Genomic DNA, 205,000 nt, shown 5'->3' with positions numbered 1-205,000 from the left:
TGTGATAAAATAGCTATTTTGTTCATTTATTTACTCTCTGCAGTGGACAGATAAAGAAACACTACAATTAGGGAATTGAGAGTGGGAGATTTTAAAAGGGCAAACGGTGGGGACTTTAATATTTTATGAAGGATGATTGGCGCTCACAAACACTGGGGGAGGTGTGAGCGGAGGCTCTGTGTAAAATAGAGGGTTTTTTCTAGAATGCTCAGCTAAATGATAAAGTTTTTTTTTTTTTTTTTAAACAGTCTTTCCATTAAAGGTTTCCCTCAAATCTGACTCCCGCTTCAGTCGGTAAAGATAGAGAGGGTCAGAGCTATCAAAAGTGCACCGTGTGGAGGCAAACAAGTGAAAATCATCCATAACCTACTTCCCATTTAGACTCAATTAGGTAAACCTGGTTGTCTATATAAACACCACAAGTTAAATCAGTGGTTATTTGTGTGTGCTAGAGAGCCGTGGCTGATTTTAGCACATGTACTGTTAACTCAACAAATTTAAATTGCACATGAATGCACAAGAGCAGGTAACAAGGTGTGCAGCATGCATTATACATGAGCAAAAAAATCGGCTGATTATGGAAAAGGGAGATGAGTCTACTGTGTGATCTAATTAGAGAGGGAGAAGAGAAGGGAGGCGGTACAAGAGATGGCGGAAAAAAAAGACTGTCCTTGAGAGTATTTACTGACGCATGCTAGTATGCATAGTAGATTAGTTCAGTTCTGAACAGAAATGGATGTGTGAGTGTATGCTAATCATACCTTCATTTTTTTTTTAAGAAATAGTTAGTTAAATAGCTAGTTTTTACTTTTTACTTCAGTAACCATTTTTCAGAGCAGGCCAGTTTGTGTATTTATAAACTTACAGTATACCTTGGCTACAAAAAAAAATCTGTTCTTCCTTTATTGTTAGAGAGTAAAAATAAAAAGTTGACATTTTTGTGACAGCATGCTCTGTATGGAGCTGAACAACCTGTTATCAGCTTTTCAGCAGAATCTAAACAGGACAACTAGCAACTATCCTCAGACCTACTTGGTAGTTTCTAATCATTCTTTACCAGGTCTACTCTTCAAGTGAGTGACATGATGCAGTAAAACTACAGCATTCCCATTATAATCAACAAAACTGTCTACACTGCAACTTGCAATGTGCAAGCAGTGCATTGGCTTCTAGATGGGCTGTTACATGTAACCAAAATAAAATGCTTGTCTGACATTGTGTGTTCATCTTTCAGCTCCAGACCTGGCAGACCTCCTAAACGGACCCAGAGCGTGACATCGCCCGACAGCCCTCACGTCCTGCCCCACTCTGTCTCTGGACTCATGTCCTCAGGAATGATGTCTCACACTGGTAAGAAAATGAGGAAATGCTACTGTACCTCACTGTTACTGCCAGAACAAACAAATCTCATTCCTTCAAAAATGAGAAAAGACGAATTTAAGACGATCAAATCAGGATTCATAATTAAAAGTGAAAGGAGAATAGCAAAATGAAGAAGTCAATTAATTGTTTAGATGAAGACTTACAACGTGTCGCAACACAGTCAAATTCCGGCGGCAAGCAATTTGTCTGTTGACAACAGATGCGAACAGACTACAAGACGCAACAAAATCACAAATCACAGCCAATCAGAAAAGCGCGTGGGCGGGCTCTTTTCCCATAAGCACGCTGCTGTCTCCTACTTGCAACAAAATAATCAAATTAATAAAAAAAATGAGCCACGTTAAAATTATTATAAATACATACTTAGTGATTGATACAATCCTTTTCATAGAATGCACCTTTTCATAGAATGTTTGTTCACAAATAGTTTGAACATTATTGTTCCCTTTAAGTCATCTTTCAAAATCTGAGGTTAATTCATTGTCTCTTTCATTATGGCTAAGTCATGTTGGACTTTCATAGCCATAATAGTCTTATTAAACAATTTTAGTATTGTACAAAACATACAAGTAACTAATCATTGAATTTTCAACCATGACCTCTCAAAAAAATAAATAATAATAATTGAAAAAAATGCCTGCCATTGGTGGTTAGGACAAAAACTCAGATTAACAAGGAAAATATAAATTTTATTGCATATTGCACTGTCAATTCGCATGTAGTTTGGCCACAGCTTTTGTGTCCCTTACAGGCATCCTTAGAGAGGCTGAAATAGGAAATACAGAGATGTATGTTTAGAGAATCAATCTACAAAAGGCATAATTGTAGTTTTCTCTGCGTGTTAAACAGGTATTTTAAAACAAAGCTAACTTTAGTTTTCAGCCCTTTCCTTTATTTGCCTTTTTAATTCAGTTGCTTGAAATGATGTTTATTGTTACAAACCAGTTGCAGCCTGTTCTGCTTCTGTGTCATTCACTTTAAACAGCACTTATCTGAAGTGACGCAAATAAACAATCTGACTCACGCTGTGCTTTGGAAAAGCCCAAAGCCAACAAAACACAGCTATTGTTTCCACACTCACAATGCAGGTTTGCCCGAGGTAGTATGTAACCTCATCTTGCCAACTCTAATTTGCCCTTTATTGTGTTGTGATATTATGATTAAAACCTATTAGATTTTGCCTGGAGATATGTTCACCTCTGCCTCTGTGGTGTCAGCTCTCCTCTTGTTCATGAGAGTGTCGTTTAAAGCATCACAAGTTCTGTCCATTCTGCATGTGAAGCTGAATGAACAATTGCTGCACGACTTCTAAGCCGCCCTTCTCTTTGAGTATGTGCGCATACTCAGTCTGCTCATTACGACTTCTCAAAGAGAGCCCCAGAAAGGGCCGCACATTTGTACTCGTTTAAAAAGAGCAGGTGATGGAGAGAGAAAGAAAATGCTCAACAGCACAGGCCTCTTTTATCTTCGGCAGAGGTCACACTATCAATGTCAGCCACAGAGATGGAAACTCAAAGGCCACTAGGGAGAAAGAGAGAGAGAGAGGACAGTTTTTTCCCTCTTTGAGTGAATTGCAGACCGAGAGTGGGAAATGCTTTGATATCGTCCTCTTCACAGGCTGAATAGGGACCTTGGCTTTCATGCTCTGATCTTGACATTTAGTGAAAGCATTTGGAGAGCAACTGAGAGAGTGAGAAAAAAAACACCCCACTCCTAAAGCTCACTGCCAGAGCTTGCCTCATATTTGCACATAACTGTTGTGCATCGCCGCCAAATACCAGCTAGCCAAAGTTACATTTCAGAGCGGTTTGCCCAGACTAGAGCGCTGTTTTTAGAGATAGATTTTAGAAACCTGAATAGATACTTTTATAAAGTCAGTGTTTGAACAACCACATTTTACTAGAAAGTGTAGCTTCCAAATTGTCCTGTTCCTACAACAGCGTAGTGTACCAACAGTGTACAATACTGTTTGTATGAATAAGTCTAGCCAACGGTGATGCAACATTATTTAATAAATCAATCAGGCTATGGGGGGAGCACTTTATTTTACAGTCCTGTTCCGCATGTGCATACTTATTATAGCAATTACTATAACTGGGTAATAACTTGGTGAACCTACCCCTCAACCCATGTACCGGTAGTTACTGTAACCGAGCTAAGACACGTGTTCATCTGTTATCTTAATTAACCAAAAACAGCACATTTGGGTTGTGCTCAAACAAAAAAACTAGAGGTAGCATTTCTGATACAAAACAATGACTAGATCTTTAAAAAAGTGTAGATGGCACTACTTATATCTCTGTCAATGAATGGATCCTCCAAAACACAACATACACATGAATTTAGCGGTGTGGAGAAGCATGGCTATGCACACTACTACAGGTAAAAAAAAGGAATTAATATCCTTGTGTAATACAAAATTGTAGAATAAATTAAAAAGCATTTACATAAATAATTGTCTGAAATCTTTTATTACATATTATTACATCCAAAAACTTGGATGACATTGTGCTTATTCAGTTCAGGATTTGGTAATTAATGAATTAATTAATATACACTACTCTGGATACAGAAATACGAAAGAAAAAATATTGTAAACACTTCTGTTGTTAACAATTTTTTAAAAGATTTTGTCCAATTTATTATAACGTTTATTATTTAATGCGATGAAATTAACAATTATTTTACAACATTTATTATTGTTAGTTCATTTCCACATAAAATAATAATTTTTTAGTCATAGTTGTATAAATTAACAGTAAATAACATTAACCTAATACATTATTTAAAAAAGTGTTTACTTGTTAGTTCATAATACCTAATTAAGTATTGCTGACAATTTTTTTTTATTATATCACTTTGTTAGATAGAACATTTTCAAGAAAAAAAATATAAGACATAGGCCTATATAATACAAATAAATTAACAATATTTTGTTATATGATTATGCTCCAAACTGTAAATTGCATGGAAAAATCTAAATTGCTTTTTTTTCCTTCTTTTTTTTTTCTGGTCTCCAGTTGCACGGTTTAAGTCCAAGGATGAAGAAGAAGGTGCAAATAATGTCAGTCTTTATTAAACATAAGCCAACTACTCGAAACAATAACGGACTGGCTACATCCGGACACATTTGAAAACGCCGTTTTCGTTTAAAAATGCTCTTCGTCCACACTAGTGTTTTCAGGCGTGTTCCGACGTTTCAGTGTGGATGAGAAACTTTTGTAAAACGCCTGAAACCACTAATTTCACCTTACTGCCCATGCGTAAAACCTCACAAAAGCTCACTGAGATGGAAAAATACAGACGAAAAATGAATAAGTTATCGGACAGGATCATTGTTTTCAGCAAAATATCTCACCATTCACTGATGCGTCCAGGTCGCACTCAGTCACCATATTTTTGGTCTAAAAAAAGCGACTGCTCTCATTGCCGCAGGACAGCAAATGTGAGTACCGGTAGCCTAAATTTTTTGGTCATCTTTGCAGGACTGTGATATGAAGAGTATGCAAAGTAACATATTTTAGCTACAGTGTGAAAGTGCATAACAGGCACAATACTGTTATAAACATGAATATCTATTAGGCTTGTTCGACTTTATGCAGCTCTGCTCTGATCGGAAGCAGTGCAAGCCGCTTAGAATTAAAGTTTGTACGACTTGATGTAACCCCTTCACCCGGATCCTACTCACCCCGCTCTTTGCGGGTCTCGAACCCGGGTCTCCGGCTAAGACTGCAGCCTCTAGCTTCTGTTGCTAGAGTGCCTATTGAGATCAGAGGAGTGAGGTTTACTCGCACAGCGTCTACTAGCTAGCCTGGTTCTACCAGACTCCCGTACATTTCATTTGTACAGAGAGTCTGGCCTCTCTCCATTGACAAGCATTAACTTCCTTGATTGTGGGTACTCTGTAGAAGTTTAAAACTATTGGATCTGCCCAGGGCCACTCTGGATATGTTTGGTGGTTAGGTATGACGACTCAAACTAGCGCGCACAACCTCAACGTCATCGTTCTCAGCCACTCCCTCTGTTCGCCGATTGGACCGGTTAAAAATTAACCGGAGAAAACCAAAGAATATACCACAATCCCAGACGTAGTACTGAAGGAAAATTAAATTTGAGCGGAAGTACGTAGGAGGGCGGAGCCAGGCTATCTACTAGCTGGCCTTCGTTACATTGAGACCGCGCCGATGCCACGCGACTGTGACGTAGGCTATGCCATCAAAGTATACAAACGGCAAACGAAAACGTATTAGTGTGGACAGACATGTGAGGAACTTTAAAAATTATGTTGATGAACTAAATAATTAACAGCTGTTATGATTAAATGAATAGGTGATTATGGTGTGGAAAAAAGAGAACAAAAAAAAAACACACGCAAACAGGCGAATAAACAGACTGATAGAAAACGAAACCAAAACTAAGCATAACTGTGACATCCAGGGGGCTATATTAAAGTAATCTAAAAAAAAGTTTGACTTACTGAGATCTTTTTTAAAGATAGTGGAAGAGGAAAGAGATGAGTAGCAGTCTGAGTTGCGTAAAAGCAGCTCTCTGTGAAATGAAGGGAAGCTAATCTTCTAATTTTAATTGAATTATAACATGTGTGCACTGGGGGCAAAGTTACACACACAGTTAACAAGGGGTATTGGAGACTTGTGACAATGGGCAGGTGCCAGGCAGCTTGAATTATCAGCGCATGACAGGGGAAGCAGATCGCCACTTGAACAGATCCAGGACCTGCTGTTCAAAGCTGGTGTCTGAAGTTAGTTAGACAGAGGCACGTAGTTTGACTGACTGTAGAACAGTGATGTGGGTGTGATTGTAGCTTTGGGATGACACTGTTGGTAATAATAGACCTGTTGTTATCATCTAATGTTACAGTGCCAGTGTATTCTTCTGTTAAATTCAATTATAGGATGTGAAATATTCATAATTGCTTTCACAAAAGCATTTGAATGAAGCACGTTTATGGAAAAGCAGTGAGCTGAATCTGTTAACAATTATTCATATTCACATATTCTCACAAGATTTAGGGAACTGAAGTGATATTTTTTTTTGCGTGTGGAAAAGGCTAAGAAGACTGAATGATTATGAATTAACACTTTTTTTTCTCTCTCTTTAATACTCTGACAGGCCTAACAGCTGCCACACTTGCTGAAGCCATGAAGAAGAAGATCAAATTGGAGGTGATGAATAGTTACCATGGCAATAATCACGGCGCCGATTCTGAGAATGGTGACATCACCTCCAGCATGGGTAAGTGTCAGTTCCCCTCTTAATGCTCACATGTCAAGCCATCCCAAATGTTCAGACCCTACAAAGTCTGGCCCAGTACTAAATGCGGAAAAAAATTCATTTGTATCAGAGTTTTATTATTCAATCTTAAAGTAAAACACTGTCTGAAATGTTGTATTTCTAGTGCTTCTCATGTTGTTGCCTACTTAAGTTGAATTGCTTGTTGTAGTCCTCATTTGTAAGTCGCTTTAGATAAATGCGTCTGCTAAATGAACACATGTAAGTGTAAATCAGGGTTGGAAATTAACTTGGGCTTGGGGGAAAAATGTCACCAAAATGAAGTTAAATGCTACCACGACTCCAATATGCAGGTCCACCACTACTCCACTGTCCAGGCCCGTGAACGGGGAGAAGACCTGGATCATGGCCTAGATAGTGGAGCAGAGGCGGAAAAGTAAATGTTGCACAAAATGAAGATTTTGCTTGCTCACACCAAGAATGATTTCTTCCAATGAAAACCCAAGGTGAATTTTTCCAGTATAATGAAAGTGAATAAGAATTGCATTGATGATAGTTCATACGAGAAGTAAATATGTCAATATATCAGACATATCATTCTTTTGAGTCTGATCTTCTCAATGAATTCATAGAAATGTCTGAATGGTTGATTTTAATCAGACTGACCTTGATCTGAAGTTTAACCTACTTGCTCAATGATCCAATCGCAGTGGTACTCGTTCTCAATATACTAGAACATACGAGAAGGAAAGATTATCAGACCACAGCTTCAGCAGGCTTGGAATATAAAACAAATGGATTAGTTCTATGCTACATTTATGTTGCTTCCCATTTTTTTTTTTTTTTTTGTAAAGCTTGAAATGTCCACTCCCCTGTAAATGGAAAAGAATGACCAGTACATTATTCATAATTTTCTCGTTTTGTGTTCCGCAGAAGAAAATGCAGGTTTGGAATGTCATGTGGCTGAGACAGCGATAAGTATTGAGGTCTATGTGAATTTATAGTCTGTGTGATAAGTATAAAGGCCCTAATATACTTGTGGCAAACTTTTTCAGCAAAGTTCATTTACCAACACAACTGTTTTTTTTTTTGTTTGTTTTTTTAGTTACAATTTCAAACATTCAAAAACATCCTTTTTTATCCTCAAAAAGCCTAAACACTAACCTAAACCGTTTGGATTGTCTGAGCATTATGATGTCATATTGCTCATGCTCCGCCCACTACCGCTGACAGACTGTCCCGTATTAGCATATTTCCGCCCTCTTCAGGCATTTGTATATTTTCTGCCAGCAGGTTGCCAGGGCAGCACTTTACGTATCTTGTGTCGACACGCCCCATGGAAGAGAAGGGTGGGGTGAACAGTTGCTCATTATCATTTAAAGAGGCATGCACCGAAACGACTCGCTGTGAACAAAGCTGTTTTTGAGGAGGTAAAAAGGGTGTTGTTTTACACAAGCATTGAGGAATTTTAACCAAAGTATATTACAAACTTTCCACGAAGACCCTAAAGAATTATACCAACTTGTGGAAAATGGGCATCAGATCGATGACCCCTTTAAAGGAGATAATTTATGTGTAATTTCTGCACCAGAAAAAGCAAACTGCCTCAGTAATGTTTGTTTTCAGGCAGGCTTTCCAAACACTACCCTGTCTGTCATTGGTTGGACCAACAAGTAATCCCGCCCCAATCTCATTGTCATTGGTTGAGCCAGTGGCGCTGTGTTGGGCAACTCAAAAATACAGATCTAAGTGAGAGAAGCTCAGGACCACAGTATTTAAATGTTTTAAACCAACATAGTAGTACACAATGCTTACATATAGATAGCTTTGCACATTAAACTTGGATTGGAAGTATTTAAAAGTAAATTATATATATATATATATATATATATATATATATATATATATATATATATATATATATATATTTATTTGGGCTGTTAAACGATTAATTGCATTCAAAATAAAAGTTTGTGTTTACATAATAAATGTATGTGTACTGTGTATAATTATTTTGTATATATAAATACAAACACGTTCATGTATATATTTAAGAAAAATGTGTTATTTATATATAAAATATTTATAATTTATATATTATATATTATATAAAAATCTATATACAGTATATACATGCAAATATTTCTTAAATATATACAAGCATGTGTGTCTGTGTATTTAAATATATAAAATAATTTTACACAGTACACAAACTTTTATTTTGGATGCGATTAATCGTGATTAATCGTTTAACAGCCCTAAAATTTTTATATGTATATATATATATATATATATATATATAAGCTTTAATAAAATAGAGTACTTGCCATTATTCTATGATGCAGTGCTTATTTTTCAGAAACTCTGCATTGATGTGATGCTTATTTTTCAGAGACTGTGCATTGTAAGCAGATTTAAGCGAGAAAATACCATGAAAATGAGGTTGTGACCTTTCTGTGGGGGAAAAAAGGGAAAACAGAGGCCAGGATGTCACAGCGAGAGGGATAAGTGTGAATAAGATTAGCCAGGTTTTACCCACAAATGCTAATAAGGAAGGGCTTTTTTTATCTTCAGCAATTTAGAGTGAGAATAACCTTGAGTGTGGACTCTTGGTGTGGAATATTAATATAGCTGAAGAGAGCTGAGTGGTGCAGAACCACTCTCTCTTTTCAACTCTCTTTCCTTTAACATGCTAACCATCTTCGAAAGTTCTGTCTCTTTCCATCTACCAGATTCCGTGGCCTGTAATTTTAATACTGACACAAAGACTTATCTGGGGAACATATCTGAAAATATCAGTTTCTCATGCCTGTTTTGAACCTGAGCCCTCATCCACTGATCATATAATTATTTACATTTGACAACCACAATCTGTTCCCAGAATAGTACTCTCAGTCTGAGAAATGCGATACATTTAAACCCTGAGGATTGACGAGATCTGAAGGGATGTGTGGCATGTATGAGTCTGGCCAGACAGATACGGCAGTGTTAGAGCGGAACTCCAGTGGCACTGATCCAGTTGGTGATTGGGGCACTGTTTTTAGCAGCTCGCCCTCTGCCCTGATTACCAGGATATGAGCTCATCTCTGGTTAAATAGAGGTTCTTAAAACAGCTGTGCCCCCGAGCAGGAAGTGGAGGGCTCTGGATATAGTCACACCGTACTGTCAAGGAGGAATTTGGAGAGGATGTGTCTTGTTGACATTAAACTGGTGAAAGATAACATGTAGCTAGTTAGACGTGTATAGTACACAATCATAAACTCACACACAAGAAGGGGTTTATTTTTTATTTTAAGTAGGTTTTGCTCCAGGACACAGATTTTACATTGGACATTGAGTGGTGACCCAACACACTACCAACATTGTTGGTAGCAAAGATGTCCTTAAAGGGTTAGTTCACCCAAAAATAAAAATTCTGTCAGTAATTACTCACCCTCATGTTGTTCCAACCCCGTAAGACTTTCGTTCATCTTCGGAACACAAATTAAGATATTTGTAATTTAATCTGAGAGCTGGATCACTCCTTCATAGGCTTCTATTGAAACTCGCCGGCCACGAAAAGTTAGTAAAGTCATTGTTAAAATAGTCAGTGGCTCATCCTTAAGTTTATCAAGAGACGACACATCACACACAATTCTACCCACAGAGCCACCTTGCCACCACTAAATAATAAATAAACCTATTAATTATGTGCAAAATATATATATATTTACAAATATATAGTTTATATCAGTTATTTACTGTCCTCAACCTCAACCTCAACCCTGTCTTCGAAGAGAAGAGAAGAGAAGAGAAGAGAAGAGAAGAGAAGAGAACGAGTATGTCATGGTCTCCAGGGCTGCAATTCCACCAGCACATCCACAAGTCCATTAGAGCCTGTCTCTCATTCTCATGGGATAGAGCTGACAGATAAGCCGAACTTCCCCAAAAATTGTAATAGAAAAGAAATGGGATTCCTGCAGAACATAATCAGGAAAAAATTGGATGATAAAATAAGAGCAGTTAATGAAGTGGAACATTTTCTCCTTTTTCCTTTTAATTCCTACAACATCATTTTAGAATCAGCATAGACATGAAATATGAATAAAGAAAATTCTCAAAGGAGTCTGAACAAAAGATGACATCACTGGAGTAGTGTGAACTTTCCTCTAAAACTCGCCACTGATATGAAGTCATTTTTATGTTGAGCCAAAATGGATGACACTAGAAAAGATGACTGGGGGAACCGAGACAACCAGTCAGAGGAAAGTCCGTAGCAAATGTAGCATTGTATCTATAAATACACCAGTAGAAAACAACCAATAGCGATCAAATGATTGCATGAAGTGCATGAGGAACCTAAACTTTGATGTGTCTCTATGAGATCAGGACCAAAGCCATGTCTCATCTCCAACTGAGCTGGATAAAAGAATGGTGCACTTTACAGGCCCATAGGTTCATATGTGTCACAGAAATGTTTTATCCATTACTGCGAAATGCATGATGTAGTATTTACCATAGCCTTGACTCAAGAGTGATTGGGGATGTATTGTCACCTCTAATAAAACTTGTTTCTTTTTATTTTGAGCGTTTGGGGATGAAATTAGGGTTGCTTTTCAAATTAAGCTGTCGTATGGAATATAGTGACCTTTTGAAAAAAGGAGTGAAACACGAGACAAACACAATGTGAGAAGACTCTGCTACTCTGAGTGAGCACTTTTTATAATTAGAGCCATAGACATTGGTGTGGGAGCAAAAGAGAGAGCCTTTTCATAGAGTTAGTTGAGTTGAATTGAGTTGTTGGGCCACCTTTAAGAAAGAAAACATTTGAAAGATTTGATAAAATACAGAATGTTTGGTTTCACACTCATTTAAAGGTGTGTGTAATTTATGTACAAAATCAGAGCTAGTGAGTCCTGCCAGGCTGCCACACACTTAGGCCATTGGTTGAGCTTATGTTGTTATAGGTTCGTGACCAAGAGATCACTGCTTGACTTGACATGGCCGTGTTAGCCCTTGCAGATGGGTCAATAACATAGTATTGTGTTTACATTCTGTGTGTGTGTGTGTGTGTGTGTGTGTGTGTGTGTGTGTGGTTGGGGGGTGGGGGGGTGAAAGTATTTACTGTCACTTTGAATCAATGTAATGCATCCTTGCTGAATGAAAGTATTAATCTGTTTTAAAAAAAAGGAAAAGAAAAAGTCCTTGTCCATATTACAGTAACATTGACTTACGTTGACATGTCTACATACTGTATGTATGCTTTTGCAGTGGGTTTTTTCCCCCAAATTTTTTATAGTCTTTGTGTATTTGTTTTGGTGCACATGTGTTGTTAGGTTTTTTCACAGACTCTAGGTGTGTATGTTTTGGATTACATGCAGCAGATGCCTGATGCTCATTGTAAACACAAGTAATCACAAGCAGCTGGTCAGGACGACTGCTTCTCTGAGTCTCTGTGTGGCTGTGGGTGGCGTGTGTGTGTGTGTGTGCGTGTGTGTGTGTGCGTGTGTGTGTGTATGTGTGTGTATGTGTGTGTCTGTGTGTGTCTGTGTCTGTGTGTGTGTGTGTGTGTGTGTGTGTGTGTGTGTGTGTGTGTGTGTGTGTGTGTGTGTGTGTGTGTGTGTGTGTGTGTGTGTGTGTGTGTGTGTGTGTGTGTGTGTGTGTGTGAGAGAGAGATGTTCTCTGTCTAGACCACTGGAAGCTACGGAAGATGGAAGTGTGGGAGAACGTATAGTTCAACAAACTGCCAGTTTTTAATTTTGAGCTCAGATTTATTTCTTGTCTCAGCCATAGAAAAAAAAGGATCATCTCTGTTTTTGCAGCCAAATACTGAAGGTTACATCCTCTGAGATTTTTTCATCTGCGTATCAAAATATCTGCACCTTCATTAACTTTTCCCTAGACAGGCCCCAAAACCCTTCAAGGGCCTCACCATTGCAAGCACATGGAGGCATCATGGAGGCATCATTAATTTCATCTTAAGGAGAAACGAGACTTCCGGTTTTCCATAATCCCCTCCCCCAACCCCTGCTGACGGGAATGTGGAAATTACTCCACGGTGTCTAACCACTACAAAGACCAGAGCTAAACGCACAGACTAAACACCTAGACCACAGCTGCTTACTGGCAGCCGCACCTTCGTCTGGGAAATATAAAGCTTGCCTATCGCTACTGTTCTATATCCGACTGTCAGGCTAGAACACGTTTAATGCCTTTATTGGGGAAAGAGAGAAAACAAATAGTCTTATCTTAGATTAATAATTCATTGGAGATGTTGTAGTGTGTGAGAAAAAGAAGTGTACACTGGGATTGCTGCTATCAGGCCAACAAATGCTTCTCAGAAGTTGGCGTCTCTTCCTCTCACACACACCTGCCGGTGGTCTCTGTCTCAGGGGAGGTTGGCCTGAGGAAAGGGGAACTGCTGTGTTACCTGCAGGGGGTCACAGAACATGGCATGAGCAGAAACATTTATGACTGACATTAAAGTAGCAATAAAGAGGAAGGGGTTTCCAGTAGCACTGGGAAAATCAGAAGCATCATTTCTGTGTAGTTAATTTAACTTTTAACAGTTGTTTTTATTAATATTTTGCATAAGCAAAAGCACAAAAAATATTTAAACAATAGTTGCTATTTCGTAAAGGGAGAGGATTGTAAAGTAATTGTACTGGAATATAAAAACACCTTGGCATAATTTACCACTTTCTAAGAAAAGTGTACAACATAAGGCCAAAACCTTTTACATTTTAAAATTAATTGTTTTCTTTGTTAAAAAATATATGACCAAAAGAGGGTTGCAACATTATCCTGAATTAACATGAACTTAAAATGGGTTATCTAGTACCAAATGTTAATTCATAGTTATTAATAAACTTATATTTGCCATACAAAAAAGTTTGATAATTTTTCTTTAAATGGGTCACTGAGCTAAATGTTTAAGATTGATACATTCAGTTCAAAACATGATTTGTATTGTGGGGGAAATCATACAGTAACAGGGTTGCAAGCAAAGTGTGGAATGCCATTAAATCTCAAGTTTTTACAATTTTTTTATATTTAAAAGATACTTCTACTACAAGTTCAAAATTATGATATTGTTACATGATAGTCCAAGACCATATGTTCTGTGACTAGCCGAGACCAGATCATTTGTCCAAATGCTCCTGAAAATTGGGTCTTGACTTGAGACGGACTTGGTCTTGCCCACTCTTGAGTACAATACTCACTTCTGATGTAGGACAGGCCAGAATAACTAATCCTTTAACTCCCTGCTTTTCATGTAAGGTTGATTGTATAGTTTATTTAACATACTGTATCTGTTCGATCTCACAACAACCCATAAAAAACATGGTCTTTTAAGTAACAAGTAAAAAGTAACAAGGCACCAGGGTGTACTATATTCATGGACTGTGCCATTATCAAAGACATGTAAAGACATTGTTTAAGCAAATTCCTTATTCAGCTCAAACAATATCATGTGATAATCAGCATGTAAAAATCTTCACACTTCATTCTAGCAGCAGGCTACATTGTATATTTTTTGTTGCGGTTTCTCATTTGAATCCTTTCCAGGTGTTGTGTTGTTTTGTTGCTCTCCATGACATTTTACGCAACAGTTTTGTGCCCAAATTTGTACCAAGATCCCTGTTGTGTTTGGACTCATCCAGCAGAGTACTTGGCTCCTTCCCAGCCCTGTCATTAGACTTCTTTTGTTTCCTTTCCTCAGCGTTCAGCTTGTTTTGTTTCTCCTTTTTTATTAAACGCTAAATATTTATACAATTCGCAACTTCCTGTCAAAATCATTTACACTCCCACAATAGCCCGGGCTCAAGCGCACAATGGCAACTGCTGCGGGGGGATATTTTAAAATGGCGCGTCTCCAATTTCTTTTAGCCCTGGGATCTTTTGTTTTAGGTAAATAAAGATTGAAAGCTCTTCGTGAGTGATATCGGCCACCATGTGTTTCAGAAACGGGCCTCAGTGGCACTGTGGTGTTAGCAGACGCTAGCGGATCACATTGTTATTCTTTTTGCAGCAGAAGCTGAGACGTAGGCCCCTTGAGATACGGATGAAGGGTGACGGATGTTGATGCATTTGGCTGAGTTCCAGTCTCATTCAAAAGTGTCTTTTTGGATGGGGAGGGGGTTTAGTGTTTCTTTGCCACTTTGGCCCTTTCCCGAATGTGCTTAGAAGGCCAGATATTGCTCCTATCAGCATTTTCTAGCATAATATGGCAGTTTAAATTCCACTTGAAAAGGCGAATGTGCGGATGGCACTGTCGTTTTATCTTTAAGAATATTAGTGATGGCCTATTCTGAGAAAGACGGCGCAGCTTGCATGTTCTTGGCATGTGCTTGCGCTTGGCTCAGATCCCCCCCCCCCCCCTTCCATCCATACATCAATCCCTTCAACACTCAATTCCTTTCTTTGATCTCCCTTTCACTTCCTTTCTGTCGGCCGATCGCCGTGACTGATCTGCGTGTCATCTGTTTCAGGAAAATCAGGGGCTTTTTTTGTATCCGTCCTGTTCCCTCTCTCTCCGTCTCTGACTAAAAATGTCATGACGACAGGGAGGGGGACTCGGGTGGAACTTTCATTTGTAAGTCTCTGTGTCTGAGAGGCGACCTCTGACCCCCAGAGCTGCCTGGTATTTGGCTGAAAAGCAGAGGGTCTTGAAAACTATCACCTCCAAAGGGCTCATCATCTCCTGGCCTTCCTTCTCATCATCTCCCGGCCACGGCTCCGCTCCTACCGCGGGTATCAACCCAAGTGAATCCATTACCACGAGGCCAACACAGTTCAGGAGCGTCTCTTAAGGCGACTGATGGGAAATGAAAAAGTCTTTGAGAGAAACTGCCGAAATGTCCTCTCTCTCTCTCTTTCATCCTTCACTTTCAAAGTGGCGGTGGAGTACAGGCGGCCGTAGAGTGGCTGACTGTAACCTTATGCCCTGACCTGTTCAGTTGTGAGAGGATCCATTTCCTTTTTCTGCTGTTATTCCTCTCTGGAGAATATCCGCTCACATTCCTATAAAGCATAACACTGTTAGAGTGCTGCGAGGGATTTGATCAGCACACTAAAACAAGCAAAACAACGGTCACACAGCAGGCTTATGTACTGAAGTCTTGCTGTCACGTAGCTTGTTGTGCTACAAATAGAGTGTGTGGTCTAATTTATCATGGGGTTGTTATGTAGAAGACGTTTGCAGCAGTCTGAGAAGCAGCTAATTGGTTTGAGGTGCAGACTCCAGCAGCTCCAGTTAGACTTGTAGACATGCTGTGCCATAATGGCATGTCTTTAAAAAGAGCTCAAACAAAGCAGAAACTGATTTCATAACGTGAAGCATCATAATTTGAAACTATTTTCATCTTTTCCTTTTCAATGTGATGAGTGTTTCTTAATATTCTCAAATTGTTAGTACAGCATGTGTTATTTTAATGAGCTTGCTTTTTTTAATGCAAGTTTTAATAATAATTTAATAATTCGTTACATTTATATATCGCTTTTCTCTGCACTCAAAGCGCTTGCTTGCTTTTTAATGCATTGCAATAGAGCGTTTATGCAGAAATATGTACTGTTTTGGGTGATTAATGAGCATTTATTGTTATGTTTCTTTCCAGATAGAATGATTTTGTGTGTGTTTCAATGGTTTTCTGCACAGGTTTGGAACTGCCATTTATGATGATGCCACATCCCTTGATTCCAGTCAGTCTGCCTCCTGCCTCGGTCACCATGGCGATGAACCAGATGAACCATCTCAACACTATTGCCAATATGGCAGCTGCTGCTCAGGTCAAGTGTGTCCCGTCCAGAATGATGACGTCAGTTATAAAGGTACAAGAACACAAATTATACATATGGTTCCTAAGATGATTTAAAGGGATAGTTCGCCCAAAAATTAAAACTACTCATGCTCATGTCATTCCAAACCCATAAGATTTTGGTTTATCTTTGTTAGACAAATTAAGGATATTTTTCATGAAAGCTGAGAGATTCTGTCCCTTCATTGAAAGTACAATCCACTAAAATACATTTTTACATAATCCGTATTAATATGGTTGCTATGAATAAATGAAGACAGATTGTTCACGTTTTGGGTGAATTATTCCATTAACTTATTTTGGTAACACTTTATTTTGATAGTCCACTTTAGACATAACTATAAGTAACTTTGCAACTACACTTCAACTAACTGTCATTAAAGTGTTAGTAGACTGTCTGCTTAATATCTGCTAACACTTTATTTTGATGGTCCCCCAACAGATATTCTACTGACTATAAGCAACTTGGCAACTTCAAGTCAACTTATTATCCTAACCCGAACCCTAACACCTAACCATAACCTAACAGTCTACTATAGCCTTCTAATACTCTAATGAGAGTTAGTTGGCATGTAGTTGCAAAGTTACTTATAGTTAGTAGAAAGTCTAAAGTGGACTATCGAAATAAAGTTTTTTTTATCCCTTACACAGTGTAACATTTAATGTCACAACTGAGAAAGTTCTTCTGCAATGATTTAGCATTTATTGTGGTTTTATAAAATATTACAGATTTTGGGGACTAATGTGTGTGTTCACGATCAGGAGCGAGTTCCAGATAGCCCGTCACCCGTCCCCTCTTTGGATGATGGCCGCAGGTCAGTTAGCCACTTATCCTCCAGACAGAGCAGCAGCGTGTCCAGCTCTCCTGCCCACACAGAGAGCTCTTCCGACCGACCACGTACGTCTGCCCCACCACATAAAAGTCATTTCTTTTCTTTTGTTGTTTTATTCCTGTGTCTTTTTCTAAAGTCTACATTGCATATGAACTCAAGATTTTAGTTGTCATCAGTGTAATGTTTGCTGTAACGTATACCTTTACATTTTTATTTCTCTCTGTATCCTGTCGTATGGCAAAAACCAAACATACTAATAATTTAGAACCACTGAGTTTGGTCCCTGAGCACTTAGCACTATGCTTTCACCATAATGTGAAACTGCACATATAACCTTACAAATGTGCTTTTAGAATTAAGAATAAGGTGATATCACGGAATCTACTAAAAGCAAAGCCATCAGAGTTGTTCATGTGCATTGCTTTAACCGGAACTAAAACTATGCAATTACAGATAATGCTTTCTACTTTTTTCAGTCTATCATCAGACGCATTAAAAATCTTACCCAAGATATCAGATATCAGTGGTATGATATAATTTGGGACAGAATATGTGTTTTAAATCCTATTTTTGAAAAAACTGAACAAGCTTTAAAAACTCGTAACAAGAAGGAAACTAAATAATATTATAGAAGCAATTTCAAAACCGTAAAAATGAGTTGAACCTCAGTTTTTTCAAAAATAGGATTTAAAACACATCTTGGATATAAGTGAACCTTTCATTATTGAATTAAAACATTATACACTACATTTGGGGTTGGTAAGATATTTTTATGTTTTTGAAAGAAGTTGTATGCTGATGCTGACTAAGGCTGCATTTATTTGACCAGAGATACAGTGAAAACGGTTTAATATATTTTAAAAGTAATTTATTCTTGTGATGTCAGTCATTACGCCAGTCTTCAGTGTCACATGATCCTTCGGAAATCATTCAGATATGCTGATTTGGTGCTGAGGAAACATTTCTTATTATACATTTTGGAAAAAGTTTAATATTTTGAACATTAAAATGTCGAAACTGTTACTGTTGATCAATGTAATGTGACCTTGCTGAATAAAAGTATTAATTTCTTTCTTTAAATTTTTTTACTAAATTGTATATTTTATACCTACTATAAAAGAAAATTGGGCTTCAAGGATCAGTCTTTGTATTTATGTCCTTTGTTTGTAAAAATCTGTTTATATGCCCCTCCTTTCCCTTTAGATTTACATCAGAATGGGTTTTCTCTTGGCCATGCCTTGTTAGGCCTGTCTCCAAGTGCACCACCAGGACCAAAAGAGGGGGATCTGGCAACCCATGACACAGGCCATGAAACAAAGAGGCCTTCTACAGAAAAAGGTTAGATGCGAATATTGTATTCTGTAATAGCATTTGCAAGGAAAAGCCATTATATAAGATACTATATCTAAAATACACTTATTAAATAATATCAATATATACACTTAGCAGTTTCCAAGTTTTCAAACATTATCTTTTGTCATTATAAATGAACCATAGTTAATGTGGCTTGTAAAAGCTGTTTTTTTTTTTTAAATGAATGATTGCTCCATATTTATGCATTAGGAAATAATTACTTTGGTGCATTCTGTTTAATACTGGTGAACAACTTAGATTATCACATTGTTTAAACAATAAAAAAGTGCTTATCTCAGATGAAAAAACAAATTCATTACTGTGCAGTTCAACAAGGTCAAAAAGTTTAGCAATGACTGCACTTTTACCATTCTTCTAATGCTATAAAAACACGTTTTGAATTACATAAAAAAAGGTCATGGAAAACGCAAGCATTTTTCCTAAACATTTGAAATATTTTTCCTTCAGCTTAGCAGATCATTTATCAGCAATGGTTTAGATTGACTGCAGGAAATGATTGCTGATCCCGCTGATGTGTCACTTAATACTCAGCATATTTCCTTTCTGTTCATACATGAGTCCTGATGTGCGTATTCTGAGAAATCAATGAATACTCTCATTTACAATTCTGTGAAAATTATCCGTAGAGGTAGAAAATGACACGGTGGTGGGGCTGAATTAGTTAGCGATTTGCAGACGGTGAGGTAATGAGCAAGACCCCCCCTCCTTTCTACCAACTCCCTTACCCTGGCCCTCCTGGAGGTGTAATTTTCCTAATAACCTCCCAGAACCCTTGTTTGGTTTCTGCGTTTGAAGGCTTTCATTAGGCTAATGAGGACTTTGCAAGGACGAGTAGTCAGCACAATTTCCTCATTGTGCCGAGGAGAAAAAGACAGTGCACCCGAAATCGGAAAAGGGGGCTTTAGTGTGACTGAATACAGCCTGTCGGGATTTGATGAAATCGTGGAGATCACACAGGTGCTAAAACCTCACATTTCAAAGGATTTTTACCACTGATACCACTACATCAAACGTGGTGACATTGATGAGGAGGTATACTGTGACTAGAGAGGATTAGGCTATATACACTACCGTTCAAAAGTTTTGTGTGCGTGCGTGCGTGCGAGAAAAGAGTTAATACTTTTATTCAGCAAGAATGCGTTGATCAAAAGTGATAGTAAAGACAAATATAGAAATAGGAATAGACTGTTCAAAACAAAACAGCATTTATTTGAAATTGAACATTTCTATTTACCAAAGAATATTATGGTTTCTACAAAAATATTAAAGGGTTAGTTCACCCAAAAATTTAATTTCTGTCATTAATTACTCACCCTCATGTCGTTCCAAACTCGTAAGAGCTTCGTTTATCTTTGGAACACAAATCAAGATATTTTTAAATAGATTTGAGAGCTTTCTGTCCCCCTATACAGGAACGTTATTACCAGAAAGGTAGTTACGATAAAATAGTCCATGTGATTCCAGTGGTTTAACCTTAATGTTATGAAGTGACGAGAATACTTTTTGTGCTTTATGTTTTTACTTTATGTTTTTCAAAACATAATTTTAGAGTGATTGTGAAGGATCATGTTATACTACTGAAGCATCAAAAAGCAAATTGCATTTACATTTTTTTAAAGTAAATAATGGATAAATTTAAAATATATTTTCGTCAAATGTCAGGACTATGACTAAAGCAAAAAATGGTGTAATCAACACTAACCATTAGAATTGACATGCATGTCAATATGTCAATGACAGTTGTTTGACTGTCACAGGACTTGACAAAAAAAAATTGTTTACTCTGACAGACATTCTAAATTGGAAAGATGCTTTTTGGAACCAGATTGTGCAGTTATGGCATCAAGCAGCAAGGTACAAGAGAGTTATGCTCACCAAATCATGAACTCTTTACCATACCGGGGTTTTTTTTAAGCATAATGATAATTTGGTCTTGTTATTAGGAGAATGGACTGCATCAAAATGGTATCATGGCATCAAATACGAGCATGGGGTTAATGCAATCTGTCACAAAAGAATGAAGTGTGTCATTTTGGGTCAAATGCTTCTTGAAATGTACTTTTAACTGATATTCTTCACTTGTGTTTAAAAATAAATTTCACAGAAGGCTGCATAAATTTGAACAGTTAAGCTGACTGTCATAAAAAAATATGTCCTGTCCTTTAACTATTTTCGATTTTGAAGTTAGCCCCATGGCACATTTCCAGTCCTGCTGAGCTCTAGTGAAGTTTCGTCTCGATTTTTATGCATGCTTATTTTTTAAAACTTCAAAAATTAATGGCTCTCCCTTTGTAGAACGTCATTCTAGACTCCCAGTCACTGTCAGGACACCTTTACCAGTCACTAGACTGAAGGATAACTTCCACCTTCATGTTCCTGAAATTAATCTTTAGGGGCAGAGCTGAAAAGTGGGAAGATCAAGAAGTTGTATCTCTTCTTTATGGCTTGTCAAAGACAGAAGAGTTCAAAGACGATTCCTTTATCCGTCTCAGAGCTTTTCAACCTTCATTCACTCTCCGCTTGCTCTCTTATGCTGACTGTAGAGGACTTTTCCAGTGGACGTAGGGGTTCATTAGCCCAGGGAATCCACAACAAGAGGGGGAATAAGTGACCTTGGTTGAGGAGATGCATTTATGATCTAAGAGGCGGCCAGGATTTTTTTTTTTTGCTGGAAAGCAAGTGCACAAACCATAATAATTCAATGGAGGATCAATCAGATTGGAAGGCACAGGGAGAGATGGAGAAGAGAAAAGAGAGTAGTGCTAACTCAGCACTGATTGTCCCTCCGGGGCACCGTAGTTCAGTGGCACGGACCAAGCTTCCTCCCGCTGAGTGCTCCAGCGGCCGACACTAATCACATTCCAGCAGACACCGTGCTTTTAGGAACCCTAGAGGAGAGGAGAGGGAGGGAGGAAGACTGGCAAAGAGAGGCAGATCGGCAGTGAGGGGAGCTGACAGTGAGCGAGAGCCAGCGGAAGCTGGAGACCGATTGTTTTTCCTCTTTGAAACACCTTGAATGTGACACAGGCATCTCTCTTTCTGCCAAGATGTGAAGATCAGATAGTGTGAGATTAAGATGCTTTGGTCAGCTAAGTGAATCCGCAGAGATAAGGGAGGGGTGAGTAAATCGAATCAGACCTTATCAGGCGCAAGGGAAGGTGAGATTTTGAGCACCTACTTGTTTAAATGGATCCTGAGTTATATATACTTTAAACACAGTATGGGCAAAGAGCTGTGCAGAGCTTTTTAATGCATTTTTCAAAGCGAAGGTCATTCAAAAACAGAAAAAGAAGAGATGCTTTTTGGGGTTAAATTATGAAAATGGAGCATACAGAAAGAAATAGATACAGACAGAGGAGTGGACCGAACGAAAGACTGAGAAAGACGACGAGGCTGAGCTCATAAACTTTAATATGTCTGCTTAATATATCTGTGACATCATCTAAAGCATGGCTGTGTATGACCTCACCACACCGGCTCAGTCGAATCAGACCCCAATCTGTTTTTAATTGTTTCATGTTTAATGACATTAAAATTAATTATTTAATCAAAAGTGATTTTTACAACAACAAAAAAACTATTTCAAATAAATTATTCTATTAATTCTAATAATTTCTATTCAACAAGAAAATCCTGGGAAAAAATCATAGTTTTTATAAGATTATTAAGCAGCACAACATTTTTTGGCTGCATAAAATTATAGCTTTGCCATTACAGGAATACATTTCTTTGCGAAATATAAATAGAAAATAGTCTTTATAAATTGTAATAATATTTCATGATATTTCTATTTTTACTGCATTTTTGTCAATCAAATAAATGCAGCCTTAAGCACAAACTTATTTTTAAAACATTTAAAAAATCTTACAGAGGGAAAACTTTTCAACTTTTTTTAATTGAACCTTTACAATAGCTTTGTATAAGGAACATATGAAAATGTTATTTGTTATTCAGTCAAAATCTTGACATCCCCCCCAGTTCGCCTTGACGCTCATTTGGTTCTGATGCTCTTATTGTGAATCAGCTGATCCAGAGCTGTCTGAATGATTTGTTCATTAATCAAACTGATACATTTCTTGAGTTGAATTGATTCAGGAGTTACCAGCTCACAGGAGATGATAATGATCAGTGAATAATGACTCTAATTGAGATCTATTCTATCATCACAAAGCTATATCACATGGCTTCAGAACATTTACTTACAGTCCAGAAGTTGTTTGTTTGATTATTTTATAGGACATTTATGCATAATTTTTTAAGCTCAAAAGCCCCAAATACAATTTTTTGCAACTCATAACCTGTCTGGAGAATTGTTTTTTTGTTATTTATTTACTCTCACATCCAGGACAATAGTCAGTTCACATGATAATGCTATAGAATGGTGCAATGAATATTAAAAGGAACTATCCCTCTGGAGAAACTTGCAGTTAAGTGCTTTGGTCAAGGGAACAATGGCGATCGCACGTGTCTTGAACTTTGGTGGGATCATACCAGCAACCTTTCAACCTGAGCATTAACACTTACAACACACCGCAACGAATTTATTAAACAAAACCGTTTAGCATTAATGTGTAGAATATCCAGCTGACTAGTCAATCTGTAGTGAGGCAGCCCTAGTGATTTTAAGTGTTTCTTTTGATGCAGTCTTGCTGATTATAAGACAATTGTTACAGTAGTACAATAATTTTGAACTTCCATACCCTGTATATAATTGTAATGCCAACGCCATATGGCAGGTCAGTATTATGCTAATAGATCAGCTGTGTTAGAACAGAAAGTCACCTTTCTCTGGCTTCCCTGCTGACATTTTTTATTAGCATACACAGATTACCACTACAGAACTATGGATACCTGCATAAACCCCATGCTTTAATACAGCCCTACAAAACGAACAGAGCCCATCTGGTCTCACTGTGCAAATGTATTAAAACAGCTTTGATAGGTACAATAGTGCCCTAGGCTGAAGAATAATAGTTTTACTGGAGAAAACCTGCATAGGTGTGGATATGAAATTTTTTAAATATTGACAGGCTTATATATACAGTATAATACATTGGTAACTATCGTTGCACTAAACAAAATATTACCTTAAAATGGCATCTTAAGTAACTGGTTTTATTCAAGTAAAAGATATGATTAACATCACTGAATCAACCTAAATACATTAATTTATACCAACAAAACTCATTTTAATGGGTTGAAACTAGTAAAAAATATTATTATTTAAAGCAATGATGTGCAGAGGTAGTGAAAATAGGCATGGTTGGCTTTTTGCATGGTGTAAATAGCCAACTATTAATGCAGCAAAGTTCATGTAAATGAGGTACTGAATTTTAGACTGTAATTTTCCACCAAATTAAGATAAAAATCTAAAATTACAATATTAAATGGTGTGTTATTCAGAAAGATTATAAAGGCACATTAAAGATTAAGATCATATTGGTAAAGTGGCAGAGATGAGAGGAGGAGAAAGATGAAATTGTCTGATCGAGACACTGGTGTTTCTATTAGTTCTGGATAGCAGGAGGCCTAATACATTAGCAAACTCTTTGAAGTGAGTGACAATGACAAGATCAAGGCTTCGGCCCTGATCAAAAACAACATTTCTTGGTGCTCTGTATCTTAAAGCCTCTTCCTGTGCTTTAAGTGCTCTCAGGTTTTACTTCGTTCTAAGCCTTCTGATGACATGGGATTGTTAGGTAAGGACCCATTGAGAAGTTTTACAGTATTGTCACAAGGGATACATACAAAAGTTTGTATGCTAAATACATATTACTACATCATGTGATAATCCTTTATATCTCAGCAGTCCCATCCGCCTTATGAATGTCATAATACAGCTGTGACTACAACCTGAGAGCAGATGTAGAACCGTTAGATAGCGGGAGTATCTGCTGTGGCATAAGATTTACTTCCCCTTAGACAACACAACACACTGGTTCTGGTTCAGTGCTGTGGTCTAAGTAGATTTAACTGAAGACATTGCTTTTTCTCAGTAAATGAATGGGCTGACATTTGCAGTGCATTAGAAACAAAGTAGCGCTGATGTGTACTGACCTTGAATCATTATAACACTAGCATTTTGTCCTCAAGGCTCATGGCTTTAACACTGAGCGCTGGATATGAAGATGTGGGGTATTTCACAGTGTGATTTCTGCAAAAGAAGTAATGAGTGTAAAAACATGGCTAGAATATGGAGGACTCTTTGTAAAGGTGTTTGAAAGAACATAGTTTCCAAATATTGCTGCGGTCAGACAGAAACCTGGTATCTCTTCATTTTGTTCTTCTTTTTTTCTTCATAAATCATTACTGTAAACGTCTAGCTCCACCCATTACGTCTAGCGAGGGGGGGGTGCTGGATGTCAATCTCCACCCATTGGATCTGCAGTGAACCTTGTTTAGCCCACATAGCTTTATAACCTGTTAGTTGATGAAATTTCAATACGATGCACTTACTGCCTCAGTTGCGGCTGCACTAATGACGAACAAAACATATATGTCTGAAATCCTCTGGTCAAAAACCTAGTAACTCCATTCGAGCTTGATTTTGGTCAAATGTTAATAATATAATCACACATGCAAGTGTCTGACTATACATAAAGCCACAATATTAAGTTTGACAACACTGTTTCATTATTTTTAAAATGCAGTGTTTTTTCCATTTCCTGAAGTGTAGCATTTTTGGAGATTCAGGGATTCCGTCTGACAGCGGCGATATCAGGAGGAGAAGGTCCCCTTGTAGAAATATGAATGGGAGAAATCATAACACAGCTTGATATGGCAGTTTAATGACTGTCTCACCTTACAGTTCAAAGAAATGTCTTTGAACATTTTTTAACCTATAAAGAAAAAACAGTTTATTTGCATGCTGAAGAACTCAAATTTATAGTCACTGTTGTCAGATTTTATTGAACATTTATTTAATAAAAAATATACTAAGACATTACACATTGAATAAATAGCCTATAGCAATTGTTAGCAAAAAAGGCTCTGAAAGGCAATACTGTTTAAAACTTGGGCGGTGAGATTTTTCAATGTTTTCTTGAAAAAGTCTTTATGCTCATCAAGGCTGCATTTATTTGATAAAAATGTACATATAAACATGAAGGGACATGGCGATGCAAAAAAAAAAATTTAAATGAAAGGAAACAATGCTTTTGTGTTTTCTCGCAAAAGCTTTGCGTTCCCCCAAGAAACTTTGCATTCATTCGCAATACCTAGTAAAACGTTTGCAATTGCTCGCAGAGAACGCAAACGTTTTGTGAGCGAAAGCAGAGAGAATTTTTCCTCCCATTTTTTTTTTTCCATCACCATGTCCCTTTAGGAGCTCAATAGAACACTAATATTGTGAAATATTATTACAGTTTAAAATAACTGTTTTCTATTTTAATATATTTTGAAATGTAATGTATTCCTGTGATGGCAAAGCTTTTTTCCCCCAGCATCATTACTCCAGTCTTCAGTGTCACATGAGCCTTCAGAAGTTTGATGCTCAAGAAACATTTCTTATTATCAATGCCGAAAACAGCTCTGCTGCTTGATATGTTTTTGGAAACTGATTCTTTGATAAGTAGAAAGTAAAAAATAAAAAATAAACATTTACGTGTAAAACACATCATCATTATAAATGTCTTTACTGTCTATTTTATGTCAGTTCATCCTTGCTGAGTTCAAATTTTACAAAAATCTTACTGACCCCAAACTTGAACAGTGGTGTAAGTAATAAAAATGTATTTAAAGTTTTATTTGACTTTCTTTGTAATAAAAAGTTTTGAAAAGTTGTATTGCTAAAAAAAAAAGGTTGTTAATGTGCCGTGTTCTCTTGTTATAGAAGAGAATGTCCTTTGCACCCCCACGTCCCGAGACAGCTATGAGAGAGTGTCTCATTCCGGGCCAACATTACCCCCAGGATTCCCTGCTCCGCTGCTCTTTCCTGAGGGCCTGTCCTCTATAGAAACCCTCCTCACCAACATACAGGTATATAAAGCTATTCAAAAAGTATATATTTCAGTATAGTTTGAACAAAACCAGAGTAGAGATTCACCCTGATAAGTGTATAGCTGAAATTTCAAGCCTTTTCCAGGGTCTGTTAAAGGTGGCTATTGACAATGCGCGGACGCAGGAGAAGCAGGTCCAGCTGGAGCGCACAGAGCTGAAGATGGAGCTGTACAGAGAGAGAGAACTACGTGAGACGCTGGAAAGGCAGCTCTGCGTCGAGCAGAAAAACAGAGGTGAATAGCTGATCTGAGGCCAGTCTGCAGAAGTGCTCTGTTTAAGAAGTGGGTTTTTGTGTCGAATCCTGGTCAAGTCATGTCAGGTCTGTCACCTGACCTTTTTAAAACCTTTGCCCATCTACAATACAATAATAAATGTCTAATTGCAGATGTTAGATGGACATTTGACAGCTGTATCCTTGATGTTTAAAGGAATAGTGGTAACACTTTACAATAAGGTTCATTAGTTAAGATTAGATAACTACGTTTGTTAACATGAACTAAGAATCAATAATACTTCTATAGCATTAATTTATCTTAGTTAATATTAATTTAAACATTTACTAATACATTATTCAAATCAAAGGTTGTATTTGTTAACATAAGTTAATGCACCATTACCTAACATGAACAAACAATGGACAGCTTGATTTTTATTAACTAACATTAAAGATGAATAAATACTGTAACAAATGTATTGCTCATTGTTAGTTCATGTTAGATAATACATGAACTAATGTTAACTAATTAACCTTTTAGTAAAGAAATAGTTCACCAAAATAACTTATACAGTTTATTATGTCATTTTGACAGTCATGGTCACTATGAATTGTTGTTGTACTGTCTGCAAGAGCCATGTAACCGCATATAGGTTTGGATTGACATGAGGGGAAAACAAACAATGATTCACTTTTGAGAGAACTGTCCCTTTAAGGTTTGGAATATAGGTTGATGACATGTTGCAGATTTTTTTGGTCACACTTTATATGTCTTTATAACTACTATTCACTTACATAAAAAAATGTTTGGTACAATGTAGGGTACTTATTGTTTTTATGTTGTTATTGCAAAACACTGCTATTGAGGTGGGATACGGGTAAGGTTAGGCACAGGTTTGGTGTTATGGTTTGGTTTAAGGGTGGGTTAAGGGGTAAAGGAAAGGTCAACAGTGCAATTATAGTTGTAATTACAGAAATTAAAAACATGTACACATTAAGTGCATTGTATTAAATGTTAAATTAAGTGTATTCATTTAAATGTTATTACATAGTAGTAAAAGACACTTAATATACAGTGGGACATTTTTGTCAGGTCTATTATTAAACCTAAAAATATCAATGATCAATCTATTTTAATTTAATTTTTAAGATCTATTTATTTAAGAAAAACAAATATTAAACATACAATGATGAAGTTTGTGTAAAACTGAAATGCTAAAATACAAAAATGGAAAATATATCACAGAGAGGAGCATGACTGTTTCAGGGTTGATATATTTCCTAAAATAGATAATTTAACAGATTATCAAATTAATAATGGAGTAATAACGGATAACCTTTTATTTTAGTACCATCCAATTTGGTGTGACTCCACAAAAATGTAATATTTATGAATTAATAATGCATGATATTTGAAGGGAAAAGAAATACCTCGAAAACTATATTTAAAATGCAAATAAAAATTGTTGTGAGCATTCACATCTATTCAGGGTGTAAGGAAATATGTTTTCCTTGATGGTAACTCCAAATGTTGATATAAACAACATTTATAATGGTAACTCCTTTTTACTTGATGGTAACTCCATATGTCCACAATTCAAACTTTTCTTCACAATGGTATAATAAATGCTTTCCAAACCATATGAAATATGAATACAGAGAATGCATTTAAAAAAAAAATAATAATAATAACTTGGCACATGTTTTGTCCTTTTCTTTATCATGGACTCAGTACATGTTCACTGGATGTTTGTGCAAAACAGAATGCAGTGCCTTGGCGACATACATGTGCTATCAGCAAGTTCTAATGTACATCATGCATGACTGATGATTGACAAGACATCTGCAAGACAAGCTCTTGTGAAGTTCAAGCGATTCCACTCAAAATAAGGATTGAATAGGAAAAAGAGCGTTGTGCTTTCACAGTTGAAATCGTATGTGTATTATAAAAAGAGCTTATCTTACATGTAATGTTTTCTGCCCACATCACAAAAACAAGTAAATCAGGTTCTCACATTTAACTGTCCGGCATTTGATCTTTCACGTTTACTAACAAATAAATTTACTCTCAATTTAATCTCTTAATCTTCCGTTCTCCAGAATGTACGTACAGTCGTTGTCTACATAAATCAGAAACCTCCGAGGTTTAACATCATAAAACGGCGGAATCATTAAAGAAGGTGACAGGGCAACATGCACCATTAATGAATGTTGTTTAATTAGAGAGCCCCTCATCTCGTATTCTCCTGTCGCCCGCTTTGTGCTCCAGCACAAGTCATGTTACTGCAAATTCAGCACTTTCCTTCAGCCACACACACACAAACACACACATATACAGACACAGAGAATTACCCTTTGTAATTACAAGTACATATTATGATATTAGTGTGAATGATTTATTATCAGCGTAAACAGAATTGCAGTGTTAATATTCGCCGCATCACATTTGATGAGGATAATGAATCTCCTGCATAATTCATCAAATCAACCGGTTCGTCCATTAGTGAGAGATGTCTTTATACTCCAGCCAACTGACTTCGAGTCAGTTTCTGTGTTTTATACCCAGTGGTCAGAGGAAAGATTAAGAAGAAGAAGATTGGTCCTAGATCACTCAAAGAGGAAAGGCTCACAGCTTTTTTTCGGTCTTCCTTTCTTTCTTTTTTTCTGCTGACTGTGCCGTCTGAATTAAGCTCTTACTGCAAACTGGAAAATTAACATGTTCCACTGGGCTCCAGCCTAGTTTCACATTAGATGTGCATTATATTAGACACAGTATTTAAGGCTGAATAAGGGCATGTGGAACAGCTTTTCATGGTTTGCTATAATTACTGTTTGCTGTGATGTGGGATTTGATGTAATACTTTTTCTATTATCCAGTGGTATAAAGTTTTTCCAAAGTCATTTTTCAAAGTGTAATGTTTTACAGCAGGTATATACAATATCAGATATATACTATGAAACACACTACCAAAAAAAATATTATTTTTTTTCACAAAAAAATATATCTCAAATTAATGCTGTTCTTTTGAACTTTCTATTCTTCAAATAATCATTAAGCAGCACAATTGTTTTCAACATTGACAATCAGAAGAAATGTTTCTTCAGCATCAAATCAGAATGCTTTCTGAAAGATCATGTGACACTGAAGAATGGCTGCTGAAAACTCAGCTTTGTTATCACAGGAACAAAATACATTTTAAAATGTATATAAAAAAATCAAAAACAGTTCTGTCATGACAACTCTGAGTGTTTTGTTTAGCATGGTAATGGATATGACAATGGGTATATATTTGGTCTTGGCAGAATAGATCTGCTATGCTGCTGTACAGTATAGCATACATAAATTACCCCGCAGCAGATCTATACAGGTGGAGCTGGGGAAGGCGGAGGGTTTCTGAAAGCGTTCTGCAATTTACTAAAGCAAACGCTGACCCAGAGACGGGTGAACCACTAATAGTTTATGTAATTATTGGAATAATATTAACTTTGTCATTTGCGTTGCATGTACGGGCTGAGAATCAAAAGGCACGGACAGACTGCGTGTCCAATAGGCAAGACTAGTTTGACTCAGTTCGGTACCCACTGATATACAGCTTCTTTCAAACGGTCCCGTGCTTATTTGTGTTCAAGCTCTGTAGTCTTAAGAACGTCAAGTTTTCAAATTACATCGTGGTTTGCAGTGTTGAGCATTGTAGCCAATCACGCTGCAACTGAAGTGATTGACAGCTTCAGTCATTATTAAGGGAGCGCTCTTTACTTGCTTTCTGTATATAATCTATTCACATTTTTTATGTTTTTTTTTTTTCATCCTGCTTGAGGACCAACAGCCGATTACACTGCAGAGTTTTAGGAGAGACAACCGCATTTAAATGCAGAGTGAATCCGCTAAAATTTTCCCGATGAGAGTAAAGGCACATATTTTACTATATATTCTTTTAATTTATGGAGACTTCTAAGTGTCTGTGTAGCCTATGGTGTGATGTGCTGTATGCTCACATGATGTCAAAGGCTTTGTATTGTTTTTTTCTGTTAATCATCACCATGTTGGGTTGTGTGTGTATTTTTCTTAAATGTATGAGCTCAGGATGCCTAATGTTGGTTTGATTGCTTGTGTTATATAAGAAAATAAATAATTTTTATCTTCCTGATGCCAATTTAATGCGGGAGCGGTTTGGGTCGTGGTCTTTATGTCAAACAGGTCGGGTCAAATACGAAATTGAATTGAGTGCTGCTGTCGGATAATAGGCCGGATGTTCTGTTAAGTACTGGGGTGCGGGTTTACCAAACTGGACCTGTGCAGGACTTTGCACTGAACAAGTATTTGAAGGTTGAGCAGCGAGCTCATTGGCTACTGATACAGCAGGAACCAATCAGCTGTGCCAAGCAGGTTGAGTTAAGAACCTATCAGCCTGCGCCAAACTCGCCATGCGAGTTTCCTGCGAGTTTCATGACAGAACTTTGTATTTATTTTAAATTGCAATAATATTTTACCGTATTACTTTGTTTACTGCATTTTCGCTGAGCATAAAGCCTTCTTTCAAAAACATTCAAAAATGTTACCAATCCCAAACTTTTTAACAGTTGTGCATTCCTATCAGGAACTCTATTTTTACATTTTTCCTGTGCTTTTCTTAGCACTGATCCAGAAGCGACTGAAGAAAGAGAAGAAGACCAAGAGAAAACTGCAGGAGGCTCTGGAGGTCGAGTCTAAGAGAAGAGACCAGGCCGAGCAGACGCTGCAGAGGACAGCCTCCAGTGAGAGATCACCTATTCAAAACGGTTAGAATGCTCATCTGCCAAAATGATAATGCTTAAATCGATTTTGTACAGACAATTTTCTGAATGTTGAAATGAAATCCTTTTGGTGTCACTGCCACTTAAAAAGGCATGACCACACAACCAAGACTGAAGAGAATACACAGTAAAGCCTAATCAGTTAGCCTTACTTCAAAAAACATGCAGGATTGCCTAAAAAAGTAGGCAAGTAAGTGAAATAGCAATAGTACGTTGTACTGACAAATTCTTAGTGTAGTTCTACGACAACAAAATTTTTAGTTTTTACTACTTTTGGCTTTATTGGCCAATTTTATTTGTCTTCTGTGAGTAGTAGCACAACAAAGACTTTAAGACAGAGTCTTATTAAAATGAATCTAATTGGTACCCTGGTTGCGTTTTGCAAGCTGAATGTTGATGTGTTTGACTGATGCAAGGTCAATTGCAAGATATTGTCACAATTAAAGGGGGACAATTATATCACACAATTATATCAACCCACTTAAAGGTTTGATGTTTCACAAGGTGTTTATGACACAATTGCAATACAGTTTTAATAGATCATAATTCTACATGAAAAGTAGACTAGTTAATGATGATCTAGTTAGAAGTTAGGTCACCTTTTAAATGCAATCTATTTATTACTTCTCTTCCTTTAAAAAAATACAATTAACTGTGATTTTTGTTGCACCACTGCATCAATTGTAAAGGAATTATAGTAGGCTAATATCATTATAGTTACAGTTATTCCAGGTCTGTCCTATCTGCCACATCACCATGTCAAGTACAATCGCTGCTATGACAGCAGTATTGTACACTGTGTTTTACTTGTGGCAAATAATTTGTAGCCACATTGATAACTGTTTTCATGTTAACAGACCCTCCTCAACATGAAATGGAGACAAACCATAACAGCAGCAAAACAGACACTGACAGAACAATACAAGGTACAGATTTATGAAACGGACATTTAATCTGTCCATATTCTGTTGCATTGTTTCTTTATGAATCTATATTTAAATGTCTCTTTCTCCTGTAATGTTCAGTCTCGAAAGAAACAGAACACAATGTCTCCTTCTTTTATACATATACTGTGTGTGTGTATATATATATATATATATATATATATATATTAGGGCTGTCCGTTAAACGCGTTATTAACGGCGTTAACGCAAACCCATTTTAACGGCGTCAATTTTTTTATCGCGAGATTAACGCCTAGCAAACTTTTTTGTTTTTTTCACATGCTTTTGCAACAACTAGTAACGTTATTAAAACTACAACACCACACCGGATCTAGCTAGACCAGAAACAAAACAACAGGCGCCGCACACACTTGTTTGGGTTTGCAAGCCGCCAAAGAGTGGACGAGAAGCGCAGCGCCGAGCCGCGTCTAGGACAACTGAGCGCGTCTAGCACATCGGACGCGCACTTTCTCAGTCTATGGCCAGCAATAAAAACGCTGAATGGCGCCGCCGGTGTGTGTACACTCATATGGCGCTTTTCCACTGCATGGTACGGCTCGGTTCGGCTCGGTACGGTTCGATTCAGCGAGGTACGGTTCGGCTCGCTTTGCTTTTCCACTGCGTGGTACGACTTGACTCGGTACGGCACGGTTCGGTTCGCTTTAGCTCGTTTGCTTTTCCACTGCAGTTTAGTACCGCTTCAAAGTGGGTGGGACTGATCGTTATTGTAGGTCCGGTGGTAGCCGTGTGCGGCTAAGAGCTGTGCTACTTCCGCTCCTCGGCAACCAACGAGAGGAACGTCTGCACCTCGTCCACTGACCACGATTCAACCATTTCTTGTTTGTTTGTTTCTTACTTTTTTTTGTCAAGTAAATACTCTAAAAACAGGTGCTACTGCGTTGGCTGTTGTCTGGCTATTTAAATCTAGCGGGTTTAGTGTCTCGTGTCGCAAATACAATGACGCTGAAGTGACGATTCTGTCTGACCAATCAGTGATCTGCAGTGTTTCACGTCACATTTAGTATCGGTATGGTACGCTTGGAACCTCAACAGAGGTGGTACCATTTAAAGCGAGCCGAAGCGAGCCGTACCGTACCGTACTATGCAGTGGAAATGCGCCATAAGAGAGCCGTACCGAACCGAGCCGTACCGTACCATGCAGTGGAAAAGCGCCAAAGCGTGCCGTGCCGTACCGAACCGTACCGTACCATGCAGTGGAAAAGCGCCAATAGATAATAATGTGTTACGGTACTGATCCACTTGTCCGACACGAATGTCGTGTGGTGTCGCAACGCCTCCCCACATGTGAACATTGATGGGCGTTCTTCTAGTTTACCGCTATGGGCGTGGTTTTGAGCCAGCGGCCAGTCAAAAACAAAGGACCCGCGAGAGACTTCCCTCCGTCTCCATGTGCGTGCTTCTATTGGATAGACGCCTCGCGTTCAACGGAATTAATTTGCATAAAGATGGGCATCGGCCAGCTTTTTGACGCGCGGCATTTTTTCAAATGAAGCGCCGCCTTCCCGGAATGCTTTGCGAGCGCGTCAAAGTCAGGTCAAAGTCGCTTGACGTCATCCATAGGAATATAGTGGAGTGCAGCGCGACAGAAGTGTTGCACGGACAAGTGGATCACCGCCGTTAGAATTTTAAATACGAGCCGCTGCGCGACGCGGCGCTTCTCGTCTCAACGTCACGTTTTGAGTGGATGAATGATGAGCGCGAGACGCCGAAATGGAGGCCAATAAAGATTCTGAATGGAAAGTTTACTTTTAAAAAGTTGCCAAATGGTTCAATTGACAAGACCAAAGTGATCTGTGTGTTGTGTCGTTGTGAACTGAGCTATCATCGCAGCACGTCCAGTCTGAAATACCACTTGATACACACACACAGCTGATGCGTTTCTACGCCCACTCGTCAACATCAGTAACGTTACCTCGTCAGTATTTCTTTCACCCTTTTATTGATAGACAGCGTTACATTGTGTGAGAGATTATTTGCTCCAAGTGAGAATGTTAGTGTGAAATTGAACACATATGCCAATGTTGTTTTCAATAATAAAAAAACCCATTTGCACAAAGCAAGCCGGTCCACTTTTCCATGTTGATAAGAGCATTAAAATGAGAAAAAAATAATGGGACAAAAAGAAATCAAGAGACATTTAGAATAGATAAAAATGTGCGATTAATCGCGAGTTAACTATGACATTAATGTGATTAATCGCGATTAAATATTTTAATCGTTTGACAGCCCTAATATATATATATATATATATATATATATATATATTATGTAGACAGAACAATGATGTATCACAAGCCTTTGTTAGAATATTAAACATTTAAAATATTGACAGTGAAATGAAATGAAATGCCACTGACGCAAAAAGAAAAAAAGGAAAGAAAGAATAAAGACAAAAAGAGGAGCAGTAATTAATGGTCCCTTAATTGTCCTCATGAAATATTTGCATGGACATAATTTACATAATCTACGTGTTGTAATTAATCTTTCAAAGGGTTTGCTTTCTCTTTTTGTCTAGGTTAAGAGGAAAGGAAGGGAAGGGCTCTTTTTTTGTTTTCTTTGACATTTATTCAAATACTGCATCTTCTCCTTTAACAATCCTTTCATCTCCCTCTCAGTCCGCACGCTAGAACATTATGGATTAGTCTGTTCATTATATGCTGCTTGCAACATCAGCCTAGCTTCATTCACACCATTTATTATTATTTTTTGTCCACAGATGGAAGGCTCTTTCTAAAGTCCACAATGATGTACTGAAGAAAGAAGACAAGGAGTGAATGCATTCATACTGTATAGAAGAGACTGTAGTCAATTGCCTGGTAAATAACGTCTGCAATTCTGCTGGAGGACTGATGGAAGACAATGAGGCAATGTTATAGGCTGTTGTCAGTGTGTTGCAGCACAAGGACTTGACAAGATTATTATGGCCATCGAAAGTCAGCATTCAGTAGAATGAAGCGTGAGCCAGGCTATCATCATCAGACGGCAGAGAAGAATTACCATGGACCTTGGATAACCAGGTTTCTAAGGGGCTTTTCGCAACACTGAGAAATTAAAAACATTTTATAAAGCTTTTAAATCTGCTTGGCTACATTGACAGATTACATATTCGAATCAAACTTTGCCATTTAATTCCCTTCTATCATTTCACATTTTAAGTCAATTTCAAAGCATCCTTTCCTCGAGGCGTCCGAAGAGATTTCAATTTATTTAGTTATTTATCAAATATAGACACTGCATTTAAATGCGTACTGTGTATCTTGTCTGTTATTTCAAAAAGAAGGTATAGATGTCCAGATTTTTTTTTTGTGTGTCATTGTTGTACATGGAATCATAGCAGAAATGTCTCAAATCATCAAATATGTACATAAAAGTGTAGACATGCTACTGTGCATTGTACGCTGTAGAGTTATTTTTTGTTCAGTTGCCGTTTATTATCCTACCCGACATGGAGAGCATGCTGGCATGTCGTTACTTCTGTCCTGTCCATCTGGAATACAATAAAGATTTTTCCCACATGCTTTACAAGGGAGACGTTTCAAAACACTGACTGACTGATACTTGATTTGTGTGACTGCAGTAACACAAAATCAAAGTAGTCAAATGCAACTAGATTGAAGTCTTGTTTTTGTTTACTACTGGTAAAGCATGCCATTGTTTTGTTTTGTTTTGTTTATTATTTATTTTATTTTTAATTTTATTCTTTTTTTTAAATCTATTTTACTCTTGATTTATTTTATTTTATTTTATTTTACTTCCAAGACATAAAGACACACTTGTTCTTGTTTACATCTGGTAAAAATTCACAATGCTTCATTTTATTTTGTTTTATTCTATTATTTTTTTTACTTTTACTTTTTATTTATTTATTTTACTTTTAAGACATAAATATACTATTGTTTACCACTGGTAAAAGTTTGCGATGCTTTTTTAAATTCAATTTTATTTTAAACTTCCAAGACAGAGTCATAGAGACACTTTCACTTTTCTCAAGAGCACATGCACTAAATTTGTTGACGCAGCATTTAGCCAATCACTCAAGCTGTACTGTTTAGCGGTATGCTCTCTCTTTCTCTCTCTGAACATAATAAGAAGCCAGGAGAGATGAATAATTGACTGATTGTTGCATTATTCAGGCCCCTATTGTGGAAAAAAGCCCAGTCTCTGGCACTTTCCAGGTCTCTCTGGCATATTGAATATGAGGTTAAAGTTTCAATCAACCTTGAAAGGCAGAGGCATTTTTCATCGCCTAGCTAGTGTATCAAGTTGGTGCTCTCAGAGTTACTGTATAGTAAATAATGTGTCTGCTGTACACTATAGCCATGTGTAAAAATGGATTACACTAGACCAAAGTTGCATTATCAACTCAATCTGACAGGATTGTTAAAATGACTATTTCTTACGCAAGTCCAAACATACTTATTGTGGTGATCCTTAACCCTGATTGTGGCAAGCTGGAATTAGCATACTTAAATTGCAGTCATACACAGTCAACACTGGGTGGTAGATAGTTTCCCCATCAGTGATATCATTTTTATCTATGGGTCCATTATGAACCAAAATGACTCTAACAAGACTGTTGAATGGTTCATCACAGTCTATAAGACATCCAGCCAAGACGGAGTAGCACAAATGTATAATCTAATCAGAGAATGCCTATTATACATTAGCACAGACAGTGGTAGGTGCGGGACAAGTTATCCAAATGAGTGTTAGAGCAAGATGAGAGTCAGGCCGTGGACGGGTAATGAAAGGGCAAGAGAGTAGCGCTCCGCTTTTCAAACCTTTCACTGTCATTACTAATTCATGTTGCTCCTTCTCGCTCCTAATGAGAGAGAGAGTCGGGGGGAAAGGGAGAATGGTGCAGGGATAATGTGCCGTGAAATTGACTCATTCTCGGGAAGAGGAAAGGGAGAGGAGATCAACTTTTGATTTTAAACTGCCCTCAGAGGAAATGATGGTGAATTTAGTGATCCTGACAAAAGGGGGGACTGTTTATTTAGTTCAGCTTTTCATGACAGAGAAAAAAAGGAATTTAAGGACAGAGGGGAAAAAAGAAGTTAAGTTACACTTAAAACTTTATGAATGACTTTCCATTATCAAAATATCAACAAGAAATACAGTAGAATCACTTCACAAAAACAAGTGCATTATTTTCAAAAGGTACGTTGTTCAAAATGAAGACATAAATGAGGACACTTTCTTGCTGTGAAATGTCAGTGTTAAAGCTACAATATGTCATTTGTTTCGCCGCTATGGGTCGCTAACTGCTTACAATAACAAAGGCGTAGCTTGATGATGCAAAATTCCAGTGAAATTATGGAACTTGTCGTCAAGCGGATGGATCTAATAATGTTTATAACATTGATGTTTTTAACATGGCTGTGGGATGGGCGTGATTGCTAATGAGAGACAGATATCAGCGCCACACGCGCGAGTCCCGCGGATATAAAGGAATGAGGACATTAATCAACCGAACAACCTGCGAGTGCTGTATTACTACTCAAACTGGTCAGTTTATTAGATGAATGACACTTGTGAGGTAATGCAGCGCTGTTTCACTTGGTCTACACACTATCACACTAACTGCATTTGAGTGTTAAAAGTTATAATGTTATTCTATGTGTTAGTTTGTTGACTGTATGAGACTAGCAGTAAGCTAGATCAATATTAGAATAACATACAGATCATATTCTAACATTTCATCATGTCGAACAATATAACATTGATTAGTTGTATGTACATTTGCTCACCTGTCTAATAAAGTACATGCAAGATCTCTGTCAAGTCGAGGTTTGTCACGGACGTGGAGCTCTCGGCGTCTCGAAAACACCACGCTGATAATGATCCTCGTTTTAGTTCTCCTTTGTCCCAAAGTCTGCTTGTAATGGTCCACAATGTTTGAACGAAACAACAACAGCGTGAGTAAGCCGCTAGACTTAACGCAGTTGTCCAGGCGACAAGTGAACAGGGATTCTGGGACGGCCAGTTATTTAAAATAGGAATTTATCTGAAATAAAAAAATCTTTGGGAACTTTTGGGATATTGTAAGTAAGTACACAACTTTAGGAAATATATCACAGTGTGCAAGTGATTTTTGGATATTTTATTACACAATTCTTACATATTGTACCTTTAATGTGAAGAACTGCACCCGTGGTTACTCTGCTGACACCAGTGTGAATCTGAAGGTAAATTACTTCATTCATCCACTAAAAATGACATTGGGACCAGCCGGTGAAAGGTATTTTGGTAGCATTTTACAAGAAGATTTCAATAACATCATGGACGAACAATGAACAACATGCATGTATTAAAGGCAGGGTAGGTAATGTTTTTCATAAACACTACTTTTTATACTGGTTGAAACACTCTTTGTTATACTGGTTGAAACTCTCATCACATCCTGATAGCAATCAGTATTAAAAATATTAAATAATGTATTAACTAATCTACTGTGGAAGTCTCAGGACCAAAATGTCCGTCCAATCATTGCATTTGGTCCGAATGGATTATTATGCTTTCAAAGCTAGCTTGCTGTTGCTTGCCTCGATGAAATTGCCAACCATACATTTAAAATATTACAAATAAAATGAAGAATCAATTATCAATTTAGTTATTTAAACATACAAATGGAGTATGGCATACCATGCACGTTGACAAAATGACACTAAAGGGGTGCATTAAAAAGTGACGCCAAGGAGTCCTGACCACATTTATTTTTTATATAAGGTTAAGTACACTTATCTGAAATCATCTACACCAACAATATTATTGGTGAAAGATATAAAACAGTGGTTCCCTCTGTCTTGGAAAACCTGGTTATATGAGGAAGCCTAATTTTAAGTGTGAGATTTCTAGACCTGGAAATGTCATGTAAATGAATACAATCTTAAAACTTCATGGGCATTTTTATAATGAAAATACAATTTTGTTGCTGTAAAATATTTTAGCAGTTATACAATGTGAGTAAAAAATCGTCATCCTTACTCCAGTATTCATGAACTAATTTAAATTCATAAGTAAAAAAGAGTGGGAATGTTGTTGTTGGAATAGGCCTTCGAATGTTAATGTGGACAATCAAAACATATACAGTAGGGGTTACCCTGACGCTCAAAAGTTTGATGCATTTTAAGAGTACTCAGCATTAAAGTACAGTCAGAGGCCCATGCAGGGCCTTGAGCTTAAAGGCCTGTATTCACCTAAAACACAAAAACAAGGCACTGCCAAAGTCAAATTGATATTGAACAGTGCTTGAATGTGTTCCAGTTACTGTTGGCACAATGTGAAATAAATAAGGAAATGAGAAATGTTATTCATCCCAGTCCAGGAACCACCACAGCATTGATATCGGCACCTGAAATCATCATTACAGCTTTGACGTTGTACATGATTGTTGAAATGTGTTAAACACTTGTTCATTTTTGTAAGTGTGACTTAATTTCTCACATATATGCTATTTATTTCTTATATTTGTGACAGTTTCTTGTATTTTGGACATTGCATCTTCCAATTAAAATACTGCAGGAAGGTCATTTTGATATTTATCAGTCAAGTTACAAATGAGAGGCTAAATATCTTAGTAACAGTGGTTTTCATTACACAGAAGAAAGAAATTCATACAGGTTTGGAATGACATGAGGGTGAGTGAGTTTTGGTCGATCTATCCTTTAATTTACAATTGCACCTGGACAGCAACTCACTGTAAGACATTTTTCACAGTCTACCCTTTGCTGTAAAGATTTCTGTATAATGAGAATATATTGTTTGTTTGTTTAGTCTGTTTTTTGCCATTTCCTTGTCACAAATATGTGTGAGTGTGTGTGTGCTCTCACTCAAGCTGCTTGACAGGGGCACTGGGTGCTTGAGAGGACTTATGTCCCTTTGCTGGACTTCTGACAGCTGGATTGGCTTGTTTTCCCTCCCTCTCCCTGGGGGCTTCGCTGTCAGCTCTATACTCAGGCAGATTGTGAAGAGAGAGATTAATGGACAATGAGGATGGCAGAAAGGGAGAGACATCGAGAGAGGGAGAAGAGAAAAAAGGATGAGAGGAGGCCAACTGCCATCTGCTCATTTCCTTTTAATGGACAAAGCAAACAGCAGGAGACAGTGCTGCCGACAAATCTGGATTTTCTTTATTACAAGAATACACACTCTAATTTGTTGAGGTTGACAAAGACAGAAACATAACTACTTTTTCTTCTATTCGGGTCTTTTACTCTCCATTCTTCTGTTCTTTTTTCATGTAAACAAGTGTGATTTGGTCATTATCTGTCTGGCTTTCAGACTATTGGTTGGTTTCTATTTAGCTTCCATTTTTGAAAAATGCATGTTATATATGAGCAGACAAAAAAACATGATGTACATCTGAATAATAATGACTATCTTGGTTCAGTTTGAATTTGACATCGTTATGTATGTTATGTACTATTAGCTACTTCCAGTGAATAAACATGACAGTCACAAAAGTATGTGCTTTCTCGTCTTTATGACTAACACCAGGCATTTCCTTTCACTTATCTGTTGGCTCTATCACCACCGTCTGTGAAAGCCTTACTTCCTGTTTAAATATCATATTAATTACAGCTTCAAGAAAAGTCAAAATGGTTTTAGCATTAGCTAAACATCAGTGAGAAATTAGATTGGAGAGGTACAGTAGGAAAGAAAAACAAGTGGTTAAGAATTAATTATATATGCCTGTTTAGCTTTCTATTAGCACACATTTCAATACAACTAAAATGAGACATGAGTAAAAGGTACAATTAGAGGTACAAAAAAGGTTAAAAAAAGGTTTAAAAAAAACCCTGATTGTTACGACCCGTTCAATAAGGACTTTTGCTGTTGGTAAAGACACAATTCTAAGTTCCACAATAAGTATAATTTATTTAAGGTGAAAAAAGTTATTGAATTAAAGAGCAATGGTTTCAGGGTGCCTCAAGGCCCAAATAATAAACAAAATATTCTTATAACCAAAACATAAATTACCTAATCAGGGAATAAACTAAATTACAAAAGAACTTCCCTAACTCCCTATAAATAAACAAACACAAACACAGTCAGCACCTCCTCACTACATTTCCCATCATCCTCCCCGGGGGCCAAACTCAGTGGAAACCGCTGCGCCTCGAAGAACCAGAGGAGGGGCCAGCCCTCGAAGTCCTGAGCCCTGCAGTGTCAGGACTGAAGCCTTCCTCGGGAGGATGCCGGTCCTCAGATCCGTCTGCCCCTGGGAAGACTTCCAGCTGCAAGGGCCGCCTCGGGGCTCGAGTAGTGACATTCAGCTTTTAAATAGACATCTAGACTGTCCAAAGCAAGATGGCTATTTCACCATTTAATTCCTCAGAATTAAATGCAGCCAAAGATCAACCAGACAAGTAAACATGGTCCGGATGAAAGCCTGAATATAGTTTATTGATACAGGCATCTAACTTCTCAAAATCAGATATGTATTTATCATTTAATTCCTCAGAATTAAATGCAGCCAAAGATCAACCAGACAAGTAAACTTGGTCTGGATGAAAGGCTGAATATAGATGATTAATAAAGCCATCTGACTTCAAATATATAATTTCATTTCTCAAAAATTAAATGCAGCCAAGAAACAACCAGACAAGTGTAACGGAGGCTAGTGAGCTGTGCATGTAAACCTCACTCCCCTGGCCTCAAGACGGGCACTGACGACTCACAGAGACTTTGGTCTTTAGCATCCTTGTTAGTGCTCCTGACTCCCATGCTCCTGACACCGGTTCGAATCCAGCTCTGAGGGGGTCGAGTACGACCGGTTAAAAAATCATAGCTTGCAAACACACATAATTAGTTTGCACAAGATCATAGAAACACGAGAGAAAGGGATTCTTCCATCTGCTCAGTTCCCTCTGCATTATATATATTTTTGGCGGACTCCAGATAGTGCATTTGCCTGTACACATAACAATAAATAGAGAGAGACAATTTCACATATACAGGCACAGAAGTAAACATTGTTTGGTTCAGGTGTGCTTTATAGCTTCCTGATCATGACATCACCCACCTATGACGTTCCGTCATGCCATTTGACTGATTTCACACATGCTTCACGACGCAGAGGCATTCACATTTTCTTGGTTATGTGAACATTAGAGAAAGCTTAAGGGAACATTCCATTTTATAATTTTGCAAACATTATGGGAGTTACTTCTGAATATTTTCTAAACCTCTGAAATGAGCCTACTTAGTAACGTTTAAAAAAAGTGGGACGAACGGCCAACAATGTTTCAGAAAAAAAAATCCATGAGCAATGTACAGTATAAATAATGTTTTTGTGGTATCGTTTTTAAGAAAAAATAAGTTTGACCGAACCTTCTGTAAAAGTTACTGGTTTCATAAATTTGAGAGAACCTTGCCAGAACGTTTGCCACAATTCTGAGAACAGTCCCAGTTATGGTGCGTTCACACCGGACGCGAATAGCGCGTCAGGCGCGAGTGATTTCAATGTTAAGTCAATGCAAAGACGCGTTACACGCGTTTTACGCGCGTAACGCGTCTTTGCATTGACTTAACATTGGAATCACTCGCGCCTGACGCGCTATTCGCGTCCGGTGTGAACGCACCATTAGAGTATTTATTCCACTGTGGTACATGCATTTCATTATAGGCCATACTTGCTCAAGAAAAGTGTAGGCATATGCTTAGTAATACAGATTAGCGTAACACTTTATTTTACAGTGTCCCATGTTACACATTTTACATGTAGGCTACTTATAATAACAGTAAATTATGCATAATTACAAAAACAAAACCTCTTAATTATATAGTAAGTACATGTTGTTAATTGATATTACTCAGACTTATTTGTATAATTACAATGTAACAAGGGCACCTTGACCCAGATGAGCTATTTCTCACTCTCTTACACTTTTCAGACAACCCAAGCACCCCAGGAACCTCCATTAGTTGGCGGTAGTTGGGACACAGAACCTGATGTCTTTCTTTATCTCCATTAGTCATGACTACTGTGTCCTATTTCATGATTATCTTATGAAAACCAGTAACTCCCCCTAAGCATCGCCACCGCCAGCCTGCGCAACACGTCTAAAACACCCAACAGATGGTCATTACACAAACAGGCTAATTTATCTCAAAGCCAGCAGTGGGGAACAAACAAAAGTATTTTACTTAATGTAGCAGCTTGACGTTGACTTGCAGCTGAGCTTTCAAACCGGTTCAAATGAAAGATGTCTTGTTTTCATTAATTCTCCAGCAGAGAAAGCTCTTGTTTGTGAAATTGAAGTCAGACGATAGCACTGATCATTTATCAAAAGCCAAACGGCCCGTTTCATCATTGGAAACTGGTTAAAGCCATATTGTCTTTATTTATTGCGTATATGGTAGAACTATGTAACTTAATTCTTCCCAATTCATTTTATATGTTTATATAATCACAATTATATTTGGCTATTTGTACAATAAATTTTTTTTTTTTAAATAAGTAATCAAAGTAAGTAATCAAAATAGAAGTAAAGTAAGTTTTAAAACATTATTTTAAACTGGAATTTCTCTGGATTTACAAATCCTTGGGAACTTTTGGTGTACTAAATGTAAGTACACAACTGCATGAAATAGCCTACTGTGCAAGTGGTTTTTGAATATTTTATTACAAAAATATTACATATCGTACCTTTAATGTTCCATAGGCTACAGGACACACAAAATACCACACAAAACCTTTAACAATAAATGTTTTCACACACACAAAAAAATATTTGCCAAAAATGGCAGACAGCAGGAAACACCTCTTGCTTAACATTAAGTCAATTTTGTTTATATAGCCCAATATCACTAATCACAATCCAAAAAACATCCATCCGTTTTGGTTGAGCACTTAAAAAAATAGAACTTCATTTTCAAATAAAGTATGAAATAATAAATTTTTAAAGTATGAAATTATTATGAAAAAAAATCTTTGACCTTAATTTCTTAACTTCTGTTAGGAAATCATCCACGGGGAGGATAAAACGTCTCTTCTGTAAAATGAGAAATACTTATGGATTTGCTTACTTCAAATTTCTTTAGAGAGAAGTATTATTTTGAACCCAAAATAAGCACAAGGTGTTGTGAGCATAAGTGAGTACGCACATGTAATGTCTGTTTCATTCACACTAGACGGAGGGCGTCCTCGCGCAGAAAGTCCACAAGTGAGACATATAAGTCATAAAACTTATGACGTTCCAGGAAATCCGTTATATGGACAAAGGCAGCCAGAGATCGCTGTAGCAGAATAAAACGCAGATAGAAACGTTTTGACTGATGTAATATGAACAGTGTTCGGGGAAGAGCATGATGTCCTATTCGGTCATTGCGAGTACAAGCACTGTGAGTTGTTCTCCATTAAAGTGCTTTGCTCTCATCTCGCATATTTTCAAGGGCAAGCTCCCACATTAAATATTGTAAACTTACTCAAGTTACTCATTATCACTCATAAGATGATGCGTCTCTCTTGTGCAACGATCAAAGATGTCCATCTAGTTCATGATTACCTAGAAAACGATGGAAAAGCAGTGCAGAAAATGCGTTCTGTGTGAACAGCTTGGTTACGGTTTTGACGTAAACCAAGATCTTCTGTACATTTAGCTTCTATTTCTGCAATGTTTAGAATGAACAATGCAGCAGCGCCAGCGCCACATAGTTGGTTAAACCAGAAGGTCTTATTATTGGGAGATACGAGGATCTGAGGTCAAGGTCTCTGGTTGTCAGATGACAGTCAAAATGACATCTGACAGATGTGAATGCAAGAACTCGCTTTGTTATTGTTGCAGCTAGAACACAACAGAGATATTCAGCTCAGAGAAGAAAGTATGTGCATCATTTTCTAGGATCTGTGTGCCGCATTTTGATTTATAGTCATTGATTAATAGTACACTTATAGTGTGAGTAAATAATGACTGAATTTTCATTTTTGGGTGAACTATCCCTTTAAGTTGAGTTCCCATATCACTGAACAAAACCACACAGTTGTAAGGAAGGTTAAGGAAAACCAATCAAACATCTTCAAACCAGATACCACATGGATGAAATGACTGAACAATGGTAGGGGTGAAAACACGTTTGTATTTTGATGAAATGTTCACATAGTGGTACTGTCAATTATTCAAGGAGACACACCATGCAGGTTCTGAAAAACTAAATACAGGAAGTCCAAGAAGAACAGTGGATTGGCCCACCGTGGATGCTGTGTAATTCCTATTTTAAAAAGTGTATACCGTTGATTGTGAAGTTACCTGAACAAGCATTATTTTGAACATTTCAATTAAAATATATACACAAATAATGTGGTGTTCACATCTTTAATGCAATCAGAATAGTAAAATAGCAAAAACAAAATATTAAAAAGTCAGAATATCATAATAGCAAAAACAAAGTGGATTACTTTCAGCGATAATCAATGTTAATTATGTTAAAAGTCTTTATCATTCATTGATGTGGCACTGTTGAAAGGTTTTTCCCTAAAACTAAAAGGAAAGACATCAAGGACAAAGTGAAACTGTATTTCCACAGTGTCATGAATTTCACCAAGACATAAAATTACTTCTTTTTTTTTTCTTTTTTTTAAGATCTGGTCAATATTGCTCCAAAGATTATTAAGACATGTCATTAAAAACAATTTAAGTATTTAACTATACATTTCATGAAGAGAATGAACTTTAAAAACTTAGTAAACAAACATGATTCATAACTTTAAAGCAATGCAGTCTTTTAAATGACAGAGCAAGTATATTTACTTCTTTTTTTTCTCGGAGGGATAGGCAAAGTTGCATAGTTTGCATAGTTTACGGACAGAAAATGCATGCTTTGAAAGTGATAGATAACAACTTTGGTTTAACCTTGGTTTAATCAATCTTGTTTTTGGTAATTGTCACTATATGACTAGTCAATCAAACCGGCAGTTTGGGCTGCCACCGTGTGGTCATTAAGCCACAGTGCAGTAGAGTAGAATCTGTAGGCCCAACACAATTTACACATGGAGAATTTTAAAGGTAAATGCATATTTTTTTGCGTAAATGCATAAATGCATACTGTAAAAATGTTGGACTTCATACTATTTTCTTCGAGAGAGATGGGGACAGTGATCCCGTGTTTCATCACGCTTATTTCACATCTCATTAAATAATATGCATATAGTGAAAATAAATAAAGATGACAAGATACTATACTACTACTTCTAATTATAAATAAACTCACAAATAAATCAATATTTTTTTGTCTTATTATGATGCGCCTAAATAAAATTATTGGGCAGAAATTAAAGGGAAAAAAAGTTAGCATTTTTGTTGGTTTGCGCTGTTTCTATTTGGTACATTATTCCCATATTTATCTGCTTCAAATTAAAGAAAGCTCATATCCATAAACTGTGTACATTGTACATTGATGTCAAGTGCAAAGGGTGTTGTTGCAACCCATGCTTTGACAAGGACATATCATTTTAATTTTGTGAATTAATTAGTTGTGGTAATTAAATTTACTTATTAAAACTAAATTGTCTTATGCCATCCCCCATCACCAAAAAAGGTAAACAAAATGTAGGCCTAAAGAAAAAAAATAATTCAAAAATAAAAAATAGAATATATTACAAATGCAGGTTTATTTTAGCTCGTTAAAGTGTGTTTTTTGAATTAAATTACCTTACAATTGATCATTAAAAAAAAGTTAAAGAATTATGATGTTGCGGGTCAATTTGACCCGTTTCGGTTTTCTAGTTGTTGGAAATACTGGTTAACCTATGTTTTTTTTCTTGATATTTTGTGACTTTTTCTCATTTATCATCATGAACATGCATGCAAAGTTTCAACATGCTGATGTGTTTTGACATATACAAACAAAATTACTATTACATTCGTGATGTTCGCGGGTCAATTTGACCCGCATATTTTAATGCTCTAAGGCAACTGTACCAACCCAAAATAATAACATTTATTGGTTATATTTTGTTATTGTGGCTTTTTACTACCTTATGAAGCTAAAAAAATTTAGCTTGTCCATATTTATTTCAATACAGAAAAATATTTTGTCAGCCAGATTGTAAAAATTAGCTATCATTTATTTTTTCAAGCTACCTGAAATAAAATTAAACCTTTGTTTTTTTTCTTGATATTTTGTGACTTTTTCTCATTTATCATCATGAACATGCATGCAAAGTTTCAACATGCTGATGTGTTTTGACATATACAAACAAAATGACTATACGCTCATATTATTACTAATAGTGTCAATTTGACCCTCATAGACAGCTATTCAAAAGAAGCTGTACACAAAATAAAAACATTTATGTTATGTATGGCAGAGCACTTGTGATGTGAGGTGTGCCCATCCAAGTGTGAGAGCAAAACCAGCACCGTGTGTGAAGTGCAAGAAATTCATATGCAGAAAACACACACTTGCTGTGCGCTCATCATGTCAGAAGTAACTTCTTGACTTTATGAAATGAGTCTACAAAACAAAAGTTGAGCCAACTTAGGAAAAGTAAACATTATTTTCCTTATACAGCTAAACTTAATTTATCAGTTATGATGTTCTAAGCATAAAATGTAAAAAAAAAAAAAAAAAAAATGAAAACGTAAAAAAAAAACCCAGTGTAGGCTACTGTTAATCAATAATAATAAAATTTTGTCAAAACAAAACAGTTTTAAAAAATGGTTAAAAAACATTTTCATAAATCATATGTTCATATATTTTTTGTTGTTGTAATGTTTGACAAATGTTTATATTAAAAGTTTACAATTTGTACCTGAATCTTTTTTGTTTTTCAGTGTAATTTTTGAGGAATTGTATTGAATCCAATTAGGGTCAATTTGACCCGAACCATAAGGGGTGTACACAGAAATCCAACATAACACAAGGGTTAAAATGCTGGTGAGTTGTTACAAAGTTAGGCTAATGGTAATCTGGATTTTCAAAACAGTTAGGCTATTAGGTAAGCATAAGCAAATATTTAAAAACCATTGTAATCAGACAAAACCATGGATGATTAAACACATGGACAATCACTTATTTCCATGTTTAGATCAGTTTACACCAGAGCATTTTTTTAATGAAAAACACAGTTGACTAAAACTATGGAAGGAAGTCAATTTCTGCCACATCACATGAGAAAAAAAATGCTTAGGAAATTTCGCTAGTAGCTGGCCTAAATTATTTGTAGAGTTGTTCAATTTTCGACGTACTAACTTATTTATGTGAAAAGTTAATATTATGGCATATATAAATAACCATATTTATAAGTCAAAATTATTGACATAAAATAAGTCGAAACAACCCTCACCTGTGTGGTAAAGTCACTAACTCACGGCCTCTAGTGGCTCATAACAGAAAACACTTATTTCGTAGGAGTGACGCGGGTTTAAGTTTGTCTCCTGCGAGGCACCATCCTTGATACCCTTTCCCCTTTCCCTCTCTCATATGGAGATTTTCATTTAACTTCTAATGTTTTTACGTTATAAATTCAGTGCCTTGAAAACGTAATATTGTTAATCTTCTTAGTTATATTCCGCGTAAGTGGCATGATGTTTACGTCCACCGGTTCGTGGGGATTGTGTAAGTATAGCTCAAAATCATCATGTCATGAAGATCATATCCTACTGTCATTCATTCAGATTAAAGCTCAGTCGTCATAACCTTTAATCGATTATTATCGCACTTCACACATCAGCCTTACCTTCAAATGATTTTGCTTTGACTTACGATTTAAGGCAGGAAGTGTTGGTATCGTTTAAAAAGTTGGGGGTGAAACCAGGCGCTGCTCTCGGAAATGCGACATGACACACAATGATCATGTGTGTGTTATTATATTATTATGTTAAGGCTTTACTATATGAGAGCTAGACGTATAGAGACTGAATGAACTCTTCTTAAAATCACCATAACCAACAACTTCTTGAAAAACGCCAGCAAAGAGCCTGATCTAATAATGAAAATTAATTTACATTTTTTTAAGCTGCTCTAAGCCTGTGTGACTTTATTTCTGCTGTGAAATACAAAATAATTATATCTTTCTATTTTTAAATACCAGACAGTTTGAGGGTTTAAGATACCAAGACATAATGTATTCAAACTAAGTTTTATAGAATAAAGTGATACATGGCATTATATTTAAATTTAAATACTTTTTTTCAAAGGAAATAAAATATATGTCATGTCATTGACCCATATTATAAAAAAACTGGGAAAAAGAAAGAAAACTAATTTAAAATATAAATAAAAACTTTAATAGCATTTCAATGATAATAAAATAACACAGATATAAACCAGTGTGTCTGACTGCACTTGGTAAACTCACATATTTACCAAAAGGACCTATAGGTCCCCCATTTGGAAAATAAACTTTCATCCTTTGACATGACAAAGGATTTAACAATGCAACTTCTCTGCTGTCCTACAGATAAAGCACCCCTGTCTAAGAGCTTACTGCTGCTTCCTACAGTCCTCTCTGTACTGCTGACTGTGCTTCTGCCTCAGTACCATGATATGTTCACATACAACCTCCAGGCTGTCAGGCAGGGCAAAGAGGTGAGATAATACACCAATCTACTTGAATAATTCAGTGCACTATATAAAATATACACGTTTAAAGTCAGCATGAAGCTGAAGGTGTGGTAGTCTTTCCTTTGCTATTGCAATGTAAATGTTAGGCGGGACATGATTTTGTCCATCAGGAATTGATTGGATTGTTTTGGTTTGCAATAGCTGTGTGATCTTATGTGAGTAACAAATTGTCCCGCCCTTGTGCCAAAACACGTAGTGTGACCAGAGAAGAGAAGAGATGTTGTTGCAAGAGGAAGTTGTTTTGATGAAAGATTATGGTCACATAAAAAAACAAAACAAAATGGTGTGCACATAAAAATTATTTATAATACATTGCAGTATACTATTAAAAAGAAAAATGCTATGTCAAAAGCAAGAAATTATTATTTTTTGCATATTGGATATAAGATACTTAAAGGAACACTCCACTTTTTGGGGGGAAATAGGCTCATTTTCCAACTCTCCTAGAGTTAAACCATTTTTTTATCGTTTTCGAATCCATTCAGCCGATCTCCGGATCTGGCGGTAGCACTTTTAGCATAGCTTAGCATAGATCATTGAATCTGATTAGACCGTTAGCATCTCTCTCAAAAAAATGACCAAAGAGATTTTCTAGGCCAATATGACTAGGAACTAACTCTCATTCCTGCGTAATAATCAAGGAACTGTGCTGCCGTACCATGGGTGCAGCAGGCGCAATGATATTACACAGCGCCTGACAATAGTCCCCAGCTCGGTAGTCTCGCGTAGCCAGACCTTCAGACTGACGGCTGAAGGTCTGGAATTCATAGCAGCTTTCTTTGGCCAAGGCCCGCCCATAAGGCCGTTTGACCGACATGTCAAACAACCAATTACAGTTTGTTTCGTTCAGCGTCATGTTTCGGGGCGTGGAAATGTCCCCACAACAACAGACCGGCGTGCAACAAGTCTCCACTAAGTGCCTCAAACAAAACTCCTGGACATCTCTTAAAGAGTCTATGCCGTGAACCTCGCATACTTTTGAGAATTCTACGTTTAGCTTGATAAATGCTCATTGTCACTCATGTAAACAACAGTTTTTCTTCCGCAATCACGCGTCTGCACTTTGTTTCCCGGCGGACCGAAAATAAACGCGACACTCGCGCCCGCCGGAAATCCGATAAAATTCAACCAATCAGATGACGACTTCGACATTCCTGAAGTGTTTCCAGTTAAGTGTACCATATGCATCAGACGTTTAGCCAACGTTCTGTGGGCGTTACGTCTGAGGCTGAGACTACCAGCTCGGTAACTTCCAATGTGACCGGCACTAAGTTTGTAATATCATTGCGCCCTCTGGTACGGCAGCACAGTTCCTTGATTATTACGCAGGAATGAGAGTAAAATTTCCTGATAATTTACTCACCCCCTTGTCATTATAAGATGTTCATGTCTTTCTTTCTTCAGTCGAAAAGAAATTAAGGTTTTTGAGGAAAACATTCCATGATTTTTCTCCATATAGTGGACTTCAATGGGTTGAAGGTCCAAATTGCAGCTTCAATGCAGCTTCAAAGGCCTCTACACGATCCCAGCCGAGGAATGAGGATCTTATCTAGCCAAACGATCGCTCATTTAAAAAAAAAAAATTCCTTTCGTCTTTTGTTGCTATAAATGTTCACATGTAATCGATACATCTTATTGGATTGTGATTATCTATAATATTTTTGAAATAATTCTAATATTGTGTGTGTTTTCCATGTCTCTCTTGTAGTTCTGGAGGCTGGTGAGTGGACGGCTCTTCTGCCTGGACCTGAAAGACACTTTCTGCAGCAGTTTGCTTATCTACAATTTTCGCATATTTGAGAGGAGGTTTGGCAGCCACAAATTTGCTGTAAGTCTCAGGTGTGAACAATCCGCTCGTTAAGTCTGACGTCAACTGTCACTGCTTTCTGGTCCAAACGCTCTATCAGATGCCAAAAGAAAACAAGGAACGGTGCTAATATACACTCACGGTGTAATGTAATACTAATTAAAATCTTCTATAAATCATTCAAATACTGGTCTCCGGGACGCCGTGAGCACGGAGAGACTGTAGTACACCAGACGTTTTTGAAAAAGCTAATCTTAAATGTGTAATATGAATGAATAGTGCTTATAAACGGCTGTTGAGATTGTATTGTCAAGTGAAACGAGTTGAGGCTTGGACCTGAAAACGGCATTCATTACGTTGCAATTTAACAAGCGGATAGTCTCTTCCTATTTATTTTTTACTTCTGTTTTTTATGTTACATTGCAAAATCTATGCAGTACAAATAAAATATTTTTCTGTAAAAAAAATTGTAGGGGAATGCTCTGGTCTAGACGAGTGACCTTCTCCTTACACTGTTTGTGTTAAGGAAGTATTAGTTAATATAAATGTTAATGGAGTATTTACCCCAAATGCCTCTGCTTTGTTGTACGCAGAACCCATTTTCTTAAAACATTCCCTGCGTAAAATTGTACAGTATATATATAAATTGATAATAATTAGAGCTGTCAGGCGATTACATTTCTTAATCTAATTAATTACATGATGTGCTGATTGATTAATTTAATTAATTGTAAATTAATTGCAAATCAATTTTGGCTTAGAAGTTACACCCTAAAAGTGAATTAGGTCACACTTCAGTTTAAGGTCCAATTCTTACTATTAACTACGACTTTTGCCTCTTACTGATTATTAATATTTAGAAAGGTAGTTAAGTTTATGTATTGGGTAGAATTAAGGGATGTAGAATAAGGCATTAATATGTGCTTTATAAGTACTAATAAACAGCCATATCCTAGTAATATTGTATGCTAATAATAAGCAACTAGTTAATAGTGAGAAATGGACTCTAAACTAAAGTGTTACCGATCATTTAAAGGTCCCATGACATGGGGTTATTATATTATTTTATAATGTTTCCTGGGTTGCCCTTATAATGTTAGTATGTTTTTTAGATAAAAAATAGTCATAATTTAGAAACAAAAGGCATTTTTCCTAGCCCAGTTTTAGCCTCTGATTTGAACGCTCTGTTTGAAGGGGCGTGTCTGTGTGAGACTTCGGTGTAACCGGCCACTGCTGTGATTGGCTGACATGCTTGCATATGAAATAGCTACTTATTACATGTGAAACTCTCTCGAATACTTTTACTACAGTTATTATACGTTTTTACTATTACAGCTATCGAGATTAACAAATCGTCAGAAGTTTTTAAAGTATTTAGATCTATTCCCATCACATAAAATGATGCCGTGATGAGCATTGCGCAAGCAGATGACAGTCTGTTGTTGATCGCGAGAATGAAGATCTTATCATTGCAACGCAGTTTCTGCACTCTCTCTGCTTTCACCAATGCAAACACGAGGATGTAAATACAGTAAGAGCGATCATGTGCCGTGTAACGTGCGTCATTGATTTCATAACGAGTTTGGCAAGTGTCCAGATAAACTCGATCGCGCTGTGTCCATGAGAAAATGAGCTAGGAAGTATAGGAACGCGTGCGCGCGATTCCTACAAAGATTGTTCTTTGATCGCTTTCTGTATATAATTTATTCACAATTTAAATACGATTATTTTCATCCTACTAAAAGAAACGATGTGAAGTTTATTTTAGTCACTGGCTTGACTTACTGAGGCATAAACAGCTGTATTGAACGATTTGAGAGAAAGATTACCTGTCTGAACTTGAACAATTAACGTTACACATCAGAAAGTGTTGCTTGGTAGCTCGATCGATTTATTTTCAGACGTTCGTCGAAGCCACCTCTATTACCCAAGTTGAGGAAACAGTCGGCGCATTTCCAGAGAAAATTAAATGAATCCACTGGTTCTTCTGGGGCTTGGATGAAGGAACTAAAAAAAGGCTTCGGTGTTCATTTGTACATCCAATTATTGAGCAATTATTCTTCGCTCGCTCAAAAGCCATGATATCTCCCGTCGACAAACTAAAATCGCGCGCACGCGTTCCTACTTCCTAGCTCATTTTCTCATGCGGGAAATATTCTCTGGGCGGGCAAAGCAGAGAAAGGGGAGGTAACATTTCCTCCGTATGACGTCATACGGAGGAGATTCAAGATCAGCCCGATTGAGCTTCCACTTTCTCAAAGGCAGAGAAAGATAGCAAAAGCTCGATTTACACCGATTGAAATTTCTAGAAATTTGGGGACCATATAAAGGCTAGGGGAACTCATATTAATGTTAAAAAACCTCAAAAAGTGAAAATTTCATGTCATGGGACCTTTAAAGTCATTGTGTTAGAAAAATCATTGAATAGACATTAAAAAAAAGTAACTTTAGAAATAAATAATTAGATTCAACATAGAATTTATTACACACAAACTTTTAAAGCTACAATGTGACCAAAAAGAAGCTGCATCTGAAGTGGCATTTAGGTACATTTACAAGAATGCAGCTCTGAGGTATTGAAGCCCATTCCCGCCACATAAGAAAAAAAAAAATTATGACATGCATAAATCAGTTATGACATAAAAAGTCAAAATTATGATGTCCTAGATCGAAATTATGACAAAAAATCTAAATTATAACATAACTAAGTCTATATTATGACTTGCTGCTCATTGATCTGAAGCGACCCGACACAGGATGAATTGTGAACACATTAATGAGTATTTTAAACGTTTTTAGCTATTAATGATAAGATTATTGCCTTATAAGATGAACGGCATGGAATAGCTCTGAGCAAAGGCACTTAAGAAACTTAAAAAGAACTTAAAAAACAAAACGGATGAGGCGGCTTTCATTGAATATATTCTTATGTGTTATTATGGAAATATGATCCCCATAACACTGGAAGAATATCTTGTAATGCACGATTTCGTTAGAGAATGAATGTATCTAACCCTCTACGTTCTCAGTTTTTTGAGAACCTATGAATTCCTAAAGTAATGACACTGTCAGCACATACAGTTAATTGTGGGTGGCGCTGTTCTGGGATCATATTTCCACATTTTGATCGCAATAATCTAATCATTAATAGCTAAAACCACGTTTAAAATACTCATTAATGTGTTCACAAATCATCGTGTTGGGTCGCGTCAGATCAATGAGCAGCAAGTCATAATTTCGATTTAGTTATCTCATAATTTCTTTTTTTAAAGATAAAGAAACTTTTTATGTCAATTATGATTTAAGTATGTCATAAATACGGGAATGAGGTTCCATACTGAGGTGCCATTTAATATGATTGCAAAATGAAATACACTAAACCACCAATAGGTTGCGGCAAGTCATGAGTGAATGAGTGAATCATTCAACCGGCTGATTCATTCAGGAATGAAGCAAGTTACCATTTTAATGAATAGGTCACTGAATTCGATTCGAAACGAGGCTCACTCGATTCGTTAAAACGGATTCATTCAGTAAAGAAACACCGCTCTGTGTCGCTTAGAGACGCACAACAGTTCTTCTGTGACTTTGAAACTGTTTTCATTGGTGAAATTGAGCAAAAACAGACAATATTGCGTCTAAAATGTAACACAACATTAACGTCTTTAACTGTTGTATAAAATCAATATTACATTTGCAGTCATACAGATATTTAGGAAAATAGCACTCTTGCTCATGTGATTTTCTTAAACTATATGAAAGTACATAAATATATAACAAAAACCCATACAGGGGGATTTTTTTGCCCCTATTTTATACATTTTAGTGGCATTTTAACTGCATTCTAATAGGCTTCATTAATGCAGTCAAAAGTACCAGTATAGTACTAAACCCGCTACTAGTTCAAGATAAAGTGCATAAAGGTCAAACGGAAACTTGTAGCACCTGCATCTTATCTGGGAATCATTTGACTCATGTTTTGGGAGCATTTAAAATGTACAAAACTTTAGCAGTTTTTATTTAAAATGGAACCAAAATACTTTTCACATGTTACCAAATGTTTAATGTGCTCACCCATTCACATGCTAATGACTTAAAACATCTATGTTTTTTGTTGTTGTTAAAATGTCATTATCCCTTTGGAGAAAACTGTACAGCTAAAACATTGTCATATTTTTGACCATGATGTTTAGTCCTTCCTTTTTGGAGCCTGGATTCTCTCTGCCTTTGTGGACTTGCTGCTGACAGAGGCTCTTCGCTTTATGTTTGAACTTCAGGTGGATGTTCTTCCAGCTGGACTGTGAGTAACTTTACTTCCTGTACCACGTTTAGCTCTTTACAAACAATTTTTCAACAGTTTTGCCATGTGCATTTACTGTATGCTGCAAGCACAGACTGTATTCTCAAAGAATGGCATCAAAATCCAGCAACACTGTCTGTATGTCAAGGTCCAGTTCTTGTGTATCCTGTGGAACAAACATCAACTTCCCTTTTTGACATTGTTATTTGGATTAACTTTGTCTCATTGTATTGTTGTGAAAGTATTCTTTACTTCACCAATATATGAAATAAATGTTGAAATGACAAGGACTTATGACTACAACAGTAATGGTATCTTGTGAAAGTGAAGGACACTCTTATTTCAAGTTATTTCCTTTGTACTACTAGCAGACAATTCTTTATAAGATACTTTCATAGAGTGGTCTTAATAATCTGTACTAACAACAACACTAATCTAATATGGTGTCGTGCACCAGTTACTAAAAAAACTATTTTTTTTTTAAGTTTTAATGAAACCCACAAAGTACATGTTTCAGGTGTCATCATCTCTCAGCTTGACTTGCGACATCTTGGTTGATTCATCCACACTCACTTTTAAAACAGCTTTTTAAAATAGTTTAACTGCTGTACTTTGCCATTTTCAAACGTATTGGACACAAAATAAAGATTTTTTGAAGAATGATAGTAACCAAACCGACTTTCATTGTATGGTCCAAAAAAAGGGAAAAACAAGCCACAACAGCTAGATATTTGTCAAAATGTCTTCTTTTATCTTCCATAGATTAAATAAAGTCATGCAGTTCTGAAACTATATATATTAACAACATTTTTGGTCAACTATCCCATAATCAATTAAATTTTAAATGAAAAAGTCTTCGCTTTGATTTTTTTTCTCTCTCAACTTAGATGGCAGTGCTTGCCTAGCGTCCACCTGTTTCATGAAGTGTGTGCTGTTTAAAATGTGGTGGGACGCATTTGGTGTCTGTGACCATTGGGAAAATCTCCCATTTGTGGTCACAGTTACCCCTCTATTTTTTCCCACATGCAAGTTTGTTGTGAAGTTTCATCACCTTATGTCTCTTTTGTCGGTAAGCAGTTTTACTGACCTTCTCTAATAGAGTTCATAGGTATTTTATTGTTTTTGCGGCGTGTGCCGTGCACATCACCTGTGCCTGAACTTTCATGCGAGGCTCTTCCAACACTGGAGAAGTGTGTGCCGACCTGCCACTTCAGCATCCTCATCACTTTCTGCTTATAGCCTTTACACGCGAAGAAGTAAACAAAGGGATCCAGGCATGAATTCAGGTTCATAAGACACACTGTAATATGCAGGGATATCTGAAAGGACTGGAGCTCCATGCAGTCTGGTTCATAGAGAAGTTTCCGGATCATGTATTGCAGGAGGTCTAGATGGTATGGGCTGAAACACACCACAAATACAAATACCACCCCTGCGATAACTCCTCTTGCTTTTTTGGTCCTTCCAGAACGTTCCGTTAGCTGATTCGACTTGGCTGCTAGACATAATTTATGGGTCAGTATGGAATAGCAAGCGATAATTATCGCAACCGGGGCGACAAAGCCTAGAACTACTCCTGTGATCAGCATGTAGGGCAGCCCTTTGGAAACTCCCTCAAAATTGGGGTATTCCATACAGGTGATAGTGCCATCAGACTCCGGTTTGGTCATGTCAATGGTCAGGAGAGGCAATGTCTGGGCCATCACCAGCAGCCATATGGCCAGACACACAAACCTCGCGTTTTTTGCCTTTCTCAACTTCACCAGCCTCAGAGGAAACACCAGCGCCACAAAACGATCGACTGCCAGACAGGTCATGAAGTTAACTCCGGCATAGCAGTTCAAATAGAAGAGCAGTGCTGTGGCTTTACAGAGTCCTTCCCCCATGGGCCAGTTGAAGCCAAGGCCGTAGTAAACAGCTCGTAAGGGAAGTGACAGGCAGAATAGGATATCAGAAATAGCCAGGTTGGCAGAATAAAGAGTGGTTGAATTAAGTTTGGTGATTTTAGAGATCACCACATGGAGAGCCAGGGCATTTCCAAAAAGTCCCACTGGACATATGATGGAGTAGATCAGAGGTATGAGAACTCGCGCCACTGGACGATGGTCATACAAGTTGGTGCAGTTCTGGTTAAAATCTTGATTCGTCATAGTTATACACAGGAGAGTTCACTGAAAAGAGAGAGGCAACGGGTATTTTATTTTTTATATATATATATTATATATAATAGCACTCAAAAGTTTGGGGCCGGTACAATTTTGTTTAGATGTTTTTGAAAAAAGTCTCTTATACTCCCCAAGGCTGCTTTTATTTGATCAAAAATAGTTTAAACAGTAATATTGTGAATTTTTATTATTATTACAATTTAAAATAACTGTTTTCTATTTTAATGTAATTGAAATGTAATTTATTCCTATTCTGGCAAAGCAGCCATAACTCCATTCTTCATGTCGCATACTCCGTCATAAATCATTCTAATATGCTGATTTGTTGCTCAAGTAACATTTCTTATAATTATCAATGTTGAAAACAGTTAATATTTTGCTTAATGTTAATATCTGCTTAATATTTTTGTGTAAACCAATAATTGCAAACATGGTCACCATAAAATTATATAAAATCTTCTCTGAAACATTTTTCTTGCCATGACGTATATACTTTTATCTCCTCTGCCCTTTCTATCTATAATTTAATGGAATTATTTACTCACCAGATGGCATAGAGAAGATCTTTAGTCAGACATTTGTGCTACTCTTTCTCTTTCTCTATATCTAATCTCACTTTTAAAATGTAGCAGTATAAAAGTGAGCAAAAGTGAGAGTTTAGCATCTCTTCCTGTCTCTTTCTACTGCAACTGTCTGGTTATCTGTTCCTCTCTTTCCTTTTACCTTTCTCTCTTTCTAGCAGTGTGGGGAGGCTGCTTAAGTTTATATGGGGAAGTGAAGAATCGTGTGGCTTTCACTTAGACATCGTCATTTTTACGTCAGACAACCATTACTGTTGATTTGTATTGAATCCCCATTGGGAAACACATTTAGTTTCCTACATCACTACAAATTACATTTTAAAACTAAGTGAGCTAGTTAAGTCCTATCATCTTTTTTTTTCTTTTTTATCAAGGAAACAATTCAAAGGAAGTACAAATTTAAATGTGAAAAGTAATATATATATATATATATATGTCCCCTGTCTTAATGTACGGTACTAGTTAGCATTAACAGTTACCCCATTGTCTTTTATGCACCTCTTAAATGGTTGATGAAACCATCAGAATTTTGCAGTCATTGTTGCTTCATTGTACATTGTACTGAGAATTTGACGTTCATGTTGTTGGCTCATCTGCTTTCCTCTTAAAACTACTTACCACAGAGCTTATCTATCACCTTTGGGGACACAAAAATTCTAACAATTATGTTTGTCTGTGAAATATGTATGCATTTGACGTACGGCACTTATCTGTTTCCTCTTTTATTTGTATATTAAATGAAGGATTATCAAGGTAACTAGGAAAAACATATGACTGTTTTCACTGATGTACTGTGAGTAACAATGTGTTTGGTCTTTATTACATTGAAAATAATTATTAAGGTGGAAGGAAACTGTTATTTCAACTAAAAGGACATGCTTTTTTACATTTTCAACTTCCTTTAGTGTGTAATGTACTGTTTAAACGTGAAACAGTTATGCAAAGTCACAAAGCACAGTCTCTCCGAAATGTCAGTAAGCACTGATTCCAATCTCCCTGAAACGCCTCAAATGTAGTCTTGAGTTTTCTTCTGGGAACGTACACGTCAAAATATTTCTCATTTAAATAATTACCACCCAAGGCATTCCCAAAAAAAGGGGCCGTGGTCTCTCGTTGCGTTGCGTTCGTAGTTTGTTGAAACTTGTGGTTATTGTAAGGTGGTAGGCTATGACATTTCCTAAACATGCTCAAAGCGGTTGACCAATCACAACACACTGGTACACTGGTTTAGCCAACCAATCAGAGCACATTGTGCTTTTTGGAAGGAGGGGCTTCATGGAGACCGGAACTAAACAGAGCATTACTGACAGACTAAGAAGAGCGGTTCTGCGACAGTGTAAAATATGTGATTTTTTTTATTTTTTTTTATTCTTTTTTATTCCAGCATCAAAACCATGTCACTAAAAAAAAAAAAAAATTTGAAAATACTTTTTGTTTTGCATATGAATATATTTTTGTACATTTTTATACTTTTTTTCCCAAAACCACATGAAACTACCATAGTTTCCATAAAAACTTTCACATGTGTTTTAATCTAGATTTTAAGATTTTCTCTTTAGACACTATCATATGTCACTATCAATAAGGTTGAGGATTGACTTTCAAAGATTTTCCCCCGTTTCTAACTTTTCTCTCTCTCTCTCTCACTCAGGCTGGGCCCAGTCTTTGCTCTCTTTGTGCCTTTCTACAACTCCATCCCACGTGTTCAGGTCACTCAGGTGCTTGGCCATGTCTCAATCACAAACAAGTCTCTGACATACATTGTGGGTGCCCAGGTGAGCTCAGACTGCAATTAACAAATTATTTTATTTTTTATTTTTTCATTTTGCAAGTTTATCTCAAAGTCTACATATAAAAAGTTAAAACCACTGCTGCATGAAATCTCAAGATAATAAGTGACATTTACTGGCAGTCGGTGCAACTTTCTTCACAAGCAAGTGAAGTTCAAATGCAGTTTAAATGGCTAAAACACCATTTTGCAAGAGCAGAAACCACAAATAAAATGTCTGTAAGATAACAGAGGCAAGACACATGAGAAATTCCTTTAGTACCTGAGAACATATTCATTGTGGTTTGTGCTCTGTTTGCATTTCGGGGCTGTTTTTAGATATTAAAGATAACAGATGAAGTTGCAGATTTACTCAGTAGAAAAACATTTAAAGATTCATCACCATTTTCAGTCCTACAGACACAAACATGGCTTTAACACACCCACTTACAACTAGGTAACCAACGTATTTTAAACTTGCAATATTAGATGATTTGGTTTCATTAAGTTAATGTTTGAGTTTTTTTGTTCCGCTCTTGCATCAAATTAAATGTTTCTTTATATCATGCAATTGTTTATGGATTAGGGCTGGTTGTAAATTAGTGTTGCTGGTTTGAGAGATATTTTGTAGATGTAAAAGTTTTGAATTTCTTCTGTTGTCTGTTCTTTTATCTTGTCATCAGCTCCTGACGTCAAGTGCCTACATGTGGATTGTTGCTTGTAGTGGACTGGTAAGAATAACACCTCTCGTAGATTTGCATCACATTACATTACTGTGTTTGCTTGTTTTGATCTGAAATGGTCTTTAGTAAGTTTGATTACAAGTGCATAGTGAAATTCAATGACACACAAACAATCATAAAGCGAGATCCTTTGGTCTGAGAAGTCGTTGTTACCATATAAATAAAATTGTAGTGGAGATTTTTGGAGGGTAGTGGAAATTAGCTAGGTAACATTAAATAGGTAACTTCCTATAGCTAATATAGTTAATAAAGATGAAAAACTCCCTGTACCCTCTTTCATATTTTGAAGAATATTTTTGTTTTTTGCCAGTACAATGAAAGTCAATGGGGTCCGGGAAAAAACTTTAGACTCCATGGACTTTTATTGTACAGACAAGAAAAAAGCACACATAATTCAAAATTTCATATTTATTGTTCCACTGAATAAAGAACCGGTTTGCAATGACATGTCCAGGTGGGACTTCTATTACAAGTGCCATATAGCAATACAAGTCGAACTGTCTTGAGCATTGTCTCTGCTAGCAAAATGAGCTGCCAGTGCGTGGATGAGGAAAATATTTGTGCGTCGATGAGGAAAATATTTGTCAACTTTTAGAAGTACATTACCATACAGTAGATCTCTTAAAAGCTAATAGAAATGGGCTAAAAGCAACTAAACTCTTTTGATTGGATGGTTTCATTATTCTGACTCATTCTAGATTTGTCTTGAAAGATTTGCATTTTATTGCTATACTGTTCCTAATCCATTAGTCCTGTTGTCAGAAGTACACTGACTGTCACAGTGTCACAAACACTTGTACGTACGAGTATGTCATAAATAGAATGGGGCATCGGTTTACTCTCTGGGATTTTATTACAACATCATTGATTAAAATGCTGTTGTCTTTTGCTGTTGTTGCGTTACTGTCATGTTTGTATGGTAAGCGTTTACAATCACTCTGTTCCAGATCGCAGGCATGTTTTATTACAGTAATAAGTTGGCTGTCCAGAAGTTCTTGCGCGTGCCAGAATGGATGGCCCGATGTGGTTCTGTGCTCCTAGAGCCGGTCTTCTCAGATTCTGAACCCACTGCAGAGGCTCCGTTGGGGATGGGCGCTACGTTGGACATCCAGAGACAGCAGAGGATGGATATGCTGGACCAGCAACTGCTCCTGACTCAGCTGGCACACTTCAGGAGAAATGCACAGCAACAGCCGGCTCAGGTATACTTCTACAGTGCTTTTATTACAGGGACAGTCCCTCTGGAAATTCCTGGGGTTAAGTCACTTACTATAGCGTTTTTGTTATCAGTACAGAGCTTTAACCACAAGGCTATTCCACCACCCCCTCACATGACAAAGAAGAACTAGCCTTAAGAACTAGGAGATAGCTGAAGGTCAGCTGAATATCTTCTTTTTCCCCCCACTTTTACAAGAGATAAGGGCATCTTATATCTCACTTACAGCCATGGTTTAGAACCGTAGTTTGTTTTCAATCTTTTTTTTTTTTATCAGAAACGATTATTGAGGGGAGAAAATAAAATAATTATTATGTATGTAAAAATAGTTTTATGTATTTCTATAGCATTTTAATTAAGTCATGGTGTGTTCACATTTGTAATTGGGTTTGCTTGGTTTGTTTGGTCCAGACCAAAAAAAAAAAAAATGATTCAGTCTCTTTAACCCTCTGGAGTCTAAGGTGTTTTTGGGGTCCCTTGAGATGTTTTGAAATGCCCTGATATTTGTATTTTTTTCAGTTGCTTATAAACATATTAATGGCAAAGGTGTAATTACACTCTATTTAGCACGAACATGGCTATCATAATATGTGAGCAACATATATGTACATGTTTGCATTTTTGAGAGAATATTATTTATGCGTGGTTATTCAAAAAACTCAAACTTAAATTTTCTGATATAAGACCACAAACGACCAACTTCACATATTCCCACAATACTGTTGACTAATGGATCTTGTCGGCTAGAGTATTTACTTCAAAATGATCTGAAAATCATCCGGGCTAATCGTTCACATTAAACAATAGATTGATTTAAATTTTGTAAGACACTTTTTGTTTGGAAAGGCAATATGCAGGTGGGCGTGAATGATCCAAGAAGGTCATGAATAATGTCCTCATTCACACCTGAAGACAAAGACCTGCTAATGCTGCAGTGCATACTAATGAGCCTTAGGTGTCACTGTGGCTACAAGAAAAAATGCAAAGACAACACACACACATATATACATACATATATACATACATACATATATATACCGGTATATATATACATATATATATATATATATATATATATATATATATATATATATATATATATATATATATTACTACAGAATTGGTTCAGAGTTGGAAACATCTTGAAAAAAGTGTATTTTTCCACAAACTGTATGCTTGCAAATTGTATAATATCCAAGGTAAACATTTCTAGTAATTGTGCAGTTAATTCTCATTCGTATTTTCAGAAAGTTTTGGATTATGTAGGCTATCCTCTCCCCAAATTTGTCACTAATAAAACACAAAAATAATTTATAGAGAAGGCTTATATTGACCTTTTAAGATTTTGTTTGCACCTTGTAAATTAGGTTTTGATGTGGCAGTAAAAGCTTTATAAATAATCTATCCAAAACGAAATTTTGTCTTTCATATTTCGTCTGTAACATATGGTCTTTTATAATATATATTAGGGAATAAATGTTAATTTGCAGTTTAATATGTTGCTTATACAAATACATTTTATTTCAACGTATTCAGTCGATTTTTACTCATCTCAGTAGGCAATATAGATAGTTTGCTAAAAGCGAAACTCCGCGAGCTGTAGTAAACAACAGCATGCGCCGTTCATTCATTCAAACACAGAAACGCGATTCAAATTTAAACAGTCTTTTGCGGTTTACAGACACCAGTTCATATCGCGATTAGAACAAAGCACTTACTGATGATCTGCAGCTGGATCCGTTGTTCGGCTACTCCAGCACGTTTGAGGTAAAATGTCCAGGATTATCACGATATTATTATTCCTCACAGCGAGTGTGTTGTCCAGCTGTTGTGGGCGTTGACTGGTTTGCATGTGTTGCTTCAGATAATCTGCGTTTGAATAGCGCGCGCTCTCGATGGGCGTGTCACATTAGCGGAGTAATGAGGTGCCAGAAAGATAATGAGCACAGCTGATCTCTCGCTCTTTTTATATAGATTACATAAACAGAGAATATTTGTTTTAGTTTTGAATTAGATAATTTAAAACTACACACTTAAATGATTATAGAGATATATAGCTCATGTCTGAGTGAATAGTATTCGCTGAGATTTGTTTAAATTTAGAAACGTGCTTCAGAAAAAAAGTTCACGGAGACGGAGAGGCATAAAGCACTCCCTGTTTACTTTCTTTATTTTACAAAAGCACAATGTTTTATTTCGATTGTAAGTGGACACATAAAAAAGTAGACATTTAACAGCTTATTTTCTCATATTTCTTAAGGCTGTATGACCAAAACTGACTGAGTATTTTAGGTCTATTTTGCTGCTATGTAAAAAAAAACGAGCAAAACGCGCCCGCGCGTTTGCCGACCCCAGGGGGTTAAATCCCTCCTTGTCACGAGCCTACTCTGCTGTGATTGGTCTACCACTTACAGTGCTTGTCGGAAGCCCACACCACTACTAAACCTACCCTAACCTACCCATGCGTGTCCTATGCACGTAAAAACTAATTCTCACGTATAAATTGCACGATAAACACAATAGGTGCTAGGGACGCATTTAGTGTGACCAGGTTGGTTACCCAGTAACGTGTAGCCGTCACGGAAGTGGGATTCAAATTCCTGATGACTCGGTTTAGGTGGTTAAAAGTCGATTCTTTCTTTTGAGACACAATAACTTAATTTATTGCGTGCTCTTTCATTTGCATACATTTGCAGAGAGCTGCATTACACATAGCATGAAAGGGAATAATTGAAAAAGCATAATAGGGGCACTTTTAATATGGTCTAAAAATCTACAGAGAAGATTTGAAATTTGAGTCTGGAAAAGTATGGAATTTTGAAATGGAAAATGTGTAGGAACCCTGTTTTCCGAACTGTATGAAAGACTATTTTTCGGAAGGTTCGAATGTGTGTGTGTGTGACAGAGGAATTAGAAGCAAGCAGAATACGGTTGTTTATAAAGCACACGCAGCGTCATCACGCATCTGTGTTTAAAATTAAGCTCAGACTCGATTCTGAAATTATCTGAATCCATACAGAATCGTTGAAGAGAATCTATAACACAATCACATAAATTAAACAAACTGTTCTTTCCTGTAGCCTATGCAAGGCCTATATAGAGTGTTTTAACAAGAACTGAAGTATTCTACGTCAGAAAGGAAAATGAAGGCTCAAAAATATTTATAGAAAATGTACCCATTTGACCTTGTTTTTATTTTTCAGTTTGGGTGAAAGTAGTGTTTGATAAAAAAACAAAAACGAGTAAACTAGTCAGATACGCACGCACAACTTTTTTAAACACATTTATGTTGTTAATAAATAACAATAAATTGTTGTTGTACCAGCAATATCTGCAAGTTTTTCACTGTAGAAATCTCAAATGTCATGATTTGCCAATGCAAGAGAGTATCGGCACCTTTTTTCCCCCACTTCAAGCACTAATGACGTGTATTTTGTGACGGAACTTACCGAACTACAAAACTATCCTGTGTGCTGATCTAAATGCATTCGTTGTATGTGCATGCCTGTATCGAACTTGTGATGGGCAACATTCTATGACAAGAACAAAAAGTATGCTTGAGCATTCTGTAATTTTTAGGGTCGCATCTTGAGATATCATGTCCTGTTTACATGTCTTTGGTCCGTGTTGCTTTCAGATTTCATTCGACCTGCTCCAGAGTTCGTTTGGAAGCGGACCGAGATTCTTCTTTTCAGCGGTCTCGGTCCGCTTGTTTAGTGCGCACCAGCGTTCTCACTTAATCAAATGAGCCACACAGACAGAGCAATCGCACCAGGGTTCCTTTTAATCAAACCAAACATGCCAAGTGGGAACACACCCTTACTTTAGATTAGTGCTTCACGATTCTGGATAAGTTGAGAATCACATTTTTTTTGTTTAAAATAGAGATCACGATTATGAATAGACAACCAAACCAAAAAACATGAGGTTGACAAAATGGTAATTGCTCAATTTACTTAAATAAATGTAATTAATTTGAATTAATCACAAAAGGGATTCACTGATTCAGGTCCCTGTACTATGTCCTATGTTTTCGGATTGGATATGTAAATTAGGAGTCATAATTAGTGTTTTAGGTGTTTTTGTTGTATTTGATATAATTTTACCTGATTGATAGTCAACCTAATGAAGATCTGCTTTTTCAAAACAGCAGCATGTGCAATCAATGTGAAATCATTGGTATAACCCCTTATATTTGCATCGGCCATTATATATTTAAAACAGTAATATCCTATACTAAACCTAAATCTTGACAAACTATATATCATTTGAAAGCTTACAATCTCTAGTTTTCATTTTAGGTGACTGATTTTTAAAGGGCACCTATTATGGAATTTTGAAATTTACCTTTCATGTAGTGTGTAACATAGATCTAAGTGAACAAAAACATCCTGCAAAGTTTGAAATATTAAAGTGCACCGTATATAAAGTTATTGTCTTTCAAAAGTAAGAGTCGACTCGGAGTCATTTTTATGAATCATTAGAAGACCGAAGCTTTTTCTCTGACTAGCTTGATAAGGGGATAAATGGAATTTTATTTTATTTTCCTTTATGCGTTGGAAGAAGTTTCTATTTCAAAAGTATTTCCTGCAGGGTATGTTCACATATTATTAGACTAGAAACCATGCTGTTAGTAGGATATAATGTTTTCCAAAACTCTGTAATATTTTCCTTATCAGAGGAGTAGAAAACAAAACTCTTGAACAAGCTCTGTTTCCATATTTCTGTCACTCAGATCAGACAAGATATGAGGCAATAATTCTTATTTTTCTTTTTTCCATTTACTTTCTTTGTTTTTGAACAAGAGGAAGTTGATGGTTTCCTGTGAACAAACTCAGATACCCACATGTTTTCATCACAGATGCCCGATACAAGAAGATCATTTTGTCCTTAATGAAAATGAGAAAAGCTGTTTGTTGTCTGAAAATTAATCCGCATAGAACATTTTTATTTTCGGACATTTTCTTGACATTTCTTAATGTCACTTTGAGTCCTACTGTACATGTAAATGAATTTAGGCCTAGAGTCTGCTTGCGCTGTAACTGGTAGATATACAAATGTTGTTGGGATCATGCTGACAGGTTGCTCGGCAAGGAGAGAAAATTACTCTATTACTGAACTCTTGTAACAACTATACTGTCTTTAAAGTCAGCATGAAACAAAAAAAATCAATTGTATTTTCTTCCCTATGATGGCTAGGCTTGGGAATCCATTTTAGAACCGGATCCAAATTTCCAAGAACTGGGTATTTGATGACATGTGAAATATGCTTGTTATGCGTCTACATTTAAAATAATGAACTTGAGCACACAAAAGCCGTGCCGTGAATTGCCCCTAAAGCGCACACAGATAATACAAGGTTTTTCCTGCATAGAGAATTATGAGGCGGCCGCCTCCGTCAAATTTTGTTCCGCCTCCGGCTCTCGACAAAACTCGGACAGACAGTCACATGCTCAGATAGCCTACTCTTTTTCCACAGTGACGGTTAAGTTGCGGGTTCGCGGCCTGTGTCCAAAGACCGTATAGTTTGCCGATAGTGCTGCGCGGATCATAATCCACGGGTCGGCGGGGCGAGTAATAAAAACATAATGTTACAATTCATCGAGAGTGGATGACAGATAAATCATTATAATGTGTTGAGGTTAATAAAGACACGGAACTGTCATCACGGATAAAACGTAATGAACGTGCGTAATTTTTACTTTAGTTTTCAACAACATAATTCTCTTCAGGGAAAACCAATCAAAGAAAACATAGCAGGGCTCGACAATAACGCTTGTCCGGGACACGTGTGTTTTTTTGAAGGGACAAGTAAAAGAGTATTGTACTTGCCCAACCGGACACATGTCCTGATTTAAAACAATTTTCAAAAAAATTTAAATAAAAAATAACTTTAGAATCACCGAAACCGCAAGGATGATTCTGATTTTATTTCATTTAATGTAAGTGGCAATTGATAGCCTATACACCGCGTTCCAAATTATTATGCAAATTAAATTTTACACTGATTTTCATAAATAGTCGATGCATATGACAGGCAGTATCATTTTCAAGTCACCAACCTTTAGTCTATAAGTCGAATTTCATTGAACAAACCACCCAACGAAAACAGTATTTTTTTCAAAAATAAAAAACTCAAAATGCACTGTTCCAAATTATTATGCACAACAGAGTTTGAAAACATTTTATAGGTAGTAAATAACTGAAAATGGTAATTTTGTTGAATTTGCAGCATTAGGAGGATATTTACTAAATCAAAAGCCATTTCAATCAAACACATCTTAACAGGGCAAGTTACATGTTAACATAGGACCCCTTCTTTGATATCACATTCACAACTCTTGCATCCATTGAACTTGTGAGTTTAAGGAGAGTTTCTGCTTGAATGTCTTTGCAGGATGTCAGAATAGCCTCCCAGAGCTGCTGTTTTGATGCGAACTGCCTCCCACCCTCATAGATCTTTTGCTTGAGGATGCTCCAAATGTTCTCAATAGGGTTGAGGTCAGGGGAGGATGGGGGCCACACCATGAGTTTCTCTCCTTTTATGTCCATAGCAGCCAATGACACAGAGGTATTCTTTGCAGTATGAGATGGTGCATTGTCATGCATGAAGATGATTTTGCAACGGAAGGCACGGTTCTTCTTTTTGTACCATGGAAGAAAGTGGTCAGTCAGAAACTCTACTTTACCAAGGTCATTTTCACACCTTCATTTTCACACCTTTCACACCACCCCTAAAGGGGCCTACCAGCTCTCTCCCTATGATTCCGACCCAAAACAGGACTCCGCCATCTCCTTGCTAACGTCACAGCCTTATTGGGACATGGTGGCCATCCACCAACCATCCACTACTCCATCCATCTGGACCATCCAGGTCCCCAGACCCCCCTAGAGGTCAAGTCAAGTCAAGTCCCCTTTATTTATATAGCGCTTTTTACAATACAGATTGTATCAAAGCAGCTTCACAGTGATAACATGAAAATAATGCAAAAAACAATTTCATCATCGTCCACCTTTAAGGCAGATCTATACTATTGTTGAATATTAAATGTCCCCAACTAAGCAAGCCAGAAGGCAAGGCAACAGCAGCAAGGAACCAAAACTCCATCAGTTGACAGAATGGAGAAAAAAACCTTGGGAGAACCCAGGCTCAGTCGGGGGCCAGTTCTCCTCTGGCCAATGAGTGAACAGTGTATGATTATGATTCAGGAGCATTACAGGTCAGAAGTTCAGAATGAATCAGAGTATTTGTCCAGTTCCGGTTGGTTGAAGTCGGAGTGGAGAGGAGGAGAGACCGGTTGACACTTCAGGTCAGCGGCGTCGTCGTGTCCTGGCGCTGGTCCTTCATCAGATCTGGATACGGCCTGGTTCCGGTGGACAGCGGTAAACCTCGGGATAGACAGAGAGACTAATATTAGCGTAGACGGCATCCTTCTTATGATGTACCAAGTACATCAGGATTTACGGGAAGTGTTCCCGGTCCCGGCTGTTCTAAACTATGCAGCCTAACATTGAATTATAGAAGTCTATAATTTGTTATGTGTATGCTAGGCCGAAGAGATGTGTTTTTAGTCTAGATTTGAACTGACAGAGTGTGTCTGCTTCCCGGACAATGTTAGGAAGACTGTTCCAAAGTTTTGGTGCTAAATAGGAAAAGGATCTACCGCCAGCAGTCGATTTTGATATTCTAGGTATTATTAACTGGCTGGAATTTTGAGATCGCTATAAACGTGAAGGACTATAATGTGTTAAGAGCTCGCTCAAGTACTGCGGAGCTAAACCATTTAGTGCTTTGTAAGTGATCAGCAATATTTTAAAATGTATACAATGTTTAATAGGCAGCCAATGCAGTGTTGACAGAACGGGGCTAATATGGTCATACTTCCTGGTTCTGGTAAGAACTCGAGCTGCTGCGTTTTGGACCAGCTGTAGTTTGTTTATTAAGCGTGCAGGGCAACCACCCAGTAGAGCATTACAATAATCTATCCTTGAGGCCATAAACGCATGAACTAATTGTTCTGCATTATTCATTGAGAGCATATGACGTAATTTAGATATATATTTTTAAGATGGAAGAAAGCGGTTTTACAGATACTAGACACATGACTTTCAAATGAAAGATTGGTATCAAAGAGCACACCCAGGTTCCTAACCGACGACGAAGACTTAACAGAGCAGCCATCAAGTGTTAGACAGTACTCTAGGTTATTACGTGTGGAAGTTTTTTGTCCAATAATTAGAATCTCTGTTTTTTCTGAATTTAGTAGTAGGAAATTACTAGTCATCCAATTTTTTATATCAGCTGTGCATTCCGTTAATTTTGTGAATTGGTAGGTTTCGTTAGGTTTTGAAGAAATATACAGCTGAGTATCGTCGGCATAACAGTGGAAGCTAATTCCATGTTTCCGAATGATATCTCCTAATGGTAGCATATACAGTGGGGCAAAAAAGTATTTAGTCAGCCACCAATTGTGCAAGTTCTCCCACTTAAAAAGATGAGAGAGGCCTGTAATTTTCATCATAGGTACACTTCAACTATGAGAGACAAAATGAGAAAAAAAAATTCAGAAAATCACATTGTAGAATTTTTAATGAATTTATTTGCAAATTATGGTGGAAAATAAGTATTTGGTCACCTACAAACAAGCAAGACTTCTGACTCTCACAGACCTGTAACAACTTCTTTAAGAGGCTCCTCTGTCCTCCACTCGTTACCTGTATTAATGGCACCTATTTTAACTTGTTATCAGTATAAAAGACACCTTTCCACAACCTCAAACAGTCACACTCCAAACTCCACTATGGCCAAGACCAAAGAGCTGTCAAAGGACACCAGAAACAAAATTGTAGACTTGCACCAGGCTGGGAAGACTGAATCTGCAATAGGTAAGCAGCTTGGTGTGAAGAAATCAACCGTGGGAGCAATTATTAGGAAATGGAAGACATACAAGACCACTGATAATCTCCCTCGATCTGGGGCTCCACGCAAGATCTCACCCCGTGGGGTCAAAATTATCACAAGAACAGTGAGCAAAAATCCCAGAACCACACGGGGGGACCTAGTGAATGACCTGCAGAGAGCTGGGACCAAGTAACAAAGGCTACCATCAGTAACACACTACGCTGCCAGGGACTCAAATCCTGCAGTGTCAGACGTGTCCCCCTGCTTAAGCCAGTACATGTCCAGGCCCGTCTGAAGTTTGTTAGAGAGCATTTGGATGATCCAGAAGAGGATTGGGAGAATGTCATATGGTCAGATGAAACCAAAATAGAACTTTTTGGTACCAACTCAACTCGTCGTGTTTGGAGGAGAAAGAATACTGAGTTGCATCCAAAGAACACCATACCTACTGTGAAGCATGGGGGTGGAAACATCATGCTTTGGGGCTGTTTTTCTGCAGAGGGACCAGGACGACCGATCCGTGTAAAGGAAAGAATGAATGGGGCCATGTATCGTGAGATTTTGAGTGAAAACCTCCTTCCATCAGCAAGGGCATTGAAGATGAAACATGGCTGGGTCTTTCAACATGACAATGATCCCAAACACACCGCCCGGGCAACGAAGAGTGGCTTCGTAAGAAGCATTTCAAGGTCCTGGAGTGGCCTAGCCAGTCTCCAGATCTCAACCCCATAGAAAATCTTTGGAGGGAGTTGAAAGTCTGAATTGCCCAGCGACAGCCCCGAAACATCACTGCTCTAGAGGAGATCTGCATGGAGGAATGGGCCAAAATACCAGCAACAGTGTGTGAAAACCTTGTGAAGACTTACAGAAAACGTTTGACCTCTGTCATTGCCAACAAAGGGTATATAACAAAGTAATGAGATAAACTTATGTTATTGACCAAATACTTATTTTCCACCAAAATTTGCAAATAAATTCATTAAAAATTCTACAATGTGATTTTCTGGATTTTTTTTCTCATTTTGTCTCTCATAGTTGAAGTGTACCTATGATGAAAATTACAGGCCTCTCTCATCTTTTTAAATGGGAGAACTTGCACAATTGGTGGCTGACTAAATACTTTTTTGCCCCACTGTACAGAGTGAACAGCAGTGGTCCTAGTACTGAGCCTTGTGGTACGCCATACTGAACTTGTGATTGATAAGACATCTCTTCATTTACTGCTACAAACTGATAAGGTAACGAGATCCACCCACAAAAATACTGTGGGAAACACAGTAGGCTATATGATGGTCTACGGAAAATACAAATTCAATTATCTTATTATTAAAATACATGATCGGGACTTTACCACCTCCGCCTCGTTTTGAGCCAGGAAAAACCCTGTAATATAATGAGTGAATACTGAATTGAGTGTTCATTCGCGTCATCTTGTCTTGAACGGAAACACGTATACAAAAAATGATGTTAAAATATCCTTGTAAACAGTAGGTTTTGTCTCAAGTTGACATGAACAGTTGCGGAAGAAAACGTGTAACAGTATATTGGATTTTGGGATTCGGTCTTAAAGTGACAGCAGCCTACTGTCATTTGAGTTATTATTGATTAATTTGTAATGAACACTGCAATATTCCATAAAAAATGGGAAATTTTGATTTCATGGTGACTTTAAAATGTGATGTTTAATTCCTGGCATTAATGGCTGTCCACAGCAGACAGGTCTCCTGAACTGGAATAGATTCTTCCCGTCTTTACGGCACAGAGGACAGAACCGGCTCCAAGAGGGACCTCAGCCACAACAGCCCCCCTATACGCACCCGCCGGATAACACAGATGTGGTCGAAGAACAGGTGAGATCTCAAATTTGCATCACACCTTATTAATTACGCCATCTATCAGGAAGATTTGTTTAGCCTCATGGGTTGCCAGATTCAACCATTTTTGCCAGATACCAAATTTTTATTTTTATCTTATTTTTAGGTTGCAAGATTAATGGAGATGGGTTTCTCAAGGATGGATGCCCAAGAAGCTCTTAGAGCATCTAATAATGACATTAACATCGCAACAAACTTTTTGCTTCAGCACTAAAACGAGATAAATTGAAGTTGACTAAGAGGACAAGGGAAACAAGTTGAAAAGTACTCAAGAACACAACTCTGGTGTCATAACTACACCTGTTGGAAGAAGTTAACAGTCGACTTTGGTACTGGACTCACAAGAGCTGATGCAGGAGATTCCTTCTGGCTGCTTATTGAATGGGCAGTGTGGCGTGCCTGCTGTTGTGTATTGCCACTAGGAATTGACTTGCAATTGCAGCCCAATCAACAGGACATAGCCAACATGGTGGATCATCAAACATTGTGTCTCAGGGCTTGTGTCATTTGGCGTTGTCCTTGAACCTATATCTTCTAATAATTAAAAATCCTATAATATATTGATGAATTATCAAACCACATGCTGTTTTGCTATAAATAAACTGAAGTCTTAATGGTATAGTTCATCCAAAAAGGGACTCGGCCTGATGTTCCAAAGCTGGAATGACATGAGGGTGACGACAGAATGATTCTGTGATGACAGAATTATAATTTTTTTTAGATGAAATGTTCCTTTTTTTGGGTCAAGTCATAAAGGGCTAGTTGTATGGCAGTGTATTTAAAGTACACCTGGACGTATTGTCTTCTTGAAGAGACCTCTGCCACTGGCAGGCCAGAATCAATCTGGAATGCTCTATCAAAGTTTGGAAAACTACTACAAAATGTGTGAAAGCTTGAGATCTAATAATCTCTCAAAGCATCTGAATTTTTTTAACCAAAACACAAATTGTATCATTGTAATTGTGACTTTGGTGTCTGAAAAGTAAATAATATTAAGAAGATCTGTCTGTGTTGATCTGAGAGTGGGGCAGTTAGTTTTAACAGCATGATTTCTCGGTCATATAAAAAGACAAGGTAAAATAAACCAACTCATTGAAGTGAGTATTGATACCCATAACCAGCATTCAAATCATGTATTTAAACAGCACAGGTGAAACTCGAGCAATTAGAATATCGGGCAAAAGTTCATTTTTTTTTAGTAATTCAACTTAAAAGGTGAAACTAATATATTATATAGACTAACATGCACTAACTATAGCAACATGCAAAGTGAGATATTTCAAGTCTTTATTTGTTATAATTTTGATGATTATTATGACTTACAGCTTATGAAAACCTTTTCACAATATTTTCATAAGCTGTAACCCATCATAAAAATTATAACAAATAAAGGCTTGAAATATCTCACTTTGCATGTAATGAGTCTATATAATATATTAGTTTCACCTTTTATGTTGAATTACTGAAATAAATGAACTTTTGCATGATATTAAAATTTTTCGAGTTTCACCTGTACATTTTTGAGATGTTTGACTGTTCATGTGAATTATTATTTTATTTTTTATGCTACACAGTGTTTGATTGTCTAATCAAGTGGTGTTCAAACTTCAAAAAGCTACTTTAAGCTACTCTTAAGATACATTGTTTTTACTCTGCCAGAAAAACACTGGTCCACCCAAAAGCAAATCATGCAATGTTCTGTGTTGAATACCCATTGTGGTCAAAGAGTAAGATTTATTACTTTTGATAAGTTAACATTTTAATATGGTCTTTAAATATGAATAGACTAAACTCGTTTGGTAAACCACCAGACTAGAATTTTAACGGTCAGTCAATCCAACTGTCTTGAGTGTGTGGCAACAGATTTTAGAGATTAGAATACGATGAACAATGCTTGGACACAAATCTGTACTTAAAAGCTACCTCTTTTATATTTGCTGTGTTAAACACTCAAATCTTTTTTAACTTTAAACAATATGATGTTGTAGCTACTCTTAAATAATGGATAAATTGTCCAACAGTAAAAGCAAATAAATAATGATCATGCTGTGTAAAACTTTTTATTTGTGTAAAAATTGGCCACTCTGAACCATACACACTTGTCAAGCCATAGATGGCAGTGTTTCACTGAGCCAGAGGTAGAATGAGAGACTATTAGTAGAAAAATGATTGGACTTCCCACTGTTTGATGAAAAGAGTCAAATTTAAAGACATAGCATGTTTTTTTTAAATTCTTTTCAAGTACAGGCATGCACATAAACTGCATTAGCTTGGAAAATGGAGCTATTTAGTATAATTTGAGTTTTAAAAAATCAGGAACAAGAAACTGAAGAGTTTTTGGAAAATAATATAATGACGTTAAATCAGAAGTGTCCAGGTGGATGAATAGCACTGTAACAAACAGGGTATGAATGTTTATTCAAAAAAAAAAAAAAAAAAAATGCTGTTTTAATTTAATTTAATTTTATCTCTATATTGCTTTCCAAATTAGTTTTACAAAGAAATGTGCCTTACAAAAACCCAATCCAAATGTGACAGGAAAAACTCTGAGATGTTTAATCTGACATATCTCAAGACTAACAGAAAACATTTGAATTGAACATTTTATTTTCATACAATAGCTTTTATTCTTTTCAACTAAAGATGCATTATCTTTTAAAGTTTAGTATTGTAATTTGGGCAAATTCTTGTTTATAGATTTAAATATAGGCTAGTTGTTTTCTTAGTCTGGTGCAGTAATCATAACCGACAGTAAAGCTTTTGATTATGGGTCTGTCAGTCCTGAGTCTGACCTTTTAAGCACATTCTTGGATTCAGTGGTCAGAATTCAAAGGTTAATGTTTCGGCTGAAATGTGGTTTAGTCAATATCATGGTTCAGTAAATGTCAAAGGATGGTGATCATTTATGAAATGACACCGTTAAGTAGCCATGAATTGTTTGAGAATGAAAAGCAGCTTAAAGGATGGGGTCAAATTTAAAGTAAATTGTAGCCTAGGCCTACTGTATAATATCTGAATCCGGATCTGTTGCTTTTAAAATTGTTGCATTTCATGCATTTTGGTTGCATACATTTGTAGTGGTGCTGTTCAGCAGTTTCATTTGCATATTGTCATTACCGTAATCACCCAGGGGCATTATACCGGGTTTGTAAATGGTAAATGGACTGCATTTTTCTGAATTTTACCAGTCCGACTGCTACACCGAGGTAGTAAGTTCATCTTCAATAAATTATTTTCCCCACAAGCAATTAAGTGCAGCTTACAATCTTTTCAGAAGTCTCATATGTTAGAACTAACCAATCAGCAAAATCAAGAGAATCGAACACTGGCTGCTTCCGAAAACTTAGGCAGCTGAATTGTTGCCTCACTGCCAGGCAATGACTCTGCAGGCAGCGATTGCGCAAGAATAGGCTACCTCACGGATTTCGGACAGACAGCGTAACAGTTTAATAATCTACAGCAAAATAGAGCGAGTCATGTGAGAACAAAAATAATTATTAAAGCAGCAATTTCTCGCTAGAAATTACATCAGAAGTGTAAACCGTTGGTCAAAAACATACATTTACACAAACTGACCAGCAACCGCAACTTTCAGATGCCGTCTTTTTCTAGCTCAACTGTCACAGAATGGAAAGCACAGGATTGTGGGATATTAAAGGCAGTGAAGGATAGGCCTACATCTGGAATGCGTTCTGCGAAGGCAGCATTTTTAAGTTTTCTACAGGTCAGGTGTGAGCCGTTAAGGAGGCTGAATGATTTGCCCCATCTGGTGGCCATTTATATCTATTTATTTGCTGCCAGAACCTTCCAGATGTCACATCTTTGGGTGGTGATGTCACTCAACCAGGGGCGCCGCTAGAAATTTTAGGCCTTATGAAAGAATATGAGGTTGGGCCCCCCACCGCACCCATTCCATTAATAAAATCAATCTCTGGGGGCCCAAAAGTGCGTGGGCCCTTAGAATTGTCCTAACTTTTCCCCCCTTAGCGGCGCCCCTGCACTCAACCACCGGGACTCTTGTCAAGAGACAACGTCGACATGATTGTCAGATACCAGGCTTGTGGATTTCAGAGTGTGCTGAAGTTAAAGAACCAAGATCACTCATCACTTGGATACATCCAGTGCCCATTTTAAATGCCAGATATTCATTTTGTGTGGTTCAGTAATGTTGGGCAGCTTTTTTCTACTGAGGAAAAAAAAATATTGAATGCTCTTTACCAGCATTTGGAATTCACAAGCATATACTGTGCATTGTCCATCAATCTCTGGAAGGTTGAAGGTCATCCATGCAGTCACATTGGGAGTCCAGTGTCCACAAGAATCAGAGAAGGCTGCGTTTTCCTTAGATTCTGGAGATCAGTGTTTAGTGTTTAAACCGTCCCAAAGCCAGGCTACTTCTCAAATATCCTCCGCTGATTTTTATGTTACCTATAGCATAAACCTCGCTACAGACCAATACGTTATCAATCCGCTTTAGCTATGTGTATAGTCTGCATGAGGTCAGTAACTAGCTGACATGTTTGTTCTTCCTATGTGGAGTAGCGTATCAAATTAATGAAAATATAAATCCTTTAGTTTAAACATGATCAAATGAATAGCCTTATAAAATTATGTTGTGTTTGTTTTGAGAATATACATGGCATTCTTTTCCTCGCCAGAATTCTTACAACTTGTGATATACAAAAACAACATTCTGAGGCAGTCAATAAAGCAATTCTAAAATATGCATGTGTCATGTGTTTTCAATCAACACCAGAGCGCCCCCCTCAGGCTGAATAACGCAAGGACACTTGTGTTCAGCGATTAGAATATAAAGTTTACAAAATGTTTAACATAAACTAGCACCAAAACTGCCATTACGGTCAATAAACGCTCACTTGACGCTTAAACACACCTCAAAATGGCTGCAGGGACTCGTGCCAAGGAGAAGTGCTTATAGTTGGGTGCTTCTCAATATCCCTCCTCGCTTCTCCGTCCTCCATCCTATGACCCGGAAACCGATCGAGCTCAGCCATCTTGAAGGACATCTCAATTATCTAATTGCACCGCGAGGTCTGAGGAGGATTCCTGAGGAGTCATGAGCGAGGAGGTGTATCCTTTGCGGAAGAGCTTTATTGACTAAACGTGCACGTATATATTCTCCATCCCCCTTTACATCGGTCACAATAATTTTAATTTATACTTTACCTTTGCAGTTTATATAAACCACACATAGTTCTCACATATTTTAACAGGGTATCTTGCTTTATTATTATTTATTATGAATTTCTTACCAAACTAATACAACATAAGGGCAGATCCTTTGAGCGCAGCTGATGACGCTCGAGTGATCAAGTATTCCAATGTATAAAAAAGCTTTCATTCGATTCCTCCATCCTCATTTTCTTTCCTTGCCTTTCCTTCTTAATTCTTATTTGTGCATCCTCGTTTCTTTTCCTCGCTTCCTTTCCTTGCGTCTGAGCTCCACCCCTGTAGGACGCGAGGGAAGACTTGCAAGAAATAGACGCAAGGACGGAGGAATTGAAGGAAAGCTTATTTGTGTATTGGAATATTCTTGACCACTCGAGCGTCATAAGCAGCGCTCAAAGGATCTGCCCTTATGTTGTTGAAGTTTGGTTATTTAAGAAATTCATAATAAATACAAATAAAGGAACTGTTGAAATATGTAAGATGTGTGCTTAATATAAACTGCAAAGGTAAAGTATAAATTAAAATGATTGTGACCGATGTAAAGGGGGAGGAGGAATTTATACGTGCGTCACGTTTAGTCGATAATACTCTTCTGCAAAGGATACACCCGTGTTGGAGCTGGAGGAGTGAGTGCGAACCAGAGGGAACAGTGAGTCGTCTCCTCGGAGGCGAACAGCTCCACTTCCGCTCGGCCACAACTCTGCCATATGGACTCCACTACTTGTGGATGGAGTCGCCATTCCCCGGGCCTCAGCCCCTGCCTCGACAGGATATCTGCCCCAAAATGACATGCCCTTTGATGTAAACTGCTCTTAGTAACTTGCACTTCTCCTCTGCCTGGATCAGAATCTGCTGAAAAGTGGATGCGAACACAGACCGCCCTGGTGATTTATTTAACAGACTACTAATGTGTTATCTGTGTGGACTAACACATGATAGCTTATTTTCGGAGTAGGAGGAAGTGTTTCAAAACTAGAAACTCTTCGATCATTTCAGACAATTTATGTCCTAATGAAGATGAAGGTCCCTCAAAGAACACTGGCTGGATGGCCATTGAGAATAGGGGTGACCCTCGGGGGCCAGGATTGCCCGTTTTTTTTCCTTTGCCATTCCAGAGGAGATCTGAGATGATCTCCATCCCGGGATGGCTGTGCCTGACCGCTCTTCCCGGCCCCCTTATCGCCTGTCTCCCATTTCTTATCTGCCAAATCTACCTGCACTCCATGATTGAAGTTCGCAGAGCCACCTCTGCAACTGTGGTAACCGAACAACAGGGTGCAGGGGCTTGACTCTTGAAGAGAGCCAGGTGGGATCGAAGCTTGCAGAGAGTTCATTTCTCACAATGAGCACAGTCAGCCCCCTCAAGGACTGACCTTCCTTGCCCATACAAATCACACACATGTCATGAGTGTTGTCGGCCATAATATAGCACGGGCAAGGCGTTACACACCTCCTACACTTTTTTCATGACATGTTGGAAACAAACTCTTTGTTCAACCCCCACATACAGGTAAAGCAAACACATGCTCACACATACGACTTCTGAAAACAAAGAAGCTGACGACACACTGGTGTGGCATCTTTTTTGGTTTTGTATTGATGCACTACGCTACGTCACTACGCCATCCAGTTCCGCCAATCCTAGGTTGGCGTGAGTAAACGCATGCTTCTGACACCGGGTCACACGAAGCATCCCCATAGCGTCAAGCCATGACGCAGCATTGAGTTCCACTCGAAAGGGAACTTGACTTTAGTTTCTCTTGTTTATAAATGACAATATTATATTGATATAAACACACCTTAATCTAAGCACAAAAATTGTTTAATTTTTTTTAAAAAATATATTGTTTTATTTTGATAGAAAATTAATTTGTTAGAGAATGAGCATTAAGTTATATTTTTAGTTCCTCGTCCTACTTATAGCTAACGTGCAAACATGTGAAATACATTTTACATAAACAATTTTTTTAAGTAGGCTACTGTATGTATAGAGATGATATTGTTTGATAACACAAATTTCTAAATATAAATGTGTTTTTGAGTATTCCTCTTTAGAGTGTTGTTTACATAAAGTATAATCATGTCTTTTATTTACAGGCTTAAGTCCACCCACTAGATGTACAGGTGCAGGTTTCCTATTTTTTTATTTGTATCTCCTTATAGTTTACACAAACGTGAGAAGTCCTTATCAGACAACATTCTGTTATTAAAGCAAAACTGATAAATAGTATTTCTGAATTATATAGGCCTACAAGAAATTGTTTAAATCATGTGATTTTTTTTCTTTTTTAAAAAAAAAATAAAGTTGAACTGTTCACTTAACTTATAACTTGTTATACGGATCATTTGTAATGTCGCTTTGATTTTGAAGTAAATAAAAGAAACACCACTAGGGGGCAATAAGTGTCGAGGGTACAATTTATGCAATTTTACTTCAAACTTAACATGTTTATGGGATGATTCTAAAAACGTTTTGGATGCTGCTGCAGCGTAGTTAAACTCATAGTTGCACACACATTACAATACATTTGTATTACTATATATATATATATATATATATATAATGATGAAAAAAATTCATGTATTGACCGATATTTTAATGTAATTCCTTTTAAGGAGAAGATTAGTGCTCTGCTGTCCAATGTTTTATGATGCATCTCAATGTTTCCCCACAGTGAAAATATGTGCGACACAATTCACAATGTTACTGTATTTGATTGTATTTTTTGATTAATAAATTATACATTGGTACTGTATATGGAAGAATTAATTTATTTCCCATTTGTAACAATGTTTTAGTGATTCCAAACTTTTAAATGGTATAGCGTATTAAGTTTGTTATTGTTAATCAGCTATTTTTTATTTTTCTTTCTTTCTTTCTTTCTTTCTTTCTTTCTTTCTTTCTTTCTTTCTTTCTTTCTTTCTTTCTTTCTTTCTTTCTTTCTTTCTTTTGTAGCTTTTGTTTCCACATTCCTTAAACCTCTAAAAGTATTATTGTTATTTTCCAAAGGTCACCCACCATTTCAAGATTTACTTAGACAGTTTGCAGTTTATTGTTTAAAGACCCTTTTTTATTTTAATATTTCTCTTATATTGTTTTACAGAATCTGAACAAAATGTATAGGCCCTGCGTCCCAATGGAAAACCTGAAGTGTTGGTGAGAGAAAGCTGTCAAATGTGTTGAAGTTTGCCTCTGCTTTTGTTAATTCCCCTGACCACAAATGTGTTTAGCAGCCATTGAAACACTACAAAAATGTTCATGTGAATTTTCAGTATACTACTGTCTTCTAGTGTCTACATTTACAGTGATTTAGCTGTTATTATTACCACTAATCTATAGATGTATACTATTTAGTGAACAGGATTATAATATGACTGTAATATTCCAGTTTTGTGGTTTACAAGCACAGTGATTAATTACATTGTTTAATGAATGAATAATCACTTGTATATTTACAGGTAAATGATTAATGTTCCCATTGCTCCAATTTTGTAGTTATATTTTTGAATAATTTGCAGCATAATTGTTTTATTGTTGTTTTGTTTTAATCAATGGTAGCCTATTACTCCTATAGTAGCCTATTGAATGCAAGCGTAGACTGTTATTAGACTGTAGTTATTAGTATCATTTATGAATAGATACTAAGAGCTTACACCATTATGCAGCTATCACAAAACTGGTGACTTAAAATGAAACAACTATTATTGTTTAATCCCCCACAATATGATTTTTTTTTTTTGCAGTAGGCTAATCTGTAGCATAATGACAAAAAAAAATGAGCCAATCAATTTCAAATACAAATCTGAATAGCTTCAGTCTTGTAAGTTGTAACTATAAGAAATTATTATTAAATCTTGACTAATTCTGTCAACATGTAGCCATAGTGCAGGCAGGGCTATTAAAAAGAGCTCAAATCAAACAAAAGGTTTATCCCGTTGTATTAGCTAAGAGTTTCAGTTTCGTCTATAGTAAAATAGGGGAGGGGCTATCAAGTAAACCATGGTCAAGAAGGACAATAGTTCTGATTGGACAGAGTCCATGTACCATCGGGAAGACAGCCACTCCTCTCACTACCGCGAAACGACGCGAAAATATTATTAACCACGTGAATATTTAAGAGAACAAGTCAAGTTCTCTCCACGCTTTTCAGTTACCCGCATTCATGAGAAATTGGTTTATTTATTTTTTTATGAAGGGATGCAATTTGGATATTTCCGCCGGGCGGTGCATTTCACGGATTTCCCGCAGAAATAATTTTCTGTAATATCTTGGCGAATTTATTTGAAAGACCTCACGGGACGAAACGGTATGTTTATGCATTTGCCAAGTTGGTGCAACATTTGAGTATGTTTCTACGAGGTGGATTGTGTTTAGGGTCAATGGGGTTGAAGAAAAGAGATGATAATATAGTTCAGGGTGAGGGGTGTGTGATTGCATGGATCCTTTCGGTCAAGCTCGCTTATAAATGAGAATTGAGTTTAATTTCGCCTATTCAACAGGCTGTCGATAGTCACTAAAGTCCTAAATAAGCAACGTTTAAGGTCTAGTTTAATGTAAAGACGTCCAGATGAGCCAGTTTTAAGTGCGAAGGAACAGTTTTTGTTTAGGTTGGCACCCTTTATTTTGCGCCTGCTTCCCCAAAAATAATAGTTGGACATGGCCATTTTTGTAACCTTTTATACATTTAGTGAACATAACTCTTATATATATATAATATTATTATCCTATTATTTGAGCTAGATTTGTATGGTAGCTAGGCTATATTATAAACCATCCTGACGTTGGGAAATGTAAGCCTTTTCACGATCTTTAAGTTGTCTGTGCCCATGTTTTCTCAGGGAATAGCACAGAAAGGCGTTCAAGATTTCCCAAAACCTAAGGTAAGTTTTTCTTCTGTTGACTGGGTTAACTTACCACTGTGCTTATAGAGTTGTTTGAATTGTCGTGTGGGCCTAGTCGCACTTATATCCAAAGTTTTTATTATGTAACTGGAAATGTTGTTTTCGGTGGCTGGTTTGCTCAGTTGATCAAACAATGAGAAAATACTTTTTTTCTTTTTCTTTTTTTTTTAGGGAAAAATAATAATCAGTATTTACGAATTAGTATAATACATCTACAGGCAAAAGCTATGTGTTAAAATAACTCGGGGCTTGACAAAGGTTGTTAAAATGCTACAAAGTCAAACTTCCTGTTTAGGTCGAGTCGAGTGCCTTTTGTCCATTGTGTCAGCACACAAACACACATAGGCCTACACAGTACACACCATTGGCTGTGAGGGAACCAGGTCTGAACTTAATGTTGTGAGGATTGCCTATTGGAGTTCGTATAGCAGACATTTAGTTATACTTCATTTCTCTGTTTAATTTGTATTTATATATTTGTTTTTGTAACTTTCGTCTTGTTGGATTCACAGTCAGATAGATGAGAGAATATCTGCTGGTTTTAAATGTTACACAATGAAGTTTGTTGTTGTTATTATTATTAATGATTCATATTATAATCTGTATCATGTGCATGATCTATGTTTGTTTATAAAGGCACTGCCCTGTTTATCTGCTACAACAGATCTAAAGGTGTTCTAAAGGTGTAGAAATATCGAATATAGACTTGGGCTGCTTGGTGCCGGCCGGCCTGCTTGTTTCTCTACAATACTTTATTCACTACAATAGTCATTCTTTTAAAAGCATTATCACTGTGATTTAAAAAAAAAATGGTGTAAAAGAGATTGAGCTTACCATTAATGCAAACCAGTTGTTCAAACACATGCAAACATGCTTGAATAGCAAAGGTCACTTAACTACACAGAACACAACCACGTGACCAGCTTTACATTCCTCCTATGCTGCCACCCTGCAGTAGTTTTTAGCATGTGTTTGCAGATGCATTTTCTATACTTTACGAGAAAAAAACAAACAAACAAAAAAATAGCAGGGAAACCCCATCCTCTAACTCATGATTGGTGGGGACCAAATGGAAACTTTTTAAATCTGAAAAATCCATACAAAATCAACCATGATCAACATAATTTTGTGGAGTTTCATGTTTTTTTTTTTGTCTAAAGTGCACAACCCAAATAAACAGAACAGGCTGATCAAAATGTTTTTGCAAGTACTTATGTACAGTATCTTGCCAAGTTTTCATTCTAGATTAAAGCATTCCATAAGTATGAGAGGGAATTATTAGATTTTATTAGACATTTTCATAAGAATAGTTTTTCTTTTAAATTTTGCTAATGGGCCACCAAGAACAACATCATGCAGGTATTACTAGATAGTATTAATAGAGATTCCCTGTTGTCTTCACACAAAGAGAGGTGGGATGTGGGGCAAAGAATATAATTAGAGTCCACTGTAATGGTACTTGACATTAACATTATGTGTACTTGAGTCCTTTGTATCGGTTGCATTGTTGTACATGGTGTGCTGTGGCCCACTTTTAGTTGCTGTGATGTTGCTGCTTTTAAGTACCGTAAATTCGCCATATGTTATATGTACATATTATACAAACTTATTATTATACCTTTTAATAGACACAACATGCATATTGAGATCTTTGTGGTTTGTGGCAAGGGATTTTGTAACTCAATGGTTTGAGAGTAAAATGTTAAACCTCAAATAAATAAAAACTTAAGTTTAAATCAACTAATAAAAATATTTATTTGTCAATATTCGTTTAATCCAGTCAGTTTTTTTCAAATGATACTATTTAAATGATACTTATTTTATTACGATAATTATTCTATTACAAAACATCCATGAAATGTTAAACTATATATAATAGTAAAAATAAACTATATCAATATTCTGTTTTAAATTGGTGTGATACAAACATTTTCAGTTTCTCAAATGTTCAAACTAATATATTTTACAATGTAAGTTCATGAAGAAAATAATGATAATAATGATTTACAACTGACCAAAAAGGAAAACACATAAAGTATCAGCAAATGTGATCAATATTATTATCATGGTTTTCCAACAGTAAATTTAATATAATAAATCTTTGTGATTAGGAATCATTTATACATCATGAACTGAGCATTACAAAACCAGTGTTTGTATTTGAGGTTCTATCAACTGTTGATTTATAACTTATATATTTGTAGTTTATATTGTTGTTATAGCACTTAAAAATAAGGTATCATTTGTTAATATTAGTTGATTCATTTGATGAATGAGCAATATATTTTTACAGCAAATCATTTGTTGCTTTTATTTAATAAAAAATACAATTGTTCATTGTTTGTTCATGTTAGTTCACGGTGCATTAATGTTTACAAATACAACTTTTGATTTTAATAATGTATTATTAGAAATGAACACAATCTAAGATTAATAAATGCTGTAGAAGTATAGTTAGTTCATGTTAACTAAAGTCACCAAATAAAACCTTGTTGTAAAGTGTTACCAAATTGTGATTTGTCTGAATATGCACAATACATTTGAAAATGTGGCATTTGCTGCAATAATTTAATTATGGTGTCTTAAAACACACTAGACCAGATTCAAAATTACCTAAGTCTGATTTGTAGATTCATCATGTGTTTATAAATAGTAAACTCATGATAAAACATTTTAACAACAGCTTTGAGAGTCAGTGTCAGCAACGTTAGACATAATCAGTCCATTTTTAATTTAATTTAATAAATACAATGATTTGATAAATAAAATAAAAATTAAGGGAACAGAACATGAACATGTGTAGTTCTAAATTATAATTTAAATTCCATACAAGTGAAATGATTATTAAAGGTGGATAACAACAAAATATGTACTTTAGTTTAAGGTAGTCATAGTAGTTTTCTGTGTTTGTGCTAAAGTGAATTTTTGGCATTACTTCATTGAAACTTCATAGAGAGATACGCTATGGAGAAAGCGCTACTACAGTCAGTCAGTGGAAGTGGGCCAAGCCACCCGACTGTGTGTGTGTGTGTGTGTGTGTGTGTGTGTGTGTGTGTGTGTGTGTGTGTGTGTGTGTGTGTGTGTGTGTGTGTGTGTGTGTGTGTGTGTGTGTGTGTGTGTGTGTGTGTGTGTGTGTGTGTGTGTGAGTGAGTGTGTGTGTGTGTGTGTGTGTGTGTGTGTGTGTGTGTGTGAGTAACCAGAGCTGAGCAGATCGGATGCCGCACTATGAACAGGACTTCAGTTCTGTCACCCTGTGTCATCTGATGCACAGGAATCCTGTCACTGAACACATGTTGAATAGGTATCATGATTAGAACAGCAGATTAGAGTGTAAGAAACGTAGAGTAATTTTATATTGGTAACATGAAGTAACTGGTATAATATATGGGATGGTCAGTAATTGTTTTAGTTTATGTATTATGGTCATCACTGGATGATACTTTTTTTTCTTTAAGTTACACATTTTTGTCACATTTGTCTGGTATGTGGATTTAATTGTGGTTTTAAAGTCAACATGAAACACTTTATATTGTCTTAATATATGTTCCTTGTCTTTTTGTGCCCGATTCATGTTTTGGGTTACGTTATTTTACAGTGTCTTCCTTAGCCTTATTCAGACGGGACTAGTTTTCCAGGGGGACGTTAGAGAAAATCGTGTTTCACAGACGTACTTTGCAATTTTAATCCCGTCCGAATCTGCCACGTCTGTGTTTTTCCTCACACAACCTCTGTAAAAATTCCAGAGCGAATTACCTACAGTTTTTCGCCAAACTTAGCGGTCCTCTGAGAGATCGAATCCCACCCTAATGCGAATGTCTCTGATGATGTTGATGTTGCATTATCCTAACGCTTCTCCTCGTGTGTTTTTTGACCTACCTGAGCTACCGTTTGCATACCAATCTTCAGCATGTTTTTATTTCATTTAAATATGAATGACGAAAAATATCTGACAAAAAAATATTATTATAAAATTAATAAATAGAACAAATCGCATGAAACTGTGAAGACACTTAAATCAGTGTCAGGTAAGAATAAGATGCTTGTTTCGCTGCTCACTTATGTGGGTTTAGCCACTTCTTTAAACGTATAAAGTTTACTTGAATAGGGGTCTTATAATATTGTAAAGCATATATGTCATGCACGCAAGCACAGCACATGACCTTCTTTTATTGCCACATTTAGAAAACACACACTCCCATCTCTGTAATAAACATGGACATGTTAGTCCAATCCGAATTGGTACATTAAATCACATGTCGAGTGATAAAAATTGTAACTCCAACGTTGTTTAGAAAAAAATTATAATTACACTGTAACAAGGACACGTAAAATAAAGTGTAATCATTTTCTTACTTTCTTATCTTTTTCTAGCTCATCTTGTTAATAACATGTAATAACTTGTTCTTCCTCTGCTAACAACACAGTTTTCAGAGTAATTGTGATATTTATTTAAACACTCCTGAAATAGATTTTTAAAATCCCAATAATATCTTTATATTTGTGAAGCAGACTACTTGCATACATTTCATATAAATATCAGTTGTCTTTAATCTCCCAATAACATGTCTTGGAAAAATTATATTTAAATCCTTTCGTTTTTATTGTGGGGGGCAAAAAATATAACGCAGTGCAATACAGTGATAACTGAGAGATGTACAAATAAACGTTCCTCAACAGCCTGATGGATCATATTTCATACTCACATTTTAACATAATTTAGAAATGATGTATGGATAGTCAATTATTCCGAAGTTGCTTCATTCTAGTAAGTATCTATTTTGAACTATTACTACTAACAATATAAAATGTATTCTTACGTTTACTTTATAAAAATGAGTAAAGATTTCACCGCAAAAAGAGATGTGTACAACAACTTAAGGGTGTCACTTGCATGTGGGTGTAATAAAGTGGACAAAGGAGGAGTTGAGAAACAAAAACAGTCTTTAATAAATCCAAAACAGAAAATGGCAGGAGAATCCAACCACATTAACATTGACGATACCGGACAAAGAAAGTGAATGAACAGAGGGTTTAAATACACAGAGGTAATTAACGTAACCAGAACAGCGTGCATAACTAAACCATGGAGACAAACTAGCAAAGGGAACACGGGCAAACAGGAACAGAACTCAGTAAAAACGAAACCAAAACTGGACAAACACATTACAAACGGGGGATGTTTTTAGAATTATACTTTTCACAATTCACTTACTAACAATGGTTTAAACTATTGGATGTCAGAATAAATGTAATAGATTGTGCACAACAGGTTTTTCAGCAAAGTGTTGTTAGGGTTAAACATTTTTTCTTGAATATCCTGTTGAATATCCTGTTTACTTATTAAATATGTCATAACAATAAAGTTAAATCCTGGCAGTTGAAGGAGAGCGGTGTTCTTGCGTCGCCAGTACTTGTGAATGAAAATAAATGAAGACGACTTGTGACATGCCTGGACTCGGAAGACACTATCTGAGCTTTGTTACACCAGTGGAAGGAGTGCGGGGGTATTTAGAGATTAAACGAAAAACCCATCTCCATTCATCCTTTCACTGTCTCTGTCCTTCTCGTTGCGTGAAGCACTTGTGTCTGTTTTTAGATATTCTGGATGGTGTTGATAGTCCATTGGTGTTCACAGTCTCTGTTTCTGTATCCTCTTTCTCTTTAAACACACATTGACTTGATCACATTTAAAGCCTTTGCCCCACACCTATGCTGAGGCAATGCTGATGACTTGGGGATGGTGCAGGAGTTGCTATGGTAACCCTATAGCTGGAGAGTGTAGACGTATAGGCAGGAGTGTGTGAGTGAGTGGAGTCTAAAGCAACACAATAGCCCACTGAGACCAGCTGACAGGAGAGGGAATTTACTGGGATATTTGACTGTGATCTATAAGTACTGTGAGAAAGGTTGGGAAGCAGAGAGAAAGACGTGCTGTGAAAGTGAAGAGAGGAACACTCCCTGTTTGCTTATAGGTGTCGGCTGATCAACAGGCTTGGTAGCATGTGTAAGACACACATAGAAGAGTTGATTATTAAGCTTTATGCAAAAGAAATAATCTAACTATACTGTATGTATGAAACATTGATTGAAAACGTGTTCATTTATTGAATGCATTAATGTAAAATCTTCTTATGAATTTAAAAAAGAATCTAATAATATATATATCCTGCAGTTACTGTCATATTGTAGCCACAGGGCATATGCATAAAGTGTATTAAGCTTCATAACTATTATGTTTAATTGAATGTAATTTAATTCCTGCGGTCCTACAAGACGAGTCATTGTTCACAAATCTGACTACACAGAGTGATAGTCTGAATGACAAATAACTTATTGAGCCCCATGAAGTCCATTTAATTTTTTATCTATTCAATTTATGCACAAAAAAATAATTTTACTGAATTTTGTTTGTTTGTGGTTTAATTACATTTTAATAATCAGAAAGGATGTCAAATCAACTGAATTAAAACATGTTTTTACAAATTTAATAATTTATTAACATTTTAACAAAAACAGTGAAATGTGTTTTATTTTTTTTCCAGAAATTCTGTGTTGTCTTTTTTCTGGATTCTGTTTTAATGATTTAGTTGTATTTGATTGAATACAAATGCATGATCAAAAGTGATGGCAAACAAAAGGAAGGTATAAAACTAACAATTTAATACATTTGTTTACATGTAATCAAATTAAATTTGAACAATTTCATTCATTTATGCACAGTAGCCTAAACCTCTTTTGTGCAACACTGTTTTCCAAAAGTTAACACATGGATGTAAAAAATAAGCTGTTGAATCGAACTTAATTAAATTAAGGAAAACTTTTCCACGAAATTGAATTACACTTTTCCAACAAAATCTAATTAGTTTGAAATGATGTGTTGTAATCTCGTTGTATGAACTTAAATTCATTTAGTCAATCCTGCTAGATAGTTTAGTTTAGTCTAGTAAGTTTAGTCAGGTTAGTTTTTGTCACAAAAGACACCATCATTGACTGCTTGTGCTGTTCTTATGACTTTCAAACACTACATGATAAATCAGAAATGTCAAACATATTATCAAAATAAAATGATTACACGCACACACACTAGGTCAGCCGTCAGCTCTTTAGATGCTGAGCTCTACTGGATATGGATACACACACACACACACACACACACACACACACACACACACTGGGTCAGAGGATAAGGATCAGGTTGTGATGGAGATAATGCTTCTTCAGCCTCTTGTGAATCACGTGATAGTCAGTGATCTGATGGCCAGGCTAGATCTATATCTGATACTCATATTATTAAAACACATGAGCAGATTTAATTACTCCATTAATTTGTGCATATACTGACACACAAATCACCACAGATTGTTTTTCTCCATAAAAAGCATATAATGTGTGTGTGCATTTGACATCGGCATCGGATGGTGTACGTGCTGGATTGTCTCTTTTTAACCCCTTCAGGAGGATTGTAGTGAGCTGAGTATAGGTATGTGTGCATATGTTTGGGGGGCAGGGGCTGTAACCACACTTAATAGAGGCCTCGCCTGTGTCTAATAATCCCAGAGTCCTCAGATTAAAGGATGACGTGTCTGCTGGTAGAGCGCTACATGGCTCAGACTCTGGCCACGTTGTGTCCTGCTGAGGGATTCCACCATGCATGAATTGCTTGAGTACGTGGGCTTTGACAAGGCAAGAATGTGGAACACAGAGCGTTGACATCACAAACTGTGAAACTCCGTCTTTTTCACATTTAAGGAGGAATCTTGGTGGTTCGGTAGCAATGAATGAGAGGATGCTCTGGACCGAATCTGTAATTGATGTAGCGATGAAGATCTAGAACTCAGTGCCACCTCTTCTGTGGTTCAAAGGCAGTACTAACTGACTTAGAAAAGACAAGGAGAGTTGTTGGGTAAACACGTCTCTTATATGACAACATTATAAAAAGTTTTCGTCCTGTCACTCTGTCTTCATGATCACTGGACCAGCAGCACCGAGTTGGATAAAGGTATTATACACTACCGTACATCGTTTTTTAAAATGTTTTTGAGTCTCTTGTGCTCAACAAGGCTGCGTTTATTTGATCAAAAATGCAGTAATGTGACTTATTATTAAAATGTATTAAATGGCTTGGTTAAATTCTAATGTAGAATGCGGTCTGTTATTTCTTGATAACAGACCGCTGCTAAGGATAACACACCGTTGCCATGAAAAACAGAGCGTTGCCATGGACACGGTGTTCTTTAACAGAAGCAATACAGTCGTTTTTAAATCAATAAACTCCTTTTTAAATGAATATTTTGTGTCAAATTATTGATTTATTTGGTAGGTAGCCATGTAATAAGCGGAATAATGTATAGCGAGGCGGTTGTATAGCGAATACAACCCCTTAAGGCTGATTTAAGACCTGATCAGTCCTGATCAGCCTGTCGGTGCTGTATTCGCTATAATAACCGCCTCGCTATACATCATCCCTTACTTAAACTCTTTTGGATTTTAATATAAAATGTAGTTTATTCATATGATGGCAAAACAGTAATAGTCTGCAATATTCTTACAATTAAACAGCTGTTTTCTATTTTTTTAATTATTTTTTTTTTAACTGTATTTATTCATGTGATGTCAAAGCTGAATTTGCAGCATCTTTACTCCCGTTTACTGCAGCATCTTTACTCATCTTTACTTCAGTGTCACATGAACCTTCAAAAAACATTCTAATATCCTTATTTGGTGCTAAATATTTCTTCTTATTATCAATGTTGAGAACTGCTTAATATTTTGATGAAAAACAAGATTCATTCTTTGATTAATATATATATATTATTATTTTTTACATTATAAATGTCTTTACTCTCACTTTTGATCAATTTAATGCACCCTTGATGAATACCTTTTAAACCTTACTTACCCCAAACCTTTGAATAGTAGTGTATCATTGTTCCCACAAAAACAATTAAGCAGAAAAAACGTTTTCAACATTGATGAAGAAGAACATTGATCAGCTTAGAAATGTTTCTTGAGCATCAAATCGGCATATGAGAAGGATTTCCGAAGGATCGTGTGACAGAAATGATGCTGAAAAATCAGTGGTCCTGTATTCTGGTCAAATATTTGCAGCATTTGTGAGCTTAAGAGACTTATTTGGAAAACATTAAAAAATCCTGATGATTCCAAACTTTTGACCGGTAGAGATGGGTAACAGTAGTTGTTCTCTCTTTTTTTCCCCCACACAGAGTCTAGTGTGTTTTAGAGTTTCTGTCTTCACTGCCTTGTTTTTTAATGAGGATGCGGAATGGGAGACTTATACATATGCAAATCAGGCATGCTGAGTATATTTATGCAGAAAGTATGCCTCTCACATGTTGAAATATGGACGTGAGTCCTCAAACCTCATTTGCATCGCATACATCTTGAATGTGTTCCAAGTGGGGTATAATTGGCAGTGCATCCTTAGGAGGAGGGGCATATGACATTCAAAGCTGTAGCTGAAATTAGTGTCCACAAAGGGGGTCTCTTCCAAGTAGCCTTTTACAAAAAAATATGTAGAAGGATTTGTGTTATCTTTGTGATTTAACTTTATCTGTCTTTATCTGCAGAATGATACACCTATTAGTCCTGGCATTTTTATTGTCAGAGTACAGATTTAAAGGTGTGTGTTTTTTTGGCATGAGGCAGTGGGCAGTGATTTGAGCCTCTGCTATAACTCCTTTGTTTTCTGTGTATCTCTGTGCAAGTCTTGGAGGTTTTGTTGATGCATTGGTGTTTTAGTATTCCTCTCTGTTACCTGCTCTTATTGATATCTGTCAGATTTATCCTAAAACTGAATGTTACACAGAACCCTTCATGCATTATTTACATTGTTTACACAAGTTAAGACTGTGACTACAGACTTGCATATCTACCACCTATGTTAAATGCACAAGGTTAGTTCGCACCAATTAGACACATGTATGCACTTTGCAGACACTGTTATCTAAAGCAACCTTTGCATTCAAGGTATAGGCTACAATGTATAGTTCATACTAGTATTGTCAGAAAACTGGAATTTCGATACGATACCTTGAAAAATACTTTATATATATTCAATTCCATTTTTGATACCATGGGGGAAAACGTCTCCGGTTACTTTCGTAACCTCGGTTCCCTGAAAGGCAAGGAACGAGACATTACGGATGTCGTATATGGGAACTCCTCTCCTCCTTCACTTCCGCTGAAATCTTATAGGCTAACGCCAGCAAAGCTGGCCAATTGACGCAAATATGCAAATACTGAAACACCGTTGCAGATATAATGCAAGAGCAGCGTCAATTACATCAGAATCGAACAAACGCTAAAATCAATAGCGAACACGGCGGCGAGCGTAATGTCTCGTTCCTTGCCTTTCAGGGAACCGAGGTTACGAAAGTAACCGGAGACGTTCCCTATCAAGGCTACGGAACTCGACATTACGGATGTCGTATATGGGAACTGTATAAAATCCCGCCGTGGTAGCACAGCGACCACTACAACAGAACAACAGAACCCAATACAGAGACCGCCCCCCCCAGAATGCGAGCATCTGATAGGCCGAGATTGACCAATAGCGAATCTCAAACCTCTGATTGGTCCAAAGAGACCAATCACAAGCTCACAAAACACTGCCGGAATTTGCATATCCCGAGCAATTTGAACTAGGGGAAGTTTGCACTGTCGAGCAACAGGGCAACAACAACAGTAATAGAGATCAACGCATGGCGGTGACAACTGCAAAACATACACAATAGCAGAAGAACAACTCATGAGCAAAACGCAGAGCAGCTCATCCAATGCTATATAAAAAAATCAACTCACTGAAAGCACCCGAGACGCTACGGAGGGCAAATCCAACTTGTAAAACCTGGCAAACGTGTTCTGAGAAGACCAGCCAGCTGCAAGGCATAAATCCTGGATAGACATACCCTTAGTCCATGCCCATGAGGAAGCGATCGCCCTAGTAGAATGGGCTTTCACGTTAAGGGGGCATTCCTGCCCCAGGCAATCATAAGCCAAAACAATAGCGTCCACAATCCAGTGAGAAAGCCTCTGTTTAGAGACCCCCTGTCCTTTGTTGCACCCACCAAAGCACACAAACAACTGGTCGGACCGTCGAAAAGCGGCCGAGCGAGAAATGTATTCCCGGAGCGCTCTGACTGGGCAAACAGAACCTTGAGCATCCGATCCCTGAGAGGATGAAGGCTCCGCGGACAGGGCAGGCAGTGAAACGATCTGCGCTCTGAACGGGGTATTGAGCGACTTAGGAACGTAACCCGGCCTCGGTCTGAGAGTTACATTACAGTTTCCCGGTCCAAAGCGAATACAATCTTCACTTACAGAGAAAGCCTGTAAATCTCCAACCCGCTTCGCCGAAGCGAGAGCGAGAAGCAGTGCCGTTTTAACCGATAGCTCTTTAATGGCAATCGAGGCTAAGGGCTCGAAAGGCGGTCGTGACAAAGCCTCCAAGACCAAAGCTAAATCCCACGGCGGCACCGAAGGCGGCCGTGCAGGGCATAATCTCCTAGCTCCCTTGAGAAACCGTGTCACCGACGCATGTCTACCGATAGACTGTCCGTCAACAGGGGGGTGAAATGCGGCAATAGCGGCCACATATACCTTCAGAGTGGATGGTAGGCTCCCTTCGTCCATCCTGTACTGAAGGAAGCGTAGAATATCCGACACAGAGCAGTTCGCTGGGTCTATACCGACATCCTGACACCATTTTGAGAACACACCCCACTTCAGAGCATACAGGCGCCTGGTGGACGGAGCTCGCGCCTCCGCGATGGTATTCAAAACTCGCGAGTGCAGCGCGTCCCGCCCGCTCAGCGACCCTGCAGCGGCCACACATGGAGGCTCCACAGCCCGGGGCTGGGATGCCAGATCGTTCCGCTCGCCTGAGACAGAAGGTCCTTCCTGAGCGGGATCTCCCATGGCTGTCCCGCTAGTAACTCTATCAAATCCGCGAACCAGGGCTGATTCGGCCAGTTCGGGGCTACCAGAGTCACCGCCGCCTTCTCCTCCCTGATTTTGCACAACACCATGGGCAAAATTTTTACCGGAGGAAAAGCATAGAGACAGACTCTCGGCCATCGCGCAGTCAGCGCGTCCACCTCCCGGGGTGAACGGGACAGCGAGAAGAACATCTGACAATGTGCGTTCTCGCTCGTCGCAAAGAGGTCTACCTCCGCTCTGCCGAAATGTTTCCATATCAGCTGAACCGTCCCGGGGTGAAGTCTCCATTCCCCCTGAGGAATCCCGCCCCTCGAGAGCATATCCGCTCCGCGATTTAGAACACCGGGGATGTGAGCTGCTCTCACCGAGAGGAAAAACCGGTCCGCCCACAGCAGAAGGGATTCCGCCTGCCTGAATAGGGCTCTGGAATGTACACCGCCTTGGCGATTTATGTACGAGACTACGGAAGTGTTGTCTGTCCGAATCAACACATGCCGCTGCTCCAGCTGAGACCGAAAGGTTTCGAGAGCTAGAGAGACCGCTTCCAGTTCCAAGCGATTTATGTGCCACTCCAACTGCTTCTCTGACCACTGGCCCGAGGCGGGCTTGCCCAAGCAGACCGCTCCCCATCCGGTGGACGACGCGTCTGTCAGGACCTCCACTCGCCGCGTCACTATGCCCATAGGGACACCTGAGCTGAAGAGATCCGGGTTCTTCCACGGGGCCAGGGCGCGGGCGCATCCGTGGGTGACCATAATGCGCTTGTGGCCGGAATACCACGCACTCGGGGGGACGCGCGCTTTCAGCCAGTGTTGAAGCGGTCTCATATGTAGCAGCCCCAGATGACACACTGAAGAAGCCGCTGCCATCCGTCCCAACAACCTCTGAAACTCTTTCAGTGGGACGAGTCTGCCAGGTCTGAAGAGACCGAGAGAAGAACTCAGAGCCTCCGCTCGCTCGGGGGAGAGGCGCGCTCTCATTCTCACCGAATCCAAGCACACTCCCAGGAATGTGGTAGTCTGACTCGGTGTGAGCACACTTTTCTGAACGTTCACCCTCAAACCGAGCATCTCTAAGTGTCGAAGGAGGGTTTCCACATGGCTGACTAGCGTTTCTCTCGACTGAGCGAGAATCAGCCAGTCGTCCAGATAGTTCAAGACGCGCATCCCGTTCGACCTGAGGGGTGAAAGTGCCGCGTCTACACATTTTGAAAATGTCCGGGGAGCGAGAGCTAGTCCAAACGGAAGCACCGTGTATTGGTACACCGAGTTCTCGAACGCAAACCTCAGGAATCGCCTGTGACGCTTTACTATCTGGATATGAAAGTACGCGTCCTTTAAATCCACCGAAGCGAACCAATCCCCGGGGCGAATTTGCGCCAGGATTTGCTTCAGTGTAGTCATCCTGAAAGCGCGCTTGTGAAGCGCTCTGTTGACAGGTCTCAGATCCAGAATGGGGCGGAGACCCCCTCCCTTCTTCGGTACAACGAAGTAGCGGCTGTAGAACCCGCTCTCCCGCTCGCTCGGGGGGACTGGTTCTATAGCCTTCTTTTCGAGCAAGCTGCACACTTCTTGCCTCAGTACATGAGCGTTTTGGGGCAAAGTTAATGACTGAATTACGCCGCGGAAGCGGGGTGGTCTGCGTTTGAACTGAAGTGTGTACCCGCGCCGAATTATATTCAACACCCACGGCGAAATGCCCGGAATAGCTTCCCACGCTGCCTGAAAACGACTGAGCGTGGGCTGATCTAAACCTGCGGTCATCGCCGCTATGTGAGTGCTGGGAACATTTATTAACCGTGACTCTGCGCTGCTCGAAGGCAGGGCGGGTAACACAGTGTGTGGTGCAAGAGGAGAAAAAAGCTCTGTTTGTGAAGTAGTGATTTGTTTTATTTTTGACACATTGACAACATTCACAAAACAACAACTGCACGCGTCGCTCGCAGAACGCTGAGGGACCAAGTGCACTAGAGCGCGCCGCTTGGACGCCGGGCCGACCTGGCGCTCTCTCCTCCTCTTGCCCGAGCGGTCAGGACGACTGCTTGGGCCTCGCAGGGGACGCGGTGGGCTTTCTGCGCGGGCTCCTCTGCGTCCTCTTGCTACCCGCTCCCTGCCACTGGCCGCTACGGCCTCTACGAGCATCCGGTCCCGGGCGGGGCGCTGTCTGTCGTCTGGCAGCAGCCTGGGGTTGGCGGCCTGAAGCAGAAGACGAGCGAGAGCGAGGCTGCTGCGGTGGCGGTGGCGGCGGCGCCCTCCGAGGGATCACGTGGCTCATAGCCTTCGCTTTCTTCTGCGTCTCGGAGTAACGCTCGGTGACCTTCTCCACGGCGTCTCCGAACAGGCCTGCAGGGGAGATCGGTGCATTCAGCAGCGTCTTCCTGTCGGCCTCCTGCACGTCCGATAGGGTGAGCCACAGGTGTCTGTGGAGGACCACCAGGAAACCCATCGAACGGCCAATCGCCTGGGCCGAGCGCTTCGTGGCCAGGAGCGCGAGGTCCGTGGCCGAACGGAGATCCCGGATGGCGTCAGCGTCGATAGAGGCGGCGTCATCCAAAGACTTCAGCTGTTTAGCCTGCAGCACCTGGAGAACGGCCATGGCATGCATCGCAGATACCGCCTCCCCCGCGGCACCGAAGGCCTTGTTAGCCTGGTGGGCCGTAAATCTGCAGGCTCGGGACGGCAGGCTGCGGTCCGAGCCCAGGGCGGGAGCCGACGGGCAGAGGTGTGCGGCGACGGTCTCCTCGACGGGGGGGATGCGGAGGTAGCCGTGGTCCCCCGCCTCGTCCACGGGGGCAAACATGGCCTGGGTGGAAGTGAGGGTGCGCGCCGATTGCGGGGCCGCCCACGACTTCACCACGTGCTCATGCACGTCAGGAAAAAACGGTGTTCCTCTTTTCGAAGCGGCCTGACGGCGGCTCGATTGGAGGAACCACGTATCCAGCTTGCTCTTCGAAGGTTCATCGGGAGCTTTCCACGAGAGGTCCAGTTCCTCGACGGCCTTCGAGAGAATACGGAAGAGCTCGTCCTGTAGGTCCGCCGGGGTGTCTTGCTCCGCGGCCGCCAGAGGTGCGGCCTCCGCACCCCAGTCGTTCTCGGAGGCCGACAGAGACATGGAGTCGTCTTCCTCGCTGGCCCCGAAGGACACGAAGTCAGCGACCTCGCGAGGGGGTTGAAAGGTGGGGTCGGGGAAGCTCACCGGGGGACGGACCTCGACTCTGCGGTTGGGGGGGGCTACCAGCGGCTCGGTGGCGGCGGCAGGCCCAATCCCCGCTGCTGCGCGAGCTTCCTCTCTCCTGGCTTGGAGGGCTCGGAGAGACATATCCGCGCAGAGGTCGCAGGACCCTCCGTCCCTGAGGGCTGACTCAGCATGGGCCAGCCCCATGCACGCGACGCAAAACAGGTGCGTGTCGGGAGGGACGATGGGGCCCGAGCACAAGTTGCAAATAGTTGCCATCGGATGCAGGAGACAGTGCGAGTATCTCCGATGCAACTTCAACGACGGCGAAAAAATCCAAGTTGTAGTATCAGCTTTCTAGCACACGATTTGAGCGTGAAGAGAGAGATTCTGATGTAATTGACGCTGCTCTTGCATTATATCTGCAACGGTGTTTCAGTATTTGCATATTTGCGTCAATTGGCCAGCTTTGCTGGCGTTAGCCTATAAGATTTCAGCGGAAGTGAAGGAGGAGAGGAGTTCCCATATACGACATCCGTAATGTCGAGTTCCGTAGCCTTGATAGGGAACTGCCATATAGATATTTTTATTTTATTTATTACATTTTTTGTCCATCCATTGAAATTCTGGGCAATCAGTATTTCTAAAAGTGCATGACACATTGTAACAGTAATCCATATGAATCGTGTAGTTTAATGTAAGTCTTCTGAAGAGACATGATCGCTTTATATGATGAACAGATTTTAATTTAGGCTTATATTCAGATATAAACATTGATCAATTACAATTATCTCACCTAAATGTTTGCTCATTCATTGTATTTGTGTTTTACAAAGGGGCGATTTAGTTTGCAGTAGCTTACACACAGCACAAGGAAGCTTGATTTCAAACTTTGAATTAAAAAAATAAAATAAGAACAAATTACAAAAAATAACACAAATAAATACAATAGAATAAGGATACAAATTAAATAAACAGTGTTTTAAAATTTTCAGGTAGGTCGATTACGGTACAGAAATAATACAGAAATCGAACACCGGAGTCACACCGGAACATTCAAATCTGCGTTTGCGCTGCTGCTGAAACAGAGAAAAAAGTTATAATGTCAAGGTTTGAAAAAGCTTTGCAAACAGTATTTTCAACCACACTATCGTAATTTACAAAAAATGGACGCACTGGAATAAAAAAAACACTGTCTACGGAAGTGATCAAATCACCTTTTGAATGTAACTAGACTGCATTGTTACGCAACTAGGTGGCGACAAATGACTGTTAAACATTTTTTGTCATCGAATCATTCATTCAAGAGATTCATTCAGAAAAGCTTATTCATTCAGTAATGAAACGAGTGAGGTATTTATCATTAAAACATTCATTTAAACCGATTAAAAAAAAAAAAAAGAAATGTTAAATAGACTGCAGCAATTGACATTTTGTCAGAACCTCTAGTAAATTACTTATTTTGTTAGTTGTCTGTTCAGAATCTTGGGAGAATCGTGATCTCTATTTAAAAAAATAAAATAAATCATCTTCCAGAATCGTGCAGGTCTACAATATAATATGGTCTAAGAATTCCTCACTACAACTGAATTGCAGCACCTGCTATTTGTCTCAGCTAGCCAAAAATCCTGCTGTGTTCTGTTTTAGAAATAGCTAATGCATTGCGTGTACTCACTTTGTCAAGAATGCTAATTAATGCTGTTTACTCTTAAAACACTAATTCCTGCTGTAGAGGACATCAGAATGCTAATACACACAGCACAACTCATAAATAATTGACTGAGCTATGCAGAATGCTAATGGATTAGCCACTGGGGGCAGCAGGATGCTGCTGTGTTAAAATAGCGCATGTTGAATGTTAATGTGGCAAGCGATGTCCAGGTGTACCTCTGGAATGTGAAGAGAGGAAGAGTGGTTCTATTTCGTATTCAATAAAGAAACAACACCAGGTGTTTCAGAATTAAAACCATGTCGACAGTAAATGATATAAAGGCAACAATGTCAAAACACCAATCTGCTTGACACATGCAGACACCGGGGAAATCTTAAGTGGATCCAGGCAGCTTTTTTCCCTTTCTTTTTTGCATAATTAAGTCATAAGACTAGCTCTGTAAGAAAAACCTAGTGTGCAGCATCTCTACCTACTGACTTCTAGGAAGGCATCCGCCTAATCGTCATGGAAGTTCATAAGTTTGTTTTCTGGAATTCTCTACATTAGCAGAAGCTCCAAACAGGAAAAGTTAGCATGTGTAGCTAAATTTGGTTCTATATTGTAATTAGCATAAAAATACAGAGCACATACAGATATTGGGTCAAATAATCCATTTTTAATTACACTGACTGAACTACTTTTCAGTACAGAATGAAAACTAAGGTTATTTAATAAAGACATTTCTCTCGCTTTGTTCGCCATCTTGAATATATTTTTTCACCAAGTTCACTGCAGTGCACTCTTGATGCCTTAAGGCTGATTTATACTTCTGCGTCGAAACCTACGCCATAGCTACATCATTGGCTGTGTGTAGCACGTGTAGCCTATGCGATAGCCTGATGTGCACCTCTCCAAAAATGTAACAACACGTTAATTCTGTTATTCGATATTTAACAACTCAATGTGCAACGAAAGTCGCTGTCTGTTTGCTGCCATCACTGTTGCTGCTTCCCCGACAACATGCAAAACAAGCTGCTTCTTCTTCGACTTTTGCCTTGATACTGTGGGTTACTCCATCAACATGCCTGTGGACACTGCCCACTTGCTGTCTGCATGTGTAATTGCATGTCGACGTAGACAACAACGCAGAAGTATAAATGAAAACCGACATGCAGCTTACGCCATAAGTCCGATGCAGAAGCATAAATCAGCCATTATAAATTTGAAAACACAAGGTATCTTTGAAGGCAGCGATATTCAGTTGCTCACCCTTTGGAACGCCCTTTGAGTTGGGAGTGCACTTATGTCGCCTTGTGGTCGCAATGAAAATACCAACTTCTGGCATGTAACTCTAGATGGCGCAGGCTGCCTCAACTCATTTGGTAGCGATTGCATCGTCATCTACATGGCGCAACGGATTTGTTGCTGTTACATCAGCTGCTCAACATTCAAACAAATACTGGTAGTGTTGCTGCTAGCAGTCTGCAGTGAACCCTCCACCTTCCCCAGCTCCACCTGTATAGATCTGCTATGGGCGGTTATTATGTTATATTCGCAGCAGCGGCATGTCTTGCATGCACACAGCAATGTAGCTGTGGGGGATCGTCCCAACATTTCATATCACAATCTTATAACAAACAATCACACATTGGATGCTTCATTATGTAGTTGTGTTCTCAAGTTGAAGGCTGAAGTCAAAACAGTGAATCTAATCACTAAAAAAACTATATTTTTATATTGGATTCATGAAGCATAGACATTCAAGCCACAAAACTAAAAAACTGCACAATACAGCCTTGGGTGAAGACAATACATTCCAACATTTGGCCCAAATCGTTGGTAATGTAATTTAATGGAAAACTAGTGTCGAGTGACTTGGCAGGATTTTGAACAGCCTCTGGAGTTGTAGGAGGGCGCCGCCGACAGAAGCAGAGTAGAGCTCAATAAAATAATGTATCCAAATTTTAAAGAAATGACGCTTCTCTGATGCCTTGTTTTGCGAATGTTGGAGCCTCTTTTTAGGAGGACATAGTTTATGAATCATAACCCATCAATTTGGCTAGTGATGAAAATAAAACAAAAATAGATGCGTTACCTGCCTTGGTTAATTTTCACCCACATTTGACGGATGTACATTTCAAACCCTGAACATGCATTTAGAAAATAGATTTACATTTCAAATGTTGTTTATCTGGGCAGCTCAGTAGGTTTTTCAAACTGAGCATGTACAGTATTAATTAGGTAACATTAGAAGGACTAACACAATATTTCAGATGTCTAAAGCAAATCTTCCCAAGACCTTGGTTGGTTCACACAGTGACCAACTGTGAAGTCCAGGCTTGACTAGTATAGATCCATCTAATGAGCCGAGGTGAAGGTTCATATGGATCACTCAATGCATTAAGGGGTCAGTAGTGCATTAGCTTTTATCCCAATGGCAGTAGCTCTGACTGAGATCGGCAATAGGACAGAATTGACCCTGTTCACTTCAGGGGGTTCCAGACAGAGCCGATCGTGAGCTGATCGAGACCTTCAGATGTGATTCTGCTAGTCTAAATGGCTAGATACTGCAGATCTGATTAAGGTGAGGCATCATTTGCTAAGGAGATACAATTATGTTTCTACACAACAAAGCACTGAGGAAGATTATGCACAGTGCTTGGCTAGAGACCTTTCAATATAACATCTTAATTCACTTGGTATACATTTGTAGTCCAAGATTGAGACTTCTATATTTCAGTCATTCTATCATTCTAGCTAATATTTCTTATCTTCCATATCTTTTGTCCCAGTGGAAAATGCACTTGTTCTCTTTTTATGGCTCTGACACTTTGCACACTTTCAGGATGCTTATGTGCTTAAGTGATTAAGAGACGAAGTGGGAAATCGGGTTATTCAGCTTAGAAGTGTCTTTAAACGTGCGGGAGCCACTGCCACTTCAGGGTCCCGGGGCCTCATATCCTACATCTACCTGCAGGAGTTCAGCAGCTTCTAGACTCATTGTTTTGCTTATTTTGAAATTGTTATTCCAGATTTATTTGAAATGCAAGCGTTCGAGGCTGTTAAAACATTAGCCTGCTGATTAGCGATAGCGATGTTCATTTCTAGGGTTTTCCTGACACCCGAATTTTGTTAATCGATCATTAAACTTTAACCCGACAAGATTGTTAAATTAGAATGAAATTAAATTAGAATGAATAAGTGTCTGTGACCCATTCAAATAACATAATCAGTTTTCCTGTTTAGCTTTACATGCACTAATAGCAGCATAAACAGAATGAGGATTCACACATTACACACCTGCAGCGTTTCTATGAATGGAGATAAACAGATTAAAATTATATATAGGCCTATATATATATAAAAGGAATAAATATGCGAAATATATATAATTTAAATAATTAACAGATTATCAAACTTAAACTGCAACAAGTAGTAGCCTATATGCCTATACGTTTGTTTTCTTGATTTTACAAACTATAACAAATTTTTTCATGTTATAAAAAAGTGCAAATAAAGTTTTAACAAAAAAGGTTTTATAAAAAGATAAACCTCACATATTTCAGCCTTTAAATCTTTTTTTTTTTTTTAAGAATGAGTCAAAAAAATACAAATTACTGACATTTACAATGCACATTAGCTTATCTTTTATTATTAATAGTAAAATTCGGTCCGATTTTCCCGTGGCGTCTGTCGTTGCTATGCAACCATGCACTGCGCTCTCCACTACCACAACGAAGTTTTAGTAGCATTTGCTGAATTCTGAAGTTGAGATTTTTTCACCTCGCTGGGCCTGGAAAAAACGGTCGCATCGCTTCTATAATGAGCGCGCTTGCCGCACGCCTACATTTGAAATAATGAACTTGAGCGCGCAAAAGACGTGATATGTGAACGGCCCCTTGGCGAGTTACCTCCAGTCAGGCCACGAGCTACTGGCAGCTCGCGAGCGATGTGTTGTTGGAGACCCCTGCTCTCTAGAGCTCCGCTTTGTAGGCTACGACTACTTTTTTGCTACTTTGTAATTCCTTTCTGCGGCCAGCGTTTCTTGAAATGAACAAGGGTAAAACCTTTTTTTAGACCTGACTTAAAGGAGAACTCCGGTCAATTTTAACATTGAGCTCAATTTTTTTGTAAATTTGGAGTGCTGTCAATACAGAGAACAACAACAAAAATCGGTGTTGCCTACACTGTGTTATCCTCTTTTTAAAATGTGCACCCTATTGACTTGAATGGGGCAAGTTTTAAACCTGCTTTTATCCTCTTAACATCCTTGCTGTGTCATTACAAGTGCCCAGCCATGTTAGATGATTCCTTCAGAGTGAACACGGTGAATCTGACTGCAGTAGATGTGAAATATATGAATAAAAAAGATGTTAATTCAACAAGCGCACATACCTGTATTTACTTCCTGTTTTCGGCCGAAGTCCAAAATAGTCGACTATCGAGTTCACGCGCGTGATCATATAGGTAACTAAGATGATTTTTATTTTTTACAAATATCCATCAGAGCTGATATTCTCAAAACACCACAGCACCGTCTTCGGCTGACAGCTGACAGTCTGAGTCTCCACTGTTGCTTAGTTACCTATGATCACGCACGTGAACTCGACAGTCGACTACTTTGGACTTCGACCGAAAACAGGAAGTAAATACAGGGATGTGCGCTTGTTGAATTAACATAATTTTTATTAACATCTTTCACATCTACTGCAGTCAGATTCACTGTGTTCACTCTGAAGGAATCACTCAACATGGCTGGGCACTTGTATGACACATCAAGGATGTTAAGAGGATAAAAGCAGGTTTAAAACTTGCCCCATTCAAGTCAATAGGGTGCAAATTTTAAAAAGAGGATAACGCGGTGTAGGCAACACTAGAGCTGGGCGATAAATCGATTTTATCGATTAACTCGAGTGTGTAGTGTACATCGATGTGTTTGAATGAAAATCGGTTTTCTCTATAATATCCACCGACGCTCCCCTCTGGGCTTCCGTAGTTCCGAACGCGCTCAGCGCGTTTGCCATGGAGCTACACAAACAACATGGCAAATGAACAAGACCGCGGCTGCACAAGCACACCAGCCAAAAACATTTACAAACTGAATCTGCAGGGCTGCCAACTCTCACGAGTTCACCGTGACACTCACGCAGTTGTCACTTTTCACACGCTCTCACGCCACACATCCATTTTCTCACGCAGAGAAAATCGCGAAGCAAAGGACACTGACACCGGCAGAGAAGGTTTACGGTACTATTGATATAAAACAAATTCTCAGCTCTCAGATTCTGTCAATTTAATTACAAAATTCAAACACTGTTTTGCCGCTTGTAAATGTGACGTGACAGATCGCAGACAGATCTCAGTTCAAGCGGCATGTGAACCGGTCATCTGTTACTACAAACTTAGTTAACATAAATAAACACGAATGATCAATAGGTAATTTGAAAGATACAGTTCAACTTACCGAAATGTAATAAAAACGATCGATCAAGTGTTTTTCAACCGCGGACAGGGTCCATAAACAGCTGGAGAACAGTCGGGTAACGTTTACCTCAGGAAAGCCCTTTAATGACCAGCACGTTAGTTGGACTTAAACAATTGTCTGTAGAGAGGAGTATTTTGCTAAATATGATAACTATATTCCATTTTTATTATATTTTTTACCTATATCATTAAAATCTTATAACGTTGTCATTATAAAAAACGCATTAAAATAAATTTGAGATGTTATTTTTAACCTTCAATAATAATACCAGCTAACAGGGCTCTGTATGTTTACAGTGGGTGCCTTTTTTTTGGGAGAGAAAAATTAACAACACATTAATGTATCTACTGTACCTAATATTTATCCAAAGGAATCGATATTGAATCAAGATCAGAATCAAATCACAAGAATTGAAATTGTGAAATTTGTGTCAAGCAATAGCCTAATAAAAACAGTAGCATACAGTCAGTGTACCATGTAAACATTGTGTTGTCACTAAACTTAATAAAATTCTGTTTAGTCACCAACTGATGTAGTTTTTTTTTTTTTTTTTTTTACATTTACACCCATTTTATGTTATGTTATGTTACATTTTCACTGTTTACAAAGGCAGGGCCTGCCATCTTGGCTTGTTGTTTCTGATTGCACTTTATATAATTAAATAAAGCTAAAACTTGTTTTGAACAATTTATTTGTCATCTGCAGATTGATTTTAAATAGGGGGGGAAAAAATCTATTTAAATCGTAAATCGGATTTTTTATGAAAAAATCGGGGATTTTTTTTTTTAGGCCATATCGCCCAGCCCTAGGCAACACCGATTTTTGTGGTTGTTCTCTGTATTGACAGCACTCCAAATTTACTAAAAATTGAGCTCAATGTTAAAATTGACCGGAGTGCCGTTGGTGGCTTCCACCTCGAGGGATTTCAGCACGACATACATTGCAAATGGCAAATTTTTGTCGGACATTTTGAAAAACTTCCAGACTGGAGAAGGAGAACTCATGTTGCCACTGACACGAGCGATTCATTTACGTCACGTGATCGACTTTTTTGATCGTCGCTTCTGGGGTTTGCCGATCAAGCTATTTTTAGCCAATATCGACCGATCATGATCGGCGACCGATCAATCGGAGCATCACTAGTTTATTTGTATCGTTTCTATGTCATGTTTATTTTGTACTTTATTGTAAAGCGACTTTGAGTTTTCTGAAAGGCGCTATATAAAATAAACGTATTATTATTATTATACAGTTGCTTTCTTGCCTGTTCTCTTGTCATGGCCCTGATGTGCTTTGACAATGGTTGTGCAACTGTTAGGCTTACCCTGTGACTCATTACAATACAGTAGGTCAAGTTTTCTTGGCTTCTCACAAACACATGGGCGGAGAGCCGTCCTGGCACCTGTCTGGTCCTGAACCCTCTATTGTATGATATATGATTAACGTTGATCGGTGACACCAAAACGGCGTGGCTGGTGGAACAACTCTAATGGCACATTGGTGTCTCTTGCCAATCTCTTCTCTTTTATCTTGTCAGAGGTGGTGTCTGGATAGTCACATTGTTACATTCTGTGAGTGTGTCACTTCTTACATTCGCTGTAAAGAGGTGTGTCGCTGGTATGTATTTAAAGTGATGGAATTTAACAGAAGTCTCAGCATGTCTGCCGAACAGGAAGAGCAGGGTTTTGTGTAAATGTGATCTCTGGCAGGGCTGGCATGTTTAGTTAGCACAGTTAATGTTTGCATCCGTCTCAGCAAAAGCGTGGATGAAGTAAGGTAAATGACTTCATCTTTCTATATCTCAGATAGTTAACAGTCATACTCAAATTAAATATTTATTAGTAAATATTAATAAACAAAGAAAATGGTCAACCTTGTCAGCAATTTTGGACAGAAATGTATTACTAATTTTAAAACATTAATTACAGCAACTACAACAAAGATTGTATATTATTATTATTATAATATAAAAACGTTGTGAATGGAAAGTGGATTTTAAACATTGTTTAATATTGTTTTAATATTATAAGTCATGTCATTCTAACCCTGTGTAGTTTTTACACAGCCTTAAAGAAATCATACAATTTACTGTATGATTGCAAATTCATTGTCAATTAATGACTTACTATAACTTATTCTGACAAAAACAACCCTAAAAAATGTGGCATTCAAAGCTTTCTGGTCTGTAAGATTTTTGAAAAACTTTCCAATGCTCACCAAAGCTGAATTTATTTGACCAAAAATAGTAAAACACTATTGTAAAATATAGTAAAAACTGGAATATTATTACAATGTAATAAATGTAAGAAAAACTTTTCTTGTTTTCTATTTTAATGTAATTTAAAATATAATGTATTCCTGTGATGGCAAAGCTGAATTTTTAGAAGCCATTACTCCAGTCTTCAGTGTCACATGATCCTTCAGAAATCATTCTAAAATGCTGATTTGGTGCAAGAAATAGGCTACTTATTTTTGGTGTTAGTGTTGAAAGCAGGTTAATATTTTTGTGGAACATTACAAATTCTGTTATTTGATGAATATGCTTTTCAAAACAACATTATAGAAGAAACTGATTCTTAAAGTTCTCAAAGCTGTTGTACATGTTACCACACTTTACAGTTTGATTTGTGATGATGTGACCCAAACAAGTGATGTCAGAACAGTAACTGACACTCATCTGACCCTGTTGAGGTGATGTAGCCCTAGTGATCTTCTTATAGCTGGTGATGTCATTTGGCCTGCAAGTGCTGTTATGTCACCCTGTTACAGTCACTGGTGATTGATAGTGAGTCGTGTTGTTTATTCCTATGACCCCGCTTCAACTGATTGGCACACACACCTACTTTGAACAGGTCTGTGTGAATGTGTGGCTTGGCTCATCCCTTTTGATTGAAGTGAATCTCACTTAATGTCCAGGCTTTTAATGAAGCTGTCAGTTATTGTCCTTATTGACTAGTGTTAATTCAGACTGCAGAAAAAATGCAGCTGGTTATACCTTGTAGTGTATCATATACCCCTGCTCACATGTTTCATGTTGGCATTATGTTCTTTAGAGAGTTCATCTGTTGGAAATGTAGAGTGCAGTGCACTGGAGTTAGCATTAAAATGACTTGTCAAATTAAAAGTACTCCCAACTTTTAAAAAAAACGCATCTTGAGACACCATCACTCTTTTTCTGTTCTGTTAATTACCAATTCTGTGCTTCTCGGTAATGGTGCGTGTCAATGACACTCAAAATCTTCTCCGCTTTGGGGCGTATCTGAATGTGTGTGTCTAAAAACTAGTTTGTTTTCTGTAACCAGCCAATATAAACATCATATCTAAACACAAGCACAATTAAAACGATGCAAGCTTTACTATTGAATACCAAAGTTAGGGCTGGGAATCTTTAAGCACCTCACGGTCCGATTCTGGGAGTCATAGTTAGTTATCCCAGGCAGTCAGAGACTCATGATGTACTGTATTAAGAAGTCGTCGTTTGTGGATATAAAGTCTTAAAGTCATGAAGAAGCAGTCACACCCAATCCAGCACGTCACTTAGCTGATGTTGCATTTGTAGCATTACGATTGTGAATAAATGGACATCAGCTGAGAATGTTTGCTCTGGGACTTATGCCTGACCGAACACTTGGCCTCAAACAATAGTAACTGTGTTCCTAGCAGCTGATAAAAGTCCCCTGTGTGTGTGTGTGTGTGTGTGTGTGTGTGTGTGTGTGTGTGTGTGTGTGTGTGTGTGTGTGTGTGTGTGTGTGTGTGTGTGTGTGTGTGTGTGTGTGTGTGTGTGTGTGTGTGCAGCTGGTGTTTAACCCCATCTTCAACTTCTCTCACATGGCTAACACACACACATACACACACACTTTCAAACGACCCTTTAAGTCATAAATCTCCCGTTCTGTATCATCAAATGATCCCATCAGCTAATAAAAATTTCTAAAGTTGTTCCACATCTGTGAACGTGGGGATTTTCTCCTTGTGGGATAATAGGTTAATAGATATGTTTGTATTATGGCAGTACTAGTCACAATGAATAAATCAAGAATCATCAGTGTTTAGGTGGCAGTGGTAAAAGATGGTTTTGACGGTCTGATGTGCATTGTTTTATGTATCTCATATGTATGTGTGTGGTGAAGAAGTGTTTTGGGGTTTGGATGATTTCTGGTCTCCGGGGATCTTATTTTGGAGTAAGGCTGGGCTTAAATTATATTATATCTAGATCGTGGTCAAATTTATGTCAATAAGCACTGGACATTTTTACTCGATATGGATTAATCTAACAGCCAATAAACGTGACAACAGCCAGTCAGTGCATGTTGCCAATAAGTGATTTCTGCGTGTTTCTGTGCGAAAGAACGGTGTGGTTTCGTGGTTACACAAACTCACTGTGGCGCTCGCGGTGTTTTCAGCGTCTACCGTCTCAATATATGAGGACATGAGCACATGAACTTCATCTTCAGAGCTACTCTGAGAGTCACTTCACTTCTGAGAGTTTCATTTGAGAATGCACACACAAATACACAAAACTGAAAGATCTTCACGACACACAACTCATTACTGTAGCCTATACTAAAATGTACTTTTCAAATTAATAATAATATTATTTCTGAAAAATGTCACACAACCAATATATTTTGTTATCCGTTTTAAATGTATACAGTTGTGCAGCATCTTATTTGTTTAGTTGTAAATGAATTGTTATATTTTCATTTGATTCCTTTGTAAAAGCTAAATTCAAATTTTAAAGTGTATATACATTTGTATTAAATCATCAAATACACAATCCCAAAAAAATTAAATGGAAAAAACACAGAATTTAGCGAAATATAAAATGGATTTCATCAAATTAAAATGTAGCTACTCTGTGGAGTTTAATTGTAAACAAACAAACAAGTTTACATGTTTGCATTCCTTCCCCATTAATGGTAGGTAAATGAATAACGTAAGAAATAGGCCTATCAAATGATATGGAAACAATTTCATGCAAATTTTTTTGCCTGTATAGCCCAGTCCTGTTTTGGTGCTTTGATCTCAGGGAGGTCTTTCTCAATGGGTGGACTGGGTATGTGTGTGTTGCGGGTTGTCTGATTTACTATTTCCTGTCATAGGGAGACAGACTGGCGCTCAGTAATTGTACCAGCATTTGAAGTGAGGTTATGCACCATTCAGAGTTGAACTGAAATGCTAATTCAATTTGAGTTAATTTCCTGAATTTGTTTTGATGTAGTGTAAAGTGATGTAGAATTGTATTTTGAGTTTGAGAAAATACCATTTATATTGAATGACGTAATGGGAATGATCGAGTGTGTATGTATTGATTTGATTGAAGTCATATTTTTGTAATAGATCAAAACAAAAGTGAAAGTAAAGTCATTCATAATGGCAAAAGATTTCTATTTTAAATAAATGCTGTTCTTTTAAACTTTCATCAAAGAGTCCTGAAAAAAAAAATTATGTTTTCCACAAAACTATTAAGCAGCACAACTGAGTAAGACTAAAGACTGGAATAATAACTGCTGAAAATGCAGCTTTTACATCACAAGAATAAATGACTGCTTACTGTTTTTACTGTATCAAATAAATGCAGCCTTGGTGAGTATAAAAGTAAAAATTTAAAATATGATAAATCTCACTGACCCCACACTTTTGAACAGTAGTGCATTTCATTATATCCCATTACTTAATTTATCACATAAATTAAAATACATTGTATGCATCACAATTGAGGAACAAGTTTTTTTGGAATGCTCCAATTTACATAATATATCAGTTTAGATTCTTAAAGGGGTCATGACATGAGAAACCAAATTTGCCTTTATCTTTTGGTATATAAGAGGTCTTTGTACCATTAAAACGTCCTGCAAGTTTCATAGCTTAAGACATCCTCCCCATTATAAACGAATCATTTATTTAAACAAGCTCTAAATACAGCTCGTTCTGGATCCATGGTAAGAAGTGACGTCACGGTACGAAGTGACGTACCAGCGTTTGCATACGACCGCCTCCAGCACAAGACAACTACGCTTTAAGCGCAAGACAACTACGCTCATTTCGTATCGTTGTCGCGCCCGCACGCCGCGCGCCTCACTAGTGTTCAGTCGACGGACAGCGAGTGGGTCTGTGTACAGGGAAATTACGATGCCGCAGATGTGCTGTTCCTGGCTGTGGACAAACAACATCTTTGAATACGCTGCAGAAAGATCCAGTCGTCAGGGAAAAATGGATGCACTTTATTTTTTGCGGACGTCCCAGTCACGGCAGTGTTAATGTAAGTGTTTGCTCTATACATTATAAGGATGACTGTTTTGAGAAAAAATCCCAATATGATGCTGGCTTTGCTAGAAAACTGTTGCTCAAAGTTAAGTCCGTGCCGACTATTCTGGGCTCAAAACGACGTTGCAAACTTACTTTTTATCACTGGCTAATATAAACACATTTGTATAAGAGAATCTTGAAAATATGTCGCCTGTCTAGTACGTTAGGCCTACATGTGATAGAAAATTAAAAATGTTGCCTTTATCAATGCTGCATCTTCAAATATGGCCTGTGCATGCATTTTTGTCCGTGGTACACCCTATCATGTCATTGAAATTAGTTAAATAATGTTAAACTGTTAGCAAATTAAGCTATAGGATAATTAGGCAACAATAATCCGTTTTCAAGTGTCTCGGGTTACAATTTTTTTATTAATTCAAAATAGTTTCACTTTCCATGTGGACACGGGCTGATCCAGTCTTCGTTGTTGTGGTGATGGTTCATTTTCCTCTGATTCCGGCTCAAACATAATAAGGTTTTATCATTGCAAGAGCCATCGCTTCGCATGCATCACCCGCTATTAAACAGTTGCGCCGAATCCGCAAATGTTCTGGCTGGGGGCGTTAATAATTGATGCATAGGCACTGACGTTAGCCAATCATAACAGTGGGCGTTAACACTGAACTCTTAAAGGGGAAACACCTCCAAAACAGACTGTTTGAATCAGAGGATGAGAAACAGGGTGAGAAAAGGTCATAAATCACTACATTTTAAAAGTTTTTTGTAAAAAAAACTATAGTAATACTATAATTACACCTAAGGGAACATAATAATAAAATAAAAAAACCCATGTCATGACCCCTTTAATTTGATAATGAATATCTATTTTTTTGTTTTTATAAATATTATCTGAAAACAATTTGATGGACATTGAGCTCTGTCTGTGTTAATTTGACGGTATTAAGCAGTTTAGAGAAATACTGTATGTCTAATCAAACCATTTTTCTACAGGGAATAAGTAAGCATAATTAGTCAAAATTATTGGTGCAATTTTTTGTTGAAAAACTTGTCGGACCTATGAAATTCTTCCGTTGTTTGACTGTATTTACGATATTTGAACTGCAATGCCTCTTCCTGTCATTTCAATTCAAATTACAAGGCAGTCTGCTGGGTGTCGCCAATTCAATTCAAATTCCTCATGAATGAATGTGAGTTTTAAATTTCAGCATTTTGCCCAACCCTAGCGAGATGGCGTTCACAGCAACAGGTTATGCGGAATCTGAGAAATCTCTCATACAATTTGGAATTCATCCTTTTATGGCCTTAATCTTGTTTTCTTAATCCATTCATTACACTAACAAAAGTCTTATAACCAGTTTTAGGGGTGGGCGATCTGACAGGATCACATTCCATGATCTTATCATGATTCTTTTTCATGTTGGTTTTTAAGTCTATTTTGCAAGTCACTGAGCAGTACAGCCGAACTTATTTACCCATGTTAAAAATGTAGCCATATTGGTAACAAAAGAGAAAAAAGAATGACAGACCAATTAAGGCCAAAGTAGGAGTGGGTGATTTGATCAAATTCTTCTTACTATTTGATCTTTGTTATTAAAAATAAGAAGATTACAAATAATAGGACAAATACAATATAAGATACAAATGTATTTACTGTAACAGTAGCATTCAAGTAAGAAAACGAATAAACAAATAAATCACTACACTTCACTTCACTGTATGAATGAAATACCGGTATTCACTGATTTTTTCAGTTTTCCCGTCAAGATCAGTGAGTGATTTTCTCTTTGTTGTTTGATTAACATTAATGGCACAGACCGCAGCAGCCAGGTTTATTAGGTTGCTGTCACTTTTCAGACCGAATGCACTGATCTAATAAACTGGCACACATCCATACTGTTACAGTATAATCGACTGTGTTTATGTAAACCTTGTGTATATGTTTGACTGCGAAAGACGCGAAAGAGAACTTAGTTCAGTCGCTGTGTGACAGGCTTTTAGTGTGCGGGTTAGGGCTTTGACTTCAAACTTCCTTATTCGAATATAATTTGAATATTTTTAAAAAGAATGATATTCGAACGAATATTAGGCAGCCTTTAATATTCGAACCTGTTATGGGCATTTTTTTTGCTTCTAAACCTTGTTTTCGTTTCAGATTACGAAACTTTTACACACCTGGTGAAGTTGTGAATTGCGAGCTCATTAGCAAGGCTATTATTAGTCATCTGGGCTCCTGGTTAGCGTTTATTTTGTATACCAAAACAATGGGCGCGATTTATTTATTTTTGATAAGAACAGTGGATAAAACCTGTAGAAAGCATTCTGTTTGTGTTTAATCCAGGGTCAGATTTTTTTATAATTAAAAAAACAAACAGTCGTGACATTGTTTATTCTGAAAACATCATTGCCTGCCTATTAACATTGACTGATACACTGCCCTCTGGTGGACAGAACATTTACAACTTAAGTTTGATACCAATATAGGTTTTACTGAAGGCATTTAATGGTAAAAATATTATTAATAAATATTCAAATATTAATAAACAAACGATTTTTGAATATGATTTATGAGCAAAAGTCAAAGCCCCTAGTATACGCTTTTGAAAAACTTATGTCAGAACAGCGTGCAAATAAAAAGTTGAACTGGCAATGCTTTAAAACGGATGTAAACGGATGGCATGATGGCGAAGAACTGCAATGTCGAATGAGCGTAACTCTACTGCTCCGTTGCTAAACATGTGATGTGAACGTTGTACAGTATGTTGGGACGGTGGTACCAGAACTGCAATTGATAGAATGTGCTCTGTAGCACGATACTATGATTGTGGAGACATTCAAATCATTCACAATCTAAAATTGTGATATCTCACACCCCTAGTCAGTGTAACCAATGCTTTATGTTCCTTGTTGTGTCTGTTATTTGGGATCTGTGTTAAGTATGTCATGGTCTAGTGATTGATCTCTCTCTTGCTCTCTCCTTTATCTCCAGGGCTGTTGAGAAGTTGACAGGCCACCGTTTTGAGAATCACTCCTTAAGTGTGTCGTACATACTGGACGAGGAGGCAGGAAGGGACGGGGGTGGAAGACCCCAGGTCCCGCGAGGGGCATCTAAAATGGGGCAAGGAAGTCGGGAGCAGGAGTTTGGTCAGCCAGGGGCGATGGGAGGCCCCCAGGGGCCGAGGCAGCGTCAGCAAGAACTGCCTCTAAGAATCCTAGTACCCACTCAGTTTGTGGGAGCCATCATTGGAAAAGAGGGACTCACCATAAAGAACATCACAAAGCAGACACAGTCCAAGTAAGAAGTCTTGCTATTTTTTTCAATCAGTACTTGTCTAATTAGCAATGTGTTAAATATAATTGATAATTATAATTTAAAGATGTAATGGCTATTATAGTTTAATGTCACTAATACGGATACACTGATTTCTCATCTCTGTGCCGATGATCAACAACTTCCTATGGCTGAAACAATAATTGGTTTTAATTTTTGCATTTTAAATGAACGCACCGACTTTTTGGACTTTAGCTTATTCACTGTATCCCCCAGAGGTAGATAAGTTAGATAAGAGTTAGAAGAACTGCTTCTTCTGCGGAGTGATTTGCTCGCAGCACCTGAGAAGCCCCGTGGTGAGGAGCAGAGAGTGTTGCGCTAATCACTCCGGCCAAGTAGCAGTGCTTCGCCTTCTGAGAATATAGTCCCCAGTATGTATACGGTTAGAAGATGGCTGTGTCTCATGTGACCTTGTTATTTGTACACGCTGTGACTATATAAATCACAACATGTAAATAGAAAAATGTTGGGGTTATTTTGTCACTTATTGGAAGCAGTATGCTAGCTGGAGCCGTTTACCTCCAGTCTTTGTGCTAAGCTAGGCTAGCGGTGGGTGCGTCAGACAGAGTTACGGCATTTATGGAGATGAAAAGTATGGACTTATCTAACTCTGGGGGATACGGTGAATAAGCTTAAGTCCCAAAAAGTCGGTGTGTTCCTTTAATCCTTTTAACTGCAGATAGTTAATTAAAAACCACTTACTTGATACATTTAAAACGTAGAATTTGGATTTTGTAATAGTGGTTGAACCAATATTATCAATGCCGATATTTGGCATTATTAAAGGTGGAGTAAGCGGTATTTGAAAAACGCTGTTTGGAAGTTAGTTGGACCAACACACGACCAAACAACAACATACGTGTGTAGCCAATGAGCATTAGAGAGAATGAGCAAGAGGGAGATTTGAAGAAAGACTGCAGAAATAGAGATGAGATCATGAGACACAATACAAAAGAGAAAAGCTCAGAAGGAATCACTGGAAAATGAAGGATTATGACTGGGCAAGAGCTTTAGGACCTACGTTAATATTAGAAAAGCTTTCCAATGCAGGGGGAAGGCCTGAAAACAGACACGGAGGTTGCTTTGATTCGGGTCCACGCATGAGTAACATTGAGTTTGAGTGTCTGTGTGTCTGGAGCTGCTGTGCTGTTGGCAACTAACAACCAACTCTTGTTTGTAATTACTACTGTGTACTGTACGTTAATTTTTTGACGCTTCCTTGTCATTCGTATTGTATCATCTGCTCTTTATTTTTCGTGAAGCATTATTCTGTTGCGCTTCTGCTATGATAAACAGACATCCACTCTTGGATTGCGTGTGTAATGGAGGCCAGCTAGTGAGAGACGCGCTAATGACTGCAGTGCTGAATGAGGGGTTTAGCGTCTCGCCTCGCATGCAGGGGCATCAGGGTTCCAGGCTGACTCAGAGCAGGGTGGTTAGGATTGGAGGATGAGTTTTTGGTGGCTGAGCATTGAAGAGAGGGGTGTGTTTGTTTGGGTTGATTTAAAATATCAATAAAGTCCAACAGCGTTTTTGAAATACCGCTTACCCCACCTTTAATTATCGAAGGTGTGTCCGATAAGTGTATGAAGGAGGACTGAGAACCCTGCACCTGAGCTCAGACTATCTTTGTTTAATAGTTGTTTTGAATAAGGCTCGAGGTCATGGTGGAAAGGACCCTAGGTTGAAATTACTCCGAACCATCCCTTTAATAAATGAAAAATTCTTACATATAGCCCCTTTAATAGTAATAATAAGTTAATTTCTCGAATAATTTTTAAATAATACATTGGCTACCCATATGTTGTGCACCTCATGAACAGTGCACAGTCATTCTTATTTCTGAGATTATAAACTTTTCTCTGTTTTGCTCAAACCATCTTCATTAGCATGTGCCAATGTAGTTCAAAAATGTGATAATTTTAATCCTTCTCTCTCTGTCTCAGGGTAGATATCCATCGTAAAGAGAATGCTGGGGCGACTGAGAAGGCCATCACTATCCACTCATCTAAAGAGGGCTGTTCACAAGCCTGCAGGATGATCCTGGAAATCATGGAAAAAGAGGCTAATGACACCAAGATGTCAGTATTTCATCTGACTGTAGGGCATATTTAAGTTTTATATGCTTCATTCGCTTTAGGATTGTTTTTTTTTTTTAAAGACAAATCATTTAAAACCGTGTTTAAATAAGCTCATGGTGTTTTATAACTTAAGTACAAAAACTGCACCAGTTCAAAATATAAATAAATAAATGCATAGATAAACAAACAAACAAACAATATTGTGTACTTTCTCTCTGTGACAGTGTTGAGGAGGTTCCTCTGAAGATCTTGGCCCACAATAGCCTTGTTGGGAGACTCATAGGGAAGGAGGGCAGGAACCTGAAGAAGATAGAGCAAGATACTGGGACCAAGATCACTATCTCTGCGTAAGTGTGCTCTACATCCATTAAAACTGTTAACAATGTCTTTTATAGGGGTGTAATGATTCACTCGTTTTCTCCATGCATATTTAATTATATTTAATTTATAATATTATTGAATATTTCATTTATAATTACAATTACAAATCATTTGTTTCATTCAGTACCTATGCCGGAGCCTCTACACTGTAGGCAACACGTTGGTTTTCATTTATACTTCTGCGTCGTTGTCTGCGTTGACACGCAATTACACATGCAGTGGTAGCATGTGAAACCCGAGGGAGCGGTTCTAGCAGACCAATCACAGCGCTTGCATCCGCATAGAATTGAAGCGTTGTTACATTTTTGGAGAGGTGCACGTCAGGGTACGCCGAAGGGTACGCGTGCTACACACAGCCTACGACGTAGCTACGGCGTGAGTTAGTTAGGGTTAGTTCACCCAAAAATTAAAATTAGCTCATGATTTACTCACCGTCATGATTTACAACAAGTCATCCTAGGTATATATTATGACATTCTTCTTTCAGACAAATACAATGTGAGTTATATAAAAAAATGTCATGGCTAATCCAAGCTTTATAATGGTGTGAATGGCTGGACAATATTTGAAGCCCAAAAAAGTGCATCCATCCATGATAAAAAATACTCCACACTCCGGGGGGTTAATAAAGGCCTTCTGAGGCGAAGCCATGGGTTTTTGTTAGAAAAATACCCCTATTAATAACTTTATAATCTAAAATAACTAGCTTCCGCCAGACGATCGTACGCATACTGCGCAAGTCGACTTGCGCCACAAGAGTAACCCGTGACGCATGTATGACGTAGGATGTAGGAGTAGCGTAAACTTAGACGCCCCTCGCGGTTTAAACAAATAGGACTGTGCAACAAACTAAAGCTCCTCTTCTGTTCTATAGAAATCCTCTGACATTTATCTGGAGCATTAAGGTTGCATAACCTATACATTAACATTGCTCAATAATACTTTTAAAGCAATTTTAAATTGTGGCTTATATACATTTCTACATATACCAATTTATTTTAATATTAAAATAAAGTGATGCAGCATCATTAAGAACTCATTAATTATTAAGAAGAATATCTGACCGCCCTGAAGGTCACTGTGTAGTTTGCATCCTGCTTAAGACACATTAAGGTAATAATTTAAATAACTCTATGAATTCACTTAGAATTACAAATAATACAGAATTAAATCATTAATCTAAATCGAATCTCATTGGGAACTGTTCTCTGGGAATTGAATTGTTCTGAATTGGCATAACTTGTTCTGGAATTGATTGGAAAACCTATGAATCGTGGAACCAATCGATTTGCTGTCTACCCAAAGATTCACACCTCCTGTCTTATAGGAAGCTAGTTAAGAGATTGAGGTTTAATTATGTATGTATGTATTGAATGTTCATCTCATGTGACAGTGCTTATTTCCTTCATTTTGTGCAGATTACAAGACCTGACGATATATAACCAGGAACGTACCATCACGGTGAGAGGAGGGGTGGAGGAGTGCTGTAATGCAGAAATGGAGATCATGAAGAAACTTTCAGAAGCCCATGAGAATGATGTAGCTTCACTTAATGTAAGTAAATCATAGCTTTACAGTTTATTGGTGGATGGATGTTAGTTCGGGATACGTCTATCAGTTGTTTCTAGAGATATGAAGTCGTTTTGAAACAACATGGTGACTTGATACTTTTAAAAGAGTTTTATACATAATTTGATATTGATGCTATTTCTTCTCTTCCTAAACATCCTAATTCCATAACCAGATACTTGTTTATCAGTAAATCATGGAAAAATACCTTAACCGACCATACATCAAATCCAAATGGGACATTGAACAAAACATTTATTATTATGATTATGAAACCTCAAGTCTGAAATAAATATTTTTTCTCAATATGTTTAATCAAAATAATTTGTTTAATCTATTGACACCCTATTTAGATATGAAATATAAAGAGTTATGAATGTGAATGGACATGTGCTCCAAACTGAACTGTTTGCTACTCAGCGCGTTTTGATTCATTAAAATCTAACCTGACCTGATCTGACCTGACCTCTGTGCAGTTATGTGGAAGTTTGCGCTCTATGCAAATATGTGGAAGTTTGCGCTCTATGCAAATATGTTGAGCTGCTGTCAAAAGTAAAAACCCATGTTTGTAGAACTGTTAAACTGTATTTGATTTGAAAAATGTGTAATTATAAAACAACATTGTAGAAAAATACCTTTTGCAGTCAAACAATTACCTAAAGAGTTTCTTATGTTCTTTTCTGTGTCATCAAATATTAAAAAAAAAAAAACATAAAATAACATTTGCTGAAACAGGTTCCAGTTTTACGGACACAGATCTTCAAACATACACAAATGTAACGCGACGTGTCATTTTGTAGCATTATATTCATTCAAATTTGAATGCTCTAAACAAGTAACACTTACTAAATAAATAAATTCATGGACATGGAATATTGATTTAAGTTGAATTATTTATTATCATTATTAATTATTGAATGATTGATTATTGTATCTTGTAGAGTTGACTTATGTTAGAGCTTCTGCCTGTACAATAGAAAACGGTACAAGCTTTGCACCATTTTTATTCTAAAATAGTCTATATATTGCTCTGTGAATTTTAATCTCCTATTTTATATGGACTATTTAGCTAACGTGGTGACACTTTACAATAAGGTTCATTAGTTAATGTATTAACTAACATGAACTAATAATGAGCAATACATTTGTTTTTTATTAATCTTTCTTAGTGTTAGTTAATAAAAATCCAGCTGTTCATTGTTTGTTCATGTTAGTTCACAGTGCATGAACTAATGTTAATAAATACAACCTTTGATTTTAATAACGTATTAGTAAATGTTGAAATTCATATTAACTAAGATTAATAAATGCTGAAGAAGTATTGATCATTCCTTCACGTTAACTAAGGTAGTTATCTAATGTTAACTAATGAACCTTATTGTAGTGTTACCGCTAACATATTTAGCTACGATGTATAATTCGTTTGTGTCATTGTGTCTTTTTCTGATATATGTTTTCTTGATTTAAATGAACTGATAAACACCAAACATGTTGTTTAATTGTCTTTACACAGTGTTTGGGTTTAACAGTGCCGGAGTCAGGCTTTAATCCTGTTTCTTTAATCTTAGTAATGCAGAAGTTGTTTTGCCTGGACAGGCAGTGATTATCAGGCAGAGGGCCCTATCTTGCACCCAGCGCAATTGACTTTGTACACCGACGCATGTATCATTCCTATTTTGCACCCGCGCACAGCAGACTTTTCCCTCCACAGACGCACGTCGGTAAATTAGGGAATGAACTTGCGCTCGCGGGGGCGGTTCAGCGGAAAGAGGAGGCGTGTTCCGGCGCAAAACTTCCCTGGTGCTATTTTCCAGTTTTAGAAAGCAATTTCGCCACTGACCAGGGAAAAACAGTCTAAAGACAGTGGCGCGTTGCGCGTTAGTGATATGGTATTTTAAGGGCGCGTGCTTGGCCATAATGTAGCGTGTTTAACGCGCATCCACTTTGATTCTCTAATAATTATAAACAGACGCAGCAGTTTTTATTTTTGCAAATCATACATTATTACAAGGAAAAATATTATCACACGAGGGAAATCATTGTTGTGTCCGTGAAGATGTGAAAAAGATCTATCTAGATTTTTTTTTTTAAATCTAGATTAGGCTACACATTTACCCAAATTATACGCCTGTTTAACCGAAGCTAATTTGGGTGGGTTTCTCCCATCATCCCCAATGTCACTTCTCTGTGTTTTACGGTCCTGACGAGAACGTCGGTCTCCTCGGCTGTGAACCGCTCCTGGCGTGCGCCGGCAAATCCGCCGTTATAATAGCGATCCGCCATGGAACAAGCGCGCCTGCTCTTAAAGGGAATGTGAGAGGACACTCTGATTGGTTTATTTCACGTTACGCCCAAACCACACCTATGAATAATGAAGCGACTTCAGACCAACCCCTTTTAGATTTGCGCCAGGCGCAAGAGGCATTTATCCCGCCGGGAAAATAGCAACAGCGCCGGGATCCGCCCACAAAGTTACTTGCGCTTTGCGCTTTGACACTTGCGTTTCAGATCGTTAAAATAGGGCCCAGAGTGTGGATGTGAATTGGCATTAACTCCTTTAATTTGTTGATTCAGTAACTGTTTGACTCATGCTCATGGCTCACTTAAACCTGTGAAATTGAGCAAGATTGATTAATATCACTCGCTCATAAAGGCTCACTTATATACTATAAACCTATACACACCATATTGGTTTCAGCAGCAGACTAACATGATGCCAGGTCTAAACATGAGTGCGTTGGGGATCTTCTCCTCTGGCTTGTCTGTTCTTCCCCCAACTTCTGGTCTGCGTGGATCTCTGTCCAGCCCTGCCAACTACAGCCCCCTGCTGGTGAGTGATGTGCTATATCAGGACACTTGACTGCAAATTACTTTACAAAAGAATGTGTAAAGGGTGTGGGGGACAGTGAATTGTCTTTCATCTTAGTGTGTATTCTCTCTTTGTTATTTCGGGTTACATTCATCTCACCACATGCTATGGGTGTATGTTTGCCATCACAGGGACCCTCCTCAGTAATGGGGGGCATGTACGGGGTTCCCTCCTCTGGAGCATTATCTCTTCAGCAAGTGGTGAGTACTTGTTATTATATGTTTATCTTAAAAGAGCTCACATTTTTTCTTACTTTGCAGCACACTGCTGTATATTGTGACAATCTGAACCCCCTAAGAAACCTTTCAATTAGATGTATGCTACATAAACAAGTATTTTTTGTTATCACTAGATAACTAGTTTGTGACACATTGAGATGCTATGTTTTGAGCCATTCAGAATACATTTAGAATGTCTTTTAAATTCCAGTTAAGTTCCTGAATTTGACTTGAAGTATCAAACGGATGCACAAATGTCATTCGAATTTGAGATTGAAATAAATTCATCCAACTGTTGCAAGTGTAGTTTCTAAAAATACATTTTATTTTTCTGCATTAATTATGCATGAACATGTTAATATATGGCTTATTTCCATAAACATTAGATGATATTAATAATCAAAGTTTGTATTTGAATTTGTAGAATGTCAAATTGATAGATATTTCATTATATTTACGTAATTAACTTGAAAATGAAAAAGGTCATTATTAAACTTTTAGTAACACTACAACAAGGTTCAATTTGTTAAGATTAGTTAAAGCATTAGCAGTGAATTAACCATGGACAATACTTTTACAGCATTTATTAATCGTGGTTAAAGTAAATTTCTACTTGCACTATTACATTATAATTTTAACATAAGTATATCATTTAAAGACCCTCACACACACACACTTTGCTTTTTGTCCACTTTCTATCAATTCTAATAAAGTTAACAAAAAAAATGTGTTTGTTGAGCTAGTTTAATTAAATTATTTTGTGGCTGTTGAATTTCTTTGCATTGCTATTCATTGAAATCCTCTATTCAATTTCAATTCCAACTCTAATTCCAAGTTTATGTCATGTTATTATTATAAAGGGTATTGTTAAATCGTCAGTTTTGTCAAACCTTGTGAAATACAACTATGCAAAGATTATTTCCCAATTTTTAGACTTTTTGAAAGACATGTATTTATTATGTATTTGATGTATTTATTACAATGCATTTTAAAAGATGCATTCTAATGTGTTAGAACCTGCCACCAGGTTCTGACGGTGTGTGGGATATGCGTGTTCTATTATTATTTATCCACCTAAATAATCCTATTATTTAGTTATCCGGTTATCTTTGTATTTTTCTCTGCTCAGAGATGCTGTGATATTGTCAACAAATCTCAGCAAAACAAATAGTAGGATTGAACTGAAAAATGTAGATCTGTAGATCTGCTTTTTGGTTAAAATAGAAGTTGTATAACTGAAATTGTTGTATTCTGTTTTAACAATTTTGTGAAGCCAAGGCTGTTTACTACTGTGAAGCTACTTTATTGTGAAGCAATCTGTATTATAAAAATGCTACAGTATAAATAAACTTAACTTAACTACTAGGAGTAAAGGCTGTCTGTGTGTGTGTTTCAGTCTACTGAACAGGAAGTGGTCTATCTTTTCATCCCCACTCCAGCAGTAGGAGCTCTCATCGGGAAGAAAGGACAGCACATTAAAGAGCTGGCACACTTCGCTGGAGCCTCAATAAAAGTGAGACACATGCTGATCCCACTACAGATGCGAACAGTAACCAGTTTAGCATGAGACTCGAATGAAAGAATAGAGTGGACCAGATTGTGTTCTAAGTTGCTATTCCGGAATAAGAAAACCTTCAAAATTGGACCAAAATCCAAATTATATTTTGAGTTAGTGTGTTTAAATTGGATTAAAACTAAATGTGCTGGTAAAAAGTTAAAACATTGAGGGAATATTGGTCTCAAAGAAGTACTTGGACTGAAACATTCTAAAAACTTCTGCTTTAGACCATAATCTTTGCTTTTTAACATATTTGTCAAGTATTTGGTGCCACCTCAGCTATTACAACAAGGCTACCAAATAGGAATAAAAAAAGAATAATGAAATACGGCAGGAAAATAATTAATACTTGTATCATACAGAGAGGACACATGTAAGTTTGCACTAGACAATCAGTTGCACAATAAGAACGCAAACACATTATTTAATGGCTGCATCTACATTGCTTCAGAGACTAGCTATATAGGTTGTCTTAATGGGCTTCTGGTAATCACCTTACAAACTCTTTAACAGCTAGTTTATTTGTATTGTATCAAGGTATCACTGACACTTCTAGCGGTTTAAGTTGTCCTTTATACTCAAGTACTTAAATCAAGACACTGTTTTGTGTCACTGCAGATTGCTGCACCTGACAGTCCTGAGGAGCCTGAGAGGATGGTCATCATCACCGGACCTCCAGAGGCTCAGTTCAAGGTAAAAGCCATAATTCAGTCGTTTATGCTACTGTTTTTCAGGATACAGATTTGATCCTCAGGGTGTTTTACATCGATCTCTATATTCATCCCTCATTTCTCCTTTACTCATCTGTGTATGTGTGGCTGTAGGCACAGGGGAGGATATATGGGAAGTTGAAAGAGGAGAATTTTTTCACAGCTAAGGAAGAGGTGAAGTTGGAGGCACATATAAAAGTACCTTCATCCGCCGCCGGTCGAGTCATCGGGAAAGGTGGAAAAACGGTATGTGTGCTTTGTGAGCGTGTGTGTTTACACATGGTTTTAACATCTGTCTCGGGTGATCCAATCACAAGTCAAGTGAGTCACACTGCTATTTACACCTGGTAGTAACATACATCTGTCACCACTTGTAATAGGATTTCGAGGGACTACGTGCAACTCTGAATATGTTACTGCATGTTGATCATAGTAAAAGTAAACAGCACACCTTGCTTTCAAATGTATTTCACAATCTTGCAACAAAGAGGATTTAAAAATGTCAAATATGCTCTGTGTCATTTTAGTCTGGTTCTTTCATGAAGTAAACCTCAGTAGTTGCTGTTGGTCAACATCATTGCCTATCTTTAGTTATAACCTACAGTATAAAAAACGTGTGATTTCAATGTTAATATCAGGTCTAAATAGGGTCTGTTTGTCTAACCTCTGACCTCTTACCACCCACAGGTCAATGAGCTACAGAATCTCACCAGTGCTGAGGTCATTGTACCACGGGACCAGGCACCAGATGAGAACGATGACGTATTTGTTAAGATTATTGGACATTTCTTTGCCAGTCAGGTATGTTTTTGACATTACTCCAGGCCTTAAACTGGTTACACTTTTATTTGAGTCTAAAACACCAGTGTCAAACCAAGTCAAGTGTATTGTTTTTCATATTCTATCATCATTTTTGTCCATCCAAAAGTCCTCACAACCCATAAAGCCATCACAAGTAATCTATAATCAAGTCTTTAAGTCTTTTAAAAGAGACACAATTGTCTTAGTTTGGGCTTTTATTCACATATAAACCTTGATCAATGCACATACATAAGCACATCAAATAAGGTAAACTGAAGTTCAAACATGTTTGCTTGATGCACAAGAACCATAATGATTTGTACTTTGTATGATTTGATGTGTCACACAAGCACGTTTAAGCTTCCACAATAAGGTTTGTTCTCATGCATCAAGCAAGCACAGTTGAGACTTTGTTCATCACATTTGATGTGCTTTATGTATGTGCAATGATCAATGTAAGATTAAGGGCCCTATTTTAACGTTCTGAAACGCAAGTATCAAACGCGATTATATGATACTATACCGGCGGGATAAATTACTCTAGCGCCCGACGCAAATCTAAAATGGGTTGGTCTGAAGTAGCTACATTACTCACAGGTGTGGTTTGGGCGTAACGTGCAATAAACCAATCAGAGCGTCATCTCACATTCCCTTTAAGAGCAGGCGCGCTTGTTCCATGGGGGATTGCTATTATAACGGCGGATTTGCCAGCGCACGCAACTTACATGACGGTAAAGGTGATTTTGCAGTCTTCAGAATTTTGTTTCCTGGTTCTTGACGGACAACCCACTTTGTCACGTGTCTTTATATACCTGTGTTTTGCCACTATTGGTTAAACAGGTTTGATCCGTCATTATTACCCTGAATAATTTGGGTAAATGTGTAAGCTATATTTATGCCTATTTTTTTACATCTTCATGGACACAACAATGATTTCCCTCGTGTGGTAATATTTTTTCTTTTATTTTCCATAATTTCCTTGTAATTATGCAAAAATATGAACAGCTGCGTCTGTGTAGATAGTGTATGCGCGCTGTGCACACACTACATTAGCATCTGAATAACATGCCACTGACTTTAGACTAGGTTTTTCCTTGTCTTTGGCGGACTTGTTTTCTCAAACTGCAAAATAGCACCAGGGGAGTTTTGCGCCGGAACACGCCTCTTCTTTCCGCTGAACCGCCCCCGGGAGCGCAAGTTCATTCCCCAATTTACCGACGTGCGTCTGTGGAGGGAAAAGTCCGCTGTGCGTCGGGTGCAAAATAGGAATGATACATGCGTCGACGTACAAAGTCGTTTGCGCTGGGTGCAAGATAGGGCCCTAAGTCTATAAAGTGTGGTGGAAATTAACTTTCTTTACAACAAGTATTGGTTGTAGTGCTTCATCTAGCAACTGAGTACAACTATTAGCTGGTCCTAGATGATTACAAAGCATCATCAACGCGACATAATTATTATTCTTGAGATTTGTTAATTCATCATCGATATTAACTTGTTACCAAACTACTGGTACTTTTGACTTTCCTCTTTTAGACTATTGATTTTATAGATTGCTAGGCAGAGACAGGTGTGCTGCTTTATTTATATTTTGCGTATTTTGTACATTTACATCAGCTAATATTTTAAGAACCTGAATGAAAAATAATGTATTTGCATTATGTGCATTATGTATTTGCATTATGTGCACTCCAGTCACCTTTGACTACGGTGTGTTTGTTTGCAGACGGCCCAGCGCAAGATCAGAGAGATCGTGCAACAGGTCAAACAGCAAGAGCGGAAACACCAGCAAATGGTGCCAACATCCTCTCAACCATCAAAATGATCAGCAGATGCCAGCAAGCAGCAGATAATGAATGTAGCTCATGCGAGGACAAATCCAAAATCAACAAAAGAAAGAACGAATTAAAGAGATAGACGAAGACCGAGCGAGAAACAGAGAGAGACAGAAGCTGATGGAGAAGACCAGCAGTAAAAAAAACAACAGCCAAAGAACTTAAAGCACAAAAACGTTTGGTCGTGTGGATATGAATGAACCTGAAAGGTGATCGAGAGTGTTATCAGGTCAGACCTGATCATTCTTTGAGCTCTTTTTATTACTGATTAAGCTGATGTGAGACTAAATAGACCCAGACAGCTACATAGTGTCGGTCCAGATCCGGCCCATGTCTGGCCCATGATTGGAATCCACATGTACCAGATGTGGCCCGGATCTGGACCGGCACTATATTGCTGTCCAGGGAGGATTTGTGTACTGTGATGGAGAGTGCTAGATGAGGTGAAGGCACACTGCAGGTAGATTTCTTAGAGACTTGCAGGTCTACTTGTTCCATTAGGTCTACTAATTTATTAAAAGATATAGGAAAACTGCACAGCAGTATGTTAATAAGATTCCAAAAAAATTCTATAGGTTTATTCAACAAAATGTTCTTTTGGAAATTCATTTCAGGCTATGTAATGCGAGTAATCAGATTTGTTTCTCGACTTTTTCTCATAACTAATTAGCACAGCACGGTAACTAAAAGCATTAAGTGATGTTACAAAGGAACCTACATGATTTAAGTAGAGAGCTAACTTGTGCGCCAGCATTTCACTTCCAGTTCCTCAATGTTATACTGCTGAGTCTGAGCGTTCTCCTCTGCTTGCTGCCCTGTTCTCTTTTCTCTTTTTTTCATTCTCTTTTTTTTCTTTTTTTTTTTCTTAAATGTTTCCCTATTACCATCTTATTCCTCACACAGTATGAGAGCTGTCTGTGTGCCAACTGTGCATAAATAACTACAGTCCCAAAACAGAAGAAAATCTAGATTATCTTACTTTGGGAATTTAATGTTGACATCCTGTACTCCCCACTTTTATGATATTACATATACCCTTAATATTATAACATATGCTAGCGTTCAAAAGTTTGGGGTCAGTAAGATTTTTTGGGGACACTTTACAATAAGGTTCAAATTTCACAGCCCTCTTTAAATATTTAAATAGAAAAAAATACAATATTAAATAATATTACTGTTTTACTGTATTTTTGATCAAGTAAAGTCAAGTCATCTTCATTTATATAGCGCTTTTAACAATGTAGATTGTTTCAAAGCTGCTTGATCAAATAAATGCAGCCTTGGTGTGAGGCATAAGCGACTTCTTTCAAAAACATAATAAAAAAACGTTTATGACCCCAAACCTTTAAACAGAAAAAGCAGAATTTCAAATGCAATCTGCACTGTGTCTGTAGGTCCTGTGACAGGAGCCTATGGGAGCCCTTTTAGGTCTTCCTGACACTCATGAATGTATATGATGTGAATGCCTTCTGCAAACATGTACTTTCTGTGTAGCAAACATGATTCTCTATCCCCCCTCTGATTTCTTGTGCTGAGATGCACAGTATCTTCTGCAAGTGCGTGTTTGCATTAGGCATTGTGTGCACAGACAAAGAAGACAGAAATGTCTGTAAATGTTTGCGTTTTTGACAAAAGACAAGGTAAAAGTGATGTCGTTCTTTTTTATTATTTGAAAAGACATTTCCCCATTTTTTTTTTGTAGTTTATAAAGGTGATTTGACTGGTGAAGGATAACAAATGGCATCATTAAGTCTTTTAATGTTGCACGTTAGAAACGGCTAATGGAATAAAGTAAAAAAAATATATTGGTTTTAGTATTTCTTGATCAAATGCAAATAGCCAGTATTTCTGTACCGTCTAAGCAATCATAGACCGTAACGTTGATATTAAGCAACTGATAAAACCATGATTGAGACATGGAAATGATATATTGAAAGTCCACACAGCTTTTGTGTGAACCTGTACAATATAACGTTCTACCTCAAGAACAGGGTACCTCAGTCTGATCTTTTCTCCCTTTTGCATATTTTGTATACCTTATAAAGCTCTCGCACTTGGAGCATTTTTTTATTTTTCTAAATAAAAGAACACGAAGAAAAAAAGAATTAGCGCAAGGCACCAACATTACCTGCTTGTTCTTGTGAAAGAGGTTTCAGACCCCTGCATCAGAAACTGATCGTTGCTTTACGGACCGTTTGGCTCAAATGAGTACAACTCTTGGGCAACTGAACATTTAGGTTGACAGTACTTCGTTTCTTGCCGTTTATGTTTGTACTGAAATAATCGTCTTGACAGATACATGTATATAGTGTCTAAGAATACAGCTTAATCGTAGTGTTCTTCAACCAGTATAGGCACATTTAGAAGCAAGACGGTATCTTTACGTTACTCTGTTGCAAATGGCTCTGTCGTTTTATTATCTGTGTTTTTGGACAGTGGATGTCATATCTAACACGTCAGTTTTGAATTTGATTCTAACACCATATTTGTGTGAGGTTTAGTTTAGGGATAATCTACAGTTTACTGCTGAATGTTAGTGTAATAATAATATTATTATAATTTTAGACACGATTGAATTTGATCCTCTCAATTTGGGTTTCTGTAGTAAAAATTTGCTGTGTCAAACTGGAGGGATGTCCAGCTGTCTCAAGACCGTCTCTTCTCATATCATTTACAAAGAAAACGTGTACATGAAACATAATCTTTGCCGTATAACTTCTGCAGCTGTCTTGCTTTTCATGCTCTACCATGTTCAAAATGTCTTTATAGACCACTTGTACCGTAAATACTTTTTGGGTGTTGGATAAGGCTGTGCTTTTAATGCTGATCTGAGATTAACTCTTATAATGACATCATGTAATTTAAATGATGTAAATAATAAAACTAATTTCAGATTGTTGGGGGGGGGGGGGGTTATTCCATTGGTATACTTTGGGCTCTAGCCAAGCTTGGGTGAGTTGGGGACAGTAAGACTATGTAAGTGAACACTCATCAATACACTTTTATGTTTCCTGGAAGGGTCACACTACCCTCCTCATGGATATGAGCAATAAAGAGTCTTTAAAACAACGTTTTTCTTCATCTTTATCTCAATATTATTTTTGTCATTGATGGCTCTAAGATTCTGATTCTGATTGGAGACCCAGATGTCCATTCAACATTATAGAATATCAAAGTATTCTTGTCCTGCAGTTATATCAGTTACTACTAACAAGTAGTAACTGATGTTACATATAAGTAGGCCCACACATGGAATATGCATGTGTAGAATTCTGTAGAAATATTTTGAAAATTAAAAAAGTGGACCTGGACATGGTTACAATGAAATATTAAGATGTTTCATATGAATGATTTATTTAATTGAATTCAACTGGTTTTAAACTTTTGAAGAACTTCAAGCAGTTATAACTTGGTTATAACATAAGTTGTACCTTTTAAGCTAGCAACAGCTTTTATTATAAAAGATAAAACCTTCACAAATCCAGTACACATTAAGACATATTTTTCTTTTTTCTCAGTTAAAGTTGACTCAAAACAGGACCGAAAACACTGCGAAAGGTTCTGTAATGCAGTGATTAAACAAGCACCTGTAGACCTTTGTGAAATATCATATTGCAATGGAAATGCTTTTTTTTAAAATCAAAGAATAATTTCATATCCTCCACAGAAACAACAATCAAACTTAAAGGTTCTGTTACGTGCTGATAATGAAATATCAGAAGTGTGCGTTTTTGTATCTATATTATGCATGCACAGATAGATGTATAACAAAATTATATAGCCAATAAAACAGTAAGCAGTGTGTACAATCCCTGAATGTACTGTGCAACTCCAGTAGATTTAGCCCATCAGGTAAAGATCAGTGCACAAGTCAATATTTAAGGCATAACACTAAGTTGTAAATAAAAGTACATCTTGCTTGTATAGGGTGCTTGAGGTTAATGTATAGTAAATACATTAAAAAAGAAATAGAAAATAAAAAAATAAGGGTTTAATAGCCTTAAGGCACACTCTTTTAAGACACACTCTTTTAAGACACATTCTTTTAGCCTTAAAAATCTAAAAAAGGACTTGAGTTAGGCCTATATACAGTACGAGTAAACCTGGAACATAACTTTTATGTCTAATACTTAAAAAAATATATATATTGTGTGTGTGTGTGTGTGTGTGTGTGTGTGTGTGTGTGTGTGTGTGTGTGTGTGTGTGTGTGTGTGTGTGTGTGTGTGTGTGTGTGTGTGTGTGTGTGTGTGTGTGTGTGTGTGCAACTCAAGCATAACATTCACATATAAATAAATTTAGGCGGGGAAAGTAGCTAATCTTTAGTTTTCTTTTGTTAAATGTGTAAACATACTCCCAAACACAAATAAATAAATTCACCCACAAACATAGTCGCTAAATAACGCCTGACAGTTTAACAAAATTTTATAAAAAACTTAAAGCTGTCAAATTTCGAAAAAATGAGGCAATGTCCAGTGGTCTGTATGTAGCAAGTCAGCAATCTGAGTGTGTACTCTTTTAAGACATTAATAGTCTCTTCTTTGGCGCTTTTAGTTTCATTAAACATCTAATAACATGTCTCATCATCTGTCCATTTCAGTTCTACTTTCCATTGGGACCTTCATAACCCAATCCACAGGTGTAACTCCACACCAATGATCTATCCCAAATTGTGCCTCCTACTGTGTCTTTCTTTGGGTCATCTAGTCTTGCGATCATTCAAGGCCTTTTGGTGTCCGTTGGGTTCCAGGCCGTCCAGTTTGAAATGGGCCTGGCTGTAGCGGCGGATGAGAGCTCCAGGAAGAAGAGCCACACATGCGATCAGCAGGAGCTGCAGCAAAGTGCCCCACGAAAAGATGTCATCCAAAGACTGGATCTCAGACAAGATGGCTCCCGTACGGACACAGATGAAGTTATAAGGGATTAGACCTGGGAAGAAATGGAGCATTTAAAGATTATGAGATCAAGATCGGAAGATGTACTTTTACTTCATAATCAGAGTCTGAAGAATTATACATTAATTTAACAGTAGATACAATGTAAGCTCACCAATGAGGATGGAGAAGAAGAATGTGGGGATGGGGATGTTGAGGATTGGAGAGGTGATGTTCAAGAACCAGTTAGGTGTCATGGGAAAGAACCGCAGAAAGAGCAAGAAGAAGAACAAACTGCTCCTGTTCTCTTCCACCTAATTAACAGAGAAATAGAGATTCAACGTGTGCTCATGTATTGTTTCAACTTCAAATTTCTATAGAGCTGATGAAGATATGACTATGATCATTTAGTAGGAAAGATACACAAATTGAAATCTAAATTTTATCAATATAAAACTTATTAAACTAGTATATTGTATTGAGGCATATGATAGACATTTTTATGCAGTGACAAACATACATAGCACTCAATGTATCCCTTATAAAAAAAAAAAGGTATACTTAATAAAATGAAGGTGAAGTAACTTACTGTAAGTTCAAGTATATTTTCCAAGTATGCTCTGTGTACCGAGTATAGTAAAATCAATGTACTAGTATACTTGCAAGTCTACTATTTCAATACTTCTTGATGAGTAAACTGGCTTAGTTTTTAGTTTATAAATGAATACTTGTACTTTAAGTATAACAGATCAGAGTCAAGTAAAATTGAAGTATACACCTGGTTTACAAAAGTTTTCTTTTTTATTGTAACCATACTGTTAACTATGCTACACTCTGATACTGTTAGTTTAGGTATATACTTATTGTCCACTTTGTAGTTTATAAAAGTACACTTTGAAGTATACTCTCTCATAAACTATTAGATAAATAGTTTTTTATACAACAAGTATACTCGCAAGCTTTCAAGTGAACTTAACATCATATAACATCAATAAAATCAGTCAAATGTTGATCTGTTTCAGTGTGGGTTAATAGCACACGTGTACAAAAAAAGCTCAGATTCAGTTCCACTTTACTCTAAGCTATTTCAAAGGTGGCTTGTTACTATAAACTTGTTACTATACAACCCAACATATGTCTGATATACAATAGACATATACAATATGTCTGAAAAAGTATTAAATAAGCTATAAAAGAGTAAACACAACTACGCCAAGTATACTTAGAATAGAACTATTCTTAAATATATCTCGATCAAAAAATTAAGAAGAAGATTAGGCCAAGTATACTTTTCTGTATACTTATCAGTATAAGCCAAATTTACTATGAAGTATACCTCTGATAAGAACATAAAATGTAGAATGAAAGTATATGCTCAAATTTTTAGTTTAGAAGTTTGCCAACAGCACAATTAGCTTTGTAAGGAATACAATTTTTCAGTTCGTGCACTCACTGGGAAGTGGGAATCAAACCACCTTCGCTATTTGCTAACACTGTTTCTACCGTTGGAGCTATAGCACATGCAAAGTATAAACAAACAAAATTCAAAGTCACAAATACACTCGCTGACTATTTTTAGAACATTAATTAAAGGAAAATCCCTCTATCATGTGCTAAACAGCCAGAGGTGACCCACCATTTTCTGCAGCATTGCCACCTTCTCTGGGAAGATCCTGATGATGTGGCGTTTGCCAAATGTACGGGACAGCAGGTAGCAGTTTGTGGAACCCACAGTCGTCAAAGTGCAGGCAATAAGGATGCCATGCCATGGCCCGAATAATGCCCCCGCCAGCATGTTCTAGACATGACAAGAAAGATTGTATGTATGTTGTTTAGCAATAATAATAATAGGTAATGCATCTTTTAGTTCAGTCTAATGCGGTGGTTCAAGTAAGTCTACTAATAGTGTCACAGAGTCGACCTCTGTCACCAACCAAAAAGGATGATCCTGGAATGGCAAAGGACTGCTTGTAGAGGTAGGCACTGCAGAAGAGAATGAACACATAGCCAGTGTGTTCTGTCTTATAGAACTGCAGCAGCTCGGCTAGTTCCCTCAACTCCTCCAGATCAGATGGGAACTTCAACCTGGAGAAAATACAAGACACTGTGGGATCAGTAAAACAATGGCACTCAACTTGTACTTAACAACTTTTTTTTCTCTTTTCATTTCTAACAGATTGGATAGGGGCCATGACCTTCCTTTTCCCATCAACCCTTATAGAAACCAGTACTGAGGAGACTGATATACAGTAGGACGAGAAGGATTATAATCAATGGATTCGAGTGATACTGTGGGTTTTAGGTAGGCTACTTGATAGGAGCCCCTAAAGGATATCGTGAAATGAAAATGTGTCAATGTCTTTGCATTCTCAAAGCAAATGTTTTTGCATTTATTCGAAAAATGTTTTCGTTCCCCCGAGAAAACTGCAAGAGCACAAACGCTTTGCAAGCGAACGCAGAGTTTCTCGGGTGAACTCAACACATTTGCGAGAGAACGCAAAATAATTTGCAAATCCTTTTTCCTCCCATCTCCCTATTTTTTCATTCACCATGTCCCTTTACGGGCTCTGTAATTGAAATCATTCAGAGCAATGCCATGAAGCGAGTTATCGTGTTTTCAATGGTATCCGCTGTAAAAAGCTGTATGAAGGTCCTAGATCGCATAATTTTCCACAGGTCTGGAGTTTTTTGCCTACAGAAACTTCTTGGATGATATTTCATCTGTAGAGCAATCCATAAACACATTAAATAAGAGTACAACAGTTAGTTAAGAGATGTATGTCCATCCCTCACAGCCTCGTGGATTCCTGATGGCGCTGCTGTGAATAAGGTCTACTACACGACCTCAGTAATGATCTGAAAACCTCACTGTCGCCCTCTGGTGAGACTTTTTACAAGCGTCCGATTTTTGAGTGGGAACATTAGGGGGGGGGAAATGTAACAAAAAAAATTGACGTCTTCTTTTAGGTTACATAGAAGAAAGAAAGACATAGGCCAACTGGTTGGGGACAACATGAGTACAAGTAAATGATCCATTTCTACTATTTTAAAAGGTAAAGTTTAGTTAAATGTTTCATTGTTCCTCACACCTCAAAATGTATTATGTACAACTTAAAATTATATGATTAGGATATACGATTATTGTAATGCTTTGTACGCATCATAATAAATTACTGTATATAAATATATTAGGGGGAAAAAAACTGTATAGTAGAAAACAGGCTTGAGGGTTCTTGGCCTGAAAAGGGTTGAAGACTCCTGACACTAGCCTGTCAGCAAGATTAGACAGAAAGACTGAAATATGATACACTAACTGGAAATAGCCTCTCAGCTGTGGAAATTTGCTTGTGTGTGTGTGTGTGTACAGGGTTGGCTGTACTTGAAGACCAACATGTTTTAAAAGTCTTCAAACACACCTAACATGATCATCAATAAATGTGGATGTCCCACAGACTGAAGTTCTCGTGAGGTGGTCACTGGGCTCTTGCCAGCGGATGAATCACATCTTGTGCAGTCGTGAGTAATCTAAGCCCCCTACTGCCGTCCAGGGGGTAATTTGGGCACGCAATGAGGCAGTCTTCCCCACCCATGTGCCAAAGCAATGGTTTTAATTTCACATGCGTACCCAGTAGTGACGAATACAAACATGTGATATGCTCCATGCTGAGCGCACACTGAGTGCGTTCTCATCAGAACAACAATATGAGAGCCTTCAATGTAGGAGACAGACCAGACAATAAACAACACAGCTTCAATAACACTGCAAACATGTTCTTACTCAGTATTTTTGTCTTGTTTTCTGAAGAAATAAATAAATAAATTGAGTCTATAAACTTTTTTCCCGAATAAAGGTGTTGTTTTTTACCCCACTGGCAGATTTCTTTTCTTGTTTTTAGATATAAACTCAACTCTAATTAAAATGCAGTCTTACAAACAGCTTATTTTTATAGCTTTAATGATGCACAAAAATATCTCTTCTCTGATAACCATGGAAATTCCCAAGACTCAAACAGCTATTTACACCACTGGGGCTTTCACAGGGTCCAGCTGTCTCTGCCATCACTGCTGAACAACATGTTAAAAACTTCATCTCTATCTCATCAGTGGAGGTTCTCCCAGGGTACAGAAGAGTGAGCTAATCAAGAAATGAACCAAGACGTGTGGGTCACAAGACACTATGAAAAGGTCACTATGTGATGATGGTGGACATTCAGCAGATCCATTACTCAATATGTCCTTTCCACTGCTTTTATCATTCTGAATGACTTCGGAAAATGACATTAAAGCATGGGGCTTTTGAGACCTCTCTTCTCTCCTTTTATTTATTAATGCGCTTTATTTTAGCTAGTCATACCAATATGTCGCATATGAACCCTCCAGATATCTCTTTATTTCCCTCCTCCTCGGCATTGCACATCTCAGCAAATTCAGGGGATTTCAAGACACTCCAGAGAAGGCAGTTGTCTGATCTTATAACTGTCACATCATGCCCTCTGCCAGGCCCCAATCCTGAGATAAGACTGCATGTTGAGTTGCATTCAAAGCAGACAAGGTACAGATCATTTTAGATAACAGTTTAATACGTTAATATAATTTATTAATAATTTCAATAATTTCTAATATGATAGGCTCCAGCATCCTTGATAGCCTTGGACAAGTGGTTTGGAAATTGGATGGGTGGATCATTTATTATACATTGGGTGTCAGTTAAACAGAAGTAAACTGTTTTATGTTGTTAGAAAAAAGGTAAATAAAAAAAAAAAATGCTTGAAGTTATTATATTGAACTAAAAATATTAATTTAGATCTAAATTAGACCCTGTTATTTCGCTTTGAAATTTAGAAACATTACATAAAGAAGGTATATTTTTAAATATTCGCCTTAATGGCATCTCTTTACTAGTACTATGAATGAAGGTACTATGAATGCTATGATACAAGTTGGTGTAAATTGATTTTTCTCAAATAGTAATTATAGCCATTCACCATTACAGTATGATCAAGAGCCATCATTTTTTACATTTAATAGGCTTTTTAAAAACTTAAAAAGCACATAAAACTATTGTAATAAATGTTACATTTAGCAGTGCCTTTAATATAGCAAGAGCTGAATACAGAATTCATTACTCACTCTCATGTCGTTCTAAACCCATAAGACTCTCGTTCATCTTCGGAAAACAAATAAAAAACTTTCTGTCCCTCCATTGACAGAGTACGCAAGTACCACTTTCAAGGCCCATATAGGTAGTAAAATACATAATTAAAGTAATCCATGTAACTTGTTTAACCTCAATTTTATGAAGCGAAGCGAGTACCTTTGTGCAAAAAAAACATAATTTACAAATTTATTTACAAAATATGAATCTCCAACGCGCCTTCATGAGAGCACCACAATGCATGTGTGTTGAGTTGATGTGAGGGCAGACGTTGTTGCTCTATGAGGCAAGTGCAAATAATCCTTATTCGTAAATCAGGCCCTGAATGTAGGCCTATATGCTAGCAAAAGTATGCCAGGAAAAAAATGCATGCTGTGGTAATTGTAAAAAAAATAAATTTTTAAACAAGTGAATGCACATTTTTTTTCAATCTCAAAATTAGCGCGTAACTGTTTCGATTTTTATATAGCCTATACAATTATTGCATATCCTAGCACACAAGCAAAAAATATCTGAGACCCATTTGCATGATAAGAAAGACCAGGGATCAGGATCTTTAGTTCCCTGTCTATAGGACATGAGGACAGATGAGACTCTAGAGAAGAAACAGAATTTTGTTTTGGGTTGCATGTGAACTACAGTACATGAAGTGCCTATCATCTGGGCACCTCTCACACTGGGTCCAGGGCTGATCACACAGTATAAAGTAACGCTGATGAGGAAAGAGCACAGGCCAAACCGGAACCATGTTCTGGAATATCTGCCACTGCCTGAGAATAACTGCCAAAGCTTCTCTCTCTTTACATGTCCATCTCTCTCTCAGTCACTCCAATTCAATCTTATTCTTCTTCAGTCTCTTTGAAGATGAGGGTGTATTATAATAAATAAACCAATAGTCAAACAGACATACAGGAAAATAAGGAAGAATGTGAAATTAATAAAGACAGAGAGAACTAATAAAAAAGAAAGAGGGAGAGAGAGAGTTACTTCACAGGGAGCATCACAAACTGAACTGTACAGGGGAAGATGCTTCCCTTAAGAACAGTGTGAACATACTGCTACATTACATCATCATCCATATTATTAGTGGAAATATAGGATTGGTGGAAATAACTGGAATCATTTTACAATTTAGTTAGCACAACATTATATAAAGTATATATTGCTCCATTACCAGGGTGCATGCCTAGTACTATAAATAAGAAATAGTTCAAAACATTCTGACCCAATTGAGGGGTTACTTCTCACTTCAAAATAAAATAGCAATTTATTAATCTATAATGGCTTAAGCATCATCACATTTCGGTGTAATTTAAAATATATATATTGGAGAAATATAAAGAGTACAGATAAGCTTAACAGAAATTCCATCTTTTCCTATGCATACAAAATTCTAACAGGATATTATAGTTCCTTCTGCAATTATTAATTGTAGCCTATATATTTTCATATTTATCGTATATACATTTTATGTAGAGTTTTGACTATCAAAATCATTTAGTAGCTATTTGTCATTTGTTATTACCAGCAGATGTTAGACTATGAAACAAATTTAGTCTGAGATGTTTAACAATCAGTTGTGACTTGTGAGTTAAACCACAGACACAATCAATTACCAAGAGAATTTCAGCTCCGAACAATAGTAGAAGTGGGAACTGCTCACAAAATAAGGCACCCAGAGATAAGACGCAGTGAGATATTCTACCTGAGTATTTCCTCCTCCGGCTCATCGTCATGGACTGTGTGTTCAGGTTCAGCGTCGTGAACGCGGACGGCACGAGGACCCGGCGGCAGAAACGCAGACAGCAGATACAAGTAAAAAGTTGCTGCGGCCACCAAGGCGATTAAACCCCAGATTGAGCGCATAGTCCAGCCCTAAATCTGTCGAAAGACGACTTTGCTGCACTTGCTGCTACACCTGTTAAATAGCAGGTCCGGTCAGTGGGCAGTTTATACATGTTACGTCTCCAGCCCATGGAAGTACGTGGACCTACTGTATTGCAACAATGTGCGTGAGTGAAGCCCCTCACGAGGGTGGATCTATTTGTCACATGAGACCCCCCAAAATATGAGACCATGTGTGATGGGAACAAAACTTTGGAAAACACCAACTCCGTATGATTTGAGGCAATTTTAAGCCACATGCTATTATTAGAGGCTATCGGTGTTGTCAATGTGATATTTTATTTTCCCTTTTATAAGGCAATGCGACATTGCCTTATAAAAGACAGCAAGTACAGTTTTTTTTTTTTTTTTTTTCATTGAGACAAATGTTATGTATTGTTATTCGTTATTTATTATTAGTTTTTGCTTCACTGAGACAAATGTTATGTATTGTTATTAATTGTTATGTACAAATAAATGTATGCAAAATCTAGCTTAAATAAAGCCTAATTGAAAAGTATAATAAATAAGACTTAAGTGGACTGAGCACCGATAATTGGGTGTATATTTTTGGAAAAGAACATCTGTGGTTTGTGAGTGGTCTGAACACATTTTGGCTGTGTGGAACCAGTTTCACTCAAATAAAGTGAAAGATGAAATTCAGAAAAGGTATTGTCCATTACAAGGTATTTCTTTAAGTATGGGCATATGTCAGTCTTTTTTATGTTTTAAACAATTTTATATTACACTATTATGAGGCAACAATCGCATGTCTTTTAATATAAGACTGCACAAGTTTTTCTGTTTCGTTATCACTTGATGGCAGAGTTGACTTCATAATCAAAAGCCCAAACAGTACACAGGGTAGGTAGATTTGAAATTATGAACTTGTTTTTTTAAAGTGCATTAATTGTTTAGGCAAGTGACTTACCCAACCTGCCGGTCTAAAATAAAGGTATGAAATAAACTGTATAAGTGTTGTTTCTGCAGGTTTTAAATGAAACATAGTGTAGTTTCATGTATATTTTTGTATACATAAACTGTAAGACAGGCTGTAATCACCTAATTAGAAGAACTTCATATGATTAGAACCCATTTTTAATGACATGGTATGGTATACAAGTCAAATGGTGTGTGAGCATGAACATTCAATAGTATTCTTGACTGAAAGAAATATGCTGCTGAAAAAAATGACTGCTACATTATTACAACATATTACAATACATTACAGAAAATATAACAACATTCACACACTACAGTCAATATCCTACTACACTTATTTCCACAATAACTTGATGTATCAAAGTCAGATGTGCAACAAAACAAAAAACAGCAACAATGGTACTTATTAAAAGTGAAATACTACAATCTGACTATGGAAATGGAATCATTTTCTCTATATATGATATTAAGAATAAGTGATATTGTAAATAAATAAAAAACTTGATACTAAATGTACTGACTATAAAACTGTAAGGATAAAGTCCCGTACCTGAAATGTAGGCCTACATGTCCCATGTGGCCTTAAGATAATCCGTTCATTTGTTTATCCAATAAATTCAGAAATGACTTGCTCTATGATGAATGAATATGCATAACAAGAAGAGTTAAACTGTCAATCTGACCAATAACCTCTGAAGAAGAAGGAGATATGAGATATGAAACAAAAGCAAAAATTGTGGAAAAAGATAAAATAAGAAATATTTACAAAAAAAAACTGTAAATAGAAATGCAAAATATAAATTACAAAAATAGTTGTATCATTAAAAGAAACATAGTAATAATAGTATGACTATAAAAAGTGGAATGAGCCCTGTAAATAAGAAATACAATTGGGTTTCCTCATTTTTCTATATTGATTACTTTTGTTAGGGGATTTATAGTGAAAGACCCAAGGACCAGATATGATTCATTAAGACCCGAAGTGTAGTCTATTTAAGACTAGAGTCCGAATTATAATACATTAAAGAAGAATTTTACTGAAGATAGTTTGCAGTTTCATCAGCAGAAGTCAGCTTCAAGACTCACAAGGAGTTTGTATGCCCCGCTTATAGTTAAAAATCACAGCACTTATACCCTTCACCAAGGTCTAAGCTACGTCTTTGCTTCAGGTTGAATGATTTTGATTGGCTAAGAAAATAGATAAACATAGTCATTTTCCACACATAAACAGATAGACTGAAGCATATCTCCATCGGTTCTGCAGCTGACACTCAGACCCTGAAGTTAGGCACGTCATGACCTTCCAAGTCGCAGATTTGGGTTGCTGGGCGCCAACATGTCCAGAACTACAACTCAGTCAATCTCCAATAATGCCTGTTGTTCCTTAATACCTGTAACCAAGAAGACTTAGACACACACACACACACACACACACACACACACACACAGACACGCAGCTTCTTCAAGTTTGGATTTGGTCAGGCTCTAACGATAAACAGGAGAGTCTTCTCAAAACATCAAGATAATGCATTCTTTCTCTCAAGGAGAGGACACTTTAATCTAACGCAGCAAAGTAAAGTCTTTAACTACGAAATGTTCGTTCAAACTAGTTCCAATGATCCTTGTGACTTATAGTGGTCAGAGTACCCTAGAAAAACAGATGCACCAGTATGTAGGCTATTGACACTTGTTGAAGACATTTCTACCAGAAAGACTCGGGAGATAAATTGATATAACAGCGCATATTTATTAACAGCCCAGCAAGCATGAATTTATAAAGTTCTTTGGCGTAGGCCCCGTCCTTAGAGAGCAATGCGAGGGTAGCGGAATCTGCATATCCTGCCTGAAGACGAAGGCAGAAGACGAACGCAGCCGACCCCCCCTGGAGGTTAAGGAAGGGACCATCCTGGTGGTGGTGGGGAGGATGAAGGGGAAGGTACCATCTTGGTGGTGGTTGGGGAGGATGGAGGTACTTGGCAGCGTCAGCATCTGCGAACTCAGACGAATGTAAGTACCGATCTTTTATACTGTGAGTGTTAGCACATGATTGGTTAGAGAGAAGTAATACGTGGCACGCTGATTGAGTCTTCCTGGCAGAACCTACGCTGAAGCTGTCATTTCTCTAACACAAAGTCCATATTTCATTCAGATATCAAATGCAGACATTAGAAAATACATTAAAAGACCATTTCAGTAATCACACTGTAACTTCTATAACAAAGTCAAATCTCATAAGCCTAGAGAAGTCATTCCACTCAATTGATTGAAAAATATTGATTAATACCTTAATTATAATCCCTCATAGATATACATTGAAGCAGCAGTGGATTCCAGAATCCACCCCTTCACTTTATCCTGTGGAAAAAGAGGGATAGTTCGAACAAATATTGACTGTGTGGAACCAGTTATAAAAAATTTGTTTTCTATTTTTCTACCACTTGATGGCAGAGTTGACTTCATAATCAAAAGCCCAAACAGTTACGGTTTTGGAAAGATTTGGAAATAGGCCTACTCGCTTTTGAACTAATTTTGTTTCATGTACAAGTAACACCCAAATGGCTGTTCTAAAATAAAGCCGGTAAATAAATTGTGTGAAGTGTTGTTTCTGCAGGCAGTGTAGTTTCAACTATATTTTTTGTAACGGATTCATGAGACGTAAGACATGCTGTGATTGCATCATGTAGAACATCATTTTCAGATAATCTGTGGTTAGGGTTTGAAAAACATTGTCCTGATAAAGCTATTATTTCCTCTAATTTTATGAGTAGGCTAATTCATGTTTAAGGTTATTTTCGTGGGTAAGAAATGTTAGAAATGTGTTTGTTTGTTTGTTTGACAGGAATATGTTAAAAATCCCTGTCACCAGGCTAAGTCAAGAAAGCAAGTCTATTTTCCCCTCATGGAGATAGAAAGAAAAAGAGAGGGAGAGACTTTTCAATATTTAATGAATGTTCCCCTTGAGGAAGTTGTTTCATCATCAAAGTTTAAAATAACCTTCCCAGCATATTGCAGAGGCAGATTCATTGATAAAATTCTGCTGTGTGTAGATTGAAGTTCCCCACATGCCTGACTGGGAAATATAGATTGATAACAGGCACATTTGTTTTTCACATTTGTGCGATTGGTTGAGGACCAACTGATTTGTATTCTGTGGAACATCTCTAATCGATTGAACTCATTCATTGATGGGTAGTTTGAATGCACGTGGTGGACACACTCACACTGCAGGCTGTGCAGGATTTATGATAATATGGATTTATTGATTTTTCTTTGTGGAGTCACTATCAAGTGTGTCATTGATATTAATCAGTGATATAAGAAGAAATTATTACACAAATCCAGGAAAGAGAGTAATGATGTTAAATTGTCCATCATCAGTGTCACGTGACTGAGTCAAAGTGAGACGGTAAGGTTTCTGAAAGCATGGCCCCGGGAGAGTTTGTGTGTGCCTTTAACACAAATAAAAGATAGAGAGAGGAAGATGAAGGGATTTAGATGTAGTTAAGGTGGACTCAGCTCATTTCGACTGACCCCTTTACTGGCCACAGTTAACTTCAAAGGGATGCAAAAGCACAATGCACATTTCCTAAAAGTTTAGCGAACATTGTTATTCCATGGTTTTTTTTTTTTGTCATATCTTTGTGTGTGGAACAGACCCAAATTAGGTTATTATATTTACTGATAACCTTTCCTTCCAGTGGGCTGTTGAAATGGGAAACAGATCAGTCTGATTCACATATAAATCAAGTAGACCAGTTTTGTGAACTGAACCCACTGATTTATTGAAAACTCTGAATGAATGAATGAATGAATGAATGAATGAATGAATGAATGCAGCAAGAATAGGTTTTCAGTGAACAGCAATTTAAAGGGATAGTATAACAAACAAAGTATATTTTACTAAAAATTACAATTCTGTCATCACTTACTCACCCTCATGTAGTTGCTGTCAGACTTTCATTCTTCTTTGGAACACAAAAGAAGATATTTTGAAGAATGTCGGTAACCAAACAGTTAACGGGCCCCATTGACTTCCATACTATTTTGTTCCATAATTTGGGCCCATCAACTGTAGTGTTTAGCAACCCACATTCTTCTAAACATCTTATTTTTTTGTTCAGCAGAAAAAAATAAATAAATATTCATACAGGTTTGGAACAACTTGGGTGAGTAAATGATGACAGAATTTTCATTTTTGGGCGAACATGCAGGAATATACAGACTCACGTGCTGTCTGAATGATTTATGTTCAACCCTTGGAGTGACTGAAACATCTGGATCATGCATTGGATCCCCTAGCAAATGAGATGGTGAATCTATACACAGGATATCTACCATAAGTCTACTGGGACCTGACTGTAAAATCAGAACCTGAAACTGAAATGACCTTCCAAAAGTATTGTATGTATTAATAATATATTAATTTGAGTATAAATATTAAATGTAAAAAAATAAAAAACATAAAACATACAGTACCCATGGTGAAAACATCAGGAGAGAGAGAGAGAGAGAGAGAGAGAGAGAGAGAGAGAGAGAGAGAGAGATAGAGAGAGAGAGAGAGAGAGAGAGAGAGCAGCCATGCATTGCAAGCATGTAAAATCATTTGCAGGATCATGTTAGATGGGGTTTTCCCCCAGCTGGGATGCTGTACTGTTGAAATGGAAATGTGTAACCCAGTTTTCGTGATGGATATAACTCAGTGCATCAAGCTGAGGGTCCAATTCCTGCCCAGATCTCATTACACAGAGAAAGCAAGACAACCTTACACACACACACTAAACAGCTTCAGAGATGCACTACCCTGCCAATAAAAAACACAGTGCCTCGGGCGGTGTCTGTTTGGTGGATGATAGAAAATGTGATATTTAAGTTGTTCAATAAAGCGTGTCTGAAATGTCTGAGTACGAGAAGGATTTCTCAGATGTTAAATACAAATGTGTGTGTGTGTGCGTGTGTGTGTGTGTGTGTGTGTGTGTGTGTGTGTGTGTGTGTGTGTGTGTGTGTGTGTGTGTGCGCGCATGTAGAGGAGGGGTGCTTTCAACCTAGATATAGTTATTGCTGCAGGCTTTGGTTTATATTGAAAGGTCCCCACTATTCACGTGTGCCAGACTCAAAGAGTATCCAAGGGGGGAATGTTCAATCAGACACAACATCTACGTCACAAATCCTGGTCTAATTTTACTCTCCGTTTCTGTGCTTTCATCTTCTTCACAGCAGAGGGCAAGTTTAATCTCATGATTTATTGTCACCATGAACCCTGAGGCAGAGCTCTACACATCCAGGGTGACTCTGTATGACATATTTCTATTATTTGTGTGCAGGGTGCCTGAAATCATGGGGCATGACATGCAAAATAAAGATGAAGCTTTGTTCTTGTTTCATCATAAAATGAACAACTTTTAGAAGCGGAGATACAGATAGCATCAGCTCCATGAGGATGAGGTAAAAACTGTAGGAGAAAAAAAAGACGCTTCCATAGCCCATGAGACTTAGTTCTTCTCAGTTGTTTCATTTTGCAATGTTGTCTTGTGACATAAGAACAGAAATAAAAACATAAATGAGTCAACTGACATGCATTAAAGGTGAAGTCAGTGCATTTTGAGTTATTTAGCTTATCATTCGTTTCAGCAGAGTCAAAGGACTTGGACTTTCTACTGACACCTATTGGCATAAATGTATGATTTAAAGGGGTCTTATTATGCCCTTTAACAAAGTCTTGTTTTAGTTTTTGGTCTCTACCAGAATATGCGTTCATGCTTGATTGTTATTTTTCACATATTTTACATTATTACAGCTCCTCTCTCCCCTATTTGGCTTGAACGCATTGTATAATTCCGGTTTTGATGAGCCCCTCCTTCCGAAATATGAATCGTGCTGTGATTGGTTACTTGGCCCAGTGGTTTGTGATTGGCACCACTTAGCGTGTGTTTGATAAATGTCACGCCATTACCATAACTGCAAGTTTTATCTGCTCAGGTGTAAATATTAAAGGGTTAGTTCACCCAAAAATGAAAATTCTGTCAGTAATTACTCCCCCTCATGTTGTTCCAACCCCGTAAGACTTTTGTTCATCTTCGGAACACAAATTAAGATGAAACTTGCCGGCTCAGAAAGTTATAAAAAAATCATTAAAATAGTCCAAGTGACTACAGTGGCTCAACCTTGAAGGTCCCATATTGTACACCTTTCTGAAGTTTTATTTTAGGTTTTGATGTCCTTAAGAATACATATTTGCGGTATAAGTACCAAAAAACATCTCAATATATATTTTACAGCTCCTTTCTCAGGAGCTCTGCCAAGAACAGGTAAATTTTGGCCTGTCTACTTAATATTCATGAGCCTCTCTTCTGATTGGCCTGTTGTTTTCTGAGTGACCCACCATTGCTGAAAGTGGTGACTGAAGGCAGTGACTGAGTAGTTATGACATCACATTTTTACGGAAGTCACACAACCATAGATACATAATAAAGGCTAGATGTCTTACGGCGGAGTCTCGAACGGCATCACCTGGTGGTCATCTTGTCACAAGGAAGCTTTCTGTAAGGTGAGTGATCTGCACGAACACAAATACTCTTATCTCGCTGAAATCTTGACGGATTTACAAACGGTTTGGTTTCTTACAAACGTTATTAATGTGGCTATATTTCTGGATGCTTGAACATGTTGAAATTTATAATATTATAATTATTCATAAGTATGCAGTGTCATAACTACATCTCTGGCGTTTATAACAAACCAACCCGTTTGAAAATCGGTAGAAAATTGAGCAAGTTATGGTTATTTAAAAAGGACATGCACCATTAAAACAATGCTACGAGTGAGCGAGCCCCCTGTGGCAAGATGGCCGCCGTGTGCGGACGCCGACGTCCATTGGCCAGCAGCGCGGACGAGACATCTAGCCTTTATTATATGATATCTATATGGTCACAACGGCTTGTTATCATGAAAAAAGAGAGGAAATTTCAGTTTTGACAATATGGGACCTTCAAGTTTATCAAGCGATAAGAATACTTTTAAATTACTTTATTCTATTAATTTTCTTCTGTGTGGGCCTCTGAGTGAGTTGACGTAGTGGAACAGCACAGCGCTTCTGGGTTGTATACGTCAGAACGTAGGCTCACTATTGGCCAGCATCACACACATGACCAGCGTCGGCCAATGGTGAGCCTACGTTCTGACGTACAACCCAGAAGCGCTGCGCTGTTACACTACGTCAACTCACTCAGAGGCCCACACAGAAGAAAATTAATAGTTGAATAAAGTTGTTATTTTTGGTTTTACGCACAAGTATTTTTGTAAACATTATATCAACACTAATGTTGGCTAGCAGGAGCGGAGGCAAACAGCTTTGCCCTTCGTTTACATCGTAGCAAAAACATAAACTCATAATTGAAACTGTTATTAGAAAACACAACTAGAAATCATAAATAAAAGTCATACTTACAAGTTATGATCCACAAACAAAATTGCCCGACAAAGTGGGAACTGCTCCGTTTCAGGAGAAGCTTTTGTAGCCTGCATTGTACTAGGTTCTGGAAGCTGTTTTCCGTGCAGCAAATGTGCAGCACACGGACAAATGTACAGTGTTTAAAATAAAATCATTTTTAACCACTATGAAAACGGGGTGGAAAAAACATTATCCCTTTGACATAGTGACAACACTGTCTTCTCTAATGCAGCCCAGCCAGGCCTCGTCCCCCTTTTTGCATATTCTGTGGGTGGATATTATTTAAATGAGTAACATTTTGACTTCATAAAGCCCGGAAAAAACATGTTGTTTCCCAAACGAGTCGTTCATTGTAGTTCTTGGAAAGTGGATTCTGTTAAAAAAAAATCTCCCTTTGGAGTGGAGCTTTGAGCTTTGTAACCTTGCAGATCTTTTTTATGCTCAAACAGCAACATTACACCCTAACTTGAAAAGGGAAAAAAGCATAATAGGACCCCTTAAAAACAAGTTTTATTTTGTTCCTTTTCATCCATGTTTTTTATTTTATCCCATCAGTTGACATTCTTGCTTTGTGTTACTGTAATACGATAATGACTGATTCACTGAGATAGGACTGTAATTATTGTGCTGTCAATGTGATATCAACATGGTGGCGACCAATACAATGCAACCTGTTCCATGCTCTATATAAAAAATTATAATACGATAATACTATAATAATATAAATTAGTGTTGGGCGACGATTATCCAAAATAAAAGTTTGTGTTACATAATATATGTGTTGTGTATAATTATTTTGTATATAATACACACATATGCATGTATATATTTAAGAAATATTTGCTGTATATACTGTATATATATTTATACATAATTTATATTATATATTGTTATGGCAATTTTCGATTTTCATTGATCAGTAGTAGATATTACAAAGTAGTCTGAGTCACATGTTTCTATTGTTCCATTGTGATATGTGCATGTTTGGGTACCTGGGGAAGTGGCTGTGTGTGACACTTTAAGAGCATATATTAAAAACATCCCAGAACAGACTTTCCGAAATACTAACAGAAATGAAAGACTTTGCCTTTAGATTAACTTTATATTTTCTTACGGATGATACTTCTAGCTCTGATGCTATGCACCTTACCACCTTCTTAGCACGCCTTCCCCATCCAATACGTAGGAAATCGTCACATCCTTTTTTTTAATCGCAAAATTAAACCCTTTACATTAGCCTAACGATTGATAATTAAGTATAGTGGAAAATTATACAGGTTAAGTTAATTAAACGCAATACAATAGTGTTTTGATGGTAAAAGAAATATATGCGTGTTACATTAAAGCTGCAGTCCGGCACTTTTTTGGGTTTAAAAATATCAAAAAAGACATTTTTGAAAAAAAACGTAACCAGCCAGTGTTCAAAACGATCTGCTTGCCTTACCTCGATTCAAAACGGTAATCTTGTAATAATGATTTTAATTCCAGTGGTACTGGTGGATTTCCGCGGGAATTTCGAGCATGTCTTTGCGTCATTACGTCACTTCTGTACACATAGAGAAGGGGTCTCGGCTAGTCGGCTATTATAGCGTGTGTGGATGATGCGTTTATATAGACCCTTTGCAAACACGTGACCACGACCACGTGACGACGCCATGATGGACGGCAAAATATCTGGACGCACAGGCTAAACAGTAGTAGACGAGCGGGAAATTTTATTAATTTTAAACAGTATTAAAAAGATACCACTACACTTTATGGCTTCTTCTATTGATGACATTACAGTGCCGTTATCGGTAGAGGTAGGGCATCTGGTGGGTGTTCACAAAGAGCGGTATTTGGAGAAGTTGGAGATAGCAGGTTTGGATAGCGACCCTTACCTTCTTCCTCCCTCAATTTTCACGGACCTAATTAAATCGCCGAGTCTGCCCGACTTCAGCCCACACGATTTGTACCACTATGTGGTAAACGGGGTATCCCCATACACTGGTTCTGATCTTAAAGCTTTTAAAAGTCTGGATGCTTACCAGTTCTTTGTAGCTGGCTGGGTTACAGGTACGCGATGCTACGCTAACGGCGCGGGGAGGTACCTCATAATGGCAAAGGTAAGACTTCAATCGATGGTTTATTTTTTTATTAACATCTATTCTTTACTTAAGTGAAGATTTATATAGCTAACACGTAACTTAGCCTATGATTTTAGAGGACATAGTCGGCCGTGGCTTTTTAATGACGCCTGGACGCATCCCAGTTCTGGGAAGTGCCGTCATTAATTATCGATCACACGTCAATCCATGCAGTAAATCACGGAGTGTCTGTAATCAATAGTAACCACATAATTGTAACATCTATCCATCTTCTTATCTGTGATTATATTCGCTGTAGCCTATGTTAAGATTCTACCAGTTAAAATCAGCGTAGTGATTAAGATGTAAATTATCCACAAGGTGCATTTATGGTGTCACTGCAGCAGTAAACAATAACATTCATGTAAAAAATAATGTATTTATGCCACTTTCTGTAATTGTAGGTGCATCATAGCCAGTAAATCACGGAGTGTCTGTAATCAGTAGTAACCACATATAATTGTAACATCTAGCCATCTTCTTATCTGTGATTATATTTGCTGTAGCCTGTTAAGATTTGACTAGTTAAACACAGCATAGTGATTAAAGGGATAGTTCACTTTAAAATTAAAATTCTGTCATCATTTACTCACCCTCAAGTTGTTTCAAACCTGTATTAATTTATTTCTTCTGCTGAACCAAACAGTAGACTGTAGTACCCATTGACTTCCATAGTATTTTTTTTTTCCTACTATGGAAGTCAATGGGTACAGTCTACTGTTTGGTGTTACTGACATTCTTCAAAATATCTTCCTTTGTGTTCAGCAGAAGAAATAAATTAATACAGGTTTGAAACAACTTGAGGGTGAGTAAATTATGACAGAATTTTAATTTTAAAGTGAACTATCCCTTTAAGATGTATTCACAAGGGGCATTTATGGTGTCACTGGAGCAGTAAAAAATAACATTCATGTAAAAATAAAATAATGTATTTATGCCACTTTCTGTAATTGTAGGTGCATCATAGCCAGTCACTCTCTGAAACCCAACTACAACCATGGGTATCTTTGAAGAAGGATGGGACAGTCTTGTGCGGCCACTGTACATGTAAAGCTGGCCTGGGAGAGGTGTGCTCCCACGTAACAGCTCTGCTGTACGCAATAGACTCTGCTGTTAAACATCTGGAAGACAAAAGCTGCACTGATGGGCCCAGACAGTGGGGACTTGCTCCTTTGAAAGCGGGCAAGGCTTTGTACAAAGAGGGATCGGGAATTGATTTCTCAAATCCTGCCAAAAAGCGTTGTGGTGTAAACAACCAAAGCCATTCAGGTTGTCCATCTGGGAAAAAAGTGGGTGTGTCTGCAGCAGCTATAGAACAATTCTACAAGGCTCTGGATAATGCATCTCCAAACCCTTCAGAGAAGAGTGGCATCCTACGCATATTGCCGCACTACTGTAAACAGTTTCAACCAAAGGTGGTGTCTCTGGGTCTACCACAGCCCCTGACTGAGTTATACAGTGCCCAGAACCGGAAGCTGTCTGCCTCGGACCTTGAGAAAAAATGTGATGCCGTATTCAATGATATGGAAGTCACACCAGACCAGGTATAGTCATCCCTCTTAATCTCATACGACCAAAATGTGCTTGAAGGTGTCATGTCATTAATTTCATCTTCTATAATTTACAATGTTGTAGGCAGTAAAAGTTGAGGAAGAGACACGACAACAGGGAAAGTCAAGGCTATGGTTTGACATGAGGGCTGGTAGGGTGACGGCATCTAGGTTCAAGTCAGCTGCAAGGACAGACCCTACAAATCCTTCCAAATCCCTAATTAGGCAGATCTGTTACCCTGACCTATGCAGATTTTCAACAGTTGCAACCAGGCATGTGACATAATGACACAAACATACAGTTTCTGTTTTGAATTTCACCATAGTGTAAGTGAGTAAAGAAATTAGATGTGCTTTGAAATGTTATGTTTTCAACTATGGAAATGTATGCAATACATGTTGTGTTCTAAGGTAGAAGGCCCCTGCTTTTTAAAAAAACCCATCAAAGAAACAAACACAAGACAAAGAAATGTATTTATCATTGGAATATTTATTAGTCAATATTACAAATTATCAACATTATTACAAACATGAAGACAGTGCATCCCTCAATCTCTTTAAGTGCCCTTATCTATTTTTATTCACAGGTGTATGATGGAGGTCCTTTGCCTAGTTATTCCTAATCTTCCTTTTAAATGGTTCCTGTTGTATTTCATTTACACCTTTTTAAAGAGATATTCACTTTAAAATGAAAATTCTGTCATCATATACTCACCCTCAAGTTGTTTCAAACCTGTAAGAATTTTTCTTCTGCTGAACACAAAGGAAGATATTTTGAAGAATGTCAGTAACCAAACAGTTAACTGGTCCCATTGACTTCCATAGTATTTTTTTTTTCTACTATGAAGTCAATGGGACCAGTTAACTGTTTGGTTACTGACATTCTTCAAAAAATCTTCCTTTGTGTTCAGCAGAAGAAAAATTCTTACAGGTTTGAAACAACTGGAGAGTGAGTATATGATGACAGAATTTTCATTTTAAAGTGAATATCCCTTTAAACTACTCCTGTGATATCTGTGATAGAATATGATACAAGAGAATATTATGTGCTATTAAGATTAGGCCAATTTTGGGTACTGACATATATAGTACTTATAGTTTTAAAGGAAATGGGAGAACAAATCCAATGAAAAGGGCACTCAAAGAGTTACGATGATTTAACATTATTTTTCTAATTTTCAGATGGGGATGTGAACATGAACAAAAAGCCAGAGAGACGTATGAGGCTTACGCTGCACAACAGCATCAGGACCTAAGTGTTCGTGATGCCGGTCTCCACATTGATACCTCCCGTCCCTACCTTGGAGCATCTCCAGATGCCTTGCTGTCCTGCTCCTGCTGTGGCGATGGTATTTTGGAAATCAAGTGCCCACACTGTGCCAAAGACACCGGAGTCCTCAGTGCCACTGAAAAGAAACATTTCTGCATTGAGAACACAGATGGTACACATGCACTTAAAAGAGATCATCAGTACTACTACCAGGTGCAAGCCCAGCTGTTTGTGACGAGGCGGAAGTTTTGTGACTTCATGGTGTGGTCTACATCCAATTTTTTCGTACAGAGAATTTTGCCTGATGCTGACTTTTTTACAGAAGCAGTGCAGAATGTCGAAGCCTTCTATAGGTCAGCCATTTTATCTGAGTTATTGGCTAAGACGTATACATGCCCAGATAGACTGCTGTCAGACAAAACACAGTCCACCGACTCACAAGAATTGGAGTAGTAGGGAGTTGTTCAAAACATAAAGTGAATTTACTAGAATTGTTGGGTCTTTGTAAATGATATGATTATAAAATTATATATTATATGTGGTCTAGACCTACTCTATTTGTAAAGTGTCTCGAGATTACTCTTGTTATGATTTGATACTATAAATAAAATTGAATTGAATTATTTAGTAAGAATTGCCAGTGCGTTATTCTACATACATTTAATATCCTTTTATAAAGGACAACAACACTGTCAAAAGTTTAAGGGCTGGTTTATTTTACAAAAACATCTTTCAGCACATTTATAAAAGCCAACCTAAATTACATAATGTACACTCATATACAACTTTTATAACGTTTATCCTGCATGTTTTAATTAAATACAAAGTGTGAATGTGTTGGGGAACTGACACAAGACAATTTTAAGATGTTTATAACAGCAGAGTGACAGCTTAATTTTGGTGAAACCGTGTGATATAGACAGAATACTGACTAAATAGGAGACGTTGATAAATGCTCTACTTTTCCCGGTGTTTAATACTAAAGCACAAGCCGATGGTTACATCTCAATCAAAAAGATGACCCCTCTGCAAATTCATCAATCATACAGGTGAAACTTAAACTAGAATATCATGCAAAGTGAGATATTTCAAGCCTTTATTTGCTATAATTTTGATGATAATGGCTTACAGCTTATGAAAACCCCAAATTCAAAATTAGAATATTGTGAAAAGGTTTTCATAAGCTGTAAGCCATAATCATCAAAATTATAGCACATAAAGGCTTGACATATCTCACTTTGCATGTAATGAGTCTATATAATATATTAGTTTCACCCTTTAAGGTGAATTACTGAAATAAATGAACTTTTGCACGCTATTCAAATTTTTCAAGTTTCACCTGTATATGTTTGTTGTTCAAGAGACCGATGATGAGATGCCATGCATGGCAAAGGCCGTCACCAGGACCCACTGAACACACCATCTTACATTACACAGCCACTAGCCTGATACATAACTTTTTTGTTTACGTTGCCTCTAACTTAAGTTTATGAGCATCAGAGAAGCAGACATTTAAGTGGCACCAAAATCTGGGTTGTTATTTGTGTCAGATATACAGATGACACTGTTTAGAGACGGGTGATCAGTGTGAATGGGTAGACAGCACAGCCCTATCACGCTAGCTGGTAGCCTACTTGCTTATTACAGCAGTAAGGGTAAAATCTTTCCGTGGCAGGGGCAGCTGCCACCGGCGCCTGTCACTAAACCTGTCACCGCTATATGCGCCTGTCACTAAACCTGTCACCGATATACGCGCCTGTCACTCGACCTGTCACCGCTATATGCGCCTGTCACTCAACCTGTCACCTCTATATGCGCCTGTCACTCAACCTGTCACCGCTATATGCGCCTGTCACTCAACCTGTCACCGCCATATGCGCCTGTCCCGGCTATATGTGCCTGTCCCGCGACCTGTCACGGCTATATGTGCCTGTCCCGCGACCTGTCACGGCTATATGTGCCTGTCCCGCGACCTGTCACGGCTATATGTGCCTGTCCCGCGACCTGTCACGGCTATATGTGCCTGTCCCGCGACCTGTCACGGCTATATGTGCCTGTCCCGCGACCTGTCACGGCTATATGTGCCTGTCCCGCGACCTGTCACGGCTATATGTGCCTGTCCCGCGACCTGTCACGGCTATATGTGCCTGTCCCGCGACCTGTCACGGCTATATGTGCCTGTCCCGCGACCTGTCACGGCTATATGCGCCTGTCCCGCGACCTGTCACGGCTATATGTGCCTGTCCCGCGACCTGTCACGGCTATATGCGCCTGTCCCGCGACCTGTCACGGCTATATGTGCCTGTCCCGCGACCTGTCACGGCTATATGTGCCTGTCCCGCGACCCGTCACGGCTATGTGTGCCTGTCCCGCGACCCGTCACGGCTATACTCGCCTGTCCCGCGATCCGTCACGGCTATATGTGCCTGTCCCGCGACCTGTACACGGCTATGTGTGCCTGTCCCGCGACCTGTCACGGCTATGTGTGCCTGTCCCGCGACCTGTCACGGCCATATGCGCCTGTCCCGCGATCCGTCACGGCTATACTCGCCTGTCCCGCGACCCGTCACGGCTATCTGCGGCTGTCCCGCGACCCGTCACCGCTATATGCGCCTGTCCCGCGACCTGTCACGGCTATATGTGCCTGTCCCGCGACCTGTCACGGCTATATGTGCCTGTCCCGCGACCCGTCACGGCTATGTGTGCCTGTCCCGCGACCCGTCACGGCTATACTCGCCTGTCCCGCGACCCGTCACGGCTATCTGCGGCTGTCCCGCGACCTGTCACGGCTATATGTGCCTGTCCCGCGATCCGTCACGGCTATACTCGCCTGTCCCGCGACCCGTCACGGCTATATGCGCCTGTCCCGCGACCTGTCACGGCTATATGTGCCTGTCCCGCGACCTGTCACGGCTATATGTGCCTGTCCCGCGACCCGTCACGGCTATGTGTGCCTGTCCCGCGACCCGTCACGGCTATACTCGCCTGTCCCGCGACCCGTCACGGCTATCTGCGGCTGTCCCGCGACCTGTCACGGCTATATGTGCCTGTCCCGCGATCCGTCACGGCTATACTCGCCTGTCCCGCGACCCGTCACGGCTATCTGCGGCTGTCCCGCGACCTGTCACGGCTTATATGTGCCTGTCCCGCGATCCGTCACGGCTATACTCGCCTGTCCCGCGACCCGTCACGGCTATATACGACTGTCCCGCGACCTGTCATGGGTATATGGCTGTCCCGCGACCCGTCACGGCTATGCGCCTGTTAAATAAAGACGGTTAAATCATGGGCTAATTTCTACATGTAGCCTATAGCCTACCTACACAATATAGTAGTAGGCTTATAGCCTAATAATAATAATAATAATAATAGCCTACCAATAATAATATTGATAATGATGATGATGATAATAATAGGCTAGTAATAAATATAGCCTATAGGCTATAATAATCATATATCAAGCCAACCTTGCTATCTTAAGGTAAACTTGCACTATATAGTCCTACTGTTGGACTAGCTGAGAGGTCATGGCAAGCTATTTCATTGTAGCCTATTTTGTTATGTTTTTTTTTAATGCAGATTATTCAAATATGTAGGCTGTAGCCTAGGCTACGTCTTGTGAAGCCGAGGGAATGAGGCACGACAGCGCGATAGCTACACTATAGGCCAATAAGAATATCGCTCTGTAAAAACAATAAAAGCATATAATACTACAGGAACATGTAAAATTAGTTTTATTGGGCACGCAAGACTTTCAAAGTTTATTGACCTAGGCCGGCGACACACTGGCTGCGTGGCGTGTTGAGGACTCAGTTAATTCAGTCTGTGCGCACTATAGTTAACCTTTCGATGGACACCGGAACCTGGTTAACGTGAAGGCTGTGTGCGCTAAAATCAATGGACTGTGTTAATGAGTAAATTTACGTCACGGTGACAAAGAAAGTGTATATTCAGCCAAACTGTTGAAAGTGTTCATTGGAAAATGGAGAAGAGTGATGTGGAGGTCCATGCTCTGTCATTTGCGCAAATAACTGCGCGAGTTTTAACACAAACTTGTTTGAAGTTCATGTCTGGTCAAGCTGATTAGATGCATTTGTCATAGTAGCTGAATGAGGTGGGAAGTTGTTGAGGTGGGGGTATTGGGGGGTGTATACGAATGGAATTTTCAAACTTGCAGTAAAACCAATTCTGGCCTTTTTAACCTCGAATAACACCCAAATCACCCCCCCCCACCCCCAGTCACCTTCCCCCAAATTTTACCTTTACCTTTTTTAACCTCGAGTACCCTGAAAGCTAGCTATTTGATTGGTCGCGGGTCGCGGGACAGCCGCATATAGCCGTGACGGATCGCGGGACAGGCACATATAGCCGTGACGGATCGCGGGACAGGCACATATAGCCGTGACAGGTCGCGGGACAGGCGCATATGGCCGTGACAGGTTTAGTGACAGGCGCATATAGCGGTGACAGGTTTAGTGACAGGCGCATATAGCGGTGACAGGTTTAGTGACAGGCGCATATAGCGGTGACAGGTCGCGGGACAGGCGCATATGGCCGTGACAGGTTTAGTGACAGGCGCATATAGCGGTGACAGGTTTAGTGACAGGCGCATATAGCGGTGACAGGTTTAGTGACAGGCACATATAGCCTGTGCTGGCACTCGCACATAGCCGTGACGGGTCGCGGGACAGCCGCACATAGCCGTGACGGGTCGCGGGACAGCCGCACATAGCCGTGACGGGTCGCGGGACAGCCGCATATAGCCGTGACGGGTCGCGGGACAGCCGCACATAGCCGTGACGGGTCGCGGGACAGGCACATATAGCCGTGACAGGTCGCGGGACAGGCGCATATAGCGGTGACGGGTCGCGGGACAGGCGCATATAGCGGTGACGGGTCGCGGGACAGGCACATATAGCCGTGACAGGTCGCGAGACAGGCGCATATGGCCGTGACAGGTTTAGTGACAGGCGCATATAGCGGTGACAGGTTTAGTGACAGGCGCATATAGCGGTGACAGGTTTAGTGACAGGCGCATATGGCGGTGACAGGTCGAGTGGCAGGCGCCGGTGGCAGCTGCCCCTGTCACGGAAAGATTTTACTCCCTCTCTATTACAGAGGTTACTCATGTTACAAATGACAATTTGACTGGGTCTCCATCTGGACATGGATGACGGTATGGTATTACACAAATTAAGTACATGTAACTGGGAAATACATTAATCTTACCTTGTAAGAAATGCTCGCTGCAAATCCTGGAGTAACTTACTTGGAGGGCTGCCAGTCCTTTCGGCTGATAGCAGCAACCCATCGCTGCCTTCTCTCACCATCAAATGGCACTCGATAAAAAGATACATTGGCTTTACCTTGCCTATTAGCACAGCCCACTGCACAACACGAAATAACCATTTTTTTTACACGTTTTACGTTTTTAGACACAAACACGTACTCGTTTGGCTTGCCGTCCGGCTACAGAATAGCTCTTCCGCCGTCCGTCATGGCGTTCAGAATTCGCGCGAGTAGAGCGTGACGTCACGTGCAAAGGGTCTATACTGTCTATGGGATGATGGTGGAGATTTAGCTTAGCACTTTGTATGGCGGATCCCGAAAGTTTAAAGCGACAATCACCAGTGACAACTGGAGATTCACCAGTTGTAAAACCCAAAGACTTCGGACTTCAGAGTGGCTACAGAAAAAATATATTTTTCACGTTTTGACGTGATATAAGCAATCGTTAGATTTAGTCAGCATGATATAGCCTACTGCAATGCTTCCCCCCACCCCCCGAATTTGGTCAAAACAAAAGTGAATGTTACTTACTTGTTCAGATGACATTTACCGATGAAAATTCTAATGTTGACACTTTCAAAAAGTATACTCTGACATTGCTGATGACAGTACAGTATCCACAGCGACGCGGCAGCCTCAATACATTGTGTTCATCCGCGCTGTTTCATGCCGATTTACTACCCACGCACAGTTAATAATTCCGCGAATAACTGCAATTGCAGATTTCTAACAGAGATGGCGACAAAGAGGAAAAACGACGGACTGCAGCTTTAACAAAAAATATTGGGGTAAAAAGGACCTTTGACCCTAGTATTGACTTTTGGTGGTCTTAAGTGACAACTAAGTGATAAACAGAAACTTAACAATGGGTCTCTTATCTAGAGGGCATGTCGGAAAGAAACCTGCTGGAGAAAGACCTTGAATATGATATAAAGGCTGATTGCTCCCTGTCTAATGTCTAATGTCTCACTCACTCCACAGCGTTGCAATTGTGTGGCGACTGAACCTTCTTGCACGGATAAATACTTTTTTTAAAGACTATTTGAATCAGAGTGTGTCTAACGCAGTGATGATGTTTAATGATTAATTTTTGCCACAACAATATAAATATTTTATATGGAAATAACAAATTTTTCTTAAACATATGTGTGTATTAATATATATATATATATTAATATATATATATATATATATATACTCAGTACACACACTTATATTATGTAAACACAAACTTTTATTTTGGATGCAATTAATCGTGATTAATCGTTGCCCAACACTAATTTATATTGTTTCTATCTAAAAAAGTATTATTATTTTTTAGAGCATGGAGCAGGTTGCATTCTCTTGGTCGCCACCATGTTGATATCACATTGACAGTACAATAATTTCAGTCCTATCTCAGTGAATCAGTCACTAAATTTATTCTAAAGAGAATAGACTAAATAGACTAAAAAATTTTGCTTAACATCTATAGTGCACATTTACCATAAACCAACCATATCCTCTAATATTGCACATCACAATTAAAAAACGAATCAACATGATATCCTATACTGTTCATCGAATATAGCTAAACGGATAAACATCAAAAACATTTAGCCTATTGTATAATATGCTAGAGTCATGAGTGATTTATCTTGGACCATTCAGTAATAACAAGCAATGATATTTTAGAGTCAACTGTACATGCATTGAAAATAAAGAAAAGAAAAATATTCTGGGAAAGGAACTCAAACTATCAAAATACGTTATATTGTTTAAGAATATTATTGTAATACTTCATGATGATTTTAGTTCATATAGCACCCATTGATCATTGTATTTATGTTGGAACTGTGACTTCTAGTCTGTGTTATACGACCTACAATTCTGTACTAGAAAGTAGTGTTTGTGGACAAAAGCTAGAATGCCACTATATGTGTGTGTATTATGCATGCCTCTGTTCTCTGTCAGATCATATCTCTTTTTTAAAGTCAGCACAATGCCACAACACCACAAAGCAGGTCTTCTCTGTCAGAGTAAGCAAGAGCAATAGAGTGTGAAAGAGAGAAAGAGAGAGAGAGAGAGCAGAAGAGGTTTATGACAGGATCTATTTTGTTTCGTATGCATGCAGATTGTCTCTGGCAGAAGCATATGCAGCAGCGCTGAGCAGAGATGGCACGCTGCCCTTCTCACATACCTCAACACAGAAGAGCAACCGAAGCTGCAACAGAAGCCACACGCCCACTCTCACAAGATGTGTCCTCAGCTGAGAACTGCATTAAAACCTTGACTTCGATTTAAATAGCATGTCAACAAAACGGTGAAACATATTCTGCTTATGCTACTTTACTGACTACTCTGTAAATGCAGCGGATGTTTATAAGGAAAAATTACAATGCTGAAAAGAAGATAAAAAGAAACCCAATTTATCTGAATTTTATAGAATCAGCTATCATAAACATGTTGTTTACGACACGAACATGTTGAAAACAGAACATGAACACTGGTGAACACTTAAAACACAGATTTCTATGGTAATATCCCAAACTCTAAAATAACCTTTTTTTTTAAAACAATTTTCAGTTCAAATAATACAGCTTTAAAAAAAATAAAAAAATAAAATGATAGACATGACATTTTTTTTATGAAAAGCTATGAGTAAAAATCATAAATGATCATGCATAATTGGTGTGAATAAAAACAGGCTGAATAAAAATACGAATTCAATCTCTGACAGTAGGTGGCACTTATAGAAAAGCAGAAATACAGCTGTTACCCCGGTAAGCCCTGTACTGAAAAAGTTTGCAGCCTAAAAATCTAAATCTAAGTTTACTGCTATTATTCAAGGACAAAAATTGTTTAACATCACTGAATCAACCTAAATACATTTCAATTAACGCACACCTAAATGATTAGGCCTACCAACAAAACCAATTTGTATGGGTTAAATCAGGTGGAAATGGCTTAGTTACCACTTTTTTCTGTATAGACAGTGCTTATAAACACCACTGGCATTATCTGAAGAAAATGGCATCGAAAGTTCCCTTCAGAGATACATTCACATGTTTTCTACATCAGAAAAGCCATAGATGGTTATGTAAAGCAAATGTAAAAATGTGTATTGCAAAAATGTATGTAGATGCATGCTCTAGTCTAGGTTGATGTGCGGTCCAAACCAACATCTTTAATTATATGGACAAATTACATTGAGGCATATTTCAATATATATATAGAGAGAGCAAAAACTCCAGTGTTAAGAACTCTCATGGGAGTTTATTTGAGATCACACTCAAGTGTTAAAATAAGAGTGTTAAAGGAACACTGAACAAGCAGCCCAAACAAAATCTAATAATAAAAGTCAAGCCCAACTACAGCAAACACCAATCTCCATAATGATGACTTGTTTATTTTATTTTTTTCTCCTTTGGTGATTCTGCTGGTTAACATCAGGTAGTTCAATAATGGTCAATAATCACTTAATTAATCACTTAATTATCTCATTAACTTTAACGCTGCTTCAGTGTTACAGTAATTTAACACTCTAACTCTTGAGTGTGGTCTCAAATAAACATAGGCCTATATAGCCTATATATTCCACAGAAGAAGGTTCGGAATGAGATGATGGTGAATAATTCATTAACGATGTGAACACAACCCACCAAGATACCTGAATATCATTTTTGGACCATAAATGTAAGAATAAAATAATAAAACCTAAAGTTTCCTATCACTGTCTGACATTTTGTTTGACATTTTTCTCTCAAATGCTGAAACAGAGTAAGTACAACAAGTCTTCGTGACAGTATAAAGCACATGAATATTTAATTAGACAAGCTGTTCAGTTTATGATGATCAGTTTATCAAAAAAAGGTTAAAACCTGTGGTAAAATTACAAGTGTGAAAGTTTGCTTTTCCTGGAGTTAGCAGCAGGTTAAAAAAAAAAAAAGATAACCCAGGGTTAGGCGAAGTGTGAAAATCCCAAATGATTCTATGATAAAATAAAAAAATTTCTTCACTTGCCTCCTACATGTAAAAACTCCAAACAGTGCTCATGGGGATCCTATCTTTCGGCCACAAGCCGAATATGTCTTTAACAAAGAGAACCAAAGCAATAACACAGGCCGCCTGCAGTCTGGGACTTTTTCAGAGCCTGATGAGAAAGGGATTGTCCTTTGGGTAAATGTTTGAGGGACTTTCTGGCTTAACCCAAATCTGTGAGAATGATAGATTGTGTTATCAGTATTTTCCATAATCATACATTTACAGTGCAGAGAGAGAGACTCTATGTAAAATGTGAAGTACAGTCACAGCTTCAAGGGCACATGGGCGGTGATGTATATTCATACTTTAGAGATTTGTGTCAAATAAACCCCAAATCCAATACTGAGCCATTTGTAATATCTGATAGTGTTTCACTTTGAGATTTTCGCTCACAAACACTGTTGGAGGCCATTTATCCCGAAATAATTCCTACCCATTGCCATCTTGCTAGACCCCTCAGGACTTTTCACGCGCCCAGAGAGATAGAGAGAGAGAGAGAGAGAGAGAGAGAGAGAGAGAGAGAGAGAGAGAGAGAGAGAGAGAGAGAGAGAGAGAGAGAGAGAGAGAGAGAGAGAATGCACAACCTCGACCACTAACTACAGGCCCCATCTCTTGGGGAAAATGAAAGTCTAATCAATCCTTTTCCTAGGATCAGCAGACAGTGGCTTCATTGATTGGATAGTTATAGTGACACATGTGGTGGCAGCAGACGTTAGGCTTCATGACTCCACGCTCCAGTGAAACATGGCTCATTTATGAGCCTATATTCTGCGCGGCCTGCCTGCAGCCTCAGACAAAGTGGTTATGGATGTTGGCAATTTAATGGTAGCTTGTGTGTCTGTGTGCATGTGTGTTTCTCCGTCTACTACACAGAGAGTCAGCGACAGCAATATGGGTCTGGGGAGCCAATAAAATTTAAACGAGGTTGTAGTGGTGTGACATTAGCAATCTTTACTAACATTGTGGAGGTTTTGCTTGCTGACAGGACAATAAAACCAAATAAATACTGTTAACGCCAACGGAACCTTTGAATGATGAATTGTTGCCCTGGAGACTGTGCATATTGACATTTCAGTTGAAGGTGAAATAGAATGAAACGTAATTAAAGCGGAAGAGGTCAAAAGAAAGATCGTAAACAATGCATATGAGCACACGTAAAACTATTCTTCCTGCTCCTCGAGGCCATTCATATGTGAAGCAGTTATCCAGATCTAGACTGATACATATATCCTGCCATATGTTTTTCAGTATTTCACTATACAATGTGTGATCCTAGCACCCTTTCATTTCAATATACATGCTTGTACATACCACTTTAAAGGTTGTGTTATGTTAAATGCAAAAATGTTTATATATAATATATAGTATATATATACCCCACCCCCACCAATGCAAAAAACACAGGGGGCCCAGAAAACTAATTGTAAGGCAAATGTGTTTTCTGCACAATGTTCTGCACAAGATATGAAGTCACAGGTGAAATAAATAAGTTCACAATTTTAAGACAACAGGTCACATTGAGTGTTTTAATTATATATTTTTTTTACTCCGAGGCAGAGTAAAACAATGACTTTTTCTTCTTCTAACAGCTGTTTCAAGCTTCAACTCTTTCCACAGTTCTCCTAACCAACTTTCAACTTGGCAAAGCAGTTTATTTCACATTCAAAATTCACTAAAACTACCAAAACACTTCATCCAACATGAATCAACAAATCAACATGTTCTTCCAGAACACTATAGGTTTTCACCCAACATACAAAAACCCTTTAACATATAACAACAGGCCTAAAAACATCAACATCAGGTAGCATTATATTTTCTATACACTTTCTACTGCTAAAACAGTTTGTTTTTACAATCTCAAGGACATTTTTACAATCACAAACACGCACCTCCCCCAAAGAGAGAGAGAGAGAGAGAGAGAGAGAGAGAGAGAGAGAGAGAGAGAGCAAAATTACATAAATCAAGTTATCATAAATTGAGTAGAACTATTGTGCCAAAGGCATAGGCTTTAAAGAAAAAAAACCTGTGAAATTAATTGCTCTTTTGATGATATTCTATATGGTTTGTACCTTTCATGCCATAAGGAAATTCTCAATTCATACATTTTTTTACTTTCATCCTTTGATAAAAGATTGCCTTCAAGCAACTTCAGTGCAGGATCCATCATCAATGCTATAATGTAGCCTTGACCGTATTGTTACACACCAACTAGACCAATGCAATGAGAGATTTTAAAGGACAGACATTTTCTCCTGAGGTGGTCTAACATGAAGTCAGTCACTGTGCTGCCAACAGTGGCTTTGAAGGGGGAAAATGTTGGGTGAGGTTGTCCGGAAAATTGCTGACAATAGTCGCTTTGAAAGTGAAAACTTTCACTTTGAGGATGGATGCCCTCTATATGACTGTTCTTAGGTGCTCTTTGAAAGCGGAGTATTTTCATCCCCACAGCCAATGTCTGAAACCCTTCTAAAATTGTGAAAGAAAAGAAAACAATTTGGGCTTAATTTTTGATAACAAGAAAATTAATGGTGTCATTATCTGCCTATACAAAAATTGACTTTAGTCCAGTTCAGCTCCAGGTAGCCTATACTTTGGCCTGCATCAAAAATAAGTATAGGCTATTGCCTGAGTGCACAGGGTTCATGAAGCCCTTCAAAGGGTCAAAAACCCTTTTACCCTATATTACCAATAGCAACTTCAAGTGCTTCAAAGTTTTGCTAGAGAAATTATTAGCAGCTTAAGTTCTTGAAGGAAATTGGTGCCATTTTGTAAGTTCCTCTGAAATCTGAAGGGTCCGAAGAACTAAAAAATTTGAATCTTGACTCTATTTTCCTTTTGGTTGCCTTACGACTATTTTCTTTAGACAACCATGATTCATTCACAGCCTACAGTCAAGACGAGGGAATTCACGCATGAATTCATAGAGAGAGAGAGAGAGAGAGAGAGAGAGAGAGAGAGAGAGAGAGAGAGAGAGAGAGAGAGAGAGAGAGAGAGAGAGAGAGAGAGGCGGGGATCGACGGCGCAAGACCGAAACGGAAAATCTGTCTTCGACATTAAGCATCAGTCTCCGCGCCGATCTGAAGCTGGTATACGGACACATACGGCATCTTATAGAATATGCATTATTATTTTATTTTTTTAGAGGCGAATTGACTGAAAACTAGATGTTTTTGAATAAGGGTTAGAAGTGGAACTTGGGTTGCCGAAGTCTTGGGCGTATCTCCACTTTTGTTCATTTCTTTTCGAATTGCTAAACAGCCGACGCTGAGCGCATCTGATCTTCCCCGAGCGCCCGGCGCTGATGAGGGCTTTGTCGGTGTGATCCGCGCGCGATGGCCGCTTCGGGCGGACAGAAGAGTGAGAAGTTAGATGAAGCTCAGGCTCTAGCGAGGAGTTGCGCAGGGCGACCGGACTTTCTGCCCTGTGATGGACTATCCATCTGCGCCACACACAGCCACGGGAAATGTTTCAAGCTGCACTGGTGCTGTCATCTGGGCTGGTGCCACTGTAAGTACGCGCATACAGCATCGTTGAGACGTGGATAGATAAAATCGAAATTCCTCAAGACTTAAAACTATCACCCTTGCTCAAAGAGGAGTTTAATAGGTCAGCGCCTCTAACAGTTCAGTGTGGCAAGTAGGCTAGAGGTTATTTGAGAAAAAATTTAGTGTAAATGACAAATCTAAACATTTTCCCCCGTTCAAGGCACCTCTGCAAATAAAACAAAGATTTCATGCACAGTCTCAGGGAAATTCTTTTGTTCCCATTTCCCTTCAGTGTTCACGAACGCTGACGTCAGATAAGAGTTTCTTTAGTTTATTTTTAACCAGTTACAACTGAAGGTCTTACATTTGAATATAGTTTACTTAAAAATAACGGTTCTTTATTTGCATTGATGGTTAGTAGGCTACACGAAGAACCTTAAACATATTGAAAGTTCCCACAAAAGGTTTTACAGTGGAATTCTTTAATTAGCCTATTAAAATGTTTTTGACACTAAGAAAAAACGCTGGAACATTTGGTTTTAAAATAGCTATAGCTTACCTTAAAATGTAAATTTAGGCTAGGCTATTGGCCTGCTTTGAAATAATCAAAATAGCTAATCAATAATCAACGATAATTAAAAAAGCATAGGCCTACACATCTAAGAGGTAGCCTATTTTGTTTATCAGACATAAAATAGTAGGCTAGCTAATTAATCTGATAACTATTTTGTTTTTCCGGTCAAGCCCGTAATAGCATCTGTTTATCACATATTCTCAGAGGGATGGGGAAATCTTGCGTTTGTGTCTCTTATGAAATATTAAACAAGTCGATAAATGATGCATAAACATCTTATGACGTACCACGACTGTTTGTGAATGTGCATCTAGTTTCTGCTCTTCCAAGCAATAATAGATCATAGAAGTAGCCTATGGGAATACATCTGATTAACATTGTCTTTATGATTTTAATGGCAAAAAAAGAAAAGCGAAATATAAAAAATACAGATACACAGCAACAGCTTCAATATGGTTCTGCATTCGAGTTAGTAATCGACAACTTTTTTTATTGTTATATATGGACACCAATTTCTGGAGATAACCATGATCAGATGCACCTAATACCACCGTTGGAGGGAGCTGTTTCTTTTTTCTCGCATACTATCCCATTGCCCTGCTCTAAACTGCTGAATGTGGACCACAGCAGGCTAAAAGTCATTATGCATTTTCTGTAACTTGACTTATAGATGACTAATTCAAAGAGACACCTGTTCTTTCTCAAAATATGGTGGCAAACCTGTCTCTTGAGATTTCTGCATGAAAAAGTTTGAGAAATCAATATCATTATATAACCCAAGACTATCATTTAAAATCTAACATTGTTATAAATAATATGCAATGGTTTAACTATAATGTTTGTTTAAAAGAAGGAAAAAAATTATAATTTGCAAGGTGCCTGAAAAACCCTTTGTCACCTTCATCTAGAATGACATTTACAGATATTCCATTCATTTATTGCTTTTTTTTTCAAGCAGTGCGAGTTCTAGTAAGTTACATTGATTAATGTGTGTTTGACATTTTGTGTAATTAGTTTTCATTTACAAAATATTTAATGGCATTATATATTGATTTGATTTTAATCAGTGTTTTGAGACCTTCTTGAAGTCATATTTTTCCTTTTATTAAAATGTATCACTGGTTATAGAGGTGTTACAACCCGTGCTTAATTGGTGAACTAAAAAAATTAAGTAAAATCATAATAAGACAAAAACTCAAAGCATAACTTCACCAGTCAGATGGTCAAGGTTTTTGGAGAATGATCCATTACATACTTTATTATCTAACTCAAAAGAAGACTCATAGGGACTTTACAACCAAAGTGAAACTTGCTAAGATTGTACTCTAACTATAATGAATGTGCATTATAGAGGAAGGCAATAGAGAGATAAAGCTGAGCACTGGGATGTCTTCATAAGGCAGTGATAAGATCAGGCCATTTCTGGTGTCAGGGGTGTCTGATAAAAATGGCAGTCATTGTGAGGCTAACAAATGTCATGTGACTGAGAAGGAGGGTGCAGATTCTTAAGATTCTTTCGACCTCACTGTGAAATAATTATCACAAAATGTGTGTGTGTGTGTGTGTGTGTGTGTGTGTTTGTCTGTCTGTAAGAGAGAGAGAGATAGACAATCAGTGGGAGCTTTTTAAGCACTTCCCCCTGGTTTCAGACAAAGCTTAAGCCTAGACCCAGACTAAAATGCATTTTTTAACTGTTTTGACCAAAAGCAACTTTCACTGACATATGTCAGTGTGATTGTTTCGTCTCAAGGTGCACACCAGTAATGTTTTTTTCTAAGGCACGTTTATAAAAGCCACTTAAATGTTAGTAAAAAATGATGGGAAAATGACAGTAAAATGAGGTCGCTAAGTTTTCGTGGGTTTCAATAGGCAGTAGCATCAGGACCGTGTTTCTGCCAACAGACTGTCTCGCATCCTGCTTAAGATTGGCACAGCATCACTCTGACGAATGAAAGAAAAGTTCTGTGAAGCCAGTATCCACAGTCAAGCAAAACCATTCTTGGCTAAACTGTGTGTTTGTGTCAACCCCCACATCTTGACTTCACTAACACCTTTCTAGTTTTAAAACAGGGGGAGAAGAACTGTCAAAAAACCTATGTACCTGACTTTGTTTTTTCCGATTATCTACGTACTGTACAACCCTGTGGCGTATCTGGAGCTCTGAAATTAATACATCTAACAGTTTTGCTTCTTTTCTGACTGACACATTGAAAAAGGAAATTACTCAGGATATGACAGGAAGTTCACATAGCTCTGTCAGAGGTCAAGCGCTAGACTGGCCTTGTTGCTAAGTTGGGCTTTTTATCTCAGCTTTAAAAGGTCAGCACAATTTATTCCAAGCTTTAAGGTCTCAGCTTTGGCTTTGCTTTTTTAAAGTTCAACCTTTCTCTTTCAGAAAAAAAATATGATAACGGTCAAGTCTTTGAGCTTTTAGCCTCACTTAATATAAAATGACAAAGTACAACATCAAACCATTTTGATGAATAGTTTCACCATTCAAAACTAAATTGAGAATGCCAGTTAAATTCCAATAAAATTCCTAAATTTGAATTGATGTACAACAGGATGCAGAATTGCAATTTGAATGTAAGGGAATAGAATTAAGAGAAAAATACGCTGTGTAGTTGTGGATATTTTATGATTTTATGTGCTGTATAGGAAAATTTCAATCTTTGGTTGTCCTCTTGCTGCCATTCTAATTCCGATTCGAATTCAGCATCTTATTACAGGAATTATTACATTAGTGGTAATATGTCTACCCAGACACACCCGCACCACATAACTGTAAAGTTCAGTTGTCAGAGTAATTAAGCCATTATCTGTTCTCATTAGAGGGAGGATGTTTATGTCTGCAACACTATGAGCATTATGTAAACATGCTAAATATTAATTTGATACTGCGTGCAGTGCCGCATAGGCTCTCGGGCGGAACCAGTGCTGTTTAAAATGGAACGACAAGGGTCCTCCTAGGAGCTTGACTGACATTTGCCCTACTTGTGAGCTGAATTGCATGAGTTGTGCCTCTTTTCCTGACCCAGCAAAGTTATTACCAGTATTACACAAAAACTCTTTCAGGTGCTCAGCTAAAAAACACTGATACAGGCCATTCTGTATATTAGCAAAGTTCAGGAGAAACATACAGTATTTAATGCTGTAGACACCTTAAAAAATATCAGCTGTTGTGCAAAAACTGATGCCAAGACACCGTACAATACCATTGCTTGTTAGTCTCACACACAGTGACAAGAAGTCGTTGTACAGTATAAAGCCCAGAGGCAGTTAGAAATGTATTTATACACACTTGCAGGAGTGAATAACTGAATACAGATTGGCTTTGTCCTTTGAGATAAGTCTTTTAGAGGAGTTCTCTGCGAACCCTGGGGAATTCTGATGTTTTCTGCTCTCGTATTCCTCTTTTTCTGTCTTTTATTTGTCTTTGCTGTTTGGGTGCATGTAAACACAGCAGGCATTGTTCTTGTTTACCTCCCTAAAGGTTAGCAGAAAGATATGCGTTTCAGGGACTTCAAAACTTATAGGAGGCTTTTAAGAGTTCACTAAATCTGCTGTTTGTGGTTCGATTTTTAGAAATGGAATTTTATTTCCGTATGTTAAAATTGTTGTTTTGCAGCCACCAGATGTCTGTGAGATTTAATATGAATGACATCGCTCCAAAGCGCAAACACATAATGATATGCTTCAGTCCATTGGCCCTAGTGTGTTGGTGTTCTGGGTGTAGTGCTATTCTGTAATTGTCGAGCTCTGATGAAAAAGGAAGTGAGAGTGCTACGTTTCTTCCAGAGGGCTGTAGTCGGGCAGGCCAAAGCACATCATTCAGTACTATGAGTTAGCTATAGTGTTAATCATAACAAGTCCTCACACCGCGTCTACACCGGACACGAGCGGCGCAATGCGACACAACAAAAGACAATAGAAACCATTATAACCAGTGATGTTGTCTATGCATCGCGCCGCAACACGACAAATCCCCGAACTGAAACTGATGCCTCGTTGTATTTATGATGTACTCCAACTAGTAACCAGTTTCGAGCTGTTGCGGCACGATGCGACGTGTCAGCGGTAGTGTCCGGTGTAGACACGTTATCAGTCTGTCTGTGGTCTCCAAAGGATTATTATCATCAACTAAAACTAAAACTATTGAAAACATTTCTGTAAATGTAAATACAATGACTAAAACTTAAACTAAAATTGACATAACAAAAAATATTTAAAAGAAATATATAACAATTAAAGCTAATTCAAAATATTAATTAAACTAAAATAATTACATAGTTTTGGCATTAAACTCTATATGGTGCAGGCTGATAGGTCTAACTTATTGTTAGCAATCATGTCTTTATCTACATAGCACAGCTGATCGGTTGCTGTTACATCAGCGGCCAATGAGCTTGCTGCTCAAACATTCAAATACTTGGCATTGTTTGCTGTTACTGTCTGCAGCACGCTTTCAGAACCCGCCCCCTTCCCCAGCTCCACCTGTATACAACTACTACAGGGTAATTCATGTACGTTACATGTGCAACAGCAGCATGTCTTACATGCTCACAGCAATGTTTGTGAATGTATTGGCAGTAGCAAGTCTCGGTACTTGCTCTGCAGCAGCAGCATAGCAGATCTATTCCGCCAAGACCAAATGAACAAACATTGCCATATCCATTACCATGCCAATCTCTATTACCATGCCAATCCTCTGAGATATTTCATGACAGAAAACTGGTGAATCATGAATCCCTAGGCACCTAAGTGCATACAGTGTAAGCTGATCAGTAGGGGCTCCAGGGCCCTCAGTGCTTACAGTATAAGTTGATCACTGGGCGCCCCAGGGCCATCAGGCTATACAGAGTAAGTCACCAGTCTATACAGTGTAAGCTGCCCAGTAGGGACTTCAGGGCCCTCAGTGCTTACAGTGAAGGTGATTTCCATATAGCACAGTGTAAGTTGACCAGTTGGGCCTAAGTACAGTGAAGGTTGTTACTAGGCTATTTTTACAGTGTAGGGTCCCCATGGTCATCAACCTATGTAGTGTGAGATCATCACTAGGCCCCTCATCACATACAGTAAGCTGTAAGTTAACCACTATAGGGACCCTTCAAAGTATTTTAAAATAATTGTTGGATAGGTCCAACATTTTATTTAACAAGTCTGAATCTGATTAAGCCTCAATATAATCTTGCTCAAATTATTGCTAAAACAAATGATATGATACTCAGTGTAGCATCATATAAGCACAGCGTGAGATGATGGTCAGTTTGTTCTTAAGCCAGCCTGGACGGTCTAGTAAACCTCTTAGACACACACAGATCGAGAGTGAGAGTTCTACCTGCGAGGAGCTGACACCTACTGTAACATGGCCTTGCCTGTCTAATCCTGATGAATGGTTCACACTAAGGGATTTTCAAGGCCTTCATGATCAGTCTTCACCCAAACCCACCTTCGCACTATTCTGGGAGCAGTCCAATGTGTAATTACAGATGATCAGGACTGAGAGATAGTGTAGGAGTGTAGGATTCATCTCCTCTCATCTGTGACTTCACTTTTCCAATTAGGGTTCTCTCTCAACCTTATATCAAACTGCGTATTTCACACAGTCTGAAAGGCAGCCACCCTCACCAGGTGGTTCTTGACAGTCAGTTATGAGAGTGTAACAAGACAGACGCAAATCTCAAATTGTGTCTGGCAAATCCTTTAAATAGAAGCTATATTTTTATTCAAATGCTCCTACAGACTTTTGTCATAGCAGCCCCTCACCGTTTATATGAACTATACACTGCAGAGAGAGAGAGAGAGAGAGAGAGAGAGAGAGAGAGAGAGAGAGAGAGAGAGAGTAGAGCTTTACAGTGAAAATGGTTTTACGTGTATACATCCTGACAGAACATCTAAAATAATAGTAAAGATTGAAATTGTACATTATTTTATCACCGTTATGTCATTCCAATCCATATGTTGTTGTTGTTTTTCCTGGGGAACACAAAAATAGGATTTTTGAAGGATCATTGCACAACTATTTTCAATGTCAGTGTCAGTTCATAGGAACCATGTCTATAATCTTTAAGATAATCACATATCATTGAGTCATTGAGTTGAACTCGGTCTATGGAACTGTATTTTTCAGAGAAGAAAGAGGATCAAAGAGGTTTGTAATAACATGAGGGTGAATATAAGGACAGAAAAAGCACCAAAGCATATATAAGAATACAGTAAATACAATAAATACTTACTCAATATTAAAATATTGTAGACAGACTATAGTTCAAGTCATTGTTTTACAATTAAGAGTTAGTTCAACCTAATGCACGAACAATGTTTAGAAGTCGCTGATATGCATTATATACATTTATTTCAAAAGTAACTGCGATTAAGTCAAAATTGTGCCTCGATTGAATCGGATTCAAGTTTATAGTCTCAAGTGTTCATTTCGGAAAGCTCAGACTGCATGTGTGTAAAACAGGATATGGAAAGTCCTGGTCACATCCGCCTGGAAACCCTGTTTGTACATCAGGCTTTGTTTACACAACATTTGTACATGCACAATAAATAAAGGCCTAAAAATAAGACCAACAATCATGGGATTAGTTATTATCTGTAGACACACATTTTGTGGTACACAGTCAGCAGAGGCTTTAAAGTCCTCTTTCTGCCTAAAAGGACCTTTAGTGATTTTCCACTGATAAAATGCAATAGTTACTGGATCACTCAAATCCCCCTTATTTATATGTACCAAGTATAATATCTCTAAAAGTAATGTATCCATTTTCTTTAGCTTTCATCATTTCATCAAGTGTAACTGAAACATAAGGATGGACAGAACAGACTGGTAACAGCAGCTCTGAATCTTTCCACGGATGTGTAAAAGGTGCAGATGTGTTTTCAATTAGGTACAGTGCTCCCATCCTAGCACTTAGCACAGACTGCTAACCCATCCATGGGCTTTACGGTCAGTGATTTGTAATGGGCCTATAATATAATACTGTAATATATGGTTGCATCAGGCTTTAGTGGTACATTGTTATCTGTCATGTGCAGAATGACCCAAATACTGAGTTGATTTAGCAGAAAGGTTATGACTAGCATCAAACGGTTCGCTTATCAAACAATCTACATTGATTAAAAAAAAAAATAATTCACCACCAAATTGGATGAAAAAAAGAAAAATGGTTAAAACCTAAATCAACCTCAAAATACTGTAAATAACACAAATTTGGCGCTGTTTAAAGTTAATGAATCCAGAAATGTGTAAATATATATATATATATATATATATATATATATATATATATATATATATATATATATATATGTATATGTATATGTATATATATATAGCTTTAAACAGTGTCAAATTTGAGTCACGAGTACTGAACCCATAGCCTGGGAAAACCCAGACCACTTCCGGCAAATTTAGATTTGCTCTGCAAGTGGGTCTGGCAAAGAGCCCATTGAAACCCATTTCCAATCCGTCAAAATCGCGCCACCAATCAGAAACGTTGGGGCGGGCTTTACACGATGACGACAGAGCAGAGACGGTGACGCAGATGCAGATTTTGTACATTACAAAGATGGATGCCGCCGTGGAACATCACAACATCACTCGTTCGAATCAGCTATCAAGTAGCTACACAGCTACTACCTGTTTCAAGCGATTTAAAATTGTCATTTTCGTTAACACAAACAGAGAATTGCTGAGAGCCTCGAGATGTTTCTCCGTCGCTCTGCATACATCATGTCATTCATCGCTCTGATTGGTTTTAGATCTATCCGACGTCCGTTGGTGACGCCCCTGTGGAAATGAATTGTCTATGGAGCTTTGCCAGACCCTAACTCAGTTACAACTGAGAGAGGTCTGGGTTTTCCCAGGCTACTGAACCCAAGCTTTTGGATGAGAAATAATGAACTTGCGGAAAACATTTAGTTCAGTGGCACACAACCGATGTAGAAATTATCTATGGATTTTTTTCTTTTTTTTCTTTCAGACAACATATAGTTTCAGCATACAGATCAGACAACAGTTTACTCAGTCTGGGAGATGGTGATAGACTATAATACACAGGCATTTCCTTTTGAGGGCAGTAGGAATGTTTTTGCTCCCTTGTACCTAAGAAAGTCTTTCTTTATGCTTAATCTGAAAAGACAGACATGATGGTTACAATTATAGTGGCTGAAGAATACTTGTTCTCAACAGGATGTTGATGTGATTATTACGCAGGAAGGTTTTTTATTCATCAAGGCTAAGAGTTTTTCTACAGGCCTCAAGGCATCTATCATTTCACATTTCACACTTGACTGCAAACACTGCTATTTCAGATCCATAGTGATGTGGAGGCAATTGTTAAGTAGATTCATCCTTTTTTCAAATTCTGTAGCTTGGCAGTTGAAAAAGTCTAAGTCTACAGTCTCAAAAATTGCCAATGACTGTTCTGAATGGTGGGATTAGAAGCATTGGCTCTTTTTTCTACGGTTAACTGGTGCAAGTCTTCTTTTTTTTTCTTCTTTTTTTAAAAATATCAATGAGGTAGGCCTGTTATGTCTTCTTTTTCCCTCCGACGCAGATTAGCATTAACGTTAGCATTAACTAACATGACAAATCTATGCATATAAAGTCTGTATCCCCTACATCGCATGCTTTGAATGAAATGTATGTCATGATCTGTTCATATGATTCAGATTCATTCAAGTTCCCTGTACAGTTTTATTTTTATTTTGAATGTCCTATTTAAAAACAAAATGTTGCCTTTATTGTAAAGGACAGTAGACAGTAAGCAATGTGGGAAAGAGAGAGAAGGGCAGAATCGGAAAAGTACCTCTAGCCAAGACTCGCCCGAAGCACAACCACCATGTGTCACAGGACCGACTGAGCCTGGTTTCTCCCGAGGTTTTTTCCCCCATTCTGTCACCTGATGGAGTTTTAGTTCCTTGCCACTGTTGCCTTGGCTTTTGGCTTGCTTAGTTGGGGACATTTAATATTCATCTATATTATTGATCTGCCTTACTTCAGGTGGACAATCACGCAATTTTCTTCTAGAAACAGACTTTGTTGTATTATTTTCATGTTACCACTGTGAAGCTGCTTTGATACAATCTTTAGTAAAAAGCGCTATATAAATAAAGGTGACTTGACTACACTGCCCACAAGGCTATTGGCTCCAACAACAGGCTCTTTATTCTATATTGTATAAGCTAAACAACCCCTCCCAGTCCTTGTTCTCGTAATTAGCAAAATAAGACCCGTATTTAGGCTGACTTCATCTAAATAAAGCAGACACAGGACTGAGAGACTGCATTGCCAAGGAAGGACAGACATAATGAAAAATTCAGTGTTTATCTAATCTTCAGATTCTCTCTACCTTCCAATCACTTTACAAGTTGGGTGTGAAGAAAGAGAGACAGAAAGAGATGTGTTTGTCTGGAAAGTAGTTTGTTTGGCAAAGCAGAACGATGTCTGTAATAAGAGCTCATTCTATGCCTGTCAATGCTGTTTGAGGTTTTTTCCCTTTTTTAGGGGTTAAAATGAATGGTAAATCTAGAAGGTGGATTAGATGGAAATGATTCTTACTCCAGCCTTACAGCCAGCTGGGCCTCGGAATGTTCCAGAGTGAAGAATCCATTCCATCTCTGTAGGGAATTCTGCCTTTGAGATACTGGTCATCACACTCAAACTCCTTTCACTGCATGGGTGAAATGCAGTGGAATTGCTTTTAGATGAGATACACCTGTGAACTTTTTTACAAGAGACTGTTGGGACTGACTGCAAAAAAAATGCTCCAAAAACGATGGAGTTAAATGAGAACAAAATTCTGTATTATGAATGCTTGCTCCTGTCGCTCATGATTATATGCCTCAATTACTCCTCTTTCAGATAATCAGTGATTTGTGGGTCAATTAAATAACGCTCATATTTGTTATACAGATCTGTGAATTTATCCAAATTCATTGGCATGTTTATTTTGAATTAAAATTAATTTTTATGTTTTTGGGGGTCATATATTAAAAAATGTGAGGCTGATACAATTATATATAATATATGAATATGTATATATAAAATATTATTAAGTTTGAGAATCTTTATTCTAATATTTATATCTAATATTGTTTTAGTAATATAAATTCTATCCTCACTAATATATATATATATATACATAATTTTATTTTATTTTAATAAAAAATAAAACAATTAATTGTAATTAATTAATTATTTGTATTTCTTATGCCACATTCTCTCTTTGCTGCACAAAAGAGTGCTGGTTTTGAAATAATTAATTCTGTCCTCTGTGAAAGAGAAACACTTTCAGATTAGTAACCCGTGTTGTACAGTACAAGTATCTGGAAACGTTCAACACCATCTATCACAGCTATCACTAGCACAGCAGGCAAATCAATGTGCGCTCAAGAATAACAACTCTCCAATGGGATTTGAATATAAGTTTCAGCAAGAACATATTTATTCTTGCTCAACCTCATTATTCTCGAATATACCTTTCATCATCTATTTTTTTTTGTGAGTTCTCATGCTGCACACATATTCTTTGTTTTGGGGGCATCTATTGTATTCAATACATATGAATGTACATTATGAATGTTATTCTTTGGTTTTGAAAGGCAAAATGTTCAATCTCCTCTTTTTCTCGTTGCAGGTAAATACGTCTACCAACCCATGACCAGTGTATGCCAACTTCCCAGCACACTGGTTCCAGTTGCCCCCTCAGGTCACACCCACACCATGAACCTGTCCATCTCGCTGGCTGAACGCTTTCTTAGGACGGCTCCCAAGTTCCGGGCTCCTCCCTGCCTAGAGTCTCCCAAATTCTGCGTCATCTCTGACCTCTTTGTGGATGATTACATGGTCAAGCGTATCAACGGTAAGATGTGTTATGTGCAAAGGCCGCTTCCACCTACACCGAATCCCACACACCAACCCCAAACGCCGGCATCTCAACCTGCACCCCAACGTACCAACAAGCACAGACAGCAAGTGGGCCCAACTGTTAAACACGGTCAACCAAACGAAAAGATCTCAGGCCCTAAAATGGACCACTGCTCTTCTCCCTCCAGCTCTGAAGACTCTGGAATAAATGCATTGGGTCTGCACTACATGGAATCATGCGATGAGGACTCCTGCGTGGATGATGATGATGATGAGGAAGAAGAGGATGACGAGCTGAGTACTGATGGGGACTCCAGTCCCGGTAGCTTCTGGGACCAGGATGAGTGCACTTTACTGTCACCGTCCAAATCAATGGTTGAGATCATTGAGAAGATTGAGACTACTGTTTGACGTGCCTGTCAGTTAATGCCACAGTTGGAATTCTTTAGTCACGGAAACACTTCCCTACAATATCCTATCTGCAGGTGCATGAGTTCAATGAGCCAGTGCAAGCACACACTCCCTGTTATGGCAATGCCATCCGAGGTTGTCCCAGAAAAACCTTTGAGAGATGAGTCATGGAGACTTCCTGTACTTACTACAACTCTCATTTTCCCTATAGTCTGTTACGCATGGTGAGGCTAATGTAGGTTACACTCAAGTAAGTGCGCTGACATACACATATCGTCAGAACTATTACCAAATGGGACTCAATACATGATAGAATATGTCATGGATGATCAGATGTATTAAAGTCAAACTCAAAAACATGAGGCTACCCAGGGTATGTCTCTCCCTAGAGAGCTCAGCCACACTCTGTACAATGCATAGAAGTGGAAGAGAGGATGGCTGATGCAATATGGAGAGACGTGTGTGTTAGGAGGATGGAGAGTGCTACAAAGATATAAGGAGAAAGAGTGAGGCAGAGAGAGAGAGGCTTTCAGCGTCCTGTTAGCAGGATCAGTTAGAACAGTGGCTAAATCATGCATGAGCTCAGAGGACGGTAATGAAATTTTGTGATGAAAGGCGATTGAAGCTTCGTGCTTGAGGGAATGCCCTTTCGCTCAAACTCTCTCACACACAGAGATTCCCTAGAGACTAAGTCAAGGGTACACGAGGGTTTCTTTTCTGGCACCAGACTATGTGGGAAGGACCCATCCTGCCATCCTCATAGTCCTCGGGGTGTGTGGCTTCTTTAGGAGTAGCATACCACTTTTTGACAATCAGTTATAGAAAAAGTAGGTTTAAGACGAATTGAGAAAGAGGAAAGAATAAAATTGTGTCATTTGTCTCCCAGGAACCTCATTGTGATCTTTGTTCCATTTTGTCAAGCGCCTGTACCACTTTGTTTGAAGAATGTGGTGTTACTGTACATCGCCAAAGCCAAAGGACTGCTTAGGGGCCGTTCACACAAGGGACAGGGTCTTGCGTACATCTGCATTATTTTTTAAATGTTTGGTCACTGTAAATGTGATAGACAGATGTTATTTGTCCTTACAGAATGTCTCACTGTTTTTTTAGTTTTACCACAGAAGAGAAAAAAGTCACACAGGTTTGGAACGACATAAAGGTCATTACAATTTTTGGATGAACCATCCCTTTAATATGCCACATCAAGTTATGACTGTTTTAAAACAGAACAAATCTGAGGATTTAGGCAGGATATGTTCATTTAAATATGGACAAGTGTATTGAGGGTTTATATTAGGAACAATGTACAGAAAGTAATCCCCCAGTAACATTTATAAACATGTATTTTGGAGATAATGTTTACAAAGCTTGCATTGCATTCAAGGTATACGTTTTGTTGAGTTTGTGCATTCCAAGGGAATCAAACCCATGGCCTTGGTGTTTCTAGTGCTAGGCCTGATCAGGAATGCTATAAACCAGCCTTCAGGTCAGTTCTGTTGCCCCTGTCTTGCTGTATTTAACGCAAGAACACACTCTGTGTGAAGGGCCCCTTAGTGTCACTGAAATCACATCTTTGAGACCTTCTCTGGCTGCAACAGTTTCAGTTATTCTTAAGGATCTAAGAACATTTACTCCATTCAGACTTGACATAGCATCCCCAGGTCTCATTTAATACTTGTTTTCAAGTTCATCTTATTGTATTGAGACCAAAAATAAGACAACCCAAGCATAGTTATAGACTGGCCAAAAATGGAGGGAAAAAAGTATGTCAGGACCTGTGTGTCAAGAAGTGCTTCTTTACCCTGGTTTATTAAGCACATGAAACCACTCCAATGTGTTTGTTTCTGAGAGGACTTGACTTAGGGGTCAGCCATATTGTAGGCCAGGGGTGCCCAGTCCTATTCCTGGAGATGCACCTACCTGCGTTTTGGCCATTAATTTACACAACAACAGTGTTTTGGGGGACTAAACAAACACAAAAACATGAATTTGTGAAAACGCATGCACATGCGCATTACGTGTTTAGTCTATATAGGCATGCACGTTTGGCACAATTGCTCTGTTAAAGAATGCTTATGTGCACAGGTGCGTTATCTTTCTTTACACAGTGTAAAGTATCACCACCTACCTGCGTGGCATGCATAATACAGCGCTTTTAGTTGTTTTCGCGGATCCATGTAAATGGGGATCATTTTGACAATGTCGTCATCTGTACAAAGAAAAAACGTTTCCGTTTTTAGTACATCGATTCAGGAGCATCCGACACAGGTCGATCCAACACACCTGTCTGTAATTATCAAGTGCTCCTGAAGATCTAAATTAGCTGGTTTTAGTTGTGTTTGATCAAGGTTGGAGCTAGACTTTGCATGAACAGATCTCCAGGAACAGGATTGGGAACCCCTGTTGTAGACAAAGTCTGTATCCGAAATCATATAATTATAACCATACTATATAGTTGGTGAAAAACCATATGTGACAAAAAATATGTCCAAATTAACAGTAGGCTACTCATAAAACTGTAGGCAAAAAGTACCCGGATGACCTACTATTTCCGGTGAGATTCTGAAGTGTGCATATATGGACACTTTACTATCCCATGAGGCCACAGGGGAGATGATTTGTAAATGGCAACTGACACTGGGTCACATGATAATGAAAACATGGTGGATGTAGTAGGCCTACGTACAGATTGCACTCATACTACACACATTCATACTATTTAGAACATACTTTTTTAGTAGTTGCGAAGTAATTACTTATTCAAAATTAGCACCTATTCAATGCGATTTCGGATGCAGCTTAAAGGGCCGTTCACACAGAACGCATTTTTTTCATTCCACTGCGCTATTTTTCCATTGTTTTTCAATGTAAACGCACTAGACGGACGTCTTTAATAGTTTCGCTCTGGTCTTGCGTATTCTGCAGCGTCTCGCACACGACACAGTGTTTTTTAATAAAGTGGCACTTAAGTTAAAAGAAGGTCAACTTTTTTTAAAAAATGCGTCTCTAGACCTTGCACTTTTTTTTTCCGTTCCATTGACCAGCGTCTTGTGTTTTTTAACAGCAACAACGTGTTTTGTGTGAACCGGCCCTAAGTGTCGGCCCTAAATTCACACATCAATGTCTTGCTCCATATTTTTAAAGGGATTTCAACTTTGTTAACCAAAAACTTTATGACAGTATATTTGCTAATTATGGGGCTATGAGCTGAGACTGCCAAGGATGTACTAACTGGATGAAAACCAATTGAAGTTATGGCACAAAGATGTAACACTAGCTTAACGTCTGCTAAACCTATGTAATCTATAAGCACATATTTAACCTCACTGCCTGAACAGAATGATCCATTTTGGAGTTATGCTTGAAAATCTGATGGAAACTAATCATCACTGAAGGACCACAATTCATAAATGGTGCAGGTGTGATTCTCTCAGTTGTTACAGAATTGTTACATTGTTACAGAATGAATGAATATGACCATCCCTGTCTCTGCAGTTTCATATCAGGGACTGATACTGTAGCAACAAAAAATATACTGTAGATACACAAATGTTTAGCAAATATTAAAATATACCCCTTTTCTCTTTTTTTTCTTATATCAATTATTGTTACTTACCTTTTTTTCTTATAAAGAAATATTGAAAATAAGAAATGTTTCTGTCTTTCTTTCTGAAAATATGTTGATGTTAGTGGATCTCAGAAACTATACCGTGATGTATTTCACAGAAACATTTTTTGTGTGATTCTTGAGCTGTTTAAGGCTAACTGCTTTGGCCTTTTAATCCTAGATAATCCTAGAGAAGTTCCAGTTCAATTTGCCACCTTCATTATCAGAAAAGAGGACATGTGGGAATCGTAGAGGAATACTTAGCAAAGAAACCTGCTTGGAGCCATTGAAGCAGCAAGACCTTATGCCTACTTGGAAAACAGATGGGCCTACTAAAGGGAAACGGCTCCATGGAATACAAGCCTGAACCAATGAAATAACAAACAACAAAACTTCCTCTGTTGCTGTGCTCACTTTCATCTCTGTAAGATTACATCTGGAGAACTAGGTTGTATTACAAAACCACAAAGAATCTTTGTGACCACTAATAAAAGTCTCTGGTGAAAAACTATGTACAATATAACAAATGAACGGGTGTAGCTCTTGCATACCTGGTAATAATATAGGAAAATTATCAATTAAATACATTATCAATGAAAATTCCTAAAAAATAGCACTGAAAACAGTGTTTCATAGTTGGTCTATAATAGTGAAAAAAAAGATATACTAAAATGTATTTGAAATACATTTGTTTTATGTATACATACCTAGGGTTCTATGAGGTAGAGTTATTTTGTGATGATAAAGTGTGATTTCTAGAAATGGAAAAGTCATGGTTTATAAAAGTCAGAATTCAATTCAGTTTAATAACTCTTCATCAATTATGAAGTGAGTTCATTTCAGTTATAACGCAGCTCTGCAGAGCTGGACAGTACTAGTACATTTTACTAGTTTTACATAGTATCTGTTACTTGAGTATTATTTTATTTTTTTGTAAACATGACTTTAATTTCACCACATTTAGAAGACAAATATCGTACATTGCACTCCACTACATTTCTATCATGGTTTCTAGTCATTACTATGTAGCAGCTTTGAAAGTCCGTGGATGTCAAAAAAGCCTAACCATTAATCACTCTTGTAGGGTCATGTGCAGTTCAATGGTTTCCCAGCATTTTGTTACACTGATTAGTTGATGGAAAAATGGAGGCACAGCCATACTTAGAAAGTATGCTTCAGTTTATGATTTATGAAGTAAAATTCTTCATGTATTTGCCAACAATACGTTGACAAAAAAACAACAACGAAATTTACCTTTTATACTTAAGTACTTTTAAAAGCGAGCGATCCAGCTCAATTCAGTTCTCATCAAATAGTCTCAGTACAATCAGATCAAAAATATTGCTGAATATTAAGTGTCCCCAAGTGTCCATAGACGGACCTATAGCCATAGAAGTGGCAGTGAGGAATGATTTCTCAGAGAGCTGCTCAGACAAAGTTACCTGCTGGCACAATTCATTTTCAATTGAGAGTAGAGGGTGGAATGGAGAGCCGAAACAATTCTTCAAGCTTTAAGTGCCTGATATCACTGCCAAAATCTGCTACTGTGAAGAATGGTTAAAAGGGCAATATATCATACTATAGATTTAACATTAGAGAAATGTTAAGATTATACACAATATATATATACAGGTGCTGGTCATATAATTAGAATATCATGAAAAACTTTTTTTTTATTTCAGTAATTCCATTCAAAAAGTGAAATATATATAATACATACATTCATTACACACAGACTGATATATTTCAAGTGTTTATTTCTTTTAATTTTGATGATTATAACTGACAACTAATGAAAACCCCAAATTCAGGCTACGTTTACACGTGGCCGGTTATTTTCATAAACGGACATTTCACCCTCTCCGTTTTCAGAAAACGTGTACGTGTAAACGGGGCCTCAGTATCTCAGAAAATTATAATATTGTGAAAAGGTTCAATATTGAAGACACCTGGTGCCACACTCTAATCAGCTAATTAACTCAAAACACCTGCAAAGGCCTTCACATGGTCTCTCAGTCTAGTTCTGTAGGCTACACAATCATGGGGAAAACTGCTGACTTGACAGTTGTCCAAAAGACGACCATTGACACCTTGCACAAGGAGGGCAAGACACAAAAAGTCATTGCAAAAGAGGCTGGCTGTTCACAGAGCTCTGTGTCCAAGCACATTAATAGAGAGGCGAAGGGAATAGGAAAAGATGTGGTATAAAAAAAGTGTACAAGCAATAACCGCACCCTGGAGAGGACAGGGAAACAAAAACCCATTCAAAAATGCGGGGGAGATTCACAAAGAGTGGACTGCAGCTGGAGTCAGTGCTATAAGAACCACAACGCACAGACGTATGCCAGACATGGGTTTCAGCCGTCGCATTCCTTGTCAAGCCACTCTTGAACAAGACACAACGTCAGAAGCGTCTCGCCTAGACAAAAAGGACTGGACTGCTGCTGAGTTGACCAAAGTCCTCTTTTCTGATGAGAGTAAATTTTGCATCTCATTTGTAAATCAAGGTCCCAGAGTCTGGAGGAAGAGAGGAGAGGCACAGAATCCACGTTGCTTGAAGTCCAGTGTAAAGTTTCCACAGTCAGTGATGGTTTGGGGTGCCATGTCATCTGCTGGTGTTGGTCCACTGTGTTTTCTGAGGTCCAAGGTCAACGCAGCCGTCTACCAGGAAGTTTTAGAGCACTTCATGCTTCCTGCTGCTGACCAACTTTATGGAGATGCAGATTTCATTTTCCAACAGGACTTGGCACCTGCACACAGTGCCAAAGCTACCAGTACCTGGTTTAAGGACCATGGTATCCCTGTTCTTAATCCTTTTTTGTAATATTCTAATTTTATGAGATACTGAATTTGGGATTTTCATTAGTTGTCAGTTATAATCATCAAAATAAAGAAATAAAAGAAATAAACATTTTAAATGTATCGGTCTGTATGTAATGAATGAATGAATATAATATACAAGTTTCACTTTTTGAATGGAATTACTGAATTAAATCAACTTTTTCATGATATTCTAATTGTATGACCCTCTATGGAAATAATTATGAAATCACAAATATTTTATATTCCAAAATTAGTTTTCCACATCTGACCTTTTTTTAGGGTGCCATCATTTATACATGACTTTTTCCTATTAGGTGAATTATTTTTGGCAAATTGTCTAAAACTTCACACACATTCAAATGTATTTTCACTATCTGAAAAGTGGTGAAAAGCCTAACGTCTTAGTGTTTCAAAAAAGAAAACATTAAAAAGCTTTATTAACATTCCATTTCATCTTGAGCTATTGACTCACAAGTCAAAACCTTGACTCGACTCAAATTCAGATGCAACTTCGCTGCCTGTGAACCCATGTCTTACTGTTTAAAAAAAACGTTATTTCTTGGAATTCCAAATCAATGATTGTAGCACAAGTGGAAATCGACAAGATTCTTCTTTTTCTGTGTAGCCCACACTTTCCACGCATAACTCAATTTTGACCAATAGGTAGTGGCATCTTTCCTGACCTCTGGTTGTAGTGTGAATCACATCTTCTAAACCGGCATAGTATGTACCAAATGTCTGACGAACACAACAATCTATAACTATATTCTTGATCTCTTCCTTCCCCCTCACTGCTTCTATCCTCCTTGATCTTTAACTTCTTCCTTTAGTACTACAACCTCATTTTCTGATGCACTGCCGTCACTATCATCAGTACTCTCTGGAAAAGGTACAGCTTTTCCTGTCTGTCTTCTATAAACTTACTAACATCAACTTAAAACACATGCAGAAAGGCTACTGACTGCCAGTACTGAATAATAGTGAAGCTACATAGAAGGTGGTCATATGATACTACTAATTTATTTTTTCTTTTCTTTTTGGTTGAACATTATTATATTATTTTAAATGCAAATTTCTGATTTCTGAAAAAAAAAAGCATAACTCCCCATAGAGGGTAAAAGTATTGATTTCTTTCAAACAAATCTTACTGACCCCAAATTTATGAATAGCAGTGTGCATGACATCACTTTTTCTTTGTAGATATGGTGTAATACTACATGCACTAACATGCAAGGCCACTGCAATGACATAAAATGAATGATGCAATGCAACTAGAGCAGACCTGCAACAGAGCACAGACTTTTATAAATCCAGGAGTGAGAAAATCTATCTGTCCAAGTCCATCAAGACTTGGAATCAATCCCACTCAACTACTGGTGGGGGGGTACCAGACTCCATCAGTCGAGAGAACAGAATGGCAGTGCATAACAACATTAAAACACTCAAAGTGATGGGAGAACCCGTTGACTGAAATTGTCACTTCATTGTGCACAGATCTGAAGAATCCTCTCAATAACACAGCACACAGGAAACACATACAGTACTAATGAGCAAACCGACATTTTAGATCCAGCATGCACTCATGTATGTCAAAAAGACATATCTGGGGATTGAAGGAGAGAGAGACGTAAACAAATAAAGCTACAAGGTATCCCATAGAGAGGGGGAGAGAGAGAGAGAGAGAGAGATTAGAAAAAAAAGTAAACATAAAATACACATTTAGTCTTAAGTCCTTACATGCAGACCATCTAATAGCACAGAGCTGATCTTAGATATGCGCTCTACTTGGAACCATTAGAGAAGAATTAGACCATTGCCCCTGGGCTGGCATCATTTGCAGAAAGTAAACAGTCATTTCTTTCATTGTCAGAATGTGGTGGTGGGGTTCATTCAGCTTGAGGAGGGCTGTTGTTGTTAATCTTCATGCAAACAGTGCTGCACAGCAGGCAGAGAGCTAGACTGAGAAACATCCATAGAATCCAGCTAATTAATCCAAGCTAACCCAAGGCAACGGAACATCATCTGGCTTACAAACGCATAACTGTGAAAAGCAGACCTTTTCTTTGAGCTTAAAATGAGGGTTTCTTCAATTAAAATATTTGGATTGCCACTGTACAAATTTAAAGTAAGCTTTAGAAACGAAATTATATTTTAACATGTTAAAATAATATTACATTGAGGTGCCATTTGCATCGGTGTTATTCAAATATATTCCAGAAGTTACTTCTATGACTATGAGTTGCTAGCACATCATGACATTTCTGCACAGCTGAAGCCTGTGTGTGTTTGTGCAGGGCTGTTTGCCATTCAGAATACTTTTTTGAGAATGCCAGTTTTAAATTCCTGAATATAAATTCACATTTTAATATAAAGTGAGAATATAAATATAAATATTTATTTGTCCAACTTTTGAAGTGCAAGCAACATGGTTTAATAACTATCACTGGCCCCATTGCCAAACACTTGAATAGACCCCCGCTCCCCCGCTTTTATTTTTGATTATTTCTTGAAAAATGTTAATATGCAAAAACTAAAATTAAAACTAAAGTTCCCTGTCACTATGGATGAGGGATACATAGGCGTTTTCTACAATAACAAATGTAAGGTTTTCCAGGTACTTATATTCAGAAATTTGCTCAACCCTATAGTTTAAATCACAAAAAGCAAGGATTTACTAAAAGTTTTTAATTCTTAACAATTTTGTTTTAGAGGATGTCTATAAGACATGACTCATCAGTACTAATTACAGTAATTTAAAAAACGACTGTTTCTTGTCACTGGTCACATTAATTAGAGTGATCACCCATGTGCGTGCACAATACTCTTCCACTTAAACATTCATTTATGTTCATGAAATGTTCAGCATAAAACTTTCTGGTAACACTTTACAAAAAGGTTTTGTTTGTTAACATTAGTTAATGTATTAACTAACATGAATTAACAATGAGCAATATGTTGTTGTTTTACAGAATTTAATTATGTACGTTAATACTAATACAATTGTTCATTGTTTGTTCGTGTTAGTACACAGTGCATTAACTAATGTTAACATATAAAACGTATATAATATATACAAATATATTAATAAATGTTGAGATTAATATTATCTACACTAAAAAAATGCTGGGTTGTTTCAACCATGTTTGGGTCAAATATGGACAAACCCAACAGTTGGTTTAAATTAACCTATAAACTGTTTAATTTAAACCAACGGTTGGGTTTGTGTAAGATTAATAAATGCTAAAGAAGTATTGTTGACTTGGCTGCTGTAATAATCGCACAAGTTACTCTGAAAAAAAGCAGTATTCAATATAAAAATCCTTCTCAGGCAAACTCAGGAGAAAATGCAACTAACAAAAGACATCATGGAACAAAGAACAGAATAAACTCAGGGCTTACGGAGATAATTAACATAGAAACAGGACAGGTGTGATGAACTAATTAACTGCCTAGGGAACAAATGACAGTGAACATGGGCAAACCGAAACTGAACAAAACACTGAATCTAAACAAAACAGAAGCATAACCCTGACAATTGTTCATAGTCAGTTCATGTTAACTAATACTGGAGGAACCATTGATATGCTTGAAGTCTCTTGCGAGAACATACTGGCTCAATTTTTCCATAAAGTTATTTAGAGAACTAACATATTTGAAAAAAAAAAAGGTCTCAATATCTTTTTTTTTTTTTTTTTTTTTTTACAGGGGAACCTGATTCTGAAACTGGCCACTGAGGTTGAAATCCATGTTCTCACTTTAAAAGCAATGCGTATTTATTTTTCTGTAAAAATACTGCTTCCTATCCAAGACATGCAGAGACATTCAAAAAGCCATAATTTTTCCATTTTGTGATGCTAGTGAACGAAATTACACACTTCACCTCTTAATCTTATCCAAACAAACATGTAAGACATGTTGCAGAGCACAGAGTGATATAAAAAAATAAAAAAAAATAAAAAAAACGGCGTATATCATCTAGGGATATCTTCTAAAGGGGCACACTATGGATCACAATATAGTTTGGAAGTTATCAAGCATCACCAACAACAGCAGAAGGGAAATTGTGTTCTCTTACGTAGAGTTCTCTCCTACTGCGTCGATTAGCGACGCTACGGGAAAGATATTTCTTTGTCGAGATTGAAGCCCAAAAATTAATCCTTAATTTTGTAATATGTAAAACGCTTTTCTGTAGCATACAACCCTAGGCGGAGCAATACAGCTCGCCCATTGGCTGCTCCGCCAGAAAAGCACAGCCTATGCGAGGCCAGTGACGCTGACCAATGAGGGCGCTTCGCGCCCTTCTGCGTCATCTCCCGCCGAAACAGGCGTGGCCTAGGTCTATAAATACCAAGCATAGCTGCTTCCACTCCTGAAGCCGCTGGTCATCGCCGCCTTCAGCCGCCGTTCCCTGCTGCGCTTCTCCGGCGTGGAATATCCTTTCAGTCTTTGTGTGTGTTTTGTGTGTGTGTTCGCCTACTGCGTCACACATTTTTTCCTCACAAAAGAGCAACGAGTGTCTTTTTAAAGATGTCTCGCGTTTCCTGCGGCTCCTGCTGAGCCGCGCTCATCGACGGGGACCACCACGAACTATGTGTTTCCTGCTTGGGCGAGGAACATGCAGCTATCGCTCTCGGTGATGGCGGCTGCCATCACTGCGACATGATGCCAATCGCGACTCTGCGGACTCGCCTGGCATCTTTCGCTGAAGCTGCTCAACCGCCCCCTGTAGCGCCGCGCCGTAAGAAGCGCCGCGCTCAGCGGGTCCCGGAACCTCCCTCCACGAGGAGCTCGCCGCCGCCGCCGCCGCTAGCTCCTCTCAACGTTTCGCTCGAGTCGCTCACCGACGGACAACAGCCGCAGCACGCCGCTTTGTCCGTTATGGAGGACGACCAGCATCAGCATCGAGACAGAGCTGATGCGTCTGCTCACACAGGCCGTGTCGAGCCTCGGCCTCGAGTGGTCGACGCCCGAACAACCTGCACTCAACCGGCTGGATGGCCGCTTCCTCTCTGGAGACCGCGCTGCGCCCCCCTCCAGACACGCACCATTTCTTCCTGAGCTTCACGAAGAGGTAGCGAAATCGTGGAAGGCGCCTTTTTCAGCCAGAGTGCGTACTTCTGCCTCGCCAGCATTCTCCGTAGTGGACGGTGCTCGAGACAGAGGCTACCACGCTCTCCCTCCGGTCGAGGAGGCTGTAGCGACTCACCTTTGCCCACCCTCTGCTGGACGGCGGGCTAAGGGAGTCCTACCATCGAAAGCTTGCCGCACATCGTCAGCTCTGAACGGCCGCGTGTATTCCGCCGCCGGACAAGCTGCATCGGCGCTGCACACCATGGCGGTGCTCCAAATCCACCAGGCTAACCTCCTCTGCAAGCTAGACGAGGAAGGCCCGGGCGCGATCAGTGTTCCGGACTTACGTAGCGCCACAGACCTAGCTCTTCGCGCTACAAAGTCCGCCGCACACGCCATCGGCAGGATTATGGCCTCAGCTACTGTTTCCGAGAGACATTTGTGGCTGACTCTCTCTGAAATGGCGGAGTCAGAGCGCTCTGCGTTCCTCGACGCTCCCATTTCACCGACGGGCCTCTTCGGATCCTCCGTGAAGGACTTCGCGGACCGATTCGCCGAGGTACAGAAAACTTCGCAGGCCATGAGACATTTTCTGCCAAAGCGCTCCAGTTCCGTAACAGGCCGCCCTAAACAGCCGCCTGCCCGAACTCAGCAGCGCCCCGCGCCCGCCGCACCGGCCCAGCAGCAACAGGCCCGAGAGAGACCACGGTCTCGCTCCGCCGGACGCCGCCCGCCACCGCGTGGTCCTCGGCCCAAGATTTCACTCAAGCCCGAGGCCTCGGCGCCATCCTAGCCCTGCTAGGAAAAAGACGGTGTTCGGGTCCCGCTGCGGCCGGACTTCCACCAAAGATTTTCGCTTGTACAGCCCTAAGTTCTGTGTTTGTACCAGTGTATTTAGCAGCCAACAAACCGGCCGTAAAGCCCGTTTGCCTGCACACAAACGCCGTTTTCACGGCGACCCAGATAAATCTAAAAAAGAGTTTAATTTCTGGTGTTCCGGCCAAGGCCGATGGTGTAATGTGTGTAACTGCAATGCCCACCCAGTGCCCATTCATTCACACAAGCACAGCCCCGTTCAACACAGGGTTTGCACACATAAAATCGGCTCATGCCGATTGTGCTTTGCATGTAGTGAGCGTGCCCACTATCCAGTGCCCACAACCACTACACACTGCACGTTCCGCGGTTTCTGTAAAAACGAAACTAACGAACGGTCAGTCAGTACACAAACACAGTGTCCCCGGTGTTATAAATGTGCCCGCCACCAAGCGCCCACGTTTATTCACAAACATATCGAGCCCTACGGGACTCGTCCCGCGCGCTCTCTCTCGACACAGAGAGCCGAGCGCGCGCGGGATGCATACTGTGTTAAACATGCCCCCCGCCTCACACGCCACGGCGTCCATGTCACAGCACACGGTTGCTCTCGTGTCGCCGCCATTTCGCGACCAGGGCCCAGATTACATTCAACCCCTAGTCACACGTGCAGATGCATGGGAAAGACTTCCCGGGGTCTCAGAATGGGTGCTAGAGACTATAAAAAGAGGCTATTCGCTACAGTTTCATCGACGCCCTCCCCGTTTCACGGAGAAAGTCGAAACTACGGTAAAAACAGAAGTAGCACATCTACTTCGAGCCGAAATAGCGAAGCTATTGAGCAAAGGGGCCATAGAGCCTTTATCTCAAGCTCAGAGCGAAGGGGGTCTGTACAGCAGATATTTTCTGGTACCGAAAAAAGACGGGGGTCTCAGACCCATTTTAGATCTCAGGCATCTGAACAAAGCGCTGACAAAGCGAAAGTTCAGAATGCTCACGACCAGAGCCATCCTCGCGCAGGTTCGCCGAGGAGACTGGTTTATGGCAATAGATCTGAAAGACGCGTATTTTCACATACAAATTGCGTCACGTCACAGGCGATTTTTGAGATTCGCCTTCGAGGGCCAGGCATATCAGTACACAGTCCTGCCATTCGGCCTGTCTCTAGCACCTCGTACATTTACAGTGTGCATGGACGCGGCGCTGGCACCCCTGTGACTCCGCGGCATTCGAATTCTGAATTATTTGGACGATTGGCTGATTCTAGCTCAATCACCTTCAGAACTCATCCGCCACAAGACCCTAATTCTCGATCACCTCGAGTGCTTGGGTCTGAGAGTCAATTGGGAGAAAAGTTCACTGTTTCCCAGTCAAAGGATCTCCTTTTTAGGACTGGAGCTGAACTCGCTGTCTATGACAGCTCGACTGTCATCACAACGCAGGCGAAATTCCCTGCGGATGGCGAAATCCTTCCGCAGCGGCCACATAGTGCCGCTCAAGAGATTTCAGAAAATGCTAGGCCTCATGGCCGCAGCATCGACAGCTCTACAGTTGGGCCTGCTGCGCATGCGCCCACTGCAGTTCTGGCTAAAAGCGCGTGTACCGCGCCGAGCATGGGTCCACGGTCGTTATCGCCTCAAGGTCAATCAGGAATGCGTTTCAGCCCTGACACCATGGAGAGCGTCAGACTGGTACCGGTCAGGTGTAAGCCTGGGGACTTCTTCGAGCCTGAAGGTGGTGTCCACGGACGCGTCCACCTCAGGCTGGGGAGCACTGCTCGAAGGCAGACCGTTTTTTGGCCAATGGGCAAAACGAGTCGAACTACCGCACATAAACTGCCGAGAAATGATGGCAGTGGACTTAGCGCTGAGGCGCTTCTGTCCTCGGATAAAAGGACACCACGTCCTAGTCCGTTCGGACAACACGTCGGTAGTAGCCTATATAAACCGCCAGGGTGGCGTGAGATCCCGAAACCTTTACAGGCTGACGGAACGCATACTGGTATGGGCCCAGCACAACCTGCGCTCGCTGAGAGCGATCCATGTGCCTGGTCGCCTGAATGTAGGACCAGACAGACTCTCACGGAACAATGTTCCGACAGGAGAATGGTCCCTACACACACAGACAGTGCGTCTGCTGTGGAAAACGTTCGGCAGAGCGGAGATAGACCTGTTTGCAAACCAGGAAAACGCTCACTGCCCGGAATTCTTTTCAAAGAGCACGAACGCGCTGGCCAGAGTCTGGCCCCGCCGTCCGCTCTATGCTTTTCCCCCTGTCTCGCTCCTGCCCCAAGTGCTCGAGCGAATCAGGAAAAGCGGATGCTCAGTGCTTCTTGTCGCACCATACTGGACGAATCAACCCTGGTTCCCAGTCTTGATGCAGCTCAAGAGTACTGCTCCGTGGCCGATCCCGGTGAGGAGGGACCTCCTCTCGCAGGCCAGGGGCTCGATTTTGCATCCTCACCCAGAACTATGGTCCCTTCATGTGTGGGCCATAAACGGGTACCCGCTAAACTCCCAAGAGGAGTGTTAGACACGATCGAGCAGGCTAGGGCCCCGTCTACTAGACGGCTCTACGCTTCCAAATGGTCGGTGTTCTCTGACTGGTGTTCAGACCAAGGTCTATCACCTCTTCAGTGCGGTGAAACGGAGGTTCTCTCCTTCCTGCAGGAGCTGTTGGATAAGGGTAGGACCCCATCCACGCTCAAAGTCTATGTGGCAGCCATATCAGCGTTCGTCAATCCGACGCTTGGCCATGCACTGGGCAGAAACGACCTGGTGGTACGTTTCCTTAGAGGAGCCAGAAGGTTAAATCCTCCAAGGCCTCCCTCAGTCCCCGTTTGGGACCTTTCTACAGTGTTAAACGCTATGAAAGGGGCCCCTTTCGAGCCTATTCACTCAGTTGACATGAAACATCTGTCTCTCAAGACCATGTTTCTTTTGGCTCTCGCTTCAGTGAAGCGTGTGGGGGATCTGCAAGCGCTCTCAGTAAGAGCCTCTTGTATGGAGTTCGGGCCCAACGACTCTATAGTCGTGTTGAAACCGAAGCACGGGTATGTACCTAAGTCCCTCAACACACCGTTCAGGGCTCAGGTCATCTCCCTGTCGGCTCTGCCGGCCTCTGAGGACGGAAATAGCTTCCTTTGCCCGGTCAGGGCATTAAGAGCTTACGTGTCCCGCTCCGCTGTTTTTCGACAGACGGAGCAGCTCTTCGTTTCGTTCAGTGGGCGCTCTAAAGGGCGTGCTGCGACGAAACAGAGCCTATCTCGATGGGTAGTGGATGCCATTGCGCTAGCCTACGCATCTAGAGGTTTGGAATGCCCCCTGGGCATCAGAGCACATTCTACGAGAGGCATGGCCTCGTCGTGGGCTTGGTATAGCGGAATCTCTTTGCATGATATTTGTATGGCGGCAGGCTGGGCCTCCCCGTCTACATTTATAAGGTTCTATAACCTAGAGGTTCCTGCGTTGCAGGCTAAACTGCTCTCGGTCTAAGACCAGGTATAGTGTTCCTGCCCCGCACTGCGGCCCAGGTCACTAATGTTTAAGCATCACTCACCGACAATGTGTCCCATGAGCATGCTATTTACCCCCCCATATATATCTATTTACATATATATGTTATTATGCCCTTAGGGGCCCTATTATAAAGGGATGATGCTATCCTAGCCGCTCTCCCTGTATACTCTTGGTGTAGGCTCTGGCATGCCAGGGCGCGTGCGCGCGCCCTTGGGTGTCTGTGTCGGTCCAAGAACACGCACGGCGTCTTACAGGGGTTCCCGTAGCGTCGCTAATCGACGCAGTAGGAGAGAACTCTACGTAAGAGAACGTACTCGGTTACTAACGTAACCTCGGTTCTCTCTAGGAGAGGGAACGAGTACTGCGTCTCATGCCGTGCATGCCCACGATGTGTCGCTTCTGTGACAAAAATCGGAGTGGAAGCAGCTATGCTTGGTATTTATAGACCTAGGCCACGCCTGTTTCGGCGGGAGATGACGCAGAAGGGCGCGAAGCGCCCTCATTGGTCAGCGTCACTGGCCTCGCATAGGCTGTGCTTTTCTGGCGGAGCAGCCAATGGGCGAGCTGTATTGCTCCGCCTAGGGTTGTATGCTACAGAAAAGCGTTTTACATATTACAAAATTAAGGATTAATTTTTGGGCTTCAATCTCGACAAAGAAATATCTTTCCCGTAGCGTCGCTAATCGACGCAGTACTCGTTCCCTCTCCTAGAGAGAACCGAGGTTACGTTAGTAACCGAGTACGTTTTAATTTGTTTTTTGTTTACCCTGAACACAAATAAGTCAATGATGATGATAAATTACTATTGTGAATACGGAGGAAATGTCCTTGAAGATCCCTCATGAGCAAAACATCTCTCCAAACAGATTGGAGTTTCTCTCAAGATATCCTTCCCTAGGCATAAAACATGATGCGCTGAAAAGATTTAGCGCCCACCGAGATAAATAGTGAGCTAACATTTCTCGTTCAATGTCCAGCAGCGATAGGCTCAGACATCTCCTATGTTGTATTTTGAGGGTGGATGGTTTCAGGTAAATTGCCCAGATTAGAACATTGACTTTGGAATTAGCATGACACTAATAAATGCAGCACAGCCAATAAAAGTCTTGGCGGTGCAATTATTTAACAACACATTCAGTCAATCTCACAACTCCATAATTGCCCTCTCTATCTTGTTAAGCCTATAGTGTTTTTTCTTTCCATAGACGGAGTGTGAGCAGAGCTCTGCATTGGGGGGGTTAAATACTCAAGAGAGGCCAGCTGTGGTTGAGTCAGATCATTAAAAAAGGAAGAAAAAAGGGAATGGAGACCAAACACTCCTCCACAAAGCTCAATCAACCCAATCACGAGGGCAACAAAACCTCTAGCGCGGCTTCATTTACAATTCACAAGTTAGTTTGTCAGTGTTATTACAGATGAATCATAATCATTTAGTTGTGTTAATTGCTATTGCGTAAAAGTCATTGTTGAAGAAAGTATTTTAAACAAACGTTTTTTAAAGTGGATGGCCTCTCATACAACAATGAAAGGCATACATCAGGAGAATAAAAAAGAAATTACATGAAGCCTCAAATATTGTGACTAGCTATGATGTGAGTCTTATTTACCCTCCATTGAAAATTCTTATATTTTAGGTTTGACTGTAGTTTTCCAGGAAAATATTAAGGTAGTTCATCTTTTCTGCATATATGGTGTGTCCATAGGTGTCTAGTTTACCAGGAAAATAAGTGATAGTCTCATTTCTTAGAAAAGGGACACTCACTTTTAAAAGAATAATAATGAGAATAAAATATAAGAATAATAATGTTATAGCCTACTAAATTATCACATATATCAGTTTAGCTTCTACCATAGCAAGTGAAATCAGAAGAAAATTTAAATTAGAGTACATAAATATGTATTGTAAGACTATCACAAGAGTTTTATATTTTCATATATTTAACTAGGACAACAAATTCAGCGAAAAAAGTGCACCACTGCAATTTTGTCTTTGTTTTTATATTTCCGATATTATTTTATACAATTATTTTGTAGTAACCTATATATTCTGGCGCTGGTAGATCACACGCACGAAAATACTTTAAATAGTCTTTAATAAACAAAACAAAGAATCCACAGGAGAACGCTAGAGTACAAAGACAAGAAAAACAGGAGAAACAGTTGTCACATAAGAAACATCTATCAAAACACTATACATGGACGAGAACCGACCAGGGACAACAGAAACTCAGGGCTGTATATTTGAGTTTGGCATGTCGTAATTACCGTAAATATTGTCTACAGTAAAAAGCCTTCACATGTAGAACTTGTAAGTACAACGTGTAAACTTGTACTTTTCTGAGAGCTGTACCACCTGACCACTGCTGTGCAGACCGATCGGTGAATGACATCAAAGTACCGCGAGAGCGATTCGAAAGCCGGTATGAGCTTTATTTACTGTAATTACGACATGGCGTTAACGCACCAATACACAAGATAATCTAAACTAGACACAGGTGAAAAATCAGGCACACAATCAATATAAGCGGAAACATGGAGAACAGAGCAAACAGCAGGAAAACAACATGATAAAATAAAAGTCCATGAAAACAGAATATAACCCTGGCGTAATATCCATTATTAGGCTACATTCTATAATAAAGTCTTTCCAAAAAAAGAAAAAAAGAAGACAGTCAACCAAACAAGGCCATACAACCAAAAAGTTAACATTCAACCAAATAAAATTGCAAATGGAATAAAAATGCCAAATATACTTCTCACAGCAATACAAACATGTTAGTCTTAAGGTAGAGTTTAGTAAAACTTACACCACGATGTATTGAAGACTTTGCAGGACATTAACTTTGTTCCATGATACACTCGATTTGTTTCTCATGAATTCTGAGGCTGTATGAGGAGATCTTCTGCTTGAAGCCCTTCATCCTTTCAGCTCGTACAGCAGCTGGCCTGCCTTGATCTTCCTTCCTTGGCATCAGTGTAACCTAGCAACTGCAGTGTTCAATCTTATACAGCACATGCCAAAGATGTCCCATTCAACTCCATTTATATGTTTATAGATTTTTAAATGTGGCTTAAGTGTCCAAATTATTTTGACCCACATTATTCATTGGCTCTGAAAGCACTAGTGAAAAGGCTGTTTTTGCATTGCATTGTATTCTATTACATTTTCTATGATAATTACTATAATCTATAAGTGATTATTATCACCAAAGAAATAATAATTTTTAGTCGTAAATTTCAGTTTTTCCCTTTTTTTTTTTTTAAATACTAGGCTATACTCCCAGGTTTTTAAAAACAACAGCATATGTAACACTTTATTTAACAGTGTCTTTGTTACATGTAAAAACAGAAAATTATTCATAATTACAAGCAACTAACACTAAAACAAACACTTCCCTCAGCCCTAACACTATACACTTTTTGTTCATTAATATTACTCAGTACCTATTACACTGTAACAAGGACATCTTAAAATAAAGCATAACAAACAAATATAATATTTTCAATGCTGTCTAAGCCTTTTGGACCACACACACACACATACATTATATATATATATATATATATATATATATATATATATATATATATGTCTACTGTCTATGATAATGTCATTTTAAGTTACATTTGCGATTATAAACCGAGTCCACCTCATGTAGATTAGGCCCTGTTTGCAGATTCACTAAAATATTGAATATATAATTTTTGTTAGCATTCTATTCAAATGTATCTCCTATTTTGTGGTGTTAGCATCAAACACCTTGTCACGTCTGTGAAAATGCAACAATAATAATTCAAAAGCACAGCAGAGATGTCAGCCTCACTCAGGCGTTGCGTTTGTCCACGTGGGAATCTTGACAACACCCATTGCATTTTAAGAGGGGTTAAACAGCTTTTAATATTCATCACTGATTCAGGCACAATTAAAAGGGAAAGTAATATTACAATCACTTGCCTTTTACATCAAAATCCATGCCATGGCAACATCCACAGAAAATTATGTATTCCCATTTAAGGCTAAACATTGTTTTTTTAATCCATTTTATCCAACTAATAATTTTTGTCCTGAAACCTTGAAAATGAAAAACAGAGGAATGGAAAGTCAGCAAATTGCTTTTTAAAAAAACGCCATTGAAAGACTGCACTTGAAGCAAAGTCAGCTTAATGCTTTAAAGAAACAAACACTGCACTTCACAGCTCTCTGCACTTAATTCTGCGTCCAACTGTTTATTTTTTATATTTATGAAGTACTCTCCTCAAAACCAGATCAATTCAGTGCAATATGATGCCAGTTCTTCTCTCTTCCTCTCTCTCTCTGTGCTTTACAGAGTAAAGGAGATCCTTTAAAAGAAAAAGGCTCATGAAACATGTCTTGCTGGAATAAACAAGAGTTTTTAAACAGCATAGCTTTCTTTTTGTAGTGGTAATTAGGATGTGTGCTTTTAAAAGGCTTCAATATTCAGTGAGATCACACTATTAACCTACCTTATGCATCTAACATATTAATGTGGCAGGCAAAGCATCCATGTTATCATATACTGTAACTGTTTTTTTTATTTTTTTATTAAATAACTAAACACATTACACCTCAGAAATGCTTTAAAAATGGTTAACCTCGTAACGCGCAACTGAGAGTATGAAAGGTCACTTTGGAAAACTTTTCACGAATGACCCGTAATAATTTCTTGCCCCGAATGCACATTTGTCAGGTTTCCCACAGCACTTTAGAGACCCAGGTCGAGGCTCAGCACAATCAGAGGGGTTTAAAGCCGTCATCGAAAAACACTCCATCCTTTTGATTCACTCTCTTCCGCTGCCCACACATATAAACACTCACCGGCACACTCAGAAATAGCCTTTTATCCAGGGTGTTCAAAGTGCGTACGTGTGTATTAAATATGGAAAGTGAGGTGGAAGCAGTCATGCTGCTGCTGAACAGCTTTAGGAACATTAATGCTCTATGTATAGAAGTGTAGGTGGAAAAAGAACTCGCATAGCCTTTACTTCAAGAGGCGTTCTTGCCGTGGTCGTGTTGGTTTCCATGTCCTGTGCTAATTGATGGGAACCAACAGGAAGACACTATAACTATCAATGTATCTACACAAAATGCACTCACAGCTGCATCAACAGGGCAGTGTTAGCGGTGCATCTCTGTGCCTTACACTGTTTAGGACACTGAAATGAGCTTTTGAAGAGAGAACAAATACCATCTCAGAGGCTGTAGGGGAACAACGCAAGCTCTTTATTGCTTCAAGAACTCTGTGTATCTGGTCTCTAGCACACACATCTAACTGTTTCCTGTGCAAGTAACTGTGTATATTGGAATCGATGATACTGATGTAGATGCACTTTGTTCGCCAGCTGAGAATGTTCAACCTGAGTACTTAATACTGAATATTATCTGGTTTATTCAACGAATTTGATAAAAAAGGCCACAATGGACCGTCAGGATTGCTGAGCGGATTGTTTGTGCCTCCTTAACCATAGTCCATGCTTTGTACACTTCTAAAGAGAGGTAAAAGAAAAAACACCCGTTGTTTCATTGTCCTAACATAATTGAATGTGGGGTTAAAATCACATTATAAAATGTTTTTCTCCAAAACACGTTGGCCACAATTATTGGCACCCCTAGAATTTTTTTATGAGTAAAATTATATTCCCATTAATGTTTACATATTTGTGACTACTGACTAGGAACATGTCTCCTTGTTTCACAGGAGTATAAATATGAGGTAACACAAAGGCCAAATTGCCAAAGAATATAGTTCTGATGTGCAGCAAAAGATTGTTGAGCTTCACAACATAGAAAGTGGCTGTAAGAAAATAGCTAAAGCATTGAACATTCCCATTTCCTCCATCAGGGCAATAATTAAGAAGTTCCAATCAACTAAAGATGTTATGAATCTGCCTGGAGGACGTGTGTCTATATTGCACGGCGAAGAGGAAAGTTTGAATGGCCAAAAACTCTTCAAGGAACACAGATAAAGAATAATAATAATAATAATTCGTTACATTTATATAGCGCTTTATCTGAGACCTCAAACTAAAGTGCTTTACATAGAAGGAGGGAATCTCCTCAACCACCACCAATGTGCAGCATCCACTTGGATGATGCGACGGCAGCCATATTGCGCCAGAACGCCCACCACACACCAGCTTACTGGTGGAGGGGAGACAGTGATGAAGCCAATCAGTGTATGGGGATGATTAGGAGGCCATGATAGACAGAGGCCAAGGGGCAAATTTGGCCAGGATGCCGGGGTTACACCCCTACTCTTTTTCGAAGGACATCCTGGGATTTTTAATGACCACAGAGAGTCAGGACCTCAGTTTAACGTCTCATCCGAAGGACGGCACTCATTGTCAGTATAGTGTCCCCGTCACTATACTGGGGCATTAGGACCCACACAGACCACAGGGTGAGCGCCCCCTGCTGGCCTCACTAACACCTCTACAATTACAGTTTAGTTGAGTCTTGGGGTCAGAAAGCCTACAAAGTTTTATCAAACAGCACCTACACATCACCACTTGTTGTTTGGAAGCGTTTCAAGAGAAATTCTCCTCGCTCATCCAAAAAACAAACTGCAGCATATTTAGTGGTCAGACACGGCTGGAACTTCTAAAGGGACCTGACTATGGACAGATGAAGAATAAAAAATTGGTTTGGTACAAACAGGGATAAAAAGTACCCCATGTTTATGGTTAATATACTGCTGGATCTTTAATGTTGTGGGCCTATTTTTTGCTGGAGGTCCTGGACATCTTGTTCAGATACATGGTATCATGGATTCTAGCAAATACCAACAGATTTACTTTAGTATATTACAGATGTGGTGTCAATTAATTGATATCATCTGATGTGACACTGCAAGAACTGGAGAAGTGTGGTGTCATTGTTTGTTAAAACATAAAATCACAAGCATGAGTTCTGTACAGACATGGTAGTGCTTTATTTAGGTTTGTAACAGTGGACGGAGTTATCTACTCTTCCACCAGTGGTGGTGGAGAAAGCTTTAACTGGAAGTTCTCGCTGTGATAAATACTTCCTGTTCCTGGAGGGGCAGGATTCGACAGACCGGCCCTCTCTTTGCCATGAGAATGGGTGAGCTCTGTCAGAACGGCAAGCTGAAAAACAAAGAAAACACAAATGAAAAGTGTGGCAGGGCAAAGGTAGAAAAACAATTAAAGGGGGGGTACAATGGTGTTTCATGTATTCAGAGTTGTTTACAGTGTTAAAGAGATGGATTCTCATGCTAATAATGGCCAAAGTTTGAAAAGTTATTTTGAACGAATAACAGAGAATGTCTGTGCTGAAAATCATACTTCCGGGTTGCAACACGTTTCGGCTGTTTTTTTTCTATCGTAGATCTAATGACGTAGCCCAGAGTGGAACTCCTTATATGAGCATTGCTCTCGGAAAAGCGCGTTCACGCACACGTCGACCAGAGGAGAGAAAGACCGCGCTCATCGACGCGCTACTACCGGAAATCATCATCATCAGCGCTAAATAGGAATGGTTGATGTCAAGAATGTCTCCAAAAAAGTGTGTTTTGGGATGTGAGGGAAAGTTTACCTTGTTCAGCTTCCCAAAGAACCCAGTGTTACTGGAACAGTGGATGCAGTTTGTATTTCCGGGACAGCAAAGGAGTGCGGTTGTATGGCTGTATCTGCATGTCACTCATATTTAATGTACCCTAATATTTTATATATATATATATATATATATATATATATATATATAGTAATATGGCCTACCGCGCCACGATCGATAATAAGCAAACCTTCCCGCGCGCTCCCGCTTGACTCTATAGCTCCGCCCACGCCCAGAATCAAGGACCTCGGCTTTTTCCGGATAGAATCGGAAAGCTGTATTTTTATTTTATAAATATGATGAAACTAAAGACTTTTTGGAGATATGAAGGACGCACTATTACTCCTCAAGATTAACATGAGATTGACTGAAACTAAGTATTTTACCCCCCCCCCCTTTAATAATAATTAAAATAATAGTTCAAATAGTAATGAATTACAATAACAACAAAAATCAACTACAGTAATATTAATTATATTTTATATAACATTAAAATGTGTACAATATTAATATATAGTAGTTAATATAATAATATTAATATGCAACAATAATAATAATTATTATTATTATCAACACATTTTCCTTAATATTGTGTAAGACAGCACAGTCAGTGCTGGAAAAAAAAAAAAACTGTGCAGATATTGCATATGCTGCCATAGCCACATTGAAGCTAGTTGCCATGTGGCAAACAAGTTAATTAATGAATAGTGTTAACACTAGAAGTGCCAGAATTCCATAACTACTAGAACTGCCACAAACAGTCATTTTGACCGCTATATACCAAACTCTATGGGCCCTATTTTAATGATCTGAAACGCAAGTATCAAAGGGCGAAATGCAAGTAACATTGTGGGCGGATCCCGCGCGCTGTTGCTATTATACCAGCGGGATAAATGACTCTTGTGCCCGACGCAAATCTAAAATGGGTTGGTCTGAAGTGGCTTCATTATTCATAGGTGTGGTTTGGGTGTAAAGTGCAATACACCAATCAGAGCGTCATCTCACATTCCCTTTAAGAGCAGGCGCGCTTGTTCCATGGCGAATTGCTATGATAACGGCGGATTTGTAAGCGCACACCATTAGCGGTTCACAGCCGAGGAGACCGATGTTCTCGTCAGGACCGTAAAAGACAGAGACGTGTGACATTGTATGGGGATGATGGGAGAAACAGGCGTATAATAATTTGGGTAAATGTGTAAGCTAGATTTCTGCCTATTTTTTTCACATCTTCATGGACACAACAATGATTTCCCTCGTGTGTTAATATGTTTCTTTGTAATAATGTATGATTTGCAAAAATGAAAACTACTGCGTCCGTTTAGATTAGAGAATCAAACATGAATGGCCAAGTATGCACCCTTAAAATAGCCTAGCATATAACTAACACGCAATGCGCCACTGACTTTAGACTAGGTTTTTTCTGGTCAGTGGCGGAATTGTTTTCTAAAACTGCAAAATAGCACCAGGGGACGTTTGCGCCGGAACACGTCTCCTCTTTTTGCTGAACCGCCCCCGCGAGCGCAAGTTAGGAATGATACATGCGTCGACGTACAAAGTCATTTGCGCTGGGTGAAAGATAGAGCCCTACATCTTTAATGATAAATACCCAATTGAGAGATTAATGCATTTATTGTATTAAGATATCTTTTAAAAACAAAACAACACCAAACTGAACATTTTAAACAAGTTTAAGTATACATTTATAAATAATAAAATCATTAGTAGCCTACCGTAATTATCGCATGTTCACAACAGATAGGCTGTATTTCCATATCCATTCAACACAACTCAGAACAAGATAATAACAACTAAAAGTATCTCATTTAATTATAAAACATTTTATTTTAATATAATAACAAATAAAATAGTCTAATAACTTGTATATAATAGAGAATATCTACGTAAATAGATAGGTATTATTAGCCTATTTCTGATAATATACTTTTTGTTTGTAGAAATTAGCATGCAAACACTCAGGACCGCTACTGACCTTGTCTGTTGACAGTGAGAGAGACAAAGGTCAACCGTGAGAAATGTAACAAAAGAATAAGGCAAAATTCAGTGCGGTCAATATGACCGTCTATAGCCAAAATAAGTAAATATGTTCATTTGTTTTTGTTTGCCTTATGTGTCATTTATATAAAAAACTTTTTAAATGAAACCACAGACACTTTTAGGAGAAGTCAGGTACCAGCAGGATTTTTTTTTTTTTAATCTATTAAAGTTATTGCAGATATAAAATTCAAAAGGTCAAAATGACCGCCATGGCCGGTCTAGTGTTAAAAAGCTTTTTACTGTGTCTCAACGTGCTTTCCCTTTCAGAGATAAATGAGTGAGTTATTCTGCGGCCCTCTAATAAAAACATTTATTTGCTTGTTTATTTCAACACAATTTATCTGCACATGACTGCAGGTTTGGTCATTTTATTTTTGATTTTGTTTGTGGAGTACAAGGTCAACATCTTCAAATCTAGGGTGTATGGCCCCATTTACACCCAAAAATTAAGATTTTAAGATTTGTCATCGTTTACTCACCTGCATGTCATTTCAAATCTGTTTTAATTTCTTATAATTTGATATTTTATTGTCAATGTTCACCAAATCATGATGGTTACCATCCTTCTTTAAAATATCTTCATGTTCCACAGAAGAAAGAAAGTCATACAGGTTTGGAATGAATTTTTGGTTGAGGTATCCCTTTACCACACATTTACCAGCACTTCATGCCAATTAACTATTTATTGACAACTGAAGCAATCTGGTTGTGCTGGTGATATGGTTAGTTGAAGTTATGAAGTAAAATAGGTTGAGAAATAGAGGACAGTGTAAAAGACCTAAAAGCAGATTCCCACCACCCAACCCCCCACTCATTAGCAGTACTGACCTGTCCAAAGTCATTCATTACTGTGTATTTTCAGCAGGGACCTCGTTATGTCCAGAGCAATCAATGTGCATTTAACCAAACTGCATGAATCAAACGGCATAATCTATCCTTCTCTCTCCGGCTTCACTTTGAAGACCTCCTTTGCATCTTTACCTTCTCCTTCCCTTTCTGATCTCACTCATATTTCCATTTCCTCACTCCCATTTGAATCATTCCTTTTTTTTTCTTTCTTCCATGTAAGCAAACCAACTTTTCAGCCATAAACTCTTTCTTTAAGTCTTTCATAAAGTCTTTCTTCTGCTGTTTATTATTAGTCTTTAAAACAGACTACCATTTATAAGCCCTAGTTCTATTTCTTTTTTCTTTCGTTTCCCTATCTCAGCCGGACACCTGCTAAGCGAAGGCCATGGAGAGTGACAGGGATAAAGGCAAATACAGACACAGAAAGCATGTCAGTGGCTAATCATAACCCCCATACTGTTAGCAAACAGGCTAATCACAGAGTATGAAGTCTGGACACATCTAATTCCAGCAACACACACACTCTCTCTCTCTCTCTCTCTCGATCATACTTTACTATGAGCAATTTTCCACTCTGTGGAAGAGCCTATCATTAGATATTATTGCAACCATGTTTCATTTTCAGTTTTTACTACAGCTATAAGATAAACATATAGACATAGACATAAGACATAGTTGCTTCTATAAGAGACACTACAACATATCTGTATGTGTATTCACGTGTTGAACTTCTGAATGCGCTAGCTTGTAATGCCATTCAGGTTGAGTCATATATGGAGGCGCTTTTGTGTAAAAGTACACCTTTGTGAGAAAACTATGGTGTGCGATTTTATTACAGTGGTGGAGAGCTCTCAACGTGTTGGATATGAAAAATGACATATACAATGCCGTGTGCCTACTGCAATTTCCATACATGGATAAGGGTGAAGAGTGTGACAAAGCAAGCAATTTTCCAGAACCGCCATTTCACTAGATACCGAGCTGTTGATATTACTGGAGTCCGAGTACAAGGGGCAAAAAACCTTGCTAGGGGTCTGAAATACAGTCATTCATATTTCTTTGAAAATTCTCTATTTTCTAACAATAAATCTGTGACAGAGAGACAGAGAGAGAGAGAGAGAGAGAGAGAGAGAGACAGAGAGAGAGAGATAGAAAGAGAGAGAGAGAGAGAGAGATAGAAAGAGAGAGAGAGAGAGAGAGAGAGAGAGAGAGAGAGAGAGAGAGAGAGAGAGAGAGAGAGAGAGAGAGAGAGA

General features: G+C 38.4%; 8 protein-coding genes across 16 annotated transcripts in view; 5 read left to right on the top strand and 3 right to left on the bottom strand.

Moving 5' to 3' along the window:
• dachc (dachshund c) overlaps positions 1–36,154 on the top strand; it is a 56,772-nt gene extending 20,618 nt beyond the window's left edge. The window contains exons 2-11 of one of the 2 annotated variants that reach the window (XM_079617006.1): positions 1,235–1,350; positions 6,514–6,636; positions 16,271–16,443; positions 17,160–17,328; positions 18,467–18,601; positions 26,469–26,614; positions 26,721–26,868; positions 31,485–31,628; positions 32,501–32,569; positions 35,325–36,154. In XM_079617006.1, the coding sequence (XP_079473132.1) occupies positions 1,235–1,350; positions 6,514–6,636; positions 16,271–16,443; positions 17,160–17,328; positions 18,467–18,601; positions 26,469–26,614; positions 26,721–26,868; positions 31,485–31,628; positions 32,501–32,569; positions 35,325–35,362 (1,261 nt within the window). In that variant the 3' untranslated portion in view covers positions 35,363–36,154. The remainder of the gene's footprint in view (positions 1–1,234; positions 1,351–6,513; positions 6,637–16,270; positions 16,444–17,159; positions 17,329–18,466; positions 18,602–26,468; positions 26,615–26,720; positions 26,869–31,484; positions 31,629–32,500; positions 32,570–35,324) is intronic. The other variant, XM_079617007.1, reaches the window with a different exon arrangement.
• A 12,780-nt stretch (positions 36,155–48,934) lies between these two features.
• Positions 48,935–76,423, top strand: ubac2 (UBA domain containing 2). 4 transcript variants are annotated; one of them, XM_079616424.1, is made up of 9 exons: positions 48,935–49,171; positions 50,016–50,143; positions 51,888–52,007; positions 56,180–56,286; positions 60,684–60,807; positions 61,484–61,531; positions 62,491–62,745; positions 73,374–73,511; positions 73,642–76,423. In XM_079616424.1, exons 1-9 carry the CDS (start codon positions 49,138–49,140, stop codon positions 73,747–73,749), a joined length of 1,062 nt encoding a protein of 353 aa, XP_079472550.1. In that variant the 5' UTR covers positions 48,935–49,137; the 3' UTR covers positions 73,750–76,423. The 4 variants fall into 4 exon arrangements, with proteins under 4 accessions (XP_079472550.1, XP_079472551.1, XP_079472553.1 ...); XM_079616425.1 differs by having other exon boundaries at positions 48,961–49,171; positions 73,377–73,511; XM_079616427.1 differs by lacking the exons at positions 73,374–73,511; positions 73,642–76,423 and adding exons at positions 69,157–69,260; positions 69,344–69,365 and having other exon boundaries at positions 48,961–49,171.
• On the bottom strand, positions 54,518–59,265 carry gpr183b (G protein-coupled receptor 183b). Its single transcript, XM_079616423.1, has 2 exons — positions 58,997–59,265; positions 54,518–58,457 (listed from the first exon to the last, which is right to left on the bottom strand). The coding sequence occupies exon 2, from the start codon at positions 58,434–58,436 to the stop codon at positions 57,366–57,368; it is 1,071 nt and encodes a 356-aa protein (XP_079472549.1). The 5' UTR covers positions 58,437–58,457; positions 58,997–59,265; the 3' UTR covers positions 54,518–57,365.
• Positions 76,424–82,716: 6,293 nt separating the features above from the next.
• On the top strand, positions 82,717–130,574 carry igf2bp2b (insulin-like growth factor 2 mRNA binding protein 2b). Of its 5 annotated transcripts, none has more exons than XM_079617334.1 (13): positions 82,717–83,032; positions 83,565–83,606; positions 115,152–115,457; positions 117,440–117,574; positions 117,799–117,921; positions 119,374–119,509; positions 122,226–122,354; positions 122,525–122,593; positions 124,008–124,124; positions 124,788–124,862; positions 124,994–125,125; positions 125,567–125,680; positions 127,404–130,574. In XM_079617334.1, exons 3-13 carry the CDS (start codon positions 115,276–115,278, stop codon positions 127,500–127,502), a joined length of 1,311 nt encoding a protein of 436 aa, XP_079473460.1. In that variant the 5' UTR covers positions 82,717–83,032; positions 83,565–83,606; positions 115,152–115,275; the 3' UTR covers positions 127,503–130,574. The 5 variants fall into 5 exon arrangements, with proteins under 5 accessions (XP_079473460.1, XP_079473458.1, XP_079473462.1 ...); XM_079617332.1 differs by having other exon boundaries at positions 122,223–122,354; positions 127,404–129,589; XM_079617336.1 differs by lacking the exons at positions 82,717–83,032; positions 83,565–83,606 and adding an exon at positions 91,224–91,626.
• Positions 130,575–131,651: 1,077 nt separating this feature from the next.
• Positions 131,652–139,556, bottom strand: tmem41ab (transmembrane protein 41ab). Its single transcript, XM_079617337.1, has 5 exons — positions 139,244–139,556; positions 134,318–134,468; positions 134,020–134,181; positions 132,559–132,697; positions 131,652–132,438 (listed from the first exon to the last, which is right to left on the bottom strand). The coding sequence occupies exons 1-5, from the start codon at positions 139,402–139,404 to the stop codon at positions 132,209–132,211; spliced, it is 843 nt and encodes a 280-aa protein (XP_079473463.1). The 5' UTR covers positions 139,405–139,556; the 3' UTR covers positions 131,652–132,208.
• Positions 139,557–149,465: 9,909 nt separating this feature from the next.
• Positions 149,466–153,856, top strand: LOC307000471 (uncharacterized protein). Its single transcript, XM_079616103.1, has 4 exons — positions 149,466–149,916; positions 150,894–151,481; positions 151,573–151,760; positions 152,670–153,856. Exons 1-4 carry the CDS (start codon positions 149,569–149,571, stop codon positions 153,208–153,210), a joined length of 1,665 nt encoding a protein of 554 aa, XP_079472229.1. The 5' UTR covers positions 149,466–149,568; the 3' UTR covers positions 153,211–153,856.
• Positions 153,857–165,067: 11,211 nt separating this feature from the next.
• On the top strand, positions 165,068–180,002 carry LOC306999834 (UPF0524 protein C3orf70 homolog A). Its single transcript, XM_079614861.1, has 2 exons — positions 165,068–165,579; positions 176,778–180,002. The coding sequence occupies exons 1-2, from the start codon at positions 165,405–165,407 to the stop codon at positions 177,416–177,418; spliced, it is 816 nt and encodes a 271-aa protein (XP_079470987.1). The 5' UTR covers positions 165,068–165,404; the 3' UTR covers positions 177,419–180,002.
• Positions 180,003–200,129: 20,127 nt separating this feature from the next.
• Positions 200,130–205,000, bottom strand: part of vps8 (VPS8 subunit of CORVET complex) — a 109,336-nt gene continuing 104,465 nt past the window's right edge. The window contains exon 41 of the mRNA XM_079616163.1: positions 200,130–200,377. Coding sequence (XP_079472289.1) covers positions 200,234–200,377 — 144 coding nt within the window. The 3' untranslated portion in view covers positions 200,130–200,233. The remainder of the gene's footprint in view (positions 200,378–205,000) is intronic.

The sequence above is a fragment of the Phoxinus phoxinus genome (genome assembly GCF_949152265.1).
Source record: "Phoxinus phoxinus genome assembly, chromosome: 6".
Taxonomy (NCBI): Eukaryota; Metazoa; Chordata; class Actinopteri; order Cypriniformes; family Leuciscidae; genus Phoxinus; species Phoxinus phoxinus.
Note: the sequence above shows the minus strand (reverse complement) of the source record. Positions and strands in the feature narration are given on the sequence as shown.

Bases quoted from the DNA above. Each gene is read 5' to 3' on its own strand.
- ubac2 (XM_079616424.1), top strand. From the start codon at position 49,138: ATGATGTTTACGTCCACCGGTTCGTGGGGATTGT. The intron at 49,172-50,015 runs GTAAGTATAGCT...GCTGTCCTACAG, and splicing joins CACCGGTTCGTGGGGATTGT to ATAAAGCACCCCTGTCTAAG. The intron at 73,512-73,641 runs GTGAGATCTCAA...TCTTATTTTTAG, and splicing joins CAGATGTGGTCGAAGAACAG to GTTGCAAGATTAATGGAGAT.
- gpr183b (XM_079616423.1), bottom strand. From the start codon at position 58,436: ATGACGAATCAAGATTTTAACCAGAACTGCACCAACTTGTATGACCAT.
- igf2bp2b (XM_079617332.1), top strand. From the start codon at position 115,276: ATGGGGCAAGGAAGTCGGGAGCAGGAGTTTGGTCAGCCAGGGGCGATG. The intron at 115,458-117,439 runs GTAAGAAGTCTT...TCTCTGTCTCAG, and splicing joins ACAAAGCAGACACAGTCCAA to GGTAGATATCCATCGTAAAG. The intron at 122,355-122,524 runs GTGAGTGATGTG...TTGCCATCACAG, and splicing joins CCAACTACAGCCCCCTGCTG to GGACCCTCCTCAGTAATGGG.
- tmem41ab (XM_079617337.1), bottom strand. From the start codon at position 139,404: ATGCGCTCAATCTGGGGTTTAATCGCCTTGGTGGCCGCAGCAACTTTT. The intron at 134,469-139,243 runs GTAGAATATCTC...TATTTTCTCCAG, and splicing joins CCGGAGGAGGAAATACTCAG to GTTGAAGTTCCCATCTGATC. The intron at 134,182-134,317 runs GTTGGTGACAGA...TGTCATGTCTAG, and splicing joins TTCCAGGATCATCCTTTTTG to AACATGCTGGCGGGGGCATT.
- LOC307000471 (XM_079616103.1), top strand. From the start codon at position 149,569: ATGGCTTCTTCTATTGATGACATTACAGTGCCGTTATCGGTAGAGGTA. The intron at 151,482-151,572 runs GTATAGTCATCC...ACAATGTTGTAG, and splicing joins TGGAAGTCACACCAGACCAG to GCAGTAAAAGTTGAGGAAGA. The intron at 151,761-152,669 runs GCATGTGACATA...TCTAATTTTCAG, and splicing joins TTTTCAACAGTTGCAACCAG to ATGGGGATGTGAACATGAAC.
- LOC306999834 (XM_079614861.1), top strand. From the start codon at position 165,405: ATGGCCGCTTCGGGCGGACAGAAGAGTGAGAAGTTAGATGAAGCTCAG. The intron at 165,580-176,777 runs GTAAGTACGCGC...TTCTCGTTGCAG, and splicing joins TCATCTGGGCTGGTGCCACT to GTAAATACGTCTACCAACCC.